This window comes from Hydra viridissima, unplaced genomic scaffold (genome assembly GCF_058129835.1).
Source record: "Hydra viridissima isolate aposymbiotic clone 2 unplaced genomic scaffold, HvirCarnegie_v1 scaffold_2, whole genome shotgun sequence".
NCBI classification, from domain to species: domain Eukaryota; kingdom Metazoa; phylum Cnidaria; class Hydrozoa; order Anthoathecata; family Hydridae; genus Hydra; species Hydra viridissima.
In genome coordinates this window covers 7,861,323-8,144,111 of record NW_028324301.1, presented here as the reverse complement: position 1 = coordinate 8,144,111, position 282,789 = coordinate 7,861,323, and the positions used below count along the sequence as shown (strand labels likewise).

The following is a 282,789-nucleotide window of genomic DNA, read 5'->3' as shown; positions in this document are numbered from 1 at the left end:
TAAATTAGCTTACTCAGTTTTTCTATTTTTGTAAGAATTTATTTTTCAGTTTTTTTTTTTTTTTCTTTTTAGGAAGCTAAGTTCTTTGTTCCCGGAAACATCAAGCATTCTTTCGTGCATTAACGATAACATGAATCGATGGAAGGAAATGGAAAATGCGGAAAATGTTTAACCTTTTTTCATTTCGTTGCTTCAACTTTTCTTCTATAAACTCGAAGTTTCTTATTTTTGGTTTTTTATCGTTTATTATAGCAAAGTTATTTTATGCGTGTTGGAACCTTTGAATACATAGTTTTAATAAAAAAAAAAAAAAAAACTTTTAGCATATGGCGTTCTTGGAAATATTTGTTTTCGTTTATAATTCCTAATATCAGATGGAGAAAATTTTCGCAAGCTTTTCAAAAATGCTAAAATTAATTCCTTTTTTTTTTTCTATTGCTTGAATTACATTTTATACTTTTGCGTTTTTTAATTTGTTCAGGGTTTCTTTTTGCGATATTTTTGAATACTTTTCATTCAACTCGAACTTGGGCATGTTATTGTTGCCTAATACATAGTTAGTGATCCATTTGTAAAATTCATGTCATTAAAAATATTGTAATGGAGATGCGTCATTATTGTAAATAAATGTAAATGTTGTTTTTAACCCGTTTTCTAAAGTTATCTTTCCACCTAAAATAACGATAGAACTAAAAATAATTTTATAGGGCCTCAGAATCAGAATTAATGTAATTTTTAATTTAAACTGATATTAGTATCTGAAAGGAAAGATACTAGCATGATATTTAAATAATAAATGAATATTTTTTGTCTTAATGCAACTTGAGTTTCATTAAACATGTTACGACCAACTTGATCAACTTTAGAAATTTTCTTGTGGGCGTGTAGTAATAGAGGGAAACTTTCGATGTCATTTTTATATCCTCAGTACGTAAGATTCTTTACAAAGCCTATAGAAATTTTACTTGGAATTCTATAAGAGCTTCTTTAAGCTTCATACAGAATTCGTTTAGATTTAAGAATTTGTTTGATAGTTTGTAAAAAAGACAAGTAGAACATTTGCCTCCTGGGGCCGGATACTTGATGTAAGCTGAACCTTTCTGATGAATAGAAGTTTAGAAAAATATTTTTTTCAGAAGAATAGAAGTTTAGAAAAATATTGTTTACTACTTTCTTAAAAGGAGTGGTTAATCGTATAGGCTGCATAATAAAAAGAAAAAAAAGTGAAACCTCATCGGATGCATTTTACTTTTTATGAGCAAATCAAAGTTTATATCTCCCATTAGGTAATGATTTTTAGGTAGTGATTTTTTTGGTAACGATTTAGGTAGTAATCAACGAATTCGGTTGAACACATTAATGGATCACGATAAACAAAGAACCAGGTTATTTTTTTTAGAATTTACTACTTCAATAAAAATATAAATTCGAGTTCTTTACTTTTAAACAGGAGCAAGTTAGTTAAAGTTTAAACTCGACTCAGCATACATCAAAGCACTACCCTTTTTAGATTTAGTTGAACTGTGAACAGATACATATTCATCTAAAAAGAACATTTTTTTATAGACGTCTTTATTGTGCAGGTTAGATTCAGTAATTCCAATAGTATCAGGCAAATAATTAAAAGATGCTAATAGCATTTTAAAATATGATAAGGAAGTGAAGATATTTTTATATGGAGAAAGCTTACAGAATTTTGGGACAAGTAATTGTACCAAGGAACATCTGCATGCTTAGAGTTTAGAGAAATTTTCAAGTATACATTATCAGATTTTTTACCAGGTTAAACTTCATTGACTTTCCCACAAGTGTAGTAGATAACTGGAGATCAGAAATATTAGAGAACTTTTTTTTTTATTATTGACAACAGAGAAAGGAATAATTTTACTATCAATAAAAGTTAAAAGAATGGTAAAAGGAAAAGAAAAAATCCCAAGAAAATGTAAAAAAATCTTAATGAATTACAGAAGAAAATCTTAATTACGGAAAAAAAAAGAAACCAAAAGGAAAGTATGTGTATAATAAGTATATATAAGTGTATTATCTAAGAATGAAAATAATATGTTAACTTAATTGAGTCTACTAACAAATTACTAGCATATTATTATCTAAACATATATAAGAAAATATGATCTTAACAAATATAAAACTTTTCATATTTTTATTTTTATGATAAATTGAGGTTCGAATTTCTTTTAATTGACAGCAGATTAATCTTTTCTTGACTTTTAACAATTTTTTATGTATTCTTGTTTTTGTTTAAATTTTAACTCTTTTTTTACTTTTTTTGTTATCCTTTTCTTTATCTTTAATTTTACAATCAACTTTATCTTTCGACTTTTAATATTATTTTTTCCAGTATTTTTTTAAGATTTTCACTCGAGCTTTTTTTAACCGATAAATCTTTTTGAAATGCTCTATTTACTTTTTCGTTTTTCTTTTCCTTATATGATCTTTTCTTTTACTAACTTTTTCGCCGAAAAAATCTTTTGTTTTCAATTAAATCTTAAGTTTCTTTCTATTTTCTTCGTCGTTAAAAAAAATATGTTGCTATTTAACTAAAAGTGTAGTAATTGCTATAGAGAGTTATGTGGATAGGACGTGTAAAAGCTGATGCGATAATTCAGTACAAACATGTTAAAAGAGACCTTTTACAGGAAATAATTTTATCGCTTACACCGGTTAACTCGGCTATTCCATATATCAATCTCGGTATAAACATAATCTTTAATACTTTTAATACCGATTAAAAAGCATCACGTTTCTATTCAAGAGAGTTAAATTTAATTTAAATGAAAATGTGTGCTTACTGATCGTCTTTTTAAAGAGGATTAGAAAAAACTTGTGGAATCTATTATTTGTGATTCTTTTAACTTTGAATTTAGAAAAACATTATCGTGTGTACGAAAAACGTTCGGACCAAAGTAACGCGTTGCAGCTTTTCAAAATTAATTTTAATCATCTTCTACTCTTATTTTGCAAAAAAAACTTTTTAGTCGTAAGTTTTAATTCTCTGTTAATTTTCAAAATACTTTTTGTTTCTTTTTCTTATCAGTATTCTTTAAAAAAAAATAAGTTTAGTTGCTTGGCTGTTAAAACTGGGCAGGTAGAGGGAGTATGTGCCCCCCTCCCCTTCCCAATAATTTTCCTTGATCAGAATGCGTCTTTTTATATCTAATGCATTCTTATTTGAGAGATTTTTTTTTTTTTTTTTTTAAATTAGGTAGACCGTTTATTGTTATATCTGATTTAAAAAGAATATGATTAGTACTTAAGATTGATTACTTTACCAAACCCTCAAAAATCCGAATTCAGTTTATCTTAATTTTTACGAAGAAATTTGCTTAATAATAGCTCTTTACATTAAAAAAAAAAGGTTTACTTCTGTTTTTGAATTTATACTTCTGTTTTTTGAATTTAAAGGAACAATATGAGTTAAGTGTGTTAATCAAAGTTGTTATTCATCATTTAATTGTATTTTGTTAAACCCTAATTTTGCAGTAAACTACTTATTGCTCCATCTTTACGTTTTTAAAAAGTCCTCTTTTAGAAAATATCACTTTAAAAAATACTTGTAAATGGGAAATGTGCACGGGAGAACACCATCTGGTTTACACTTAATAAAAGAGGCAAAGAATTTCTATGATCTCATACAAGAATTCAATTTTGCTCCGCAGTTGTTTCAGAAAATAGTTGCGGAAGAAGCGCTACGTCGGTATGAAGTTTGCTGGCTTCCCCTAGTAGCCGAATATCCTGAGGTACGTCTTACTGCGCCACTTGATATTGAGTTAATTTGGACTGTTCACATGCACAACCCTGCTGCATATCTTGCAGATTGCAAGCAATTTTACGGTAAAGGGTTTTATTTTTCTTTGAGATCATTTACAAAGTTTTTATTTTCAACTTTTTAAATAAATTTCTAAAAGAACTTTTAAAAAAGTAAAAGGTTTATTCAAAAAGTGCGTAATGGAAAAAAGGATTTTTAACCCCCACTCGCCCCCACCTTCCATTTAACGAACTATCACCACTGATCTCTGTAATAACCGAGTAGCGCATCTTAAGCGAATTTACGGCAAGTTTTGAAGCCAAACGACGTCATATTGGAAAGATTCAGAAACTTTTTTCATTTTAAGGTTAAATAAATATAGCCAAAAAAAAAAAAAAAAAAAATAGAGAAACTAGAAAGATAACCATAGGTTTCAGTAAAAATTATATATATATATAACAATTAGCTAATTTTTTTTTTTACAACCTTTTCTTTCATAAACAAAAATTTTAAGACTAAGGGAGCTACAAAAACTAAAAAACTTTCTTTGGAACACTCTCATATATACACACACAAACCTAAACATAAGCTCGAAATAGTAATTGTAGTTTATTGGAATGTGTTTATGAATATAACTTTTAGCCTTACTTTTAATGTTCTGTTTTTCTTTTTTGGTTTTCACATGAAGCATTTAAAAAGATTTATTACTTATTCCACCAATATTTATTTGTGTAAAACCAATAAATGTAAGCTAAATTAACAAAATATTATTGTTTTTGATTCTTTTTTTTTTTAACTTAAAAGGAACCATATCTATTTGCATTTGTTTGCTTTTTTTGGAGCGATTCTCTCATCTGTTATTAACAAAAATCCTACTGCACACCAATTTACTGCACTTTACAAAAGACTTCTTCTTTAAAATTGAATTAAGGGGTGGGGGGTGGAGGGTGGAGGGTGGAGGGGGTGGTACTGTAAAAACAGAAACCTAACAATAATAAAATTGAAAATGACTATTGGCACTATTTTTAGAAATTATAATCTGTCAGACAACATAACACCACCGATTACTGAACATGATTATTTCGAAGCTACAAATATAAATGTATTATCAGAGTATAAAAAAGCTGCTATTTCATATATTACAATTTTTGCAGCAAAAATGGCAGAAAAGTAATCAATATGAGTGCTCTTGGGTCTAGGTATCATCATAAATCTGCTTTGATTACACCTTCACTAGATGTAATCAAAGTTTGTAAAACAACAAAATAAAAATTTGTTAAAATGACATCATCACTTGCAGGAAAGTTAGCCCGAATAAAAGGTGGTATAGTTGATGCTATTGCTATTTCAGTTTATGAAGAAACCAATTTATCTTCGGTGTTTCAGGACTTAAAAAATTATGTTTTAATATTAGCTAAGTTTCTAAGTTTTTATTGCAAAAAAAAAAAAAAAAAATTGCATCAGTACGGAAAAAAAATCTTTCAAAGTAAATTTAAGAAAGACAAACTTGGCAAACTGGTTTTTGTTTAAAAACTAGTAAATGTAACAAATATAAAAAAATCTTCCAACGTAAAAACCACTGTTTTGTTAAACTGCGTTCAGAGTTTTGGGTCTATCCAATGTGGTACTCGACAGAAATATTAGCTTTACTTTATGTATATGATTTGTGCTATTCAATTATCATAGAGATAAGTTACTATTACATTTGACTTGACACCCTCCTCTTTAGTGCGTTACAAAATAAACAACAAACTTGTAAGGACGAAAATAGGATAAAAAAAATAGGCTGTTTAATTTATAAATCAAATGTTTAAGAACAAAATGTTTTAAAGCAGAGCTTCTGAAATGAAAAAGAGATTAGTTTTACTACATCGATGCATTTTTTTTCATGCGATTAAAATCAGTTTCCTCTGTAATGATTATTAAAAATATCAAAGTCAGTTTCAGCTTCGGCCGTCGGATCAAGATCATCAAACTCAATGTCGTCCATTAAAACTCATTTCATCTACTGAGACTTCACACCTAAAGCAGATCACGATGTCGACACGATAGCAGCAGCTCTTAGTGGTCGGCTCTTTTTCTAGTTCGGTATGATCACCAGTGATCCTGCAACTAGCTCCGTGAAGTGTTTTTGCTTTAAGGAAGGAAAAATACAAGACACAATTGGAACAAACATGTTGCTTAATTGCATCTTGTGTCAATATTAGGTAGGAATAAACCTAAATTTTGATCAGGAAACTTGAGTTGTTATTCTATGTGCATTAAATTGGTACTGGGTTGTTTGTAGCATTTAGTCCAAGATGGATTTTTGCTTTATCATCTAGCGAATTAAACGTTATTTCAACATTACCCAGAATTGCAGCTTGTTCTTCTATGGACCTTGTAGAAGACTGGGCGCATTTCTTTGATGAATGCAAAACGAATTTGAAACTAATCAAAGAGAGGAAATGATAAAGAAAAGTGTTTTTGTGCATGAAAGAATAAACAAACAAAACAACAACAACAACGACTTGCTCATTGTTTAAATGTAAATGAAGTAAGCCCACATTTGATTGTGGAGAACTGTGTTTTGAAATAATTTTCATTAGAACCGTTTCCTGTTTTTCTTTTTTCAGTTTACTTTCCATTGCACCGTAAGTTTTTGTGCTATCCTCAAACAATTTATCTAAGCTCGTTGCCCATCAATATCAATGATATATTAAGAATAGCTAGATGTCTAACTGCCGTAAATCGGTATAAGAAAAAGTGAAGCAAAAATCGGCCATTATGGGGGGCAAAATCTTTACGCTATTTATCAAAACAAAACAAATACGAAGCTTTTGATTTTTTAAATTTGCCCCCCATAATGGCCGATTTTTGCTTCAAAAAATACGCGGAAGTTAGACATCTAGTTATTTTTAATATATCATTGATTAATATTGACGTGAGTTGGCCTGTAAACTTTCAAAAGATTAATATTGATGTGAGTTGGCTTGTAAACTTTCAAAAGATTATCGAATAAACCTGCCATGTCAACTTTTCAGCAATCATCTTTTTTTCACTGAGAAATCCACCACCCAAATGAAACACTTTTACATTCACAAAGTCCTATTACAAAAAGAACTCATGAAAAAAAGAACAATTCAACGGTATCATCTGTTAAGAAAGTTAAATTTTCGAATTGTCCTGAGGAACTCTAGTAAAGAATTTTCTAAAAATTTTTTTTTAGCGTTACATAACACGGATCAGCTTGACAATTCCTATCGAAATTTTTATAACGGTTTGTCAGGAAAAAAACAAGTACCCCTTTGTCATCACGTACTTTTTAAATAATCCTAAATTAAGGCCACGTGAATTTTTAGGACGAAAGAATGAAAAACGTCATGATATATTTGTTCTTTTTTTAAGGGTCCTTAATAGATCATGCAACTGCTTCTTTGGAAGAGCGCCGAGATGATAGAACAGCAGAATATCTATGGAAAAGAACATATCCAAACGAGCCATTTACATACACATTTTCACCGGAAAATATTCCTTTTGAATCAAGCCTATCGAGCAATATCATTCGAGCTTTAAATGAATTTCGGATTTTTTGCCGGCAAGTTGCTTTGCCTCATTTCAAAGACGAAAAATTCCTTAGCACAGCAATAGACGAATACCTATACAATGCTCAATTCGACGATTTTTTAAAAATAGCGTATCCGTACAATAGAGCTTTTATTTGGAAATCTCATATGCTAAATCCACATGCATATCAAAATGACATTACTTATCTTGAACAAGTTATTGACTACACAAAACTAATTCTTTTAAAAGAATCTCCGAGGGTAACCCAGGGTGCTATGTTCAGAGGCGATGTTTCGCCTCTATTACTAAATGACGCAGAAGATATTTTTAAAGGAGAAAGAACTTTTGTGTTAGGTATCACAGGATTTCGACTAGAGAATCTAAAAAACCATGAACTTTACGAGCTTTCGTTAAAAAACAAAAGTCATAATGGCGACGAAGAAATGTTAACTAAGCTAAACTTTCAAAGCAAAGGAAATATACTGATAAAATCATTCAAAAATATAAAACGCATAAATACAATTCAATTCAAGACACTGAATAGTCACGTTCTCAAAATACAAATCGCACAAATGGTGAACAATAATTTGGTTGAGAATAAACCAAAAGTTCAACAAACAAAAAGAATTTATAGCCAAGATTTATTTTTTCCGGGGAATAGAGATATAAAACAAAGTGATAGTTTCGTCATTTCTTTTCATCTGGAAGAAGAAATTAATGATCGAAGAGAAAGGAATAACGGACAGAAAGAAGCCAATATAAGCCTTAATGAAACCAAGGAAGATCTAAATGAAACGAATCATATAAAATCCAGTAAAGATCTAAATAATCCTGATGAAAATCAAAACGAGATCAGTAACAGTTTTAGGGAAAATAACATTCGTGTAAGCGAAACAAGTCATCTTCTGATGTCATCCTGTATAGTTAAAAGCGAAATTCAAAATGATTCTAAAGAATCTATAAAAGATGAAATCACTCTTGAGCTCAGAGAATCTGCAAATGTTTTAAACAAAACTGAAAGAAAAGAAAACAGAAATGATTTAAAAGAAACAAACATTAATCTTAGAGATGAAACTAATGATCGTCTTAGAGACGAAACTCTGAAATATCGCAGCAATGATCAAAGAAAATCCAACAATAATCTTAATAAAAATAGTAATGTAATTGAATCTAGTAACATGTATGTAAGTTTGAATGAAGCTAACAATGATTTAAGTAAAAACAACAACTTTTTAAATGGCACCAAAGAAGAGCTGAGAAAAATCAGTGAATATCTAACTGAAACCAATAATGATTTGAACCATACCAGCAATGATTTGAATGAAGCCAATAGTAATTTAATTGAAACAAGTAACGATCTGAATATAACCAATAGCGATCATAATATAACCAGTAGCAATCTGAATGATACAAGTCACAATCTCAATGGTGTCAGCAACAGCTTGAATAAAACCATTTTTGATTTAAATAAAAACTGCAGTAATATGAATGAAACAAGTAATAGTTTGATTGAAACTAGGGAAGTTGACAATGAAGTGAGTACGAAGCTGAACGAGACAAATGCTCTAAATACGAAGCTGAACGAGACAAATGCTCTAAATGAAATCAGTAACGAGTTTAATAAAACCGTTAATAAAACCATAAAAGATCTGAATGAAAACTGCAGCAAAATTTGTTTGAATAACAATAAAAATGTTTTGATTGAAATCAGTGACGATATCAATCAAACCAGTAACGATCTGAATACAACAAATGACAGTTTGAATAAAGATTTGGATAAAATCAATATTTATCGAAATGAAAACTGTGACAACCTAAATGAAACTAATAACAATTTAATTGAAACCAATGGCGACAACAATAAATCCAGTAATGGTCTGAATGAAACCAGTAACAGCTTGAATGAAACTATTCTTGACCTAAAGGAAAGCTGTAGCAATCTGAATGAAACTTATAAGGATTTCATTGAAGCCAGTGATGGTATCAACAAAACCAGTAATGATCTTAATGAAACCAGTAACAACCTGAATGAAACAAGTATTGATCTGAATGAAACCAGCAACATTTTGAATGAAAACCTTATTGATCTAAATGAAAGCTGTAGCAATCTGGATGAAACTAATAACGATTTGATAGAAACCAGTGGTTGTAACAATGAAACTAATAAAGACCTGGATGATATCAGCAAGAACTTTTATAAAACCGTTGTTGATCTAAATGAAGCCAGTAACGACCTAAATAAAGCCAGTAACGACCTAAACGGAACAATTAACGACCTAAATAATGCCAGTAGTGACCTGAATGAAGCCAGTAACAACCTAAATAAAGCCAGTAGCGACTTGAATGAAGCCAGTAACGACCTAAATAAAGCCTGTAGCGACCTGAATGAAGCCAGTAACGACCTAAATAAAGCCAGTAACGACCTAAATGAAACCAGTAAAGACCTAAATAAAGCCTGTAGCGACCTAAATGAAGCCAGTAAAGACCTAAACAAAGCCAGTAACGACCTAAACGGAGCAATTCACGACCTAAATAATGCCAGTAGCGACCTGATTGAAGCCAGTAACGACCTAAATAAAGCCAGTAACGACCTAAATGAAACCAGTAACGACTTAAATAAAGCCAGTAACGACCTAAATGAAGCCAGTAACGATCTAAACAAAGCCAGTAGCGACCTAAATGAAGCCAGTAACGATCTAAACAAAGCCAGTAGCAACCTTAATGAAGCCAGTAACGACCTAAATGAAGCCAGTAACGACTTAAATAAAGCCAGTAACGACCTAAATGAAGCCAGTAACGATCTAAATAAAGCCAGTAGCAACCTGAATGAAGCCAGTAACGACCTAAATAAAGCCAGTAACGACCTAAATAAAGCCAGTAACGACCTAAATGAAACAAGTACTGACCTGAATGAAACTAAAATCCCTTTGAATGAAATCAGTAATGGTTTGAATATAGCCAGTGGAAATCTGAACGTTACAAGTGACAAACTGGAGGAATACAGTGACAGTCTAAATGAAACTAATATTATTCTGAAAAATGAAACATACAACAATGGTAGAGAATTCAAAGGCTATACAAAAGAGACCAATTATGATCTGAAAGAATCCAATGGTAGTGAAAATGAAACTAGTAGTAGTAAAAGAAAATCCAGTAATGATGAAAATGACAATAACAATCAACAAAGAGTATCCAACAAAAACATAAATGAAGCCAGTGATCTTTTGAGGGAGAATGTAATTAGCGGAAAAATCAAGTTTCGTTGCTTTGATATAATAACCGAACCAGCAACATTTTTCTTAGTTAAAGAAAGTGAAGTCTTTTGTCATAAGCATTATGGAGAAGTTTTACAACAACCGTTTGTGTTAGCACCCCATATAATGGAGTTGAATGAGGCGCCGTGTAAATACTTTGACATAGCAGTGATAACAAATTTAGGAAAAAAAACAGTTTTAAAATGTCGCTGGCTGTTTTCAGATTTAAGTGACTTCTCATCAGTTGAACTACTTGATTTAAGAGGAAATATTTTTGCTTCATCATGCACAATAGGAATGGAATCGTTACCGAGTCTTACTCAAGTTGCCCATTTTCGCCGTTGCTGTGTATTGATGAACGTACCCGAGGAAACATACATTGTTCGTGGGACCAATTGGGACATTGGATTACTCAAAGTGAATAAAAATGATTCTGGGTTGGTGGTACTTGTACAATTTATGAATTTGAGGATGATAAATAAAGTCTGGGAGTTACTATTTGATTACCGAGATAAAAGTCATGTAATTTATTGTAAGTCTTTAAGAGTAACAGCTAACGTATCTAGTATCTCTATTTCACTTAATCAACCGCAAACTGATGTTAGTAGCAGCTTCTCATTGGGATTACTCCTCCTTTCAGTGTTCTGTAAGTCAAATTTTATGCCGAATGAGTGCTGACAATTCAGCGGAAATTCAGACTTGGATTTAGGCGTTAGAATTATGCTCTTCTACCCTTAAAGATTTTCCACTGAAAGAGGCATTTTTATTTATTCGACCTGAGGAAATCTTAGTTTTTAACAAAGAAAATGTTTTGATCACTGCTATGGAATTTAGAGGGCGTGTATTTGGAGTCTTTCTATACTGCAGATTCTCTTTTTAAAATTTAGTATTGGAATAATTTGAAATGCACTAAAAACTATATAAACCTTATTTACATGAAATGTAAAATTTACTAAGAGCATTAACCTAATAAGATTATCATCTTATGTCCACACACAAGTTTGTCAACGAAAGACTTTCCAATGAATTTTACAATTGTTGAAAGTTATGTTATAAATGGCTTTTAAAATCGAAACAATTTTGAATTAATAATCTGCTGTTCAAAAAATATTGCTCAAAGTCAAGAAATATTGCTCAAAGTCAAATGTAAACAATTTTTAGTTTAGCTTTTATTTTTAAAAATACGATTTCTTGTCACCTTTAAAGTAGTGTTGCTACGACTTTGAAATTATTCGGCTGTCGACTAAATCGATTAATATATTTTTCAAAGTCGACCAAAATCGACTAACACATTTTTAAAATCGACTAAATCGACTAAATATTTGAAAAAAAAAAATTATTATAATCATATACTTTAATGTTACTTGACAATTTATTTTTTAGATGCTATGAAACAAATAGAACTTTAAGAGAGTAAACAAAAAAAAGCTAGGTGGTATGTAATACTGTTATAATACTGTTATAATAATCCATGGTGTTGTTATACCAACAGCATTTTTTTATTTTCAATTTTAATTCATCTGTTAGATGAATTAAATCGAAAAAAGACACAAAATAAAATTGAAATTACAATCACAAAGTAAAGAAAAAAAAAACACAGATGTGCATTTTATATCATTTTTCACAACAATTAAAGCAAAAAATTAACAAAAAAATTTAATTAATAAAAAACGGTGGCGTAGATAGGTGGGGACAGGTTGGGCGGCTAAAATTTATTTATGGTGGCAGATTTATAAAACTTTTTCGCATCTTTAACTGAGTACCATAACACATTGCTTAACATTTTGTTTTAAAAAGCATCAACTGGTTACCATAATGAGAAAAAGGAAACATTAATGAAATGGTGCTACTTACAGTATGCTAAGAGTTAAGTTTATGTGATACAGTAAATAAGGTTCAATATTCAAGTATCTTGGTTGAATTAAAAAAACCGCTATGAATGATATTCTTAGGCATGGCTCAGTCTTTATAAATAATACATCTTTACAAGATTAACTACTTACAGAGATCTCTTTACTAACTGGTCAGCATCATAACAATATTAAAGGTTGAAAAAATTAAATTAAGTGAAAAGATAGAAATAAAGATTTCAGGATGATTACCCGATGTAATCGACTATTCGATTTTTCAAAGTCGACTACTTTCGACTTTCGACTAGTTGACTTTTAGTCGATTTAGTCGAAGTCGATAACAATACTACTTTAAAGCTTATTTGGTAAATAAAAGTATAAAACTTATTTTAGCTCTCTAAGTAGAGATAACTTAGGGTAGACTGCAAAATGTGATAGACCAAGGGGTGTGGTTAGGATAGAGTTGTCTTAATATATAAGTATATATTTTTAATTACTACTCATTCTGTTTCTTCTTCTTAATTCTGAGTTCTCTTTAAAAGCATTTATAACGTTTCACACAATCACTTAGAAATTCAAATGATTTGGCGCAATGGTTGTTTGGTGTCATTTTTTTAATATTGAGGGTACAAATAAACTTTAAGGGATTTACAAAAGATGGCGCAACTAGCATTAAATCGCATCGGAACCTCTTGTAACTATATTAGGCTTGAAGCATCATATTACCTGCTAAAAATCAGTGTGTGTCACGTCATTGAAGTGTAAAAACATACTTTCTTTTTGCTTTAACCATGTCAACGTTTGTGCTAACAAAACACAATTTGTGGGTACTGTTTTTTTAATTTTATTATGAAGAAAATTGTAGCTGATGGATATCGATTGCTGTGTAGAGCATATGGGAAACAAGCTTCATTTATTAAAAAATGTGAGTACTGGCTCCAGAGCTTTAAAAGTGGCAGTTTTGACACCAGCAATAATGAACGTGATGAAAGGTCAGTAAAGTTTGAAGACGCTGATTTAGAGACGTTATTAGGCAAATATTCATGCTAAACTCAAGAGGGGCTTGCTGAAATCTTGAGAGTGACTCGACAAGCGACTTCAAACTGTCTAAAGGCCATTGACATGGTGTAAAATCAAGAAAATTGGGTTCCGTATGAGCTCAAGCCAAGAAGACTTTTGCTCCAAATACAAAATTGGAAGGGTTTTTGAATCGTGAAGAGAGACGAAAAGTGGATTCACCTCGACAACCTAAAAGTTAAGCCCTGCAATCCATCAATTTCAACGACAAAACCAAATATTTATGGCAACAATCTAATGGTATGGATCTGGTGGGATCAATTCGAAAAGATCTTGGTATGGTCTGGAATGATTTGGGGTATTTCAGCCTAACTAAACCATCACTAGAGAATGTTACCTACAACAACTAATGCAATTGAGTCGAGCATTTAAGCTCAAACGCTTACAATATGCCACTACAAAGTAATCTTTTAGCACAACGCTTGGCCACATATCGCAAAAGTCATCAAGGATACTTTGGAAACGCTTCAACAGGATGTCATACCCTACCCGGTATATTAACCAGATATTGCTCCTTCCGACTATCACTTCACGTTTGATTACTTTTGTATGGAAACTATAAACGTATGACTTCTATCTTTAAAATAAATTTGAATTGTTGTATATCTAGCTATTATCTTTTTTGTTACTTAAGTACGCTCTCGTGGCAATCTAATTGCAGGTATTTTTCGCAGGTATTTCTTGACGCTTAATGACAATTATGTCAGCCAATTTTTACAGCTTTTTACACGCTATTCAAGATAATTCACAAATTTTTGCTGGAAAAGTAGAAATACATCTATTAGTTATAAGTAAATGGATAGGTATTCATAATATAAAGATGTTTTTTAGGATACATGATGATTGGATAAAATCTGTTTTACATTTTTACAGTTCTTTTTAATAGATATCAATAGGTTGGTAAGTGTATCAATTTTTAAGTATTATTTTTGCTTCCCTTGTCCACTAAGCTATTGTCATTTAAGTTTATTTGTAGATTATATCGCCCAACACACCCACGCAGACTTATTTGTAGCATAAAAAGGGGTGAGAATAGGAGATTTAAGCTATTTGAATCTCCCCCCCCCCCCCACCTTCTTATTCACTTGATCTCATTAAAATTTTTGACCTATTTTTATGACCTATTTAAAATTTTTGTTTCTATTGGTGACAGGTTATTGAAGAATATGCGGAGGTAATTTATATTCTGTCTATTTTAGTATTTTCAACAAATTTTTAAAAAAACATTTTTAACTTTGATGTGAAGTAGTTTTGTTGGTTAACAATCAAAAGTGTTTAAAAAATTTTTGTTTCGATCATTTTACACTTTCCGTTTATACAAAAATCTAGAACTGCAACAAGATATGTTATCAAAGTCTGTTATCACAATGCCTAAAAGGCTCTATCAGACACTGAAAATCGTGCTAAAGTATGTTTGTTGTGTTTTCAAAAAGGTATGGTGCCAGCTAGCCTCAATACTTGCAAGAATGTTATACTTGCAAGTTCTGTTCTCTTGCCTTATTTTTGAAGTTGCTCGTTCAATAAAATTGTAACAACTCGAGTGTGATATCCAGTAGCACCACAAGACTTTCATAACATTGTGGCTCAGTTTAAGTGTAGGGATTGCAATCCCGGAGGTCTTTTTCAATCCCGGGATTTCGGGATTGAAAAATATCAATCCCGGGATCCCGGGATTAATCTCGGGATTGAAAAGCAAATACAACATCTGTATAGTGTTAATGAGAATAAAAACAGTATATTTAACTAAAAAAATATTTATTAAATGAATTTAATTTAGCATTTTAATTAAATTTCACAAGTTAAATAATGTTAAAAAATTATGTTAGAAATAAGGAGATATGTTATGTTTTTTGTGCTTCGAAATGCGGCTTTAGGAAGCATAACGCGTCCAAAGTTTCATCGCCCAAACAGTTACGAATTTTTGTATTGAACAGTCCAGCAGAAGAAAATGCCCGCTCAGCCTCGACACTTGTCGGTTTCACGGTCATTAGAAAAGAATAGACTCTTTCTAAATAATCGCCACGTGTACCCCCATTTTCAAATAGTGTGATTTCTTTTTGAATTTTTGATGACAATGTTTCATGTCTAATTGATTTTATTTGTGATTGTCCTTCTTTAATAACACAATCAAGTTCCTCTTCAATACTTAAAGTATTGCTTTAAGACTCATGTACCATTTCAGGTTCCTCAATCAAATCCAGCATGTCAGACTCAACTGATGCTCTTAATAGAGCAGGATTGGAAGCATTTAATCTTTCCAGCAATTCTACCGAAAGTTTTCGAAATTTAAATGAAGAAGGCACTGTTATTATTTCTTCATCGAGGCTTCGACCGTTATGCAGGTATTGCAGAAGTCCACTCATATCGGTTCGGCGTTCATGCATGCGAGTCATTAAAGCTCTACGCATTTTTTTGCTTGTATTATTGTCAGCATCTTTTAATTTTGAGCATGAAATTAAAAGCAATGTCGGCTGTAAATAGGTTAGAATCTCGACGACATATTGCTTCAACCGTTGCTTTAATGGGAACTAAAGTTGTAATAATCTCTTATAATATTGTCAGTTCATCATGTGACAGAGCTATAGAATTATCTTGCACTGGGTAAATATCAATTAATGATTTTTGTATACAACTTTTTACTTTGTAAAATCGTTTAAGCATTAACAGAAGGCTGCTCCACCGTGTCTTGCAGTCCATTATTAAAGACAGTTGTTTTCCAAATTCAGCCTTAATATATTTTTTTAAGATGTCGTTCTTGATAGGTGATCATCTAAATTTTAGCATTAGTTTGCGTACTTTTTGACTGGCCCATAATGAACTTCATTTAGTTCAATTTTAGGTCTTAGATTTTCATGATTGTAGTCCAACAAATCTTCTTCGATGTCCTCATTTTCGGATCAACTATTGTCAGAAAACTCATTGTTAAAATCTGGCTGATTTGCATCGAATTCTCTCTTTTTACAAAGAGCATCAATTACAGCAAAACATAATTGTTGGTTAGCAGGCAGCAATCTGCCAACTTTTTTCACAACACTAGCTCTGTCGGTCATTATAGCCACAATGTCGCTGTATAGATCAAGAAAATGGTCTTTAAGTCTTTTTCTAATAGTTCAATGCACTTTTCTGCTGGTATTGAATCTGTTATTCGCACTAAACCTAAACTCCAGAACTGTGAGTTTTGTCCATGAACGTTAATATTCATGTAGCGATGATTTTGAAGTGACGTCCATTCATCAAAAGACAAAGAAAATCTCTCTCCCAAATCGAATTCCGTTTTCTTGCGCACTTCAATTTGATGAACTAAACCAACTAAACCTAATCTTATTTTTCTCCTGTACTATACTACATGATTACGAATTGTGTTTACTGACGTTGGTAGATTTCTGAATTCCATAGCAGTTAGAACGGCACGTAAGTCTGTTGAAGAACAAATCACATTAAATGAAAGCCCGTCAGACGCCGTTAAACAAGCAAGTGTAGCACAAAGTGTTTTATCTTCCCTTTCATAAATCGAAAAGTATTCTGTTAGTGGCTTAGATTTCTTTTTTGGTGGTTTATTTGGTGTGCATTCTTTGGTAATATGAGGTTGGGTTGGAATTTCGACCTTCACATTATGCACCGACAACATGTGTGTATGAAGTCCTTTTGTTGAGCCACCACCAATTTTTAAAATCTTCTTGCAGTTTGGCAATTTACACATCGCTGTTTAGATATTTTCATCACATAGAAAATATTTCCAAACAGCTGAGTTACTTTTAATTGTATAATGATACAATTAGTCTGGGTATTATACATTGCTTACAAATCTATTAATTAAATCAGATTGTATTCAATTTTTAAATAGTGTATATGCTAACCAACATGACATAGTGTGAAGATTTTCTCTTTTGTTTTTCTCTAAATCAATCCTTTTCGATATCGTATTTTATTGTACAACGGAAAATACAATACTTTTTACAATTTTATACTAAATAAAAATTATTTTATTGATACGCAAAATCGTTGCTATTTTTATAGATTCTTTCATTACGCTTTGTTTTGTTCGATCTTATAGGAAATCCCGGGATTGATGTTAGACAATCCCGGGATTTCGGGATCATAAAAAAGCTCGGGATCCCGGGATTGCAATCGCTATTTAAGTGTCAGCACTGTTGGCAGCAGGAAAAGCATATCCAAACCCATAAAGAGGTCAAAAGGCAATGGAAGGTCTTCAGTCAGTTATTGGCAAAAATCCCCGTGCAGCTAAAATTGCTGCTGATATGATCAAGACAAAGTTTGCAGCATTTGAAGTTTAAGGATCAAGCGCTATTTTAACAACAAGAGGGAGTGATCTGTCACAAAAAGTATCATTTTTTGAAAAATCAACAGAACGTTACTGTTTAGCCTCCTAAAATAATTTTTTGAAAATTCCAAATTTGGATTTGAGTGTGGAAATATTACTACTAGTCTATATAGATTTTCATCAAACTATGGGAAATAGTTGCTTTCAATCGAAAGAAGGGTCATCCAGATTTCAAGCCTATGTGACTCAAGTCCATAGGCTTAAAATTCCCAATATAAATTACATAACGTTCCTCAAAAAGTTTTTCTACTGCTTCTTCTGTTTTTTTATGGACATGATTTTCAGTTTTAAAAACATTAAGCGACGTCCGAAAAAGTTATCGCTATTTTAGTATTTATAAGAATATCCTCCCAAAAAAACTAAAATGTTCCGCTGCTTTAATTTTACAAAAAAACGTTCAATACTATAAAATTTTGGAGAAAAAAGGTAGATAAATTTTTCTGTAATAAATCAAGTCAGTTGGTAGCTTTTCAGATTAAATCAAAGCATCTTTCATTTTATGTGACTCAAGTCACATAGGCTTGGAGTTACCAATATAAATTATACTCAATTATACTAATTAAAAATAGACTATATATGGTTAGATATTGAAATAGGAGAATTTACCTATAGCTCGCAAGCAGTTCTCAATGGTGTTATTGGTGACTAAAAACTAAAGCGATTGAATCTACTCCTAAGTGTCTGTTAATGAGCTCTTAAATATTTAAATTAAACTAGGTAAAAAAAAAAATCTTGAACCAATTGCTTTATGGTAAAATCAAATTACTGAAAAAATACATCGATTTCTCTTTACTTTATCATCAAGCTGCTGAATCCAGTCCTCCTGTACCGGCTTTATATGCTAAAGCAGAACTTCCATTTGCATAAGAGGCTCCAAGTCCAAATAAATGACCACAATATTTGTCATCATCTATATTGTCTTCAAAAAACATCTAAATAGTAATTGTAACTTATATATATATATATAAAATAGTTACATTTACTATTTAGATATATAATTAATCTATTTAGATAATTAATTTACTATTTAGATATATAATTTAATTAATCTAATTTCCTTTTATGATTTGAAGATAAAAACTATACCTCTCTCATTTTGAAAAAGGCAGCACCAGTGAGTAAACTATCGCTACCAGCTTGATGTTGAGGGCCAATTCTTTCCAGCTAACAAAAAGATTTAGCTCTAACTTCTGAGATTTAAAGAAGTTATTTACTTTTTTTAATGGTAATTTTCACATAAGATTAATTCTAGATGATTTGAATAAACAAACTTAATAATAAATGTAGTTAGGATATGTACCTCTAAAATTTCAGAGACTTCTTGTAGGCCTCCTTTTAAACTCTTGCAACTTTTCATTAAATACTTAACATCATATATCTTTGGAAAGAACATTCTTAACAACTCAAAGAAGTCAGCTTCTTCAGCTGGAAGTGCTTCATTTGTGAGTAACTTGAGCAGATAGCCAAAGTCATAACCACTGTTAGAGGTGAAAGCAAATTATTTTGGAGGAACAAATAACTTATCAATGACATTTTTAAAATTAGAAAATACAAAAATTTTTTTGTGAACTTAAATTATTTCAAGAATTCTGAAACCAATTTTTTTTCAAGAAAACATTTTCATACATATTTTCAACAAAAAGTTTCATAAACTTATATTTACCTATGAAAAGAAAGCCAAAAGACTTGGTCAGATAAAACTATGCCTGAAGTGTACATGAGTTCAGCAAAGTGGTTGACATCGCAGCCATCTTCTTCATGGCCTTTGAATTGAATACCTGATCCAACAAGCAGATCAATAGAATCTTGAGCGTACATATCTTCACTACATGGACAGACATAAATTTTGCTTTATATGGATTGTACAAAACCAGAACTAAAATTTAGAGCACAAAACTTTTCAAAGAAAAATTACAAATTTAACAATTTACAACTTCGATATCAAGATCAGCCATAGCTAAATTGCTATTCCACTGTTTGATAGAAAGTTCCAATATTTTTAATTTTGGAACTTTTTTTTTAAAATTCATTTAATTACTGAAATTTTTTCTACCCAATTCAAAAATTAAACTGGGACCTGGAAATGAACTGACAATTCAGAATGATTTTGTTATAATCATGGTACAAATTAGAAAAAAATAGTCATAAATCAGAATTTCTATTTTTTATTATCTATTTATATAATTTGTGAATTAACAGGTTATCATTAAACAAATACAGATTTGTCACTTGAATAATTATTTGGAAAAATAAGTGATAAGTTTGTAGTCATATCTGTACAAATGTTATTTTGTAGATATTAAGCCAAATCATCTTTTATAATTACAATATAGAATGAAAAGAATAGCATAATTATTCTTTCATTAAAGTGTTACTTATTAATTTAGCGCCTAATTTTATCAAGAATAAGCAAATATTTTATGAACTAAAAAAATTGATTGTTAAAAATAGTTAACTGCAAGTTTTGAAAGGTAACCTTCAGCTTGCATTTTTTGGGTCAAATACCTGTGCCTAGAAAACAGATTTATCATCTACATTTACTTTTTTCACTTTACATCGCCAAAGTCACCACAACTTCTACCCTTAAAGAGTTATCATGGTTTGAATTTTTTTCAGTGATATCACGAGTTTGACAGTTCCCAAATTTTAACATAATTTTGAATACATATTATGTAAATTATTACTGATTTAGTATTAAAAAAAATACGTGAAAGTAGGTAGATTGGAAAAATAAATCAAGAAAATAATTTCTTAATATTTCTTTTAAATGTTACAAATCATTTACAGCAAATGAAGAAAATAAAGTTCTAATTTACTTTATTTGCTAACTTATCAGAATTCTATTTAATACTGATGCTCAAAAGTTATCTTGCCTTATTCACTAAAACTCTTGATTTATTTTATATTATTTTATCATTCTTTGTCACACCACATTAATAATTAAGTCTGAAAAAAAATAGGTAATTGATTTACAGCTTTCCAATTGTATAAAATCAACATACCCTAAATTAAAACGAAAATTAAACTGCCATGTAGAGCCTGAATTTGGCTGTTCTCCTTTGTCATTGTAAAATGTGAAACCAATTTGAATAATTTTGAGAAGGTCAACATTACATCTTAAAAGTTGATACTGATAATCGGAAGAGCTCTTAAAATCACCAATAGGACGAGCAACCACTCCTGGAAACTCTGTATCCTAAAATAAGCAAAGTGATTCCAGCCTCTAATAATAAAAATCTTCAAACTTTTAAGATTGAATATTTGTTCTGTATTTATTAAAATCTTCAAACTTTGAAGATTTTAATGTTTGTTCTGCATTTATTAATCTTATAACTTGATCTATGTACTTATTTCATAACTTAATATGTAATAACAAAATGGTTTTTAACATCCTTATTTTATTAGGTGTTTTGAACCATAATTTGATTCATACCATAGCAACATAAGGGTAATTGATCATAACTTCACGTATTTTGTGAAACTCATCATCCATATTGTAATTCCAGACATCTATTATTGTTGGTTCAGTAATGGCAGACGGCATGGTGTTTACATTAAAACTTCATTGTGGTATTATATTTTATTAGGTGTTATGTAACTAACAAAATTGTGCTTCCTTAATAATGTAGATATAACACACACAGAATGTGTGTGTTTATATATATATATATATATATATATATATATATATATATATATATATATATATATATATATATATATATATAGCATTTAAATGTCAACGAGTTCAAGGTGTTACTAAAAAGAGTTTTGAGACAGATTCAATTTTGTGCTGACGCCTCTTGATATATTACAAAAAACAATTTTGGGAACAACACAAAATTAATTAGATTAGGTTGAAGCGTTATAACAAATAAAAAAAGGTTTTAAAAGATTACACAGCTCGTTTATATAAGTGTACTTTAGTGGTGCCGATAACACTTGCCTAAAAAGTCTACCATTATGGTCACCAATAGCACGATGACCAAAGTTTATTTTATTGTTACTTGAGTGAATTTTAAAAGTTATTTTAAAATCTAAACAAAAACATAAAAAAATGCTGTTTTTATAAAAAAGTATTTAACTAATGCTATTAGCTTCAATTTTCTACTAATGAAGTCTATGTATTAAATCTTATGCATGTTCCAATAAGTAATCTAAACTTAAAATAAAACTGATTACAATTAAATTCTTCCTACCATGCACGTACATAAAGGCAAGACGTACTTTTATCGATTTGCCAAGTAGGCCTTACGTCATAATTCTTTGTTTAAACTTTCCCACTTTTAACAATTTAAAAAATATATATTAATCAAGTATTTTTTATGAATCATTAAAAATATAACTTAAAGAAGCAGCGTATTTTAACACTGAAACATAAAACTAAGTAATTTTAAAAAAATAAGGAAATATTTAATGAAAACAATACTCTGTTAGTTGAAAAGCATGGTAAAAGTGGTAGATTAAAATTTAGATTCTCCTAACTTTGGTGTAAAGATCAATGTTAAAGTATTCAAACCGAAATGTATTGAATCGAAATAAAGAATTAGGTACTGGCTACAGAAAACTTGTCTATTTTCTTTTCATGCGTTACCTTACGTAATAAAAATTATGAGGGTTCTGAGTTATTAATTTCTGTTAGACATTTTATACACAGAAGATGGTTATGGGGTCACCAAGTACAGAAAATACTGGTAAGACTACATTTTATATGGGCTCCGAAAAATCACGTGTTTTGTTTTGTGTCCTGTCATGTTTAAACTTTTATAGAATCTTATCGTATTTTACTCAATTACTGCACCCTTTTTAAAACTATATAAGAAAGTTTATGGCCAATCAACTACTGCTGTTAGAAACAATCATTCATCTGCTATTAGAAAGAGTCATTCATCTTTTTTTACTAAGATGAGAATGAAGGGCAGGGGTAGTGTCACCTGAATGATAGTACTGAATACCTACATACAACTAGAAACTGTAATCAAATCTTTATCAATTGACATTATGACAAATTCACTAGAAACAACTCTTACAAAGTCAATTATCAACAAGTAAATAAACACTGCAATTATATTTGTTTATTTGCTTATTGAATATTTGCCTGTAATGTAAATTGCAGCAATAATTTTCAGACATATTGAACCTAATCTCTAATTATTTATGTAATAGAACCTAGTGCTGCATCAAAATTAGACCTGTTGATTAAACAACTATTTTTAAAGTTATGATTTAGTGGCTTCACTAGTTTTAAGGATCAGTCTGAAAATTTATTGCAATTCTTCATTGTATGCTATTTAGAAAATATTCCCATTTTATAGTAGAGTGGCAAAAGTTTTTAAAGTTTAAACCTGAATTTAAAATTTATTTTTAAATAAACTATATTCTTGAAAAAAATACTAATTTTATCAAACTTTGATCATAATGTTCTGTATAAAGTTTTTTCATTTTTAATTTTTGATAAAAAATATAAATAAATATAAAACTTCATGATGTATTGTTCCTTATTGATTAAGCATAAATAATGGCCTTTTTTTAGTTTATTAAACAAACAAAATTACTTATGTAATGGTAGCATCATAAATCTAGTGTTCATTTAAACCTGTCTATATTAAGATATTTGTGACAATTAAAATTGAGTAAAATTTTACTGTTTTAAGGACTGCTACAATAAACAAAGGTTTTTTGTTATTTAATTTTTTTATTATGGTTTGGAAAAAGTAGTTAGCTAAAGTATCTGTGAATTAAGAACTGGGTTAAATTTTTTTTTTTCTGATATAAGGAGCACAGGAGCTGATAACGTTATGAATATGATACAATAAGGAGTGTTACATCATCTCTTTAAAACTTTTAAAATGTTTTAACTAACTTGTTTAGTGCAAGTTTCTACATTAGCCCTTGCTGAAGCTGCTCACAGAGAATATCAGGGTGGTAATTATGACAGAGCAGAAAAACTATGCATGCAATGGTGGCGACGAGAAACAGATAGTACTGGTTGTTTGTTGTTGTTATCATCTATACACTTCCAGTGTAGAAGACTTGATCAGTAAGTGTTTATTTTAATTCACCAAGTGACATGTTGTTTGAAAACAAATCTCTTTTTGATAAATATAATTATTTCAATAATAGCATTTCAACATACAGTAGCATGCCAAAGTTTATAAACAGTTGAATTTTTTTGTCATAACTTTTTGTCTTTTTACTGAAAATCAATGAAATTTTTGATAATTGTTCCTCTAATGTGGCTACATAATATGATTAATTAAAAAGATATCTTGTAGCAGAAAAGAAGAATTTCAGTTTTATTGAAAACAAAATTATGCAAAAGTTTATAAACAGTTCCATAAAAAATCAAAGTTTCATTAAGAAAAAGATTTATACTAGCATATTGTTAAGCGCTACTTAAATCTAGAGACTATCCATCAAAATACTGATGTGCTGTGATAAAATGTGAAAGAATTAGAAATAATCTCTATTTAAAATTTTTTTGTCTAAATTTTTGTATGATTAAGTTTTCAATAAAAACCTTTTAAGCAAATCCAGCTGAATCTTGTGTATTTATGTGTAAAAATCCTATCTGGAAACTTTTTTTTTATATAACTTAAAGTTCTCTCTCAATATGTCCTTGGTTGTATTTTAAAATGGGACAAATACTTTTATTTAGTTGCAGATTTTATTTAATGTACCACCATGTCTTCTAATTACAATTCCACCACATATGTAACAAAAACTGTTAAAAAAGTTTTTACAGCCACAATTAGCCTACTTATAGCACATGGTGCAAAAATATTATTTGTTGATTGAAAGAAAACAAACTATTGTAATTGAAGAAGAACAAGGTGAGAAACTGACGAGCAGTACTGAAGGCACAATTTTCCACCAATCCTAACCTAATTTACTCTAGATTTACTGTATGTTTTTAGTATGTTAAAATGCACGTATGATAGTTGTCCACTGAAAAATGAGACCTGTGCAAATCCTAAAAAAGTAACTGAAATATTTAGTTTTTCATTAGAATACTTTTTTTCTCTCTCATTTCTGGCCAATCCTTATGATGAACACTATCCATTCTTTTTGTTGAACTAGTGAAGTTAACAACCTTTTATGGGATTTTTTCAAACAATACTTTTTTTCTACTGATTAACATCTTGATATTTTTGGCTTTCAATTTTAGACTGTACCCTTTAAATAAGCTAAGAATTCTTTGATTGGATATGTTTCTGGTCAGCTTGCTGAATTGTTTTCCTTAAATACAAAGTTGATGTTTTCAGCATTGAAATAAAATAAGGTGTCTTTTGCAAAATGAAATTGTACTAGGTCAGGTGAAAATGTGTAACAGTTATCTGAATAAAATTGGCAAATAAAAGGCAACAACTGTGACTTTATAGTGTTTTATGTGCATGGTTCTATTGATTGATTAGTCAGATAACTTGATAAAGGCTCTACTCATGCCTTTTTAACTAATGGCAAGCCATACTGAAATTTTGTTTTTAATCTTTTTGAAACTTTCCTTTAAATTTTAATGCTGGAAGATCATTTATAAGGTCAGTGGAGTACAATCCATCATTTCCATCAATGGTGGAGTGATGAGATATATAGTTTTTGTTTTTTTTTGTCTGAAACAAATTCTGGTTTAATAAATTTCTATAACAACATTCACATTTTGGCTGAGCAACACCTCTCTGTGGCTCAAATCATTTTTGATAGTCTGAGAATGTGCTTAATCCAGCTTCATAACAATTGATTATACAGTAAATAGTGCTTTTTGATACTTTTTCAGCTAAAAAGTGTTGTTGAAAATTGCAGTTGTGATTTTCCATGAAAGGAAATTTTCTTCATAAAATTCATATGCATTTTCACACATGTTGTTTTTCAGGCAATATTTTATCACTAAAATAAAAGGTATTTTTGAATTTTTTGTCATCTACCTGCATACTTTACATACGAAGAAAGATATCTTTAATGCAATATTTAACACATTTGCATTTTATTTAGTCTTGTTTTTCAGTGGACACATGTTATCAAATAAAAGTGAATTTCTTGCACTTTGTATAAAACAACATTTTTTACTATTGATCTCTTATTAATGTTAAAACTAATTTTGAATTGTAGCATAAAATAGCATTAGTAATTTGGAACTTATGGTTAAGATATTCTTATGTTATGCTTACCCCAACATTTAAGGAGTGAGTTACAGTAGTAAAAGGTTGATTTGTAATATTGTTCTCTAAAAGATATAACATGCAATAGTTGATGTTAGGGATATTTTAAGTTAAATAACTTCATAAAATTTGTATTGGATTATTTATTTAGATCTGCACAGTTTAGTTCACTAGCTATTAAACAGAACCCTATGTTAGCTGAAGCATACTCAAATCTTGGTAATGTTCTAAAAGAAAAAGGTCAACTTAAAGATGCTCTTGCAAACTACAGACATGCAGTGAAGTTAAAGCCTGATTTTATTGATGGATACATAAATTTAGCAGCTGCTCTTGTGGCAGCTGGTGATTTAGAAGGAGCTGTTCAAGCTTATGCCACAGCTTTAAACTATAACCCGGTAAGTTACATTGTTTGGGTTTTAAGAACTACATGTCATTGCATGCTAAATAAAAATGTTGTTCAATATATGTTATTATTATAGGATCTTTACTGTGTAAGAAGTGATTTGGGAAATTTATTAAAAGCATTAGGGCGTCTTGAAGAAGCTAAGGTTATCTATTTTTTTAAATACTTAACAAAGGAGTTTTTTTTATTTAACTTATTGAAATACAGTTTTAGCTTGAATATTTAAACAGCTTTTTAAAAAATTTATCTATATTTTTTAACTAGATAAAAACCTTTCTTATTATCTTTACTATTTGGTTATCAAATTTGTTTATAAATTTATTCTCTATCACTTTTTAATAATTTATAGGCATGCTACTTAAAAGCAATTGAAACACAACCAAATTTTGCTGTTGCATGGAGTAATCTAGGATGTGTGTTTAATGCTCAAAGTGAAATATGGCTTGCTATCCATCATTTTGAAAAAGTATGTCTGTGTGTTTTATTAGTAATTAGGCAAGGATTTATCTTACTATTTTGTACTTAATGATATTGGGCACTGAATTTTTTTAGTTTTGAGTGTGACAAGTATAACATGATATAGTATTCTATTATTGTTTTTGCTTTTCTGTTTGGTGTATTTGATAAATATCTGCATTCTAGATTTTTCTAATTTATAGTTGGAGGGTTTATAAAAATGTATCCTCATTAATCAGTATTTTCATGCATTCATCACATCAACCATTGTGTAGGAAACCTGTACTCTTCATTCCTGAGAGTCTTGCTCTTTGTATTTTATTTTGTTTCCTTTTCCATGAAAGTTTAAAAGTAAAAAAAAAATTTTTAATTTACTGAATTTTATATTCAAAGTTATGTAAAGCAACAACTGCTTTAGTAATGTGTTTAACTTTTTGCACTGACCTAATAACAGGACACTAAAACTGTCAATCTACTTACAGCCATTCTAAAGGCATTTTTATGTCCCTAATTATTAATTGAATATTGATTTTTCTATACCAAGGTTTTAAAATGAATAAGGTTTTATCATGTGGCATTTAAGACCAAAAACATCATCTCCCACAAAAACATGGATGTAATTAGTTGCTGTTGTTAAAGAACAAATGTAATGAGGCAAATTTGAAAAATATTAGAAAAATAACTTTCAAGTGTTGAAAAATAACTTTCATGTTTTTAACTCTTTTAAAAACAAGCTAAACTTACTTTTACATCTCTTTTCTAATAGATCTTCCTAACCTAGTATGTATATTTAAAAGAGCTACAGTATATAAAGTCAATTGTTAGACCAATATGTGGAAAAACTATATATTGGTCTACATTTTTGTTTTTAATTAGACCTATTATTTTGAGGTAACAAAATGCTTTGATGTGAAATATAATTTTTTTGTTTTTCAAAAACATTTTCAAAGATTTTATTTATGTTTTAGGCTGTGCAAATTGATCCCAACTTTCTTGATGCATATATAAATTTGGGAAATGTTTTAAAAGAAGCTCGTATATTTGATCGTGCAGTCACTGCATACTTAAGAGCTTTAACAATTAACCCAAATCATGCTATTGTACATGGAAACCTGGCTTGTGTGTACTATGAGCAAGGGTAATATTTTTGTGCCACCCTTTTTCTTTACTTCTCATTATTACCACTGCTACTACTTTTACTACTACTACTTTTACTACTACTACTACTACTACTGCTGCTACTACTAATATTATTATTATTATTATTATTATTATTATTATTATTATTATTATTATTATTATTATTATTATTATTATTATTATTATTATTATTATTATTATTATTATTGTTATTATTATTATTATTATTATTATTATTATTATTATTGTTATTATTATTATTATTATTATTATTATTATTATTATTATTATTATTATTATTAGTTATTAATTATTAATTATTAATTATTAAACAAATTAAGAGATTTTTATAATTGGATTAGTTTTTGTTTATTTGATTAGTTTTTTATTGATTAGATTAATAGATTTGGCAGTTGATACTTACAAAAGAGCTATAGATTTACAACCAAATTTTCCTGATGCTTATTGTAATTTGGCAAATGCATTGAAAGAGCAAGGAAAAGTTGAAGATGCAGAAGATTGCTATGACACAGCATTACAACTTTGTCCAACACATGCCGATTCTTTGAATAATCTAGCTAACATCAAGCGTGAACAAGGGTTAATTGAAGATTCTATTCGATTGTACTGCAAAGCTCTTGAGGTATTCCTTCTGTTATGCTTATTGTTTTCACAAAGGTAAATTTTTTTTTTTTTGCTGTATTTAAATCAAAATATAAGTTCAGCTTTATTGAGGTATTACTAATTTATTCATATTTCCCAAAATAAATTTGTTTTGCAGATTAATAGTTCCCAGTCTAAACAAATCCCAGGTTTAGACATTAGAAACCATTTGTAATGTAATATTAGCTTAAATGACAATCATTTATAGGTCTTTCCCGAATTTGCTGCGGCACACTCGAATTTAGCAAGTATTTTGCAACAGCAAGGGAAACTGCATGAGGCATTGATACATTACAAGGAGGCCATAAGGTATTTAATTTCTAATTTCATAAAATAAGTTCACTACTCCTCCTCTCTCTTCAGGCATATCCTGACTTTGCTGTGGCCTACTCCAATTTAGCTTGTGTACTTCAAGAGCAAGGTCGTCTTCAAGAAGCAATAGTCTATTACAAGGAGGCTGTGAGGTATCACTTTATTAAATTGAAGTGCACATCTCATTAGAAAAATGCTATCTGCTTTTCATATAATGCATTGAATAAGTTGTTGAAATGGCCAGTAAATATTTACACTTTTTTTGTATTTATGCTTAATCATTTGATTTAACAGTTTTCTGATATATAATTCTCTCTCTGCTCCCTATTATAAAGTCAAAGAATTTATATATATATATATATATATTTAACTCATACAAATTTATTCTGAGATTTTTTTTTTTTTTTTTTTTAAGAAAAAATATTTGTTTTAATTTTGAGTAACTTCTACTGTATTAGGGCAAATCTAAACTATGTAAGATAATTACCTAACAACTCTTGGGTTATTTATACATCCATTAAAGGAGAGATCAAACTTGTGGCCTTAATTAGATGATCTTAACTAAGATAGTTGTTAACTGTAGTAAAAAAAAAAAAAAAAAAAAAAGTAGATAAAACAGACTTTAAAAAAGTTTTTGGAAGTGAGGATTTTTGTGTGGAAGAAGAAAAAAAAAATGTAGTTTTTATATCTAAACAATTTGTATTGGATTTCTTAAATAATTTAAGGTTTGCAAAAGAAATAGAACCCTGACTTATTCTGAGAATTATTACACATTTAATTTATCTATATTTGAGTATTATAAATGTTTTTAGTACAAAAGTAACAAATATTTTAGGCTGAAAATCAACATCACTTTAGTGCTTTTTAGATAACTTTGAGCCATTTTTAACTTATTTTATGTTACTCTAAGACAACAATACTTTAGTTACACTGAATACTAAATAAATAATCAATTTACATCAAATTCATGTTATTGATAGTTTTAAAAAAAGGAATTTCATGGTAATACAGTGTTAATTTATTGCTAAAAATGATTTTGGTGAATATTCTTTTAAGCGAAATAATACATACTATATATCAAATGTTATATTTTATGTTAACTTGTTACTTAAAATGTAAATAAAATGGAAAAATGATCAAACTCTTGTCAGATATTTTTTCGTTTAAAAAAGGAAAAGGATTGATAATGAAGTGTTATTTTCGTAGATTTAACTAAATAGTAAAAATGAGAAAAGAAAAAAAAAAAGAGGGAGAAAGAAAAAAAAATGCTTCTGGGATTTTGAAGTTAAAAATCAGATTTCTCAAAATTAAATCTTAGCTTTGTTTTAAGGGTTTTAAAAAAATCATACAATTAGGTCAAGGTTTAAAAGTTGTCTTTTAATATGATTTGTCCTGAAGCGCATAACTTTTAAAAAAGCTACTTTCATTAAAACTATAATTTTTTAAATTTTAATTGTCTAGAATCCATCCAACATTTGCAGATGCTTATTCAAATATGGGGAATGCATTAAAAGAAATGCAAGATGTTGAAGGAGCAATTCAATGTTATTCAAGAGCTATTCAAATCAACCCTGCTTTTGCTGATGCCCACAGTAACTTGGCATCTGTTTATAAGGATTCTGGAAATATTGCTGAAGCAATACAGTCCTATAAAACTGCATTAAAATTAAAACCAGATTTTCCTGATGCATACTGTAACTTAGCTCACTGCTTGCAGATTATTTGTGATTGGAGTGGTTATGATAATAGGATGAAGAAATTATTGGCTATAGTTGATGAACAACTTGGAAAAAATCGGTTACCTTCAGTGCACCCTCACCATACTATGCTTTATCCCCTTTCACCAATTCAAAGGAAAGCCATTGCTAATAGACATGGTAATCTTTGTGTCGATAAGGTAAGATATGATTTTATTTTAATTTCGTTTAGTTGGAATGAAATAAATAAATTTCATGTTAACTTTTTAAATGAAATAAAAATAAAAGAAGTTAAATTGAACATTTTGCAGTTTTCCAAATAGTTTTTCATTCCTATGTAAACTTCAGAAACATTGTATTACCAAGAAAAATAATTTATTTTATTTTTTTTTAGATACACTTTGTTTTTGTTTTTTCTAGGTTGCCTTACTTCATAAGAAGCCATATTCTTATCCAAAAGATTTAAAAACTAGTAATGGGCGACTTCGTGTGGCATATGTCAGTAGTGATTTTTGCAACCATCCTACTTCTCATCTTATGCAAAGTGTTCCTGGTTTTCATAATCGATCTAATGTGGAGGTAAAGTTGATTAATGATATTTCATTTTAAATTGTTATTGCTGTAAAAAATTCTTCATCTAAAACTTGAGGGATAATAAAATTTGTTGGTTTATGATCTCATAAATATTGTCTTTTCCTCTCCAAAGATAAATTAAAAAGTATGCTGTAAGTTTGCCTATTATATTAGTTCATAATCAATTTCTAAAATGTTTATTATATTTTATTTAGGTTTTCTGTTACACACTTACACCAGATGACAATACAAGTTTTCGTAAAAAAATTGAAAGTGAAAGTGAACATTTTATTGACTTAACACAGTACGTGTGTCATGGAGATGCAGCTGATCGCATCAATAGTGATGGTATTCATATTCTTATTAACATGAATGGCTACACTAAAGGTGCTCGCAATGAAATTTTTGCTTTGAGACCAGCTCCTGTTCAGGTAAATTCTTAGTGTTTTATATCTTAAGTTATTTTGTTTTTCTGGAATTGTCTTATTGTCTTAGTTTATTTTCATTTTTTCCTTTATAACAGCTTATGTGGCTAGGATATCCTGGTACAAGTGGAGCAACTTATATGGACTATATTATTACTGACCGTGTTACATCACCTATGGCATATTCAGAACATTATTCCGAGAAATTTGGCTATATGCCGCATACTTTTTTTGTTGGTGATCATAAACAGATGTTTCCTCATCTGATTCGAGATGTAACACATGAAAAACGCAATGAGATTACTTTAACACAAATAAGTATGAATGCAGAGCATTCTGTTACTACTAACGCTGCTGTTTCACAATATATCGATGAACGCATAGAAAGACGTAAAGAAGAAGTGGCAGGAACAAAAGATAGTGGAGAACGAGTTCCAGAGCAGATGCCACAGATGGCTAGGTCTACATATGGGCTTCCTGAAGATGCATTTGTTTATTGTAACTTTAATCAATTATATAAAATTGACCCTGCTACATTTGAGTCTTGGTGCAACATATTAAAGCGTGTTCCAAATAGTGTCATGTGGCTGTTACGATTTCCTCAAGTAGGTGAAACAAATGTTAAAGCTCAAGCTGTAGCCAATGGTGTTAGTGAAGATAGAATTATATTTTCAAATGTAGCTCCCAAGGAGGAGCATGTGCGTCGAGGACAATTAGGTGATGTTTGCTTAGATACGCCTTTGTGTAATGGTCATACAACAGGTATGGATGTTCTTTGGGCTGGTTGTCCCATGGTAACATTGCCTTTAGAGACTCTTGCTTCTAGAGTAGCTTCATCACAATTGCATGCCTTGGGGGTAGAAGAACTTGTTGCGAAAAATCGTAAACATTACGAAGATATTGCAGTTAAACTTGGGACAGAGCCAGAATAGTAAGTATATAGGTTATATCTTTATGATGAGGGAGCTTGGGGAAAACGACTTTCAAAAGTTGAATTATTGGTTTGTTATGGATATATGATTCGAGTACATTTTCTTTTTTTGTTTCAGTTATAAAAAAATCAAGCTAAAAGTTTGGGATGGTCGTTTACTGTCACCACTCTTTAATACACAAAAATATACACAGAACCTCGAGAAACTTTATTATAAAATGTGGAGGAGGTTTGAAAAGGGACTTCCTGCAGACCATATAACTGAAGTTCTTGACTAAAGTTCAGATTTTGAAGTTGAAATGCTGTCATCACAATTTTGAGTACAGTAACGAATTGTAGTGAAAGTCTTTGTAAAATAATGTAAATGATTTTCATTTCTAGAAGTTCATTATATCCTGCTGCAGCTTACGTTTAACATGGTTTTGTATTCTGTATTCTGTATTTTATAACTTCATGAGGATGAAGGTCATGTAGATAAATTATTCTTTTGTTTTCTAACTAAGATATATCTTGAAGTTATGCTAGTTGGGTGGATTAATAAAATTTATTTAATGTGACACCGACCATTATTACCTTTTTCGAATGTGCTTCTATAGTCAACTGTTGGCTCTATCGCTTAATGTATCGTCTTCCGTAAAAAACCTTGAAGTTTATTTAAACGTTTTCTTTCATTTCTTCAATTCTTAAATAACTAAATTCAAACAAGTTTTTCAGATAAATGATTCAAGTTTTTTTTTTTTTTTTTTTTTTTTTTTTTCCATTGTTAGATAGAGTTATTTTTGAGTTAAGTAGATACCTGACCACTTCTAGGAAGCTAGATACGCGAAAAATGCTTAAAAGATTCAAGCTTTCAGTTTTTCGCACAAATCACTTTTTAGCTTTTTATACCGAGTCTGGAAATATGGCTGATATTTGTCAAAAGTCTAAATTTTCACTAACTTTTGTCAGTCTTAAAATGTGACTGTCGTTTGATTTGACAAATAAAATTCTTCAAAAACTTAAATAGGAAAAAAAAAATTTTTTTAAAAAAAAGTTTAGTAGCTTTGATTTCCTCATTATTAAATAGTTCTTTGTTTTTGAGAATTAAAAAAAAAAAAATTTAAATATATGTAGGAGACAAAAGTACGCTTCACTGATTCAACTCAAAATTATTCGAAAAAATATGGGTTTCAGAACTTCAGTTTGATTTATTAATTAGTTACCAGTAAATGGTGGGTAAACATTTCATTATCGGCACCCTTTTACAAATAACAATAACGGAAGAAACATACAGTTTTTAATTTTTAACGGAAAAACTCTCGTGGGAATCGATAGGAAAATGTATGAAGAACTAACAAAGACATTCCATTTAACTTAAAGTTTTTCAAAGTGAAATTAAATAAAACAAGCAGAGAAACCAAAGGTGAACCAGTTTTATATTCAGAGAATCTCTCTTCATAAAGAGAGACTCTGAATATAAAACTGGTTCACTTTTATCTGAAAATCTTCCTTCAACTGAAGAGGGGCTTAAGCCCTAACACACCACTCTCCACCCCACCTCTTAACAGTCTTAATCTCCTTCTCTTAATCTTAATAACACACATATGGCCCGAGAAGGCTATAACCCCAACTTGATGTTCCGGAGAAATTCTTTGGAAGGAGTAATATATAGACATCCCTGAGATTAAAAACGCAAAAACTGAAATAGAACTATTTCGTCCGAAAAAAATCATTTTTAAAAAATCTCATTTTTTTAATACATCGTTTGAATGATGGCTTCATGTATTTTGCATTTTTTACTGTAAAAGTAATTCTTTTTATTGAATTGAAATTTTGCCTTTGATTTGATAATAGAAATATGGCCTATGAAGTTTTTTGTCTGCAGAAGTTTTTTGTTTTTTTTTAATTTCATTTAATCATACACATTGATTAAATTACGACTTCTTATTTTTTTCATCAAATCTTAAAAAAAAATAAAATCACAGACTCCAAGAAGACTCTGTGTGTATGCTTTGTATGAAAAAGTGTACTCACGGTCTTACACCATTTCTGATTGAAAGAATCAAAGAGCAGTATTCGTGTCAAATTGACTTTCATGATGCAAGAGTGCCTGAAGGCATTTGTGACAATTGTAGAATTAGTCTTTAAAGAAAGCACAATAGAGGTAATATCAGTCTTCCAACTCTTTTTCAACTTTCCACATTAATCATTCGCCCCACTACAAGGGGTCAAATTTGTGATTGCCTGATCTGCAAAATTGGCCATACAAAGTTGAATGAAAAACACCCCTTAAAAAATTTGAATACTTCTCAACCTGCAAAAGTTGAAAGACGATGCTCATTTTGCTTGAAAGTAATTGGAAAATAATTGACACACAATTGCACTCAATATACCTTCAGAGAAAACATGCTCCAACTTGCTTCAGCTGACCCCACAGCAGGTGAACAAAACGCATCTTCAGTTATCACTTCAAAAGATTCACCACAAGGCACTATCAGAGTCACATAGGCAAAAGGTGGAAGACCTCTTCCTCTTACACAAGGTAAAGTTTTAAGCTAACATTACTCTGCAATATTTTATGAGATGGATTTGAGAAATATAGAAAACATTTTACTTTTGCTTCAATACAAGTTATTTGTTTAAATATTGGAAATAAAAGAAGTAATACAAGATCTATGTATGACAAGTCCCTATCAGTTGAAGAAACTTTTCAAAAATGCTTATTTATTTGAATTTGTTAAAAATCAGCAACAGTTAATTGAAGTTTTCATATTTCATATTTAATTATCTTCATTTGTTAAATATAAGTGAATATTTTTTAGCTTACTTTTTGACAGTAACTTGTCAATGGTAATCCTTAAAACTCTTAGTTTTAGAAAACACAATATTCTAAATATGTCCTCTATTCATTACAAAAATACTTCAGTGTAATTCTAGGTCCTTCTTGCTCAAAAAACCTTTTTGATAGTAAGAAAAGATTGAGAGCAGAGAATTTTGTGTAACTTCAGTCAAATACAGGGCTGCCACCACTCTGAATCAAGTTACAAAATCACCAATTGTTGAACCAAATTATTGAGCAAAGTTTATGTAACTTACCAATTATTATTCTCAGCGTGCAATTGATTTTTCCCTGGATTAAACAAAAGCAAGGCAACAAATTGTTGTACTCTGCAAGAATCTTAAAGAGATTTAAAATGCGATCTTGACAAAGAGACAAATATACTCAGAACATCTTGTGAAGCTGGGGTTGGATGATGGTGGTGGCTTTTTCAAAATCAGTCTGGGCATTCAAGAGCTCAATACAAATAGTCCCATTCATTACTCACCCAGCAAAAAGACCTGACTTTTCCAAACTGCAGCAGATAGCAGTGTGAAATAACAACTTCTTGTTGAAGTTGCTGAAAATGTACTAGAAAATTATGATAATTTCAAGAAACTTTTGACTTTGATCTGTTCTGAAAATGTTCCATTTGATGTGTCATGTGACTTGAAATTGGTAAACAATCTCTTTGTAGTCACATGCAAGTAGTCACCCATGCAGATTTAAAAAATGTAGCCCATAAGCCCCTTATCTTTATGTCAAATAGTGAACTTGTGCTTAACTTGATTCCACCCATGGACCTACATCTTCTTCTGGGTGTGGTGAACCTCCTCTACAAAGTATTAAAAGACAGGTGGTCAATGTCAGAAGAATGACCTACTGCACTTCACATCAAAATCCAGTCTTTTCATGGAAATCACTTGGCAGGAAATAACTGCCACAAACTACTGAAAAACATTGATATGCTTCAAAGGCATGCTGAACAGAATTGTGCTTTCCAAATTTTTGGCATCATTGACACACTAAGAAAATTCGGAAAAGCTTTTTTTCCTGTTTTGGAAAATCTGATGAGAACTACGCCCAAACAAATACTGAGTTTAAGAGCTCATTTACAGCCTTAGAAAGGGAGAGTGTGACTCCCAAAGTTCATGCTGTGTTCTATCATATTGCACAATTCATTGAAAAACGAAAAGTACCTCTTGGTAAGTTCAGTGAACAAGCAACTGAATCTCTACATCTCAGCTTTCATTCTCACTGGGAGCGATACAAAAGAACAAACAGGCAGTTTTGCATTTTTACAGCATATTTATTGATTCATTTTTTAAAAAATATAATTAAGACATTTGTTTATTTTTTTTTTTGACAAAGATATTTTATTAGATAAACATCAATTTAAGACAAAAAATCTTTTTGATTTGAAAGGATTAGAAATACCACATTTTGAAAGGTTTGTAGCAGTGCTTTTTTTGTTAAAGTTCTTTATTTTTTAACAAAAATTATTTTAAATAATTGGAATATGAGCAAATTAAGTGGATGCTTTACATGTGTTTGCCATTGAAGTCTGCTAAACAGTGTTTTAGTCTTGTTCTGTAATTTGGATTTGTGGAGTCACATTTAAATCAATCCCAAAAAGCTTGAAAAGTGGGATGAAAGACTTCAAAAGCCTGTTCACTATAAATTCTGAGTGAGCATTCTTTTCTCTGAATAAATGAGTGAGTAAAAGAGTGAATGAATGAGTAAGTGAGAATCCTTTTCTCAATATGATAAAAGACAGCATGAACTTTTGGGGTTGTGTTACAGTTGACTTAGGGCCGGCCTTAGAATATTGGGAGCCCGGCACAAAAAAAGTTTTGAGACCCTTTTTTGCAAAACATATTAGTAGCATAAAGCCTGGGTGCACAGTATCCACTTATCATCTATTGAAGCTAATTTTTAGTGTTCCTCTAAGAAAACTAAAATTAATTCAAAACACAAAGGCTTTATTGTTGCAAAAAACCGAATTTTTGGAACTTTTTTTGAAGCAAACTTGTCTATCAAAGACGTAAAGTTCAATTGCTTGCAAACTTCTCGTTCAATAGCCAGCACCCCCAAACCGGATAAACGTTCCTGACTCATGGTAGAACGTAAATATGTTTTGAATAGCTTCATTTTTGAGAAGCTGCGTACTACAGTAGCCAAGGATACTGGAGTTTTAGTATTATTCTAAAAGCAACTGAGACATTCAAATAGATTTCAGTTAAACCATTTCGCGCAATGAACGTTAACATACCAAATGGAGATTTATTATCTTATTGTAGAACCAAACAGATGTTTCGCAACTCACTAGCTAATTTTGTTGCATCTCTGTCTAATTTATTGGACGTAGAGTCCATCAAAGCAATATGCAGATTTGTGGAAAAATTTATGATACTATCATTTGAGCAAGTTTTGATTTGCTGATATAAGAAACTGAATTTGACATTGAAGTCCTCCAACATCAAAAATCTCCGTTGAACTGTTGTTGAGCACGTCAATTAACCAAATGAAGAATTCAATTCGAGATTGTTCTTTGCATGAGTACTTTATTCGTCAGACATTTCATAATCAAACTGTCGTTTAGCTCGAAGTTATCGCTTTGTAGGGAATACACAAGGAATTTCAAGCTCTTCTGCGATTGCATTGGCATCAGCAAGACTGTTCTCAAATCCATTGTTTTGGAAATTAGCCAGAATAGTATGCGTTGCTTCCGCAAGTTTAGTGGCCACGGAAATATTCATTTGAGGTTTCTGGAAACCTTTGGTCACTTAGTTCAATTCCGTTAGCAATTCATGCCAAACCATAAGAGAGACGATGAATGGAAAAAAATATATATAGTCGGCTAAGCTCTGGCGTTCAAAAACTGTTGCACTGTTTTTCACTCAAGTAACGGTACTTTTTTTTGCGCAAAATTTTTTTTTTTACTTGTTCCACCTCTGGTTAATTTGGAACCCCTAATAAGCTGGGGGCCCAGCCCTAGGTGGGCTGAAAGAAATGATGCTTTGAATTCTTGAATTTTTTCCTGATAGCTAAGACATAGTTTGTTTCCAAAACAAGATTTAACAACTTTGTTAAGTCTTCGGAAAATATTTATTATTGGAATGGCTTTGTGTGCTGAAAGACTCAGATTTTTTTAGAATTTTTCGGCAATCAGGACCATTGAAATGTCCACCATAGTAAGGCTGAGGATTAATGTGACAGTTGGAAAGCCATTCATTTAGAGAATCCAATACATTCTCAAGACATTTCATAATGTAGCTAACAACACCAATCATCAGGAGGAAAAATATCAAGCACAAGTAAGTTGTCAAAACCTATGAATTGGAAGGTGAACCGTGTTGATGCAGATCTCTGGAACTGATGTTGCACCAGCAGCACGGATGGATGTTGAAGTGAACCTAAATACCACAGATAATGTTTGTAAGTTTCATATCGCATAATAAAGTAAATTGTAGCTCATCTGCATGTACAAGATCCATAAAAATTTTGACATTGTTACAAGTTTCAGGCAAATCCTTGCAAATTGCAACCAGCAACTGTTGATTGACACTGGAAGCTTTAGAACAACTTTGGTAAAGAAGATTTTTTGAGGATATTGATGTTTCTGATTCATATTCAGTGTCTGAGCTCATAATTTCTATTTCATCTTTAAAAATCCTCCACCTCCATCAATGCCCATTTTGGTAATGTGATTTAAAAGAATGTCTCTTTTGTCTCAGCATTTTCTCATAGATCTTCCTGATACTTTTGCAGTGAACAGAAGTTTTCAAAGACTTTCTCTAAGTCACACATCATAGATATGATTACAAAATCATAAAGGTATTCTTCGGTTAATTTTTGTAACTTGTTTCAACTAGTTTTTTTCCACTGTTATTTAAAGTGGATGCCAGTTTAAACATTTTGTTATAAGACAAACCAGTATTGACCTGAACTTGCACCATATTTTCAGTAGTAATGCTTGAACTTCCCATGCTACTTTCAACTGTTTTTAATGATCCTAAAAAATTATTAAAGAAGCAAAAATCAAAAATAATTTTATGGACTTTCCTGAAGTGTTGATTTTTTGCAGGAATTAGGCTTTCCCTTGCTGACACTAGTCAGACAGCTTGGACAACGTTTCTCTACCATTGGCAGTCTGAATCGCTTATTGCATGATTTGATAAACAGCTTTTGTTTTAACTCTTGCAACGTCACAAATTAAATACTCACAAATGGTAGATGCCGGTGTTTCTTTGAATAGTTTTATAGACTCAAAATCAAAGAGCTCTGATGGATGATCTCCAACTATCACAAACACATTTTGGGACATAAGCATTTTCAAAATCAATATTCCTTTTTAAAACCTCCAGTGCTTTTTGCTTAACAGTTTCAGTTATTTCACATTGAGCCTTTTTAAAACAAATAAAACAGACTACTTTTCGGTTTTCTTTATGGTTTCTTGTTAGAGGCATTTTGATGAATGATGCATTTTTGTTCAAAACTCATAACTATATTCCTCAAAATGCAAAGTAGTTTTGTTAACAAGTTTATTCTCCTAAATTACTGGCAGATTGATTATGTATTTTCCCTGATTCTTAAATATAAATTACAACACAATCAGATTGAATCTACAGCACAATAAATTTCTAAAAAAATGAATAAAATAAACATTGCATGCAGTAGAGATCCAAAACTGAGTTGTTATTAGGGGGCATAAAACCACCTTATTCTAAGTGAAATTTTAAATGCAATTTCTCCAGCATACTTTAATGCCTGATTTCAAGTTTTACATTTTTGTAAACTGCAATTTGTACTCTTTCACTACAAGTTGTGTCTTTTCCTTCTCCGACCATCATTTTATTTGTTTTAGGAATGTTTTTTGTTAATATTATTTCATTTCAAAATAAATAATCAAACAAAACAAGGGAAATAAACAAGATCCATATAGTTGGGGGGTGCTAAGGTTGTTAATAGCGCAGGCAATTTCCATGTGGGTCTTAGGCAAATATTCCTATCATCAGGATGTGCTACCCCCTCCCTCCACCCCTTCCCCCCTACCAAGGTCTCTCTCTCCTTCGTAGCACTGCCATTTAAAAAACTGATTAGGTTTGGCTATTTAAAATTTTTTTTTAAAAAAATCTGAATTAAATGTACAAATTTTAAAAAAAATTTTAAAAGAAATAAAAACTGTTTGAAAAGTTACAGCAGCATGGAGCAGCTTAATAAAACATGTATAAAAAGTATTGGATATCGTAAGTTTCCAATTTTAATGTTAAATTAAGTGGTGTTATTATGCTTTTTGAATAAATAGTTATGAACTACCTCTCCAAAATGTTCTGCATAGCTTCCTAATCTTCCATTAGGATGATATGCAAAAAATGTGAATCGGTGGGTTATTAAGTGCTTCTCACTTAATAACCCCTTTTTCAAAAATTGTACGAACTATGAAAACTGAAATCTGCAGTATTGAAGTTTAATTTCAACAATAAATTTAATCAATTTATTGATATTTATTGATTTATCAAATAAAAAATAAATAAAAAGTATAGAATCAGAGTCGTGAAAAAGTTTGTTGGTCACAATCAGCTTTTCGCTAAAATTATATTCAATAGTAACATGAGAAATGTTAACTAATTGTGCAAGCATATAACGTCAGTTTAGAGGTAAAATTCACTAAGTACAGCTTTGATTAAAGTTGAGTTAAACGTCACTAATTTATTTTTTTTTTTGACGTTCTATAATATGAAAAACTCGTAAGTGCCTATAATAGCGAGAGATAAAATTCATTATGTAAAATGTAAATTCCATTTTTTTCCGAGTTACTTACATTTAAAGCCTTGTTTTCTTCAAAATGCAAAACTGGTACTTAGTTTAACCTTTAAACAGGTGATACGCTCCTAGAGCAAGTTATATTTAACGTTGACTGAGAAATTAAAAATGAAATTTTAAAAATGTGCAAAAGTATTATAAAAATGCTTATACAAACTTTATTCTAAAAATATTAAAAAAAAAAAGTTTAAAACCATTCGTTACAACTTGCATGTAGAACTTCGGTTTTTATTTGCTATTTTAATGAATGGCGCAGCAAGTTTTTAACCAAATCGTAAATTACACTTAGAAAGCAACCATTACACAGTAGTTTCTTTTCTCAAAGTGTTATTAAGTTCTTTCCATCGATTCATATTTTCTCGAATACAAGAAAGAATGCAAGATGTTTCCGGAAAAATACTTGCCAGTTTTCTCAAAATAAAAAGTTAAAGTTAGTTTTTGGAGTTATGATTTATAATATTTTAGACAAAACTTTAAACAATAATTACTTACTCATAAATGGGTAAAGCTATTTTATTAAGGAAACCAAATTGCAAATCGGGAACACTGGCTTTATCACGGTCCATCATCTCAATAGGGGTATAACCTAGAGACTTCTCCTGAAAAAAACTCAAACAGTTTTGAACAGAAATTAAAATATTTATTAAAAAAGAAAACAAACACAGTATACCAGACATAAACCATTGAATCATAACAGCATTTTTACAACTTTTTACCTGGTCACCTTGTGAAAAAAATTCGGCGTACAAAAGATCAGATACCAAAAATGTGCTTTCCCAAGGCTTTGTTTGATCTGACAAATCAGCAGTGGTCATACACAAAGAAGAGATCATTTCACAATGCTTTTTGTCAGCTTTATTGATACCATCTGAAAAGAGCAGAGCAGTTATTCAATAAATAAATCTTACTCTCCTATTTAAATGCTTTCAAGTTAAATAAATTAAATGGAGAACTTTAAGATTTACTATTGATAAGGGTATCAATTTGTGAAGATATTTTAAAATGGTTTGCTATATCAGTAGCTAAGATCATCACTTTCATTAGGTCCAAAGCTCTTTTGTAGCCCTGTGTAAATAATATTATTTGTTTTTTAAATAAATTTCGTTAAATGGACTTTAAACAAAATTCGAAAATTTTTTAAAATTATTAACAAGTCTTTAAAAAAATAGAAACTGCTCACTTCTTCAGTAAAGGTCTCAAAGATATTTGTGCTTTCAGTTTGAATAATACACATTGCTTGAGCAAAATGATGCCTCTGATAAAAATTTTAAAAATTCATAACTTATACTTTTGAAGCAGCAATGATAATGACCTTAATGTTAAAAAAGAAAGAAAAAAAGAAAGAAAAAAAGAAAGAAAAAAAGTTTGTTTACCTCCAAAATTGATCCTGCAGAACTATATAAAGAAGCTAGTACTGAGTGCTAAAACCAAAATATACTACAAGAATTAAGAGAATATAATTATGATTTAATACTTATACCTTACTCTTTAGTTGTTGAAAATATGTTCTTACCGAGGATACTTGAAATGAGCTACTTGTACCTCTGTGATCAATATCATGACATAAACATGATGTCAACAGTACAAAAGCTTCTAAGTCACTAAACCATTACAAAAATTGAAATATATACAGTGGTTTTAAAAAAAATAAATGCATCAAGATACATTTTTTAAATGAAACAGTATTATTTTAGTTAATTTAGTCTATGCCACATTTATGTGCAGCTGTTATCACTGCAAATGGTATGACTACAACATAATACTTTACAACCATACTTTAAACTTGATAGTTTAGAGTATGTTAGTAACTGAGATGCTTTGCAATGTTAAATAACTTACAACTCTTAAGCATAATCATAGGGTGCAATAAAAACTTTTGAAAATTCCTTTTTTATAATGTCATTTAACTACTGTAAATGATAAGCATTGTGAAGGTTTCCATTAAAAAGTATTGGAAAAGTAGAGCTGTGACATTTATTTTCTTTTTTGTCATTTATGGTAGTGCTGTGTAATGATCTTTTTTGAAAATATGCTTAAATATGGTGTAAGATCAACTGCTTAAGTTATTTTAGCAAAAATTTTTTTTTTTAAATTTGTGCTTTAGATATTTACACATATGTGTGTAGTTATTACCTAAAATGTTCTTTTGCATGCTTTGTCTTTAAGAGGAGATATGCAAAATGAGCAACTGTCCATGCATGAGTCCAATTGTGATATGGTACATCTCTATATGCACGTCGAACAGTTAGAATGAAGCTAAATAACAATTACTTTGATCAAAAAAATGTTTTAAAGTAATCACAACAAAGATCTAAAAGTAATTTTATGTTTCAAGTTAAACCTACCGAACAAGTGTTGAAACATGAATCTTAAGTTTTTGAATTAAACCCAAGTCTACAAACATGGCTATAACAACCTAAATAAGGTAATAAGGTAAAAATTAAAGATTGATTCTTTTCTTCAGAAAAAATAACAAATTTAGGAAGGTAATTGATTATATTTGCTTTACATATCCATTAATAATTTAAAATTAGTGACATAAAATTCATCAAAGAAACTTTGAGAAAAAACTGACATAAAAACAAACTAGATCAAAAAGTTATTAAGTAGAATTTTTATGACTATAAATATTATTAGACAATAATAAAAACACAAATAGTATTAAAATCTATTATGTTAATAATCAAAACTTTCAAAATTCCCTGATGATGAAACCTCCAGTAAAGTCTATTGATGTAGTTAATGATAACATAGAGATATTATTAAGATTATACTTGAATAGAATCCTGTTGAACCAGTTCAATTCTTGGCATAAATGAAAAGTCATCCATTCTTGGGTGAACACTCTCCTTTGTGGGAAGTGTGTGATTTACATACTTATCAACCTCTTCTGTAGGAGCCTGAAATAGAAATAACTTTAAACAAAAATATCCTACTTCAATGTTATTTGAATCGATGTATACAAAAACGTTCTAAGTCATTAAATAGTTTTTATGACTTAGAACGTTTTTGTATACATCGATTCATTTATAAGTAACAATATTGTAATTACTTATTTTTTAACAATAATATTTATTTTATTATTACATATTTGTTAATCATAAAAAAATCCATAAGAAATCTTAAGTTTTAAAATTCACCATAAAAAGCTCAAATTTAAAACAACCTACTCTCATATGATGTAACATTAATTCATTGGCTAACTTGCTTCGCTGTTGTGCATCTGTTGCTTTTTTATAAAGCAAACTCTAAAATAAAATTCAAAAAATTAACAACAAACATAAACAAACTATTTCAAAAAGTATTAGATGCAGATAAAAGACCTTTTAATCTATAGTCTTGTAGCAAAGGTAGGGGAACCAATACTCCACTCTAGATGCCTCATTGAAATAAGCACTGTTAAACACCTATATTTATTGATTCATTGGTTGTTTTTTTTAATTATATAAACGTTCTTTAATTTTTATGTTTAATTTTTTTAAAAACTATTTAATGTTAACTAAAATGATACTCTGTATTTATTATAATCACTCAGTAATTTGTTCAAAAGTTGAGTTAGTAAATATACTTTTTGTTTTAAAAGTATATTTACTAACTCAACTTTTGAATTATGGCTAGTTAATATGATGAACTATAAACACAAGCTAGTAAGAAAAGCGTACTGAGGTGAAATTTATCTATCTATATGATTAAAAATCTGTCTATGTATGATAAAAAGTTTCAAATAGTCACAAATTTTTAACCTTTCTAGAAGGCTAATTTTAATGTTCATAAAAATTATGAAAAAAGTTTTTGATACATACTGTTTTAGGCAATATCTTAGTTTTAGTAACATTTAAATAGATTGACAAAATTTCCTAATAATTTTAAAACCATAACTTGATGATGCAACAAGTGCATCATCAGGTTGTGATTTTAAATCTGGAAAACTTCAAAGAAAAAAAGGTTTCACTTGGAAATACTGCTATAAAAGAAAACTATCAAAGAAAATTCATAAATGTGGGCTAGAGCTGAAACAAACGCTCCTTCAACATCAACTCAAAATGAACATATTTTTAAAGCAGAAGAGGCAAATGACTATGAAGCATTTTAATGTCAAAAAGAGGGCAATCTACACAAAACATACCTTTTGAATTACTAAAGAAAAAAACAACAGATTAAAATATGATAAAAATTATCACTGAATTTTGTTTAGAAATAAAAAGTTTCAGATTACAACCAAAATATTTATGATGGTTTGAATTCAGCTACACTACTTGAATTATTTTGGTTTGTTCATAGTTATAAAATTCAAAATATTTTTCCAAGAACAAAATAAAAATTCAAATGTATTTGACTTAATGCTGTAACATCAAATGTTGAGAAACAAATAATAAGTATTGAAATGAAAGTGTCATTTCACAAGTTATGAAGATATTATCTGAAACTTTGCATCTATAAAGGTCATAAAAAAAAAACTTAACTAAAAATGGATAAATAGTATAAACAATATTTATTCTTAACTAAATGTAACCATACTTTTTTTATCCTATTTCTCAAAAATAATATTAAAAATTAAAAATTGGAAAGGCCTTCACCTCACTTTCTCAGAAAATTTTTTCCCCTCCATTTCAGAGAAAGTAAAAAGGCTCAATCAAAAATGTATAGCTCTGGGTGCCAAATAGGGTTGCTATAGCACTGAACCTTTATAAAATTTACCTGCACTAAACTGAGACCAACAAAAATGGCAAAAGCAGTTGCCCTTTCTTCATCAAATTTTGTAAAAGAATTTCCATTAATTTTGTTGCAGAGCTCAGCAACTCCAATTACTTGATCTAATAAAATTACATCTGAGTGAGTTAACAATGTCAGCTAATAAACAGCACTAAATTCATTAAAAATTGAACAAAGAACAAATGCAGCAGTATAAATTTGTTAACCCCAAATTGACATATCAAAAAACAAACAAAAAAGAACAAACCTTTTACAGATCGTATAGGGAAACAAAGAATATGCCTAAACAAACAATCAATCAAACATCCAAACATAACTTGATCATTTAAGTTGATATAATATATTTTTAAGAATATGTTATAGTTACATTTAAGTAACTATAACATATTTGTAAGGCTTTATTTTTCAATCCTAAAAAAATAAAAGCTGATAAAAACTAATATACAACAATTTAGAAAAACAGATAAGAATAAATAAAAACAGAATAGATAAAATTCTAAAGGAAATTTCTAGAAATAAACTCAAAGCTTACATAAATTGCAACCTGCCAATTTTTGCATAAAAAATAACTAACTATTAGATGTGTCGATTGTATTTTTTGCACTAATACTTTTTCATAACCTAAGCTACTATTTGAATAACGATTATTTAATTCTAGTTTAGAAGTTTTAGGCACAGTACAGGAACTAGGTGACATTTTTTATCTTAACCAAATAGAAATGCTTAACAAATAGCTCTTTCAAAGGACTGAGGATTATGGTTATTATAATAAAAAATATTTGAATCTATTTTGAGTATAAAAGCATTTCTGGGTTTTTATAATAAATGGAGTAACTTGCATTCCATTACTAATACAAGCAAAAGCTTTTAAAAACTTTTAACAAAAAACTTTAAAAAAAAAAACACAATTTTCTATCGCATTAAAAATATCAAATTTTAAGCCAACAGTTTAAGAAAATTCACAGGGAAACATTACTAGCAACAAATGATAATTCAATCTTAAGGAGATATTTAAAAATGACTCCATGAATAAATTGGATCAAGTCTTAATTTCTCTTTCCATGGAACCTTTTTACCATTTTATTCAAAATATCACATCTAACTTTGAATAAAAGTCAAACATCACAACTAACTTTGAATAAAAGATATTTTACTAACTACTTAAAACAAATTTTTTCAAGAAATAAAAAGGTTGAAAACTTTTTAAAAGCTTAAAGATAATTATATATGAACCTAATGTCAAAAATTCTATCACTTAGACATATTGGAGAGGGTGCTGTAGACACTATCTTGCATAAGTAATATTTTTACTCACGATAGTCCCCTCTCTTTCCATTTTTGCCTTTCACTTTTTTAAAATCAATTTTAACTTCTGAAATATTTACATCAACTAGCGTATTAGCAATCTATTACATTAACTTGCACAATAGTTATCTTTTAGACAATAGTTAATTATTAGACAAATTGAAAACCTACTTTGTCTTGAATCCTGTCATTGCATCAACATCAGGATAAAATAACGGATGAGAATAAGCATCTTTTATATTGAGCATTTCGCCTGAGATAAAAGACCCATCATATATAAGAATAGATAAATAGTAAAAGATATATAAATTTCATTTATTGTTTGCATAACAATACAACAACTTCTATAAAAATTAACTAATCAGTTATTCATTACCCGTGCAAGCCACATGACCAGCTATCCCTTGACTTATTGGTATCCTCACTTCAGGTGTCTAACAAGAAAAAAAAATTTTTTTCTTTCTCTTATGTAAGTTATCATTAAAAGTAACAAAAATAATTTTACCTCCTTTTTAACTCCGTCAAAAACCTTTGCAACTAATTCTGCATTTTCATGATCAACCAAAAACAATGAGCATCTACAAATCAGTAAGTTTTAAGTAAGATTGCACTGAATCCATACATTACCGATCAATAAAATAGATATTTCATAAAAAAGTTGTGATAAAATATTTCAAAACCCAAATTTTGAATTAAAATATCTTAATTCTGACAAATTAAAATAATTCTTTCTACTTTAAATTAAACAAACTTGTTAATTTATGTTAAAAACATATTTTGACAAATTAACAAAAAATACTTTAAAGAATAAAAGCAAACCTTTCAGCCTTTGTTAAGTTTCGTGCTTCTTCCATAATTTTATGAAGCAACACAGATACATCATCTATTATAAAAAAGTACCTAGCTCATAATGTTTTACAAATACATTGTAAATAATTTTTAAATCATAAAAAACTATTAACAATCTGTTCCAATAAATTTTTAAATGTACTTTTTTGAAAAGTACTTATTTTTTTTATAAACTATTATTTTACATCAACTACTTGAAATTTTTAAATATTGACTTACTTTAAGTTTGGAGTATTTAGAAACTTTTTCTAATACTCATTCAAACAACTAAAAATCTTCAGCTGAAAAACTTCAGCTTTGAACAGCTCACTATTATTGAAATTAACAAGGGCGTTTAAAATTCTTTAAAATTTTTGGAATGTTTATAAATGCATAACTACCTAAATTACTGAACAGCTTTTGCGATATTTCGAGGAGTGCCTAAAGTATATATAAACAAATTAGATTTGAAGGAGTTAAAACTAATTGAAAACTTAAATAGTATTAAACTTGCAACGTATTTCAAACTTAAAAAAAAAACTTAAAAAGAAGCTGCTACATACCTTGCTTTGCCTTTGAATTACTGCTTGGCATTTCCAATCCAGGGCATTACACAGAATGAATTTACAATTTTCAATGAAATTTAATACAAAATCAATATCTGGCATGGAGAAGCTAAATTATTTTAAAACATACATAACTTGTATTTTAACAACATCTTGCAAGTAAGTTTAAAATTTTAAGTAATTAACTTCAATAAATTAAAACCTTAAAGATTTCATCATACCTTACTAATTAAAAATTTTCTTAGTAAGTACTCCCCTACCCATTTGATGAACCATTTTTATTGAACAAGCAAAAGAATGCAATCAACTCTTTTCCAGAATCTTTAAAACAGGGGGCAACCAAAACATTTTTTATATGAAAGTCTAAAGTTTAAAAACAGTTAAAATCTCATATAAAAAAATAGAAGTTTTTCAAAATAAACATTTAATACTTAACAAAGAATGGTACACTGAAATATATTGAGTCTATTGAAGAGAAAGTAGTAGCTAGTGGTTATAATTATTGGAGCTGGTATAAGTGAAAGAAAAAGTTGCCTTTGTAAGTGAGAGTGGACTTATTGTGCATTTTTATTGTGAACCTGATGAGCCACGAATATAAAAGTATCAGATATCAATTTTTTAAAACTTAAAAAAGTGTTGGAATAAAAAGCACTAACAATTACCTGTATTGAAAAATACTTGCAAATTCTTAAACTCTACAGCAATTGGGGAGTTCTAAAAAAAACAATCTCCCTATAAACTAACAAAAATTATAACAATAGACAATACACAAAAACCTTTTTTTTACATTTTTCTTTAAACTTGTAATAATACCATATAAACCAGTGCATAAACAGCTCAAAGTCTTGCCTTTAAGCTGTTTAGAATGGCTCAAAATAGATTCTTAAGGATATAAGAAGATGAAAATATTAATTTGTGGAAAATACACACTGACTTATTCTTAAATTATTACTTGCTAACTTACTCTTTTCAGTTAAAGGAGGTTGACTTACAAAATGGGTCAACTTATATGCCAGTATATTAGTATTTGATAACATCAATACCCATTAAAATGAAAGAGTAAATTGGTAAATTATTGTCGGTAGTTGAAGGATCAAGGTCAATTTACTCTGGAGTTATCATTCTAAACTCTGTGAAAGTTTTTTTGTCTATTCTACACTGTAAAAAAAAAAACCCCATTTATATAACATCTACTTTTCACAATCTTAATTTTAATGAAAATTAATTTTTATGGATTATAGTAATAAATATGGCAAACTTAACTTTTTGCAGCAACTGAAATTAATTTTGCAGCAACTGAAATTAATTTTGCTTTTTTTTAAACATTAAAACATGTGCTCTTCAAAGTTAGGAACTAAAAACACAGTTTTAAATGCATATTTAAAAATGCATATTTAAAACTGGGTATTTTCTATGATTCCTTTTTGTTTCAACAAATGATTATTTTCATTTTAGCATAAAGTGTAAAAAAAAAGTAAAAAAAAATTGATGGAAGTTTCTGTTTCAACTTTCAAAATATTTTTATAAATTGAAAAACACACAATTAGCTTCTGACAATAAAAGTTAGGTTTACCCTGTAAACATATAACAGTTAAAATACCTTTTACATGAAGCAAATTAAACTTTACCGGAGTTAGTGAGAAGAAAAAAGCTTTTGGGTGATTATGCCATTCATGAAATGCGCTCTTTGATAGCTAAAGTAAAAATCAATTTATTTTAAAAAAAAAACAATTAGTTTATTTTGAAAACTCAAATAAACCAATAGCAAATAAAATTAACCTCAGTAGTGTATTCTTCATCAATACAACTCTTATTTCCAAAAGACTAAAATAAGTAAAATGTTTAAATTGCAAAAAGGAACAAAAATATCAGATTTATATTTTTACACTCAAGCAAATTTAATTCTAAGAAATATATATATAGCAAAAAAAAATTACTGCAGCAAACAGCTCATCATTGTTTTCGCTAACCAGGAGAATAACACCAGATTCTGCTACTATTCCCTTTACTAACTAAAGAAAAGAAAACATTGTTTATTTTAGTTATAAGCATTAATTCAAAAGGTAAAAATATTTTTTAGCATGTTTCACTCATGACATAGCATTTAACATCTGTCATGGCATTCATTTTTCTCATTTGACATTAAAATAATACCAAACAGTGAACTACCCAGAAGAAGCTCTTAGTTATTATCAACTATACTTTTGATAACAATATATTATTCCAATAAATGAGGTTCCAGCTCACTCATCTAAGAACTCTAAGAGAAGCTGAACCATTAGTCTAAAGAGATGTGGTCATCCAACTCTTCAGAACTCTCATAACTAGACTAATCTTTTTTTTAGTCTAGTCATTTATACAGTACCCCCATAATAATGTGATATGTTTAAAGGCTAGTATCAAAGAGGTGAAACCAGCTCTTTACTAATAATATATTATTTATATCATTCAGAACCCTGAATTTCAATAACAAAAAAAAAAAAAAAAACTAAAATGAATAAGTGGGTACTATTATGCCAAATATAAGATAAAAGTGACCATCCAATGAGTAAAATTCTCTGAGCAGCAACGCTATTTTTGCTTAATTTCAGTATCTTTCATTGAAATTAAATCTATTTTATATAAAATGGGAAAATAGAACTTCTTTATGCTGTAATTAAGTTATGCTGTACAACCTTTACATTAACTTTGCTTTTAATAACTTTAAAAAAAAAAAGAATTTTTTTCTAGCTATTTTTCTAACTTTTTTCTGCTTTATTTTTTCTGCTATATCTACTTTAGCTTTCTTACATTTCTGTTTCAACCAGAGTTGACATTAGCAGTGATTTAGTATCTCAGACCTTCAAATTTTAAAATTTCTTTTAGAAAGACTCATAAACTATGTTAGCATGGGCAACATTACAGGCATGGGTTCCTTAGAAGATCAGATATTGATGTTACACCAAAACAACAAGCTGTTGACTAAACTTGATGTTCTGGTGTAGATTGACCACACAATGTGCTACCTGATTAGATATGGCCAACACCAGCCTAGTATAGTATCAGCATAATCTTATTCCACCTTTAAATTAACTAATATTGAACAAACTTGTTTTCATAATGATTATATATTATATCTAAACTTACAGAAAATACTCACACAGTTTGGAAAACATACTTTAACAAACTTCATTTTTAGTCAACAGTTAGTGAGACTCAAAAATGTTAAGCAAAACATAATAAGATTATTTTATCACTTTACAGGTCCATAATAAAAGTTAAAATCCATTGAAGCTTTCATTTTGCTAACACAGCCAATATGGTTTTTTAAAAAAGATTTCATTTTAAAAATCCAGAGTAATTTATACAGCCACTATAACCCTACAGCTATTATCATTCCACTCTCTTTTACATCTTGTTAATTATAAGGAAAATAAATTTAAAAAGTTAAAAATATGGTATTTACCTTATCAATTATTCTCCTTGAAAGTTCAGCTATATCTTTTGTAAATAATACACCTAAAAATTTAAATAATTTTAAGCTGGAACATATATATGAACATATACATGCATGAAACATATATATCAGTATGAAAATTATATCAAATATAAACATGTATGTTATCAGAGTTTTTAAAAGTGCAAAATTATTAGTTTAAAATATGAAATTAAATGAACACCATAAAATTTTTACATTTTATAGTTATTTACTATGAATATTTTTGTGAATTAGCAAATTTTTTAATGATGTTAATAACTGTAAATACATTAGTATTAAATTTTTTTTTTTTTAGGTAGTTATAAAAAACCTATTTTGCAGAACTTTGTGAATTTATTAAATCTGATAAGAATCTTCTTAAGCAAATAAACATAAAAAAAGCACTATTGATTTTTCATTTCTTTAACTTTCCTATTTTCATTTTTTTTTTTGCAGCTGAATAAACTTTAGTTTGTTTAGCTATTTGTATTTATTAGGAACTTATGTAAAGGTATTTATTATAAAAGTTGCAGACATTCTTAAATCGAATTCTTAAAATTTTTTGAATAGGATTTTTTTATTTTGGAAGTAAGAAATAAATAGGAAAAAGTCTTACTTATGCAGTTTACTTTAAAAAAAAAAAGAAGTTGAAAAGATAATGAAGATATTAACTTAAAAAATAGTTCTTTAATGAAATACTAAACAATAATATTATTACAAATTTTCTATAGATAAAAATGAAAAGGTAAAGTAATCAAAAATATTAAAACAAAATCAGAAAAATTAGTGTTTTACACAGCCTCCAAGTGCTTTGCAATGCATGCATCTCTTTTGAATTAATTTTATGAGATTGTTCCATATTAAAGTCAGAATGCTTTTCTGAATGGCTTTTGATTCTAAGTTTAAATTTACATGGATCTTGCGTAGTTCTTTGTCAGTCCAACCCCAAAAAAGTTTAATTGGATTTGAACCTGGTGGTTTATACTGTACAAGAATCCCATAAATTTTTTAAAATAATCTGATGGAATCGTAGGTTGATTGAATCAACCTGCATGGATGTTAAGCAAATCTACCCTATTAAAGTTAAATGTCTCAAGCTCTAATTGCTGCATTTTCTCACTATATTTTAAATTTATTAAATAAAATTAAACTTGTCAGCATAAACATTTTTGTACAATTTTTTATAGAAGTAGAAAAATTTTATAATCTTAAATTAACATTAACTAAATAAGTTGCTTTGAGTAGTGAATGGAACAGAAATCATTATATATCTTGTGCATTGATTTTATTTTGATTTGTTCTTCATATTTTCTGAAAAAACACTATTTTGTTTAGGTGGGTAAGAAGAAAAAGTCTGCTAGTGTTTTATCATTAATTAATATGACAGTATAAGTATAACTACAATTCCTAAGTGCAACAACTTAATGCAATTAAAAAGCTGCTCTACCTAGATCATTCATCTTGAGGAGTTCTATCTCATAGAATTTGCTCTAGTCTTAAAACTTGTTGGTTCTAAAACGAATATTTTTTAAATTAAAAACTATTTTCAATGTTTAAAAAAACATACATGCCACACACACAATTTGAAAAACTATATATATATATATATATATATATATATATATATATATATATATATATATATACACACACACTTTTAACTATTGAAGAAAACAATATACCTAAACTTCAATTATGTAGTAGTAGAAATGCACACAAGCTTTAGAGCTTTAGATACCTAAACGTTCCCAAAGCACACATTTTTACTTATCCCTTTGTATCCAAGCTTTGATTCAATGTATATGAAGTTATTTTAAAGCGACAACCGGAAGTTTTATTCTAATAAGTACTTTTGAGAGACATTTCCAGAATAGAGTATGAACATGCTGCATAAATTTACAAATTTTCACGATTGTTAAATTTTTTTACATGAATTTGAAAGTTGCTAAGAATTCGCGGAATTTAACGAGTTTAAAAGATTTATTGAAATACGTCATTATAAAACGTAAAAGCTTACCATGAATTAAAATAAAGCAATTATCGATAATTCAAATTTCAAATTAATTTGCCTATAAATTTTTCAATGTTTCAGGGTTTGAAATTTAGCGGAAACAAATCATAAGTATTTTTTGTTTAGTCTCATTTAAATAAAAATTAAAGAATTGACCAAATGAATGCGAATAGATATCTACTTACAACTCATAACGGATGAGAGCTTACATTTTGATTAAAAAGAGAAACTTAAAACAAATGTACAAAGCTTCAAACGATAGAGAATAAACTTTTTCGAAAATAAATCGATGAATTAGTCAGATTTTTCTTCTCGCATAACAATTGTTGATTTTGTTTTTCCCAGCCAATACATATATTTATTAGCTATCTTAACTTCAAGCATTCGTAACATAAGGACTGCTAAACAATTAAGCTTTTTTAACAAGTTTTAAAAATAAAATAATAATAATAGGTACATACTGTATAATACCTATAAATAATAAATTCTAAAGCCCATAAAATCTTTTTTTTGTATGTAATAAATTATTCTTGATTATGTTTTATTAATTTTAGAACAGAACTTAACTAAAACTGCGTCTCTATTTTATCTTCACCGGTTGCTACTATTTAAAATTATGTAAGCTGTCTAAACTAGCGCAAGTTAAACTTGTAACAATCCTTAGCTAAATTTACAAAAGATGAATTTTTGAATTTTTTTTTTGAAAGTCGTACATTGGATGGAGCATAAACGAGCGTTTAAACTGCCATGCTTGTGACCATTATAAAAATGATTATAATGATCATGATCCTAATAAATTCATCTATATATAAAAAATTCAAAAGCTCTTTTTCTCATTAATGAAGGACTGCTGTTTTAATCTTCTTATTGAATTAATGGTTTTTCTTTAGGTTCAAAAATATATATATATATATAAAAACTAATGAAAATCTCAATCAACTATTTTTATATCCAAAAGATGATTCAGTTCTAAGTTTGCTATATCCGAAAAAAATAGAAATCAGTTGCTTCATTATACCTACAATGAAAAGTCATTCCATTGAACAATTTTTTGATGCAGCGGTTGAGAAAAATATTTTTTCTCTGAAAAATAAAAAGTATTCCAGCATTTTTTGGTAGTTAACCCTCAATCCACTTTAAAGATGAATCAAAGTTAATACAAACAAAACAAGAAACTTCTCTGAGTTCATGTAAATATTTGCGTAAAGCCTTGAGATAAAATGAAAGAAACTTTTTTTTAACACACAAAACTAGAGAATTTTTGTTGCTCAAAATGAACTAAAGCAAAAAAAAAAAAAAAGTCAAAAAAACTTCGGCTGAATGTCAAGTGACCTACATTATTCCAGTATTTTTCTACGTAATACGCAAACAATTTAGTAGACAAGTATATTTCATTATATTACACCATCCGGTTTTCATTTTAAATAACTTTTAAAAAAGTTTGCTATTTTGCTACATTATTCAAACAACAAGGAGTTTTAGTGAAATATTTTTCAAAATAAGAAGCTAGGACAAAATTATCTTGTAATTCTCTTATTATTCCAAATAATCAAAAACCTTAAGAAACATCAGTATTTAATTCCTTCTTTTTTTGTTTTATTCATCTATATTCAAAAATTTTTAAAATTTTAATTTGCTTTCATTAAAGTTTAATTAAAAACACTGAGATGGTTTTTGAGCAAGAATTATTTTTGTTTACACTTTTAATCTCGTTCCCAGGATATCTATTAAGCAGGCTTGGAATCATAAAACTATCGAAATATTTATCAGACCAAATATTAACCTAGGAGCTTGGTTAATCAGCCCTTTTTCTATTTCACTATTTGCTGGTTAAATATGAACAAGTGTTATTTTAGTTGTTTAAAACAAGTATTGGTTTAAATTTATTTACAATATATATAACCAAAATACTTTTAAGCCCAACTAACTCATACATTTTAAAATTATTTCTTCATTTGAACGAATATAATAAATAGATAATTTCTTTGTACATTCTTTTCAATACCAAATGACTCTAAAAAATCTAAATATCAAACTTCGTTTAAGACAAAAACTATTTTGGTTAATTTTTACATTATCATTATTATTTTTTTTTTTTAAAACTTCAAATATCTCATAAAGAATTGTGATTTCAAGAAACAACTTATTTTGGTAGGATTTTTGATTTAGTAGAATAACGCTATTAAAGTTTGACATTTAGCTTTAATCTTTTTTCTTAAGTTTATAAAAAGAAGATTAAAACTAAGCTGTTAAACTTTAATAGTGCTATTCAACTAAAAACTTAAAAATAATGTTCTTTCAACTAAGATCATTAATTAATTTCAAAAAAGGGATTTACTATAGTTTTTCAGGCTCAAGCAACACACCAATTAGTCAGAAAAGTACAACTTCACTTACTTGAGCTTAAAAAATTTCTTCACATAACTATTTTCAAATTTATTAAATCAGATTGAGTTTTGTAAGACGAGTTTTTTACCACTCCTTCCACCATAAGATATCAATACCGTACACTAAAGAAATCTCCAATAAAATTAATCAAACGATTGAAATATACCACAATGGAAAGCTTCCCTAAGCATTAACTATTCATCTCAACTGCTTCAGTTATTTGAGATTTTTAAAAAAAAATCATTTTTTATCATGCAATCGTCTCACTTAAATATTTGCTAAAAATATTAGAAAAAGTTGAACAAGCAAGTTAGATGATTTTTATGAAGTATTAATTTAGGAACAGAGATTTGATTAACATACCATATGTTACTATTACCATGGATGTATAAATTGTATGCTTCCATCTTTTACTTAAGAGCTTTTGAATTTCAAAATACTTCCTACAAATAAGAGCAAATGAAAAATCTTTTTCACAAAAAATAAAAACAAAGTCTTATTACATATTTTCCATATATGGAAGTTTTCCAGAGTAATAGAATTATAGAAACAAGTAGATTCACGCGCAAAAGTTTTCTCTTTATTTCCAACATATACATTTCGATTGTAAAACAGCATTAATACAAAAAATAGGTCGAAACATTAAACGGGTTTAGCTGTCTTTTGGGAATCCGAGAAAAAAATTTTCAAAGACTATTTGCAATCTGATAAACTTAATAATTGTATTATGTTATTCGTAAGTGGGCTATTTTTTATTATTATTATTACTTTTTTTGATATCTTATCCCCTTTAATTAGATTACTCTTAAATGGCGTGACTTAAATTTGCAACAACTTTGATCAATTAAATTTGTAGCTTTTAAAAAAGCTTGTTTTGACCTTTTATATGAATTTTTGCTAAAAATTATTATCAAAATTTTTCTTCATAAAACTTACAATAGAATCGTGTGGCCAAGTTTAATAATCTTTTTTAATTTAAAAATATCTTAAGTTAATAAAGTTTTTGTTGTAAATAGAGTTAAAAAAGCATTTCTTTCTTTTCCGAACGCTTACTTCTGTTATGAAAGTTTTATATCATACAAGTAAGTGCTTGGAAACGAAGTTCTACTCTTTGACGCATAATTCGAGCGTAAACTATTGCATTATGGGAAATCAAGCAGATCGCTGATCTGGAAAATTTTCACTGAAATATCAAAGCACCCAAACGCTCTGACTTCAGCAGTTGCTCTACCTTACGTTTTAAAAGTTTCTATTTTGTGTATCATTTTATCTAGTGAATATTAATAGTTCAAATTTTTTAAAGACAATTTTCAGCAATGCTGCTTTATAAACTTTGTTTTTTTTGCGCTTTTCATAACTTATTGTAGTTGTTTGCCTTAAATTTATATACATCTTATACAATAGAGTATCGTATTCCTTTTCATATTGAAAATTTAATAGTTAAAATGATTTCTTGTTAACTTTTTAATGAATAATATTTTCATTCTAGCAACAAATATAAAAATTAAGTTTTAACTCAAAAATGATAATCGAAGGATTGGATGCACTGAAACTTTGGCTTTCTAAGAAGTTGGAGCCAATGTGAGTTCTTTATCTTGAAGTTTATAACTAATACCCTCTTGAATTTCGCCAACATCTTTCCTCTTGCTATTGCTAATGGCATGCATTTTCAAATATAATAAGTAAAATTGCATGTAGAAATAATATTTAGTTGCCACTAACATTAAAATCTCTGAAAACAAAAATTTATACTTTGCAAAGTAAAAATATTTGAATATTCTAAGTTTGTTAAGTAAGCTTTTTAACTATCTAGTTGTGATGCTGATCCTGCAGCTCTTGCCAAGTATGTAATTGCCCTCATTAAAAAAGACAAGTCTGAAATTGAACTAAAAGCTCTTTGTGAAGATCAGTTAGATGTGTTTTTGGGTGATCGTAAGTTTTTACTATGTATATAACTTATTGTTCTATCAAGTAGTGAACTTATGATAGTATTTAAATTCATACAGAATAAAAGCTGTTTGATGGTTTGCTAAGAACTGTCATTTTTTTCTTCTTACCTTTCAGAAACAAAAAAATTTGTTGTTGATCTTTTTGCAAGTCTTGCAACAAAATCATATTTACCTGCTATCACAGAAGTTATCACTAATGAAAATGTTGTGGTAAGTACTATTTTTTTAAGGCTTTGTTCCATAAATGTAATTTAAAGAATCAAACATGGTGACCACTTATTAGTTTTTTCCAAGTATAAAATGTTACAATTTTAAGTATAAGTTTTTTTTAATCAAAAATACATATTATAAGCAAATTTTAGCAATATTACTTTACAATATTATTTTGGTCCTGGGTTAAATTAATGATGTAATAATGTTTTCAATCTAGTAGTGGTCTTAATGTTTTAAAGTGGAAAAACTTTACTGAAGTTTCTTCACTGAACTTTGATTGGGTGATATTAATTGAGATTATATTTACAAATTTAAGTTTTTAAAATTCATTTTTTTAATTGCCATTTTAATAAAAATTTATTAGAAAACTGTATGAGATTAAAAAAAAAAAGAAGAAAAAGAAGAAATATTAAAAGAGAATTACAGTAGATTTTTAGCAAACTTCGTTTCTTTTTTTTTCTTCTTTAAATCAAAGAAAAAAATAAAGTAAAATAAGAAACAAAGTAAATGTTGAAAACATACTATTTCCTATTTTTGTTTTTAGTCATAAATTGCTTTAAAAGTTTAATGTTTTTATTACTCTCAGGCTAAAACAGTAATAAATGCTGAACAAAAAGGGCATAAGAGAAAATCAATCGATGAAAATGATCAAAATGAAATTGAAAAAGTTCAAAAAACTGAATATAAAACTGATGTTGGTAAAGCAGAACCAATTGATCAAGTGAAGGATAAATCAAATGAACTTTTAGAAAAGAAGAGAGTTTCAAATGATTTAAAACTAGAATCAAATGAAATGAGTAATGATAAAAATAAAAAATCTTTTAAAGACTCTATCATACTCAAACCCAGGAATGGTATGAAAAATGATATTGATTTGGAGAGAGGAATTTCTCAAGATAGATCTTTAAAAAGTGCTTCTCCTGTACAAGCAAGACGAAGTCATTCTTCACGCCGCCGTTTATCTAGATCTCCTAATAGAATGAGTCGCCATTCAAGAAGCTCACGAAGAGATCGTTCTAGACGGGAGCATGGAGATAAAAGTAGAGAGCGGCGGTCTAGGCGTAAAGAAAAAGAAAAGTGTAGAGATTATGAAGGTAATTCTAATTTTAATTCTACTTGTTTTGTGGTAATATGTAATAAAATGTGCATTCAAATTCTCACCAATCTTTCTTTGTTTGTTTTTCTAAATTTTGTGCTGAAATGTATATACTTTTTAAATCATGATTTTGAAAGTATCTAGTTCTACACTTACCTCAAAAACTGAGATGATCAAATTATTTAATCAAACCATATAGATAATATCACAATCAGTTACCCCCACATAGGAGTTACTTTGGTCCAAAGTTTTAAATCCACTAAAATAGTTCAGATCATTTTTACAAGCCTAACACTTACATAACATTGAGTAGTCTAAAAAATATTTTAATTGGAACCATTAGATCAAATATTTAAAACTGCTAAAAAGCAGTCTTTTTAAAAGTATTTTTCGTTTGTAATTTTTTTGGAGAGACTTGTCTGAATCTGAGGATGGGGTATCCGCCTTAGATTTTGATTCATTCTGGTGAAATTAAATGAGCCTAAATTTAAAAACTCACTCAAAAAATGTTAATGCTTTTGTTTAGAAAAAGGGTTTTGCATGCTTGGTGAGGTTTGTCCGTATGATCATGGGCATGATCCATTAGAAGTAGATGATAGTAATTTACCACAAATGCTTACTTTAGCTGGTTTACCTGCAACCCAAGCTCATCAAAACTTTGCACCACAGTCTCAACAGCACCTGCAATTTCTTCCAAATATTTTGCCTTCTCGTCCTATAGTTCCTGCTGTACCTGGTGCTTTAACACTCAATACAGGATTGACTACTGTCCATGTGCAAAAACAAACACCAATTCCTTCCCCTATTGAAATTAATAGAAATCAAGTTCCAATATTTCGACCTAGAAATTCAGTTGCTTTTATAAAAAATATTTCTCCAGGTAGTATAAATTTTTTGAGTTATTATATTGAATTATAACTTAGAAAATGACACATTTTCTAACAAAGTTTGTTTAATTTTTATATTCTTTTTTTTTTTTTTTTTTTTTTTTTTTTTTTTTTTTTTTTTTTTTTGTGTTTACAATCAGTACCCAATCATTAATTTACTGGTTCCAGAATTTCTTCTCTGATAATAACTTTTTACTTCAGCATTACTCAACTAGCCATTCTGAATAGGCAAAAATGTTTTTATGTCATCACTAATAGTATATATATTTATTTGGCTTTGTATTTGTAGCTTCAGCTCCTGCTACAAAACACCTTGTTGGTGCTGGTGAAGCTTATAATCCTGAAGCTCCTGCCATAGAAGCAACAGAATCTAATGTAGTAAAAAAAGAAGGGTCACTTTCTTCTAAATCTGAAAGAGTTGAGTCCGATAACAGAACTCATGATGAGCTCATTCAAATTGCTATGGGTAATGTACCTTTAACACCTATTGTTGGCTCGCAATCAAATAATATTTTCCAAATAAATGGTGCAATTAGTACAATTTCACAACCTCAAAATCATCAACAAGCTTTTCAAATGTATCAAAATGTTCCAGTTCCTGATATACTTCAGCAAACGTACCTTCCTATGTCATTATCAAATCAGCAACAGCAGCAACAAGCATTTCAACTTCAAATGCAGCTACAACAACAACAAGCTGTTATGCTTGCACAGCAACAACAGCAACAAACTCTTCAAATACCTTCACGTCAACCTTTTCATAAGAATACTGTGTTGGAAATTCGCAAAATACCTGCAAATTTAAATAATATTGTAAAGCTTAGTGAGCACTTTCAGAAGTTTGGAGTGATAACAAAAATACAGGTTTATACAAATAAAAAGTTCTTTAAAATAATATGCTTTCAACTAAAGACAGTGTTTTTAGTGTGTTTGTGTATAAACTTCCTTTTTATTTAGACTCCATTTGATAATGATCAACAAGCAGCTCTGTTGGAGTTTGCTACATATCAGCAGGCTACTGCTGCATATAATTCTCCTGAAGCTATACTTGGCAATCGTTTTATCAAAATGTTTTGGCATAACCCTAATCGGCAACAAAAAAATACCACCAACAATCAAGCTGCCGTATGTTTATGGATTTTTAAAAATTCTTTTATGGATATAAATTTGATTTATACACTTAACTCAGAGTAAGCTTTAGGGCCCAAAAAATGGTACCAAAGGAACTATATTTCCTATATTTCCTGTTTCTGCACATATGTAGTGATGTCTGTATACTAATTTAACTATTAAAAAGTAATAACTATAGGCCTCATGATTTTTTAATGAAATAGGTTCTAAAACCAAATGACTATGTAATGAAAGACAATATTTTTATGACAAAAGTTAATGTAATGAGAGTCTGTTATTCATATGATATTTTTATATTATGCAAATATTTATTTTTAGGTCAAACCCTCAAATACCCAAGAGACAACTGTTGAACAGCAAACTCCAAAACCTAAAAAAATTGCATCATCAGATGAATTAATTTATAGAAACCCTAAAGCTGATCCTCAATTTATTCATCAAGAGAAAAAAAAAGTAAATGCTTTATTTTTTTTTATTTATTTTTTATTTTTTAATATTATATAGCTATAAAAGGTAATAAAGTTTGTTATTTTAAATTAGTTTATGTTGGAATTATTTTAACAGTATAGATGTTATCTTTATTACATCTAGGCTGATAATCGAAGTATTTAAAACTTTATTTTATTTTTTGTCGTTTTCTCAAAAAGATTTTATATGCAAAAGTAATTTAAATAGATGTTATGATATGATTTCCACTAATTTGCAAAATTTGTCTATATATAACTTTTTTTTTTTTTTTTGGAAGGAATTAGAAAAGCTGAAGCTGGAGCTTACTAAGAAAAAGCAAGTCCATTATGAAGAGTTACTTGTAAAGCAAAAGGTTTGTTATATTTTCTAATTATTCTATTATTATTGTAGATATTTTTGCTTTATATTAATACATTTATACTTCATATTATTGTTATCAGTGTTCAAAGTATGGGTTTGTAATTAGTAAAAAGTTTATTATTCCTCTCTCCTCTCTTTACATACTTTATATACTTTACATCATTGAAACTTAAAACACTTTTATTGAAAAACTATATTAAAACTATTTTCTTTGTAACCCCCACATTTTGTAAAAAATTAATTTGATCTTCTTGGAATTGATTGTCTTTTGTATCTAAGTAAACTTATTTGGCTGTTTATAGTAAAAATTGAATACATATTTTCTTAGGGAATCCTCAAAAAATTGCAAGATGGAAAATCTCTTCCAAAAGAACAAAAAGAAAAATTATTAAAGGTAGATAAAGCAGCTTTTCTTTTTTAAATTTTAAGTTTCTATTTTTATATTATCTTCATGAGTTTGAAGATAATTGATATTTGAATGTTTTTTAATGTTTTGTTTAATAAGAAGTGTTCTTCAAATCATTTTATACTATACTTTGTTTTTTGTTATTACTTCTCAGCATCTACTTTTGCGTTAAATTCACATTAACTAAATTAGAAATTATGATATTAGATAAGACCCAGTGCCATACTGAGACAATATCTCTTGAAGAAAAAAATTTTTTGGGCCCAGAACAGGAAAAAAAAAATCAACCTGCCCTTTAAATGCAATAGATTTATAAAATAAAGAGGAATAAAGTATGCACTATATATCAGCATATATTTAGTTAATGTACGATAATTGAACAATCATATTTTTGACAATCTACAAACTGGTAGAATGTGCTGAGTGATCAAGGTAATGCATTGATATACTTTAGCAAAAAACAGTTGGCTGCTTGGTTGGAATGGATGAAATTTCCAATATTCAACACTTTCCTATAATAAAGGACTTTTGAGTAGGTTAAAAAGGGTTAATGCAATGCTTGAGGGTGAAATTATCTTCCATTATTCATACAGACTGTGTTTCTAAACCTGACCTCACATTATCATTATCAAAATCAGATTGTAAAGTTTGTTGAATAAATATATCTAATGCACCGCACTGAGTTTCTATGAAAGCTGCAAGTTACTTGATATAAGATTTTAGTTATTTTTTCCTACATTCCCTACAGCCTGAATATCTTAATCATATATTTTTATAAGGTGTTAAAATATAAGTTCTAAAAATGATAGTATTATCTTGGAATTAATTTAGATAAAAGTTGTGTAAAGTGTAAAGTCTCTCTTAGAGTGTTGCATTTAACAATTTTGGAGATAAATATTTTGGGTCTGCTGTTTATAATTAATGGCTAGTTACTTGCATTTTTTTTTTTTTTTTTTTTTTTTTTTTGGGAGGATTAGCGTTTTAACTATTTTATTGCATATTTCTTATTTACTTAAATAGTTTTTTTCTTCTATTAAAACCTATTTTACCTACATTTAAGTTCCAAAATTTATATTAAAAAAACTAAGTATTTCCAAATTGTAAAATTTGGAAATACTTGTAAATTGTGTATGAATATTATTTATTATAGATTGTTACATTATTATTATTATATTAAAGATTGAATATTCAATATAATTTTAAAAATTTTAATTTTTTTCAAAATTATACAGGCATTTAAGCATTGTGATGTGGCAGTTCAAAAGTTAAAGAAGGAACTTACAGAAGAATCTCAAGTAAAACCACATATGAACACTCCATTAAAAAATGTAAAAGATGTAAGTCCTTGATTTTATTGTCTAATTATTTAACCTTTTTTCATTTAACCTTACTAACTTAAGGTTTTTATAATCTAGCCAAAAAAAGAGATTTTGGATCGAGAGATAGATATATATCATGGAAATCTAGATGGTGATGAGTTGGAAGAAGCAAAGCGTGCGCTAGTATTGCTTAAAAGACAGGTATGCAAAATTATTATTTTAAAGTTTATAAAACAATATAAAAAAAATTTAATTGGTAATTTTTTTGAAAGTTGTTTATTTGCAATAAATATTTTTTTTGCAGATTGTGTATAACTCTAGAGGAAGAGGAACTAACAGAGGAAGAGGGCGTGGAGTTTGGCAGCGTGGACGAGGACGCGGAAGAGGTGGTTTTAAAAGTAATATTTTGGATAATCGTCCTAAGCAACTTTCAGTTACTGGTTTTGGAGTTGATGAAAAAGAAGCTGTCATATCACATTTTGCTGTAAGAGAAATATCTTTCGATTTTTAAGCATGTGCATCATTTTTTACTGTTGTAAAAATTTACAAAGTGAATGTGCCTAGTTCTTCAATAATTCAGGAATCAGCTTTTACACTAAAATACTCTATAAATGTTTGGTTTTTTAAGTTGTACAAAGAAAATAGGTATTGTTATTATTGAAGGTTAAGTAAGCTAGTAAGTTTTGAAATAGGTTAACAATTTTAGGCTTTTTCTCAAATGGATCGTATTGAAGAAACCACTCCAGATAAATTAATTCTTACATTTCCAACTCGCCAGTCAGCCGAGGTAGCTGCTGCTCGTGGTGTAAAGTTTAATGGCAAGCAGTTAGTGTTAGCCTGGTTTCATGGTCAGCCAAAAAATTCAATTAGTGATGAGGACACTCAAGCTGTACATCGAAGAATGACTCGATCAATGAGTCATAGTTTATCTGAAAAAGACTTTGAGGATGAATTGGTATTGTTTTAATTATTTTATTAGTTTTCTATAATAATTAGTTTTTGGTTTTTATAATAGCAGTCTTCCTGAGTCATTCAATTTCAAAATATAAATGGCTGCGTATTTTTTAATTTTTAATTTACTATAGCTGGAACTAGACAAAGATGAAGAGGAGATGCTATTAGCAGTTGATGATGACGATGAAGATGAAGTTATAGAAAGATCATGGAAGCGATAAAAATTTTTTTGAAATGCAATAATATTTATATTCAAATGTTACAAAGTTTTTATTATTTAAAAGAAATTGTTTCTGAGTTTTTAAAAGGCAATTTCACTTTTATCATCTCTATGTAAAACTTTGGTCCATTTTAGTCTTTAGTATTCAGATATTTTTTGTTTATTGCAATTTTTAGTAATAAAATATGTATATATTTATAATTTACTTGAGTTTGTAAAATAACAGTGAAGGGTGACCTGCTCAAAAAAGAGAAAAAATGTGAAAATGGAAAAAGATAATGAAAAGAAAAAAAAAAAAAAAGAAGATTAAGTGGGTCATCTTAATAATTGTAAACTGTTGTTAATTAAAAGAAAATGTAAACGGTATTATGAGAAAAAGGAGCCTAAGACGCTCAAAAGATTAATAAAAGATATAATGAAAAAATGACATGAAAAGAGGTTACAAATAAACCCTAACTCTTTAAAAACATTACTTGGCATTTTACATCAATGGTATTTTTGGCTAACAAATCGCAATGGAATGCAATTTTCAGATTGTTGTATGAAGAAATTCCAATCATGTAAGTTATACACGCTTTGTCATTTTATGAAATGGGTAAATCGAAAAATATTTTAAAAGGAATAAATTAAGATTTGTTTTAACTTAATGAAGATTTACTGTTTTAGTTGTTGACACGCATTTGAACTTTACAGAAGTACAATAGCTAGTGTCCAGGATTGTCATGCGGGTATGTTTCAATAAAATAGCTAGTGTCCAGGGTTGTTATGCGGGTATGTCTTAAAAAATAAAGTCATAGCTTCTTATACGTAATCTTGCTTATGTTTTTTACTGTTAATTTGTTTAGCTTTTTTATAGGAGTTTTTCTGGTATTCTTTTATTAATAAGAAGGTGAGTTTGTAACAGACAAAATATTACATTAAATGTTTTTTATTAAGAACTCTAAAAAATCATTATTAAGGAAATTCTGTTTTACAGTTTTCGAATTATTTCTGTTTTCGAATTAATTCTATATAATAATTAATAATAGTTTTACAGTTTTCGAATTATTAAGTTTCTTTTTTAAAAAAATATTTTTGCTGGAAGTTAAAATTTAAACAGAACTGCATAGACCAAGAGTGTATTAAATCAAAGACTGAAGAATGATGATTAAAGTATCTGTTATCATGAAGAACTAAGATACACGAAGTTCAGCAACTTGCAGCAAATATATTTGTCAATATTAGGTGGAGTCCTGAAATAGCATAAAAGAACGTTTACGGTTAAAATGTTTCGAATGATTAAACAGTCTCACATTCTGTGTGAAGCTTTTTATACCAATATTCACGGCTAACGTCATCGAACAAACTCTTTTTGGAGTATATTTTCAGATATTTCATTTTTTAACGACATAGTCAAATGAAAAAAGTTAAGTCATAGGATACTTGATATTTACCCGTACAACAAGCATTATCGTACGGGCACTCCCCGTACAATGTGTAACTTACCCGTATATGCTTGATAGACTTTAATTGCATTTTCATTATATTCGTATATGCTCGTTAAAAAAAAAAGTATATGCTCGTTAAAAAGAGAACTTTGTGATTCCAAGGGGAGCCGGAACTTCTGAAACCTTTTCTTCTCAGTCAGAAGCTCTAATTTCTAATAAAGTTATGAAGTTTTCAGTTCTGAAATGCCCTCCCCATAATGACTATAAATTGAGGAATTTTCAGAGTTCAGCTCTTATTGAAGTTCTTGATTATTTAAAGGTATTGGGTAAAAGGAGCGGGGTTTTGCGAGCAGTAGCTTTTATGTATGTATGTATGTATGTATGAAAACATGTGTGCTATACATACATACATACATACATACATACATACATACATACATACATACATACATACATACATACATACATACATACATACATACATACATACATACATACATACATATATAGTACACATAAGGTTTTCTTCATAAGAATTAGTTATAATTATTGAAAGGTTTACAAAATACAGCGAAAAGTTTTGATTATAGAAATAGCACATCAAATAAAAAAAATACTGCTGTTTAAAAGTCTACATAAAAACATTAAAGCTAACATTAATATTTTGTTTAGTAGACTTTATTTTTTATTACTGCAGCAAATCTTGATGGCATACTGTTAACAAGCCTTAGGCATCGTTTGACAGTAGTGGTATTCCAGACTTGTTGAATTTTAATCCCAAGACTCATTAAAATTAGAGTTTTATCGTACCATAAATTCTTGATCGGATTCAGGTTGGGACTTTGGAGTGGCCATTCTAGAACATTAACTTCATTTTCCTTCAGCCAAGATTTTACAGATTTGGAGTGTGCTTTGGGTTGTTGTCATGCATTGAAATTCAATAACAGGTAGGTAAATATCAGCATACAACTCGATAACGTATTATAATATATCTTTGTACTTGTATTTATCCAAATTTCCATTAAAATCAACCAGCGAACCAATACCATGCCAGGAGATAGCTTTCCAAACCTTAATATTGCCCCTACCGTGCTTCACTGTCTTTAGAGTATAAAATGGGTTGTTTTCTTGCTTCATAGGACGCCTAACAAATACTTTCCCATTAGACTTGGAGCGATTAAATTTATATTAATTCATAAAACGCTTTTCTAAGAGGAAACATTTTTTGAGGAACATTTTTGCAAACCTAAATCACTTTAGTCGCTTTTGTTTTTAAAACAAGGATTATCTTCTTTGCTATACAGCCTCGAAGATCGGCTACTTCTAAACGACGAATGGTTGGGGCTGACTCAACTACGTGATACTGTTCTTCACTTTTAGTTTTTGTTTCATAAGAAGCTAAAAAAGGATCTTTTTAGACATCATCACAATTTGACGCTCCATATTGGTTGAAGTTTTTCTTGGCAGTGCCTTTCGAATTTTATCATCAGTGGTATTGTATTTCTTAATGTTTATGATAGTTGTGAACCAATTTTCTAAAACACCCTAGTTGGCGCAAAATTTGAGAAATGTTAAGTCTATTTGATAACATACTAAGAAATTATTATATCATTAGACCACCCATGCTCGAATGATAAGCCTAACAACCCTAATCTTCTCCCCTGTCTTACGACTAATAGGGTAAAAGTTTAGCCTGACACTAACAGTAATACAAGTACATTTATGCGAAATTTGAATATAGTTATGTTAAATTAGTAATTTTGCTTTTTTCTAGCCTGAGCGCATGTAAATTAAAATACTGATTGGTTGCAATTTCTTAGCCCACAATACTTAAATCATTTGCATGAAAAAAAAAAGAAGTTTGAATGTTGATTTTTCGTATTTTTGTCCAACGCTAATCCACTGTGCATAAGTTTAAAAAGTTCTAATGCTGGTCTGAAATTCTACCCTCAAAGTAAATAAGTGTCTGATTACAAAATTCAAGTCGTTTCATGCTTGCTTCATAATAAAAGATTTATCCTATAAGATATAGTTTTGTATTGTAGCGTTTCAAGTTATTTTACAGATTGACTTTTTTAACTTTGGCGATCATACTTTTAAAGAGTTTACTAAGTTTCACTTTTTAAGTAACAGTTTATTATAAATTTCAAAAAAATTTCTAAAGGATTTTTCAAATAGGTATTTAAATTATTGTATTTATTTGTTGTTTTTTTTTTGTATGTTTTTAAAAAATAAAATGCATTTATTCTTTCCTAAAACATAAGAATAAATTTACTTTAATTTGAAAGGTTTAAAGATCTTTTGAAAAAAGTGTCAGGAGATCATTGAGAACGATTCATAACACGTTGTTTAGCTTTCTTTTCAAAGGAAAAACTAATTAGAAGGATGTAATAGCAGTTTTTAGAAAGGATTTTTTGTAGCAGTCGAAAATGTGTCATAAACAGGCAGCCGTCATTTAAAACGTTAAATATTTTTTAAAAAACTGAACTTTTTTTATCATCGGAAAGGTCTATGGTGTATAATGAAAATTCACGATATGCAAGAAAAAAGAATTTTATGAAGTTTTTTGTTAAAAATATACCGTCCATGGATGCAGTCACACCTCCATTTACGGTGTGCTTTTTAATGCACAATTCTCACATTTGGCAATATTATTCAAAAGCAAGAACAGTTTCCATCAGCTTGCTTGAATGCAATTTCGAGCAAAATCCAATTTGTACATCATTTTCTTTTCTATCAGTAAGATCCAAAATAACAAATATTTTGAGCCCTTATTTTTTTGGCGAATATCTTTGGAGGGATGTTTCATTAAATTGAGGTAGCATTGAAATTCATTTTGGTCACTAATTTCTAAAGATAAATTTGATATTTTTGTAATGTGCTATTCCCTTAAATGTTCTTTAATAATCATGTGGATTTTGATAAAGTATCAAGTATAAAACCAGCCACGCAAATACCATTTTTATCCTTTTCCTATCGTTTCATTTAAGATTTTTCTTACTAAGAGTATTTCGATGCTATTGTATGCATTCCTTCATAGTCTATTTTTTGAATCTTTTGTGAACAAATGATATTGGTCGTTGCTTTTTCATCATATTCTTTTAGTATTTTTTAAGCTTTTTACAAAATTTCTGTAGTATATCGGATCGCGATCTTAAACTGACATTCAACTTTGGTGGTTTTCAAGTCTGACTTGAGTTGAAGTTCGCTTTATGCATTCGCTCAAGTCGCACTTCAGGTTTGAAATTCGAGTTTAAATTTGAAGTTCAGTTCTTGCATTCCACCCTTAGGCTTTTAAGTGGCCAAATAAAACAACAGTTTTCTATGAAGTTTATAGACCCTCAAAGATTTCTTTAATTAAGTTTTGCTGCTCTTTTCAATCTATTATCACAGCCCACCTACAAAAAACAAAAGTTTTTAATACTTATTGTAAAGATCTTGTCTAAATCATAAAGTATAAAGTTTAACTCTGTTGTTATTATGAAACACCTTTAGTTTTGTTTAAGTTATGCTATTTTGTTCTAATAGTTATAATAAGAGAGGAAAACAACAGGACTGAATTTTTAGAATATTTTGAGAGCGGTCTTTTTCTATATACTATTTTATATTTGTTTCGTTGAATGGTGTTTGTGTGTTCTCTGTTAGTGTGATGGGTGTAGTATGGTAGAAAGGTTATAGAGGTTTTAAGGAGGTTAAGGGAGGTATGGTTCTAGTGTTAAATTAAAAAGAATTGTGGAGGTTGGGGTTGAGGGGCTGGGGACTATTTGGATAGGAAAGGGCAACGGGTAATTGTTAAAGGGTTAAGGTTATGTTGTCCATCCTCATTGAATCCTGTTATACAATAATTCACCATGTAATGTTCTATTAATGTGTATAGTGGTCAGCACTTTTCTATTCATTTCGTTAACAAATTACAAATAATATTCTCATACTTTAATTGTAGTGTTTTATACTGTTTTTGATCAATTAATCTTATTTTATTATTTTTCTATAAACGAATATCTCTTCTTCTTTTTCTTTATTAGAAGCGGCCAAACTTCCGCTACGTTTTCTTTCATCAATATTTTTCCTTATTTTTGTTTAGTTCTTTACTTCTTCTGTTTATCAAAAATTTCTCTTTTTTTTTCTTCTTTGTTCATTTATAAAACTTCTTGTTTATCCAAAAACTCTTCAATCACAAAAACTCTCTCTCTCTCTAAAACTGATTTCCCAAAAGCTCCATCTCGCAAAACTGTTTAGTTTGTTCATCCAAGAAGTCCTTCATAATTCTATTTTACTTATTTCAACTTTTAATTAAAAGTTTTTAAATAAGAGTTTCCATTTCCGTCCATCGATACAGTTAATAAATTTTTACCAAAACATTTCGGAAGTTTATTCTTTTTCTTTAACTTTAAACGAGCTGTCTATATCAATGATATATTAAGAATAACTAGATGTCTAACTGCCGTAAATCCGGTATAAGAAAAAGAGAAGCAAAAATCGGCCATTATGGGGGGACAAAATCTTTACGCTATTTATCAAAACAAAAAAAATACGAAGGTTAAGATTTTTTAAATTTGCCCCCCATAATGGCCGATTTTTGCTTAAAAAAATACGCAGAAGTTAGACATCTAGTTATTTTTAATATATCATTGGTCTATATAGCCTCTTTTGAACCAATCTCATGTAATCTCCCATTTTAATATTTTTCACACTTAGCTTAAATGTAAATAAAATAAAATACAATTCCAGATTTTCAAGATTTCTTTTACGCGGGTAATCTATTGAAATGCTAAAATAATCTCTCTTAAAATTTGGTTTCATGCAAGAAATATATCTAACTGAATAGTTAGATTACAATTAAAACTTGGTTGAAAAAAAAAATCCTACATTTAATCTCCCAGTAACAAAAAAAAGCCAAAGCTCAAATAACATTTCATGCAGGAGAAATAAAAACTGCTACCAGGTTGATGGCCAAGGTGTTCTTGAAACATACCTGCCTAAATTGTAAAAAAATTATTTATGAATTCGGCCACTTGGGAAGTTATTGAGATAGAATAGGAAATACTTTAAATTGTCTTTTTTTTTCTTTTTCCCCATCTTTCCTTTTTCAGCCTTTCAGTAAAAATAGAGCTGCATAAATTTGCTTTCAACCTTTCAATAAAACTAAAACTGTATAAGTTTTGTTAATGTTTTAAAAGCATGCTATCTTTCATATATATACATACACGTTTTTTTGTTGATCAATAGAATTTTATAAGTTTCTTTTTTCTAATTTACATTGTTTTACTTTTTAAAAGTTAACTTATTGAAAGTTCATGTATAATCTCTGTCGTAAAAGTTGTGTGTGCATAAGCCCACACCCACACACATAAATATATACAACCTTTATTTTATATATACAACTTTAATTTTATGTACATACATACATACATACATACATACATACATACATACATACATACATACATACATACATACATATATATATATATATATATATATATATATATATATATATATATATATATATATATATATATATATATATATATATATGACATTTTTAAATGTACTTAAAGAAAATGAAAATAGATCAATTATGCATGCTTCTAATGCTTGTAAGTGTGGTATCAACTACTCCTTTAAAAAGAATACTAGCTCCTAAGTTACCTGAGGAATTTATGAGTACTGTAAGTTGTTTTTTAAAAAAGTAGTCATTTTAAATTTTTTCTCATGAAATCTTTATTTTTCTCTAGTTTTATTTTATCTGTTTGTAAGAATATAACTTTATTAAGTTATTGTGAAAAATTATTATTATTACCATCCAGTATTATATTTTGTAAGGACTGTGTTAGTGTGTTAGAGAGTTTTTTTTTCTCAAATCTAATTGTATATTAGTAATAAAGGAGATCTTTATAATATTCTTTATATTTATGACTTTAAGGTAGAAATAGTAAAATATTATGGTTATCCTTGTGAAACACACGATGTACAAACTGAAGATGGATACATTCTAACACTTCATCGAATTCCTCATGGATTAAAGCAAGCCAGCAATGGACAACCTGTATTTTTACAACATGGAATCCTTGATTCTTCTGCCACTTTCTTAATGAATCCCCCACAACAGAGTATTGGATTTATTTTAGCAGATGCAGGGTTAGTCATTAGTGTTTTTTGTGTATTACAAATATTTTTTAAAAGGGGGTGAGATATTTCACAATTATTTTTCTTTGTATTGTAAAGAAAAAGTGTTTTCTTATATTTCATTTACTTTAAGGTATGATGTTTGGTTTGGCAATAGTAGAGGAAATACTTACTCCTCAAAGCATGTGAAATATACAACTAAGGACAAGGAATTTTGGGATTTCAGGTTTGTTAAATATATGATATTGAAGTAAAGAAATGAATTGTAAAATTTATTTATAATTAGAAAAAAAAAATTATCTATTTTTTATACCATTTAAATTTTTAAAGTAATATTTGATTATTTTAAGATAACTATTTGAATTGAATTACCTCATCTCTTAGTTTTGATGAGATGGCCAAGTACGATCTTCCTGCATCAATAGATTATGTATTAAAGATTAGCAATAAACCAGATCTGTATTATATTGGTCATTCACAAGGTTTGTTTTTAATTTATATGTACTGTGCACAATATGTTATAAAAGATCTCCAATTCTTGATTTTTTAAAATTAAAATGGGGTATTGCAAGAGATCTGCAAATGTTATTCTTATAAATATTACTATTAATTTATTTGTAATAAGTTGATAATACCTTCTATGTAATAAAATGCTGTAGAAATAGTAACAATAAGTTTTTATCTGTTATCTTTTTTTAAATTTGACTTGATTTAGTATCAAAAACATGAACCTGCATTTATAAAAAAGCAATCTGAAGATTAATTTACTGTTAATAATTTACATAGGTACTTCTGTTGGTTTTATTGCATTTGGGGAGAATAAAGAACTTGCTGGGAAAATTCGTACTTTTATTGCTCTAGCACCTGTAGCAACAGTTGCAAACATCAAAGGAGCTATCCAAACTCTTTCTGTTTTCTCTCCAGAACTTGAGGTTGCGCTAAAATATTTTACCTGAATTTTATTTTTAAAAAATTGTATGTGAGTGTATCATAGGTTTTTCATTTTCTTTCATATATATTATACAGTTTTTGTATATATTTTTAGATGCTTATAAAAATTTTTGGAATATATGATTTCCTTCCATCTTCTGCATTCTTACGGTTTCTTGCTCAAAATGTTTGTGGTTTTGTAAAGATGTCTGAGGAAGTTTGTAGCTCTGTAGCATTTCTTATCGCTGGTTATGATATTTCAAATTTAAATGAAACAAGAATTCCAGTTTACATGTCACATCTTCCTGCTGGAACTTCATCCAAAGATATGATTCACTTTGCTCAGGTATTCTCTCTTTTTATTATTATTTAATATAACGTAGTATGATATCATATACACCATTTTTCATTAGATAAACAAAATCTGGGTTTGGGCACCACAAACGTTACTAGATTTTTTCTTTCGTTATATATATATATATATATATATATATATATATATATATATATATATATATATATATATAAAATTACTTTTCAGATGGTAAAAAGTGGGAAATTTCAAATGTATGACTATGGAAAGTCAGAAAACATGAGACGATACAATCAGGTATTTATAATTATTAATTTCTATTAGGTATCAGCATTAGGTTTTCCAGTTATTATCAACTGGTAATGGATAAAGTACAAGCTTCTAAAAAGTTATTTGAAATAAATTAAATTTAATATAATTTGTATTTAAACATAAAATCCTATAAGATTCCAGATAACAAATTTTATGTATCAAAATAAACTCACGAAAAACTTTTCTGATTTAAACACATCAAGAGTTCTATCTTAATAAACTTCAGAAAATTTGGTTTATCTTAAAAGACTGATATAGAAGTTGGTTATTCATTGTTATGCATTAAAAACAGAAAAACCAAATACTGATACTTAGTTTTTATTAAATGTTTATAAAAGTTCATTAATGGTTACATCTTTAAATTTTGACAGGAATCCGCACCATTATACAATGTTAGTAAAGTTGATGTTCCTGTCGCTTTATTTTCGGGCTCCAATGATTGGTTAGCTGACCCAACTGATGTCAACACTAATCTGAGGCCTCTTCTCCCCAAAATAGTATTTGATCGGAATATTGATGCTTGGAACCATTTGGATTTTGTTTGGGGAATAAATGCCTACCAAATGATCTATGAGGATATTCTTAAGCTTATGAGTGAAATGATGCATTAGAAATTTTTTCATTTAAAGTAAAGTTATTTGATAAAAAAAATTTTTTCACTTTAAAATTACTTCCTTTGATTAAATCAATCCATGTTTAGTAATCTTTATTTTATTTTGGCTGTTTATGGTAATTGCAAGTAGATTAAAAGATTTCAAGTTTCTGAAGCACTGATACTCTTTAATCTTTGATTTTTGTTTAAATTTTTACTTTTATTTAGGTATTCAACCATTTATGCAAACGAAAGCGTCGCTTTTTTACGTTTTATGATTTGGTTTAAAATTTGCTGATTTTTAGTTTTACGTTTTTAAATAGATATTCTAATAATTTTAGACAAATAGAGTATGTTTTAAAAAATTAGTACAAACGAATGTTTACTTCTTATTGTAAATATGAATGATTTAAAGACACAACTCTCTTTATTCGCAATAATCCTAAATACTTCAATCGTAATTGTGGGAAAAATATTTAAATGAAATCTCACTCAAATCACAACCCTAAAATTTTAAGCGCAGTATTTAAAGGCTACGTACACAGAGCTTACTCCATATGTAGTGATTCAGATTTACAAAATTAGATACATTTTCTAATTCAAGTAATTAATAAAAATGGTTACAACAAAAACCAACTGGTAAGTATTGCAAACCAATTTAGAAAAAATCGGTCCATAAAGAACAAAGTTTAATCCGAGCTTAATGCCCTCCATACAGTATTATTACTGTGGATACCATCACTGTCCCCAAAGTTAAGGAAAATATTTAGAAAAGTTGGATGTAAAGTAGTTTTTAAATCAAACCCTGATTTTAGATTATTACTAACATGTAAAAATAAATCTAAATTACCAAATAATCGCCAACCTGGAACTTCCTTAATTGAGTGCAACTGCTCAAAAAAATCTGTAGACGAAACGAAGTTACAAATTAGAACACAAACTCAGCAACATCTAAAAGGTTTAAACGAGGGCAAAAATCATCAGTCTGCAATAAATAAATTGGGAGAAGACTAAAACTCTTAAAGTGAAGACAAAAAACTTTGATCGAAAGGCCCTTGAGGTTCTTGAAATACAGAGGCACCAAAACATAGTTTTGGACTCCATTTTTCACGTTTTTACGTAAAAAAGAAAGAAGCAATTCAACAGCTAACTTCAGTAAATTTAAAACCATTTTTTTAAATTAAAATAATTTTACGAGCTGATTATTCTGGTAACGATAATCCAGAGAAAATTTTTTAATGATAAACTATTAATTGTTTTAAGAGAATTCGTATTCTACTTTCTTTATATATATATACATATAGATACATATGTATAATAGTTTTAAGGCCAATAAAACTCATATTTTGGTCCGTGGAGTAGGGAGGGAGTTTGCACTGGGACTCACGCATGGGTGAGTGCTCACTAATTTAACGATAAAAAAACTTATTTTAAAGCTTTTTTAGGAATAAAACTTTTTATAAACTTTCTGGGAACACAATAGTAAAAACTTTTAAAAAAATTAGCCCAAAAAACAATTCATTACTAGAAAGGAGAGGTGGTGAACGGAAAACTACCCCACCTCTTCTTTGCATTTGTTCTTTGGCTTCAGAGACCCGCCTTTAAAAATGGCCCGAGCCTTACTCATGCTTTTGACGGGCCTGCTTACTCTTTCTTAAAGCTTAACTTTAATAGAGGTTTCAGGGATTGAATGGTTTAATAAGTTGTTTCTTAAACTTTCGAAATTTGGATTGTTAAAGTCAAAGTTTCGAAGACTACTTACACAAATCTGGAGTTTGAAAATTTCAGAGTTCTTTCGAATTTTTAAAACACGAATGAATTTATGCGACAGAGCAATTTTTCAAGAAAGTGTTTGTAAATTTATGTTTCACAGTCATTTACTATTACCGAGAGATTGAAAAAGGCACTAGGTAATTAAAAAAAAATTTAGTAATCAGAAAGATCTATGGCCGCACTGTTTGTCCAATTTCTTTTTTTTTGTCGGGTTAGAGTAGTAGGAGATTTTCTTTTTTAGTGCGAGTCTTAGTTTACCTTATTATTTTTTCTGTTTCAATTTTCACAGCAGATTGTGCCTGATCTAATTATCTATGTTGGTTTTGTTAATCAAATTGCCTTAAATCAAAATTTGACCCTCCCGGCACCTTTTTTTACCCTTCCCCTTACGGCAGTACGCCATAAATGTATTAGTCTTTAATGTTTAGGACAAAAGTTTGAGTGGACTTAATGCATAAACTTGAACAGTCACATTTTAAGAAAAACATATAGAACATTCTATGTTATCCAAAAAAAAACAAAAGTTTAGTAGAATATTTTTATAAACAAACGATTCATTTTTTCAACACTGCCAAGAATATAGGCATAGAAGTCCTTTGGTACTTTTTTAACTAAAACTTAAAAAAGTAATGACCTACAGAATACACGCTTTGAACTTCAATCTTCTTTTGAGAATAACATAATCTTCTAATCTTTCATTGGAAATGACAATTTTTTTTAAGAATCCATTTTGCCCATTTTGGAATTATCTTTAAGAGATCAATCTTCTTTTTGCACTGTTCCATGCTCTGAAAAAGTTATGCTATATTTCAGAGCAGAAAGAATGGCTTCTTTTTTGTTTACCACTTTTTTCTATACATTCAAAAACTCGATCAAGAGATAAAAAAATTTTAATTGAAAAAAAAAATGCTTGATACCTTTAAACATAAAACTGGTTCCCACAAAATTTTTCAAACAACAAAAAACAATTGAGCTTTTGTTCTGTGATTAACAAGCATTAGAAAATAAATGTAGATCTAATTGTACTTTTGCTCCTCTTTATGTTGTTCAATCTTTAACTTAAACAAAGAGTGAATCAGTCTAAAGAAAATTCATTAAATCCACTACCGTTCTGAGTTTCCAACAATATTGGGTTGACAATAGAGTTGAGCTTTCATTGATTTTTAAATTAAAAACGATAAAAAAAAATCAAAATTTACTGGTAAAAAGCATATAACCTCATAAAAAATGGCCCATAGAATGCAGTATTAGATAAATAAAACACAAAAAGTTTGGAGATTTTTTTTTTGATAAAAGGTTTTAAGGGAAACAAAGTGTATCAAGTAAGTCGTGATTCATTTTGGATCAAAATTTTTTTCACAAATCATTCAGCAGTAGAAAACTCCCCATCAGACTCATTGCTTGATAGAGGAATGGTCTCCAGTATATTGAACAAAAGTTCAAGATTTGCATTTCTTTTCCCGGTCGCTTCATTGACTAACATTTCTTTCGAAATGGCGTTAAATTCGTGGTATAAATAGTTTAAATAGTTTAATTTTGTGTTGTTTAGTTTACCTATTATTATATCTCCATTAGAAAGTACTGTGAGGGCGGCGTTTTTATTAAGCTCTATTAACTATTTAGTCTAATTTTTGTTTGTTATTTGGCAGGTTGATGAGTCTTCGTGTACCCAAGACTTTCCGGTACGAAAATTCCTCAACGGATTTAGATGCCGATGGTAAAATCGTTAATTAGCACCATTTTTTTATGGACCTCATGCATTCCCTAGATGGAAGGGACCTGTCTTATAAATGCAATATACAAGCCTACGAGAAAATATTTACTAAACTTTTGATAACGGTAATGAAAGAATAAAAGAAATTATCGCTAGTAAAGTCATAAAAAAATCACTATGTAAAGAAATGTTGCCGCAAGAGAAAAAAATCTATTGCCTCCGCGATTATGTGACGCTGTTAAAAATACCTCAACACTTCTGGCTAGAAGCCTTCGTTAAGGTCAACCTATTACAGAAGCAGTTACTACGATAGCGTTGACCTATGTCATGTCAATTTAACCTTTACGTCGCGGCAGACATTTGATTTCTGCAATTTGGCGTGATACGTTAGATAATATTTTTAAACAATTTTCCCAAAGTTTTTCTTTGTATATTAAAACATCGAAAGTTAATGTTTGTTTTGGAGATCTCTAAAATAGAAAACCGATTTTTTGTTGTTTTGTAAATTGCATATTTTGCAGAACAAGAAAATATAGCAAGAGCGCCAAAGCGGTCCGATTAAAAGTAAATCAAATAATATTAAGTATCGACTTGCGTTTTTACTCTTACATGTAAATTACCTAAGTCCTACATTAGCCAGCTATGTATCAAAATTAAATGTTATTGATTTTTTAAATACGGTAAATTCGATAATTTAAAACGATTTTAAGTTATCTATTACTAATGTTCAGTTAATAGAATTTACACTACAATAGCTTTGTTCATGCAGTTTTTAAAATCCTAACTTTTCTTAAACTGTTTTAATCATTTATAGTTATGTGTTAATAAAAAAATTAAATAAAAAAATACGACTAAAAAATCAATTTTCACCTCCCAAAATGTGTACACATTTTCTTTTATCATTTTCTTAGTATCATGATTCAGTACAAAACTGTTTAGTTGTCTAAATTTTATAGACTGAATGTTCTTATGTAAGTAATAAATCTGTTTTGATAATGCAGTGTGTTTATTGTTTAGAATTTTTTTAATAAATGAGTACCAGTCTCCATAGGAAAAGAGGTATCATGGTGGTCAAAGCTTTAGAACTTCAGACTGAAATTCTTGATAATCCCATTGAGATTTGTAATATTGATGAATTAGTAAAAGAAAAAAAAAACTTGTGCGAAAAAATAGAAGATATTTTAAGATCTTGGGAAAGCAAATATATCACAGTAGAAGATAACTTCTTAGAAAAAAAGAAAGTAAATGAAGTTGCTACTCAAAATAAAATAAAGTACCTTAGAGAAGAAAAATTCAGAAAACAGAATAGTATTCATAAAGCAAAGTTAGTGTTAGAAGAAGTAAGCACACAAAAAAAAAAAGTTGAAGAAAATCAAAAGGCTATAAAAGAGAAAGAAAATACTTATGTTTTAAAAGAGCAAAATGCAGTACGAGATCATGCTACTTTTGCTTTATTCAGCAGTACATTTAGTTTGCGTTGGGATTATACAAGTTCTGATGATGAACTGAAGGGAATTTTATTGGGAAAGAAGAATCTCACTCCATTCTGTTTGCAAAAGAAAAATCACAATAAATTAAACACTGTAAATTATCTTTGGGATATGATTGAGTTATCAAAGTAATACTGTTTTATTTGTATATAATCTGAGGCTTTCATGTTTTTATTACACAGTATAATACTTTATTTACTATTTTTAAAACAAATTTTTCATCAAAGAGTTGGGTGTTTGTATAAAATTATACCATTTCTCTATTTATTAATGATTGAAAGTGTGTGAAATATTATGTGATATGTCTTAATTCAGTAAATAAGTGTAAATTTTTTTCTAAACTTTAAGGTATGATTAAATATTAACAAATGTCATCCCAATTCAAGACTATAAAAGTATTTCTTACTAAAAAGTGATTATGTCTTTTACATGAATTAAATATTTTAGATTGAATTAAATATTTATAAAATATTTTAAATGTTGCTGAAAGGGCCTTATCATACAGTCTTAATTACAAAGTGCCCATTTTTTTCTAAATTAATACCTTTTTTTTTTAATCCTTCAAAATCCCTCATTTTAGACTTTTGACTTTATTTTATTTTATTTGCTTTATAAATGTGACATAAATGTTACTTTTTATTTAAACAGACTTTAATATGGCAAAAAGCAAATATGAATATGTAAAAAAATTTGAGCAAAATGATGCTTGTTTGCCAAATTGTTGGATTGTAGTCCGGATTGATGGAAGAGCCTTTCACAAGTTTACAGAGGAGCATATGTATGAAAAACCTAATGACATCAGAGGGTTATCACTTATGAGTTACTGTGCAAAAGAAGTGATGAAACAATTTCATGATATAGTGATCTCATATGGACAAAGTGATGAATACAGTTTTGTTTTTGCAAGAAATACAACACAGTTTAGTAGAAGACCTTGCAAATTAATGAGTAACATTGTATCGCTATTTTCATCTTGCTTTGTTTTTTATTGGAAAATGTTTTTTACAAACAATCTTTTGTATCCTCCTCAGTTTGATGGTAGAACAGTACTTTATCCATCTCTTGAAAATATTCGTGATTATTTAAGTTGGCGCCAAGCCGATTGCCATATTAACAACTTGTATAATACTTGTTTTTGGTCATTGGTTAATAAAGGTGGATTAAGTACTTTAAATGCAGAATTAAAGCTAAAAGGAACGCTCTCCAAAGAAAAAAATGAGTTACTGTTTTCTGAGTTTAACATAAACTACAATGATATATCCCCAGTTTTCAAAAAAGGTAGTATCATAGTTAGGCACAAAGTTAATGAAGAAATTTTGAAAGAGAAAAATGGGGAATTAGTTAGAGTTATGCGGGAAAAGACTGATATTGTTATCTGTCATGAAGATATTATTGGAGAGAGTTTTTGGAAGAAGTATCCAGAAATATTAGTTTAAGTTCTCTTTTATTTTTAAACAATTTGGAAAAAGAAAAGTTGTTTTTTCTCAACTTAGGTTTGCTCAAACAAAGACTTAAAATATAATGAATATTTAAAATAATGTAATACTATTATTGAACTGACATGTGAATATGGATAATTCTCTGTAATGTTATTTTTCTATTTTGCACATTTGATATTTAGAAAAGTTGAGTAATATTTTTTTAATTAAGGTAAAAAAATTTTGGGATTTTCTTACTTGAATAATTAAAAAAAGAAGGATATCTTTGCTTGCTCTGAGTTAAAATCATTAGTTTTATTTAAGCTATTGTTAATTTGATTTTTTATCATTTAGAGAATAACACAAAATTTTGTCAATATAAAATTTATGAATATAAAATGACTATTGATAAGTTTGATGCTGATGAAGATGCACTGGTATCCAGTGACAGTCAAAGTACCGAACCAGCAACAAAAGGTAAAAAAGCTGCACGTGGTAAAAGACGAACAGCAGACTTTGAAAGAAGTATTACTGCCAATAAAAAAGCAAAAAGTGACTCTACTTCTAGTGCTCTATTACCCTTTCATGGATATCCTATGGAGCACCCTTACAATAAAGATGGGTATGGGTACATTCTTGCTGAGCCAGATCCCAATGCAGATCGTCGTGATTTTGAAGAAGACTCATTTGCTGGCAAACCAATTCCTGGAGAAATATATAGAGTATCCTTACAACCACATGTTTGTTTGGCTCTTCATGATCGAGCTCCACAGCTAAAAATATCAGAAGATCGACTTAGTGTAACAGGAGAAAAAGGTTATTCATGTGTACGTTCAAACTATGGAGTATCAAGAGGAGATTGGTATTTTGAGATAACTATTACAAGCATGCCTGAAGGATCAGCTGCTAGGCTTGGTTGGTGCCAGCAATATGGAAATCTACAAGCCCCTTTAGGCTATGACAAGTTCAGCTACTCATGGAGGAGTCTTAAAGGAACTAAGTTTCATCAGAGTCATGGAAAACATTATGGGGAAGGTTACACTGAAGGGGATGTCCTTGGTTTTTATATATCTTTGCCTGAAAATAGTATGATTACATCTGAAAATCTACCAAAAACATTTAAGGATAAAGCATTGATTAAGTTTAAAAACCATTTGCATTATGAAGAAAAAGATATGAGTGAAATTGTTGAAAAAAAATTAGTAACACATTGTAACAGTAGTATTTCCTTTTTTAAAAACGGAAAAAACCAGGGTGTAGCATTTGAAGATATATTTCAAGGGGTTTATTATCCAGCAGCTTCATTATATAAAAACTCTACAGTGGAATTTAATTTTGGCCCAAAGTTTAAGCTTTTACCTTCTCTTCCCTTTTACAAACCTATGAGTGATCGTGTTGAACAAATGGCTGTAGAACAATCTCTATCAGATCTAATATACTTAGTTTGTTATGAAGATGAAAAACGCTCAAAAAAGAAGAAAAAAAAAATGAGTTGAAAAAATTCAAAAATGAAATGGTATTTATATATTAGTAATAATGATGTAGTTTGTTGACAAACTTGAAACTTTTACAATAGTTGTCATATTTTTCAAAGTGTATGTAACCTTGTTTGTGATAATATAACTTATTAATAAAAAGTGTTTTTCTACATTTTTAAGATAAACTCATTATTTTTTATGGCATCTTCTTCTAATAGTAGCTTGTATTACAACAAAACATTATTTTCAAATTTGTTTTTAATGTGTCTAAATGAAATTTATACTAAGTTTTAAATAAAATCTTCTAGATAAAATATATTCTGCAAAAACCTACTTGCCTATTTGTTTCTGTTTCATACTTACTATATATTTTTAGTTTATATGATGGAAGTTTGTTTGCATAAAATCATCATAGTTATAAGTGGTAAAAGAAAAAGTGGAAAAGATTTTGTTGCTGATAAAGTTTATAATAAGCTAGGGGAGAACAATTGTATACAAATTAAAGTGGCTAATCCTATTAAAATGCATTTCTCTAAGAAATATGGACTTAATTTTGAAGAAATGTTAACATCTTCTCTTTACAAAGAACAAGTTCGCAAAGAAATGATATCTTGGGGAAATGAGCAAAGAGTTGCAGATCCTTATATATTTTGTAAAATGATAAAAAAAGATGCAATCAACTCTAAAAAAAAAATTTGGATTTTAACTGATGCAAGACTGCAAACTGATATCGAATATTTTAGGAAGTATGCAAATAAAATGCATTTTACCTTTATATGTTTAAGAGTTGTTGCAGATATACAAACACGCCAACAAAGGGGATGGACTTATGTTGAAGGTGTTGATGATGTATCTTCAGAATGTGGTTTAGATGAGTATAATCAATGGGATTTTATTTTCTATAATTCAAATGATGATGATGTTGAAAAAGATATAGATGACCTTTGCATTAAAGTTGAGAACTTATTTCAGGAATTGAAATTAATGACTAATAATCAATCAAAAGAAACTATGCTCCATTTCTCTAATACCATGTGACAAAAGTATAGGTTTAGTAAAGCAATAATATAATGTTCTTGTGATAGAGTACAAGAAGTAAATCAATTTTTTTATGTAGATACTATTTGAGTAGAAAATTATTTTAAGAGTTAAATAATCTTCTAGTGGCGCTAAATTTTTGTTTGAACCTAACTGCAAAATTTAAAGTCATTTTTAAAGCACAAGTTTTTGCAAGATGTGCAATTTATACAAGTTGGAAATATTTGCTACAAATTGTTAAAAGTATATTTTGATATTCAGTTAAGTGTTATAAACAGTTTGTCATTATTTTATACTTTGCATTGACTGTTTTTAAAACTTTCTGCACAACTTATGTAAGTACTATACAAATATAATGTATTATATTTATTAACAAATTGTTGTTAATGATTTAATTAAAGTTAAAAAAAAAACAAACAAACAAAAAAGATAAATGTTTAGTAATTAGGATAATTCCATGCAAACTAAAAACTTTTTTTCTTTGTGATTGTTGACATTCCAGATGAGAAGACTTCAGTATTTCTCTTATCAAACAAATTTACAGAATATTATTTTTCTATTTGATAAAAAACTTTACATTAAAGATTTCAAGATAACTATCACAAAAATGGTGGTAATTCAATTGTATGAAGTATTTGAGGCTGAAGAAAAAGGAAGAGGAGTTCGTGCTTGTCAAAGTCTTAAACGTGGTGTGGAAGTTCTCAAGGAAGAGCCACTAGCATGTGTACTTACTAATAGAAAATATCGTGGCATAAGATGCGACTATTGCTACAATGAATCTGAGAGGCTTTTCAAATGTTCAAAGTGTAAATTTACAGCATACTGTGGCAAAGCTTGTCAAGCAAATGATTGGTTAATGCACAAATATGAATGTAAATGTCTTACTAAATCTGCTCCTAAACAACCACCTGATTTCTGTAGATTGGTTAGTCAGTTAATATTCTATTTTTATTATATTACAAAAAAGACATCAGGAAATGGTCTGAATGACCTTTATGCTGACAAGGAAAAGACTTCTAATGCAAGGAAAGAAGCATTTTTTACATTTGCTGCAGTGTTAGTGGAGTATCTACAAGGTTTAACTATTGATTTTCATAATATTGACATTTATGGCCTGATGTGCAAAGCATCATGCAACAGTTTTGCCATCACAAATGCTGAGCTTAACTCATTAGGTATGTGTCATTTTGAATGTTTACAGTTAGATACTTAAAAATATTATATTTGAGAATAAAAACTAAATTTCTGAAAATCATGCTAATTATAAAGCCTAACAATTCATCAAAGATAAAATTTTAAATGATTAAAAATGTTATTGTGAAATATTTGTCAATGGTTTTTCTAGTTAGTTGCTTTTTTTTTTAGGGACTGGTATTTATTCATCAGCATCACTTTTTAATCATTCATGTGATCCTAACTGTGTTGCTATTTTTAATGGTAGAGATATTTCTATTAGAACAATCAAGCCTATTGCTAAAGGAGAAGAGTTACTCTTGTCATATATAAGCACTTTAGCAGCTTCTGATGTGAGGCAGCTTGAGCTTTTAGAGTCATATATGTTTACTTGTAAATGTGCAATTTGTATCAGAAAGGATGAACATGACTCCCTTATGAAAAGTGTCAAGTGTCCACAACCTCAATGTCTATGCATGAAATCTTTAACCAAAACTACAGGTAAAATAAATTGATTTTCTAACTTTTTTTTTTTATTGAAGTTTTTCTTTGAAATTTGTTATTGCTCAGTTAAATATATAATGAAGGAAGAAATGGTAATGAATTTCAAATTTGTATTCAGCAACAATTTCTTTCAAAAATTGTTGCTGAATACAAATTTTGCTTTAATTCTTACAATCAAAATTTTCAACAAAAAAGTAGTATAACAAGATCATTTATTATTTTGTTAGATTCTTATCATAAGTTTAAAACCCCTTTTTTGACTCTCAAAAATATATATATTGGGGTTATCTAGCTAAAACCCAGGATTTTAATACTAAGACTTAAAACTAGACTAAATCAAAAAATAGTTTTTTTAATTTTTTTTTTTTTTAGATTTAATGTTAATTTCTTTGATTATTAAAACTTAATCAAAACTTTTAATGCTGCATGAATACCTGACGCAAAATGTTTGAGCACTTTTTTATGCAGTAGTTTAAATGCTTCCATTTAAACTAATTATTAGCTTAAATACTGCAAAATGCTTCAAGACAATATGATATATAAAATATATAATATTTCATTTAAATGATTTTATAAAAAATATATTTGCTCAAAAGTGAATGTCATATATCAAGTCCCATGCTTCAGTCAATATATTGTTTTATCTCTTGTTCTGTATTTCTGTTTTATCTCTTGTTCTATAAAGACACATTTTTGCATAATTTGAATTTCTAAAACTTTATTCTTAGAAAATAACATATGTTCATGTTCAAAAAATTGTGAAGCCAGCAATGAATATCTCTTAAAAGCTAGTGATTGCATGGACAAGTTACAAGCATTATACAATTCAATAAATGTTGTTCCAACAATAGAACAGCAAAAATCATTAACAGAAATTATAAAATGTGGAGAAGAAATACTTAGCTCACCAAATATTGCTTTGTTACAGTGCTATGAAGTAGCTATGGATGGTTGTGTAGAGCAAGGAGATTGGAAAGGAGCTTTTCAATATGGCATTAAACTTGAACATTCATACAAGACATATTTGTCAGAGTATCACCCAACTCTTGGATTGCATTACTTTAAACTAGGTTAGTTTGAAGATTTGTATCTAGATATTTAATATTTATTTATGCTTTTTTCTGCCAAGCAATAACTTAATGATTTGTGTAGTTTTAGGCTCTCAGTTGTAGTTACTGTTTGGTTCTCAGCAATACTTTAATTTGAATTTTAGGTAAACTGGCAATACAAATTGATGATACAAAAAATGGAATAATCTACTTGGAGAAGGGCTATAAAATTTTATCAATTACACATGGTCCTTCATTCCATTTGGTTATGAAATTAAAATCTTATTTAGATGAAGCCTGTCAGGAGATGGCAGAAATTGAGAAATATAAAGCTTTAGAGAAAAGATATATGCAGCACTAACTGATTATGTTTTTTTACAATAACTGATTATGTGATTTTTGTTTATAAAAAAAAGAAAAATTGTAGCTTTTTTTGTTAACTTTGATTGAAGCACAAAAGATTTGGATATAAAGATGGCTTGCTACTATTACTTCAAAATCAACTCTGTGTGTATGCCCCGGTCATTTATTGACTGTTTCTAAATACTTTAGAGTCTTAACTTTTACACCATCATATATGGTTGTCCAAAAAATGAAAAATTGGACTTAAATACTGTTTTGATGTTAACAAATGTTTATTTGTTTTGTTCATTGTGTTTTTGTAATTTTTTGAAATTAAAAAGCTGTACTAAACAAGTAATCCATTTATTTTAGTTGTTTCTTATTGTTGCTTTTATAGTTAGGTCAGCCTATTAAGAGTTTTTTATAATGGGTTTTAAGAAAAGATTAATAGGAAGCTTTTGTTAAATAAAATAATTACAGATGTAAATATTTTAACTTCCATGTAAAAGTTTAGCACAAAACAGTGAGATGATTTTCACATGACTTCCAATGCTGCTGCTAAAGATCTTGAGACACTTAATACACTTGTAATTGCAAAAGAGCAGGAATGGCGCAATCTTTTGCAACAACAAATAAGTGCGCTTACAAATGAGTTGCTCAAAAAGGATAAGCAAATCAGCCTGGAGAGATTACGTTTTAGTAAACTAAAAAAGGATTTTGAGTATAATTTAGACCTCCTAGCCAAAAGAGATATAGAGCTTGAAAAGTATGATTGCATGTTTTTAAAGTTAAAAGAAAATGTGAGATTACAGGATGCTGAGTTAAATGAAATGAAAATCAAAATAGATTTTGCAGAAAAAAAATGCAGTCAAGCCATGAAAGAGAATGAAGAAAATTGTATTAGTTATCAAATGGTAATTTAATTTGTAAATTTTTAAAGATATTTTGTGTACTATAAATGTTAAAAATTACTTTAATAAAATTGTTTGTATTATAATAGAAGTTAAAAAATCTTCAAGATGAAGCAAATATTTTTTATGAGAAGAAAGAAATTGAAATTGCAAATGAAAAGCTCCAGCACGAGCAACTAATAAACAGTTTTCTGAAACAAAAGAGGTTGGTTTTGGTTAATTATGATAAATTTAAGATTTTATACTATATTTATTAATTTTTGATTTATCAATATTTTTATAAAGATTAAATCACTCTTGTTGTGGTTTCACAGATCTGCTAGCCAGTTACCTTCTACTCACTAATATTTTTGCCTCTGCGCATCAGTTTAATTGAAATGTCAAAATTTTAAACTAATCATAAATCTTCTTCAAATTTTTTCTGCATAATTTTTTTTGAGTAATTCAGATTGACTTTCAAACTTTTTAAGTTAAAGTGTTTTTTTTTTATGGTAGAAAATTTAGATGAAAAATTAAAATAACATTGTCATAAAAGCAATTTATTTGTTGGTTCTTTATGTTTTAGTGAATTGGAAGAAAATTTTGAAATGCAAAGATTTAGGCTTTGTCATGAGAATGAAATTAAACTGAATAATCAGAAGAAAGATTATCAAGATATTCTTGATCAAAAAGAAACTGAAATATACGAAAATAAGTTGAAGGTATAAACAATAACTATTTTCTTATTTTTTTTTTTTTGAGAATTAAGAAATTTTCAAAAAAGAATTCTAGTTGAATGAGTTATGATTGATGTAAGATATATATGATGTAAGAATCTTTCTTATGATATCTAATTACTTTATCAAAATGCCGTCAAAAGAAATTTTCTCTTAGGTTAAAAATGCTGTCAAAAGAACTTTTCTATTAGGTCAAAATGCTGTCAAAAGAGGTAGAATTGCTGCAAACTTCTGCATCCTTAGCTACAGATCATGCTGCAGCAGACCAGGAAAAATTAATGAAGTTTGAGAAACAGTTGGCGGAAAAGGTTTTGGAAATTGAAAGTGTTAATAGGATGAAAGATAATCAACTCAAAGAACTAGAAGCAAAAGTTGAAGAATTTTGTCAAAGCTCAATTAAAAAAAAAGAAAAGATAAGAAAAAAGTAAATTTTTTTCTCTCTACTTCTTTTTTTTTAAAGATTCAATAGATAATAGAAATTGTATTGTATGGTAATAAAAATTCTTAACTAGAAGTTATCTAGTCAAGAATTTTAATTACTATGCAATACAATTTGATTTTCAAGAGTTGCATTGATAAAAATGAATAACCAGTGTTATAAGCTATGTAAGCTCTGACTGAACTGCTCATGTTATATGTTTGGATAGCTGGGTTTTTTCCCCAAAGAGTAATGAGAGTTTATGTTAATAAGAGCATTTTTGTTTAGATGGGAAGATCTGCAAAGGTGTTGCACCAGTAAAGAAAAATTAGTAGAAGATTTGAAAAAATCAGCCATTGAAAAAGAAGAAATTTTTCAAAAAAAGTTAAAAATTTGTAATGAACAAAATGAAGCTTTGAGTTTTCAATTAAAACAATGCCAACTAAAGTATTCTAACAATGAAAAAATACTGGAAACTAAGTTGCTCAGGTATTTAAGAATAGTATTTGTAACTTCTTAAATTGTGAAAAAAGTTTTGTGGTTGAGAGACTGAAAAAAATGTCTGTAAATATTGCTGTGCAGTAGCAACTTTCAACCAGTAAAAATTCAAAACAAACTAAACTCACTTTAGATTTTCCAGTTCAAATTAATTATGAAATTTGATATTGATTTGTTACCAGTCTTGTAGTGTTGTAAGTGAGGAAACAACAAGCCATGGTTTTCATTGAACTTACAGGACAGTATTTCAGGACATTTTTTTAAGAAATGATTCTCTAAATTTCGTTATAAAGTTTTTGTTGATGATTTAGCTATTATTTAGGTTTATCAATAGTTTAAGTTATATATTTAATGTACTTTTATAAATTGTCAGTTTAATAATTACATAAGTCTTTAATCACATTATAAACTGGGTGTTTTAAGTAAATAATGCACAACTTTCTATAGCACAGAACAAGAGATAAATCATTTAAAATTCATCGTAAAGCATCTGCAAGACAAACAGAGTCAGTCTACAGTAGCAAGAGATGTGGAGAATGTAACGTTACATTTATCAGAAAGCAATTTGAAAAAAGATTTAGATACTTGCAAAGTTAGTCTTCAAAAGTGAGTGTTTGTTTTTTAAAAATATTTAGATTGCTCTAAAAAGTACTTGTTTCTCAATAAATTTACTTTTTATTATTATTATTATTATTGTTATTATTATTATTGTTAGTGTTGTTTCTATTGTTATTATTGTCATGATAATTATTACAATTGTTGTTGTTGTTGTTATTTTTATTATCATTATCATTTATTGTTATTATTTTTTTGTTGCTCATTATTTTAACAGTAAAAAAATGTTAAAACTTGATGGTTATAACCATTGAGAAGGTCCTTTTTTATGAAAATACAGGTCAGTTTTGATATCTAAAAAAGTCGTTCGAGGATTTTTTATATGGCTAAAAAAATCTTAAACTGTTATCAATAGTTCTGTAAATTTTTAATTTTTAAAAATAAAAACAAAAGTAAAAAAAATCCATCATCAATTTTTGTATGATAATTCAATAAAGGTTTGGAAATCAATAAATTTTTATTTCATCTTCAGATGTAAAAAAGAGTTGGAGTTTGCACTTGAAAGAGAAAAGATACACAAAGAGAACAACATTCTATCCCAAGAAAACTGGAAAAGGCTTACGGAAAATAAATTAAACGAAATATCCGATAAGCACAGAAACGTTATCTCTGAGCTTGAAAAGGAGCAAGAAAAGGTGTGAAATCATCATTTTTAAAAATTTTAATTAGATTTAAATTTAACAAGATTTATTTGTTTGAACTTTTTGTTTTTAGTTAAAAATAATTCTTCAAGAAAAGGGAGATGAATTGCTTCAGAAAGAAAGTGTAATTCAAAAATTAAAAGAAACTGGTAAAAAGGTGTTTTACAATATTTTTTTTTTTTTTTTTAAAGTTTGTTTTGTTAACAGTAGGTCATTAGTTACCCTTTTCATTGTAGATTCAATGGCACTTGATGTCCAAAATCAACAACTGAAAATGGTTATTAAAGAAATGCGTACAGAGATGGAATTATTTAGTGAGCAAATGAAAAATCAGAGTTTAAAACCACCAAATGAAAGTATGGACTTTTTATACAGAGTAATACTTGTTATTAAGTAACTAAAAAAAAAAAGAAATTTTTTTGAAAGTTGTATAGTTAGTTAAAAAGAAAAATTGTTATTGTTAACACTTGCTGGTATAAGCATTGAGAAATCCCTTTTTTTATATAAAAATACACTATTTTAATATCTAAAAAAAGTTTTTCAATTATCTTTTAGTTTTTCTAAAAAAGTTATAAAATAATTTGTTTGTAGAGTACTTAACCTTATTGTATTTTGTTCTATATTAGTATATATATTTGTATATTTGTATTGTTGCATATTTGTATTGTAGCTTATCTATTGTCCTTGGAGTCAGAAATTGCATCTCTAAAATCAGCAAATCGTGATTTGAAAAACAAGCTTGAAGACCACACAACACAATTGGCTTTGGGCAAATATCCAGTCATATTAGAAGATTCATGGCAAACACAGCTTGGTAGCCTTAACAAAATTATAGGTAATATCACTCACTAATAAAACTGCTCAATTGTTTTCTTCTTGAACATATTCTTCTAACTTGTTAACGTTTGTTGTATATGTTTTTTTTTTTGTTTTCTTTATTATTAAGGTGTGTTGCAAAATGAAAAAACTGAGTTATTAGCTTCATTAAAACTGAAAGATTCCACCATAGTTTGCATGAGGAATAATATTACTGTGCTTGAAAAAGAGAAACGCCAACAAGCTACTACTATAGAAGCTATTTGCTTTGATTCATCTTCAAGAATAAAGAACTATGATCATAAAATAAATGCTATGAAAAAACAGATAAGTGATCTTCAACTTGTGATTTCTCAAATCAGATCAGAATCGGAACTTAACTGCAAACATAGTGTTGAATGCAATTTAGATGCAACTTGTCACAATTGTAAGGTCTGTTTACATTTGCAAGTTTGTTTTCCAGTGGTTTTAGATATTTAAAGGTAGCCTGAACGTACTGGTAGTTCAATCATCTATTTGGTTTTTATGCATGGTAAATTTTTCTTTAACTTTTTCCCGCTACTCTTGAAACTCAAATATTGCTGCTGCCATCAAATTTTTTTGTTTTTTTTAATAACCCATTTTTGGAATTCTACATCAAATTCGGAAGGAAATTTCCAGCTAACTAAATCAGGTATCCAATCTGGGAATGCAACTCCAACAGATTTTAATTCTCTCAAATAAGAAGGTGCAATTTTCCCAACATCCTTTATACAAAAAAAAGTTACTTATAACAGCCTTCTTTATATAAAAAATGCAGCAGTTATAATTTTTGAATAAGTAATTACCCTTCAAAATGAATTAACCATATTGTTAAGAAACATGGTTATTTCTTTAGGAAGGAAATCTGTCAGGTAATCTTACGCTTTATTAACAAACCATAAGTTACCTCATTTTCACCTGCATATTCGAATACATAATTGTCATCATTTCTCAACAACTTTGTTGTACTCTCTGTAACAACAATTGTATTGATAGGTACATATTCAGCAAGTGAGCGGACATAGTTTACCGTGTTACCAAACATACTGTAAATGGGCACTTTGTTTCCTGTAACAACTCCAGTTGCAGGCCCTGTATTTAACAATTTTACTTTGACATATCTCGTTTTAATATTAAATTAACAATTTAACTAGTTTATTTACTCACCTTTCAATGGCTTGTCAGATTAAGATTTTTAAAATCGTTTTGGAGTTTATTTATTCAGGTTTTTTCTCTTTAGTTGTTTATAGTATATAAAAAGAAATATCAAACTCTTTTTTTTCATCTAATATTTGCTTTTTTGTTCTTTTTTTTTTTCTGAAAAAATGAAGTTTAAAAGACTTTGGTAAGAACATGCTTACCTGTATGGATTGCCATAGATAACTTTAAGTTAGTATGCCTTACATATCTCCATTTATAGATAGACAACTGTAATGATATTTTAACTGCAACCCTTGCCAGGTCTGCAGCTTCTGCAATTGTTTGAAACCCTGGAATATTAGAACACAAAACTATTTCTTCACGAATGGAGATTAATTTAAAGATGCTTTGACATTCATCTGTCATCAATACTTTCTCTATCATTTTATAAAAGTCGTTTAATACATTTACTGCTTTTTGCGGTTCAAGCATTTCACAAATTTTGTTGAAATTTTCTAGCCTTACAACAAGTAAAGAAACAGAATTTAAATATTGAGGTTCAATTGTAGATCCTTCTAGTAATTCTCCTGCAATTGGTTTGGGAACGCATCTATACAATAGTTCATTTGATTTGACTTTTTCTTTTCTATACATTTCTGATCTTTCTTTCACAGCTTTATTGAGATCTGAACCGTACTTTTCCATCATTTCGATCATATTATCAAGTATATCAGTACTTTCACCGTGAAAGTTTTTTATTAAGAGCTTTATCTCTTTAAATGTAGGTCTGTCCTCAACTAACTCACTTAGACAGCTGTTCATAATATCCAAAAGTTTAGGGTCTAATCCGGTCTGTAAAGTGACATGAGGACGAAAAGGAGGTATACATCTTTTTTTTACATAATGTATAATATCACTCGGTCGCATTTCACTAAACTCAGAATAGGGGGCTTTCCTATTTATAATTTCTGATATAATAATTCCAAAACTATATACATCTCCTGGTTTACTAGTTTTCCTCGGTATATTTATATTTTCAGGTGCTGTCCACAATAAAGCTTCATATTTATCTTGTTCATTTTCGATTGATTCTGTTTTGACTGCACGGTTGTTTGCACTAAACTCAGTTAAGCCATAATCTGAAATCTGAAGTACCCAGCGGTGGTTAATCAAACAGTTTTTTGAGGTTAGATGTCCATGCAGTTTAATTGGACTGTCATGCAAAGCACACATTCCGTTTACTATATCCCATAAAAATGTATGTTTAAACACCCAGTCCAGCTGCATGTCCTCATTTAAAAGTACATCATATAAGCTACCTTTTTTGCAAAAATTCTGTACAATGCAAATATAAGGTGATTGTATAGTGACACCTATGATTCGGGAAAGATTTGGGTGTTCTAGATCTCTCATTTGTTTTAACTCAATTGAGATAGCTCTTGATATGAAGATACGCTCTTTTGGTAATTTTTTTAACATAACGTTCTTATTTTGATATATTGCTTGCAGTTTTTTGACACCGCTTGCTTTATTAACTTCACCCTTCTCGTTCAAGATCTCGCCAATGTGCGAATGTGCTCTTAAAAGAATAGTACTTTTTATATCATCTATGTTGATGAAAGACGCTTTACTGTTTATATCATTTTCGTACCGTTGCACTTTGTATATTTTCCATACAATAATTATTGTGATTATGGATCCTATAAAAATACCTACTATCATGATGATTGTTTTTGTGGTATTTTTTTGAAGACAACCGAGGTTATCGAATCCGCATTTTGGTTTATCGCTTGGTGTATGTTCTCCTAACCATTTGATATTCTTCATATTATTTTCTATTGCTTTTTTAATCGAGTCCAAACTTGATTTAGCTTCTGTACAAATATATAATAATGCGCTATCCTCCTGAACATTTATCAACAAGGCATCAGCTATACGTGATCCAGTCTGTGCAACACGGAATGTTCCAGTGATGCCTGTAAAAATGGATTCTTTTTAAATTTCAGACACGTTCTCTTTTTTTTATTGTTGTTATGTATAAAATTTTAAAAAGGCCAGTGTAAACAAAGCATTTCGTCATTTAAAATGACTTACCGTTGATGGTGTGATTTAAGATTTCCCTAGATATCATTGAGTAGTTTGAAAAAAGCTCTTCGATGTTAAACGTTGACTTGAATGCAGTGATATTTAACAGAGTTGGGTCGAATATAGGCAAGCTTGAGTTTTTTGTACAATTTTTTAAACACCCAGTGCAGCTTTGATTTCCTTGTGTGACATTAAATGTCTTACACATGGACGTATTTTTAGTAATGTTAGCGTACAATTCATTTTTTAATTGTTCGATACTGTTTTCAAGGTACTGCTGGTATTTCTTTTTTACGAGCCATTCTGCGTTTTTGAGATATAATAGAATAGAGTCGTGTATGTATGACGCTGAAATTAATGAGTCCTGAATTTCTTCCTAAAAGAACATAAAAAATAATGCTTGGTAAACATTAGTGGCGAAGAAGTGGCGAGGGGATAGTAAAAAAAATCTCACATTGTCTATATTAAACTTCTTCTGATACTCATATGTGATGTTCTTTTTGAAATCAGAGTACTGTGTTGTTTGGCCATCTTCTATCGCGGTTGGTCTTACTTGAAATGTACCAACCATAAGCTTCTCCACTTTTTGATTAGGGTCAAGTATCTTTAGAGCTTTTTTTGCTGTAGCGATATCAAGATTTACATTAATTATTACATACTCACTACTTTTAAGCCATCCTCTTTTATTCGCCTCGACCATAAACTCAATAACATTTTTCTCAGGAGCAAGGGTGAGAATAACTAAATAAAATATATATAAACTATAGAAGATATAGAATAACCTATAATTAGAAAGTTTTTTTTTTTATCACTAAAAGATGTTTAACATGAAAAAGGAAATTAATAAAGATATTTGTGGCGAGTTCATAAATGGTCTTCTTACAACTCAAATGGTAAGAATAAGCGTGGCAGCTACATGTAAATTAAAGACTTTATGGCAATTTTAAAAACGATAAATTTATCCTTACTTCTCACGCTACTTTGTACAGCATCCAAGAGATCAGTTATATTATCGTAATCCTCAGTTACAATTTTTCTTACATCAAATCCTTGAGCAACCAATAATCTCTCCACATCAAGCGCTGCTTCACTCCACCACTCCTCTGAAAATAAAATACCCAATATGTTCCAATTGAACTCCTTAGCTAACGCTGAATAGTAGTTTGCTATGTCTGTGGCGTTATCAATATATGGTCTGACACTTGCAAAATTTTGACTCTCTTTGCTGTCAAAATCAGTGCAATCGTACGAAATCATCATGGCACCAGTGTATTTTGCGCCGTTTAAAGTTATATAACATCCCTCTGTACAACCTGGACCAATAATAGCATTAACATTTTCAACGAAAAAGAACTCGCTTGATTTTCCTAAAATGGCAAAAGTATTTATCCCTTGTTTATTGCTTTCTTTAACAAGATTTAAAACTTTAATTTCCTTCGCATGCGTAAAATACTCTTCATATCTTCACATTTAAAAGTAAAAAAAAGAGAAAAACTCACCAATAAGCAAAGCAGTGTTTTCGCATTCAACATCTTTTATACCGTATTTAAGCACTATGTTGCTTACATTAAAATTCTTTATTGCCATTTCGACTGTCAGATTATATATGTAACTTTCAATAGAGTTCCTTCCTGGTGAAAGTATTCCTATAGAAAGTGTGAACAGACACACAATATCGTTCAACGTTGTTAACAAAACAGCAACGAAAAACGATTTCATCTTTAATTTTTTCTCAGTTCTTTTTCCGCATGGTGATTTATATTTTCGATGGTTAACATTTTAACTCAGGCAACTGTTGATGTTTCTATTAAAATATTAACTCTTTCTTAAATCAATTATTTAACGTGCATTTAGTTTATTTACATTTCATTTTATGCGTTTAAACGATCAGTGATCATTTAAATATGAACGTGCTAAAGTCTCGAAACTAAGGACTATTCGGTTCGAATAAGAAAAACATTAATATTTTATTTCTATACATCTAATTTCCTTACTCGTTTATATTCTCGTTTTGTTCTTTTCATTTTGTTCGTTCAGTTTGGTTATTTTTCGAGGTGTGATCCTTTTTACAAACTTAATCACTACTTCTTTTGACCTTTTTTTTTTTTTTTTTTTTTAGCTGTCTAAGTTGCAAATGCTTTCCGAACCTGAGAAACAATTATTGGATGATTACAAAAAAGGTATATTCTTTTGAGATATTTTTTCCCCTTTTTTTTATTATTATTTATTTATGATTTTTTAAATTTTTTTTTTTTTTTTTTACAGGTTTTTTTCTTCAAACTGTCTTTTTTTTTTTGTTAATTTTCTTTTTAAAATTGCTGATTTAATGTTTATTTTTCATTTTTTTCGATGTAACAATAATATCAGCTTGCGTCACACAAAACCATTTTTGTAAAGATTTTTGTAAACACAAATGGAAACTCAAGTTGGCAATTGAACGAATCAAAAATTTGTTAATTGAAAGAGTGAAAATGATCAATTGCAGTAATCGGCTTCGTGCTGATTTCAAATCATTACAAGGTGAAAAAAAAAAGTTTTTTTTCAAGGTAAATGAATTTAGATTACAAGTTGAGAAGCCAGGAAAAAAACAATTATTTAAATATAATTTCTCTCAGGCAAATTTGCAGAAACTGCCGACATGCTATATGACGATATAAATGACCGCACTTTGAAGTACGCAAAAGTGACGGAAAATCATCCAGAACAAGGAGCGCCAGAAGATTCGGAGATTTGTCAAAAGCAAACAACTTCAGTCATTTTGGAAAATCATCAAAAACAAAACGCGTTAAAAACTTTCGAAAATCATCAAAAAGTTTCACAAACATTAGAGAGTCCTCATAATTTTACTGTAATCGATAAAGAAGTCCGAGGTTCGTTTGTTTAAAATTTTTTTCGAACATGATTAACGGTTAAAAGGGCTGATTATTAACTAACTTCGTACTATTCATTTGATCTCAATCTTTTGAGATCTCTTTTTCTTTTAGATCAGAGTGCTGACGAATATAAAGATATTTTAAATCCAGTTTTCAATAATCTAATATCTTCATCGAGTGATTCTTCTTTGAGAGAGGTCTGGAAACTGCTTGAAATGGGAGATTCTTTTTCAAACCTGGACTCTACTTTTGAGAGCAAACAACAACCAACTCTGGCTGTTCGTGGCAAGCCAGTTGTAGCCGAGCAAAGAGTTATTCAGAAAAAAAGCTTCATTGCTCCGAGATTTCGTGAGAAAAAAAAGTTTGCTAGAAATTATAACGATAAAAACGATGATAATTTTTCTAAGATGTGATAAAAATTCGTAATTACTGTTATTCCTTAACCTTTTTTTTTCATTTATTTTTTTAACCTTGCATATCGTTGTCTTATATATCGTTGGTTTGATTTATAAAAATCTGATGTCTCTAAGTTTTCCGTTTTTACTGAATATTACAGTTTTAGCATCAGTATCTCATTACTTTCTGTGTAGAGACGCTACACATCCTGCTGAACGTCCCGCTAAACATCAGAAAAAAGGGTGAGAAGTCGTTGAAATTAAAAAGAAAAAATTCTTGTTGCCTCAGTTTTGTATATCAAGAATTTCAATTAAAAAGTTAGGACTAAAAGATTTTTGTAATAAATTGAACGCTAAAAGTATACATTAAACATTAAAATCAACAAGTAAAAATAGCTTATTGTATAATGGCTTCTATACGTAAGCAACAGTTCGGCTCTATTTGAACATTTAGATCGCATTGTACGTCAACTGTGTATTTTGTTGATCTTGTTTTATAGTAATCCTTTAACGTACTGTATTTTCCGTAACCGTCAGGTAAAAAAACTCGCTTATTCATTTTGGTAACGAACTCTTCAGCACTAGTAGTTTGTTGAGTCGAGACTAAACTTGGAAAGAGAGTAGGCAGTTCCTTTATGTAAGATATAGTACTATTAAATGCTGAAGACTCTTTTCTCATTATTCTCTCTAAGTAAGAGCCAGAGCGCTGGAACTTGTCAATAACATCATATCTTCGGAAGTTAAAAGGAACTTTGAGAATCTTACTAGTTTTGTTTTTCAAACCGGATTTTATCTCGTCATCACATATGATAAATGATTTACGGAAGCGAATGTTCTTTTGCTCCTGCTCTGATCCTAAATTAAACAAACTATACAAATTTTACATGCTCAGATGTATTGAAAAGTCCGGTTTCTTGTTAAAAGGTGACGTTTTTTCTTCTTTTAATTCATCCTCTATCTCATCCTCTATTAGTTTTTATAGTAAGTTACATCAGGAAAAAAGTTTAAGAGGACGAAGTTGATAAAGTTAAAAAAGTTAGTTTTATACTTAGCTGAAATCCAACAGGATAATGGTCACTAATTGCGAGGGTCTAAATGAAATTTTAATGAAAAGAGTTAAGCACATTGCGTCATTAGATTCTAAATTGAAATGATTCAGGCCATAAAATCAATTCATCGTTAGTTAAACTTATTAAACAAAAAAAAAACAAAAAAAACAACCGTATTTAGTGCCAAGTTGTATTCCTCGTCATATCGAAAAACATGAACATTTTCTGGATTAATCGCCTCCAACATTTGATCTCCGGTCACCACTATTCTGTCATAGGCACATTCTGTCGTATCTGTTGACGTAGTATCTTGGTTGTTAACAATAAGCCAAAAGAAATTTCTTTTTCGTGCTAGCTCCACTTCACTCCATTTACTGACATAAGAACATCCGGCATTGAAGTCGCCCATAATTATAACGTTAGATAAATTCCATCTATTTAAAATATCGTTGTGGACTATTGTTAAATTGCTTATTTCATTCTGTGCATCACGAGGTGAAGTATGAATTCCAGCGATAGCAAACTGGCTCATTGCTAAACAAAAGTAGTGAGTGAAATTTAAAGATGAAATTTAAAGAAATTTCATAATTTTTAGCGATTGAATTTGTTGTGCGATTGTACCTGAACTATTACTTTTAACCCTGATGACAAATGGCTCTCTCTCGAAGACATCATATGGATCTTCGTATGTATAAAAATCTTCTACTGTCACAAGATCACCTCTATAGATAACGCAGGAAAAAATCTTTAACTTTTTATTCTCTAAACGTTGCTTACCATAATTTTCGTTAAAAAAATTCTACCTATAAATGAATGCGTACTGTTCTTTACTATTTGTTCGTCCTAATCTTGGACTCGTTATCACTTTGTATGCCGTGCTAAAAAAGATTTTTATAACCCACGATAATAGTCTGAAATAGTCTGAAATATTTTCAAATTTTTAACATAAATTTCAATAATAAATTTCAACAATAATTTGATAGCCAAACCTCTTGCTCGTTCTGCTGTTAATTTCTGTCATTAAAGTCGACAAGGCGTTGCCACTTTTTTCACGAATTTCTTGAATAAGTATAATGTCATAGCGAAGAATTATCTGCAAGCAACAGAATTTTTACGTAAGATATTAACATAGATTTAAAAAGTCACTCAATGTTTTTTTCTAACGTTTTTTTTTTTTTTTTACATCTCAAACTTAAAAGTTATAAGTATGTAAACTGGTACCATGCAGAATGCCATTACAACAATCTTTACAACTATGTTTCTTTTACTTATAGGGCAGATTTCGTTTTCAAAAGAGCTTTAGGATGAAACTCTCGTTATGTTAAATATGCTTTGTAAGATATTGAATTGCCATTGAAGGGTGGTTAAAAAACCTAACATATAAATCTTCCATCATTTTTAAATAGATTGCTAGAAGTTTATAATAATACTTACTTTAACTAAATATTCTTTAACGAGAAACTCTTCAATTTTTGATGAGCCAAATACTTTAAGGTTAAAAGCTCCAATATATATGCCTCGATTGCATTCTACATTCGACGATCTATAAAAATTTCGGAGACTTCAGTAAGAGCATGCATTACTTAATAATTTAAACAACATATTTTGAAAGCATTAATAAAATAAAAGCTGATTTTAAATATTAGTTTTCCCTTCCAGACATGTGTTACTTTTATGTTTATTTGAATGTAAAATCATATTTATTATTCGGGGCATAAATTTCTGTTTTCATAATGGTAGCAGAAATATTTCTCCGGAGGACTAAAAGAGAAGACGTTAAAAATAACAAGCTCTACTGCTCTACTGCTGCTTAAAAATATGTGTACTGCTTAATTATCAAGTTTGTTATTTTGGTGTTTTTTTTTTGGAAATCAAAGTATTACGACAAAAAAATTCTAAAATAACTTTTTTGCTACGAAATTAATGAAATTTTGTACCCTTTTAATGAAACTTTTAATGGCAAAAAAAATGTAAGAGCAATAAAAAAAACATAAGAAATTAACAAAAAATACTTGAACGCTGATATTATTGATAGTATTGATATAGCAAGAACTGCGAACTTCATTCTTCGTTTACAGAAGCTTGAGATGAAGAAAATTGTGTATAATATACATTATTTCATTACAAGCTGAGCAAATGCTACAGCTAAACAAACTGAGGTATATTTTGGGTTTTCTTTTTTCACTATTACATCAGCTATTGCCCAATGGTATTATGGTTCCTAAAAAATAAGCTCTTTGTTCTTATGTTTGTTGAAATGAAAAAAAAGCAGCTTTAGAATGAAATTAAAAAAAGATTAGAATTGATTTTATCAATAGAAGTATGAAGCGTTGGAATGAATTTGAGTTTTACCTCATGGAAGAGGACGGTGCCATTCAGCGATTTCTAGTTGCTTTAAACATCAATGAAAAATAACAGAACTTAGTTTACAACTGCTGTTGGACTCACTCCGTATTTATTGTTTTGCTAAGCCAGTGTCGATGAAGATGGCCGCCCTGTTTTTTTCTTGTCCTTAATTGGTCGATCAGTTTGCAACTTATTCAAGAACTTATACAAAGTTGAACGTGCATATGCTTCCTTTAAAAAGTGATTGAAGATTTCCGATTTTTTCATTTTTGGATTTTTCACAATGAAATTTTTAACACTCCTGGAAAAGTTTAATCTCATTTTTAAAAAATACTTTTTTAAACGTACCAACGCTCACCCCCTCCCCCCTACACAGAGTAAGGGAGAGGGGTGAGTGTTGGTACGTTTCGACAAGAAATTAAAAAACAAAAAGAATTTCAGAAAAAATAAAATAAGTAAATAATTTTCGCTTTTTTTTAAATGTATTAGCGACATTTTAACATAATTTATATTCAGAAATATTAACGGTTAAGTATAATACTTTCGAATTTTCTAAACATAGTTTTTTGTACCAATGCTCCCTTACATGGGGAGCATTGGTACAAAAACGTATTTACATTATTACAGTAAGAAATTTCATCAAAAAAAAAGTGCAACTTGAATGAAAAGTAAAACAGATTTTAAAACCAACAAAATATTTTATAACATATCAGTAAACATATAGATAATTTATTTAAATAACTAGTATTTAAACAATTATATTTAAATTTCATAGGTGCATAGTGTATGAAAGCATTAGCAAAGCATTAGCAAAGCATAAATTTCCATAAATAGGGCTGTAATATTACTTTACTACCGAATACACTAGAGTATTGTGTAACAATAATTTTGCTATTGTTATTGTTGTTATTTTTGTTATCATTTTTATTTTATATACACACACACACACACACACACACACACACACACACACACACACACACACACACACACACACACACACACACACAAACACAAACACACATAAAATATCCTATTATTTAGGAACATGTTTAAAAAAGGTTCAAAATTTTTCCTTGATTTTTCACGATTTTAAAGAATTTCATTTTTCGCGATCAGAGGCCTGTATTTTGTAACACAGAAAAAGGAATTAACGGACATTTGGCCGTCAGTTAGCTAACCAAATTACGTAACTGACGTTCAATTGTCTGTAATATCCTTTTTCTATGTTATAAAATTCAAAATACATAAAAAATATTGGCCGTTGCTACTTGAAGAGCAATGCGCTCTATGCAGCCATATGCTACTTGGAGCGCAATACTTTGTACGCATGCGCTAAATTTTTTTTTTTTTAATTTTGTTGATGTTAACCCTATCCCTATCCCTATCCCTATCCCTATCCCTATCCCTATCCCTATCCCTATCCCTATCCCTATCCCTATCCCTATCCCTATCCCTATCCCTAACCGCCTATCTAACCAGTTTTATTGTGAAATATAAATCGCACTGTAATAATAAAGTAATTGCGCATGCGTGTACAATATTGCGCTCTGAGCAGCTAATGGCTATGTAGAGCGCATTGCGCTCTACGAAGACACTTCGAAAAATATTTGTAGCACGGACAACTACTCGTGTCACGGACAATAATTCGTACAGTCAATTTTATAAACAAAGAAAGTTTTGTCTGTAATTAGGGATCTTAGGCAATTTTTATAGCCAATGTAAATCTTTTTTATTTAAAATGCATTAGATTCCTTAAAATATTTTATTTTCAAAATGGTTTCAACCACTTCTGCAGCTTATTTAGTTCCAAAGATATTCTTGTTTTAATATTTTTAATTCATACACATTTTATGAAATATTTCCTTAAAGTTTCTCGTTAAACTTTTGGCACCGAAAAAAAAAACTTTATCTTTTTTTTTTCTTGTGTAAAAAGTTGCGTTAACAATAAAATATCTAAAGACGGGGGAAATTTATAAAATTTCCACTTAGAAAATAAAAAACCCACCCTATTAGACTTCCAAAAACAAACAAAAAACTGATTGACATAATAAATAAATAGTTGCAGAATCTATTTTTATGTGGGGACGAAAGAATTAGCTTAATTTACTTGTATATAAACAAAACTGAAACATTTAAAGTTAAATAACTTTATCAATTCTAAAGCAAAACGATGTCCCCAAAAAAAATATTGTAAAGCAACCTTTTCTAAAAAAAATAACATCTGTATATACATATATACTATTTATTTTCATGGGTGGGTTTTCATTCTTCGACACCTACATAAAATCATTTGTTGCGTTTTTTGGACGAAGTTTTTCAAAAACGTTCGATAAATTTTTTTTCGCGATAAAATGTCACGTGACAAAACTCCCTACTGTAATACGAACATTTGTCCGTGCAACAAAAGTTCTGGGTTATAAAACATAGCTAGAACAAACCATCGTAACTAAGGGGATCTTTTGTAAATTACTGTAATATACTTGATAAACCTTATCATTTTTTAACTAAACTAAAGATACTTAGTTTATACTTTGTCACTTTTCAGTCTTACTAAAGAAGCCAAGTTACCTGACAAACCTATTTTTGGTGATAAAAAAAATTGTTTTTTGCGGTATTTTAAAAATGTTTTTTGCGAATTAAATTACTTTTATTGTATTTTAGCTTTTAAGAATGAAAGAAGTTCTAAGTTAGTTTCTCGAAATATTCCAAATTTCACTAAAAACATAAAATACATGTCATTAAATATTAGCTGGTCTTCCACACTTCTTTTTAGCAACAGGTTAAGATGACTTTGATTTTGTTTTCGCTTTTTTTTTTTTATCTTTATCAGTTTAATGAAATTAACACTAGCTTGACTTGGATAAATATCTAAGAATATGAAAACAGGACGTACAACATCTTTCAATTCCTTATCAATTCTCTAAATGTAACCTTTAAAAGAGCTTAGGTTTTGTAATACAAATTCAATTTGAGTGAATAGAAAATCACCACTGACAGTACCAGAAGTATAAGCAAGATCTCATATCCAAATAAACATTTCTTTTAAAATAACCTGGGTGTTTAACATGGAACCATTAGCTCCAAAGCGATAACAGACAGTGATGTTTTGTTGAAGTATTAACTTTGTAAACTTGTTTTCGCAACTTTCCTGGAAAGAAAATTTGTCTCATCAGCATCGTAGAAAACATCTGTACGATCATGGGCATGAAGCAAACCATTCTTTTCTAAAAAGTTACGAAAATATTCCAAAAATTTCTTGATTCTCCTTGCTAACAGATTTTCAGGACCAGTTTTCTTCAGATCTTCTCCATTTTGTTGCTTTTTAAATGCCACCTAATTATTTGTTCTGGTATGGTATACATTTTGGAAGCACCATAAACTGATAAGGTTCCTTCGGAAACTTTTTGCAAGACTGCTTTTAAAGAAACACTTTCGTAATTCTTATTTTTTCCTATCTTTTGGAAATTGTTGGTTTCTCTACTTCAAAAGTGTCACAACTTTCCATGATTACAGTGTAAATCACTTAAATTACTTTAATTAATTAAAAAAGGTCTTCAAAATGTTTTTTATGCAAAATTTAAAGTTTGCCATTAAAATGCCCCAAAAAGCAGATTTTTTTTTCTTTTGCCACAAAAAACAGATTCAGTGTTTACATAACTTTAAAGTCGTTTATTATTGGAATTACCAATATATTCTCATTGAAGAATCAAAAACATAAAAGAAAAGTTTCTCTAATATTAATCATCATCTTACAAGCTAATATCTATAAAGTGTATGAAAAAAATAAGAAGATCTTGAATCATCGCAAATTTCATTTTATCGAAGGAAATTTTCAATATAGTATTTTTCTAAAAAAAAGTGAATACCGCAAAAAACATCTTTTACCCTATTTTGCATACACGAAATCTTTGCCGTTGACGAATTTCGGAAATTCTGGCTAACTTCTCCTCTGTTTGACGGTATTATGAGCAGGCTAACGAGGAAATAAATCTCCAGTAAATGATATCCATGAATTGCTGCACTTTCTTATTTGCATTCTTTTAAAACAGCATGCAATCCTAGAAGTTTTATAAAAATTTTTCTCAAAGATTATAAAGTTTAAAATTTATAAATACTTTTGTGCACAGAACCTGGTACACAAGTAAATGTTCTTGCCAAGCTTCTCAACAGTTTTACTTTTTGCAACTACAACGCTGTGAATTAGTGTTTTGCGTATTAGAGTTCACATCAGTTATCAAAAGATTAATATAAATTTAGTAGCTTTTTAAAAAAAATATATAGAAAGAATAGAACTTATAAAAATATAGAAATTGCCAGGTATTTATACACAAATGCATAACGTGTATGTGTGTGTATATATATATACACATACATACATGTGTGTGTGTGTGTGTGTGTGTGTGTGTGTGTGTGTGTGTGTGTGTGTGTGTGTGTGTGTGTGTGTGTGTGTGTGTTAACATACATACATACATACATACATACATACATACATACATACATACATACATACATACATACATACATACATACATACATACATACATACATGCATACATACATTTGCATACATATAACTGACAAATTTTGTATGTATATATTTTTTACATGTATACATTTTTGTACATATACCTAACAATTTCTATATGTATGTATGTGTGCACACACATAATATTGAATATCATTACATATTTTATCCTATGTTTCAGTAATAAGAAAACTAAAATGACCATTAAAACAATTATCATGTTTTCTCTTTCGGGACCTTTTGCTGTTGCTGTTGCTAATAAAGTTAAAGGATGGCATGTATTAAGAAGTAAGAATAGTTTTCTTGTACCTATTGTTGTTAAATTGAGAGAATGTATTAATTGGAGAGAAAGTGCTGTGAAAAAGCCTATAACAAAGATTCCATTTAATAGCTAATATAAACTAAAGTTTAATATTATGGTAAAATAAATTGTTTCTCTATTGTAGATCCTCAGGTACATTTTTTATACTCAGTAATTGGTGTAAGTTTGGGTTTGTTGTGCAGTGACTTTGAAGATTCATTTAATAGTCGCATGGAAGAAAGTCATGAGCATTATCCGGTTGATGGGAATAGGTCTAATAGGACCCTTTTAGCTTTTAAAGACATAATGAAACGGAGAGAAGAAAATGAGATCTTATTCAATGCAGATAAAAAGAGTAAGTTTAAATGAAGTTTTTGTAGTTTTTTTAGATTGTTATCTGTGATCGACACACACACACACACACACACACACACACACACACACACACACACACACACACACACACATATATATTTTACGTTGATATATATTTTATGTCAATATATATATATATATATATATATATATATATATATATATATATACATATATATATATATATATATATATATATATATATATATATATATATATATATATATATATATATACATACATATATATGTGTGTGTGTGTGTGCGTGTGTGTGTGTGTGTGTGTGTGTGTGTGTGTGTGTGTGTGTGTGTGTGTGTGTGTGTGTGTGTGTGTGTGTGTGTGTGTGTGTGTGTGTGTGTGTGTGTGTGTGTGATATAAAAGGTACAACTTGTCTGACTTAATTACCATAACACAATATTTAGCCACAAATATACAATATAGAACATTAATAAACACAATCCAAAGATCAATTTAGTGATACACAAGTCCTTCCACTAGCTTAGGAGACCATATGTAACTTTAATATTATATCAAAATGATTTGCAATCCCTATAGAAAAATTTTTTAGTTACCTGGAATGTAGTTGCCAATTAGCTACTGTAATTTCAGAGATAGTCATAACTTCTCTATATTGCCAGTTGTGTAAATATTTTTGTGCAAAAACATTTAGTTAAATATTAAGCAGCGCAATATGGAAGTAATTTAATTTTTTTAAAAACTTAAAAATTTTTAAGTTTTATTCTTTTTTTTGTTTTTCTTTTTAATAACTTTTTCTTTCAAAAAATTTTAAAGTGTGAAAATTTCACGAATAATATTTTCATCTGCGGTATGCGTTTTGAATATCAAACACTATTTATATAGACTATAAAAGTTACAATATTCCACCAAAATACTGACTACACAAACTTATTACAGGAATATTTTTATTGTCAATGATCATGCTGAAAAATCAGATGATAATGGCAGTTGAAAAATTGTGATGCACACTGAGTTACACTAGTAAAAAAAGAGCCTTAAATAATTTTTTTTTAAAATTTTAAATTATCTTGAAGTGATAAGAATTGTAAAAACTTACTTTAAGTTATTTGTTGAAAGTATGAAAATAAGTAAAAACAGTTCATATTTTAAAGTGTAGGTTAATTCCTAATGCAAAAAAGTTCTGATTTTTTTCTTTGTTTGCTGGACCCTTAATAACTATATGCCAAAAAAAAATTAAAAAGTTAACTTTGTATGTATGTGAGTTACTTTTGTACATAAAAAGTTACATTTGTATGTAAAAGTTACCTTTGTACGTAAAAAGTTACATTTGTACGTAAAAAGTTACATTTGTATGTAAAAGTTACCTTTGTACGTAAAAAGTTACATTTGTACGTAAAAAGTTACATTTGTATGTAAAAGTTACCTTTGTACGTAAAAAGTTACATTTGTATGTAAAAGTTACCTTTGTACGTAAAAAGTTACATTTGTATGTAAAAGTTACCTTTGTACGTAAAAAGTTACATTTGTATGTAAAAGTTACATTTGTATCTTAAAAAGAAAAAAAGACTTTTGACCTCAGAGCTCTTTTTAGATAACTCTCAACTTAACTTAAGTAATTTTTACTTTTGTTTGAATATTTCTAACTTTAGTCTTCATGTTGAACTGTCAGTGCTTTTTGTTTTGTTTTAGATTTTGACATTTCTGAAGCAGAAGAAGATTCTGAGTGAAAAAAATATTTTTATGGGCATTTTTAAATAAGTAATAGAGCTTAAAAGAAATATTTTGTAGCAATTTCTTTTTTAGAAGAAATCAAGGTTCACTGAATGTCATTAACTATATTTACTCATTTATTATAATTTATTATACTAACTATCTTACTAAAGTAATGTATTCTAGATATACTATACCAAACATTATTGTGAAAGGGTGTTAAAATTACTAAGTTTAAAAAACCCTTTTGATATATTTCAAGAGTTTATGAATACTTTGGCAATCCCCTAAGGAATGATTATTGTAAAAAAATGGTACAATTTCACTAAATCTTATAAAAGAACAAATGAATTTAAAGAGACAGCATGAATGTATTATTTTTAAAATGAAATCTCTTTTTAAAAAGTAATTTATACAAGAACCATCTCCAAGAAATTGACAACCCTGTAACACATGGATGATGGATGATGAAAATTCCTTGTTGGCTAATATTGGTAAAAAGTTACATTTAAATATTTTTTCATACTGCTTTTTTTTTTTCTTTTTTTTTTAAAATAAAATGTATACCATTTTTATAATATAAATATTCTATAGCATAATTAATTTACTTATAAGTTTTTGTATGAAAATTGCAACAAAAAATGATTTTTTGTTGATCCGTATTTCCCTATTTTGTATTTCTATTTTCTTTATTTTGAAGTGTTTTTTTCTTTCTTATTTATAGAACTTCCACCAGATCCAGCAATAAATATAAAATTATTTCCTAAACGTGAAAAACATGAAGAGGAACAGACAGCTATACAATTTTTAACTAAAGATGATGTAAGTAAGATTGCTGTTTTTTATCAAAAGCGTAAGATAAGTGCAACATCAATTGTAGTTCACTTAGGGTATAGCTAAGTAGATAGCTTGCTTAAAAACTCAACACCAAATGACTGAGTCCATTGAACTATAGCCCCTCATATTTGTTCAAAACGTATTAACTTTCTATTATAAGGAAAACTAAAAATATTAAATGATTATTGAAATATCTAGAGGGAGAGGGGGAGGGGGTAATTTTGATCTAGTTTCTCAAAAAGCTCTGGTTTTTAAATTAGTCAAGAAAGCATTCTGGTTTTTATACTAGTTGAGAATACACAAAATTATGAAGCTGCATTTAGAAACTCTATTGATTTAGATATTCTTACTTTGTAATAAGAGTGAAAAATGTTTTCCCTTCTCAATTATTTTTTAACTTCAAGATATTACATCTAATTAAATTAATTCTAAAGGAATATTTTGTTAATAATTCATTGGATTATTATATTGTCAAAAAATATTAAACCAGTTTATGATAAATATAAGAGAAATAAATCAATGTAATGAAATATGTATTGTTTAATTTTAGGAGGTTTTTGTAAATACTCCTCCACCTCAAATGAATTATTTAACTAGAGAAATAACAGAGAAAATTCCTTCTTCTTACAATGTCATTGCTTGGCTATCATGTTTGTTTTGCTGTGTCCCACTTGCAGCAGCAGCTGTTTGGAAATCAAAAAAGGTAAAAAAAAATTTTAATAATTTTTCTCTTTCTTTTATTCTTTGCATACTATGTATGTATGAACATCCATGTATGGACCTGAGTGAAATAAAAAATCATTTGCATGTAAAGCTGAAATTCATTTATTTAGCTGAAGATCTTTATTTTGGTTCAAATTTGTTGTTTTAGGTCATTACACTTATTCAGAAAGGAGACTTGCGGCATGCTAGGGTTCAATCAAAAATAACAAAGAAGCTGGCAACACTGGCCATCATATTTGGAATCATATTAATTGCACTTTGCATTGTCATTTACTTGCTTAGAAATCTTAAATGATGTTCATGTTGGCGAAGTTTGAGGAACACAAAGAGTTTTTTTGAAATATTGTGATACAGAGATTTTATTGTAAATAGATAAAGTATAAAAAGAAATAACTTGAAACAATAAAATGTATAGCACTAAGGCTAATCAATCTTTTTTTATGTAAATAGTCTATTTTTTTAACTCCTTATTTTATATTGACAGTTTGATAAAATTTAGTTTAACAATTTTGGTAAAATTTAAATTTTTTTCTTTTGTTTCTTCTTGATACTTTTAATATTTTTAAATGAATGTATTTGCTTATTTTTTATACTTGATGCATTTCAAAAAATATAACCATTTTTTTACTCCTGAGTTGTATTTTATTCATATTCAATTTTATTAAAACGTGTTTGGTAATTTGACAGAATAAATATTTTAGATAATATTATACAATTTAAGCATTTATTTTAAAAATTTTACTTTGAAAATTAACATTTAAAAAAATTAAAACATGTTGCATTATGGGTAACTATTTCATATTTGTTGTTGCATTAATAATAAAGTAAAGTTTAATTTTTATTGTGTACAAATAAAGGAACAATATTTTAGAAATATATAATGATCTTGAGATATAATAATTGTGAAAAAGAAGTTGCTTTTAAAGTACACATGATATCTATAAATTGCTTGTTGTATAAATTAAGGTAATTGTGTATGATGTAATATTTACTTTAGGATACTTTCTTTACAACTTAAACTTATGGGGGTTTTGAGTAAAGCAAGTCAAATGTTTGCTCGATATTCTTTAAAAAAACATACAATGTTAGCCACAACAGCAGTTGCTAGTACTTTGTTATTTTCAAATGAGGAATTTAGAAGATATTTCTCAATCAATTCTGTTTATGCTCAAGCTATGCAAAAAAGTAAATTTAAAAAAGAGAAAACAAACCAAAGTGTTTCAAAAATATTGCAATCTCAACAGTTCAGTAGAAAAATTGGTGGAAATTTTTCTAATCCTGTATCTTGGTTTGAGACAAATCATTATGCTGCTAATTGTCCCATAGAAGATCGGCACTGTGAATGCTCACTGCTAAAGAATGAAGCTTATTTTTTTGGAATTTTTGATGGCCACAGTGGCTGGCACTGTTCAGAAACGTTGAGGTTAAATCTTCCACTGTATATTTCATTAGCTCTTTTAAATGAAAATCTTCTTAAAGAGTTCAGCTCAAAAAAGTTGTTTCATAGTGACTTAATAGAATACTTAGGAAATCCAGATGATGATTGTCAAACTTTTCTTAACCCAGATGGGTATAAAAAAAAACAAAACAACTTAAAGACTGGGCCTTATAACTTTGTACAATTTTTGAACACAGCAAAATATAACACTAGTGAAATTTTAAAATACGCTTTTCTGTTTATGGATCGAGATATAACGTTGGAGGCTATTCCTGATGGTGAATGTAATGAACCAATATGGGCAGGTTTATCAGGATCTGTTGCTATAGGAGCTTATATTAAAGGAAATGATTTATTTGTAGCCAGTACAGGTAAAATATTATCAGTTGATATATTTATTTTTATATTTAATTTTCTGTAAAATTATCCCAAGTTTGAACAATTGAAGATTAAAATCTGAAGTAAGTATATTGAGTGTTGCAAAAAATGTATTTAATTTGCCACATAGCATACTTTGCCACATAACTTTGTTTAAGGATCAGGAAAAGTAAGAGTTTTTTTTCAAGTCCAATACTATTTGTAGTTTTGTGTCATGTTGAGGTCCATTTCATTTTCAGGTGATTGTAGAGGTGTTCTTGGAGTTCACTCAAGTGAAGATTCATGGTGTTCTGTCCCTTTAAGTGATGATCATACAGCAGAAAATGTAAATGAAGTTTTTCGGATTAAAAAAGAACATCCAGGTGAAGAGCATAGTGTTATCTTACAATCACGTTTGCTTGGGCAACTTCAACCTTTACGCTCATTTGGAGATGTTATATACAAATGGTCTAAAGAGTTACATAGAGAAGTCTTAGATGTTTTATATGGACATGCTGTTGTTCCTGTATCAATTTATAAAAGCCCCCCTTATTTAACAGCACAACCTGATGTGGAACATAAATTACTTAATAAAAATGATCGATTTATTATTTTAGCATCTGATGGTTTGTGGGATGCTGTTTCAAATGATCAAGCAGTACAAATAATTGGAAAATACCTTGTTGATTTACAGAATGGCATTAAAGATGAAGAAAATGGTGCGACAAAGTTGATACGGCATGCTTTGAGTCAAGGAAATAATGAGAGATTATTAAGCATGTTAGAATTGCCTCAAAGAGTTAAGCGTAACTATCATGATGATATTTCTGTGACAGTTATATACTTTGACTCTGAAGCACTCCAATGTAATTCTAAGTTATAATAATATTGATAAATGTATTAGCACTTTTTTATCAATTTTTAATGACCATTTTTAATAGTGGATTTTATTATCTATATAAGTTTTTTAAAAATAAAATTTTCAGTTTTTGAACTTAACATTTTTATAGTTATTTATAGCGTTTATATTTCATTTTTTAACCATTGACATTACTAAATTACTAATGTTTTTTTGTTTTAATATTTATATTTTTATCAATTATTCAAAAAACAATTACTCTTTTTAATGAAAAACTATTAAATTTTTTTCTTTTATTCTTTTCAGTTTTTTGTTCCAAGTTATATGAAAGATTTTTTTTAAAAAAATGCAACCAATATTATTAGTGTGTTATTTTTCTATGGTTAGCATGGCAAGTTGCAATTCCATTATTATTAACACTTGGCCATGGAAAAATCCTACACTTGGTGGTAATAAGATTTTTTTTCTAATTAGTTCAAAAAATTTTTCTTGCTTTTATCTTTTTTGAGTACTAAATGCAAGATGGGTACTTTTTTTAGCTTGGGAAGTGTTAAAAAACAATGGTTCATTGTTAGATGCAGTAGTTAAAGGGTGTTCTGTTGCTGAGGAAGATAGAAGTATAACATCAGTAGGGTGGGGTGGCAGGTTAGCTATGTTTTAAATTATTGTGGCTTTTGGATTAAAAATTATATCTCCTTTGTAACCATCTTAAAGATTATTTGCCTTCTTTAACATTTTTAAAAATTACTTCTTACCTTCAATCAACCATTGAAGATTAAAAGTAACTTTAATGTTTTATTTTCAATTTTTTAATGCATCACTGCCTTATGGTACACTCTAGTTTAAATGTTTATAGCCCTTCAGAGAATGGTGAAACAGCTCTGGATGCAATGTTAATTGATGGGTAATTAAGAAAACTCAGTTAATACTATCATTATTTGTTTGATGATTTAGATTTTTTCATTTTACTTGTTTTGATTTAAACAGATTAAAATTTAAAGATTTTTTTAAAAATAAATTTAGATTTAAATTTATTTTTAAAAAACTTTACATAATGAATAAAAGTTCTCAGCTTTGCAAGGATTATTGTTTTTAAATCTTTTGACTAAATGTGTTTTCTGAAAGTTATGATTTTTTACATAAGTTAATTTTTTTTTTCTTTAAAAGTCCAACTCACAATGTTGGTGCTGTTGGGAGTCTAAAACGAGTGAAAAATGCTATTGCAGTTGCACGCCATGTTTTAGAAAATACGCAACATACTTTCCTAGTTGGCGAAGATGGTGAGCAAAAAACAACTTGAAAAAAGCTGTTAATAATTTTAACAGGTAGTTCATATGTTTTTAAAATGCATATGGTCTGATCATCTCATTTAGCTACAAAGTTTGCAGTTGAGATGGGATTTAAAGAAGAAGATCTGAGATCAAAAGAGTCCATGTATTATTCCTCTTAAATTTTTAAAATTTCTTTTTTTTTAATGTTTTAAACTCTGGCTTTTTAAATTTGAAATCAGTTTGGATAGAATAATAGGATGATCCTTAAAAAATGATTTCTGACCTACATAATTTGTTCCAATATATTTTTTTTCAGGCCTAATATTAGCACAAACTCAATAAAATATAAAGGTGACTCAATAATAGGGTGTTATACTAAATGATTTTTTTAAAAAGTTATTTAAAAAAACCTGGCATATGTAAAACATACATTTTCCAACTTATAAGTGAAATAAAAAAACAAAAAACGTTTATGGAAGTGTGTTTAAATATTGCATACTTATGGTTAATGTTTCTTAATTAGCTTCAACCACTTTTACTGTGTTGCATACATGCATTTTTGTAAATGCATACTTTTATTTATACTCACTCACTTGGAATTTTGTTTACACATTTTTTTTTTTTTATTGCATACTTTTATTTACACTCACTCACATGGAATTTTAGAAATTTGAATTTGAAAAAAGTCAAGTGAGTAATTGTCACATCTATAGTGAAAAAATGTTTCTTCAATAAAACAACATTTACACTAAAGCGAAAAGTCCATCAAAGCTTTCTAAATATATAGGTCCCTGAAAAGATCTTCTGTCAGAGTTACCTGTGCTAAGAGATATGCTCTGTTTTTACAAGAAACAAACACCAAAAAGAAAAGAAACTATCCCATAAAATACTTAACAAACAAGGTGTACTGAAAGTTGATTGATCAGTGGGGTCATGCCTATGTTTTATCTGTGTATCCTGTAACATATATAGAACATTATATTACTGCGGCATTGGTGGACAAAAGGAGTGTAGCTACTTTGGTTATTAGGGGGAAAGCAAGCTTAAAGGATAAAGACAGATTTGTAGCTAAATAAATCATTTGTATTTTTTGCTCTAGTATTAAGACAATAGCTTTTTTGAGAACTTACTATTTAGCAGAATTTGGTGGGTCTTAGTAAGTTAAGTAATTTAAAGAAAAATACAAAGTCTAACTTATGAAAGTATGTAAAGTGTAACTTATGAAAGCATACAAAGTGTAACTTATGAAAATATGCAAAGTGTAAATTATGAAAGTATGCAAAAGTTATATAGTTTATAGTATTAGATTTTAAATACTGTATGTAATTTTTTTGACAACCTTTACGAATTTGAGAAATATATAGTTAAATTTTTGATACACTGAACAATAAAAAGGTTACATATTAAAATTACTTTTTTTAATGGTGGTACAAACAAGTTTCTGTTTGCACAATCTTCTTACCACTTTTGCCAAAATATTTATTTCCAAAAACTTAAATTTAATTTGTTTTTACTTCTATTCTCACAGTACTCCTGTTCATGCATCTTTGAAAATAATGATGACTTCAATAGATTAATAAGTCTCTGTCATTAGACATAAGAGTATGGAATACATCTGGCCTCAAAGCTCAAGTTAAAATCAAAATAGTGTAAAGCATAATTAAAAATTAACTGATGTTGCAGAGATTTTTAAGGAAGGGCTCTAAAATAGTTAAAAATATTTATTCTGACTATTTTTATTCAGCTCTGTAAAATAATCGTATTAAAATCTCCAAACTTTGTCAATATCAAATAAATTACAAATAGCTACAATAGTTTTTATTAACATTTACTATCTTCAATAAAATTTAAAAAAACCATTATTTACAGCTCTCAAATGCATAAAAATGGTTTAACTGTCAATGAAAACTATAAACCCCAATAATAATGATTACTAATATTTAATTACTTTTGCTAAATGACACTTAGCATATCCCAAATGACAACAATTCTAAACAAAAGTATTGTAATTTTGCTTAAGGTTTAATGTTTTCAAATATTTTAACATGCCATTGCATGGAAAAATACTTGATAACTTAAAACAAAAAGCAAAACCTCTATATTTTATTAGATATTGATTGGGCTTGTTGCTTTTTATTTTCAAGTTTTTTTCTACGAAACAAAATTTCATGAAGAAATGCATAAAATGTAAATAAAATTTTTGTAGGGAATAGGAACGAATGCTAAATTCCCTTTTTTAGTGAAATTATGTATTAATTATGTATATTTGCATGTTTTTAAAAAGACAGGGTTTTAACTCGAAAAAAAAAAATGACACCCTACTCCATAAACAACACAAATTTTCAACACAAATAGAAGGGAAGACAATCCATAATTACCATTGAGAAGACTTCAAAGTTCTGGCTAAAAAACCAATTAGGCCAGTACATGTAGATATCATCAAATTTGTTGTGAAATTCTAACCTGGATCAAACTAAGCATACCAGATTGTAGTTTTCATGTTAAATTATGTAGTTTTCAGTTAAATTATTTTTTAGTATAGTTAAACCTTAAATACTTTTATTTTTATAATGATTTAAGATGTGTTTTTTGTTCATAAAAAACTAAAAATGTTATAAAAAGTATACAGAATTTTTGCTGAAAAGTAATGGTTTTTTGATTTTTACAGAATTTTATCAAAATCTCATTGAAAGACAAATTTTGTAAATCATACAATATGTTTATTGCAGTTTGCAATGGAACACATGGAAGAGCAATAAATGTCAACCAAACTTTTGGAAGGTATCGTTCTTAATATTATTTTGAAGAGTTTTTCATAAGTAAGGTAAGTAATACTTCGTGTGTAAAAATTTTAAAGTCCTACTTTTCTACAATGTAAATAAAAAGTAGCAAAATAAAGTAAAAAATTAACAAAAAAAAATTTTTTAAATATTTTTTTAAAGTTTCATTAAGATTATCAGTCTGTAAGGGACTTATTCAGCTCAAAAATCCAGCTTTTTGAAATCAATCTTATAAGACGGACATGGACACTGGAATATGATAACCTTTACCAACTTATTTAGCATGAGAAATTAATATGTGAAGTAAAAGTAAAGATTCTATACAATTTTGTGTCTTTCGTCAATTTTATGACTTTTCAGTAATCACGAATTAAATTTTTTATTTATGATTTTGTTTTTTAAATTTTTTATTATGATTTATGATTAGCGTCATCAAATGGTGGAATAAAGAACTGATTTTTATAAACTTGTTAATTTTTCAGTAGCATTTTTGTGACAACTGTCGTTACTGGCGCCATGGTTTAAACTGTAAAATAAAAACCTATAACAGTTTCTAAAACAGAGCATGGTTGTATTTTTCCTCGACGCCGCTGCTAGTATTTTTCGTCTTAAAATTATTGCAAAAAAATTAAGTATAATTTTTATAAGACCTCGGTGTGGACACAGCATATTATAAGCAGTAGCAGATAACCAAAATAATTTTAGGTACAACAGAGGTCTGATATTTCTTATTAATAACATCAGTGTGGAAAAACCTTATGAATATTAAAATAAATTACATCTGTGATGAAAATTAGTTAATGAGTGATTTTTATCAGTTATTAAATTAATTGTTTGATATGTTAAGAATATTATTAACATGATTCGGCAATCACTGATAATGATTAGACTTATAATTTTTTGGAAACGCCCTCCAGATTTCTTAAAATATTTAACAATTTTAGTGCAACTGGAAAAGTTTGTGTATTACACTCGTTGTCGTCATCGTTGTCCTGTGTGTTATTATAATCATTTTGTTTAAAATGAAAAATAATAATCTTCAAAATATTATTAGTTCTAAAATGTTTTTTTCAAGTTTTTTCACTTTTATCCAGAATGTTTCGCCTAACTCAACTGCATCGTGCGGTCCTTATAGACCTTTAAAGTAAGTTTTTTTTTTCATTCATTTTAACTGAATTGTTAGAATGCTTCTTTATCTTCAGAGTTCTTGTTTACTAGCATTGATGAAACAAAAGAAAACGTTAAACTCGACACAAATAACCACGATACGATCGGTAATATCTCATTATTTAAACGTTCCCAAATGCTTATAGTACTAAACTTCACCTACAGATAAAGACATTCTGTAAGAGATTTCATTTAACTAGGTATGATTGCCATAAACAATGATGGGGATATTGTGGCAGGTACGTCAACTAATGGTGCTACTTTCAAAATTACTGGGTAAACATTATTTACATGCAAACTTTGTAAAGGCTCACATTACAAAAAAATTTATAGTTTTATAAAGGCTAACTGAACAAAACTATTGTATAATTTCGGATTATTACTTTTATATAGTAGGGTGGGCGATTCTCCGATAGCAGGATCTGGTGCTTACGTAGATAATGATATTGGTGCGGCAGTTGCTACAGGGGATGGTGACATCATGATGAGGTTTTTACCTAGGCAAGATTATATTTTTTGTTGTAAAAATTTTTTGTGTTTGTCGTAATTTTGAATGCTTAGAACGCCCTTTAAACTTTAGTTATCAAGCAGTAGAGAACATGAGACACGGGATGACACCAACAGAAGCCGCTGAAGATGCGCTTAGAAGAATAATAAAGCGTTACAAAAAGTTTCAAGGGGCTTTAGTTGTTGCAAACAAACAAGGAGAATACGGTATGTTGCGCGTCGATTACAAGATTATTATTTTTCAATAGTCAAAGAATGAATAAGTTTCGCATTTTTCTTTTTATATTGATGATATTTTTTTAAGGTGCTGCATGTTATGGGTGGAGTTTTCAATACTCAGTCGTCAACGAAAAGCTTGTGGTTCCGACTGTCATCGATGTATCTCCTATAGAATGAACGAATATGACATTTTAATTCAATAGTTTTCGAATTTTAAAAGGTTTTGATAAATGCAAATTTTACAAATTCTGTAATTTTATAAAATAAGTTTTTTAAAGTATTACATAATTCGCGCAAAATTACATAATATATATATATAATTCACGAAAAGTTACATAAATTCATATGATAGTTGTAATCGAGGTTTTATCGACACTGGATTTAATTTATTTTCTACATAAAATTCTTGCAATATTAAAGGTTTTCTTAAAAAATCAAAGTATACCTAATATTTTAAGAAACTAAATTAGAATTTTTTGTAATCTATTTCGTCCATCATCATAATAAAACATCCATTATAATAAAAACGTGCATTGTTATTTTTAGGAAGAATTAGAAAAATGTGTAAAATCAATGAAACCTGTAGTTATTGTGACTTACCCCAAGAAATTTGTTGCAACTTACTCCGTGGGCATTATGATCACTCTAATCGATGTATATAACTATTTGCCTTGAATGAATCTTTTTTTTATGTTTAATAAACATTTTTTTAATTCCCATAATTTTAGCTTGTTCATTTACTTCTTAGTTTAAGAAAAAAATTTTTGAAAAGCAAGTTCGAATTTTACATCGAAAAAAAATTTTTTAACAACTTTTGCAATTTTTGTTTTACAATAACAATAGTTTCTCAATGATAATATTGTTGGACATGAGCCCTAGATTTTGGGCATAGGAAATCTAAGGTATCGCACAGAAAGGTCGATTTTGAGAGAAGGGACACAAAAATATATTTACAGTTATTTATATTGTAAGGGTGATACTTATGTTTGTCTTGCACTTACTGTTGGTCTTTCTCTTCTCTTATCATACTCAATTAGTAATAAATCAATTGTAATATTCTAAATCTTTAACTCGAATATACTTTTTAATACTTTACAAATAATAGATATACACCAAACTCTCTAATTCAATAAAATTCTGTTCAAAAATTTCTATATTTGGAAAAATGTTTACATTTTTCGGAGCTGTTCCCAACAAAATCTCTCAACAGTTTTTTTACTAAAACTATCCGTAAGTCAGTTGCTGTTCTATGGTTTATATATCTTTGTTTTCTGTTTTTGACTTCGACATCTGACTCTTGGTTCTCTAAATTGTTTTTCCCAGTTATCGATTTATTTAAACGTTTGTCTCTCTTCTCGACTATTGTCATTTTATTGATGTAAACAAATTTATTTCTAGTTGTTATTTCGAAACCATATCCAAACTTTTAAAGCTTTACTCATTTTTTATGCAGTTGTATAGTTGGGTCCGTCTTGTATTTCTGCTGTTTTGCACTTTTCATGGTTCGAAGAGTAATACGTTTGAATCAAGTGAAAGTTATAAGCTTTTTGATAACTTTCGTTTCCCTTCTTCACATTATGGATAGATAATGTTTGTACCATATTATGCAGGATCTGGTGAAAAAAGAAAAAAGTCTTTAGTAATAGCGCGAGTTAGATATCTAGTTAACATATATCATTGATCCCTTCATCATTCGTTATCTCAAAATTGATTATCTTAGAATATGATATATGAATAAACCAAGACTTATCAATACGAAACCTAATTTAATAAACTTTTTTGATTGCCTACTTTTTGACATTCATCTTTTCTTTTAAACTGTAAAATTTGGATTACTTTGTATTGGTGTAGATGGTGCTTTCCTTTCTGCTCTGGTTGACATCCGTTTGCAGATCTGTTTTGATAATAGATTTCTGCTCTGGTTGACATCCGTTTGTAGATCTATTTTTTACAACTTCTTTCATTTTTAACTCGACGAAAAAATTTAAAGTTTTTTTTAGTTTTAAATCATGCACTCATAAGGCTGATTTTATGTTATGACTTTAAATATTAGAAAAGCTATGAACATATTTCAATGAAGGTTGACGTTAAAAAATAGGCTAAAAAATTTCACCTAAATAAACCCTCAAAAACATTTTTTTTTTAAATTTTTTTGTTTTTTGAATTGACGCCTTTTCACTCGTCAACTTTTAGCGATAATCTAAAATTGTAACATCTCCGTGGGCAAGAGGAAAATTTCTAAACTACATTTTTCATCAATCTGTTTTAAGAGTTTTCATCAATCTGTTTTAAGAAAGCAGAATTGCCAACATCTTTTTGCATTAAACTCATTTAATGAGGATTTTATCAATATATCAGCACAGCTGAATACTTTTCCAAAGCCAGCTTCCTCGTCTTTACTATCTTGACCTCATTAAATATGCAGACAACAGATCCTGTTTTTATCTCTACAATTGCTTCATTGAGGATCTTAAAGTAATAGTCTGTCGTTTCCTTCTCTGCTCTAGAAGCAACAATGTTGTACAAAAAACCATCTGAGTGAAAAGGTATCGTATATTCTGAATTCTTGAACCACCATCTTGGCAGATAACCAGTATGGTTTTGTTCTCCAGTTTCTAAAAAGTCTCAAAAGAGAGATCATTTTACAGGGTGCGGTACTAAAACTGAGACTCTTAAACGTGAATATATTTATTTCAATTTTGAATAAACGGAAATACAAAAATTGATATAATTTTGGAAAGGACATTTTTTTGATGTCTAAGTAACTTTAAACTTCAATATAGTTACTATCATTCTAGATTATCTTCTAAAGACGTGTCCAGAAGGTAGCGCAAGTGTTCTTTCTCAGTTTCTTCAGACATCAGTGTCCAATCCTTTTTAACAAATGTTTTTAGGGTGGCCACGTTGCTGTGAGGCTTAGCACAAGCCCTACTCTCAACAAAGCCCCAGATCCCATAGTCCAAAGGTCGGGTGAGTTTGGTAGCAACATTGAAGTTTACCAGAAATTCTTAAAGTTCTCTTTACACCAGGCCTGCGTTTTCTTCCCTTGTATTCAGGGACTGAGTGCTGTTACCATACATAGTCAACATTTTTGTAATTAGCATCTATTAATGGCTTCACAAAGATTTTCAGGACTTCCAAGTACTCATTCTGGTCAATTTTGAGACCCTGAGGGAGTCAGTAAGGAGGCATTCGCTTACCATCAGAACCCATGACCCCAAGCATCATTACTGATGCTGGGTGCTTCGTGGTATTAATGTGATGCATCTTTGAAGGACTGAATGCAATAAACCTGTCATTTCAGGCATTTCTAGACTGGTCAACTGTCCAAAGTTTTTCATCTGAGAAAATTCAAACTGTGGATTTTTACTTCTTCATCCAGGAGAGTATCTTTTGTCCATGAGCTAATCTTGACTGTTTGGAAGCTTCTGAAAGGAGCTGGACCTTCCTACAAACATAGATGTGTGCCCCAAGCTGTTTTTAAGTTCTTTTTACTGTTTTCTCATGAACCTTGAGCTTCTTTGCTGTCTTCCTGATGCTTTTTAGTGGATTGTTCTTGAAGTTTCTGCTGCGTTTTAAATTGTGCCCACCACTTCCTGGTGAAACTCACTGACTTCTGGACCCGGAAAACAATGGCTCTGGATACACCTACAGTCTCAAAAATGTTTGGGATTGGCACTTGGGTGCTGAGCAAATCTAGGACTCTTCTTTTTTCTAATTGCATCCTGAAGCTTGATAAGCTTTTGGTCGAAAACGTTTTTATTATTTTGATTCAAAATTGTTTGAAAAAGCCGCGACCGAAAAAAAACCCAGAAAATTTAAATTCATTTTCGTGAAAAATAAAAACAAACGGGAGTCTCAGTTTTGGTGCCTCACCCTGATGAAATCAGGTAAAGCATTGATAAGGGTCCGTTACCACTTTTAACGTAGGAGACATAAATTTTCATATAAAAGAAATCAGCATTAATACATAAAAATTGCATAACCTGTGATTATATTTTGTACAGGGGATATTTAAAAAATACAACACTTAATTTACAAACAGAAAACGAAGACATTTTTTGTTCCATAAATAATCTTAGAAAAATAATTTTTTAATTTTTAATTCGTTAAGACATCAAAAAGCAAAGAAGACAAACATTAAGATAAAATTAGAAAAGTTTCAGTTTTTATTTAAAAAAGTTAAAAACTTGAAATCAAGCGCAAAAAAAATGAACTGAAATATTACATTTTAGAAAATAAGTGAAAGCCCTCATTTCAAAATCAAATGCTTTATTAGAACTAAAAGTTTATCGAAAGAAGCCATTCTGGTTGCAAAAGAATAACTGAACTTTATGAATATATATATATATATATATATATAAAAACAACAAAAAAAAACAACAAAAAACAATCGAACAAGAAGTTAACTTTTACAAGTTTTCCAGTTCGTACCGCACGAAGCAAATATAATAATCAAGATAATTACCTGCAACGAAAATATTTAAAGCACTGAAGTCCCTTGTTCAAGCTAATTACGTATTGTTTACATTTTATATCATGATAAAAAAAAAATCGAAAAACATTTGTAGGGAGTATTGCAGTTAATAGAAAAATAAAGTAAATCTACTAAACAGATTAAAAATGTCAAAGTATTTACCAAAATTAAAACACCAATTGCAATTCCTATCTTGACATTTTTCATGAATAATGCTCTTGATAAAGTTTTGCTGGATTTTTTGAACGTTAAAGACTAAATTGAACGTAATAGTATAGTAATCTAAATAATGTTAATAAAATAGTATAATAATGTAATATAATAGTAGTATAATAGTATAGCAATATAATGTAAGGATAATATAAATATATGATAATACAATAGTAATATAATAGTATAACAATATAATTAATAGTAACATAATATGTAAATCAATATAATACAGCAGTAATATATATATAGAAAGAAACACTACTTCTTCCTTATCGCTTTTTTTTTAAAAAAAAAAAAAAAAAAAAAAAATAAAATGCAAAACTTCGAATGTATTTTACCGTTGCATTTAAATCATCTGTTTTTTCAATAAGGAGCTCCAATTTTTCCCCTCTTCTTGTAATTGTATCTGAAAATTAATCAAATATAATTTAGCGAACTTTAGCAGAGTAAGTAGATGCACAATACTAAAAAAGACCCATATTACCTATATTGTTAATCATTATTCCCTTTAGCTCATTTATCTCTTTTTCGACGATTTTTGTTTGAATAGAATCGCTTTTGAGTGGACTTGAAAAACGATTCTAAAGAAAACCAGGTTTTTGCAATAGTTGCACCCAATCTTGCTTAAACAAAAATTGAAGATCATTCAACAAAAACACGCTTCAAGCTGTTAATCATGGTTATCGCTCGTAACATACAAAGCTTTTTATTATCCTCAGAATTTTTTTTAACTTGATAAAAGCAGTTTAAATAATTAAAACATTTAAATGTAATAGATTACTATTCTATTTTTAGCAGTCATTTTTAAAAACGATTTTTTTTACGTGATCATTAAAAAAAAAAAATCCTAAAAAAAGATTTTAACGATACTTCAACATCCAGTGCATAAAAATCGGAAACTTAATTACCAACCATTTCACTAGCAAGAACATTTGAGAACTCGCTTTGCATTGCAAATGGAAGTGCAGTATCAACTCGTTGCTGGTATGTTTTTGTAAAACTTAAAAAAAAAAAAATTATTTACAGGTAAAATAGTATCACAATGATTTTTGCAAAGAATTTCTCGTTAAAATATGAAAAAAAAAAAAAGTATCGTAGAATCTTGGACAAAAAAAAACCTTTTTTTTTTTTTTACCGTTTTTTCACTTCGAGTAGAAACGTAAACGACTTTGATCTGTCAAATGCCTATAAAACAAAAGATTGTAGTGCATTCGATTTCAGAGCATGTTTGTAAATATAGCTTTTCGGGACCGATGACATTAATAAGATAAATTTCTATTTAAAGAAAAATTTGCTCGAAATTTTATGCAGAATTCTTTTAATAAATAAATTTTTCAGATGAGGTGAGGTTTAAAAGATAAAAATTAAGAATGTAAGTAAAAGTTAAAGAAAACAGTTTTTTTTTTTTTGTGATGACAAAAAGTTGAGTGGATAAAATTTTCTTGTATAATTGTTATGTTGTATTTCTAAAAATTTGACCCTATCATACTTTTATCAATCTTCTTCTTCAATTACTAATCTTTCTAACTTCCAGTTATTTGAAATACTGATTTAAAAATGCCTGCAAAATAATTGAATGTGTACATTCAGAGGGAGATAGATAACAAATTATGACTTACTTCATCAGTTATGCAAAGATAAATGATACCAGATTCAACAATATAATGAAACAAATAACTAAAAGTAAGGAAAAAAGAAACAAAATCAAACAACAAAAAAAATTTAAATATTAAAAAATTTCATATCAAACAGAAAGTTCTTTATATAAATTCTGACCCAGTTTGTGTGTAAGTCATTTTTGCATCTACATTAGTTGCTATCTTCGCAAGAATGTGTTCTGTAACCTCTTGGAAATTTCCAGAACATTTGGCATGTTTTGCAAGAATTGTAGTGCCACGGGTAATTGTACAGTACAAAATTGGCATAATAGTAAATTTAAAATATTTGACTGAAAAACGTTCAATATAAATTATAAAAAGTTATGAAAAACTTTAAATCTTTAAAGATGATTACACAGCTACCTATCAAAAATAACAAAGCACAAATGATTTAAATGGTTTAAAAAAAAAAAAAAGAAAAAAAAGAAATTTTCAAGCTATTAAAAAAACTTATTTCTTAAAATATTTTCAAAACTTATAATAAATCCTTATTCTTTTTTGAAATTTGCAAAAAAAAAAAATTAATAAAAACAAGTTTATTTGAAAAACAGTCAGGAAAACAAGCATCAGAACTTTACTTTTTATATATAACTTTTATTTAGCTCAGTAAACAAAAAAACGAACTATTTTTACTGTTTCACTAAGTGAGATCTGCTAAGTGAGAACTGTATATTCTTTGATATATCTATATGCTTTCTGAATGTATGTTCTTTGATACACGTTTTTTAAATGTATGTTTTTTGATAAATGCTTTCTGAATTTATGTTCTTTGATATATGCTTTCTGAATATATGTTCTTTGATATATGTTTTCTAAATGTGTATACTTTGATATATGCTTTTTAAATATATGTTCTTTGATATTTACTCTCTAAATGTATGTACTTTTTAAAAAATCTTTTTGACTCATCTGCATTACTTTTGTTCATTTACATTCTTAACTCATTTATAGGCTGTTAAATTCATCAAAAAATATTTGAGAAAAAATATTATGATCAACATAAAGTGTCTTCAAAACTCATTTAAATTTGATATATTTTGTTAATAGGTACAAGATACCTGTAGTGCAAAAAATGATTATAAAATATTTAAAAAAATGTAGGTACACAATTATCAAATAAATAATTTGAATGAAAAAAGAAAGGTTGCAAAGAAGAAAATCAGTTGGAATCTATTAGAGACTTGTCAAAACCTCAATTTTACCATGTTTTTTTTTTAAGATTGTTTTTTAAAAAAAAAAGTTCTTTGATCTTAAATAAAACAAAAAACCTGTGAAAATTCACAAATTAAAAAAAAAAAGAAATCAAAATATAAAAATTAAATATTAAATTATATAACAACATATATAGATTTGTGATAAGATCAAATAAAAAATTAACCAAGAGAAAGCACACTTTTGTGTACCTGGTTATTAACAAGATTATTGTGGGTAATAAATGATAAATGTTAGCACTTTTAGCACTTTGCACAGATTCCAGTTTACTTTCTCTTCTACTTTGCAAAAACATCTTTTAACAACTCATAAAGTTTTACAATTTAAAAATAATTTCACTGTTTTCAAAATAAAACATTGATTTACAATGTTGTGTTAACACAAATAAACTACCATTAGCCACAATAGAAGAATAATAGAGATGTCATTATAATAATAGAATTGAGATTTTTCAGCAGCTATAAAAATAAAACACAAAAAAAAGCTTTTAAAAAAATAATAAATATTTATTGTTGTAATATATATTGTCATCTGTAACAAGGATTTCCAATGAATATTTTCATGCATTTTCCCATTTCTGATAACAGCCATAATAAAAAATGTCAGGTCAATTATGAATAAAAATTAAAGTTGGTTATAAAATCTTACTTGCTTACAATAAAGCAACAGAATTATTGTCCTGTGTTAAAGCTTCAGTGTGAACTATGTAATTATTGATAAAATCAAATTACAAAAAAAAACCTTTGAGAATTTTTGAAAAAATCATTTAAAACGAAACAAATACAAATCCCTTTTGCGCACATTTTTATTGACCTCAAAATTAAACCATAAAAGAACCTAGAACCATTCATTTTATAACATTTCTAACAGTTAAAAAAAATACTCTGTATAAATATTAAACCATAAATAAATATAAAGTATTTTCTGAATTATTAATTTTGGTTATCAAAAAAGGACCATATAGGTGATTTATACATCTTATTGTTCCATTTTAAGCTGTAACTGGAACTATCCAAACACAAATAGATGTTGAGATCCATCATAATTACCTTTTTTTACAGCAAGTCATTACTGGAACAAGACAAAACCATTTACCCAACTGACTTTAGTTTAAAAGTATTACTTTTCATAATCAGTTTTAATAAACATATCAGCTGATTTTACTTTTCCTAACCAATTGAATGATCGAGGGTCTAAGTGTATTGGCAAATGCGTGGTAAGTTAATCTATACAAAAGAAACTCTTAAATCTATAATTAGCATAACAAAGTTTTTCCTTCCATTAAAAAGCAACATTAACATAAATTACATTGATTTGGTTAAATTAAAAAAAAAAAAAAAAAAGAAACCTTGGCAATAGGGCAATTATTGGACAAACAAGACTGAGCAGCCAAAATTGTGATGAAGACATAATTTCATAGACACTCCAATACATGTTAATAAGCGGATCAATGATACAAAAAATTAAAAAGTAAAAGTATGAGATACTTGCACTTCCGATTATAATGACTCCATGGATCCATGTCTACAAGAGAAAAACTTTCCAATTATTTACTGATGGATTTCTACTTCTTGAAAATAGTTTTAATTAACAACAACAAAAAACTCATCATGATGGATGAGTAATAAGAGAAAGTATAAAAAAAGCATGGAAAGGTAATTTTGGATAATGCAAACAATTAATAGGTGAAGAACCAGCTTTGTTTAACAACAAAACATTTCACTTCAATTTGGACTTAGTATCTTTTTTATATTCAAACTTCAAGTACACATAAACTACTATAAATAAAAAGCTACCCAATTTGGAGTTTCAATAGCTATATGAAGTGTTGCAGTTAATACAGCCAACTGATGGTATGTAATTCCAACCACAAGCATCCCATAAGGAAGTTCAACATAAGTGTACATAGTAATAAAATATAGAGCCAAACTTTGATATACTGCATCAAGAACTGAAACCCAAAACAATTTTCGTGAGTATCCTTTGCCAAACTGCCCCCATTGATAAAGTAATGGTTTTTTTATAACAGCTTCAGCAGTGAGACTTTGATCAAATATACCAGATATAATTGGAGGTAACGATGTAAAAATTAGGTTGAAAAGAATAAGAGATATATCATCAATGGCATTTGAACCAGAAAAGCCATTATAAAGTTGATACCAAAACAGCAATGAGACAAACATCTAAAAAAAAAGATAACTTAAATTTCAGGCTTATCTTATATCTTTTGCTTATCTTACATAAGTTTATTATAAGTCGGCTTATTATAAGCTTTACACTTACTGCATTTTTATAGAAAAAATAAACAATCATTCTAGCAGTGCGATCATAGCACCAAAAACCATGAAGCAAGAGAAGCCTCTGTAAGAAACAAAATCTGCCAAGAACAAAGTCACTAGCCATCACAGCTTGAACCCCTTCTTCACCAGCAATACCAACGCCAATCTGAAAATTGCAATAAAAATTATTATAAAGAAGTATATTCAAAAGTTTGAACAATTATATTAAAAAAATTACTTTAATTGAACACAAAAAGATATTGATAAATACCTCAGCCATTTGCAGCATGCTAACATCATTTGCTCCATCGCCTATTGCTAATGACATCACCTTGAGGTTTTCACGGATCAAACTAACCACAGCTGCCTAAAGAGTTTTTTTACAATTTTAAATCTGCTATATAAATAAATTCAAGACTTAGTTAAAATCAGCATTTGGTAGGCTTTAAGAAACTTTAGGCCTCTATCCTCCAGGACTTTAACCTCTGAAGATGCTGGGGGCCTAAACATCTGGAGGGCAAAGTTTAGTTTAATCTAATTCTTAATCTAATTTAAACAAATTCTTAAAAAACTAATTACATTTGAAAATCCTTGAAAGCAATTTTTTAAATCTAAATGTGATTGGAAAAAGACTATTAATTACCCAATTCATTTTCTAAAGTTTTTGCCAAAAACCTATAAACATGTGTCATTAACTCAATGTCATTTGTGTTTATGATAACTAAAGATTAAATGTGCTATTTGTAATACTGTGACTATATTGGGGAAACAATACTTATTTGTAAGAAGATTAAAAGTGTTACAGGTTCAATTTAACAAATTGACCATAAAAAATTAATGGAGGCCTGGAGGTCAAAATTTATTTTAGGAATATCACTGATTATTGCAATAGCTACACAACATTTTTTTCCGCTAGACAGCAACCTATATTACAGAAAATTGACTAGCTTTTTTTGTTTGATTTGATTATACATTGAGAAATTGTTAATATTGGGTTTAAGAATGGGTTAGTTTTAAGTAAATCAAAGGTATGTTATTTAAGTAACACCCTAGAAAAGCTAATTTAGAGATAAAATAAACAACAGTAATAACAAACTTTTTGCAATGGTGCTGCACGACAACAAATCACAGATTCACAATATTGAGCTATTTCAACAAATTTTTTATCTAAAGGTTTTTCTAGAGCAAATGTAAGTGTGAAGCCATCCACAATCAATGCGAGTGGTGGTCGTCCTGTATTGGTATTGCTTCTTGGGTGATTACTTACTATACTGTACTCTGGCCAATTAGAGCTTATCCGTTGCTGAATCTGGTCAAGTAATTCATTGCATTCTTCCTAAATAAAGTGATTACTTGGAAGTAATAGCTAACAAAATCTTTGAAAAAAGGAGAAATTATGTAAAAATGTGTTATAAAGTAAAAACAGAGCTTAAATTAAACTTAAAATGATAACAAAACAAAAAGGATGAAAGTTTTAAAATGATTGAAAAAGTGGATATAAGAAGAAACCAGAGATTAATTGAAATGAATATTCAAAAGCTGTATCAATATGACACATGATCAACAAGTTCTCAAGTTAATTTACATAAAAATTTTTTTGATTGAAAAACGTAATCTTTAGGTGTAGTAGATTCAAAGTAAAACAAAATTGAAATTCAGCCAAAAGTTCTTTAGAACTGACAACAGATTTCAGATACTACTTAGGACCATGCAGAAGAAATATTTACCTTATCTTTTGAGTTTAAGGTAATTATTTCCATGCTTGAGTCAATTAGTTTGCTTGAGAAACCAATGTTTACAGCTGTCTCCTATGAATATTTTAAAACAATCAGCATTTTGCATCATATATAATCATCTACATTCATATGAAAATTTAAAACAAAACATTTATCTTGTAAATAACAAAAGTATATTAAAAAAAAAGTTTATACTACTGCTATTCTAATAATAATATCAGCAGAATTAACAATTGTTTTTATACAATCAAGCTATACCTGTTTATCACCAGTCAGAATCCATACTTTAATTCCAGCGTAACGTAGGCTAGCTATTGTTTCTGGAACACCATCTTGTAGCCTATCCTCTATAGCTAAAGTCACAAATCAAAATTTAAAATTTTTTTGCTTTAATGTTTATGGAGCAAAAAAACACATTTTTTAATTCTTTTAATTAATATTTCATTCCATAATTTTTTTAAAACAACAAAACTAATTGTTTTTTTTTTGGTTGCTTGCTTCAAATAGATGAATTGTATACCTGTTGCACCTAATAATTGAAATTCTGTTTCAATAAGCTCAGCAGATGAAGCAAGCAGTGTATCACGGTTTGTCAAAGATCTCTCGGCTTCTCGACGCTTTTCCAGCCAACTGTTGTACTGGTCAGTTGTTAGATCCTAAAGATATGAGAATTTTAAGTCAAGTTTTTTCAAAGTTCCATAAAAATATAATTATAAAGACAGTTCTACAAAATATGTAACTGAAAATTTTCTCACTCTTTTTGCTACACATAGAGTTCTTAATCCCTCTTTTGCAAATTCCTCTAAATGTTGATCAGTAATTGTTTGAATCTGCTCTAGAAATAAATTTTATTTATGTTTGGAAAAATTTATAAATTTAACAAATCAAAAATATATGTATAATTAAATCAAATATATATATGAAGACCACACTGGAAAAACAATCAAGCTACATTTTTATTGTTTTGAGTAAATTAGATTTTAAACTTCAAAACAACATAGCTCACACCATAGCTCACTTATTTGTTAAGCTTAATATCTGTGTAATTTGATCGGTTTTCTAGTTATATAGTCAATTATTATATATTTATATATTTTTTAAGTTAAAAAAATATATGCAAGGACAAAAATTTGCATAAAAAGTTTACCTTGGCCTTCCTTTAGAAAGTTAAGAAATGCTGAGTCTGCACCTTTGCTATAAACTTTGATAATACCAGCATCGTCTCGCACTATAATTGACATTCTTTTTCTGTGAGAGTCAAACTGAAGAATATGAAGAATGTCAAATATTTTTATCTCACCAGTGGGTGTTGCAAAAAATATTTGTTCTGGTGTGCGATTTGCTAGCTTGTAGCCATACAAAGATGCAGCTTTTACCAATGCTCCTTCATCTGGTGATTCAAACTCATAGTTTGGGACTAAACCGTAGTTAAGCCAACTGTTAATGCTTTCTATGCTTCGAGAAAGTCTATCAGTTATCACTTTGGAAAACATTCTTACTCGAGGTGGTGCATGCAAATAATCATTTAACTCAATGCTATCTTCTTCTGTAACATCATCAATACTTCTATCGAGTGTTATGTCTGGTAATGTTCTTGTCCTTTTTATTTTTCCGTTAATAGTACGTGGTGAATTCTGGATAATACTTGAAGAAAATCTGCGCTTTGATACAGAACTTGGTTCTTCATTCACTAATAACAATGGTGAGCTACTCAATGCCTTTGTACCAACAGGTTGCATGGATACAACAACTGTGTTACAGATGGTTAACACAGTAAAAAATTCATCCCATACATTAAAAAATGTGGGGTCACAATTAGAAAGTAGGGTCTTTGCATCTCTTTTGCAAAGAGCTTCTCCTTCTTCTTTATTTATTCCTAAATATTAAATATTAAAACAGTTATGAAATATTCCTAAAAAAAGAAATTCAATAAAAAAAGAAATTCAATAAAAAAAAAAGGAAATCAACATCATAGCACAAAATCCAACCTTTTTTCAATGTGGTTGTACTTTAAATGTTTGTATTTCAAATGTTTCTAATAATTCTTAAACTTACACTTACTATGCATGAGATCAATTTTTTTTTAAAAAAAAAAAATGGCAACAATCATGGCAACTTTAACAAACAACTTTATTTTAGGATAAAAAGAAAGTACAGAACTAATTATCATTAATTAATCATTATAATATATATGTCACTTTACAGTTTCTTACTTGTAACCCTCTTCAAACATGTTATTGATATGAAAAGCATATTCTAGTAGCTCAACACAAGGCAATGCTTTTAAAATATGAAACTTTTTCTGCTATTTTTGTTACTTGTGGCCACTCCTCTTCAGGCCACTCATTGCTCAGCTGACTTTTCAATGCTAAAGAGTGTTATTTGTCCAGAATATTATTTAAATCAAAAACCAGTTTACTTTTGTTGCTAGTTTGGCCAATAGAGTACCAATATTCACTAAAACTCCTAATATTTTGTCTACTGAAATTTTAGGAAATTTAAACCAAACTGCAAATTACTATTGTTTTCAACAGAAACGATTTTTTAATGTGTTAAAATAACTTAATTTTAAATGAAATTGTACTTTCAGACTTTTGTCATAACAATGACAATATGCAAAACTGTGTGAAAATATTTCAAACAGTTGAGAAGTAAATATTATTGTATCTAATTGAAACTTACTACAGTTACTATGCATTGTTAAAGGAACAAAATGAGAGGCACTCTAGTACCAAACAATCTTACTTGTTAACCATTAAATTCAGCAGGATCTTTTACATATTTGCTGCAGATTTCATTTTTACTGTAAATTTGATTTAGCTTACAAGATTTTTAAATAAATAAACAGTTGCAGCTATGTATTTAGCTAGATGTCAGATAGTGTACTGACTACTAACTACTAACCACTTAATCAAAAAAGTCCAAAAAACAAGCTTCTTCTATAAAAATCAATCAATTAAAAATCAAAAATTTCTTTTATATCTTGTATTTAATGGCAAATATATATCTGTTTTTAATTCTCCAATAACCTTATAGCTCATATTGTAGTGATAAAAAGTACTGACAAAGGAGGTTTTAAATGTTTTAGTTTTGAGAAATCACTAAACCACTCAGTTCTGACCTTAACTAAAAACTTCAGCTGCTTATTTTTTTTAAATTTTGGATACCATTATGAATTCTTTATCAATTGAAACCACTAACTTAGTATTAGAATTACAAAGAGTGTGTTTTGGAATGATTTTCAAGTTCTCATTCATTTAAAATTATTTTTGACATGAGTAAAAAAGTGCTCTAATCTAGTCTAAAAACTAAAGTTCAGTGCTACTGAATGTTAATTGCTGAACTAATTGTTTAGAAACTATTTTAAAATATTGTAATGCATAAAAGTTTAAAACATCTTTCCCAATTATCAGAAAAAGTTGATCTGTTTAGCACACTTAACTACTAGTATCAAAGTTAATGAGTGAATATATTTTTTCATAGTGATGTATATAACTTACAAATACAAAAGTAATCATACCAGGGTTATGAGTGCCAAGAACTCCAGCAATTGAAAACTTTTTAAAAACCATTTTGTTTTCAGTGAGAGTACCAGTTTTGTCAGAAAATACATACTGTATTTGACCTAAATCTTCATTTATATTAGTAGCTCTGCAGATAGGATATTGTGCAGTTTTCTCATAGAACATTTCTCTGTCGTGATTGATAAAGTATACTTGACCAAGTTTTACAATTTCAACAGAAACGTAAAGAGATATTGGAATAATCACCTTTCAAATAATTATAACCATAATTAATAAACTAAATTCAATTAAAAAAACTTAAAAAGCAATACTACTATATAAGTAAAAAAATAAACCTGTAAAACAATAATAAATGTCCAAAATCGCAAAAGCCCTTCATAAACAGGAGCTTTAGCTTCATCAGTAGAAAATATAGTTTCAAAGAAATGATACTCCTTTGTCCAAACAGTACAACCTACAGAATTTTAAAACAATAGAAAAATTTTTTATATAATTAAAGTGTTCCAGAATTGAAAAAGAGTTTTAAAAATGCATTTTAATTCATCAAAAAACTAATCTTGAGGAGCATTTAAAGATCAGAAGCTTGAAAACATTTTCTATGAAAAACATTTATTTAGAATAGACATTGAATAAAGTTTCTATGTATACATTATTAAGGCATATAGTTAGTCTAGACTTGTACTCAAAACTTTTAAATAACACAATATTTCTACAAAATTTTTTATTTGTATGACTTGAGCCTCAGTATGCTGATGAAATCATTTTTAATGATTTCTCAAATCTTTCACACAAGTTTTTTTTGTAATTATAGTTTAGTTTATTTGCACTTTTGTTTAATTTAAATTTCATATGCTTTGCTAAAATAGAGGAGAAAATTTATTGATTAGAGGTCCAGTCTTTTTTCAATTTATTGATTAGGGATTCAATCAAACCAATGCATTTGAGACTGTTTTTGTTTCCATCTAAACTAACAAGCTAAATTTCAATTACAAACATTTAGAATTAGTAAAATTAAGTTCTTATTTAAATTTTTTTATGTCTATTAATTTAACATGGATGTGTGTGTTATTCATTGTTTTCTGTTTGATTAATAAAGTTATGAAATCCAAAGCGTAACTAACTGAAACAAAAAAGACAATAATTACCTAACTAATGTAGTTGATTATTCAACTATTTAAAAAAAAAAAAATGTTATTAAAATGTTTGACGAAGTAATTAATTTAGAATAAACTATTTCCAGCACTAAAACATTGTAAAATGCTATTAATGCATTACATTAAGTAGGTTTGTAATCAATAATAGTAAAATTCTTAGTTTTTACTACTAATGTCATAAATATCTCAGTTAAACCACATATTGAGTTTTACATAACTTGTGGAATTAATGAGTAACCCCCATATAATACTTCATTAGGAAACCTTTTTGAGACTGAAATATTAAAAAAAGGGAATAAAATAACTCTATTTGCACTGAAATTAAGTAATTTTTTCTCTTACTTATATGTGTACATTCCTCTTAAAATGTTATATTTCTTGTATTTTAGGCTATATATTAAGGCTAGGGTAAGAAATGAGCTTCTCATGCATTTTGTGAGTCAAGATTAGCAAAATTTGGAATATTTCTGTTTAATCAGCACTCATGGTTTCAATACAAAAGATTGATATCTGAACTCCACTACCCAACCAGTTGCTCACTCTGATCAGAGTTGTATTCTTTTTTTTAAGATCCACAGTGAATCAGATAATCAAGACCTTAATGATTCAGAAAATTCTTTCAGAACAAATAAAAATAGTTGGTTTGTGATTTAAAACTTTTTTAAAGACTTGTTGAAAAGTACTTAAATAAAGAGAAGAAATCTGGGTATGTAATAGTCTTTTAAATAAAATGGTATGGAAAACGACTCTCTTGACAATTGGATATAACTACAGAGCTTGTAAAAACTTCAGATAAGCCAATCAAATTGTTTTAACTACATTTTTATAATGAATTTTACAATAAAGCTAAAATAATTGGAGAATATTTAATCAATCATTTAGCATATAGTTTATTGTAAAATAAGAAGAGCAATAATTAAAATTTTTTCAATTAATAAACCATTACACATTTTTGAAATGAGACACCTTTCATGTACTTTAATTTCTTCATATTGAATCATATTTGATTGAGTGTTAGTTAGGCTGTGAATCAGAGATTTTTAAAAAAATTTTGAAGTTTGCAATTTTTAAATGTTCTTAAGAAATGTTTAGTAAAAAAGATAAACAACAATTTATCATCAAGCATGTAATCATAGAAAAACACTTACCTATTGCTCCTGCTGTGCAGAATACAAAAAGAATGAACACACACCCTAATACATCTTTGTTTATGTCCTTCTCCAAACGACTTCGCTTATAACGTGGACTGCTGTTATTAAGCATAACTTTTGTATCATGCCCTACCGTTTTCAAATATATTTAAAAATTCTCAGAAAAACGTTTGAAAAACATTTATTGATATGATATAGTTCTAATAAAATGTAATATTTCTAGCCTAATCCAACATAGGTTTTTGCTAAATACCATTTATTCTTTATTTCTACAACTATTTGCTTAAGAAAACCAAACAATTAACAGAAGCTCTTACAGATTTTTTTTTTTTAAACATTTATAAATACCTATTCAGCTTACATGAAATAAACAACTCAAACTTCAAAAAGATATCTTTATATACATGAGTTCTTTTATCAAAACTTAAACAAATCAATTCAATTGAATGATGATATGAACAGAGGTGGGTACTTGCAATAGAAGTTCCAATAATTAATAATCTGATAGAACCAGACTAAAGTAAATTAGACTATTAGACTAATACTTATATCAGACTTCAACTAGCAACATCAGACTTCTGCTTTTCAATAGAGACTAAAAACAAATATCAGACTTCAACTATCTAACTGTCAAATTTTTCTATTCCTAACTTTTACATATGTAGGAAATTAATTTTTATAAACAAGTGCAGATTTAAAATTTGTTACAACATTTGATACATCTGGATTTGTTCTGCAGCAAACTTAAGAGATTGGCACCTGATGGGGCAGACAAGTGATCTTAGTGTTTTGATATGGTGAATAAGCAACTTTTTTCCAGTCATACTATATCTTATGTATTGTACTTTCCTATGGTACTACATATATTTCCTACAGTAACAGTCATATATTATGCTTACATTCTTGTTTATATTCAACATTTCAAATAGCAATGTTTATTTGTTTACTACGCTGATTTATTACGTATGTAAAAATAAATTAATTTAAGGAATTTTTGCATTGGATTTTGTTTGTTTTAAGGGTAATAATTATGCTGATTTATGTTTACTACGCTGATTTATTATGTATGTAAAAATAAATTAATTTAAGGAATTTTTGCATTGGATTTTGTTTGTTTTAAGGGTAATAATTATGCTGATTTATGTTTACTACGCTGATTTATTATGTATGTAAAAATAAATTCAACTAATGCCTTGCTTTAGTTGTACTTTATTTGTTAAACTTTGTATGTAAGAAACTGTACTCAGTGTAAATGTAAAGCTATTCTTTCAATTTTGAAAAACCCAGCAAAAAGATTTTTTTCAAAAATTTTTCTTCTTTTCTGAACTATTGAATTATTGGACATGGACTGTTGGACCAAATTTTTTGAGCTATTAGACTATTAGAATATTAATTATTGGAGTGGCAAATTAGGAAAACTATGGGACTATCGGATGTCAGATTAAACTTACATGAAAATAAATTGTAATTATTCATATATTGTATGAAAATTAATTTTTGTTGCTAATGGAATCTTGATATTTAACTATTTATTAAGCAATATTAAAACATCAACACTTTAATTTAGTGATTTAAAATAAAAGAATTAGAAAAGTTAAGAGGAACTTCTCATAACTGTTAAAACATGAGAGTTCATTAGTTTAATATTGTTAGCAATAAAAGACCTTAAAAATTAATTGCTGACCTTCAAAGTAAATAATTTTCAGAGAAATATCAGTAATTTACTTTAACTTAGAGAAAATCTTTCTTTATTTTGAAAGAAGGAAATTATATACATTTTTTCTTCTCTACTAAGACATGAACTAAAAATTATTTATTGAGCACCAGAGATTCAAGATTTGATCTTAAAACAATCAGTCATAATAGTAATTCCTGATTTAATACTGACATTAAATTTAGATAAGAATTTTCTTCATAGCATGTTTTTTAAATCACTGTACATCATGGAATGGACTTCACTTGAGGATTTTTATTGGTTCTAAACCCAATTTTTATTTTAAAAATTATTATTCAGAAGTTGTTTAATTAAAATATAAAAGGGAAATAAATCCCTTTTTTCAAAAAAATGAAAATAAAAGTTTAATATACCAGCATAAACAACAAGGCCAATCACAGAATTAGTATTTTTCACAACACATCCACGCAACAAAAGGTTGTTTCGATCTAAACCTGTTTCTTTGCCATTTTTATGAAGACTGATAATTGAATTGATGAAAAAAGAAAAAACAGCATAATATATGCACAATTAACAAATAAACTTTTTTTGAAAACAAATGAAAAACATTGAGTTTCTCATGTCTGACTTAATTTGCATTATATTAAAAAAACAAAAAAAAAAAAAAAAAAAAAATGCTTCTTACATATATCCACAGAAATTATGTAGTAAATTATTTGGCTTTTCACACTTCACTTTAAAATCGATATCACGAACAGAAAATACGTTATCGTTCTGTATAAAAATAAATTATCATTACACTAAACCATAACCAGACTACGAATGTGTGTACATATGATAGTATTCAACAACACTTATTGAACCACTTCTGTCAAAATGACAAATAAAAATTTCATTAGTTAGTATCATTTATTAGTTAATGACTTTAACTAAAGTACTCTAAATGGAATTTTAAAAAAATCATAGGTGAAACAGAATTCTATACAGAAGTATATACAAATGTGAAAAGGGTCAAAAGGTCAAAAATATTAAATATTGCCTACTTGTAAAACAACAAATATACACACAACATATATATTGTGTCTGCAGGTAAGAACACAACTTTTTGTTTTTTGACTACTAAAAATATTTTTAAAAAGCAAAAAAAAAAAAAAAAGGAAAACTGTTACAGAATAAAACATAGAAAAACCATTAAAAAAGCTACATGCAGTAATTTTCCTCAACAATCCTGTCGTATACTGTCTATACTTGTTCACCGATTCCTGTTTTTGTTCAAGTAACTGCTGCCCTATTAAATAGCCTACGTACCTAAAAAGTTGCCTAGATACAATACATGTAATTTTGTAATTTTGGCTGAAAATGAGATATATCATTTGTTATTGTCAATATCTTTTTGTTAATTGTTGGCAATTGTTACAATCACTACTGTGGTGCAGCTAAAATAACTTGTACAGAAATCACTGCAACTGCAACTATTGTGGTTTCATTGCCATAGATAAAAACACAGAATTATTATAGTGGAAATCAGGAAAAGAACTTTCATCTCAGATGACAATTTTTATTCTCTGCAAAGAATGACTTAGTTACATGCTATTCTTTAAAATGTTTTTTATAATTATTTTTGATGAGCAAAGATTACATATTGTGGCTGATTATTATGTTGGTGTTTTATGTCTTTGTCAGATTCTTTGTTCTATATTTTACATTTCTAAATAAAAGTGCTTTTTAAAGTGGATACATATAACTTACCTCTAAGAAACCCTTTGGAATTTCTTTTTGCTTTAAGTTGGTTTCACCATCAAGATTTGCAGTGGAAACATGGCAAAGGCCATTTTCATCACTTGAGTATAGTAACAACATATCTGCAGGAATTAATGAGTCACTTTTCAACTCAACAATGTCACCAACATTTATGTGCTTCCATTTACTGGACACAAACTTAGCTTCATCACTAACAAACAAAATGTAACTTTCTAAACATATCTTCAAAGCATAATAAAATATTTTTAGAGAATTATTCATGCACATTGTTTGTTGCTTGAAAAGAATCTCTAGACTAACAATTAAAGAAAAAGGTGTACTATTTGTAATAATCACTAATAGTACACCTTTTCTTTAATTGTTAGCCTGGAGATTCTTTCCAAGAAGTCAATTCATTTAACATTGATTAACCAAAATTAAAGAGAAAATATTTTTAAGAATATATATATTATTATTATCCTCTAAAATATCAAGAGTTATTTTAGCTAATTTTATCATGTGAAAACAAATTAGATTGACAAAAATGAACATTTTTATCTTTGTCTTTAGTGACCCATTTTTAAAAAAATAATATTAAAAGTGTTAAATGGAGATATAGATAATGCATTTCTGCTAGCTCAATGAAATATAGTATATAGCTAGCAGCAAGATGCCAAATTGTATTCTTATTAAACAAAAGATTTAAAAACTACTTTTGGTAAAAGTATTTACCACCAGTATGTACCACTCTAGAAAAAGATAATTAGTTTTAGGCAAGTACTTTGCAAAAGGCAAATACCCCATTCTCTTAGTAAATATCATATGCAATATTTTTTTTGAAAAATATCATAGCCTGATATCAGGACATCAAACTATGTTCTGCATTTATGAGATATTATTATAGATTGGAGTTGTTTATGATCCCAAATAAAGATTCTTAAATAAAATATATATTCTAACTATCCTTGTCTATTATATTGCTGGCCTAAAGAAGATGACATTTGTAGGGTCTTATTAGCCAAAACAATTAAAAATTAAAAATACCAATGCTTAATTTTTAACATCTGTTGGTGCACATCGGTATCACCTATCGGCAGAAATTTCTATGGGTGTTGTTATATTTTAAAGCATTAGTTTTACCTAACTTTAACAAAGGTTTAAATTGACTTAGTTTACATTTTCTATACAGAGTGAGATTAAGTGACTGCCTACTATCTAAGATTCTGAAAATCCCCATTAAACCTACAGAACGCATAGCTTGAATTATTACTCATTGTAAAGTTATGAAAACTTGATAAATATTTGTAAGATTTACATGGCCAAAAAAAAAGCATATTAATAGGACTATATCAAAACTATCATTATTTTCACATCACTTTAACTATACTTAAATGTTAATAAAAATTGAAAATAATTAATAAAGTATTATATTTATAGGTTAAAATAAAGCGATAATACAATAAACTTACCTATTATAGACATTGCATGTATAATTGTTCACCATTTTATCAGATAAATATCTCTGTCTATCTTCAAATATATCTTTTATAGCAGTGACAGCAAGTACAAAAATAAGAGGAAACATTGCAATTTCTTTTCCAAAAGCATTAACTTGTGGAATCCAGTTTAGTATTATAATAAATAAAAAGTATACATTAGCAAAACGATGAAATTGCTCAAACAAGTTTTTAGGTATAAAAGTCAGTATAGTATATTTTGTAGTTTTAATTCTATTTCCTCTAAATGACTGTTTGCTGACAACAGAATTGCTGATTCTTGGTTCCACTGTCCATTCATTAGAGGTAGAAGTTGCTGATGGTGAAAATTTTTTCCAATACATTTTCTTAGATAATATATTTTTTAGCCAAACTCATTATAGTTTTGTTACTAAAACACTAAAACATAAAATTAGTATTCATGTATTCCATATGAATGTGAAGAATTCATATAAATATTGCTATAATTTTAATTTCAAGTATAAAAAAAAATGTATAAAGTTGCAAAATTTCAACCCACAGTAGTAACAAAGTGAAAGCACATTTATATAAGAAAGATTGTTAAACAGAATGTTACAAAAAAGAACATGACGAGGAAAAAAACAACTTTAGTTTGCAATTATGACAATTTTAGAAACAAAACTTTTATTTAAAAAATTGTCTATTCTAACTTTTAGAAATGTAGGGGTACATCCATACTTCATTTCAATGCAATTTAAATGTCTTCTTTGCCTGTCTAGATGTCATTAATTACAATAAAATTTAAAAAATTGAAAAGTGAATTTCATTATTTTAAGTTGAAGAGCTTATTTCATCACATTAAACATCCAAATTACTATTTTACTAACTCTCAAATTTATCATTGATAACTGATTTTTTTATTTTCCAGGTTTGATCTAATCTTTGTCTTTTTATATACCTTAATCTTTAAAAAAATAAAAAAAACTCAATTACTAGGATAAACCCAGATACAGTATTTATTTTATTTCCGTCAAGGTTTTAGTGTTTGTTTGGTTTGCATTCTTAAAATATTAACTAAAAGAAAAAAAAAATTGCTGGATATATATAGGAAACCAATATACTGCAGATTACAAGTAGAGAATCTAAACTTAATAACACAGACTGTACACGTATCTACCCTGCTCGATATTTTGATTTCTCAGTTTAAAAAGCTATGACTAATTATTATAAATAATTAGCAATAACTTAAAATAATTTAGATAATTCCACGTTAAATTGACGGAGGGTGAAAGTAGTATATTAAAAAAAAAAGAAATTAAAGCAGAGAAACGCGCAGTCATTTTCGATATACCCTATTCTTTTAAACTACGATGTATTTTTAAAGAGATTTGTCTGTACTAAGGAGGGTGAAAAAGTCGGAATTTATCAACTGAAACAACTAAACCGAAAACAACTAAGGAAAAGGCATTTAGGTAACTTAGGTAACAAATCAAGGCACGTGTCAGAAATTGGTTCTTGGAATGAAAATTCGAAAAAACTTACTTGAGGTATGAAAATAAACACCTCCAAGATTCCAAAAATGCAATTGCAGAAATTTGGTTACAACATCCGATAAAGAAAATTTGATTTTAAGTTTTCAATTTTTATTTGGCATTCTCTTGAACTGGTTATTTTCTTCAATTAATTGAAGACATAAGTGGATGAAGGCGTTATGTCGCAAAAATACAAAATTCCACTTTTTTACACAAATAAAGGTGTTAAGTAACGCTCTTTCACATGAACATAATGACACCGCACAAAAATGTGCTAAAATACGATTTTCACAGTGGATGAAGGAGTTATGTCACATATTAATTCACCCATAACACGATTTAACGCGGATGTAAGTGTTAAGGGACTTTAATACATTCATCCATTAAAAACGCTATTTTTCAAATACAGATGAAGGCGTTATGGGAACATAACGCCTTCATCCACGTATTTTTGCGACATAACGCTTTCATCCAATTATGTCTTTAATTCTATAATTTTCATAAATATCATAGCGACAACACTTTAAGGAATGTAGACTAAGTTACATACAAACAAAAAAGTACAGTTGATGAAATTTGGGGAAATCTTTTGAAAATAATCTTTAAATATGCTTGCTATTAAAGCCGACTTAATTATTTTTAAGATTGATCCTATGCTGAGGATGATTTGGTGCACTTTTGTATCTTTGCCTTTGCTGAGTGAATGTTGCTGCTTCTTGCGTTCTATAAAGTGACGAACATGAGAAAAAAATAGCATGGTCTCTTGGTGCCACTGGGATATTCAGCCCAAGAAAAAAAATTTGCATTACATAAGACTTAGTCTTTAAAGTGTATATGATGCAAGCTGGTCATTAAGAGTGTTAACGAAGTTGGATTCTATGACAAAGTTGAATTTCTGTATTTTCCGTCAGTGAGATTTAAATTGTACCATTGGGAAATGCATTTTTTGATTCAAAAACTGCTGTTGCTACTTGTCCTGCTCCAATTCCAGCAAGCACACAATGTTGAAATAACGTTGATCAACATCAATTAATGTTATTTCAACGTTGTCTCAACGTTGTGTGCTTGCTGGGATGGGATATGCGGCAGTCATTCTTCTCAGATTTTCATGGCGAGTTCCAAGTATGCTGGAAATTTACAGCCAATAGTTGACAGAGCACTTAGTGCAAAGGTTTTTAGAAGTTCGTGAGGTTTGCTTTGTAAATTTTGGTGCTGAGTTTTGAACTCTGCTCAGCGGATACTTTTCTTTTGCTCTGAGTTTCGAAACTTTACAAATCTAACATTCACAGACAGTAGAAAAACGTGTAAGAGGTTTGACTGTAATTATCTCAAAGTTGTAAAGTTGAGGCACAACTTTTGTTTTACCACCACAGAACTTTGAAAGATTGGATGTGCAGGAAACACATGTTGCTAATTGCACTCTCTCATTATTGAAGTCGACATCTTTCTGAAATAGTTGAAGAATTTTACCCTTATAACTTTTGCGAAATTTTTGGTCACCTTTATTTACACAGATAATACAGACTGATTTTCAACTTTCTTCATGTGTTTTAGCAAATGTAGGCATTTTTTAAATTGTTGGATACAAGTTTTAAAACAAAACAAGTTGCTCTTTTTAAAAAATCATTAAAGATGTTAATGCTTTCTCCCGGAAAAAGAATTCATTTATTTATATATTTTTGAAAGTTCGTCTTTCTTTACCTTGAATCTCATCACCCTTTTAAAGGATTTTCTTAGAGCATTTGATTGATATTAGGGTTCCAAACTTACAAACCATGTTCAGATAATGCTGGCAAGATGTAGAATTTATATCCTCTGTTGGCTGAAGATTAACAATGCCAATACAGACTTTTAAAAAACCACTTCAACCATCAATAGCAAGCTTCGCAATGTGGTTTTTGCTTGTAACTCTGCGTTGGGTAACTTTTTGATTCTTTCAAACTTCGGCAATGACCAAATGTTTTGGCTAAAGGTCCTTGATCTGTGGTAATAGAAACAGTGGAGATCAAAAAGTCTTTTAAAAACTGTTGATCAAGTGCAATAAATTTGGCATGAAAGTTTTTTTCCACAACACGCTTATCCAAGACATGTTTTAAAGTAGATGCAAGGGTTTTCATGTCTTTTTTAATATCCCAGTATTTTAATGCCTTTTTTTGAGCCATGTTTGAAGCAAGAGGCAAGGACTTCGGCTTGAAATTTTTTGAGACTTTAAAGACCCTAAAAATAAACAGTAAGTATGAAACTAGAAGATGAAATTTTTAAAGACTTGGAAGATCCCTGATTTTGAAAAAAGTAAATTGAATGCAATCCAAAAAAATTACTTTTTTTTTGTTTTTAACCTTTCGCACCATTCTTTAGGGTCATTGCTATCAATGTAACTTAAATTACAATACAATGATATTGAAATTATATAACTAGATTGTGTGTGCTTTTGAATAATGTTATTGCTGACTGTTTTAAATTATTTGCCCTGTTCATGATGATGAATCTAATGGTTTCTGAGATGAAGAAGATGCATTTGCAATCACATCAGAAGCAATTCTTTCTGATGAAATCTCGTCCATTCTAGCAATTTCAAAAACAAATTTTTACGAAGAGTTGTCTTTGTACATTGATTGGGCACTTCCCTGTGAACCTTAAAAAAACATGTTACCTTTTCTCTATAACTCTCTCTTTCGGGGAGTTCTCTTGTGGGGAGCTTGCAGCAATAGGATAAGAGTGATTATTCTTTACTCTTGAAATTCTACAGATTAGACACTTACATGTTGTGGTTGTTCTTATCAATTTTGTAAAATTTATTGATGTGAAATCTAAAAATTGAGGGTGATTGGCCTTTTCACCTTCTGCACATTTTCCAATTGCAGTTCTACATGACTCAAAGATTCCTAAAGGAGCTCTTGTATCCACAAAAACAAAGTTTTTTGTAAACTATTTGAAGTGTGTCTTTTAAAAAAACTGTCAGTTCTCTTGATACTTTTTTGAGGCACAGAAAGCAAACAGCATTTCTGTTATCCTCGTGCTTTTTTCTATGAATTTGTGCATTCGAGGTCTAGCTCTTAGAGGTGATTCAGAAGAAATAGGTGACTTCAGTAATGGAAATTTTCTCGGGGCCTTGGAGTTCTTAGCAAAATTTGATCCATTCCTTGCTAAACACTTAGAAAGCCGAGGAAACCAGGGCAGAGGAAATGTTTCATACATTTCATCAACAAGTAATGAAGAAATTGTCAAATGAGAAGAATACATCAGCACTTGAATGTTTACAAGCAATTCGTAGGAATAAGTTAGAATAAGTTTTTCCCAATGTTTACATCGCATATCGGATTTTTCTTACTCTTCCCATTACTAATTGTAGTGCAGAGAGAGCATTTTCAAAAATGGCAATAGTTAAGAATGATCTCCGTTCCTCAATGTTAAATGATCGTTTAAATGCTATTTGTTTTATGACAATTGAAAGAACACTGTTAAAAAATATAAATTTTCAAGATGTTGTAATTGATTTTGCAAATGTGAAAGCAAGAAAAGTTTCTATTTAAATAAAAAAGTAATCTTATGTTTTTTGCATTCATTGTTAAATACACTTTTTTAGGAATGAGGCCCCAAATATTTTTCGGCTCCCGGCCCCCAAGACCCTTAATCCGGCCTTGCATACGTTAATACTATTACAGTATGTTGTTGTTGAGTGCAATTATCCATTTTAAATTTTTTTGCTTATCGTCAATTATCTGAAAATTAAATGCAGAAAAAGTGATTAGTTTAGAAGCTATAAGAAAAACAAATCAGATAGTGACTTTTGGACACCCTGTATTCCTTCAAGATTGATAAATCACACTTTAATAATGATTTTCTAATATTAACACATTCATTGAATTTTGTCGCATGATAAGACAATTGATGGTTTTTTTACTAGTGAAAATCGAAGTAGGGTATGATTATGGCTTACCATAGATAGCAGTTTTCTATGTATAAATGTTTTTCATATGAAGAATCCAAATCAAAAACTCTTTTTTAAAAAGTTTTCTTTAAGCTGGGTCTTAAAGTTTCTGGACAGTGGAATGTGTCAACTTTCACTCCATTTAGTGCCACTTACATGGAGTGAAAGATGACACCTACTTTTGGGTTGGCTCAAAGGACACTTCCTATTTCTGAAAATAGTTATGATATGATTTTAGAATCTTAAGGATTTTTTTTATCCAATTGTAATAAAAATATGTTTTAAATATGTACAGGGTCTGAGAAAAATATTGAAAAAATGAGAGAAGTTACAAACTGGATGTTGTTGAAATTTACAAACCTATTTCAAAGATTAATGACAGGATCTCTCTCTATTGTATTAAGTTCTGTTAATGCAAGAATATGTGATTTTTGATTAAAAAAACTCCTTTGCTTTCATTAAAAACAATTCTTCTGGGATGCTTTTCACATTTAAGAAAATGAGAAGTTTAAAAAGTTATTTCTTAAAAATTCATAAAAGGATTAACATTTTCAAAACAACCCTAATTTACAAGAAAATTTATATAAAACAATAAAAACTATAATGAAAATTTAAATAAAAAAATATATTTAGTCAGAAAAATTTATATGAAAATAATAAAATTTATGTCTAAAGCTATATAAGAAACATTTAAACTAAAGCTGATTCTTCATACTGCACAAATTAAAGGGAATAAAAGAAAGAAGGAAAACAAAACTTATTTGTTTAGGAGTTTTTAGCTCTCCAGATAGCATACACTTTTTTCTGATAACATTCTACATGATATTCTTTTAAGCCATCAACAATTCTTTTTCCACTATACTCTCCACCTGCTACTTCTACTATGACATTACAACAGTAAGAACACCTTGGCCCAGCATACTTAGTGTAACATTCAACATGGTAATCACGACCTTTATAAACCAAATATTGTCCAGAAAGTTCATGATCCTTGTCTGGGAGTGAAAGCGGAAAGCAACAATACGCACATTTTGGACCATATTTTTTAGTAAAGCATGGGTAATGGAAATACTGAAAATAACAATATATATATATACATATGTGTGTGTATATATATATATATGTGTGTGTGTGTATATATATATATATATATATATATATATATATATATATATATATATATATATATATATATATATATATATATAATACATACATACACACATACATACATACATACATACACACACACATACATACATACATACATACATACATACATACATACATACATACATACATACATACATACATACATACATACAAATACTTACAAATATACTTATATATAAAACAATATATGAATATGCTTATAACAGTTAATAGTGATACATCTAATTTCATATACAGACAAAAAAGCAGGTCCATTAGGAGATCAAGCTTATGCTGTATGTAATGATTTTGTTAACCACCTAAAACTATTTGATAAGAATCTTAGATGTAAATAGTTGAACTGCTAGAAAATACATACATTCCAAAGCCTGTTTAAATATTTTTGAACTTAATACTATCTTTTAAGTACATTTCTTGTTTATTGTTAAAAAATGATTTTATTAATTTCAAAATGTAGAAAAATCACAAGTGTAAAGAATATTGAAAAGAATTTTGAGAAATATATCACAAATAGTAGATGAATAGTGTTATAGCTTAGTGGATATATTTTGTACAAAGAAAAAGGGAATGATTGCTTTATCTAATATAAACATTTTATGCGCATTTCAAATGCATAGTAATTATATGTTCAATATAATGATCAAAATATGTATAAAAAAAGGCTAGTGAAAAATAAGAATTAAATTATTAATCTGTATTTTTATTACATTGGAGTTTTGCTGCACAATATCTCCTTCAATATGTTTCATTCCATCCTCAGCCAATGTTGAAATTTCATTGAAACAAACAGAGCATCTTTTTTGGGCATATTTTACTAAATCAATAGGTAAGCTTCCTGCTGTTTTTTCATTTATATGAAAAACATTGGATTTATCTTCCCAATCTCTAACTTTATTTACAGTGTTAACTTTCTCATACGGTGGAGGCAAACATGGTAAAGCAAACTCGGCAGGTATGTCCATAGGTGCTGTAGCAGTATTAAAAAGTTGTTTTTCAAAACTGGAGGATGTGAACACTTTTTCAAAGGTAGAATTGCCTCCATCAGGTGATTCTACAGTACAAGTAACACTGCAACTTTCAATGTCTGAATAAGGCGGAGGAGCATATTTTTGTTGTAAAAGATTTTCTATGGCTGAATCTATGTTACCATTTGTTTCTGTTAAAGCCATAATTGCTTCTGCCCTTTGAAATCCCATTTCATTCACCAGTTTACTAACTTTGTCATCCATTTTTACGATTGCTCTTCACATTAGAATTTGGTTATTTTTTACGACAAATCTTTAATTAAAAAAAAAAAAAAAAGCAATAATAGTAGAGGAGGTTTACATAAAACTATAACTTCATTTATATTTTCTATATCTGTTTATAAGATAAAAAAATAAAAGTTTAGAATGAAATATAAGTAAAAGTTATTTTTTTATTTTTATAAAAGTTTGATAATAGTAAACATATTTCTTAAATTTTAAATTGAAGAGAATAGCTCCCCCCTAAACGTTTTTTCTAATAGATTTAAAAAGACCACGTTTAGAACTTGCCGAAAATTTTTGTAAAAAATGTATCGCGCATTTAAATTGCCACAAATAGCATTCCTTGGCGCAGGGAAACTAGTGGAGGCCTTAACTAAAGGGTTTGTGAGCGCTGGAACAATTCAGATACACGAAATTTGGTCAAGTGCTCCTACAGAACGTGATATTAAATGGATAAAGCAGTTAGGATGTAGAACAACGACAGATAACGTTAAACTAGTTAAAGAAAACAAACTTGTCGTTTTAGCTGTAAAACCTCAAATATTGTTAAATGTTCTAAGAGAAATTGCTCCCCACGTTTCGGCTGAACACCTCATTCTTTCTTTTGCTGCAGGTAATTTTCTTTTAATAATTCTGATAAAAATGTGTTATAAGCACTTCTTATAATTATAAGTTTTATAAATATTTTTATGAATATATATTAGAAACAAATTAAAAAGGATTTGAGAAATGAAAAACGAAAAACAACGCAATCATGGAAACTTAAGCGCTGTCACGATAATTTTATTAAAATTTACACTAAAAAAGGTGCTTCTGAAAATATGCGGATACTGATTTAAGTGTTGATCGTATCGTGCGCAAAACATTAAAATCTTAGCACTGATATTTGAGCATTTCTCTAAGGAGTCCACGTAAGAATAGACAAAGAGCTCAACTAACCCTTCTTACTCTTTTTTTTTAGACTCGCTTTGTTTTTCACATAATCCCCGGCTGAAAAAAAAGGTCTGATATCAATTCAAATTTTAAAATTCAAAGTAAATTCTTGAAAAAAATTTCAAAATCAAACTTGAAATTAATGAAACAAAATCAAACTTGAAATAAAAATTTAGTATAAAATAAAATAAAAAACTTTGTAAAAGTAAATAATTAATTGTCAAAATCTTTTATAAATTAGCAAAACCAATAGAGTGTTTAATTAGCTTCAAACAGTTTCAAGATTATATCTAACTTATAGATTAGACATAATCCCAAGTTGGTGATGAAAAATTTAATTAATTTTAAAGATTAGCCATTAAATCAAATAGGCTACAACAGTTAACTTTCAATTTAAAGTAAATCGCATTTGCTATCTTGCCGTCAGTTATTTTTCATATAAAAAACGTTTTTTGTTTTCTTTTTTGCTCCTATTTATAGTATATATAATTTTACATAATTGTTTCTTTCTTTTAATTTTTTATAAAGTTTTTTAAACTTTCAGGTATGAAACTGCATACAATGGAAGCGGTGTTACCACCAAAGACGAGAGTCGTTCGCCTTATGACCAACACACCTGTTCAATATAGAGAAGGAGTATCTGCTTTTACTTTAGGATCTAACTGTTTGCCAGAGGATCGCACATTGGTTAATCAGCTCATGAGGTCAGTTGGTTATTGCGCGGAACTCAAAGAAGATCTGCTAGATACAGTAACAGGGACCGCTGGTGGAGGACCAGCTTATGCCTTCACTTTTATAGATGCAATGGCGGACGGAGCTGTACATGGAGGGATGGCTAGAGCAGAAGCTTTAGTGATGGCAGCTAAAACTGTTTTAGGTGCAGCAAAAATGGTTTTAGAAACTGAAAAGCATCCGGGTGAACTAAAAGATGCAGTATGCTCAGGTGGAGGAAGTACTATTCATGGAATTTATAGTTTAGAATCAGGAGGTATGAGAGCAGCTGTGATAGATGCTGTCAGGTCAGCCACTGAAAGATCTCGAAAGTTAGGAGAAAGTCTTAACGGAATTGAACGATTCTAAATGACTTTTAACGTCAACTGCGCTTGTAATGTTTTGCCAAACACCACGTCTAAGGCTCATTTAAAAATGCTGTAAAAATATAACTTTTAGCATGGTATTTGTGTTCTGTATAATTACCATATACCATCACTGAAACTCTACCAAGTTTTTTTTAGCAATTAAGGACCTGATTTCTAATGTTTTTTTTTTTTGTTTTTTTTTTGTACGATATTTTTCGTGTATAAATATCTAATTAATGGATTAGAAGTTTATTCTTTTTACATTTTCTACTGCATACGTAGAAAGGATTTTTTTAAATGCCATCTCTCCCTATCTTCCCAGTGGTTCTACCAAATATTTTAGGATATTCAAGGCTTCCTGCTGATGTATCCAGTTCATTCTGTTTCATGCATTTCAGTTGCATCATTTTAACTTGACAAAATTTATCAAAATAAAGGTAACATAGAAAAAAAATCTTTCGTTAAATTCTCGTGTGTTTTTGAAATTCAATATTTCAATCTGTAAGTTTTACTAAAAAATGAAAAGAAACTTCTGAAACGAGTTCAGTAAAAACTAGATAAAATACAAAATAATATTTAAAAAAATATTAACACACCACTATACAAGTAACTATTCTCAATCTAGTTTACTCCTTTACCGTCCCCAAGGTAAATAAGATGTAAAAAGCAGCTACTTTATATGCCATTTGCTTTGATAGGTAAGTTATTTCTAAAGAAATATCTTTTATTATTGCTATATATTGAGTCACCAATACACATAACACTAAGGATAAGAAGAAATAATTTTTTTTATATATATTAACACAGATAACATAAACCATAAAAACTTATTTTATGATTAAACTGTCCATTAGACCATTCCATTATAAGGAAATCATTTTATAAAGTACTTACTCAAACATGAAATGAATTTCACAACTATGTTTATAGATATATAAATGCATTTATAAATATTTGTACTTCAAGAACGTCTTTACGAATACATAGGAGAGAATGAAAGTATTTTTTCGTTTTTTGTGATGTTAAAAAACTCATATCTAATTGTTAAAGATGAATCACTAAGCGATTAAAGAAAGAACAGATCAATATATTGTTGCAAGTAGTATGTACCAAGTTTTTAAAAGTTTTACCTTAGTAGTTTATAGTGGTTATTACTTGGCAATTAATGACAAAAGATTTTTGTTTACACACCTACAGAAATCTTTGAATTGCTTGCAACTATGATAGCTTTTGTGAACTGATTTAATTGAATTATTAACAAAATCTCAAATCTTTTCACCCACGTGGACCATACAAGGAGTCTTACAAGCTCAATAAAGATGAGTACTATTTGGTTCCAGACAGTCGTTTTAAAAACTACTCCTTCAGCTATATGGAGTTTAAGCAATTCAACCACTGATGTAGAATTCGAAAATGTAAGTTATGGGCAAAAAAAAACATTTAGCAAAAAATTGAATTTTCGTTCATTATTTAGGTTTTACATAAATTGTTAGAGGTAATAGAATATAGTAGAAAGACGAAAGCAATACAACATTAGAAAGCTGTAGTATTTTACTTTATGTATGAACTTCATACTCTTACTAACACCATGTTTACAGTTCACACCAACTTTTTTGTTAGCCTGTTATGTCCTAGAGTGAAGATAACTTTAAATAGAGTTCCATGCAACTTTAAAATGATATTCCAAACTTTTGAATAGAATTTTGACCTTTCAGAAAAAAAAAATTCAACATTTAAAACAGGCTTGGAAAAATCTAAGCGTGAAGCTCTCGAGGTTGAACACTCCTTTTTAGCTAAATCTCTTGAAAACAACTTTAAGTTGTTAGATTTATGTATCTGGAAGATTTTTCATGAATGAACCTCAGCTGTATCAATATTTTGGCTAGCAATAAAGAATACTTAAAAGCTACACCTAGTATTGATTTTGAAATTATTATTACTATTACTTGTATTATGATTAATACAAGTGTAGTACAACCATTATAAAATTAGATAAACATACATTGGGTATCAATTCCAGCTGGAAAATAAAGGGAAAAATAAAACTCTCTAAAAAAATCTAACCGTAATATTTTATTAATTAGCAAAAGTAAGCAAATTTATCAATAAAAACATTTATGAAGTCATTCATCAAGCTTTAGACGAAAGATTGGTTTGATAAACTGCAGAACTTAAATAAAAATAGAAAAGTTAAGTTTAAAAAAAGTTTAAAAGAAAAAGAAAAAAAAACGAACTTTAAATATGCAGAAATTGAGGCAGACCTGGTAACCATTTTATTTCTGTAAATAATACATTTACGACTTGAAATTTAACAATTAAAATTATTTTGTAATTAAAATTTTTGAGCCACAGTATTACAACTATAATATTAAATATAACTAAATTAGTATAACTATGATAAAAAATAATTTAAACTTTCTATTGAATATAAAAAAATTTTTTTTTGTAAAAACTTAGAAAATAGATTTTGCACAAGTATATTAATTATATCAAAATATTATATACATATCAGAATTATTCTAAGTAATTAAAGAAGATTATTGAGTTAACAGATTGAATATCTGTAATATGAGATGGGAAGGTTAGTAAAGTTTTATCATTTAATGATCAGTAATAAAAATTATTATTAAAAAAAAAGCAAACTGATGAACTTAAACAAATTATCTGCTGAAAACTAAAAAATAATAAAAACACTGCAGTAACTTCATCCTTTTAAAAAATTTGTTAAAATACTTTCAATCTTAAAAAAAAAAAAACATTTTCAAGACAAAACACTTTCACCATTAACTTCGGTTTTCGCTGTCTGCAAATTTCAGTGTTATTGCGAAATTATTCGGAAAAATCTTGAAGGTCTTCGACTTATGACAATTTGAAATTTCATTTCTAGGCAGGTGAACTCTATAGCAATAAAACATATTTTAAAAAGCAATTACAAAATAAAATATTTTAGAAATAAAAATATTGTCTCCTGACCATAATAAGTCACGAAAAAAATCTACTTTTTATTGCTGATCATGCTGGTATGAAGCCAAAAGAAGAATGCACAGTTATCATAAGCCTTTGGAACTGTCTATATTAAAAGAAATTTATTAAAATTACTAAACAAAGCCTGAAACCATAATGCAAAAGCAAAAAATAATAAATAGAAAATAATTCATGAGTTTGTAAAAACTAAAAAATTATCTTCTAAAATATCAGTTTTTCATGCATGTTTGTCTTTCCTGCTTTGCCCTCAGTGTGTGTGTGTATGTGTGTGTGTGTGTGTGTGTGTGTGTGTGTGTGTGTGTGTGTGTGTGTGTGTGTGTGTGTGTGTGTGTGTGTGTGTGTGTGTGTGTATTCATTTCGTGGATTAGTCTGATTTAACTGTCTTTTTATTTTTTTTTTTACAATTAACAGTAACAATCAAATTCTATTCAAAAGTCTTCTCAACGTCTCTCCTCCAAAATTTCTAAATATGTTGGAGCCCATCCCCAATAATCCCTTAATAGTATTTTAAGTCTAACAAAAACTATTCTGCATGTCATTCTTTTAAAATTCACATCTAAATTTTCTCAACCCTTCTTTTTCTGTGTACTCAGATATTTCTTAAATTATATTTTATTATTTAATTTTATTTTTTTCTAGTATAAATAAAGATTTTTATTGTATGCATTTTTGTTAAGTGTTTTGACTTTGAACTCATAGTTGGTTCTCTTAATAGGTTTTGCTAATCATCTTTGAATTTTTATCTAAACATGTCTCCTCAACATCATTGTTAAGAATCTTACAAGTTAAGAATCTTACAACAGCTATCACTTTATTGATGTCAACAATTATATTTTTAGTTGCAAAACCAATTTAAACTTTAATTTTAAGACTGCTTTATCTTTGATGAAGTTGTAGAGGTCCACCTTGTGTTGTGGCTGTCTCTCACTTTTCATAAACTTGATGAGTAGTATTTTTATATCAAGTGAAAATTACAACTTATGTTTATGATTTTTTTATTTCCCTTCCTCACATACATAAAACTTTCTCATTTAAATTAGAATCTAAATTTCTATATTATTTTTTATCAGAATTTAAAGTTCTACACTTTTTTTTGTAATTATCTAAAGTATTTTTTATAAGTTTCTACAGTATTTTTTATCAGAGAAATATCAATTTAGAAAAATAAACTGACAAGCAAATACTATTGAGTGAAAGCTTCTTCCTAAATCAGAAATATTTCTAACATGAACAGAGAAATCAAATAAAAAAGAAAAGCTTTAGGAAGTTACTTTAAAAAAAAGTTTAAAGTTCTTTTTTAAAATAACCTCCTCTCCACAAGTGATTTTTTAAAATAACCTCCTCTTCACAAGTGACTTTTTAAAATAACCTCCTTTCCACAAGTTCTTACTGGGAGATTTAAACTTCTGTCAATGCAGTGAATCAAAAGGTTCTAATACTTGGAGATTTTCTTATGGTGAAATTTGTTAACCATACATTTTATAATGGGTTGGTTACATAGTTTGATATGATACAGCAATGAATTGGCCTATAAAGCTTACTACTCTGGTTACTTAACTCTGGTTACCATGGTGAGATGTTAGAAGGAAATCCACACCACAAATTTATCAGGGTGCTAAAAGCAATTAACAAATATGTTCATATGTATTTTTCCATGAGAAAGATGAAAGCTGAAAATAAATCCTATCTTGAGGATTTGGTAACCTTATAGATGGAATTGAGACTTTCAATCTATGATTCATGTTCTTTTTAATGATGTGATTCCCTTAAGTCCAGGTGAGGCAAAGATCTTAGACATTATCTGAATAGCCTGAAATAATACCCTTTTTTTTACTAGATATAATTATAAATTAACAGTATTTAAAGTCAATGCTATAATTGTAATGAAAATGTAGTATTTACATAATAGAAAAGGTATAAACTACATTTTTTATTATTCTCATTTTTAGTGCTCTATGGAGATGTGTTTAAGGATCACAAATATTCCTATTTGACAATTAATAGCCCTCCTTCCCCTATCTACTCACCTACAAAAAAAAAAAATTTAGAATAAAATTTATAAAATTATACAGATTTATTGATGTTAAAAAAACAGATTAAAAAAAATCAAAATTAATTAATTTGTTGCTCTTTTTAATCTGTAAACTTTAATATTATTGATACTCATTAATTTTAAAGTTTCATATTCTGTAGCTTCCAAATCATTGGTATCTTTGGGAAGCTTGTTCCTATTTTTTACTTTACCTAAGTCCTCTTCTTTAGGTTCGTATTCCCAAATTTCCACATGTGGGATGTAAATTTCTGTTTAAAAAGTTAAAAATTTAATGTTACTAATGATAAAGCTTTCAACCCTGAAACCTTAAATCATTTGTTGATGTATTTGAAGTTTTAAATTTCAACACATAAAACAAAAAAAAAACATCGGTAGTGCACAAAGCTCCTATAGGTATTAGACCCTAGGCAACTGCACAATTAGCCCATACATTAAAACAACACTGTCTCACTTCACCCTAATACCAAATCCTCAATCCTGTAAGCCTGTAAGCAATTCTATATTAACATGAGAGAGCAGTCTCAGAAAAAGTAATTCAGGTCATTACTCCATGTAACTACCATAAACTTTAAGAAAATAGAAGAACTTACTGGGTTAGAAGAATGAAACTTAAACTTGACATCACCAGATATTACAGGGAAGTCATCCACACTGAATTTAACAACAAGAGTATCATGCCCTTTTAAGGCAACTTTTGCATTGATGGGAACATTGAAGTTCAACTCAAAAGCAACAGAACCATTTACAAATACTTCCATGCGCAAATCACTACCATTACCATTGCCAAAGCCTAAAATAAGACAAAAGAAAATGTGCCCATTACATAATACATATAAAATGTGCCCTTTACATAACACACAAAAACTGCAATAAGGTAAACTGATTAATATACATAAGAACAGATTCAAAAATGAAAAAAAAAAAATACTTATCTTTAATCCCAGTTATACTAAGTTTTTTCAGTACAAGTGGTTTGGGAACTGGTAGATGACCTTTCAAATCTTTTAGTAAATGCTCAAAGTAGCCAACATAACGACTCTTAAAATATAAAATTAAATACTACGCTATAGCTAGGTATATAATTTTAACAACATCTAACTCATTTTTTTATTTTAAAAAAAGGGTATCAATTGATTACTTATACTAATATAAATCTCCATATATATAACTGATACTGTTTTTGTCAAAAACTTATAATATTATTTTCTCAATATAAAAAGACTATATTTGCATAATATAAATAGTGGTGATTAAAATTTCCTAACTTTGGTCATCAATGCTTGATTCCTAACATGAATAAAATTAGTTCTAGGAAAATATTGATTTTTGAAAATCTCAGATGCTTGGAAACTACACTTGAAACAAAGGAAAATCAATATGCAAGTTACACAACTGGACTGTGGTATTGCTGAGACAAAAAAATATAGCATCAAACAGGAAGAGTTGTCAACAAAAGCTGTACCAAAATCAAAGCCTAAGATATTAAGTTTTTTTTAAAGAAGTGATTTCAAGACTTACAGCACTGGATGGATTTAGTTCTAATACCATTGTTAACATCTCTTTTATTCAATTGGCTGTACTAGAAGACTTTCCAAAAATCTAACACAACACATTAGAAGAAAACAAGGGACAAGAATGAAGTAAGCAGCAAGCCAGTTTTTTTAGTGCCACAATGGATGAAAACATTCCAAAAGTGAAAGCACACTTGGAATCTACCATAACAAAAGTCAAAAACGACATCCTTCAAGAATTTAAGAAACAGCACGAAAAAGGTTTCACTTTGTTAAAACAGCCTACTGTCAATTCAACAGCTTCTCAAAGTAAAAGATTCAGTTAGTAAAATATTGAAGGACATTTCTCCATATTTGATTTGCAGTAATATGAAGTGGACATTTTATGTGATATTGTTGCTGCACTTCAGCCAGTCAAACTAGCAGCAGAAGCTCTATGCTGACAAAATGCAATTATTACTGCTGAAGGAAATTTCAAGTTTCTTGTGAACAGACTGAAACAACATGATTTAACTCTTTGCACTACATTGAAGAGTGCAATTTTAAGAGTGTGTTTTGAAGAGAGAAGACAGAGCAACCTTGTATACTTGTACAGATATCTTTCCAGTCCAGAATGCTTGCCTGACTTAAAAGAACATGAAGTTTTCATTATGCTTTTGAAATTTGTACTTAAAAATTATGAATCCAGATAACTTAGAATTTATTCAAGAAGTGCTTGGCTCAGAAAATCTCAACAAAAATCCACTTTCACTTGATTTATTCAAGGAAGTGATTCAGCATTTGGCTGTAAAACAGCACCACAATTCAAACAACCAACTTAATGCTGTTTTAAAAGAAATGTTGGTCTTTTAAACAACCAGAAAGGGAACTACAAATTTGAACTGCTATGCACTGGGGATTGTGACAAAAAAATTTGTTTATGATTTAAAAAATGGCTAAAGCTCAACCTAGGTCATGGAATGCAATTCAAAGTCAAAAATTATATGAATTTATTAAAAAATGGTTAGAAAATAATTTAAAAAAATTTACTTGACATGGTGTTTCAACTCCTTGAAATCTCTCTCCTTTAGCCTTATCTGTTCTTCGTAGACCAAAGTATTGCAATGCTTTCTACAAGTTATAAAAGTTTGCTTTGAAAAAAATAATAATAACAAAATAAAATAAAAAGCAAAATACTTACTTCAGCAGATTTAAACTGGCCTGAGAACAAAAGCCATGCAGCCACACAAGTTCCAGTTCTTCCTTAAAAAAAAAAAATGGTTAAAGAAAAAATGTTTAAAGAAAAAGAATAGATATAAATTTCATTCAAAGCAATTAATCCATCTAAAACCTTTTCCGCCTTTGCAATGAACAACTAAGACATTATTTTCATCTTGTTTCATCCATTCAAATGCACTATGACAAAACTGCAATAGCTGACTAAATAAAAAAAATACTAAATTTACTAAAACTTAAGAAAGTATATCACATGTACAAAAATGCTGCTTTTTTAGGAAAAATGAAAAAATTTTACAAAACAGATTTACAACAAATTGTAGTAAAACAAATACTATTTTAAAAAAACAAATACTTTTTTAAACAACAAAATTGGAAGATAAATTATTTGTAAGTAACATTTAACATGCCAACCTTAGTCTGGGTACATTGTGATCATCAACTAAAACTCTTTCCACACTGTTGTGAAAATATGAAGTATCATAATGTCGTTCACCTTTTGATAAAATAGAAATATTTAAAAAAACAAAACACTTTTAAAACTTTAAAAATTTACTGAAACAAAAGACTTAGGAATCCCAAGTGTGCAAAAATAGCTAATAAGCAGATTTTAAGCCTAAAGTTTGCACAGTTTTGTATTATATCAATATTAGTGAAAGCTGCATTTATACAGACAGTAGCAGAAGTTCAGTAAAAAAAGATGTAGCTAATCTAAATTTGTCTAGAAGCACTACTTGTAGAAGGAGACACTTTAAGCTCAACAGGCTGCTAATATTAAAAAAAACGCATTTGCCTGTGAACTCCTAGTGGTACATAATAATTATAAATTATGCAGATCATCAACTTAAAGGAAATAAATCCTTAAACAAAAAAAATTTTTTTTTCTTACTTATGAAAAACCTTGAAAATAACTAAAGTGAAAAGTGATTTAAAAAAGCAGTCTTATCTTTTTAATGGCTATTATATATTTACATTTATCAAATGTGTGTATATCGCTGCTTTTGAATTTTAATTACAAAACTTGTTAACTAAAAAAATTGACACATACCACCTACAATAGGGGATATTTATTATATGAAGAGTAGATTCTATTCAAAGAGGATTTAAAAGCTATTACCCAAAAACTGTTTTCATGACACCTGGAACATCATGGTGCAAATCATGGATACTCATTAAAATTTAGATTATTTTTTTATTAAATGTATCAATACATAAGAAATTTATGAAATAAAAATTCTTACTGCATAAATTATAGATTTTGTAATGTCCAGGATGTTTTGTATTAAAAAACCGAGCCACTTCCTAAAGCAAAGTATTTAAGATCTTCTTATATGTATAAATTTTCAAAATGTTAATTGATTACTGCATATATCTTACTGATATTGGATTTCTGTAAAGTGATGTTTTTCCAGAAGAAGGAAATGACATTGCAATGACTCTATCTAGAAATGAAAAAAATAATAATAATAAAGAGAAAAATATTAAGAAAAAAAATTTAAAAAAATGAAATGTCAAACCCGCAAGTCAAACCATCTATATTATATTTATTATCATACAACTTACCAGTTACATAAGTTAAATCTAAGTCAAAACCATCTTTGACATAACGCCTTTTATTTTGCGAGATCTAAACAAAAAAGGAAAAATAAATCTGGAAGTCTTAAAACAAAAAATTAAGTATACGGATCATTGGTTTCATTTCCTTTATCAAAGAATTTATGAAAATTGATCATCATCTTTCATAAGTTTTAGTGCAATGCTTTGTCAAAAAATTTAAAAAAAAAAATTTTTTTAATAAAGTTATGTTTGCTGACAAATTATTGACTTACCAAGTTTCTTGTGGCCTTTTTCACATGCTTTTGACCTGTACAAACTCTTATTAGAAGCAAAATACGAAAAAGACGAACTATGACAATTAATCTAAATTTCAGAATTGTAATGTAAAAGTTTAAAAAACCAATTATGAAAAGCTCTTTAATTAATACCATCAAAAACCCAGTGCAACTGATTTTTTATTTCATTTCAATAAAATGTTATAACAAAATATATTTTGAAACAATAAATACTTCAAAGTTTTTTTATTACTTAATTTTACTTACTTTCCATATTTCACATGTTCATGCATGGTAATTACTTCAAAGATTACAGCCGTTAAGAATGATAAGATTATAACAATCATATCAAGAATTTCTAGACGATGGTGAAAAAATTCACGTCTAGAAGAAAATAAAAATCCCTTAATGATATTGACATTTGTTAAGAAAATATTTTTTGTTCATTAAATGTACTTAACATTGGTATCAAAAAAAAGTTAAAGTTTAACACTTGCAAGTATACTGCATGTACTAGAGTAAAACAGCAACAGCAATTTTAGGATTCTTTGATAGCATTAGCTGTTCTTTCAAGCTTCCACTGTATTCTGAGCACAAAATAGACTAGAACAGTGTATAATGCTGATGAAACAGGATTTTCAACTGTTCATGATAAGACTACTTTTCTGACGTTAGGAAGTTTTCCAAAAGAGTAAAGTTAGGTCTGAAATACTGTAATTTGACTGATATCAAGCCTTATTGTAAAATATAAAAAAATGAAAGCAGAAAGAGAAAGAATTATTTTCCATACAAGAGAAACCTAGAACTCAGATATAAACAAGCTGAAGTCAAATAAAATGCCACTAGAGAAAAATGCAGTTACAGCAATGTTATACACTTAAACTATAATGTTATCATGAGAACTGCTCATATAGAGAAACAGTAATATCCTTCAAAATTAATCATTCACTAAATTTCCAAAAAATTAACCAATATTAAAACCATGAGACATTTGATAGAGCATTAAGTGGAGCGCAGAATTTGTTTAATTGACAATTAAAAATATAAGTATAAGAAAACTAGGAAAATGTAACATCTCCCAGAACAAGTTGCAAAAGGATATTTAATGGTTGTGAAGAAAGGCAAGTATTAGAGAGAAAAAAAATACATCCCTCATTAAATGCATCAAAAATCCAAACAGATATTGAAGATGAAATTGGAAAAGTAGTCAATATGTCTACAATTGCAAGTGTACTAAAAGAACACAACTTAAAGAGCTTTTACACTGTGAAGAAGTCATTTATTAATAAAAATAATCAGAAAATACAGTTGAATTTTGTCTATAGCTTAGTCAGTGACTTTGAGTTTATCAATGGGATTTATGAAATGCCGAATTCTCTGTGACAATTTTATATAAATTGTCACAGAGAATTCGGTAAATTTGATAATTAATTGATTTCTGGCAATAATTGCTGCTAAGGATGTATCAAAATGTTATTAATGATAAATATATGTGAATAATTTCTTCCTATTTTTTAAAATTAAATGTTTAACATAAAAATTTAAAATTGTATGATTAACTTTGACATAAAAATTGAATTGCTATTAGTGCATACATAATTTATGATATTTAATTTGTAACAAACAAATTTACTTTTACAAGTATAAGCTTCATATATATATTCTATAAAGTTTAACATTCTGAATGCATATTGAAACATATTCATAACATGTTGTACCATGTAAGTCAAAAAAATGATACTTTCAAAATAAAGACTTTGAGTAATAAAGAAAAAGTTAAATAAAAATAAGCATACCCCCAAACAAACATTCGAAAACCTAATTCAACCATAAAGTAGGAGACAATTGCTAGAGTGATAGGTGAGTAAATCTGAATGTCAAAAGAAGTTTTTTCAAAAGAAGCCTTTAAACTGATATTGTATAAATGAATAATTTTTGAGAAATTGCAGAAAAACTTATCAATTCTAAACAATAATGTGTTTTAGTTTGTAAAATATTTTCTCATAAACAACAAAGAAAAAAAAAAGAAAAAAAAAAGCTTTCATTTAAGTTTTAAGATGTTTATTAAACTTTTCAAGTTTTTACATAAACAAATCTGGAAACCTTTTATGTCAAACACTTAATTATCATTCTTTATTAATACTTTGATTTACATTAAGTTTCAAGTTTTAATCTTGAGTAGAAAAGTTCTTACATTTACACAAGAGGTCATCAGATACTTTCTAAATGTCTGAAATATTTTGAAGAAATGCAGGAGAGGTCTAAAAGTTACCTTGGTATCTGCTTTGGTAGCTAATGCAACAACAACTAAGATGATGTCAAGAAGCACAAGACAAATACTAAATATTCTAAAAACATCAAAAAAAGTTTATTATTCAGAATACTAATTAACAGTTTGTTATATGTGAAGCAGTTTTCAGTAAGTGAGCTTTTTTTATAACTTACTTCAGTGTAAATTGCAATAGCAGTGACCTTACCTCCAGTAACTACTTTTAAAGGAATGTTCACTGCAATTATTGACATAAAATTGATTTAGCTGCATATAAAAAAATTACAACATTTTTAAAGCTAATCAATGTCTTCCTACTATTTATTCTATTACTTTTGTTGGTGTTACTATAAATACAATAATGTTGCTATTGTTAAAGCAAGTTACATTCATTTTGAATAGAGCTAAAAAAAAAAAAAACCTGCCTGGCAGCAATATGATCAACAACACGATGAATCTTAAATCGGATTCTCCTAAATAATTACAACCAAAATAAAATCATTTAACAGCACACAATAATTAGGGTAAGTATATAATAGAAAATAATCTTCTCATGAGAATTACTGTTTAAAATTAGTTCGAAATAAAACTTTTTAGCAATTTTTTAGTTTCTGATAACAAAAGTATGTTGACAATTTTTTTTTTCTTTTCCTATTTCAAGAATAATAACATTATTTATAATAATTTTCTAATTGCTATGTTCAACAATGTTTAAAAATTTTAAGCACTATGAAACTATGTATGTATGTATGTATGTATGTATGTATGTATGTATGTATGTATGTATGTATGTATGTATGTATGCATGCATGTATGTATGTATGTATGTATGTATGTATGTATGTATGTATGTATGTATGTATGTATGTATGTATGTATGTATGTATGTATGTATGTATGTATTATCATGAACAATGTAATGGCTTATTGCCAAAAAGTACATAAGATAAGTTTTCAAAAATAAGTGAAGACCAGCATATATATTAAATATTTACTATGCATCATTCCTACAGTTTCTACAGCTCTTTTAATTAATATATATGAGAAACAGCAACTAAGCACATAGATCTAGGTGAAAAACTTCTTGAAAGTTTCTAGCCAATAAGAATCAATTAATGACTTATAGGCTTAATTTTTATACAATAAAAATAGTTGACCAGGTTGTTGCTGATAGTGAAAATTGGGGAAAGAAAATCTAGTACACTATATTAACAAATTATGTTACAAAATAAAATTTAATTATGGTATACAGATACAAAATTTGTAGAATTCTTCAAACAAAGTAATATAGCATACATACATACATACATACATACATACATACATACATACATACATACATACATACATACATACATACATACATACATACATACATACATACATACATACATATATACATACAAACATTCATTATTGTTGCTAATACTAGTATTATTTTAGAATTATCTTGAGTATACCACTTAATTGTAACTACATTTTACATCCTAGGGCCTAGATATAAGAAAATAACAAGCCAGGCTTGCATCTATCTTCACAATTGATAAATGTATTTAAAGATGGTACCCTGAAGTTGTTTCAAGATTCCATATATGAGCTCTATGCTCTGATGAATCATTGAGTGTTCTATCTACAAATAAATCTTTTTCTATACCACTTAGTTCAACAGATTGATTTTTAGTAGTTGCTTGAACCTAAAAAAGACATTAGCTAAGTTCAGTAACAGAGTTCAAATTTTGTCAAATTATAATTTTTTATTAAAATACTAATAAAGAGGCAAAAGTTTTAAACCTTTGACAGGTAATGACATTTTAACATACAGTTAAGGAAGTTAAAACAATTTAAAAGTCAAATATATAGTGCTTTTTTTAAAAATGATCAGCTATGCTTTTCATAATATGCCTAAATAAATATGCAGGAAAGTCTCTTTTTCCAAAAACAAAAAAAATTATTTTAACAATATTTTAATATTTAGTGAGGGAATTTAGGAAAATGTTTCAATTGTATGATAAACTTTGTGGATTTTCAGTCTTAAATTTGCCTTCACTATTAGGGAAGCTACTTTAATAAAATTAGTAAATCAAATTTGATACTATCAAGTACTGCTTGGTTAGTCATTTTTTGAGGCTATTTAATTGAGGCTATTTAAAAAAGAAATTCACAAAAACACAGAGTTTTAATTGGCAGTTAAAAAAGTACATAAGTACTTAACAAAAACATAGAGTTTTAATTTGCAGTTAAAAGAGTACTTAAGTACTTAATAAAAACATATCAAACATAGTTTAAATAACTTACATCTTCGTCTTCAAATTTCCAATCCTCATCATCATCATCATAAATTAGTAAATCTTCATCAGACATTGTTTCTTTATGAAAACTAACTGTTAAAGCACTGGAAACCATTTCATAACATCCCACTGTAGTTATTGTAGTGTATATACTTTTACGGATATAGTTGGAACCCCCTTTCGAGACATGCTTTTGTCAACAATATCTACATAACACATGCGGTATGTTAAATAACAGAACTGTTCCATAAATCGTCTAAGTATTAGGTTGGAAAGAAAGTCCTTTCGCACTTTCATAAAAAGGCTTAATACTTTACAATCTTCTGAACAAACACAATCAATCTACAATACAATCACCATTAACATTAACAAAAATTCTCGATTTATTAGGCAAGGGATGGGATACAATCTTTGTAGAAGCTACCTGGCTGCGCCTTAAAGAATTAACGAATGTCAACTTTGAGTTAGTAAACATCATCAAAGCTCTTCTCTGACATGAATTGCAGGACGTGGAAAAGGTAATAGTCGCTTGGAGCGATGTCTGGAGGGATTTCAGCACTGATATGTGAGAAGATCTGAGTGTGAAGGCAACACAGCGGATAGTGGGTCTTGGATCTTCCTCCAGCAGTTTGCGCACCGCTTTAGAATAAACTTCAGTTGGACGATCAGACCTTGGACGATCCTTGAGTTGGAAGTATTTGGAACGAAAACGTTAAAAGCAAATTGGACAGTGTTTTGCATAGCGCTATGCTCGGCCTCATCGGCAAGGTGACCAATGTAGAACTCATTTAAGAAGCACAGTCGAATATGGGATTTTTGATCAGAAATTTTATGTCAAGTGAATCAACTGTACTCGCTTACATAGCCGCGTAGAAATTTCAAAAAATAATGTACCGTTGATGCATTAAAACAAAATTTAAGAAAATTATAGAAGATTATAGAACTTCACGTGTTCTAATGAGATCCATTTGTAACGGTACAAGTGCAAAAGAATTTTCTTTCCCGCCCAATAGATATGAATAGTCAACTTTGTTTGTTTTTGTTTAGTTTTTATCGTGAAGTTTCTGAAATTTTCAGCACCAATTTGTAAGTGGATGTTATCGCAATTTTACATAGCAATAAAAATTTACTTGTTGAGTAGTGCCATTTGAATAATCGTGCCATTTGAATAATCGTGCCATTTGAATAATCGTGCCATTTGAATAATTTTTGCTTAAGTGAGTTCTGAAGGAAGATGACGAACTTAGTACTGAATGAAACATTACATTCGGTACCAAACAGACCGGTCCATTCGGTATTATTTACATTCTGCTGTTGTTGTTTTGTTTTTTTTTATTTGTTTGATTTATAATGTTATTTGTACCACATTATGTTTTATATTCTTGCATGAGTGTAAAATGTGTTAACAATTTACTACCTCTGGATTTACACTTAGAGAGTATTCTTTTTTTTTGCCGGGATCAAACTAAATTTGTTTCACCGTTTAAATTAAGGTCTGATAGTGCAATATTAAGTTCATTCTCCAAATCATTGAAAGATTAAATGTTTACTTCACAAACTGGTGCAGTCTCCCAGATTCCTACAATCCGTTTTATCTTACTACAAAACCTCTTTGCTTTAAAACCTCTTTTCTCATAGAGTAAGGGGCTGTTTATGAAAAGCGAGCTAGCTCGTTTGCAGGGCTAGTCCGTTTACCGAGTTCTCGATGTCTTCCTTATTTCAACTTAACTTTATTTTGCGTTTAAATGAATGAGAGCTAGCCCGGTAAGCGAGATCTAGCCCGGCAAACTGGCTGGTTAATTTCTCATATAAATACGAAGCAAGTGAGTTAGCCCTAGAGCTTGGCTATGGCAAAACTCTATAATAAAGATGAAGAAATGTATTTTGGCCTTATTGCCGTCGATATTACAAATGAAAAGGATTCTAAAGAAGCAATTAAATGAGGAACAAAACGAATTCAAGAAAAATGGAAAGAAATTCAACAAAATTTTTCGAAAGCAGTTGTTAGTGGTAGTCGAAGTGGAAGTGGTAAAATTGTATTTGAGTTTTATGACCAGCTCGTTTCCTTGTGGGGTGGTTCCACCAATATTGAACCAATTACGTTTGGTGTGAAAGAGGATGATTTTAATGAAACTGAAAAAACTCTTTTATCAGTCGATCAAGATTTATCAGAAGAAGTAGAGGCAGACAACAATAGTGATGTGGAAGATAAAATTTATAACACCAAAAAAATAAAAAGTTGTATACCACAACTCATTGAAAACAAAAGAAAACACCTAGAAAGAAATTTAAGCGCCGCTCAGCGAGACTATATACTATTTAAAGAAGCTAGAGACGATGCTTAATTTAGAAAAGAAATGACAGAAACAATGCAAGAATCAACAAAATGTTTTACAGGAAGTATCAACACTGTTAACTTACTTTCAAACTTAGAAATTTTATCTCGAATTTCAGTTTGATTTCTTGGAAGAAATGGATATTTTGGCCCAAGATACTTTGATATTGCCTCACAAACTGAAATTATAACGGCAGAAGTAGTACATATTGCAATTCCAAAAGTATTAGCAGTCATGCCCAAAGATCCAGTATCTTTCAAGTAGTATAAAGTAATTGCTACTTTTTTATCTGTTGATAAAGCTCTAGAGTTAGCTGTAAAAGGGTCACAGGATATATAAGGGCTTAACTCTGAAACCAAATCCATAAAAAGAAGACGTTGAAACCTAAAATTTTTTTCCCCACATCACTGGGAGCCACACCAGTTATAATATTTTGTCTCTACAAATCAGTTCGCCCACTTTTGAACCAGCAGCTACGATTTTTTCTTTTTAAACGCCTCTCTCTTGCTTGTTTCATCTTTAGAAGTGATCGCGATAGTTTACTTAAGATAATAATCTTATAAAAGTTATCAAATTTTAATTTTTGAAGCTTATATAATTCTATCAAGCTTTTAAAATGCATTTTTTTGTGTAATAAGCCCAGTAAAGCATTGATTGCAAGATACATATCTAACTTATTTTACACTGCTAAGCTAAAAGTTTTTTTAAAGATTTTCTTTTTAGCATGTTTTAACTGTTAAATTATTTCAAAAGTTGATCTTAAGAAAACATTTTTTAAAAACAGGTGGCAATTTGAAGTTTGATAATAAAAAAAAGTCAAAAGTATTTTTAGCTCCTTCCTTCAATATTTTATAACTACTTTAATAGCAGGACAACGTGTGGGCATAACCTAAGATCAGTCACTTTTAACAACTTAACCATCCCACAAAAACAGACAACTAAACATGGAATAAATTCCATTACATATCAGTGTACCCTTTCTTTGAACACCCTTCCATACAAAATTCCTAAAAACAGATTTTATCCTTAGGTCCAAGAATCTGTTCTTAAAGTCACTTCATCATTTCTACCTAAAAAGTTACGCTTAACTTTATTCTTTACCTCTATAAGTATTTTCTTTGTTTATGTACATTTTATAATTTCTTATTTGTGTATATACGCATATATATGTGAATACATTATAATAACTATTTGACCTACATTTTAACTCTTTTAAAAGTCTGTTTTTTAAGTGTTACTTATAAATTTTTGTAAAGTTCTACTTTTATTATGTGACTAGTTTATTTCTTATGTTTTTCTCTTATCTTATTCTTTATCTTATTTAGGTCATTGCGTTTTATTAGTGAATTACTATTTGCAATGACCTGTGTTTTTTGTAACATCCTTAACATGAAATATACTGATATTGATTGATATTGATATTGAAAAGCACGTTGTTGCAATACTATGGATTTTTTTGTCTAAAGCCGCCATCTTCATGATATCGAGAGTAGCCCGGCTGCTAACAGCGGGGTAGCCTTTGTCCATATAAACAGCCAATAAATGAAACTTAGAAAACCGCTCTCTTGTAAAACCTCTTACTTCTTAAGCCTCTTACTTGTAAAACCTCTTGTAAAATCTTGTTAAATTAATTTATTTGAAAGGGCAGAAAGTGAGACACACATCTGAAATAAATTGACTGTTGAAATGCGTGGTAAAAAAAATTTTTTTGGCCCTTTAATCAGTGAGACTCTCATTTGGGTTGATGTGGGAGCTCTATTCCTGGGTTCCGCTTTTCTTCACGCCAAATTATTGGTATTTCAATAGACATTGAAGGTTTATTATCTACATTGAACTTGCATACATTAGGCGTTCAAGTTTTATCTTGATTGTTTACTTTGTACCCAAAAAGAAATTCATGTCTTTTAATAGGTGATATACAATACTGCCCAAAAATTTAGCACACATTAGATTTAAGTTGCGTTTTTTTCTTTAAAAATGAAATAAAAGTAAAAAATAAGAAATTTAAGGTTTTTTAAAAAACCAAAACATATTTATTTGGCTTTTTTAATTACATTAAGAGAAAAAAAACTAAAAAAAACAAGTGTCTATGATTAAAAATCTTTATTCAAAGTTAGTATACAAAAAAAAAGTTCGAAAAAAGCTGCTCATAAGTTTAGCACAGCTGGATTTAAGTTTGCTTTAATAGCAAGATCAATTAGGGATATGTCCGCCTTTGTTCTTCATGCATAGTTCACATCTTCTTTTAATCGAGTTAAAAAGTTTTCGGAAATAATCAGTTGATAAGCTGTAGAACGACTCTTTCAAACTTTCCTTAAGATGTTCAGCTGATGTTACGGGAGCTTTAGTGAGTTTGCGGTCCAGTACAGTCCATACATTTTCGATTGGATTAAGGTCAGGTGATCTAGCTGGCCACTAAAGTACCTTAATGTTGTCTTCTTGAAACCAAAGAGTCGCCGTTTTCGCCTTGTGACAAGGAGCGTTGTCTTGTTGAAACTGCCACTCTGACTCATTGCTAAAAAAGATGTCTCTAGTCGGGATTAAATGATTTTCAAGCGTTTCGATATATTTATGTTGATCCATACGACCATCGTATAAGTAGCAGAGACCTGGGCCGTTATAAGTGATGCAACCCCATATGCCTACTGAACCTCAACCACCTTGTAGTCGCGGCACAATGAAGCGACTATGAAACATCTCATTATAGTGCCTTCGGATAATCAGTCTGTTCTTTCGGTTAATAACTGTAAAGTTGGATTTGTCACTAAATATTTTTCTCCTTAGTTCTTAATTAGTCATTTTCAAAATAGCTCTACAAAATTTGATTTGTTTTAACTGATCAGTTGGTTTAAGCAGTGGTTTTCTGGCAGCAACTTAGCAACAAAGTTTTCGATCAATCAATCTTCTATTTACAGTTTGTCTTGAGATATAATTTTTTAGAGCCAAGTTCACTTCTTGCGCAATCTGTTTGACTGAGTATTTAGGGTTTTTTCTTGCAATTCTATGGATACTATTATAATCGGTGATACTTTTTATTCTTGATCGTCCAGAGCGGTTTTTGTGTGCAGTAGTACCGGTTTTTTCAAATTTCTGAATTGTTCTGAGTACACATGAACGAGATACAGACTTAAGAGTTCGAGCTATTTCAGAACTGTTGAAACCACCAAGATGTAGTCCTACAATACTCTGTTTTATTTCAGAGCTAATTGATTTTTTTCCCATTTCATTGGTCAAATTATGGATAAAATTTAAGCGAAAAATACCAAGTTTGTTTCAAATGAGGTAATACATACTATGGATATTTTAGAAACTTTTGTTCAGTTATTATGTAAAAAAGGAAAGTTAAATTTACTTTTTAGTAAAAATTTGACGTCAGAAAGTAAAAAACGGCAGTTAAAAGACAATAGGAGTGCAAGTGTGATAAACTTATGAGCGGCTTTTTTACACCGCTTTAAGTAGCGGTCTCTGTTTAAGTTAAAAATAGATGGTTAAAAGAAAATAATTTTTTTTTCTATTTTTTTTTTCTATATAAGGTTTGTTTTAATTAACTATAAATAAAAAAAAATAGAAAAGGCATAAGAAGTTTACCGCCTAAAAATTCAATTAAAAGAAGAAAAGTGAAGCTTAAATCAAATGTGTGCTAAATTTGTGAGCAGCATTGAAAATTTACTTTTCGTATTAATTTCCTTATTAATTTCGCATTAAAACCTGCATTACAAAGAGTATTTAGGAAAAATGTAAAAACTTTATTTGCTATTCCATTCTAGTGTAAATATTGTTTTTACTTATGAGAACAACTGTGAAAAATCTCTGTGTTGTCATATTAACTAATCTAAATTTAAAAAAAGTTGCAAGGGTACGATTTAGGAAACTAGTGTCCTAAGTAGTACCACCTATGGCTTCGTCGTACCCACCTAAAAATACAATCATTATGTATTTATTTAGAATAAATTCATTAGGAAAGGTCATTTTATTAAGAATTAAGATTCAATAGCAAAAAAAAAAAAAGATTTCAATAATGAGTTAATTTTCATTAAGCACAGGCATCACACACATATTTCTATATTTTTTTGTTAGTTCCTGCGCTAAGGTCGTGCACCCATGTTTTACACTTCAAGTACTGAATCATATTTTCCTTTCGATCTTCTGCACAAAGATAACAAACCAATCGCCTATAGCTCTATTGCCTTTCTTCTTTTTAATCTTTAATGTTGATTCCTTTTTAGTGATTGTATTTTTCTTTCTCTTCATTGGATTTTTTACGTTTTCTTTATTCACACTCGACGTTATTTCAACTGCTTGAGTTACGCTTGTGCGGCTTCCCTTTATTACATTTAGAATCGGACATAGCATATTTAACTGTTGTTTTATTCCGTTTGAAGTTGAAGGACTTGTGATAAGATAAACTGTTGCTTCTTCTTCTTGGGTTTCTTGTGTTGTTTCGTGTGCTGGAGAAGTTTTATTACTGATAACTTGATTTGCATTTGTGTAATTGAATCTTCTATTTGAATGCAAAAATCTTCATCCTAAAATTCTTGTCTGTTGCATGGCCAAATACCGGTAGATTTATAGTCATTCAAAGCAATATCCATAAGAACAAATTTTGAGCATGCAATCCCCAATAGTTCTGACACAGTATTTTGTTTAATTGTGTTGACGGGATTTATTCTTAACCAAGTAGATGATGCTTCATTATGATTGGCTTTGAGAGATTTTAAAAACATTTGTCCAAAAGAAGTGGTAATTTCTTTTAGTTACTTTTTTCCAGCTTGATGGATTTGATGAAATGCTTTAACCATTCAACAAAAAGCTCTGATGTTATCTATCCGTCCGTTTTTAAAACATCCGAACACCGTTCCCGGTGGTTCTCATTTTTTTTTATACAAGTTTTCTTAGATCAGTTGCAGTAATCCCAAAAAAGTTTGTCTCTAACTTAGATCAGTAGCAGTTGCCCAAAAAAGCTTGCTTATAACTTAGATCGGTTGCAATAAGCCCAAAAAAGCTAGCTTTCTAACTTGAGTGGGTATTCAACCAACTCCCGTTTCATAGTATTGCTCAAACCCTTGGGCCTTCCAAATTCGACTTTCCTATTTAATTCTTTAAGACGTCGTAGAATTGGTTTTTAAATCCCGTATTTTCTATGAGCTTCATTAAATACAATAACACCTTGCGATAAATTGGTTAACGCCTCTTCTATGTTTTGATTTTTCCAACGATTATAAGTCGTTTTGACATAATGGCCTATCAAATAACAAAAATCAAATACAGAAAAGAAAGAAGGTAAAAAATCGGTCGACGTAAGAATTTCTAAAGCCTAAATTTTAACATAACTTCACACTGGTTGATCGTAATGCATGTTAGTTTCACTCATATGGTTCTATAATAGTTACAAAACTTACAGCACTATCTATAAAGCTCCAAAAACAGTAAGTATATACAAGATCAACTATAACAGATTTGTAGACTATAATACGAAAACAGCGAAAAAACTTCTTATTAAGAATATCTCTTGGTAGACAGCGTGACATATCACAATAAAGCGTTCAGACTGCATGTGGCACCATCTACATCCTAACGTGGCACCACTACAGCTATAGCAGCCATAACACGCTTAATACAGAACAGGTACGACATAAGCACAGGTACGACTTGAGCAACCTTGCCATATATTAAAAAATATCAACATTGATCATACAACATTTTTATGAAATTGCACAGTGATCGTCAGTTTTCATCACAATTCCGTTTAATTTAGGTAGATTTAGTTCAACATATCTTCTAGTAATTTTGTTGTTTTAAAAAAGCAAAATTACTTATATAACATAACCTAATGCACCATACTAATACACCAAATGAATTCCTTGAATAATACAGGCCAACAACAAAATTGTTCCATGAACATCATTAATTGTTCCTATGTAATTTTGTGGTGTTGATTTCGAAAATCTAATCGATTTTTAACCATCGCATTGCATTTTTTTGTATTATTAAAATCTCCTGCATTACTTATAATGAATACAAGCGTATCTTGTCTTAAAAATATTTGATCTTTAATTACGCAATCAGTTAGCGCTTTTGTTCAAAGTTGTTACAAGCGATATTTGCAGTACAACAAGAATTCTACGTTTAAAATTCCTGTATTTGTTGAACCTAAATGGCGGTCGTAAAATTCAAAGAGTGGACAAAAGTTCCTCTGCTGCACTGCACTGCTTTTGATAACTACAATTTCGCATAATCTATTCATTTAAATTGCTTAGGAAATGCTCAAATGCGCTTTTTTTTTCTTAATTGAGAAAGCGTTTGTAATCAAATCAATTAATTTTCTAATTTATTTTAGTCAATTAACTTTAGGATCAATTAAGAAAATTTACATAATCGGTAAATTAGTACTACTATACTTTGGGAAGGGGTTGGCCCTTCCCTGGATGCTTTCTACTGGAGGGAGTTCTATTTACTAGCCTAAAATAATTTTCTTTTAATTATAGCCTTTACTTAATGATTAGTTTTATAAAGCTAACAAATAAGAAATAAAAATTCAGTTTTTATACAACCTTGTATTTCAAAACGGAAAAATATCAAATATATACGTTTTCTAAACCCACTCTTATACACACTCTTTATACACACTCTTCCTCATAAATAGTTTTACCAACTTTGAGTCTTAAAATAAGTTACGATGACGTTTTGCGTAAAGCGTAAATGTTTATATTTCTAAAAATATTCTTTAAATGTTGTTAAATTGAAAATTCACCATCTCAAAAAAACTAGATTTCGAAAGGGCTTAGTTATGTACAAATAAAAGCGTTAAAAAGTAACTCAAAAAGGTAAATTAAAGTGCACGCTAACATTCCCAGAAACTGTCATAATGTTGACCCACCAATCGAAATATTTGTTTTCAGTACATCTCCTCCTATTGTTTTGGAAAAAGTTCAACAGAGTTCTGAAAAATAATATTTTAAAAGCATTATAAGAATGGTCGTTTAATGCAAGTTCACTGAGCTGACACTATTAAACTTAAAAAGGAAAAAAAAAAGAACTGATGATCATTCATTAGCATACGATGTACTTCAGTAACTTAAAAGGAAAAATAAACGCAGAGTTTCCTTTTAAAAATAGTTTTTTAAAAAAGATGCATACTGAAGTTGTTTAAGGATAGTATTTAATGTCACTTTCTCAATTTTGTATCTTTGCTTTGTTTCACATTGTTACAAGATCACATGTTGTGCCTACTAATAATTCTTTTCATAAAAGTTAATTTTCAAACTTTCTAATTTTTTCAAGTACGTTTGCAATACTAAGTAGTGGCTTAGCTTCTTCAGTACTTACTATGAACATTTTTAGTTTCTTTTCCCTGTGAAATTATAATGAATGGAATAATAAAAACTGTAGCAAACAATTATAAATGCTGGCAAAATAAAACTCTTGCACTTTAAAAAATCTTAACTTCCAGACCTACAAACCCCAGCTTTAAAAATTGATTATCTTAAAATCACAAAAATGCGAGCTGTGTATGTATGTATGTATGTATGTATGTATGTATGTATGTATGTATGTATGTATGTATGTATGTATGTATGTATGTATGTATGTATGTATGTATGTATGTATGTATGTATGTATGTATGTATGTATGTATGTAAGTATGTATGTATGTATGTATGTATGTATGTATGTATGTATGTATGTATGTATGTATGTATGTATGTATGTATGTATGTATGTATGTGTGTATGTATGTATATAGAAAGTTAAATAATTTGTTGAAAGAAAAAGAGTTACATGTTTATGAGATTTACTGTTAGCTTTTTTAATACAATTTAGCAGATTTATAGCGAATGGAGCTGAGTCATGATAATGTTATTGAAGTTCAGAAAAAAGAAGATCCTTTGTTTGACATAAATGGAGTTATGAATGATGCTATTCTTTCAAATACTGATCAAGAACAAATTATTGATCAATTATCAAGCACAAGAACAGAGACAAATGCAATATTTGAAATTAATAGTGATGAAGGTAATATGTATTTATACTCTATGTGCCAAATTTTTAAAATTTTAAATTAATCTTTAAATTTACTTTTATTGACTTAGGTAATTTGCTGAAAGACTCTAATAGTTCTCTGCCAAAAGATAAAGTTAAAGAGGATGAGATTTCTATGATTCAAGATCATAGAACAGCATGCTGTTCTGATTTCAACAAATTAGTTAATATAGTAGAATCAGCAGATAAAGAAATTGATATTTTCCTCAATAATGATCCAGAATTAAGGCTTGAGAACTCCAATTTTGCTTCAGAGGTACAATATGAAAAAAGTATATATCCTGTAATAGCAGATATAAAGGCAGAAAGAGTAATTTTTGAGAATAGTTCAGTTGCTGAAAAAACTCACTGTGAATTTGAGAAGGATATACCCCAACAAAATGAATTTGAGCATTTTGAAAATGAAAGACGTTTATCAGTAGTTAAAAAATCATACATTGTCCAGAATGAAATGGATCTTTCTAAACCTATTGTTAATAGTACCATTGAAAGAACAAAGGTTTCAGAAAGCCCTGTTTTGTTTGATAATAAGAATGACTTTTTAGTAAATAATAAAACTTTAGAAACCAATATAGTTACATCTTTGAGTAGAAAAAATGCTGTACGTTTAACAGCAGAGAAGCAACATGGCCATCCTGTTTTTCCTGAAGATATCTTAGATGCTTATGATATTATTGATAGAACAGAAGTCAAAGAAATCAAACCTTCTACTCCAAATACAAAAAATGCATTATCATTTATTAATCGATTTAAAACTGCATTCACTCACAGTTATACAAAAGAACATGTTCAAAAAAATACACAGCAGCAAACAAATTCTTTGGTTCACAATAGTCTTGTGATCAAGTTGTCCATAGAAAAAGCTTATGATGGTGAACCTATGCAGGTTAACACTTATTTCTTTTAGAATAGTACATCTGTCTACAAATCTATTTCCCTTAGAAAAAAATTGTTAATATATAAGTTTATAGTCAGCAAAAATTCTTTTTTTTAAAAAAAGGAATTTTTGGTAACCTGTCATAGTCAGGGAAAATTCAGGGAATTTTAATGTAACAATCTTGTTTAAAATGACCATTAAAAATCATAAGACAATTATTTAAAAGTTATTCATGTATGTCCATCTGCCAAATAACCTGCTCCTTGCTTAGTACATTCCACAATCCAATTAACATAATACTTTTTTCAATTGCAAAAATTGGTAGGCTTACAATAATATTAAAAGTACACATTTCTGGCAAACATTCAGGAGTGATTTTTCAATCTTGAAGTACAATTAATTACTTAATATTAAAAATTCAAAGTAAAAAAAAAATACGTAATATATCACTGATAAATAAGTTAATTGAGAAATCAACACATTGTAGTATAACATAGTACCAGTTTATTAACAAATGTTGACAATTGAAGTGAGTTTCAGATAATTATCTTGCTTATCCATCTGAATAAGATCTAATGCTTAGCATGTGAAAAGATTTACAACAATAGCGTTGCTCCATCATGCATTTCTAAGCCTTAAGTTTAAATATATGACCAACATGTTTGATTGGTCATGCATGTTATACCTAAGGCTTAATGGAAGTATAAATTTTCCACTAACAACAACAAATTGGTTAATTGAGTCACTTATATTGTAAAAAACTGGATTTTTGATAACCAGATAAAATTACAACTTTGGCTGTTCAATTAAAATGAATCTAATATGATCTAAACATACCTCTTTTAGTATGTTTAGATCATAATAAGTCAATAAATTCAAATTGAACAGCCAAGGTTTTAATTTTATTTGGTTGCTAAATACCCAGTCCTGCTTCAGATTCAGTCTGAGCAGCATTCTAAACTACTATATTCTCTAAATGAACTGGTGGGATTGTATTTGGATGATTATCACCACGAGGGCAGGCTAAATTGCAGATGGATCGTTATCAGGCTCAATACTCCTTGTATTATAAAGTTTTATCATTCAAATGTAAGTTGTTTATTTGCTTTTAGACTCTCAGTACCATAGATAAGAAAATGCTACTTTTCATACAAATTTTTTATTTACTTAACATTTTAAAACATGCCTAACACCCATTAAGTCACAGTGCATAGGAACATGCTCTAAGACCTTGCAACACATCCCCAGAAATATTTTTTTAAATTATCATTAGAAAATATTTCCTCATTCAAAAAATGTAAATGACAACTTTTTTTAGTGGGGGGCTGGGGAGAAATCACATATTTTAGGGGAGTGCCCAGGAATTTTGTTGTTCACGATAGGTAACTAAGAGACATGGTGCATACTCAAATTTCTAGTATGTTGATACTGGTGTTGAATGAGGATGAGTAGTAAAAAATTAAGGTAATTGGAGCTAAACTAACCCCGCCCTGACCCCTAACTGCCCCCTTCCTAGAACTACGTCTCTTTTAATCATAAAAATATTTTTTTTTGCTCTATCATAAACTAGATCAAAATTCATCAACAGATTTCAAATTTCATCAAAAAATCTCTTTTCGTTTAAGATTTATAACCATGCAAATCTTAAAATTATCCCCTGAAATAACTTTAAATGGTCTTAACTTTTAAACGAAAAAATTTTTTTTGATGTAATTTGAAATCTGTCTATGAATTTTGATCTAGTTTAATATAAAACAAGCAAAAAATTGGAAAGGGTTTTTAGGAACCATATCCTTGGTGGATTTGGAGGATCATTTCGAACACCACAAAATCATACCCATGCCCCTGTTTTTAGATTTTCAGAAATGTTTTTGATAGATTTATCAAAAGTTTTTTTTTTTAAAAAAAAGTTTTTAAAAATGTTTGTTTAACATTGAAATTTACAGCTGGATATGTAATTTTCATTACTTTCTATTTACATTTTTAAAGAAAAAGTTGCTAATTGTTAACAGTTGCATAATAACTCCTTACACACATTGACATACGAATTGAAAGCTATGCGTCCATGTTATGAAGGTAATTATAACTATATTGATGCTTAATTTACTTTAGTTAAACTTTAGTTACATTATTTTAGTTATTATAGTTGCTATACATATGCTATAAAATGTAGACCTGGATACCAGTTATTAGAGGGAGAAAATGTGAATGTTTTTCTTGTGAAAATGGGCGCAAATCAAAAATGAAAAAATTATTAGCCCTTATGGTTAAATGTGTGTCAGGAAAACTTGTTTATCATGGCGCTGAAGATGTTTCAAGTAAACCTGCACAAAGACTAATTTGTCAAGATTGCTATGCCCAAGTGGGACAAGGAATTCCACATTCCTGTATGAAATTAGAAAGACAAAAGAATTTGACTGCCATTGTAAAATCAAAATCCCCAACAATGCAAGGAAAAGTTCTGTCCAGTTCTATCAAAGATTTTAGCAAAAATGACTCAGGGAACACTTTAGCTTTGAAAACTTTTGGTCTAAAGCAACTCACTGTCTCTTTTGGAAAAACTGAGGTTAAGAAACCTTTCTTTTCTTTAGATAAATTGAACAAACTTCAATTAAAACTACATTCCAGGTAAGTTTTTGTTGCTCAAAAATACTTTTAAAAATAATTTTGTTATGAGTTTAAAGCCAATTTTTATAATAACTTTATTATGAGTTCTAAGTAATCGTAACATGATTGAAATTGCACAATTTCTGAGAAGTGAGGCTGGACGGAAAAGTGTGGAATCTGGTTTAAATATTAAACTGATTGAGAACAACGAAATGATTGGGAAATTATTTGATTGTGATAAACTCCCATTGCTATTAGAATTAAATGAAAGCAAAGAGGTAAATAAACTATTACCAAAAAAAAATTTTTTTGATAGCTAGATTGCAATTTGTATCATTCATTATGATTTTTTATGGATGTGTAGTTGGTAGAAAAAGATACTCCTATTGTGTATTGGAATGACATTGAAAAGCTTGTAGCAATTGTACTTCATCACAGAAGTCAAAGAACAAATGATGTTGATATCAAATTAGGCGTAGATGGAGGGCAGGGATTACTTAAAGTTAATAACCCTAAAATCTGAGTTTAAAAAAAAAAAATCCAGAGAAACTAGGGGTGATAACCGATTAACAATTAATCAAATAATCAATTAAAAAACTTAATCGTTTATCGATTAATTTCCAAACAATTAATCGAATAATTTTAAAAATCGTTGTAAGCATTTTAATTTTTAAAGCGATTTTAAAAATCAAAAAAATTTGGCATTTTTTGATAATAAACTTTTATCTCATACCGCTGTGAAATGTAAACAAATAATATACAGTAAAATCTCTCTAATTTGAATCTCCATAATTCCAAAACCTTCGTAATTCGATTAAATGTAGTCACCGTGAAATGCACTTAAGAAGAGTCAAGGTTCTATAATATGAAAATCTCTCTAATTCGAACTTTTATTTTTCCCCATAAAATTCGAATTAGAGAGATTGTACAGTATTTTAAGTGCAGTAGTACAAATAGCCTTGTCGAATTTGGATTGAATTTGATCATTGGTATCTTCAGATGTATAACTGATGGTGCTTCAATTATGAAGAAAATGGGACGAGAAATGGGGGTTATTTACCAACTTTGCAATTGCCATGGGATTCATCTTGCAGTATGTGATATTCTTTATAAGAAAAAAAGTTCAGCAACTGAAACAACTCAAGAAGAACTAATCAATCATGAGTATGATGAAAATGAAGAAGCTCAACTGATCATGATGATGACAATGACAATGAAGAATGCTGGAATGAAGAAAATAATAGTTCTGTTGATGAGGGAACCCAGTTTAATGAGGACTATGGTATTCTTATATTAAAGGTTCAAAAAAGGAGAAATAAAACCTTAATGAGTAGTAATATACTTTTTGTAACTTGTAAAAACTCATTTTTAAAAATTAATTGAAAATTAATTGATTGATCGATTAAATTAGCTAAAGTTAATCGTTAATCGGTTAATTCAAAATACCGATTAGTTTACCACTCCTAAGAGAAACTGAGCAAGTGTGACAGATATATGCGTGCAAAGATTTTAATGATTCAAGTGTCCACAAAAATATTATATTGGCCATTTTGCCTTCATTGAATGAAAAATACCATAATTTGCAGTTAATTTTAGATAAATTGAATATTTCATCCTTAGATTACACAGTATCTGAAGATCTAAAGGTTTTGCTTCAAATGGTTGGAAAACAAATTGCAACATCAAAGCACCCTTTTCCGTATTACATTATGTCATCTCCTGACTTTCAAAAAGCTGATCATTATACTCTAGAACCTTTGTGTAGATTATATGACCAATAGATGACTGATGGTGCAAATTTAAAAAAAGCAAAAAAGTACACCAATGTTGTTAATCCCCCTTTATTAACATGCAACAAAAACAAAAAAATACTAGAACTTGTAAATATTCCTGGTCTACATATACTGCTAGGTATTGTAGACAAAATTTTAAAAGAGATTGAAAAAAATTTATTTGAAAACAAGGAGTGTGGGTTACAGTTTGTTAACCAATATCTGTTTAAGATAAACATCTGTAGAGTGTCCTACCAAGGGCAGCATCTTGGAAGGCAATGCTTGCAATAAATTTCTTAAAAACATAGACAGCTTTTGACTGTTTTTTCAGGAGTCTAGCCTTGGAGTTTCCGCTGCCAAATACATTAAGGTAATTAGAGATTTTGAAAAATTAGTCCATGGTTGTTATGGAAAATCATTAAGCTCCACTTATGTCAAAGATTTAGAGGAGTTCTCTAAGAGCTATAGAAATCTAAGGGCTACAATTCCTTTGAAGGTACACATAGTTGAGCAACATTATTGAGTTCATTGACATGAAAGGCGGAGTCTTCGGTATAATAAATAACTTTTAAATTTAATAAAAAATAATTTATAATCTTAGTAATTAAATACTCTATTTCAACAGTTGAATTGTAAAATTTGAATAAATTATGACGAATATTTATTAAATAAACTTGCATTTCTTTTGTACTTCTTGTTTTTTATAGACTTAGGTTACTGGACCGAATATGCTGTTGAATCCATTGAAAAGGATTTCAATCAGTTTTGGAGATTGAGTAAAGTTGGAGACTACAGCCTAAACTATATAGAGGCACTATAAAATGCTGTTGCTGTTTACAACTACAAGCACTTTTAAAGTAGTTTTTTATTTGCAAGAATGTAGTTTGTCAAAAGTAAAATCTTACACCTCCTATGAACAAACATTTAGTATGATTTTGAAATGTAAAATATCAATCATAATCTAACAATAAAAACTAGAAATTTTTTTTTTACTGTGATAAATAATTGTGGCAACCCTTCTCGACCCCTAATAGCCTTCCCCTAGGGTATGGTTCCTAAAAACCCTTTTCAATTTTTGGCTTGTTTTATATTAAACTAGATCAAAATTCATAGACAGATTTCAAATTACACCAAAAAAAATTTTTTCGTTTAAAAGTTAAGACCATTTAAAGTTATTTCAGGGGGTAATTTTAAGATTTGCATGGTTATAAATCTTAAACGAAAAGAGATTTTTTGATGAAATTTGAAATCTGTTGATGAATTTTGATCTAGTTTATGATAGAGCAAAAAAAAATATTTTTATGATTAAAGGAGACGTAGTTTTAGGAAGGGGGCAGTTAGGGGTCAAGGCGGGGTTTGTTTAGCTCCAATTACCTTAATTTTTTACTACTCATCCTCATTCGACACCAGTATCAACATACTAGAAATTTGAGTATGCACCATGTCTCTTAGTTACCTATCGTGAACAACAAAGTTCATGGGCACTCCCCTAAAATATGTGATTTCTCCCCAGGCCCCCACTAAAAAAAGTTGTCATTTACATTTTTTGAATGAGGAAATATTTTCTAATGATAATCAAAAAAGATATTTCTGGGGATGTGTTGCAAGGTCTTAGAGCATGTTCCTATGCATCGTGAAGTGTCTTGAATGAACTTAAATTACCTGTTTGAATGAACCAAATTAAATAGTAACATGAAGGAGGTTGAGCTTAGTTAAATGTTAAAACATGAGTAAAAGTTTAGTAAAAAATTAAATTAAAAATGAAAGTCAATATTAATTAGAAATCTTAAAAAGCAGTGCTCCATTTACAGTATGTTTTGCTAACAGAATTGTTTTGTAATAGAGGAAATCTATGATTGTCTAAAATCATGTAAAGTTGTGTATTTTGATTTTAAAAAAAAAAATTACAATTGATTAAAATTGTTGGCATTAACACCTGTTATTAAATGCTCTTTAAATGATTTTAGGTCATTACAATGTCTCATTCTACAGCACAAAAAAATAATACCAATGGAACATCAATGTTTATTTATGTTGACAGTGAAGTAAACAATGATGAGGAAAATCAGGAAGAAGGCTTTGTTGGTCCTCATAGTGATGCAGATTCTGACTGCAGTAGTATTTTTAATGAAGATGATGACAATGAGAATAGTGATGTAGTAGATAATTGTCGCAGTTGTGTTGTAAATGAAAGTAAAGAAGTTGGCCAAAACACTTGTAATGAAATAAGTACAGATGTAATTGACCAGGGTTTGCTTACAAATGCATCAACCACAAAGCATTTCTTATCTCATGTAGAAAAAGAAAGTTTACCATCAGAAACATCTAAAAATATTGTTCTTCAGAAAGGTGACATTTGTTTAATTTCTTTGTTTTTCACTGTAATAAAACTTAAAAGGTGTCAAAGTATGAAAAAAATGGTACTTGTAAAATATGAAATAAATGCTGTTTATAAAAAATGACAAAAACATGGTATTTATAAAATAAAAAACATGTTTTTGTCATTACCAATCATCATACAAGGCAACTTTTTACTTTCCCAATATGAAATATTGATTATAAATGTATTATCTTCTTTATCTTGCCATTTAAATTTAAGACAAAAAAAAGTGTAAATATAATGACATAATATATGTAAATTCAGTGAAGATTCCATACTTCTACATAGTTATTGTAAATTTTATGTAAAACAGATTTGTAAAACTGATCATACAAATTATCTTTATTAGACTTATTAGAATGGTTTTTAAGTCAGCATATATAAAAATGAAGTTTCCATAGTTCCCTTAGTTTGTTTTGACCATTCAATTATGGTTGATTGAATTTTGAGTAAGATTTTGATTTTTTTGTTCTTTATGGAAGTATTTAATCTTTAATTTAGGTTTCTTATGTAATTATTGCGATCTCATGTAAAAGAGTGTTAAAGGAGGAAGAAAAAGCAAACATTTTTGCTTACAACGATCCATTTCAAATAAAATCAAAAAGTGAATGATTTATAAATTATTATTAAATTTAGTGAATAACTTTATAAATTTAAGTAAAAAGTACAATAAAATTCACCATAAGATTAGGAGAAAGGGAAGTGACTGAACTGGAATTACCTGTGATTACAAGATATGTCCATCAAATTTTGTCAAGTTCTAGACAGCTCCAGTGGATAAGGTTTATCACAAAGATAATAGCAGCAAATGGGTCGATGGGTAGATGTTTTGTGTCTATACCATAACTACCCATCGATGGGTAGATGTTTTGTGCCTATACCATAACTCTGAAGTTTAAAATCATAGCAATTATCAAATCATGCTAATAATTTAAATCATCAGACCCATCTAAGTTAAACTATATTTCATCTGAAAAAACAGCATTTTCCATTCTGCAATCCATGTCATGACCACATAACAAACTTGGCAAACTCGATTCTTGCATCTTTATGATTTTTTGTCAGTGGTGGCTTTGTGATTTTCCACTGGAACTGTCTAGATTTCAACAAAAGTTGCTGGACACATCTTGTTATCACAGGTAAATCAAGTTCAGTCTCTTGCATTTGCTCTGCCCTTATGGTGGTAAGCATGGCAATGATTTCAAAGATTTGTTTGGAAAATTTAATATAAAATGTAAGTGGAACTATGGAAATTTTACTGAGTGTATATATATTCTTGGCCAAAAATATTAGACCACTTGAGAAATACATGTAAAATTGTAATTATGTAAAAGTTCTGGCACATCCATGTAAAAGAATTAGTTATATCAGAAACCCCAAAAGTCTCCAAAAACAAATTGTTAGGAAATCAAATAAAACTGTCTTTCCTGTATCTCTCACTGACAAAACTTTTGTTTTAAATTAAACTTCCTTTGGATGACAAATATCCTTGCAGAATCTCTGCATTATATTATAGATAACTTGTCCTTCCAAGTAACTTAGATTTTTAATCAAGTTACCCCTTCTTCCAATAATTAGGAGGTTTAAGGGATACCATATATATTCACTTAGAATATCAACTAAGACTTGTGTAACTCATAGCTCACTATAAAATAAAATGCAACAAGTTGAAAATTAACCAATGAATAAAAAAATTGCAAACAAAAGCCACATGTAAATTTTTTTTTTCTTCATTTTTTCAAATCAGCAATTAAAAAAAAAGGTGATATATTATTTTATAACCAAAATTAGTATTAAATAATGATAATTAATCTTTTTATCTATTAATGATAAAAAATCTTTTTATCTGTTTTTACTGAGTTTTAGTTACTTACAAACACGAAACTGGTAGAAGAGTTACAACTGGCGGCATTGAAATAAAAAATGTAGCAAATGAACTCTTTAGAAACACTCTTCCATTTGTATCAAAGAAGAAGTCATTGACTGTAATTGCCTTAACATATTTTTGTTTGCCTTTGAGATTTCTATTGGTTATTCTCAAGTTTAGCAAATTACAAATTTCAAAATTCAAATATTTTAAATTAAAACTACTGCAGCTTAATTCTTGATACAAAATTTTTTTAATACTTTGGATTCTTTCTATTTTATAGATTGAGCCATTTTACATGTTTACAGATGGATTTCCTGCCACACATCCAACATTTCCTTCAGATCGTCGATCTTTAATTGCATTAGAGATCTATACTACAGAAAGAAGTTATGTGAGAGGGTTGGAGATTGTTGTGTTGGTACTTCATTGTTTACGTATTTATAGTTTATGATGTTTGCTTTTTTACAAAATTTTGTACTTTCAAAGTTTGGTATGATTTTTAAATTTCATTTTTTTAAATTCTAGCACTTTATGAAGCAGATATATCAAAATGGTTTCATGGATGATAAAGAACTTAAAACTGTTTTTGGTAATATTGAGAGGTCAGTCATTTACTTGGCAACTTGTACAAGAAGTTTGTTGTAGTAATCACAGATGCAATGATAATGATAGGGATTTAAAAAAATATAACTTTTAAAGTATAGATAGTCAGTTTGGTGATGGTCAGATGATCGGAAAAAATATAATGTTTTTGAAGTTATGCAGCTAAATACTATAATAATATTTATTGCCTTATTTCTGAAATTTGCCAAAGTTTGTTTTAAACTTTTTTTAGTATCTTAGATTTGAATAAGGAAATCTTAGATGGACTACTTGAACGGATTTTGAACTGGTCAGACAATCAGTGTATTGGAGATGTATTTTTAATGCAAGTAAGCATCTTTAAAAATAGGTTTCATTGCAGTTTATTATTTTTGCACTTAAATCTAATTTTAGGTAAAAAGATCAAAACCTTAATAAAAATAGCATTTATAATTTTAATTGGTTTTGTTCATAACACTCATTTTGTTTCAATTATTTCCTAATTTTAACTTATAAGTTATAATCTATGTAAAGAGAAGAAACGTGATGAAAACCCTTTTTTTATTATTATTATTTTTTTGCATTCTCCTTGAGAATTTAACAATATTAAAATTTTTTTTTCTTGTTTTGGCATTTAACTCAAATTTCTTGTTATTTAAATTATTAAACTTTGATTATCATCATTTCTTCAAATAATATTAAAATTGAATATGCAAATGGAAATTAAATTTTAATATTAAAAGGGGTTATAAAAAAAAAATTCCTAGAAAAGTAAAAATTCCTTAAATGAATTTGATTTAATTTGATTAAAGATTTATACAATTGGAATTTTTAATCCAGTTAAAGCATAGAACAAAGATAACTACGGACAGGTTTTATTTCTTAGGATTATTTCAAAATTTATTCAGTGAAGTGATTTTCATGCTTTACTTTACATTGGTTAATTTTATATATATATATATATATATATATATATATATATATATATATATATATATATATATATATATATATATCTGTGTGTGTTTTTGATTTTATAACTATATATATGTTTTTAATTTTGTTATTCTACCTTACAAATTTTTGTTTGTTTGTTTGCAAAAAGGTTGAATCCAATAACAAAGTTGTGTAGCTTGGTTACATTTTTTTTATGCCCCACTAATTATAATTAAATTCTTTGTTTTGTAGGAAAACAAGTTGAAAATTTATTCTGAATATTGCACAAACTATGATTCAAGTGATGCATTCTTAAAGCAGAAACTGAAGAAGAAGAAAGAGTTTGAGATATTCTTAAATGTAGGTGGAAAGAATACTATATAACAAAACAGAATTTGTCGCCTAAAAGGATAAAAACTTGGCACATTGCAATAAACTAAGCAAAACTGTCTTCCTATAATAAGCTTTTTCTGATAATATCATGATAATCTTAAAATGTACATTAAGTTTGTCAAATGAATTAAATGGAACATCACATAAAAATCAGTAATGTATAGCAATCATTTTTAAGAGGGATATTTGTATAGTATAACTACAAACTGTGAGGAATGTTGCCATTATCCATCATTTATATGGCATAAAATCAAATGAAAATAAAAATATTGGTAAGTGAGAAAAATTTTGTGTTATAAAATGAATCAAAGAAAAAATATTACTAAAAAATGTTATGTTACTATATAAGGTATAAATTTAGTTTATTCTCAAAAATCAATTCCAACAACTGGATTATTCTTAAAGCTTAGTTATCTAGAACCAGATTTTCTGTGAGGCTGCATGAATATACTGATCAATCAGCATTGTGAAGAATGTACTTCCAATTTATTTGCTAAAATGCTAAAACTTCAATGACCTAGGATTACTCCAAAACACTAATACTATAAACTTTACACTAAACATTTTTAAATGTAAAATAGTTTACAATCATACAAAAAATGCTTTTGTATTACCCTTTTAGTAAAAGGTAATGGCACATTTTTCATACCTTTCATTCAGGTTTCATTCAGGTTTCAAAACTAAACTACTTCCATTATTTTCTACATAGAGATATATATAGTGGATTTAATTAGATTGATTAATAATTGGTAAAAAGTTAGCAAATGCAGTAAATAAACCTTATTTGCCCAAACATGTTGTATTGTAAATATTACACTGAATTTTTCATGTACTTATTTTGGTTGACAATATTAATAACATGTTGTTATGTTTCTGTCTGTTTTTAGCTCATGCACCTGTTGGTGGTCTATTCATGTAACTCTACAGTTTACCATAGCAAATTTTGTAATATATAGCTCATAAGTTTATTAATAGATTTTTGTTTTAGAGTTAGTTCTTTATTTGTTTATAATTTAATATATAATTAGATTTGCTTTTGTTATTTCTTATGTATTTTCTTATTAATTTTTATGTATTAAAAAATATATTTTTCTTTTTAAATATATTATTCTTTTATCAACATTTATTATTTTAGTTGATGAATGATTTAGAGAGTTTTTATGTGCAGTCAAAATTGCTAATGATGGCTGCAGGTAGCTGTTCTAAACAGTTTGAGTATTGTGAGTTGTTAGCTGAATATCTTAGTATTTTTAACCTATAGAAGTGCAGATACATATGCTGGGTAAATGGTAATGTAAAAAAAATATATGTTCTAAACAACCATTAGAGCTGTTAAAAGGTGCTTATATTTACTTAGCAAATGTTCTTACAGAATTAGTGCAGTTTTTGTTTAATAGTTTGTTTTTTTAATAAGTTTTAAGTTTAAAAAACCGGTCCTCAAGTCAACAAAGCAGTCATGATATAGACCATGCATTTTTATTATTGGATTTTTTTCCCAATTCAATTGCTAACAAATATTAAAGTGATAGTTAGTACTATGCAACAATAGCATAAAAACAACAGAACAAGAAACAAATTAACTAAGTTTTGATGAAAAGCAATTCTTTAGGTATTTGTTTTTTACTGCCCATGCTTTTTAGTTTCTTGTATATTTCAATTTACTCTTAAACTTTTACAATTTTTTAGGCATGTTACAATAATCCAGTGTGTTTACCTGGTTTGACATTGCCATCATATTTGATTACTGTTGTGCAACGAATTCCTCGATATGTATTACTGCTAAAAGATCTACTGAAGCGAACCAACAGTGATCACCAGGATTTTATTAACTTAAAAAATGCACTAGCTCTCATGGTAAAAAAACATCACTTACTATTTGAAATTTTACTTAGTCTGAGATAATGTCACTTAAAAATTAGATAAACAGCAATTATTAACAAATAAAATTGTTGTTGATCGATTATTTGAACATATTCATGGCTAAACTATTGCTGATAGTAATAGTTTTTGCACTAATTTTTGAGTTTAATGTTTCGTAAATTCAGTTTTATTTTCCGACCCTAAAATGTTTTAAAAGATTATTTTTTGAATTATTAATAGTAACTTGTACTACTAATAATAGATATTGTAAAGAAATGTTATAATTTTTTTTAAATACTAGGAGAAGATTGCGTCTTTTTTAAACGAACAATTAAAGCAATCTCAATGTCAGAAAGCTTTGGAGTTGCTTCAAACACAGATTACCGGACTTAAGGCCTACTACACACCAGAGCGTAATCTAGTCCATGAAGGTGCAGTTTGTTTGCAAACAAGCAAAAAGACCTATCAGGCAGGTTTATTTTTCTTTTTTAGTTCATTACAATAAATCTTCAAAAGTTTAATTTTTTTTACATGTTTTAAAGAATTTCTATAATTTTTTCACTGATCAAAAATTGTTTTTCAAAATATTAAATTGGTTATCAAAAAAAACAAGTTTATTAAATTCTTTTTGTTGCAGTTCTTTTTTGTTAACATTCTGATTTCTGAGTTCTGATGATAAAATCCATAAGTTTTTTAAAACACTGATAAAAATTTACATTAAACATTTATTTAACAATTTTTCATCTTTTCCGATGATATTTCCAAGTTCTTTATAATTTTTTAAGTTTGCATAAATTTGCATTTTATTATTCAGAAGTTCCATATTTGTATGTAGATTATCTATGAAAATGTAATTATTAATGTTAAAAATTGAAAGACATTTTAAATATTTTTCCAAGTTTTTATAGGTTTTTTTTAAATTTGCTCTTGTATATTTCATCTTTATATAATGTATTTTATATTTTGATGTTAACCTTTTTTTTTTTAAGTGTGTTCTTTTCAACGATTTGCTGGTATTTGCTTTAAAAGTTGCAAATAAGCAGAGTGTTGTGGAATTGGCGTTAGGATTGAAAACAGTCTGGATTGAAGACCTGGAAGGATTGGATCCACAAACGAGTGAGATTTTCTTATACAAAAAATTTTTGTAGCTACTTACTTTTTTTGCTGTTACTCATGGCATAGGTCTACAAAAAAAACTTTTTGAAAAGTGTAAAAAGTCCCTTATTACTTATTTACAAGTGTTTGCTATTACAATGAGCTGGTTTACAATGAGCTGATTTACAATGAGCTGATTTGGAAAAGTGTAAAAAATACCTTAGTACTTACTTACAAGTGTTGGCTATTATTATGAGCTAATTTATGAAGAAATGAAATATAATTTTTGTAAATTATGCATCTTTTTTGTGCTGGCTTACTTAAATTTGCAATCAGTGCTAAAAATTCAACAGAAATTATTTACCAAATTGAGGACAATTCCCCTAAAGTTTTTTTTTTCCCTGTGTTATTGCACATAAGAACTAATCTATTATTTTCTGCATTTTCAAACAATTAAAATTAAAATCTTGTAAAGATATATAAGAGTAAAATTTATCTTTTAAATTTGTTTATGCTTCTATCATTTAATGTTACTTTGTTTTTTAGCTAAAAAAGATGCCATTGGTATTCACACACCTGCTAGATCTTACATAATGTATGTTGGTTCAGTTTCCGAAAAAAAAATTTGGCTGGAAAATTTAAACAAGGCCATTATCCATCATTTATATGGCATAAATTCAAATGAAAATACAAATATTGGTAAGTGAGAAAAATTTTGTGTTACAAAATGAATTAGAGAAAAAATATTACTAAAAAATGTTATGTTACTAGATCAACGAGATACTTGTTTTACATATGATGATGGCAGCATATACAGTGGTGGTTTTTTTTGCTCTAAGGTATTTTTTTTAGATATTTATTGTTTGATTTTATTTTTAACAATGAAAAAAAAAAAGTGATCTCAATCAAAATATTTAGTACAAATTTTTATATTGAAATTTAACATTTTAGAATTTATTTTGATATTATACCTAAAAAAAAATCATTCTCTGGTGATTTTGTTTAGTTAATATTGATAATTATACAGTACCTTATATAAATATATTTTAGCGCCATGGTGAAGGTACAATGATGTGGCCAAACCAAATGACTTACAAGGTTGGTTGTGTTTTTTGTCAAAATGGGCTGATCAACAGGTTTTTAATATTGATATTTTTAAAAAGAATTTTTTTTTGTCAGTGTTTTAATCCGAATTTTTGTTTGGAACAAAATTTTAAAGGAAAATAATCACTAACGTTGTTTTCAGTTGAAAGTTGTAAATCAAACTATAAGAGTTATTTTCAGTTGAAAGTTGTAAATCAAAATATGCTTGCATTTGTGTGTGTGTGTTCCATAAATTTTGTTCTTAAAGTGCATTTTGAAATTCTTTGTTTTTATTTTATCCTTGATTTTCGTCTCAGGGACAATGGGAAGATGATGAACGAAACGGTTATGGAATTTTAGAATATGTATCTGGGGAAGTGTATGATGGACTATGGAAAGATGACAAGCAAGGTTAAGTTTTTTTTTTTTTTTTATGTATTTGGTTGTATTGTAAATTTTAGCAGGTATTTATGAATAAACTAAATTGATGAAAATTTTAAGAGCAATCACAAATTTGAAATTAAAAGACAAAAAATTATGGTGTTGACTCTTTTTAAAATATTCAATAAGGTGGCAGAAATAAGTGTTTACACACATCCAAACACTTTTTTCCTATATCTTTATTGTGCTAAATTTTGAAAATCTGTTCATTTATCAATGTATACATTTTGTTTTCAAAAATAAATGTTAGTGTAAAAACTAGTCACTATTTTCTTTTCATATTTGTCATTTACTCTTACTACATTTACTGTTATTTTTTTATACAAGCATATCTTTGTATATAACAATTTTTAAAGAATTTATTGAATGTAATAACACTTACTTTCCTCCACTTTATAAGATTAATGAAATGAGGTACATTACAAGACTAAAAGTAACAAGGTTTTGAAAGTAAAAAGTGAAACCAAAGTTTTAAAAGGGCTACAAACTTAAAGCAAAAATTTTTTTAAAGTAAAGATTTTCATTAAAGTAAGATGTCTCACTGGATGCTTCATTATTTGTAGATGGTTTTGGGATTTTCAATTATGCAAATGGTGACATTGTGAACTGTAAATGGAAATCTGGTCAACGACATGGTGAAGCTGTTATTAATTACAAGAATGGAGACACATTTAATGGCCATTTTGTTAATGATAGGATTGAAGGTATGGGTGAATTGGTATGTAAAAATGGTTTGCATTATAAAGGAAAGTGGAGAAGGAATTTAGTAAGTCTCAAATTCTAATATATTTTACAAATTATGAAATCTTTATACTTGTTCTTAATGTATGCTAAAATATTTTTTGATATCCTTTGTTTTCCTAATTAATTTAAAAATAAGTCTTGTCTCCAATTTTGGTTTAGAAACATGGCAAGGGAACTCTAAAGTTACCTGATGGTTCAGAGTACAGGTAATCTTTAAGTTACATGGTTCCAACAGGTCAGAAGTTTAAGAACCTTCTTTAAATCATTCCTAAATGCTATCAATTTGTATTTTAATAGTAACATTCCTAAATGCTATCAATTTGTATTTTAATAGTAAAAATATTGTGTTCAGCATTTGTTTTAAATAATTTGTGATAAATTTGCAGGAAAAAATACAAGTACTTAGTTCTGCTAGGCATCTTTAAAACTTTTTTCTTTTTCTCTTATGTGAGCATGGAAGACATAGTATAAAGGATGACTTTTTTTGTTTAGTGGTTATTTTCGGTATGGAAAGTATCATGGTAAAGGTAAACTTATTTATTCTAATGGATCTTCTTACACTGGTGACTTTGAATGTGGTGAAAGATGTGGGGAGGGATTGTATATATTTCCTGGTGGAATATCATATGATGGTCAGTGGATGCATGATATGAAAAATGGAAAGGGAAAGATGACTTATGAAAATGGTGATGAGTATAATGGAACATGGTACCAGGATATGGTAAGATTTTATATTAATTTCTATATGAGAATAACTATGAAATAGATATATTTATATAAATCTTTCAATTTTATTCAGAGAATAGGCCAAGGTGTTTTATTTTACAACTATGGAGCATTTTATCGAGGTCAGTGGCAAGATGATCTAAAGCACGGTGTTGGAGTTATGGAAAATAAAGATGGCACTTCCTATGACGGAGATTGGGAGTATAACAAAGCATGTTTATTAACATTTTTGTACTTTTTGTCAGTTTTCATTAAACAGTTGTTAAAGATTTTTAGATGTATGCATTTTTTAGTATCTTGACAGATTCTCACTAAAAAACCAAATAGTTAGTATTTTCCTTATACTCTGGTTGCTATGGTACTTTTTGTTGTTCCTTCTTAGGAACCAGTCTTGGTAGACGATTTTTTTAGCCTAAATTTTTTATTTATTTAAAGATGTGTGGCTCAGGAACAATGAAGTACCCCGGTGGAACTATTTACAAAGGTATATTTCAGCTGATTGTTTTCTATTTCAATAATATTTTATAATAATATTAATGAAATAATTAATATTTTATAATAATATTTATGACATGATTAAATTAATATTTTATAGAAATAAGCATAACTAATTTTATGATTATTAACCGATAGTTTATACAACCTTCTTATGCAATAAAATTTGAACTCAGGGTTTTGGAAAGATGGTTTCCCGAATGGAAAAGGAGTTTTAACAAAAGCAAGCGGTTGGTCTTGTGATGGTAACTGGGTGCAAGGCAAGGTTTGTGGTCATTAATTTTGTTAAAAAATGTTTTCTTTTTTACTTAATAAGCAATGCTTTTGTTGGGCAACAACTACTGAAAACACGTCTTTCGTTTAGCAAGAAGGGCAATGTAAATTATATGATCCTTCCAACCTCTATGAATATGACGGTATGCGTTTTTTTGTTTGTTGTTTTCAAGTATTGTTTTGAATCGACTGTAAATCATTCTAAGAGATATTTTAAACAAAAGGTCAATGGTCAAACGGCTTGAGAGAAGGAAAGGGTGTAGAAATAACAAGATATTCAACTTATGAAGGAGAGTTTATCGAAGATCTGGTATGCTTTTTTTACAATATTTTTGTATTAAGCTATGGGTAGGATGGGGTTTTTTTAGAGAACTATTTCGACTTGTTTCGTTGATAATTTTTTTGTTTTGTTATTTTTTCTTTTATCCATTCCTAGGATCAGGGAAATACTAAATGAAAAAATTTTAAATTTCGTTTAAAGTGTCTTTTTCCTCCGCATTGAAGATACAAAATTAAAATGTTATTATTTTTTGACTAGCGAGATGGAAATGGCATAGAAAAATTTTCTAACGGTATGACATATGAAGGTATGTGGTCGCGCGGACAAAAACACGGCAAAGGTGTAAAGAAACTTGTTAATGGTCTTTTGGATTCACAACTTTGGTGCAATGGTGTTTTAGAAAGTTCCTGTGTACTGCTATCGCCAAAAGAGTTGCCGTCTTTGCAACGCCATTAAAAAAAATCCGCGACAGTCGAAAAAAACAAGGTTCCCTTTAAGTAGCGCTTTTGTACTTTGAAAATGGAATTTGGCTAAAAAAGTTATAAGATAAAATGTAGTTTTATTTTCTGCAATTATTTATTTTTAAAAACCTTTTTATATTATTTTGTGCTCATTTCTTTATTTATAAATAAATTTACAATTTTTGAAGTTGAACTACAATCTGTTTTTTTTACAACTTTGTTACTTGTTTGTTTTTTTTAACAAACTACGCTGCAATTTGTTAATAATGCTTTAAAATCTTTTTTTTTTTAAATCTAAAATCCAATTTTCATATTAAATTTTCTCAGAGAACTAAATGCTCCTATGTTTATTAATCTTTTTTAAGTTTATTTGCATTATTTTTATGAGATTTCCTGAACATATTTCTAATGATAAATGTTTTAAAAAAAGTTTTGTATATTTTTTTTTTCTTATATTGAAGAATGCAAATCGTCTTAATCTCCTCAGTCAGTTATCGGTATAAAATATCCATGCGATATATGCTAGGGATCGCCGGTTACAGTATACGGTATAGTAACTTTACGGTATACTTTACGGTATACTTGGTATACTAAAATTTAGTATACAGATTAGTATACCTGTTTACTTTTATTTGTGAAATATTTTTGGACTGGCTTTAAAATTATATTTTCTTAATGAATTAAATTACTGCATCATGTCTATTATTTGACTAAACATGATTAAAGTGTTTTTTTTTATTCAATTTTTGTTTCTTAGATTTATTTAATAAAAACTTTAATTTGTTTAGTTGTTATATTTTTATACCAGGCTGTTTGTGCTGCTCTTCACCCTTTTAAGATTTAAGATTGTTTATTCTACAGATTTCTCTAATCTGAAATAAATAGTAATAATAGTAATCGAAAAAAAAAAAAGTAAAAAGTTTTGTTTACGTTAAACTTTACAGTATACTTTACGGTATACTGTACGGTATACTTTACGGTAGACTGTACACTAAATCTTTAGTATACCGTATACTGGCGATCCCTAATATATGCACAAGTCATAAATTTGGAACGTCAGCAGTTTTTGCATTAGATAAGCATTTACTAATTTTTGTTTGTATTTGCAGGATACATTCAAAAACATTTTACTGCAAATATAAACAAGAATTAGTAAATGCTTATCTAATGCAAAATTTTCAAAAAAACTTTTCAAAAAATTAATTTATTCTTTTAATCTTAAGCGACGCATGATAAATTTTGACATAAATCAAAATATTTTCTCGAATATTAGAATAATAGATCTGTTCAAGCTGATGACTAAATCCTTTATGTTTTAAATTTTTGTTTTATGATTATGCAAGCAAAAAAATTATGTGGCTTCTTTACTAAGTCTATCAGCTTGTTAACGTTGATATAAAGACAAATAAAAATACTTATATTCTCATAACAAACCCGATTGCTAAGTAATATCCGCTATATGTATGATTGTTAAAAAATTTCTATGTTAAAGACTAGAGAAGAAATAGTTTATTATAGTTGATGAATAATATAGTTGTATATCTTAACACGTATCCTAAGTGTTTCGGCACTTCAAGAAATCTCATTTTTTTATAGAATTGCAAAGAATGTTGAATTTTCAAAGTTGTTATAAGCAATGATTTTTAGTTTAAAAAATGTTGTATCAGCATGAAACCCAAAAAAGTGTCTACGAGTTTAATGAACAAATGAATAGTTTACAAATCGTATACAATCTCTTATAGGACTGTATACCGAACGATCTGAGTAAAATTGGTCCTTGAAAAAACAACTCTAAAAGGGGAATGTTTTTGTGATGTTAACAGTTGTTTGAAAAAAACCTTATGAACTTTCGTAAATGTATACGATGTCTATAGTAAATCATTTTTGATGATAAAAACTTTTTTTTTGCTAATTGTTTTTTGAATGGAAATGACAGTCGTCACAATCTTTGCATTTGATATTTGTGGAGTGACATAGCACAGTGCCAAGTTAACAAATATAAAGCCAAATAAAAGTCTAAAATTCCTGCTTGTAATTCATCTGCAGGATAATCAAAGATCGCTTTGATACATCGATAAAATCTTTACCGAGTCTTATGGCTTTTAATGATGAAAATCATTAAAAATGATGACTTGTTATTTCGAGTCTGGCCTAACCCGACGTCTTTCCACTATTTAAATAAGGCCACAGATTGGTATTTTCCGAAAAACACCCCTTTTGTTCTAAAAAACGATAACCAAATGTAAAGATACTGAGCAAGACATCAAAAAAATGTTGGTGGTTTTCAAATACTTTGTATTTAAAAACCACCTGTAAGTCATTTGTTTTTTGAGAACGCTTGGGAGCCTTGAAATGAGAGTAACTGCGAAAACGACAGGAAAAAAAGTTAAAAAAATGGACGTCGTCTAAGCGATGATGAAATAATTAAATATACAGAAAAATTGAAGATTAAAAAATAATAATAATAAAAGAAAGAAGCATAGTGGATCGTGTAATCATTTTTCCATACTTTTATTTCAGTCGAAACAAATTACAAGGTGTACTTTTTTGTAAAAAACTTTTATATTGGGTACTAACAACAAAATTGCAATGCACACAGCGCACAAAAACACAGAGAGAAAGATATATATATATATATATATATATATATATATATATATATATATATATATATATATATATATACAAGTATATATGTAGATTTATATACAAAGGCGCTGATTTATTCTATAACTGAGGTAGCTTTTATTTTATTTAGCCAATCAACTTTGCTTTCAGGTGACATTTTATTAAACTGGCTGTTTTCTTGTAAAATCTCATTAACCAGAAACAACTTCGATTCAATTTCTTCGTTTAAGCGCTTCAACAAACTTGCGTTTCTCGACATCGACGATTCTTTTATTTTTGTTCTGTCTGTTTTAACCTTCTCAAGTTCATTTGACACTTTATTCAACTCTATTTGTAGTTTTTCTCGTTTTAATGATTCTTTTTTGTACCTCTAATAATAAAAAATACATCGATGGTGTCACTGACCTAGCAAGCATAAACAGGACCTGGTAATCGTAAAAAAGTTTAAAATAATCAGAATATTTGCATCTTTTTATAATTCTAATTTTAATTTTCTATTTTTTTTTTTTTTTTTTTTTTCAATTCAATAAAAGTTAACTTTTTTTTTTATTTACAGAAATTAAAAGGTAAAAGTTAGAAAAAATTTATATTATTAATAATTTGTTTAATTAAACCACAACTTTCCAATCTTCTTTTCTCTATAAAATTTGACTTGTTTTCATGTTACGTAACTCATACATAAAATATTAACGTAATCGTTATCTATCATAACAGCTACTTTGTTCATAGTTACAATCACATTATACATAAATATACGTAAATATATAAAATATGTTTAATTAATTAAGGTTATACAAAAAAATCAAACATTTTAGGGTTGCATGATAATACACCCAGATAAGATGACAATTGGAGACTTTTATCTACGCAACTCTGAGTAACATTTTAATTGTTGTAATTATGATAAGAAAATCATAAACATACACAAAATGAAACAACCCAGCAACCACAACAAAAAGAAAAACAACAACATTAATAACTAAAAATATTAAAAACAGCAATTGCAATAAGTTTGAATATATTTACTTGATGATAAACTTTAAGTTGTGTGAATGTCATCAGTTTTAAAATATTATATATTTCTAATTATTATATTATACTATAAATGTTATATATTTCAAATAGTGGTTTTTAACAAAAGTCAAAGCTTTTTTATTTATTTTATAAATTTTCGTTATTTTTTGACTTTATTTAGAACGCCAGTAACTTAAGTATAAATTGAACAAAAAAATAAATTATAAAATTTCAAAACGATTTTATTTTTATATCTAAAAATGCAAAGTCCTTAAAACCTTAAAAAATTTTAATGTTACACGTAAAAGACTAGCATGCAGTTCTTAAATGTTTTTCAAACATTTTTCTTACATCTTTTTTAAAGCATTTCGTACGTCGTGTTTATAGTTTTTATTGTTATTATTGATTTATTTTTAAATTTTTTTGCGATGCTTTTAAAGTGATTAAATGATATTCGCTTTATATTTGAGGGCAAGTTACATTTAATATTTTCTGTCGTAATGCATCACACCTTACGTGTTGACTAAAAACCCCTGATACCCTTTTGATTACTCTTTTGCAGAGTGATGAAGTTTTATCATTAGAATTATTAAATAAAAAGTTTTTTGTTTTAACGTGTGTGTATCAAAAACGTCTGTAGTTTTGTCACGTCAATGCTCTTAAGAGTAACTAAAGGTTTATGAGGCATAGGTATGAGGGTGAAATGGTAAGAGTGTGGATATTTTGGGTCAAGCTTTGTTGTTATTTCTCGATGTGTTTTTATGAAAAAAGTCTATGCGTAATGGTTTTCATCTGCGACTTTTAACTATTCATCATATATTTGTTTACATTTTTGGCTTACCCTTTTCAAAACGTCCTATTCTTCTATTATCTAATCTATTATCTTCTCAAGGTTTATCTTCTAGAAGATATCTAAAAGTCAAGAAATCTAAATAAAAACAATTAACGAAGCTGCTATTTTAAACCTTAAAATGGCAGTACCTCCGATGGTTTTTCTCGAGCGAAATATTTTCTTCCTTTCTTTGAAACTTTTATATCTACTTGAACATTAATAAAAGAGGAAATTATTTGATGCGTTATTATTACAATAAAAAGGTTTTATCATAATATATTCTGCTTTTTAAAAGTAGCTCATCAAAAAGTTTAGAATAAATATTATATATTTTTATTTTTCCATTTCAGGATTATTTATTGAAAAGAGTATTGTGAATAAGTTGACGTAAATAATCAAATAAGGTTCTATTAGGTCTTATTTTAAGTGGTCAGGGTTACTAAGGTAAAATTTTTCTCCTGCCATTGATATTGGCTTTTAGTGAAATCTATTATATTGCTTTGATTATAATTTCGTGTGAGAGCGTCGCAAATCCGAGTTTTACGATTTGTTACAATTACTATGCAACCATTACGTCAACATTATGAGAAAGAATATTTTACTGACAATTTATTCAGAATTATGAATATGTAAAAAAAAAAAAGTAAGAATTACAAAAAAAAAAAAAAAAAATGCTTAAAAATACTTTTAAGTTTATTGTTAACAATACTTCATTTGTTTTTCATTGCTTTAATTTTTTTGGCTGATTCGTAATTCTAACAATCCTCTGAGATTTGGCAAACCATTTTATTTGACTAAATAACGAATTTCTTAAAAAACTGTTATTTTATGTTGTGCAACGTTGTTTTGAGATATTTTTAAGACTAAAAAACACAGTCTCACTATTGGAGAAAATTGCTTACCAGTTTAACTAACGGAAGTTTTTATTTTACCCGAGTCGATAAAAAGTCATAGAGACACGCCCCATTTTTAAAATTATGCAGAGTTTTCAAGTATTTTAACATTTTTAATTTTGTTTAGTTATGAATACCACTAATCTATCCTAAAACTCTTAGGGGATTTTAATTATTTTTTACACGTGAACAATACCATTCACGCGTGACTGAACATGTGAAACTGATAGTTTGTATTATATCAGGTCTTTTGACCAATCAAGATAAGATCTTGAACTGATATCAGCCTAAGTAATGCGGATGAATACTTTGTGAATTCTAAACCCACATCAATCCGGTATTAAAGGCATTTAATATTAAAACATAGAGTGTGTAACACATAAAAACAATATTTATGCAAAGAATTTATTGTCATTTTATTGTTGCGAAGCTGTTATAATGCAAGTCCACAATTTATCAGTTGACTATGTAGGTTATTCGAAGCGTCGCCGATCAAGTAACAGATTGTCTGGACTCGTAAATAATGAAAACACCGTTCAAGAGAAAGCAATAAAACGCTACTATTACAGAGACCTAGAAATATTCAAAAACGTTTTAAATCTTTACAATAATGGATTGTTACCTCGAACAAGTAACTCTAACTGTGAAGTCAGCGGTAAAAGGTGTTTTAAATGTGTCGGTTACGTCAACAGGCGACTAAGATTGTGTTCGCTTTGTTTCGACATTAATAAAGGGACAGATGAAAGTAAAGAAGAACTTTATTTTATAGACTGTAAGCAAATATCAAAAGAGAGAACAATCTTGTGCTTTGGTTGCCTTGGAGGTATCCTGTACACTCTTAAGTCAACGGAAAACATGTATCTGAAACCCTATAATCCAAACGGTAAATTTTCTATAATCGTTTTCTATTTTCCTAAAGACCAATATATATTGCTTTTATTTTTTCAGTGATTCCAAGAAACAATTTTAAAAAAGTAATAAGTTTTTTTTTTGCTTTTTTTATGACTTCAAAAGATAATTGCTGCAAAGTTGTTATCACGAAGCCAAAAAATATACTGTTCTAAATCAAAGTGGATGTTAAGAAAAAAATGTAAGTATGAATGGCATCAAAAATATAAGTATGAATGACATCAAATTCACTTGAATTTCATTTGGCACTGTATCAATGACTGAAACACAATCCGTTTTAACGTCATAATGCTATTTTAAAAGTGAACACGAGAAGCGTTATCATCGACAAAAATAAGATATAATGAAAATATCCTCATCGATTTGTTGTGATCAGTTTATTTTCAATCGATTTATTTTGGTTAGCATTAAGATGATATTTATTTTAAAAAATGATTACTACAATTATAAATCCATAACAACCAGAAGTCTATGGCGAATTCTTTTTTTGATTAAAATTATTATTAAACAGACGTCTGGATTATTGTATATTAACTAAACATGAATATGAATAAGATTTTTAATTAAAAAGTTTACAGTTTTGTTTCTTTTTATAACATGTTATTCTATTTTACATGGTTCAAAACTACCAAACGAGAAAAAACTCTTGCGACTGGATTATTAAACCTTAGAAAATGGATTGTCATTTTAAAGATATTTAAATGGCAATACATACATACATAGATACATACATAGATACATACATAGATACATACATAGATAGATAGATACATTACATACATACATACATACATATATACATACATACACACATACATACATACATACATACATACATACATACATACATACATACATACATACATACATACATACATACATACATACATACATACATACATACATACATACATACATACATACATACATACATACATACATACATACATACATACATACATACATACATACATACATACATACATACATACATACATACATACATACATACATACATACATACATACATACATACATACATACATACATACATACATACATACATACATACATACATACATACATACATACAAAAAAATTTCAACCAGATTAAAAAACAATGAATATTACTTTTCGATTATTTCTTTGACGAATCTAAAATAATATGAGCCAATTTTACAAATCCGAAAATAGAGTTTTATCAGTGATGCAATCAGTAATATGAATTATAAAGAGGGAAGTTTACAAACAATTGTAAACAATCAGTAATATGAATTGTAAACAAGCAATCAAGACTTTTTACTTTTCAGCTTCTTTGCCTCAGTCAGATTTTTTTTAAATGACAAAAGCATAGATCAAATAAAGTGCTTTTCACAAACGTTATTTGAAAATGATAAATTTATTTCTACCATGCTGTTTTGAACTTTTGTGCAACAATGTGGACTGTGATAAGAAGAAATGTATCAACTGAATTAGGGATCAACATCGATTTATGATTGCTATTACACTAAGTTAAAAAAAAAGATTTTTTAATGAAATTTTGTCTTCACTTTGGTATACAAATGTTATTTTTAAAATAAAACCTTAAGTAAGGCCATTATTTGGTCAGCAGGTAGAAACCAACCTAGAGTTGCTCTTGTTCGAGCTAAGATGCTTTCAAGGATGAAGTACCAATCGTTTTCTTTATCAAATAAAAACGTTTTTTCTCTCAAAAATACCTGTTTCAATTTATTTTAGCGAACTTTATTTTTTTTTGAAGAAATCTTAGTTATAATATTGTTTGAATACCTCTTTCCAGTAAAGTACCTCGTCTTCTTTTTCTGAGTTTTCTCCTCGTATTCGAAAAGTTTCAGTTGCATCGGTTGTTAAATTTTGAACAGTCGACTGAAGTTCCTTCCATTTAACATTTACCTCCTTAATTTTAGAATCAAATTCGTGTCGAAAAGAGGATTCTAATGTATCAAAAAGCTTTGAGGCTTTAAAATCGCTCATCGTGATTAGACACGATTTTTGCTAATAACAAACCTTTTTTTCATCCTTTAAAAAGAAAAAATGTGCTTTTATTAATAATTTATTTATCACTCCATTTCATTTATGAACTTGTGAGTTTTTTTATTAAAAGTACTTTTGTTTATTTCTTATTCAAACTATCGACACAGATTTATAATTTTGCTTATTAAACTTAAATACACGATAATCGAGAACTATTTATATATATATTTTATTAATGTTAAAGTTATATCGTACATATAAAAAAAGTTGTGCCGGTCGTTTTAATGAAAACGAAATAGTTTAAAGAAAAAAAGAGAAAAACACAATAAGTTCTTATGTCCAATATTTTACTTCCAAAATTAACTGAAACTCTTTATTCTTCGGACAGTTATTCTCATTCAGGGCCGCAATATCTTATCAAAGACCGCTGTATCTTATCTGGTAATACTAAAAATGGGGAAAAATTTTATGTTCGAATAAAATAATAATAATGATAATAATAATAATAATGATAATAATAATAATAATAGTGATAATAATAATAATAATGATAATAATAACAATAATAATAATAATAATAATAATAATAATAATAATAATAATAATAATAATAATAATAATAATAATAATAATAATAATAATAATAATAATAATAATAATAATAATAATAATAATAATAATAATAATAATAATAATAATAATAATAATAATAATAATAATAATAATAATAATAATAATCATAGTAATACTAATACTAATAACAGCTAAAAAACAAAAAACAAAAAGGGTAAGTATTAAAATAGCAAAAACACATAGACATTCAAAAAGTATTAATGTATTTTTATCATTCTGAATTTTGGTCGCAGAATTCTTTCACTCGATTTAGATCTTATCTTGAAATCTAAATCGAGCGTAAGATTTCAGAATAACTTACATATCAATCAAATTTCATATTTTGGCAAATCTGGAGATAACACCATGATAGCTAGATATTTATTACGTTCTAAATCTGATCAAAACCTTTTTTTTTGAATTTATCTGATTGAAGTGTTTATCAAAAAAATAATGAAAATGAGGCTAATGGCAACCGACACAAAGTCGGTTCAACAAAATAGTCAGTATCTTGTATTTTTTGATCGCAAAACAGCAAGAAAATTATTTTTTATACTTTGTTAAATTGTTTTATTTTAACTTAAGATTTTTCAAAAATCTAATAAAAAAATATGAGCGCTCATTTTTAGTATCAAGCAAAATCTTTTTTTTAGTTGGCTAACAACGCTATTCAAATTCATAATAACAAGTTCAAAATAACAAATTCACAACATTCATTGACTTTATTTTCAAGTATCACGTGTCCAAATTACTGGATAAAATCGCGGTAACTTTTCGTCAACGAATTGACTTCAAATTCTGTAACAAAAAATATTGGAATGTTTCTATAAAATCTTTAATACTGTCATATTATATGAACTGTAAAACGTTGTACATATCAAATGCAGTACTAACAAAACCAACAAATAAAACTTTGTTCATAAAGTTACTATAAGATCTTTGATATTATAAGACAAACGGTGGTAAGAAAGATGGCCACAAAAAGAACTTTACTTGGCCATAAGTGCATGATTTGTCAAATTAAGAAATGAAGCTACGTAACCAATTTTTCTGCCTATGACGCTCTTATTAAATAAAGTATTTAACTAGGCTACTTTTAAGTCAAATTCAAGATTAGATGAATTGGTTCAAAAATGAGTAGCCGCTTTAAAAAGGGAGAAACGGACAAAGATCCAAATATATAACGCAGAAATACACAGTGAGCATTTCACGTGTTAACGAAGATATGTCTGGAAAAATTCAGAAAACTCTTATCAGTATCAAGATATATCGATATATGAATCTCATTTGTAGGTAAACGCTCACTTAATAAAAATTCTCTAGGCTATGCACTCTCAGTGTTTTGCTTCTCCAAAAACTTACGAAGGAAGTAATAATTATAATTGCATAATAAACCCATCGGATATTTCCGCTCTGGTTTCAAAGTAATAGAAAGGCCGAGCATTTCAATGCATCCTTAAATAAAACTATACTTATTAGACACGGTGAACGAAAAAGTTTGTTAACTACCTCCGGAAATTCAACAAGAAAAAACTGCTAATAAATTCAAATGTAATCGTAAAAAGATTAAAAAACAAAATAAACATTTTGTGTTTAAAGAAAAAACGAATTCCCGATCACACTGATCAACATTTAGAGCGGTTGTAACTGAAGTGTGGAAGAATTTGTCGCAAACTTAAAAATCGTGAATTCATCATTGAAGATGAGTCGTTTTTTACATTTAAGTGTAAAAAAAAAAAACTCTAATACTGGAATGCTATTAGATGAACCGAAAAATAAAAAAAATAAGCGCAAAAGTAAAACTTAAAAAAAAAATTCTTGTGCGGATTAACATATTCGCCTCATGAATCTCTCGACCATTTTTATCGTTTTTTCCGATTTTGGCGATTAGCCAAACAGTATATAAAAATGATTGCATCATCAAAAGATTGATTCCTTTTATTAACGAACATCACAGAAATGCTAATTAAGTATTTTGGCCTCTTAACCTCTTCGTACTATACCAAAAGTGTAACCAATTACCTGGATAAGAAAAATTTTCATTGCTATAGATTTCTGATCAATCCTTAAAGTCTACGTGTATGAAAACAATTGGGAAGCTTTTTTAACAAATATTATTTTTATTCTTAAAGCTTATTATAGGTTACCAAAATTGTAAGGAAAGATATAAAGTGCGGTTATCGTGTTATATTATCAAGATATTTACGGAAGTATAATAAAGGAAGAAATCCCAATATAAGTTCTTTTAAACATAAATATGAAATGACCAGTAGGCTAGTTTCAGACCCAACTATTACCCAACAAAAGATGTTAAAAATTAAAGCAAAATATCATTCATTACAAAAAGTTGGATTTCGCTCACTGGTGACCAATTTATCAGCTTGATTTTGCACTAGATTGACAGCTTTTTAATTCAAAGTTTGAGAAAATGAGTAAAAAATTTTTAGAGTACATTTAGTTTCAAATCAAATATTTTTAGTCTGAAATTTTACAGTAATTTTATCACGTTTTTACCAATATCTAGCGCAATAGTTTAAACTTAATTTTCTCTCTTCGATCACAACCTTAAGCTTAAAAGTTTTACACTTGATTGAATTTTGGCTATATGTTAACCCCCCTGTGGTAGTTTTGATAGTCTTCTTTTTTTAAATCTAATCCACTTCTGACTTATGTGTGGATAGTCATGGTAAAAAAAATCGAACGATTCAGAGTCCCTTACCTTCAGCTGGAAAAAACAAACATTATACCTAAAATCTGTTACGTTTTTTTCCATGAACCAATATTTTTGAAGCACCACAATACTTCACTTGGGATTTATTCTAAACATGGAGGTGGTATATCATCTCTTCCTATAGGCAGATATATAACAGGATAATTAACCATCCGGTTATATTAACAATAGTCTTTAATAAAACATTTTTGAATAATTTAATTTTTGATCTTTAGAATAATTAGAATTTTTATATTATTTTTAAACAACTTATGTTTATAAACAAATTTATAAATACTATACAATTAAATCACTGTAGGTTGTGAAATTTTTGCAATTTTGCCTAAATTTTAAACGTTTCCATCGTCGGACGGTGTAACTGAGTTTAATCTCAGTTTTATCTTAATGACAACTCACCGGGTATCTATTCTATCAAAGTTCTTGTTTTATTCAATGCATCAAGTTTAAATCTATTTTTTGTAACTGTAAGAAGTCTGTAATGAGATCTGTGAGAGACAGAAAAGGGTGTGATAATTTCGATAACCGTTTGTTTAAAACATCACGAGATCTGCACGGATTATAAACATCAATAAACGTAAGATTTTGGACAAACTTTTTTTTTCGTCAAAGTTTGTAAAAAACTATAGTTTCCAATACTAAAATGAAGTGGTTTATTTTTTGCATTCTTAGCATCTACGTATCTGCCATGGTGGTATGTTAAAGTTAGCCATTTAATTTTAATTCTATTTGTTAATTATGTATCCATGTTGGTTTACTTGTAAAGCAGGTAACATTCTGGACTTCACTAAACGGTAATTACAAATCCAAAGTAAACTGAAGTTTTTTTCGATAAGAATTTCGGTAAAATATTTTCAAAACAGACCCTTTTTGATTTAAGTTTATAATGCCGAAATATTGTTAGTTATTGTTATATTAACTAATTAGTTTGTGATCTAAACTAATCAGTAGCAAAGATTACCAAATGTTAAATAGACCATTTGCTTCTATGTTTTGATGCGCTTTTTTAAAAAGCATTTTTTTCTTGTATATAATACATAATACATTACATTTAGTACAAGATTTTTTAAAAAAAAAAAGAAGATAATTTTGACTTATGTGTTTTTATATTCCACTTTTTAGATTAATGAGCCTTGCAAAAAAGATGCATATCCTCCTGCACAGAAGTATTTTTTCAAAAATCTCTCTTTTTATATATTATACGTTAATGATCTCCATTATATTGCTCTAACTATTGGCCTTCAGCTAAAATGTATTACTATCTTAGGTCCACTAAATCGGTTTACCATTAAACATAAACTCAGGACTTTTTTCAGATAATACAACATATTATAAAATAAATGGTTCAACATTAAGTATTTATACAGTTTATTCAAAATCTTAAAGAAATACTATTTACTTATAGTACAAAAATAAACAGTGTTGTATTGAAGCTTGATGACCCACCCTTTGATAGATGGACACATATTGTTGCACCTAAGTCTGAGGAGGTAATGAGTCCTAAAAGAATGTAATAAAAAGAAATTCAACTTATTAGTTTATTCTTTATTTATTAAAAAAAAGTAAAAAAAAAAAATAAAAATTACATGTGAGTTCAACGTATGTAGAACATTAAAAGTATATAAAATCTAAAATACAATTGTATTGTTATTGCATGTTAAAAAAATAAAATTATTCTGAAAAGATTAATTGTTGTTTTTGTTTCATAGAATTTTACATTTGAGATTTTTAATGGAACTACAATATTTGTTAGTTTAATTGATTGATTCCTTAATTGTACTTTAGTTTGATAGATTCATTTCTTAATCATGATTTAGTTAGCTGATCTCATTGCAGCTGTTAAGAAACTGGTCCCTTCAAAAATCGTTAAAGCAGTTGATAATGCATTGGTATGTCTTAAGTCTTTTCTTCCTGGCCCATTACTGTGTATGTATGTATGTATGTATGTATGTATGTATGTATGTATGTATGTATGTATGTATGTATGTATGTATGTATGTATGTATGTATGTATGTATGTATGTATGTATGTTTGTATGTATGTATGTATGTATGTATGTATGTATGTATGTATGTATGTATGTATGTATGTATGTATGTATGTATGTATGTATGTATGTATGTATGTATGTATGTGTGTATGTATATGTATGAGGTGGGCATTTATTTATTGCATGTATTGCATATATGTATATTTTTTGTAACAGGCTGAAATAATAGATTGGCTTCCACAGCCATATTCAGAAGAAATAAAAGGAATTGCACATGCTACTGGTTTACCTTTGGGTATAGTTTTCCTTTTGAATGTTTTATTTTATAAATTATTGGTATTTTTAATTTTAACTTTTCCTGATTTACAATTCCCTTTTATAATTAAATTAGAAGTATATTAAATATTGTATTGTAAAAAGATTATAACTCATTTCCATACTACAATTGTGCAGCAACTATATTCATTACTATGTTGAACTATAATCATTAAGCACTATTTTTGTGATGTATTAGAACTAGACCTAGCAACAGAATTTATTTAGCTTCCTTGAAAATGTCTAAAAATCATTTTTTTCTGAACATATTTTATGAACTACTATATAAATTACAAATTATTTGTCAATAAAATGATAATCAAACAAAAAGGTACCTAGCATATAATTACAAGAACTTAGAGAATTTTTTAAGAATTTTTTTTCTTCTCTTAACTAGAGTGTAATGGAAATTATTCTTTATATTGATAAAAAATCTATTCTAATACATTTAGGGATTTTCAAATTTATGTTTTAACAAAATTGTTTTGAAAAAAAAAGTCTGCACTTTCTTTACTTATTCTTGTTTATTTAGATAAATCTTTCATTACTAGTTTTTTTTTTTTTAAATCAACTAAAACTTTCTTATACCAAAAGATAATGTCTAACATTCCTTTTAAACCATTCACTTTACAATATGTGAATGGATTTCAATAGTTTTAGTGGATTTTTGTATCAGGATTTATTCATCTGAGGTTTTAAAAGTTTGAAAAACCTTCTCTAGTTGATGAATTCCCTTTTCTTACAGGTGAAGCAGTTCTGTACAATATTTTTTATGAAATATTCACTGCGTGCACATCAATTGTTGGTCATGATGATAAAGGTAACATTTTGAATAGTTTTACTTGTCATGAATAATGATTATTACTTTGGACTTTTAATTATTTATGATGGTCATTATTTGATTTTTTATTTACATTTAAAGGAAAAATGTATCACAGCAGAAATTTAGACTTTGGATTGCTATTAGGGTAAAATTTTATTTAGCCGTTTTATTTATTTTTAGTTTTAGATAGGTGGATGTTTTTTTATATTCTCAGTTTTTATACTCAGATGGGACAATCAGAATGATACATGGTTAGTGACAGAAAAGTTAAGAAAGCTTATTGTAAATGTTGATTATCAGGTTAGTTCAAATCATACCCAAAATGTCATCAAGTAACTATACTAAAAATAAGTTTTTGTAATTTCTTTTTTACAATTATATTTTGAAATTTTATTTGAATATTTTAAGTAGTAGCTATTTTACTTTAGAAAAATGGAGTTACTATTTTCAAAGCCACTCACTTTATTGGCTATGTTGGTATATTAACTGCTGTCAAGCCTGTAAGTTTCTTAGGTTTTATTGAAATACTGAATATAAATAAAATCTTTTAGAGTTATTTAATTAAGTGAAGAATAGCAACTAAAAATTCTACTGAAGTAAACATTCTTTGATTTATAAGCTATTACTTTTTTTGGCCAAGTTGAAGTGTCAAAAAATTTTTTCATGTTTAGAAAGTGTTTACACTAACAATGAATGAGAGGTTTGCATTAGATGGGGGATATGTTGGTTTGTTACTTTATTTTTAAAACTAGAACACTTTTTTTTTATTTGTAATTTTAATTTGTTAAAGTTTTTATTCACTAAAACATGTGTCTTTTTAGGTTTACTAGAATGGTTGCTTGGGTTAACCAAAGGACAATGGATGGGGTTTCTTACACGAGACATTATGGAAAGTGCAACCAGGTTAAAAAAAGTTGTTTTAAGTAAATGTTCATAAAAAAGTTGTTTTAAGAAGTTGTTTATTAGAAAAATTGTTCAAACTAAAATCTGACTTAAATTTAAAAGAGGTTAATTGTTTTTCTAATTCAAGTTATGCAGAAGCTAAAGATAGACTTTCAAACACACCCTTATTAGCACCAGCTTATTTTATTTTGGGGGGAACTCAACCAGATGAAGCCTGTGTCATTACAAGATCAAGGACTGCTGCTGATGATATATGGAAGTAAGTGAAACCTTTAAGAAATTTATTTTAATTTTTTTTTTCTTTAGTTTTTAAATTTTTTGTTTTTATTAGTTTAAATTCAACAAATGGAGACTGGTATTTGCTAGAAACAAATTATGACCACTGGAAGAAACCCCTTTTCATTGATGATAGACGAACACCTGTAAATAACTTTTCTTTATAAATATTCATGAAATAAATTAAAACTACCACTTTGAGAGTTGAGAAATTTCTTTAACTTATGAAACTTTTAATAATTATTTTTTTGATTTTTTAATTTGTCTATTTGTTTTGCATATTTTTGAAATTTTTTTAATTTTATATTTATCTATTTTTTTTTTGTATCATCTATTTCTTTTATATATATTTTAAACCTTATTTATTTATTTATTTTTTTTACTTGTATTATTTCTTGATTTTTATTGTTACTTTATTTAGGGCAACAAGTGTATGATGCAAATGGGAAAAAAAGTTAGTTGGACACCTCTTTTTTTCTATAAGCTTATGTCTAAATTAAACTTTTTAAATCAATATATAACTATAATAATCACACTATTTAGTTCTTAAAAAAAAATTATATATAGGCTATGAGTTTTGGAGGGCTGTTTAATGTTTTATCAACTCCATCATCACTTAACAAGGTTAGTATTCATACACAAGAGAATGTTCTTAATATTACAATATTACCAAGTTTGAGTTTTCTAATTTTTCTAGAAACAATTTTGCAACTTTTTATAAACAAAATATTTTTTGTTACAGCTTACTGCTTATACAGCATTGATGCAAGTTGATGACGGTTTATTGGAAACTTATCTACAGAATTGTCGAACGCCATGTTGGCCATGGTAATACTGAAAATAGGGTGCAAATAAAAAATGTTTGGTTTTCACTTGATTCTGTCTTTTTTTACGCGAAAGTTAAATTTGTTTAATATATATTATGTGTAGAAATTATAAATGTCTAATGCAATATATTATAATGAAATTAATAGTTTTACATTTTTTCATAAACCAGTCATGTTTTCTGCCAATCAACATTAGCTTTATAAGGATATGTATAAGGATGTTGAATTTTTTCTAATCATTTGTAAAAATAAAGACAGATGACTCAAACTCTTACTGCAACTACAAATAAAGGTGAAGAGGTCTTCAAAAACCAATTTGTCGTTTAAATCGATAACTAAGAGGATAATTTTAGAAGACCATTTTGTCAGTCTGTTAAACTTATTCTGAAGTTGTTAAGACTTGGATCGGTTTCTACGAATAAAATATTTTTTTTTTTTTTTTTAAGTTTAACATCTTAAGTTGCAAGTTGGCCATAGAGACGTTTGTGATGTTTTACTTTATAAAGAGTTAAATATTTCAAGTTGTTCAAGAATATCAGAAATAGACACGATCGGTAGTTAGATCAGCCAAAGATCGATACAAATAACAGTATTTTTTACACCACTTAATATAATTTATTGGCTACGTGGAACTTGCAAATTTTACGAGTAAAAAATAATTACGTTATAATCTGTATTTAAATTTCAACCATACCAGAAATATTTAAAATTTTGCTAAACATTTTTTATCTTCTTTTATAAATACATGGATTAAGTTTAATGACGATGTTTTTTGTAGGGCGTAGACTTGTCTTCTCAAAATCGATCATTACAAACATCTTGTTGGAATCGTCCTGTTAAGCAAATCAATAAATTATTTTTTCTGATAAAATATCTTTTTTAAGCAATCAATTGTAAATAACCAAAAGAAAACCATTATCTTTTAGGCTTGAGTTTCTATTTAACATGATTTAGAAGATCTAGGAAAAAATCCCCCCGAAGAAAAATTCCGTTAAAAAAAATACCCGGCTAACCTAATGCTTATCTCCAAGCTACGGGAGATTTTTTCATGATATTGACTTAAATGACAAAATCTCAAAGCAGTTTTAAAAACTCAGTAATTTACCTTCAACTTCAAACTGAAACCGACAGTACATATATTTTCTATAAATAAATCGATATTCTCGAACCGACTCTTCACTTCAGCTATTTTCAGAACGCCCCTAATACAATGACACAGCATGAGTAAAAAAAGAAATATACAACAATAATCTTAAACACTTACACATTATATACTTAGATTTGAATTTTGCAGGTCTATTTTTTTTAATCTCCTAACGGCATTCCTGGTTCAACTAATTACAATTTTAAAGCAATTTAAACAATTATTTCTAAAATACATTTAAAAAATGTATATAAATGTATTTAAAAAATGTATAGGAAATCTCATGTTTAGCAAGAATCAATTAAATTGAGAGGCGTAGAAAATAGTGATCGTTTAGTCAAAAGCGCTATTTACCATTCATAGATTGGATGAAAACTAAAATACAATAGAACTTCTTTAGTGTATATAACATCTCCATATTACATGACTAATAGAGATTTTAACATAGGAAATGCAGATGGAAGTTTATAATAGAAAAGATAGATTGATAATATTATAAGTTATCTATAAAGAATAAATAACGTTTGTTTTGATAAATTATTTTCCTCATATTTAAAAGCATTTATTTAGTCAAATCTAACCCAGGTTTGAGAATGCGATGCGCTTCAACTATGAAATCCTCCAAATTTGTTCCCATCAGCGACAAACAGAATATTGCAATGTCACTGGTTTCGTTTTGAAGAGGAACCTATAAAATATAGCCTAAGAATAACGCTAGAGTTTGTAGGCAAAATAATTATAAACTTATGTAGAAAGATTTCTTCATATTTATGATATTTAAAAAATTACGGTTATTATTTGTAAAATTAGGCCAAAACTTGAGATGGGACTAAGTTGACCTTGACACCGACCATTTCAGAATTTCACCAAATTTGGTAGTTGTTAATTACATTAAGAAAAAATATGTTTCTTGTTCCTAAGCTGTGACCATTTTGAATATTGACTCATTTAAATGTAGGGAATTTAGAATTTTTAAACTGCATTAAAAATGTACTATCTTCTCAAGGGTGCAGCGAAATTTCTTGGAACATAGAAATTGGTTACTTTGAGAGATGGAGAACCAGAGAGAAAATTTTCTCTCTATCATACTACTTTGGATTTTGTGCATTTTAAAATTCAAATAACAGAACTCTTACCTAATACCTTTTGTAAACCATAAGTATATTTACAAAAACATTGTGTTTGTATAAATAGCAACTTATTTTCACGACTTATTACAATAAGAGTTAAAAATATTGTGTTTGTGTAGATAGCAACCTATTTTCATGACTTATTACAATAAGAGTTAAAAAATCACACTTTATCAGAATTTAAAAGCTGAATAGATATTTAATGCACAGTTATAACTGGCGATAAATGTCACCTGAGAAGTTTTTCAAATATTTTTGGCAGTATTAGTTTAATTGATCTAGAATTAGAAACAAGAGAGATATGTCATGTCAGATTTATTAATTCAAATGCCACTGTTTGCTTCTATTGTAAGTACATCATTCCCAACTGATATCATTTGAAACAAAGATCGGAATCAAAAAAAATTTTCAACAAAAAACTTTTTTTAAAAAATGGTAAACAAATTTTGGGATTTTTGGGACAGAAAAATATTTGAAGAGCAGGAAAAATGTCATTGAGTGTAATTATGCAATCAAAATGGCGGCAATCGGTGAAACGAACCATAGTAGTCAGATTTTGAATGTAGAAGACAGATTTGCCTTTTTTTAGGAATAATTTAGTAGATGTTAAGCTTGGATTTATTTCTGCTGATAAAATAATACTACCAAAAAAGTCTTAGAAAAAATTTATACATCTTTGTATTTCATACAAATGGAAGTTATTTTTGCATTTTCATTCAGTCTTGAAGAAATGAAAATAATTTTTTCCATAAAGATTCTTTCTTATATATATTTTAATTGAGAAAAATGACAAGTCAGCACCTTGTTTCAAAAGATTTTACTGTACTTTGAGAATATATTACATTTTTAATGAAGTTAAAAAAAAAATCTAAATTACCATCTCCACATTAAATTTGGCCGATTTGCAAATTGAGCTAATATTCAAATGGTTATAACTTAGGAACAATAAATGCTTATGGCCTAAATTTTGGGAGTTTCTTTTCTCTTAAAACATAACCAACTGTGCTAAATTTGGTGGAAATTATAAATGGACATTTCATTTCTGACATATATTACAGTTTTTAAATTTTTTACTTAAAAGTAGTTTAATCTAAGTGAATAATCAAGAATGTTTTGAAATAAGTTTATTGTTAATATAAAAACTAATTTATGCTTAGTTTGTAATACAGGTAAGTCTGCTAAATTCAAACCAATAGATAATCAATAATATTTGAGTAAATAATCAAGAATATTTGACTTAACTAAATGGATTTTAACCAAATATTTTATAACGATGTATATGAAGTAGTTTGAGCAGATAAAAGTTTTATCATAATAAAAAATTTGAATTATTCATTGTCTGAGATAAGCAGATTTAACTATTGCTTGTTTTCAAATCTGTTGTATTGCACACCTTACCTTTTTCATGTCGCAGGCTGTGACTCTATCATTGACTGCAACAAGATCAAAAGAATGGACAACATTTGGGACTGAAGCTGCAATCTTTGCTTCACCACATCCAAAATCACATACTACCAAATCTTTATCTCTGTGTAGTAAAGTATGAGCTGTCATTTAAAGACATGCACCCATTAGCAAAGTTTAATTAAATAAACATTTTAAAAGATAATAAATATGTCTGGCTAATTATTTGGTAACTTTTTATTTAATGATATTTAATGATAGAATGGAATGCAAAATTAACAAGAAAAAAAAAAAAAGAAAAAAGAAAATACACTTAAGTAATTTCCATACCTGTCTAACACATATTTAATCATCAAATCAACTGGGTTCTGTGGCCAATGCTTTATTTGTGTAGAAAAGCCTTTATGATACAATTCAAATAATTGATAATTGGATCTAAACAACTTTTGTGCATTTGAACTGTGATTTGTATATAGCTGCTCATTGATCCAACGAAAGTGCCCCCCATCAAGCTTTCTGTTTAATTTTGCCTGAAACTTATTATATTTAGAAGTATTTTTTAATGTATTTACACTGTTAATTTGTTCTTTAATTTTTATAGGATTTTTGTCTATAAAATTTTTTCTTGCAAGATCAGCACTTTCTATTTTTACCATCTTACTTTCAATACTATTATCATTGTGATTTTTTGAAATTCTACCTTCTTTTTGTTCAAGATTCATAAAATTATTATTTTTGATCTTTTTCTGTTTCTTTTTAGTAATTGTAGAAAAATCAGTCAAACATTCTTTTCTGTCGGTTACATTATCATCCAATTTGATAGATGGCACTGGAGTATGAGATTCCACATCATTTTCATTTTTAATGTTGTTTTTTAGTTTGCTGGACTTTGTATTCTTTTCTTTCTTTTTTACTTTCTTCTGTATACCAGCTTCTTTACTTCTAATAGCATTGGTATTTGTAGAAATTAGTGTAGGGTAATTATTTTCTTTTGATTCAAAAGTCTCTTCTTTATTACTTTTATAGATATTGGATTGATTTTTCTTTCTCTTTCTTTTGTTATCAATTTTTGTTTCACACAACGATTTATCATTCAGATCAGTTTGCTTTCTCTTACAATTTTTCTGCCTGTTAGATTTTTCTGTGGACACATCAGAGTCTTGAGGAATAAATTGATGTTCTTTTTTGCAGTTCTGTAAATCAATCCCAAATAGATTAGCATTTAGCTTGCTTTGACCATCATCACATTCCCAGGTGTTTTCTAGACTAAACATAGTTACTTATCTAAGCATAAAAAAAAAACAGTTGAGTGATTACTGGTAAAATATTCCCTTAAAGTTTTGACAACCTTTGAAGATTTATCTACATAAAATAAATTTCTTTTATAAAATATGGGAATTTAATTGGTAATTTTTATTTGTATTAAATTTTTAAAATAATCTTTTTAAAATTACAAAAAAAAAGGGCAATTCTCAATTCAAATTATAGATTATGAAAGGTATGTGTAAAAAAGGATTTAATATAATGTAAAAAAACCAACAATTACAAACAAAATTAACATATGATTTCAATAGAAAATATCTAAAAAAGTCATTATTTCCAAAAAACTTCTGCGTTTTCCTTCCACTCAGAGTCTCCTTCAGCATATATTTCTTTTTTCCAGATAGGAACTTTTGCTTTGAGCTCATTAATCAAAAACTCAACTGCATTAATAGCATCTGATCTGTGCACAGATGAGCAAGCAATAATTACACTTGACTCTGTTACAGGAACTTCACCCAGACGATGCATAATACAGATTCTTGCTATGTTAAACTTTTTTCTGGCTTCTAGTGATATTTTCAGCATTTCATTATTTGCCATGGCTTCATAAGCCTCATAAAACAAAGTAACAACATTCCTATTTTGAAAATTATTCCTGGTTGTACCAACAAAAATAGAAGTCCCACCCGTTGTTGGAAGAACAACAAACTCTAAAGCAGACATAACATTAAGTTTTTCTTTTGTCATAGTAAATATCATATCACTGCACTGAGACTGGGACATTTTTAACCACCACTAAGAGGAGGAATTATGGCAACTTCATCTCCAGGTCGAAACCTTAAATTAATTTCTTTATCTGAAATATACACTAAATTATGAGCAATAATATAATTATGACAAAGAGCTTTCAGGGCAGGATATGATTCTTCAATGAATACTAACAATTCTTCCAATGTAGCATCAGATTTTTTTAAAAAAAGCTCTCCTTCACTCTTCCCCACAAGATCTGAACTTTTAGCAAAGAAAAGTATTTTTACTAAGATACTTTTATCCATTATAGTTTAACTGTTAAAAGATCAATTTATATGTTTCATAAAAATGTCTCATAATATAAACTAATACTCATAAATGAATTCATATATTTAGTGCATAAATAAATTATGATATATTTATTATTCTAAAGGGAAATATTTTAAAAACTTTAATAAACTTCCAAACTAAAAAGTTCATGATGAAAAACCAATAAACAAATGAAACAAATCAAATAAATTAGCTATTGCTTAATGACAAAAATGTTTAACACTTAAAGATTAGTTTTATTTCATAAAACCATAAGTATAAAATATGTATAAACCATTTAAAGAGTACTTTAGAGGTGACTCAACAAAGTTAAACATTTTAGATAACAATATTAGACAAATCTTTTAAAATTAAAAGTAATCAATTTTAATACTAACAACTTTAATAGTAACAATTCATATATATATATATATATATATATATATATATATATATATATATATATATATATATATATATATATATATATATGTATGTATGTATGTATGTATGTATGTATGTATGTATGTATGTATGTATGTATGTATGTATGTATGTATGTATGTATGTATGTATGTATGTATGTATGTATGTATGTATGTATGTATGTATGTATGTATGTATGTATGTATGTATGTATGTATGTATTATGTATGTATGTATGTATGTATGTATGTATGTATGTATGTATGTATGTATGTATGTATGTATGTATGTATGTATGTATGTATGTATGTATGTATGTATGTATGTATGTATACACACACACAGAAAAGTAAACTACTATTAGACAGTTTCAAATTATTATAAAATTATGGTATAAAATTATGACATTAGGAACAATACCATGTATTGGTAGGTAAATACAGAGAAATTTGAAACTAGGAAAATATGTTGAATGAAAGCAGCAAAAAAATAGTTAAGCAACTATGAATCAAAACACTATTCTTGAACTCTGATAATCTGTTGTAATCAAACATTAAAACTTTTTTTAGGGAAATATTATTCTTTAGAAATTATGAAACTTTAATTCTATTAAAGTATACCAATGAATGACATTTGTATACTCATGTGGTTAAGTTTATGTTTCCTGGTACTATGTGACATGCTAGTGGCTAGCCAAAGCATAGTGCACTTTTAAAAACTATTTGTACTTTCTGAAGAATGAATAGGTAAAATGTAATAGCTCTGTTGTCTCAAAAAAAATACAACAGTAAATCTGTAGGCCATCTCATTGTTTAGAGGAGGTGCCTTGATTGTTAAAAAAACTGTTAAATTGAGAAAAAAATCTTTATGATTAAATTACAACTTTGTTGAGCAACAACAAACCTCCAAATGACAAGATAAACTTCTATAACTCAGTTTTCTTCCTAATATTATACACACGCAAAGATATGTATGTACACACACACACACATACACACACACACACACACACACACACACACACACACACACACACACACACACACACACACACACACACACACATTTGTACACAAAATTAAGTTATAGATTTTTACTCATTATGAATTGGTCTAATGATAAAACTTTACAGTTCATAAAATCTTTCTTTTTTCCTCTATCAATTGACACTCACTTGTATTTCTTTACCAATACTTATGCAGTAATCCATCTTTTGGCGGGTCATAAATGTTCAGTTCAGTTCTCATCTCTCTGATATCTCTTTCCAAATTTTTTTCAAAATAGACATTTAAAAAAGGTTTTGCTGACATACCTGTATAGGCTGCCCAAGGGATATATTTTATCAGTTTATTTTTTTCTTCCTGGTTTAATGCTAAAGGTCCAAATACTGAAGATAAAGCAGTCATTGGAAGATGAAAATGAAACCATTCAAACCATTTTACAACAAGTTCAGCTGAAACATCTACAGAAAATCCTAACATAACATGACAGAAATCATGGATTTGTCTGTATCTTTTCATTACATAGGCAAGCTCTGTATCATTAACAAATCGAACAGGAGATCTGTCATCAGCAGACAAGTTTTGAGAATGCATAAAATGACCATAATAGTAACCAAGTGTATTTTTTGGATAACAGAGCAATTTTTTAACATCCAAGCTTTGACTGTCAATTATAGGCTTTTCTTTCAAAATGCTATATCCAATATCATCATTTAACATTTTTAAATGCAATTTTTCTAAAGCTGAATGTCCTGTTGTTTCACCTAGTGTAGCTACCATATCCCCTCGATAAGGGTTATACAATGCTGCAAAGGCTGAACCAATAGTTAACAAACCTTTTTGCAAAGGAGATATTTGTAAATGTAACTCATAAAGTTCACTGGAACTTTTTGGAACAAAACTTTGGTGTTGTGAAATTTTTCTTATGTTAAAAAGAAACTTTAACAGGCTTCTAGACTGAACCAGATGCAGATATTGAGTTGTGCTTACTTTCATCTTATTGGATTCTAGAGTAATAAAACAATTTATATATATATATATACATATATATATATATATATATATATATATATATATATATATATATATATATATATATATATATATATATATATATATATATATTAATACATAAATTATGACAATTAAATTAATAACAATTTCATACTTTATGTATTTTTGTATTTATAAAGTATGAATATTTATAAAGTAATATTTATAAAGTATGAATATTGTTAATATTTGATACTTGGATATAAAAAATTCATCCCCACTTAAGTTAAACAATTACACAATGTCCGAAATTCTTATGATATTTTTTTGAGATTTAAATAACAATGCTGAAAGTTCTTTCTTGTCTAAAAATTTTATTGTTGATAAATAACTGTTAAATAAGTCAGCCACATTGATTATCTTAATATATCTTACTTTTATATAACATATACTAATAAGTGCAAATAATCATTTCTATAATTTTTTTTTACCAACTCTTTACCATCATAGTAACTCAGTAATATATGATTTAAAACTTAGTTCATTCATTTTGTGTAAGCTTTTTTGTGCAGCTTCACAATATATTTCCTTAATTACAACTTCTTTGATTACAATGTTGGATGCAGTCAACATATCTACACTGTCCTCCAAAACTTAAAGAATTCTAAATGAATATGCTTTTTCAAGAGACAAAAACTTTTGAAATAATTATAAAACAGTTTTAGCTTAAAAAACCTTTATTAGATATGTTATTTGTTCTTACTTGTTTGACTCTCTTTTAACTGTTTTTATTTGTTTTTTTTACATCAATACAATAGTAACATTTACAATACAATAGTAAAATTTTAAAAACAAAGGAAACTTTTATTTTATCATCATTAAATTGTAGAACAGCACTGCAATTTAATCATAAATTGTTTATTTCGAAGCTGGGTTTTATTAAGGAAGAGCTAATAGTTTTATAGTTAATTCATTTATGTTACTTGAAATATTACAACACACTGTTTAGTAGAATCTTATAGTAAAGCTATAGTTGGAAGCTGTCAGAATGGCAGGTAATATATATAAGGGTGCTTTTTAAGCAAACAAAAAATGGATGATTATAATGCTGGAACAACACAAAGTGAATTATATAAAATGTCAAAACGTTTATAAGTCGATTTTAAAACGTTTATAAGTTGATAAGTATAAAGCCAAAAGAAACTATTGAGACGTGGTTGACCGAAGAAAAATACTACTCATACTGATCGTAAAATTATTATGTACGTGAAAACATTTGTGTCAGAGATACGCGGAACCTGAACTCGACGTTTCAGAAAATACTGTACGGTGACTTTCGGGTGATGCACAGGGTGTTGATAGTTATGAAGAAAAAAAAAAAATCATAATTATCTTTTGGAGTTCGTCAAGGTTCACAGGAATTGGATGGTAAAACAGTAGAAAAAAATTTTATTTAAAATTAATTAACTTTATAAAGCCGCAATAAAATATAATTACAACAGTCAGATGAGTCAAACTTTAACCTAAGACGTTCAGAGGATAGACAAAATGTGAGAAAACCAGTTGGAAAATGGTTAAAACCAATGTACATAAGATGAACAGTGAAATATGGGGCTGGTAAAAAACATGATGGTTTGGGAATGCTTTTCAGGATTTTTCTAGATTAGGACTACTTTTTCGCATAGAAGGTTTAATGGATAAATACGCATATCATTCAGTTTTGGAGAATTAAATGATAGCTTTTGCAGGAAAAAAAAAGCCTTACAATGGAAGTTCCAAGTCTTCAATGAATCCAAGAATACATCAGAGCTCGTTAAAAAGAATTCAATACATATATTAGATAAAGTACGTTTCCTTAGTAGGTTCAAAATTGCAACAGAAACTTCAAATAACAGATAACAAATAAAACAAGTTTAAATTGAAAAACTTATTGAATCTATGCCTCATAGATGTACTGAGGTTATTAAGACCAATAGATATCACTAATAACTGATCTGATATGCTTTTAACAATATTCTCTTTAACGTTCTTTAAACTTTAAAATTGAAATAACACATTTTTTCTTTCTATAATTTTTTTTGTTATATTGCAGTGTCAATGTATGTCTGTCTTGCTTAGACTATATTTTATCTAAATCAAATTTCAATGTGTTCCCTTAGTTTTTGTAGAAAGCGTATATCACTGGTTCTTCCGATTTTTTTCTTTCGTGAAAACTTTTTTGTTCCCCATTAGTTGTTAGTTTAAGAAACTGCAAGTATGTAAACAATGAGTCAGAATAAAATAATTCAGTTTCGTCTTTTGAACTACTGAGTACCTAGTATACTGATCAAAACATAACTATTGATAATAAACACAAAAGAAAATAGATATATAGTTACACAGGACATATACGTATTATTACGTACCTTTTTGTAAAAAATGAGATGCTTTATAAGCATTTAGATAAATCTGCCCAGCTTCAGAATACAATGTTTCTACTAACTGCTTTTAAATAAGATGCCTGGTAAAAAAACTTAATTGCATATGAAAAAATGGCATTAGAAATTATAAAATACAAAAATACAAAAAAGAAAAAAGAATCTTTTAAAAGGAATTGCTATAACTCTTTTTATTTCTACTAATAATAGTTGAAAGTTATTGTCTTATTTATAGTTACAATAGCGACTACAAAATAAGCAACGTCGACATTAAAAAGTACGTCATCGCCACTTGTCAAAACCCACTTTTTTCAAAAAAATAAAATAAATTCCAATCTTTATAAGCAATAAGGAATCTTCTCTTCTTAGAGCTGCAAAAATCACAGAGTAAACAGAGTTTTTTGATGGCTGGGCGTTGCATAAGTGTAATTATTAAAAATGTTGAAAATAGAGTAACTTGAAAAACTCTACTGTATTTTGTTGAGGTCTCGACGAGTGTATACACTTTTCATTTCCAACATTAGCCGTTTTTATCCGATATTTATCTGCAGACCTAAAGGTGAAGTAAGAAATATTAGACCTTTCTCTCATGAAAGTAACTCGAACTACCAATCTTAGAAATGTGCTCGATGAAGTAGTAAACATGCTTGAATAACCTCTATATAAACTTGTAAGTGTTGCAACTGACGAAGAACCTGTAATGATTAGACTTCTTTTAAACAATGGTCTTAATATACCACGTACGTCTTAATATATATGCATGTATATATCAATAATAATAACAGTAAAGCATGGAATATTTATTTATATTAACATAACTAAATTAAACTCGCGTTTTCTTTTATACTATTTAGGTGTGTTATAGGTGGCTCTTTATAAATAGAATACTAGAATACCACTCTCATAGACATCATGAGTGTTTTACGTTACCAAAAACAAAACTTCTTTTTGGCTTTTGAGGGGGTGTTCTTATGGCATAAAAATCGGCTACCGTCATTATATACTTTCCTTCTTTTCTCTTGTCGGTCGCCGTTGTAAATCTTTTAAATTTCCTTGTCAAACTATTGTCCATCATGGCGGTTGGCAAGAACAAGAGGCTTTCCAAAGGCAAGAAAGGATCCAAAAAAAAGATGTAAGTGGAAAAATTACGTTTAATTAAAAAGTTCTGTTTTCATTTTTCTCAATAATGCTAGTTATATTTAATTTTAACAAGCGATGCTGTTGATAATATTCGATATAAATGATCACTAATTTGATCAAAGTGTATGTTATCTAATAAAGTTGGGTACAGTCTCTTAAACTGACTCAGTTTTATAAAGTCTGGATGCATTAGTTTCATTAATAATATTATAATTACTTTAAGAGTAAACTGGAAAATTTTATTTCTTTTAAAAGGTCTAAAGCATGGAGAGAAAAATTCTACCTCACTGCTTGTTACTATTAATCCAATTTTGTATTTTAGCATATTTATGTAAGCAATACCAAATATACATATAAAGATGTATAAATTAGTTGCAAGGTGTTAAATGCTGACCCTGTGGTTCATTTTAGTATTATTTTATTTTGAATAATAATTAAGTTGGTGCCACTTGACTTTTGCATCTCCCTTTTTTATGATTGATTATGATAGGGAATTTTATGCTGATTAAGAATTGTAATCTGGTGTTTATCATAGAAATATTTTTTGGGTTGTCATAGGAGCAAAAGTTCTTTCGACTTTAATCAGATATACAAACAAGCTGTGATTTCCTTTTTTTTATTTAATTTTATAACAGAATTTATGGCTTTTTTCAACCAATTTATTTATTATTACTGTAAAGATGAACTTTCATCAAATAGTAAAAATAGAGTTCTTAAATATTCTTTGCAAAAAATGTAATTAATAGATTTTGATTTACACGATCCTAGATGTTAGGGTTTTAGCAATTACAATTGGTCTTTGAAAAGACTTGATAAGTGGATAAATGAAGAAATAGCAAAACTTTTCTTAGAAATTCTATTGCCAAACATAATAAAAGTAAATTTTCACAAGATATTGACTTGAAGAATCAAAAAAAAAAAAATAATAGTTTTAAATATATTTGTTTTCAAGATAAAAAATTTTAATCATTTAAATTTTATTGTAGTATAATTAATGAAAGAATTTTCCAGCTTCTTTCATAAAAACTTCAAAAGATATTCAAGACAACAGTAAGAATCTTAGTTTAAACTAATTGGTGTGATAAATATGATTGAATTCCCCTAATGTTCTATTATTCAAAATCTTTATTATAGAAAAATAAAAGCCAGGTTAATACTTTTTAAAGAAAACTTTTAGAGAAAGAAAAATCATTATTCAAGATTGTGAATATTAGGGATTTGTGTACATTTTTGTACTTTCAACTTCCAATTAGCACTTTCCATTGATTTTGAGATCTATGTTTCATAAGATTCTTAATCAGCATAAAGTTCTTTATTAAAATCAATGAATAAAAAAAAATGGGTGTGTATAAAGTCAAATAGCATCCTCTAAGTTTGATTTTTAAAACTGCAATAATAGAATTCAAAGAAAAGTAAAGGAACCAATTTCCTTAAAATTTAGTTGCTTTATCATATTCAGTTGATTATTCCATTATTTATACTTCTGAGTACCTAATATATATTATTTTTAAAATTTGTGTTTAGTTATTAGTTTCTCTAATATAAACATTTGTTATTACTGTATATATATTAAGTTTTTTATTTTAAATAAAATAAAAAAAGTTGCATATTTAAAATTTTTGAATTTATATTTTAGTGTAGATCCTTTTTCAAAAAAAGACTGGTATGATGTGAAAGCCCCATCTAATTTCAATGTGAGAACAATTGGGAAAACTGTTGTTTCTCGAACTGTAGGAACAAGTAAATATTAAGAGCTTTTTTTTGTTTGTTTCCCTTTTGATTACAACTGAGCTAATTGTATTTTCTATTTCTTAGCCTAGTCTTTTTGGCAATGAAAAAGTGTTTGTTTGTTTAGAAATTGCATCTGATGGTTTAAAAGGAAGAGTGTTTGAACTGGCTCAAGCAGATCTGAACAATGATGAAGTTTCTTTTAGAAAGTTTAAATTGATTGCTGAAGATGTTCAAGGGCGAAATGTCATTACAAACTTCCATGGTATGTCCATGACAACTGACAAACTCCGATCCCTCATTAAGAAATGGCAAACCTGCATTGAGGCACATGTGGATGTAAAAACCACTGATGGATATTTACTACGATTTTTTGCTATTGGCTTTACAAGACGTCGACCAAATATGATTAAAAAAACCTGTTATGCCAAGACAACTCAGGTGCGAGCCATTAGGAAAAAAATGGTTGATATAATTACTCGTGAAGTGACAACAAAAGACTTGAAAGATGTTGTCAACAAACTACTTCCTGACAGTATGGGCTCAGATATTGAGAAATCATGTCAAAGTATTTATCCACTTCATGACTGTTTCATCCGCAAAGTAAAATGCTTAAAGAAGCCTAAATTTGATGGTATGTTGTTTTAAGAATATCTTTTACAACTATACTGATATTCTTATATTTAATGTATATTTAATATCCTTGTATGTTTTCCTATTTTGAAATAATTTATCAATCTTTCAGTGAATAAGCTTATGGAAATGCATGAGAGTTCTGGTACTACTGCAACTACTGATGCTGCTGGAGGTGTTGTTATTGATCGTCCAGACAACTTTGAGCCACCAGTTCTAGATTCAGTGTAAATTTAAAAAAGAATATAATCCAATCGCCTTATTAGGATTTACTTATTTATGTATTGTTTCTTGAATTTATTATCTTATGCTAAAGCTGAGTCTCTAGAAAGTGATTGCAAGATCGCCCTTTTTCTACTATCAAGGTTACACCTGTATTAATTATTATAGTTAAGGTATGCACAGTTTGATAAAAGTAACCAAAACACCACTTGTGTTATTGAAAAAATGTTGAATTGAGTGTAGTTCACGCCTTAACTATTTCCCTTCTATTACACTAAGTACTTCACATCAATTTTTGCTTTAAAGCCTTACAGTTTCTCATCGCACACTGATTTTGCTGTACGGGCGAATTGCATAAAATCACTAAGGTTTTTGTTTAGATTTCATCTTCTAAAAACACTTCATAATGCTGAATGAACTATTTCTCAATAAAAAATATATACAAAAAATTTTCATGGTCATACCAAGGTGGAAAGCGACTGAATCAAAATTTTTCCGTTAAACACGTCCAAACGACCCTCGATATGAGTTAGTGCGAAACCAAGGGCAACGGTGTCAAGCTATGATGGGCACTATTACATCTAATGGTTTTGTTCTTAGTGAATCCAAGCATAAAAGGAACTTGTGGTTTAACCTTAATATTTTAGACAATGGGAAAATTCTATTTAGCGAGTTAATTGATAACGCGTTTTTCTAACAATCACATGCAAACGGTTGACAGTATACTAAAACCACTGATCTCAAAATATGACTGGATAGCGTTTACGGGAAGTTTTTTGAAGCCAGTTTTGGCCTCCCAAGATGGCGGCGGAATTAAAGAATGGTTATGAAAATTAAGAAACTGATGATAATCAAGTTTTATTTCTTTAGCTCAAATTAGGGTTAGGACTATTGTAATTGTAATTGTAAAAATTAAATACAATTACACATTACAATACAATAATATTGTATTGTAATATTACAGAAACAACAAAAAAATTTTATTTTGGTATTGTATTGCTGTTATGAAAAACAATTACAACAAGTATTGTATTGTTTTTTTTCTAACAATACAATAAATTCGAGAACTATTGTATTGTTTTGTTTTAATGAATTACAATTACAATAGCTATTGTATTGTTTTGATGAAAACAATTACAATAACTAATGGAGTGTATTACTTTACATTATAGTAGAAAAGCTAAGGTATTTTAAAGTATTTATATTCATCTCTGACAAACTTACTATTATTTTTGCTATTTTTTATTTACAGATTTGAAATATATTGCAAATTTTATTTTTTACATATTTTGATCAGAAGAAATTTACGTTAAAATTATTTTTGTAACTTGGACATGCCGATCCTGCGTGGTTGTGGTGACAAATTACCATGAGAGTGCCATATATAGCACATTTATGATGATCATTAAAAAACCAAGTTATCTCTTTTTAACCGATTAAAGTTGTATAAATAGGGTAAAAACATTATTTTGTATATGTTGATTAAAAAGTAACAAATGCGGTGTTGATCTTCAAAATATAATATAATACGCAATCGGTATTAATCTTGATCACCTTTGGATCATATTTAGATTTCGCATCACCTATCTTGTTATGTATTTCTAAGCTCTAAATGGCCGCAGAATATTGCCTGTCTGATGATAGCCTTACTACTTAAAGTTGCCCAATTTACCATTCTGGCACCCCTTCCCCCTCCCATTATGTTTCAGTAAAATAGAATCAATCATTAAATATTAGTTGTACCCTATTTCAAGGGTACAAGCAGAGTTGTTACGGCATAATATGTCTGGCAGATCTGTCGACATATTTTTAGACATATTTTACATAGACATAAAATATGTCAGAATTATTTTTCTGTCCTCTTACTTTGACATAACTTTATGTCTGAAACATTTTCTGCCGACATAAAATATGTCATGATTATTTTTCTGTCCTCTTACTTTGACATAACTTTATGTCTGAAACATTTTCTGCCGACATAAAATATGTCCGAAATATTTTTCTGCCTACCAACTATGACATAATTTTATGTCTGAAACATTTTCTGCCGACATAAAATATTTCCGAAATATTTTTCTGCGAACTTACTTTGACATAATTTTATGTCTGAGACATTTTCTGTCGACATAAATTATGTCAGAAACATTTTTCTGTCCACATATTTTGACATAATTTTATGTCTGAGACATTTTCTGTCGACATAAATTATGTCAGAAACATTTTTCTGTCCTTATATTTTGACATAATTTTATGTCTGAGACATTTTCTGTCGACATAAATTATGTCAGAAACATTTTTCTGTCCACATATTTTGACATAACTTTATATCTGAGACATTTTCTGTCGACATAAATTATGTCAGAAACATTTTTCTGTCCACATATTTTGACATAACTTTATATCTGAGACATTTTCTGCCGACATAAATTATGTCAGAAATATTTTCTATCCACATATTTTGACATAATTTCATGTCTGAGACATTTGCTGTTTCTTATTTTAGAAGAAAAAATCGTACAACTTTATTGCTCATTTTAGATTAATTTGACGAGTAAAACAAAAGTTTCGATTTCCCCTTGTTAGAATGTAAAAACTTAGTCTCAAACTTAGTTTTTATTATTGAATGTGGTTTTTATTATATGGCGTCCTGTGCCGCACTAGAAATTATGTTAAGTAGAAAGGAAAGTAGAACTTTTAAAGGGTCGAACCATTTACAGCATAAATTCTACGATCTAATCGTCTGCAACATAATAAAAATAGAAAATAATTCTTTGTCAGAATATTTATATCCGTTCCATGATAGGTCGAATAATTTATGGTCGAAGCAAACCTTATTAAAAATATAGTTTTTCACCAGCGCGGCGTTTCAGGTTAAAATAGATTAACCACAGGACGAACGACAATTTAAAGCAGCGGTTAGAATACAATTTTAGCCGTAAGAAAATATCTGGCCAACGTTTATCTTTTAATTTAATCGAACCGTCAGAATCGTTTTTTGAAGAGTTGTGATCTTAACCGAAAATTTACTTCAAATAAAACAAACATCAATGATAATGTTTGGTTGTTAAAATTTTTTTTTTTCTCTTACACTTTTTCTAAAGAGAAAACATCCCTTTTCAGATTGTAAATGATTGTAAAAGCCATTAAAATGGCAATTAAATGCCTTAGAATTCAGATTGTAAAAGCCATTAAAGACGTTGTAAAAGCCATTAACATTCACATTGTAAAAGCCATTAAAATGGCAATTAAATGCCTTAGAATCAAATATTTGTCTGCTCTCCTCAACAATCCACATGGCATTACAGGTTGCTAATATTTGGAAAATTAGCTTTTTTTTTTTATCCAGTTGTATTTTGTGGCCTTTTATCTTTATTTTGGCATTTTGACACAGAAAAATTTAAGTTCTTGAAAAAGTATTTATTTTGGAAAAAAAGATGAAATCAATTTTTGCTCCTCAAGAATTTTTAAGGATAATAAAAAACAACTTTTGACTTCCGATCCAAAGATTAACTAGTTGATTTCATTGATGAAATTTGTTCAAAATAAAGTGACAGAATCGTTTTGAAACAGCCGCGATATGAAAAAGGGCATTATTATGGCATTTTACATTCACGATTTTGGAATTTCACATGTAAAAAATGTTGGCAACACTGAATTTAATTGTCAATTAAAACGACTAAAATATGACGACTTGGAATGCTCGCTTCCACGTTTGAGACATTAAAACGAATTTCCTAGCCGCATTAAAAAAACTCTTGATGCTGGAGTCTTTTGACCCAAATGCAATTCAGTTGTAGATTTTTATATCACGGCCGTTTAATCTATTCTCAAAATTAACTTTGACTTTTTGTGCTAAAATTTTGTCAAGTACTTTGCTAACACAAAATCTAAAAGAACTTTATTACGTTATAAAAAAATTTTTTGTTTCGACTCTAAAAAGGTTTTCAGAACTCGATTCTTGCACTAGGGCGCCATAAAAAATTGACTAATAGAAAATGTGAAACGTTTAGTTTTTTAAACAAATTTTATTTTATCAATCAAATCTAGATTATTTTTTACCACCATGATGGAGTCTAAGAAACCATTTGAAATGCGAGTACGTAGATGGCTATAAACCAAAGCGAGTCCAGAGAAATCACGTTCAACTTTTACGCTGGAGAACGCTGCACCGTAAACTACTTGCGAGATTTCATAAAGCCGATTCCATTTTGTTTTCTGGTTTTTCTTCCAGTACGCAAGAATGTTGAATTCAACGTCTAATGACACTCGCGGTTCATTAAGAGTCCATTTTAAAATTAATTGACGAATATCTTGATCTGACTCTAAAGCTGCATTAGCAACATCTTGTCTGGTTCCTCCTCCAGTATATTCAATGAAACGGCGTACTTTTTCAGCATAAATTTCTTCTGAGTTCATAGGAATCATCTCTTCAGAAGTATTTGAGGAATATGACGCATTTAATTGTATGGATTCTTCTGTTGATGAAAAACTTGATTGTTCTCGTTGAGTACAAAGTTTTTGATGAATTTTGATTAGCTGTATAATTCCTCTATTCAACATTTCTGTATTAAACAGTTGATGACCCGATGTAAAGCAAAATCTAGGATCCAGAACTAAAGCAGCAATAAATGCTTCACATTTAAAAAAAAACTTGTTCTCGTGTATTGATTGCGTTGGTCAGTAGCATTTTTAATCCCAAATCACCTGCTGGAACGTCCTCAATTCCTATTTTCATTTGAATCCATCGAACGTAGAATTCACTAATTGATAATTTTGCGGATTGAAAATCCATCATAGCCGAATGTATTGGTAAAAATGCATCGAAATATTCATCTATTAAACTCCATGAAGCATCATTTAATTTTAATTGGTCGTGTCTTAGCCTTTGATATGCTTCTGCGTTGGTATGGAAATCTTCTATCATCAAAAACGTGGAATCCCAGCGTGGTTCAATGTCTACACGAGGTTTTTTTAGATTTTTAAATGTTTGAATATATGCTACTTTCTTGGATTCGATAGCAACTTTTCTGATGTTATTTAATGCATCTTCAAACATTGATGTTACGTCCTTAGCAGCTAGCTGACACACATGTGCGCCACAAAACATGGCTGAACAGAACGATCCAACTGATTTTTCAACACAAACAGTTTGGGCTTCACTATAATTCCCTTCTTCATTCTCTAAAGCGCCAATATCAATTTCCTCGTCTTCGAAATCTATAAATTCGTCACCATAAATTTCAAGGATCACTTTCATTTGAACTTGTGCATTTTGAAGAATTTTTGAAGCCTTCGTCATGTTCTTTCCTTGATCTGTGCAAGTTGCGTAGATATCATTAGCACATTTTCCAATTTTTCCAATTACATTTTCTAACTGAGCAGCTAAAATTTCGCCAAACTGTCGACTTTCTTGAGTAAGTATGCCTAAGGTTCTGTCAGCTATTTGCCCGTCCTTCACATATCTACAGCTAACTCCAAACACGTTTCTTCCATATCGCGACGCACTATCAAACATCAACGAGACAAGAACATTTTCAGTTTCTTCTCTTATGAGCGAAAAAATATTTTCACACGCAAGTTGAATGTAGCGTTTCATGCTGTGACGATTTATAACAATTTTGAATTCTTTGAGTGCATTTTTCACTAAAGACAATTGTCCGATTTCATCAGCTGACGCGAAAGACAAGTTACGGTTCATCATTAACTTAATCATTTCTCTAATTAATTGATTTACATCAACATCCAGCTTGATTCGTTTAATTAATTGAATCTCATCGTTATTTCGATTCCTTGTAGCCGAAGTAGTTTCAACTAAGTCAATTTCGCCAGCTTTTTCTTTGTGTTTTCGAAGAAGGTGATCTTTGAGGTTACTTAACTTGCCTTTGTAAAATTTTTTGCACATTTTACACTTTCCTCCTTCTTTACTAATTTCAAATTGACTTTTCACTTGTTTGTGCAATAAATTATTCTCCATATTTGTCTTTAAATCTTAAGGAAAACAAAAACAGTGACAAGAAAATAGTTATTCCAAGATCTATTTATACCACAGGACAATCGTTTAAACCGCGAAAAATGAATAATTAGATTAATAATCGTTTTTTAATGCGGCTAGGAAAATCGTTTTAATGTCTCAAACGTAGAAGCGAGCATTCCAAGTCGTCATATTTTAGTAGTTTTAATTGACAATTAAATTCAGTGTTGCCAACATTTTTTACATGTGAAATGCCAGAAGCGTGAATGTAAAATGCCATAATAATGCCTTTTTTCATATCGCGGCTGTTTCAAAATGATTCTGTCATTTTATTTTGAACAAATTTCATCAATGAAATCAACTAGTTAATCTTCGGATCGGAAGTCAAAAGTTGTTTTTTATTATCCTTAAAAATTCTTGAGGGGCAAAAATTAATTTCAACTTTTTTTCCAAAATAAATACTTTTTCGAGAACTTAAATTTTTCTGTGTCAAAATGCCAAAATAAAGGTAAATGGCCATAAAGTACCATTGGATAAAAAAAAAAATGCCAATTTTCCAAATATTAGCAACCTATAATGCCATGTGGTCTGATTGAGGAGAGCAGACACATAAATATTTGATTCTAAGGCATTTAATTGCCAGTTAATTTGTTTGAGTTGTATCATTTGCAATCTGAAAAGGGATATTTTCTCTTTAAAAAACGTGTAAGAGAAAAAAAAATTTTAACAACCAAACATTATCATTGATATTTGTTTTATTTGGAATAAATTTTCGGTTAAGATCACTACTCTTTAAAAAACGATTCTGACGGTTCGGTTAAATTAAAAGATAAATTTTGGCCAGAATTTATGCTGTAAATGGTTCGATCCTTTACAAGTTCTACTTTTCTTTCTACTTAACATAGTTTCTAATGTGGCACAGGACGCCATATAATAAAAACCACATTCAGTAATAAAAACTAAGTTTGAGACTAAGTTTTTACATTCTAATAAGGGGAAATCGAGACTTTTGTTTTACTCGTTAAATTAATCTGAAATGAGCAATAAAGTTGTACGATTTTTTCTTCTAAAATAAGAAACAGCAAATGTCTCAGACATGAAATTATGTCAAAATATGTGGATAGAAAATATTTCTGACATAATTTATGTCGGCAGAAAATGTCTCAGATATAAAGTTATGTCAAAATATGTGGACAGAAAAATGTTTCTGACATAATTTATGTCGGCAGAAAATGTCTCAGACATAAAATTATGTCAAAGTAAGTTCGCAGAAAAATATTTCGGAAATATTTTATGTCGGCAGAAAATGTTTTAGACATAAAATTATGTCATAGTTGGTAGGCAGAAAAATATTTCGGACATATTTTATGTCGGCAGAAAATTTGTCTTGGACATATTGGACAGATAACAACTCTGGGTACAAGAGTATATAGTCGGCAACTGGACTATTAAAACATTTATTAAATTTTGACAATAAAATAACTTTTTTTATTACAATAATATATTGTTATTGTATTACAGAGACGAATTACAATACAATATTTATTGTTATTGTAGTGGGTCATTACAATACACTTTTTTTTCAGATATTGTTATTGTTTTATAAAGATTAATTGCAATACAATATTTATTGTTATTGTATTACAGAATTACAATAGTTGTAAATCACAAGTATTGTTATTGTTTCTAAATTAAGTTAATACAATAACAATAATTATTGTTATTGTTATTGTTTTCATTACAATTACAATAGTCCTAACCCTAGCTCAAATATTGATAAATATATAATTTTCTAATAAAAATCTAGTTTTTTTTGTTTAACATAAGATTTTTTTCATAAAATTAGCGGAATATTACATATTTACATAAATTTCAAATATAATTTTTTTTTTATTTAACAAAACATATTCTTACAATAAGTTGTTCTATATATTAACTTTCTGTTTTTCGTTTTTTAGAATAAATATGATAAAGTAAAAATTCTCAGTAAAACTAAGTACAAATTTTAACTTTAATTTGCTAAAATTTAGTTTGTTTAATAATAGTGAAGAAAAAGTATTTGTTTGGTTGAGCAGAAATCTCAAATTTCAAATAGTTAGCATTTGTTATATAATTTATGTACCTTTTAGTTCTGAACTACCCAATGCTGTGTGCTAGAAGGTTAATAACACAACAGCATGGTAGGCAGCTGATTTTATTTTTAAGATAAAATATTTTTTAGGCATTAGTTTATCAGATAGGCACTACAAAATTATAAATGCTGCATGAACTATTAGCTGAGCGCTGTGATTACACACAACTCAGAGGTTTCTTCTAGAGTTAATATATATATATATATATATATATATATATATATATATATATATATATATCATATAAAGATATTTTTGATTGGTTTTTGAATATGATAAGTTTTGTTAATTCTTTCCTGAGCTTTTTTCCAGTTATTTTGCCAAAAACGTATTTTTGCATAGTTTTCTGAAATAAGTTTAATCAGTGCAAATAAATGGTTATCAGTTATAGCTAAGTCAAACATATGAGAAGTTTGTTCATTAAATATTTTTGAGTAATTAACTGATCTCAAAACAGCACTAGAAATGGCATTTGAATTTCTATTTCATTTGGAAGGTGGCCATTTATTGAGGCAAGCAACCTTTGGAAACATCTTTCAGTTTCTTCCCATATTATAACAACACTTTTAGTTGGTTTAATTAAACCTCCTCTGTCTTTGAATTTTAAAAAACTGCTTTGTTCGAAATGATAAGATAGTACTAATGCATTCCAACATTTAATGCAGATGGTTTATTGTAAATGTATGTATCATACATTTTTTGATAAGATAATGTTGATGCTTGATAACATACAAAATATGTTATCAAAAAATTCCTTTAACAAGGCGTTTTGAATAACAACTCAAAAACAATTGACTCAATCATTGAGAGCTGGAATATTACAAAGAATAATATATAGGTAAAATAACATATATCAAAAAATAATATTTTGTATTTAATACTTTTATTAAATACCATATCCATTAATTGCAATTATGTATTAAATAATCCTAGAAGGAATCCCTGAGCTGTGTGAACTCACAGCACTCAGTTAATAGTTCATGCAGCATGTACATATCTGGTATCTTGCTACAAAAATTGAAAATATAAAATTTGTCAAAGTGTAAGTAGACACCACTGCCGCTTACCATACAGTTATGTTATCTACCTTCTAGCACACTGCATTGGGTAACTAAGAACTAAAAGGTACATAGATTATGCATAAATATTATTTAATCGTAAATTGCACTTAAAAAGTAAATCAAATATCTTGTTGGTTAGTATCTAAATAATTAATTTTTCTGATTTTTTTAGAAATCAATTCATTTCTTTTAAATTTTTTAAACTTTATTTCATAGTCTAGTTTTTCTTTCAAAACTCTATTTATTTTCTTTCATATCTCTGTAAAAAGCCTTATAAAATGTACATCGATCACCGCTAGGAGCTCCGATCGCCGCCATCTTGGGAGGCCAATTTTGGCTTCAAATTTTTTTGAAAAAGACAATTGAATACGCTATCCAGTTATATTTTGAGATCAGTGACTGAAACGGACATCAAATTCGTATTCAGCACCCCGATTTCATATAGAATTGGTCAAAAAATGCAAGTAACTGTGACATTCATAAAATTTTTTTGCGCTGTTTAATCATCATTTTCAGTATTAGCAAATCACAAATTGGTTTTGAATTTGTTTGCAAATTGCTAAATCACAAATAATATGAAGATTGTCAAAACTTATGTTTATTTAAAACAAAACACGCGATTGGTCGAATTTAAAGAACAAACAAGTGGTAAACCTTTAAACATAAATTTTTCTCTCTAAAAATTTTTCCCAATCGCTAAAAAACACCAAATATACTCCATAGAATGTTCTGCGTGAGGAAGGCTTCCTTCACTCCTTGCAGCTGTCCCTGAGGTTCACAGAAGTAAATTACCGCAGCCTCGTTCATCTTTTCGAGATTTTTGTTGAAAACCTTTTGCCATCTTGTTGGCATTATTTTGGCATCTTGTACAGTTTTCTTTTGTTGGTTAAATCGAAAGCATATGTTGAGTGTGCAAATAATCTATTATTACAGAGTACTACAGAGTGTTATACTTGGTTGTGCTACATTATTTATTTTTGGAAATATATAGATGGACAATAGATGTACGTACTTCCTTCCTGTAATTTGGTTAAGCGATGCAAAGTTGAGAGAACAAAGTTTTTCTACTAAATACAACCATCTTTTTATTAGTGTTGTGACCAAAAGTAAAAATTAACTGAAAAAACCGTAACTAAATTTAGTCGACTAAACTTTTTAGTCTAACTAACTTTAGTCGACTAACTTTTTAGTCTAACTAAAATTAGTCGACTGACATTTTAGCATAATTAAAATTAATTGACTAACTTTGTAGTCTAACTGTTTTTAGTCGACTAACTTTTTAGTCTAACTAAATTTAGTCAACTAAATTTTTAATTTGAGAAAAATATATTGCTTCTGTTACCCAAAAAATACTTTTTAAAAATCTTGTTATGCGTTAGTTGTGAAGTGGTTTGAGCGCCATGTTTTTAATTACAAATTGCTGTAAGTTACAATTTTTATCTGCTGGGCATCTAATTCAAGGTTCGATTTTTAGAGTTTTTCAGAAAGCTTTGCGACATACACTTGGAATTTTGTAATAAAACTTATCTAATTAGTCCCCCGGTATTATTAAGTATTTGTTTTAACTTTCAATGAAAAGCGGTTCAGATTTGGATTTTTTCAATTTCTAATAAAAGTGAATTAGAAATTATAAAACACATTTGAAATCAATTTATAAAAAAAAATGGTGCTATGTTTTTGAAAGGTGTGTTATGTGCAGAAGCATTTTCGGATTTCCTTTATATAATACCTGCAATGATTTTTTGAGGTAATAATACGTAATTTATTTCGTTCTACACTCATAAAAATGCAGATTTTTACAGTGACAACAATGAGGCAATAAACAGTTAGGCAATTGATGTTTTTTATTATTTCTATATTGTGTAATTGAATATATAGGCCGGTTGAATAAAAATGAGCAATTGCTTTTACTCAGTAAATGGTCAGCTTTATGTGAATAAAAACTTCAGTAGTTTTCCTCATTTTTATTCGCGTAAAGGTAAGCAATTTACTCAGTAATTGCTTAATTTTATGTGAATAAAAACTTAAGAAAAGTTGTTGAAGTTTTTATTCAAGTAAAGCTGACCAATTACTGAGTAAAAGCAATTGCTCATTCTTATTCACCCGGCCTTATGTCTTGTTCAACTCGCAATTTTGTTTATTTTTTAAAAATTATTATTAAAATGCTAATAGCTAATCATGTTTTCGGTATAAATTATCAGCTGTTTTTGACGGAGTTGTTCTGCTAACAAACCAATTTTTATTTAATTCAATAAAAGAAAATTTGGGGCAATACTAGGTACAAAACAAGACATTTTTATTACTTAATTGTCACAAATTATATTAAGTATTTTATATTTCTTAAAAACAATAAATTTTGATGAGTGTCTTTAAATTGATTTATTTGTCATAAATCATATTATACTCATATAATTTCATGGTATAGGTTATTCAGTTTTTTTTAGCACTAAATCTTGTTTTAGGCAACTAATTTTAGTTAGACTAAAAAAGTTAGCTGACTATATTTAGTTACGCTAAAATGTTAATCGACCAAATTTAGTTAGACTAAAAAGTTAGTCGGCTAAATTATAGTTACACTAAAAAGTTAGTCGACTAAATTTAGTTAGACTAAAAAGTTAGTCGGCTAATTTTAGTTTCACTAAAACCAACCTTAACTACCACCCCTACTTTTTATAAAACTATTATCTACTTAAATTACGTGAAAAGATTATTCGCGGTTATATATTTTATAATTTATGCAGCAAAATGAAACGCAACACGTTATGAGCCACTTTTAAGGTTTCGATTTGTTCACGTTGGTTCAACTTTTTTTGGATGGAAACAGATACTTACTTATTTGAAAATATTTGAAAAGCTTAATTTTGATTCAAGTAAAGACTGGCTACGTAAAATTTGAGCACTTTTTACCGGAAAATTTTTTAAATAAAACGCCAGTCTAAAATATCGGTTTATGTCTTTAATTAAAGCTATGTGTCTTAGCTGTTAAAACATTGTAAAAGAAATTTTTCAATGTTTTATTTTTTCTATTTTTCAAAAATGCCATCAAACAAAAAAAAGCTCGCGAAAAACTTCTGCGCAAATTTATTTCGATTCCAAGCGCTTTACATTCTTCAATCGCAAAGGCAACCAAAGTACCTTGATCAACAGTCCAACATGTGATTTCTAGATTCCAGGAGTCTGGAACTATTCAACGGAAGAAAGGTTCAGGAAGAAAACAAAGATTCCTCGATGAGAAATTAGTTGAGAACTTAAAGCGATTATTCGACCAAAATCCCAGCCTATTGGACAGAATTCAAGCTCAACGGTACGAAGCTTCAAGATCGTTCGTGATGAAAGTGCGTAAATTCTGTAATTTGAAGTCTTTTTAAGTCGCGAGCTAGAAAATTATTTGATTCGGTGATGACAAATCAAAATGGCTGCCTAATCATCGACGATGAAACTCACGTCAAAACTGACTTTAAACAGATCCCAGGTCGCCAATTTTATTTTTCAAATAAGCGATTTGGTGTTCACGACAAGTTGAAGTTTCTAAAGTACGACAATTTCTGTAAAAAGTTCATGATATGGCTTTTGTCACTTCTCAGACAATCACCAAGGAACTTTACGTCTCTGGGTGCTTGCAAAAACGTCGCTACCTTTTATCAAGTTCCATAAAGGATCCTCCACCTTCTAGCCAGATCTCGCCTCATGTCATTACACCAAACACAAGATTGGTTGGATGAATGCCAAAGAGTTAGCTTTCGTCCCGAAAGAGCTAAATCCTCCAAACTGCCCTCAATGGCGACCTCCGAGGAAACCTACAACTGTAGCTACTAAATGAGACACATATCTTTAGTTTAAGGCATAAACCAAAACTTTAGACTGATGTTTTGTTTAAAAAATTTCCAGTAAAAAGTGCTCCAGCTTTACGTAGCCAGTCTTTAAAATTGAAAAATAACAATATTAGCTCAGTTATTTAAAGTAAGTTGCTTTAAAATCAACTGATGTTTACTTATCTTTAAGTATAATACGAAGGGTAAAAACAATAAATTATTTCGGAGGCTTAAGTAACTAAATTACATCTACTGGCAAGTTCTTTTTCTTGAGATAAAAAGGTGTTCTAAAAGATGATAAATAAAATTGCCAGTAAGAAAAAATCTCTTGAAGAAAGCTTCACACTCATGAAATGTATGTAAGAAAAAACTTGAAAACCTTTAATTAATGTGCTACTTAATTTAATCAGTTCTTCGTTTAGAAAGAGAATTTTGATGTACTCCCACTCCTGATTTCGGCTCATTTATAGTCTGAAAAGGATTTGATGATAAAATTTCATATCCATGCATGAGCTTTTGTCATTAAACCATAACACATGGTACCATGAATTAAGAAGACCTTCCCTTATGGGAATTATGTGCTCAACAAGATGGAATTCTGAGTGACGGGGTAAAGAAGATCTAACAGATTTTAAAAGACAATATGGTTAATTTTTAGCCCAAATTATATCGCTCTTCCTGCAGCTCTGATTTGATTCCACTTGATTATTCCATCTGCAGCGTTGTAGAGAGAAAGGCATGCAAAAAGATTCACACTTCAGCTCAAGTCTTTCAAATCATCTATTACAAGTCAAAGGAATATCTAATCAGCATTTGCCAGGACTACTAAGACTTGCCGATTCTGGCGCATTTCCATTTTCTATAGAAAAAATGACATATCGGGTTCTGGCGCATTGACATTTTTATAATTCTGCATCCTGATTTTCTGCAATCATGAATTGTGAATTCTGACGCATTGACATTTTTTAATACTTAATGAATTCAAGATGGTATTGTGTTTTTAAAATGTAAAAATGTTATTAGATTTCCATCTCATTATTAATATCATGCCGGAACCTGCAAAGAAGTATAAAACTGTATCTTTTTCGTAATTTATTCTAGACTGAAGAGTTGATCATAGTTCATAAATGTAAAGCGTGGTTTTAGTTTGTAATGTCCAATGGCTAGCGTGTGAATTCCGTCTTGCAAGATGTGTCTTTTGTCATCGTTAGCGCTGAGTGCGACTTTGTTGATTTCTTCGGTGTAAATGTTATGCTGATGAGATCGGATAACGTTCATAGCTGCAAGCTTTTCATTTCCACTTAATAAGCAGTCTTTATAATCTTGATGAGTGATGTGTTTTTGAACGACTTTATTTTTAACCCCTTTGCATCTTTTCTCTTCTTTTTCATATGTTTTGTAAGAGTAGAGCTTAGGACGAAGCCCAACAAACTCTTTAATTAGTTTTCCACCGGCCTCGTCTTTGAACATGCCGATAATCTTATTATTTAACCCTACTTTAAACCCAGCGTTTTCAATAGCAGGATGGTCTTTAGAAAAGTTGCTTGTGTCAAATTTGGTTTCAAGATCGTTAGCAATGTCTTTGTAAAAGTCTTCCGTTTCTATTTCATAAAAGAGCGAGTCAGTGTCAGTCATGAGTAATTTCAGCTTATCCCCGTATTTAGGTTTCATGTAGTCGTAGTGATGTTCATACATGAGGGTTTTGCTGATGTCTAGAACGCTTAGTCCTAAGTAAACAGGCTTGTTGTAAAAGAGTTTTGTTCTTTTCATATGAACTGCAGTAAGGTTTTCATCAAAAATGGTATTTCTATCATAATTAGACTTTCTTGACAATTTCAAGACTTCTTTTCTTGTGGTGATTAGTTTAATATCAACATGCTTTCGAATATTCTCCATGGTTTTTCCAAAGACAGAGTTATTCATGAGTTTAAAAAATTCTTTTTCAAACTCGTTTTTAGCTTTTGCTCTTAATCCAGTGTTGAGATCGATGTATTGTTTCATGAAGGGTTCTTCTTCAAAGGTGACACCTCGATGAATTTTAGTAGTGATCAATCCAAGTCGTTCATAGAGTTTTAGGTTTTCATGATGAATGACGTATTTTTCTTTGTTGTTTAAATTAGGAACGAGCTTGTCCACTTTATTAATTTTTAGTCTTTCAGGAGCTAAAGGATAGTCGTTGTGTAAATCGTGTAGACTTTTAGGATAATCCAAGTCCACTTCGAGAATGCAAGGCATGGATTTCCAATTAGCGAGCTCCTCTTCAGTCATCCATCTGAATCCTCTAAAAGGAAGAGGCTTACACATAGCCCATCCATATAAATTATTTGCGTCTAAATACTGAATGAATTTCGAAGGTTGTGAAGGATCATAATCACTCATGTATTTGTTGTTAGCAGTTCCATGTCGTTTGCTGATCATGCAAATTCCACCGCGTATCCCTTTTTCTATCATATTAAGCATATCAATATCAGACAGAAGCTCTAACCGAATTCCAGTTAGTTTTAACATGGCATCCCAACCCAAACCAGGTGAGGTGTAATACCAAGCAGGATCAAGCTTGTAATAGGTACGGCACACGTCTCTGAAATTTTCAAAGATATCAGCAAGTATCAACACGTCTGACTTGTTGTACAGTTCTTGGTAATCTTTAAACGTTTTACATCCAAATACATTCCAAACGTTTTGAGCATGCGCATAGTCTTCACAGCTTATTCCCTCATCATTCAGTTTGGAATAGAATGCTTCAATAGGAGGTAATTGCGTTTCGGAGAACTTTTCAATCGAGCCCACCCAGTCATAAGGGTAAATACCTTTTTTTCTTAATAAATCAAACTTTTCTCCAGAGTAATATTGAGCAACGTTTTTGCATTGGTCGTTGTTTAGATTTTTAGCTAGATCTTCTAACTTGAAACTCATGAACCTGTAGCTGTCGATAAACCTCAATTCTTTCCATACTTCACGAAGTTTACCTTTCTTATCAGTAAATTCTCTTACTTTGATTTGTTTAGAGAAGCTGATATATTTTTCTTCATTGTTGGGTATGCAATTGAGCTTTCCACCTAATTTCTTGATGAACAAATGGCTGTCATAGCCAGACAAATTATGGAAAATGATGGGTATGAATTTTGGAAGTTTATAATTCAAGTTGCATTTGTTATGAGCAGCACCACGATACTTTCCGGTTAAATGACAGTGATCCCACACTTTGTCACTGTTAAGATCTGATTCACAAATATGACATAGAGTTGCAGTCTCAAAATTCTTTTCATCCTCATCCGTTACCACTTTCTTTTTTACTATATCAATCTTGTCAAGAATCTTTATAAGGTCAGCTTCAAGCATGGTTATAAACTTTTGAGCTACGTCATCCTCATCGCTTTCAGCTGTGTACATGACTGGTTTTCCCTTGTAAAGGCTATCGTCAAAGCATTTGATATAATAGCAGAAGGAGCTTGGTACGTGCTTTTGATATTGTTTGGTGTACGACTCTTTATGATTATATTCAGTGTTGTCCTCGATGGGTTTGATGAAACTTTCAAAGTCTGCATAGACAACGTATGGAACTCTCATAGACTTGTTATAGTTTTTAAAATGAACGGTCGTTCCTTCTTTAGGAAGTTCGATTCTTACTGCATCGTTGTCATAGCAATAAGGTTGATGCTGTTGGAGCTTTTCTTCTTGATCATAGCCTTGCAAGCAATTTCTGCAATAATACATTTTGTGCTGATGATTTGATGTTTGTGTAGATAATAACCGACTCAAACTTTTAATGAGACAGTAATGGTCAGTGTCTTCGTTTGAAATAAGCAACAAATCAATGCAGTGCTTTCGATCTACAAAGTCAGATATTTTCAAAGGGTAAAGTTTTTTATTTTCATACCCAAAGACGTTGATGCTAATCGTTGGGTTATTCTTTTCAAACTTATTGATTTTATTAAGCTTGACAGGAAACTCCATTCCTTCCCAATTCAGTTCTTCTGATTTTAAAATAAGATCATTGTCGATTCTTTCGTTGTCTCTATTTTTTAAATTCAACGCTCGAGTGACTGACCATTTAAAGCATTGATCGTCCTTGTTTTCCATGTTGATGATCGCCTTTTTGTCTTTCAGCTCTTTAGGCAGCTCCATATAGGAAGAACCGCTGATAGGCTCATAATCAGTAAAGTTAATGTCCATCCTTAAAATCTTAGAAAGGATACTATTAGATCCTAAAGCATTGTATTTAACACTATTTTCCAAGACTTTTTCTTCCATCTCACCCATGAGCTCTCTTACATCCGTAGTCGCTAGAACAATCTCTGATCTTGATGAAAAGCTTGCTTCCCGAGTCACTTCTTCACCAGTCATCATGCTTACAGATTTCATTTTGCACGTTAAAATAATTCTTACTCTGGTGTTTCTTTCCCCTTCCATGGTTTGAATAGCAGACTCTCTCACCAAATTAAAAAAGGATGCGAGGTCTTGGTATTGAGAAGAAGGTCTATAAGAAAATTGTCTTACAGAACTCTCTGCCGAATGTTCAGTCATTTTAAACTTTACTTTAATTGGTTTTACAACAGGTTGTTTATACTCTGTTTTTGATACAAGCGATTTGATAGACTTTATCTTTTCATCGATTTTGTTCGCTGCTTTGCTTACCTGATTCTTGACTACTTCGGGAACGTAAGGCTCCACCCATTCTTTAACATCATTTAACTTAGTTTTAACATAGGACGCCACACTTTTTGTAGCTACCTTCAGACTTGAAAAAAATGAAGGTCTAGGTGGAATGACTGGTTTTGGTGTTATAGCAGGTGTTAAATCTGAAACAGGTTCGTCAAGGATAGGTCTTTGCAAATGAATTGGTTTTGGAGCAATAGGAGGTTTTACTGCAGGTCTTGGTGGAATGATTGCTGGTTTCAGAGCAATAGGAGGCTTTTGCACTGCGGAAGGAACAATCCTTACTTTTGTTGGCTTTATTGAAACTTTTGTAGGTTTTACAGAAACTTTTACAGCTGGCTGAACAAACCTCACCACAGTAGGTCTACGAAAAGCAGCAGGAGCAGAGGCGACTCTAGGAGGTTGTAAAACCATTAAAAGATCACCCTTTCTCATTTTAGAGTAACCTCTTATTTTTTGCTCTTTAGCAATTTCTTTTAATTCTTTCAACGTTTTGTTTTCCATTTTATTAACACAAGATTTTTATTTAAACCATTTTCAATTTTTAAATTTGATATATATCAAATTTAAAAATTTCTACCTCCAGAAATCTCATATTTGTAACCATCTATCACTTTTCCATTTCTGCATTCAAAGTACTGCCAGCTATGTCCTGTCTTTTTATGAGTCTCGTAAGCAGACTTGTACTCAGTCACCTCATCAGTATCCACATGAGTTATTTTTAAATTTAAAGGATTATTTCTAATTAAACCAAGTCTAGCATATTTTGGATCAAGAGGTTTCTTTTCTTTTTTCTCATGTATTCTAGGTCTGCCAACAGGTTTCTTGTCTTTCGAGTTTTCCAAAATGACATCTTTATCAATCAGATTGTTTTCAATCGCAATCATCATGAGTGACATTTTATTGTCTGACGTTTTGGAAACATTATTTTCTTTTAACAAATTTTTCAAAAGTTTTCTTGTATATTTCATCTTTTTTATTTGTAAAGATTTTTTTTTAAATCAAATTCGATTTTTTTAAATTTATGTCATTGATGAAAATTATTCTAAAGTTTTTATATACAATATCATTAGGATCAAGTGAATGATTTAAAATTGCGCTTTTTAGATTTCCAGAAATCTTTTTCTTCTCCTCGAAATCACAATCCAAACCAAGCACATAATTGTCAATCATTCTTAGCTTTTCTTTTTTAGGCAAGACTTTCCAAGTACTGAGATGCTCTTTGATTTTCTTTTCCATTCGTGAATATTCAGTCTCACCACTCCATACAAGTAGGTAAAGCTTGTCTCTCTCTTCATCACTGTACTCTTTTGGAATATTAAAATTTCCGTTTTCAGTGACGTAAACAGATTCGCGAAACACACCTGTTTTTCCAAATGCAAGAAGCTCAAGATGTCTTTTTTTATTTATGTCAGTCTCTTTGATACTACATTCTAGAAAAAATGGAAAAAACTGTATCATTTTATTCTTCTTTTAACAGATTTAATCCATTTTGGATTAATGAAAATCTAAAGATTTTTAAAATCCTTTTTCGGTCTACCCACAGGTCGATCTTCCTTCACGTCTTTAATCAATATGTTTTTATCAATCAAGTTGTTCTCAATCGCAAGCATCATGAGCGACATTTTATTGTTTGACGTTTTGGAAATTCCGTTTTCTTTCAGTAATTTTTTCAAATCCTTTTTCGTATATCTCATTTTTTATTTAAAAAATATTATTTTGAAAACATTTCAATAAACAACATTCATTCTGCTTCCATCTGATTTAAGTCTGAGCAATTTATCGGAAATGAGAACGGCAAAGGCTTGAGTGTTTGCAGGAACGTTTGCATTGAATGTCGCTTTAATTTGTACATCTATCACTGAAGTTTTTAACCTCTCAGCTTGCTTGCTTACGTCAAAAACAAAAAGAGGACAAATGTATCTATAATTCATAGCAGATATATTGGGTTGAGCTATAATTTCGTTTGTTCCATAAAGTCTATTGTCAAACTTAGAAGCATCTCTATAAGCTCTTGAGTATTTGTTGTTATTAAAGTCTAAATTGTAATCCACAGCAGGATATCTTTCACTGTTTAAAGTGACATATATGTTCTTCAAGTCGCAGTGATTAAAGACTGCAGGATTCTCTGTTTGACTTCCAGATTTATTGGTTTGAAATCCGACAACAACATACCTAGGCCTTTCACTAGCAGATCTTGCGCTTAGCCTCCAACTAAAGTTGTTGGATACAGGAACAGCGATGGTGTCGCATTGTCTAGATCTGAACGAAAATGGAACATCTACTTTTGATTCAATGATTTTGTAAAGATTGTTGCTAGCTGCCACAGAGGGTGTGACATGAGGCATAAACAAAGATAATTTAGTTAGATCTACTTTTCCTGCAGCTGTTGCTTCTGTTCTAAAAATAACATCACTATCGCTTTTTCTCACAAGAGCAAGTGTATGCTTAAATCCATAGAGCACTTTATCGTAATCGTCGCAAAATCCAAAAATGTGTTTTAAAGGGATGCAAAACGAAAACGTTCCTTTTTCTTCAGTTTGCTTGATGATGTAGTCTTGTCTAGCTTTAAATCCAGAGTTGTTGACAAGATCTGCTAAAGCTGTTGTGTCTCTTTGCCACAGCTGATTCATTCCTTCAGACACTGGGAACTCTACTGGATATTTAAGGTATCCAATCATGGTGGTAGCTTGTCCAGGTTCGTAAACGGTCTCCACCTCTTGATTCGACAACTGATAAGAAATCTGACTGAACATAAACATGATACCGTTGTTAACAAGAGTAACGACATCTGCATCAGCGTAGGAAGTTCCATCCGCTTTTAAAAGTCTTCCTTCAACCAAAAGGTATGCCTCAGATGGAAGCGTGAACAAATCTTGCTGCTCAATATTGATTCTTATTTCTCCATCCACGTTTAGATTCTTATTCACTGGCTCGTATTCGTGAAACTCGAATCTCTCAATTTCTTCATCCACAATAATCTCTTCTGTAAAATTTAAAACATCGGAATTTGCCATTTTTTATACATCAAAGAAAAAAATTTTTACATCCTCATGCAATCAAAAGCCCATTTCCTTTTTTTACTAGGTCTTGTATTCTAATCGCGTTGTTCTTCGTCAATCCTGATCCAAACATAGAATATTCATCTATAACTGGTGGTGCTGCTGCCGCTGCTTTGTTAACAATGCTTGAAATAATTTCCTTGCTTTTAATACTGAGATCATTCTTTGCAGCTGGCTTTGGAGTTCCAGTCTTGGCATACAATTTCTCAATGGTTTTTTTACCTTTATCAATAGCAACATCTTTAGCAGTGGAAATGGCTGTTGAAGCTAGCTCTTTTCCTGCAGATTTAGTAGCCATGATGGCTTCTCTTCCCAGTTCAGTTTTTGCAATTTTATTAGCCAAAGTAGATGCTGCTCTTGAAGCGCTTGAAGATGCTGCTCTTCTCAAGAAATTCTTAAGCGTGTCCATGATTCCACTTCCGCCTACAATATGCTTCTTAACATATCTATTTCTATAAACGATCATTTTTTTATTTCCAAAGATTTTTTTTATTTCATATTGATATACGTCATCATAGCCTTGTATTCGTCTTTATTAATCCTATTCTGTCTCAACAGCTCATCGCAAATGGAAACAGCTACATTTCTCGACTCTTTATTTCCAGCATGCCATGCAGCGATGCTCAATTTGAGATTTTCCACAAGAGCATTTGGATCGCTTGGAAGAATAATCACACCATTGCCTTTTTTGACTTTGGTTTCACTTTTAATTTCTTCCCAAACAGGCTTTATAAGTTCTGTGTATTTTGGACTTCTTGAAGATATTATCCTGTTTGGATTTGATTCTGAAAAAATAGATCTACTTTGGAAAAGAATTTTTGTATAGTTATCCTTATCTTCTTTGCTTATAACGCTGCTGTTCAAAAACTCTTTTGAAATGTTCGGATTGGTTAGCAACTCCCAAAGACCTTGTGTTCCTTCATACTTTTCTCCTCCAACAATGATATCATTTCCATCCACCTCCAACCCCATTTTTCCAATGTGCATTTGTTTACCATCTCTACTAATTTCATAAGCTCTTTTTTTAGAACTTTTTACAAAACGCTTATTATACCTATTTAAATAAACGGATGAAATGTCTCCTAAATGATTTGTCTCATCAAAACTGGGAGGCACTTGTTCATTGCGACTTTCTTCAATGCTCTTGATCATCTTTTCATTGCTTTCAATCAGAGGCTTGTAAAGCTTGCTCAAATCCGTCTGAAGATTAGCATCATAAATATTCTCATTCAAACTATCTTGATAGATTCTTTTTCTTCTTTCAACAAATTCTTTCACCAGTTCATCCCTCTTGTTAGGGTCTTGTATTTTAAAAAAGGACATTTTTTAAAACGCAAGAAAAAAAACGTAAAACACAAACTTATCTGCGTTTTTTAAATTAGTTTTTTAGATCCGAGTGCAGATCCATGGAAAAATCTAATTTTTCTTAAACATGTTATTGAACGCTTTTATTGCGTCTTCTCTTCCTTTTTGGATCAACGACTCTTTAGTTATCTCGTCAATGTTGATTTTTGTTTTAGTTCTTATTTCTTTCATCAGACTCTTAAACTTTTGAAGCTCGTCTAAAATCAATTCATACTCTGAATCGCTCACAATGTTGTCTACTAATGCCTTTGAAATGTGACTGTTGATGGTGTTCAATTTCGACTCGGCCAACACTTTAATCTTTTCATGCTTCTCCGCTTTTAATGCTAGTTTTTTGTTGACTTGTCCTCCTACAATGGATAAAAAACCCATTCCAATAGCCACACCTTCACACGCAATCGCAATAGGAGCAGCAGCGATGGTGCTCAAAGTTCCAATTCCAACAACTCCAAGTGCAACGCCACCTGCTTGCAACGTAGAGTCTACAAAAGAAATGATTCTGAAAGCGCGATGATACTTTTTGCTGAGATGCACTCTCTTTTTCCTCTCGTTGTCCATCTCTTTTTGAACCTCGCTTATTTTTTGAAGACGGTAAATGTGTCCATCATCTGCAGGAGCTGTTGGAAGACCTGGATAAAGTTTAGATTTAGCATCGTAATTGTATTCCATTTTTATTACAAAAAAAATATTTTTTTTCACTCATTAATGAAATTGACAAAGCCTAAACTTTCTCCTTTTTTAATAATAACATCCGACTTGCTGTTACTATAAATATCCATAATCACATTATCCACCGGCTCTGATAGCATCCTGATGTTATTGAAATAATCCAATTTAGATTTTATGCTTTCTTTCAAATTCACTAAAGCTAATCCGCTTTTAAGTTTTATTCCAAACATAAAATCTAATTTCTGATAACTCAGACGAAGTAGTGTGATGTCTTTTTGAGCAAATATTTCATACTTACTTCCCACTTTTACAGGAGGATGCTTCAAATACTTGTCGAAAAAAAGATATGATTTATGACGAGCCTTTCGATCGTTATTAAAAAAAATTTTTTTATGCACATGATTCTCCATTTTATTATCACAAAAAAAATAATTTTTTTAGATTCGCTTGCGAATCCATGGAAATCTACGATTTTTAATACATCATTTTATTACTCACATGTAAAGAATAAAATGATTATTGTTTTTAAGCAGCAGGAGCACACACTCTCTCTTCATCCTTTTTAAAACCTTCAATCAACGCTTTAATCTTTTTCTTCTCCTTCTCTTCAAATTCTCTAGTTATTTCATCATCTTCCATAATTGATCTGAGTTGTCTAATAATTGTTTCGCGTGGTTCAATAATATACTCTCTCTCATAGCCTTCATCACGCAGATCTTCTAACAATTCATTATATATATAATCATCATATTCATTTTGTTCTTCAACACTCATTGAATTGTAATCTAAAATTACAGGATCATTGTAAGGCAAATCTTCAGGATCAACATCTTCAGGATTGTTCATCGCAGATTCATTGTAAGACAAATTCTGATTTTCTGACATACTCATTGTTTTTTATATAATTAGAAATTTATTTAAGTCATTTTCAATTTTTTTATTTCATCGTAGAATTTCACTAATGATTTTTAAATCCTTTTGCGGATCCATGGAAAATCTGCGATTTTTTAAGCGTAATAATAGACTTGTCCTAGAAGAAGGTAAAAGCTTCCGGATTGACCGACTTGAGCATCACCAGAGTTGAGCGTGACAACGAGTCTTCTACCAGCTGCGACAGTAGGCATAGAATCTGCTTCTCCGAAATTTCTGTAAAAAGAGATGGTAGATGTAGAGCCGATGGAGGATGTGGATTGATACAGCAGTCCAGTCGATTTGTTGTTGAATGAAGTCACATTTGAGCCGTTCCATGACGACAAATAAAAATCTTCTAATCCAGAAGAGGAAAAGAAGCATGTGCTGTCACCGTCATATCCTGGAAAGTAGGTGTAATTGTTGGTGTTGTACGGTGTCCAAGGAGTGAGAACGGTTCCGTTACCTGGAGGTAAATTCCCATCGTACATTCTAACTCTTGATTCCCACCAGTTTCCAGAGGCTCCAATGACGTGCATCCTGATGTATTTCAACGAGGCACCATTTCCTTTTCCGCTGGTGTTCAGCAAAACGTATTCACTGCCATAAGTGGTGTTCAAATATCGAAACGTTCTGCAGTACAGCTTGTAAAGAGGGATGGTTGCAGGAATGGAAGCAAGTGTGGAAATGAACGGTTGAATCCAATACGTGATGGCTGTTGCATTTTTGTTGACGAGTTGAATGGAGACGTCGTTTCTGAAAGGCATGTCCAATGTGAAATATCCTCCCAAGGAAGTGGTGTTATACATGTTGCATCCCTGCAAAGAGTTGGCGTAAAAAGCTCCTCCCAATGGTGAAAAAAGCAAATCGGTAGCAAGTCCTGTTTGATCCACTCCAATTCCTTCTGTTGTTTCTGCATAATTCCCTACATTGATTTCTCCGTCAGTAAAGATTCGAATAAAAACTTGACCTGGAATATTCGTACCAGAGGAGCTGTATAAAGCCAGCCACAATCTTCTCAGTACTCCAGATTTTCCGGAAAGCGCAAACACTGGCGAAGTGGTTAATGCTGCCACTGTCTGAGACTTGAATCCTAAACTGGTAAAACTGGATCCTGGAACGACACTGGTCAAACTCGATTTTTGTAACAACAAGTCCACATAATTCTTTGTTGCTCCATCTTGCGCGTTGACTGGATCAGTCACATTAATTAATTTATGCGAATTCAAATCCAAATCTGTAGTTCCAACAGTCGTTCCACCTGAAGCATGCGTGTCCACATAATTTTTCGTAGCTGAATCCGAAGCTGATGTGGGTTCAGCCAAATTAGTTAGTTTATGAGCTGTCATGTTGATGTCGGTGTATGAAATAGCGTTGTAAGAGACTTTGGTGTCTACATACCCTTTTGTTGCAGCGTCTTTTAAATTGGTTGGATCGCTCACATTGATCAATTTGTGAGAGTTCATGTCGATGATCCCTGTGATGGTGCTGGATCCGTCTGTTTTAACACACTGGCTCGAACTCACATCAACGTAATTTTTTGTGGCAGCGTCATGCAAATTAGTTGGCTCATTCAAATTGATGGCTTTGTGAAAATTCAAATCCAAGTCTGCAGTTCCAATCGATGATCCTCCTCCTAACGCATGCGTATCTACATAATTCTTCGTAGCTGCATCGTGTGCGTTAGTCGGTTCACCCAAATTGATGATTTTATGAGAGTTGTAATCCAAATCTGCAGTGATGGTGCTGTTTCCATCTGTTCTGACATAGAGATCACCTGTTATAGTTGTTGCTGAATAAGGATCATAAAAATACCTCCCTAATTCAGTTCTTCCAAATTTGTCAATCATTTTTTAATGATGGAAAAAATTTTTTCACCAAAGTGTGTTAACAACACTTTGAAAGTCATCTCCTTCCTGTAATTTTTTCAAGACGTAAAGACACAAGTGTCCACAATAAGACGTGTTACCAAACTGAACTCTCTCGCTGTTATAATAAACAGGGCTTTTCAAATAGTCAACGAGCTCGACAAGAGGAGGCTGAGCATAAGAGTCAAAACTGTATTTTTTGTCTCCGTCTTTATACCAACACACCCAATGAAACCCATCTGTGCTAGAATCTCCCGTGTTGACAATTCCACATTCTTTTTTTTTTGGCTTTTTAGGTAATTCATCCCTCACAAAAACACCTCTAAAGTTTTTAATTTTGAGCTTTTTCACAGCATCTATTAATTGAAAGTTGGTGAGAGGTTTGTTCGGTAGTACAATTCCTTCAACGTTGATCATTTTTTTTAAAATTCAGAAAAATTTTAAAAAAGGTTTTTACATTTCATCATCCTGCTCTATTTCATCTTCTTTCGCCTCTAAATTCATGTCTTCACACATCATGATGCTATGAGGTAAAGGCATTTTTTACGATGACGGCTTCGACCAGTTTAACTTGAATAGACACAATCGAAGGACCAATATACACCCCCTCAATTCTAAGTCCTCCAATAGCATAACATCTTTGATTGATAAAATCATGTCCAGAAGATCTAACCAAATTTTTATTACCACGTTCCCCTTTGACTCTATTTTGTATATCAAGATTTGTTTTCTTTCTATGAAATACAGAAGTAATAAATATTTCATCTTTCACATTTTTAGTAAACGTCTTTGCATAAAAGACTGGTGCAGATTCAACATTATCAGCTTTATATTTTAAAATACTCAATTCTTCTGAATTAATTTGCTTTTTTCTTCCTCCTTTTTTAAGTTTGGTTGACAATTTATCTACTTCACCTCTAATGAACAAAGTAATCTTTTCCATCATGCTAATAAACTTTGCTTCTTCTTCTGTCTTTCCTTTTTTAGCATCAAAGCAGACAAAAGACATGGAATACCCAGTCAATTTTTGTGTTGCTGGATCTTTATTCTCACACACACCATACGAAAATAAGATGGGAGATCGTAATACAAGAGGACCATCTCCACTTGGATAAGAATATTTTACTGGTACTTTTTGATAAGTTACTGGTTTTGTCGCTGCGTAAATTTCTCCGACTGATAATTTACTCTCATCAAAATTTCCAATTGTAATAAAATTCATTTCTTTTCTATATACAAGATTTTTATTTAACTCAAAATCGAATTTTTTTTCACTGTATTATTTTTTCTTAACACCTAATCCGAATTTAGCTTTGGCTTTGATAATGGGAGCGATCAGTTTTCTTTCGTTAATCTCTTTTTGAGTGGGGTTTGGAATGGAGTTCATTTCTTCAAGCATCATTTGATCTGCTACATTTCTGCTTTTAACATCGTTTAAATATTTGTAAGCTAAATCGTGGTGGTATGCTGCATTGTCTACTCTATCCACCGGTTTACTCCAATCTTGATACATGTCTGTGGATGTGAGCCTTTTGTCTAAATTGGTTCCAGGTCCTGCAAAATTCATTCCTGGAATGTGCATTTCTCCTGGAAATTTTGCCCATGGAAGCTTTATTTTTTTTGAAAAATTGTTGATCGATTCCACCAAGTCTCCTCCATTGACTTCATTCGCAGAAACAAACTTGCATTTGCCTCTTCCGCAGACGGCACAAGTTCCTTTAAGCATATTTCTATTGCTTTTGCTTATAGAATGGTACAAGTTGTTCGTTTCTGTTATTTTTTTACATTTGACACAATACATTTTTTTATATTCAACATAATAAAAAATGGAAGTGATTGATTTGTCATGGAATGTAAATAAAAGCAAAAGGAAAAACAACAAGCTTTTGCCTAAAAGTATACGTGGAATCATTATTGGGAAATCAGGATGTGGAAAAACAACGTTGCTACTCAATTTACTTTTAAGACCTGGGTGGTTAGACTATAATCATTTGCAAGTGTTTGGAAAATCCCTTTTTCAGCCAGAATATAAAATACTCAAAAACTCGTTCGAGAAGAAATTGCCAAAGGAAGTTATTCTTAATTTGTTTAACATTCAAAACAAAATTGATGAATTAAACGTAAGCCCTGAATGCGTTATTAATGAAATTTCAAAAAAATGGGATAACACAGAGGATATGGAATGCCAATTTTTTGAAACGGCTGAGGATGTGCCTAATCCTGAAGATCTTGATTCATCCAAAAACAATTTAATGATCTTTGACGATTTGCAATTGACTAAACAAAACAAATGTGAAAAATACTATATCCGAGGAAGACATTCTAACGTTGACTGCTTTTACCTTGCTCAAAACTATTTTATGCTGCCTAGGCAAACCATCAGAGAAAATGCCAATTTCATTTGCTTGTTTCCTCAAGACTTTAAAAACATAAACCACATTTATCAAGATCATGTTTCAAGCGATATGAAGATAGAAGAGTTTAAAAAGTTTTGTAAATATTGTTGGTCACAACCTCACGGATTCGCCGTCATTGATTTATCCTCTAAAAAGGATTGTGGGAAATATCGAAGCGGATTCGACAATTTTTATTTTCCCAACTCTATATAAAAAGATGAGCGGATTTTATCTCCTTACAAAAGCAAAAAAAGAAACTCCAACCATAAGAAACAGCGTCATCCAAACCGAGTTTGACACCCCCATTGAATTTGATCCTAATAAAAAGTATGAAATGGCTCTTGTTGGCTTTGACACTATTCACAGCTATACCAACATCAATTCGACAAATAATGTTTTCAGATACAGTCCTAACGCCGGTTCAAACAGCTACACCATTTACATCGAAGAAGGAGCGTATGAAATTAGCGAGATTAATGATTATATTCAGAAGGAAATGGAAAAACAAGTTGGAACCTTGTATAGAAAGGATGGTGTTGTTATCGGTGCAAACCTAATGACTTTAAGATCTACACTGAAATTTGGAAAACCTGGAACTACAACAAAATATTGGGTGGATTTTAACGTGAATAACAGTTTAGCTCCTGTTCTCGGATTTAATAAAGCGGAATATACCTATGTAGAGAAAAAAGAAGATCCGACTAATCCGGATAAAGTCACAAGTTATATTGACTATTACGAGTCTGAAGCAATTTCGAGAATAGACGACGTGACCATCATCAGAATCACAAACGATGTTATCGGAGCATCTTATGATAACGGAAAAAGAACATCTGACATTTACTCTTTTCATCCTGACACTCCTCCAGGCTACAAAATTACCGAAAAACCTTTCCACTTGATTTACCTTCCCATAGTAGTAGGCAGAATTTCAAGAATGGAAACAAGAATTGTAGATCAAAACGGTAACTTGATCGACTTTAGAGGTGAAGACATTATCCTCCGATTTCATGTGAGAGAAAGAATAACCTCTGTGCTTCAAGACCTTTTTACGAGCAGCGCTGTTCAACGATAATTTTTTTTCTTTTATTTAAAAAATGAGTTACCAAAAAGTAAAATTAAACATTTCACAAAGTCAATCTGACAAAATAAAAAAAGCGATTCAAGACAAGACTGATGTCAATATAAGACTATCTCATCAAGACTTGAACGGCGAACATATTCTCGCTATCACTCATGCGCAATTGAACAAAATTACAAAAGCGTATGAAGCTGGTAAAGGTGTTACACTCAAATTAAGCAAAAGACAACTTTCACACAACTCAACCATTGAAGGTGGATTTATCGGAGCTCTTTTACCGTTACTAGGTATGTTAGGCAGCACACTTGCAACAAGAGTAGTTCCAGCTCTCGCCACTTTATTGTTAGCAGGAGTAGGCTCTTCTGCTGGCTCTGCTATGGTTGATAAAATTGCAGGAAGAGGAATCGTTTACTTGAAAAAGAATGGAAGTGGAATGAAAATGACTGCTGCAGGATCAGGAGTCTTTTTAAGACCTTGGGTGAAACCTACTATTGGTGAAGGACTCTTTGTTAAAAATGGAAAAGGCTATCAATCTATTGGATCTGGATTATTGCTAGGACCTAACTCACCCTTTAATAGCATTCCCTTTTTAGGCGCTATTCTATGAATAAACTCTTGTAAATTTTACTCATATTGAAATTTGCTTTCCTTTTTGCTGAAGAAAAAAATGAATTTTTTTGTTATAAATATTTTTATAACAAAAAAAAATGACAACTATTGACGAAACAATTGTATTTGATGAATTGGGTGATAAGCTTATCATGGAATATGTTGAAGAATCACCTGCTGTTAAGAAAGATACTCCAAAGAGTGAATATTCTTCTGATTTTAAATCCAACAAGTGTTGGAGAACTGAGTATAAAGAGTGTGAACATTTTTTCTGCGTTTTTGGATGTCAAAGATAATTGATCAAACTCATCCTTTTTTAAATTTTATATATTATTATATATAAAATTATTCTTTACTCTTATCTAAATTTGCTTTCGTATTACTAACAATATTTTCACTATAATGACGATAAATTCTTTTTGTGGAGAAAGCATTCATTAACCCTTTAGTCGCTGTTTTTTTCATTTCAATATGATTATATGTATCAATAACAGATTTTAACTTCATTAAAACTTCTTCAAATGATACCTTTTTCATCATTTCTATAAACGATATTTTAACACACTTTGGAAGCTTTCGAACATTTTTTTCGAATTTAATATATCTACTAGATTTATCTGTAGAACATTTCACTTCTTCTCCATTAAGCATGTTAATAAGATCAACTTTACATATCGCATCCATTATTTTATTACATAAGAAATTTATTTAACTCAAAAATTAAAATTTTATTTTTCACAATATTTTACTGTAGAATAGAAAAAATACGATGACGAATTAAAAGAATGAACTCGCTCTCATTTAAAAAATGAGCATTGTCTTATTGAACACAAAAATCATGGAAAAGTTTGACAAGGATAACATTGACGATATAGCACACTTAAAATACATCTCTCTTTTATTGGAAAACAAACACGAACTATCAGATGAAGCTCTTAAACATCTGTTGGAGACAAAAGACGAATTGGATAAACGCAAGACTGAAAAAATAACGTTTATCGCTAAGACAAACCATCTCATCCAGCGATATCAAGACATATTGCAGACGCAGCTTTCGTTTGAAGATCGTGCTAAATTTAACGATGGAAAAAATCAACTTCAGCGTCATTATTTTACCATCGCAGAAGAAACGCTTTCTCAACGACAGTGGACCGATATTAAAATTGCTCAAAAACTTGTCTTGCATACTAAATGTAAATTTTGCATCAACGACGATCCGAGCCAGTTTGAAATGGACGACAGCAATAAAAAATTCTGTCTCTTGTGTTCGGGTCAGCAAGAAATGTTAGAAACAACTGTCCCATATAAAGACTACGACCGATCCAATTCGGTAAACAAATATACTTATTCACGTATTATTCATTTTCAAGAATGTATAAAACAGTATCAGGGAAAACAAAAATGCAAGATTCCTGAAGAAGTCTTTGAAAATTTGGAGAAAAAATTCAAGGCGTTAAACTTATTAATCGATTCTGAAAACACAAATGTGAAATATTCTCGCATTACCAAAGAACACATTTTAATCTTTTTAAAACAACTCAACTATACCAATCAGTATGAAAATGTCAACTATATCTATTACGTGCTTGTCGGCAAGCGAGACGATATAGAATATCTGGAGGAGCAGTTGATCAAAGATTTTAAGGACTTGTCTTTCTTATACGATCTGGTGTACGGAAAAGACAAACCAAAAGAGTTGAAAAGAAAAAGTTTCATGAACGTGCAGTACATTTTGTTTCAGCTGCTCCAAAATAGAAGTCACCCGTGTCGCCTGGAAGATTTTTCAGTTTTAAAAACCATCGACAAGAAACGATTTTACGACGACATTTGCTCCCATCTGTTTGAAAAACTCGGATGGAAATTCACACCCACCTTTTAATTATAAACCGTGCTTTACATTTATGAACTATGATCAACTCTTCAGTCCAGAACACGAGGCAGAGGCACAAAAAAAGGTAAGTCAACAAAAATGATTGCAGAAAATTAAAAACACGACGCCATCTTGAATTCATTAAGTATTAAAAAATGTCAATGCGTCAGAATTCACAATTCATGATTGCAGAAAATCAGGATGCAGAATTATAAAAATGTCAATGCGCTAGAACCCGATATGTCATTTTTTCTATAGAAAATGGAAATGCGCCAGAATCGGCAAGTCTTAGTAGTGCCAGGCAATCCGTTTAAGATCTAATCGAATCCGTCTAAGTCTAGAAAAATGAAGATCTAATCGAATCTTAAGATCAAATCAAACTTTTGTTTTAAAAATAATACTGAGTTATTTTTTACTCTAAACCTTTGCAAGTCTAGTAATAAGAAAAACTCTGTAAACTGCTGCTGCGCCCTGCTGCACCTGCTGCGCCCTGTAAACTCATTGTTATAAGTTACATAAGTTACATTGTTGTAAGTTAAATCAGCTTAAGCTGTTATTTTTAAGACTACTTATTAGCTCATTTTAAAGCCATTTTTCAGTTTTACCAGTATCTCTGCAACCGCTTTATTAATTGACTTGAAATCTTCTGCAGGACTCCTGCACAATTAACAAAACAGCTGCAGGACTTCATGCAATCACTTTACACTAAGCCATACTTTACACTAAGCACGGAATATTTAATTATTCTCAATAACATGTGTTAAAACAAAGAATCATTAAAAAAAAATTTTCCAATGTTTTGTCTTTATTTTTTGCATTCTCTTTCCAAGAAGTAATTGCCAAATAACGTTTTGCTCATTATTAAGAATTATCGATAAGCAAAATGTTGGGTAGAAAAGCCCGGGCAAGAGTATTTTGCAGTCTTTAGTTATTTTTATCTGGAGAAACCGATGAAAGTCTGTTTATTCCTAGTTACCGGCATACGACACCATAAATATAGTGATTGAGAACATAGTTTTGTCGGGATTTATGCCTAAAGGAATCTTCACACGACTTTTTCGCAGTCCCACAAATAATACCAAGTTGTCAAACAATATAATCTTTTTATGCAAAGCAAATATCAGCCACGTTAACAATCAAGTGAAAACTTTGAAACTGATCAAATAATCGGCTTATTTTCTTGATGAATGTTTTTCTTCGATTGTGATTTTTTTTTTGAGCAAGATAAAATGAATATTTCACATGGTTCATATATTTAAATTGGACATCCTACAAATATTTCAACTTTCTGCAGCTTGTTGGTTTCTTTATAATGATTATTTATACAAATAGTTACTATGAAGAAATAGAGTTTTAAGTTCTTGTTTCATGGTTTATATTTTTAAACTTAAAACTTTTATAGAACATAAAGATAAAAGTAAAATAAAAATCTTTTATTATCTATTTTTTTTTTTTTGATAAAATCTCAGAATAAAACAGGTAAACATTTGTAGATACCGGCGCAGCGCATCATGAAATTTTATATACGAAAATTAGTTCATATTAACGTTACGTAAGAATAATATGACGCGAATATTGGATTTTCTGTTAGAAAAAAAAACGATGAGAAATTCTTTATTTGTAGTTAAACTTGTTCAGGATGTTGCTAAAATAATCTGAATTAATAATATAAATTTCAAGATGACTCAATGCTATAACTTTTTAGGTTTATATTAGTTACATGATGTTTCATACCAATCGTTCTACGTACTTTTTTTATAGGGATTGGCGCCTCATGTCATGGCAAGGTAAAGTTAGATTTGTGTAACTGTACATAAACCGTTGTATAAGCAAATGAACCATTTATAACTTTGTATAAGCAAATGAACCATTTATAACTTTGAGCCTTTTAGTTTTTGATTTTAAAATGTTTAATTTAAAACAAAAATCTTGGCGAAAAAAAATCGAACTGCTTCAACCAAAAGTTTGTTTTCAAGATTGATTGGTTTTCCATTGAATCTTTTCTAGAAATTGTGGGCTATTATCTTTTTGTGTTTATACTATCGTTTATATTCGGCTGCTGCAAAGAATTCCACACTTACCTCACCTGCAGTTTACGCCAAAAACCACTTGTAGATTCTAGAATAAGGTTAAATAATTTTTTTTTTTATATATATATAAACTGTTAGAACAAAAGCACACTCAACCTAAGAAAATAAATTTTTTTCATAGATTTGTTTCACGATTTTGTTACAACTGAAAAAAAAGGAAAAGTAAAATTCCCGATTTCTTGTCGCCTTTTTTTGGTAGAAAATCATGAAAAACTGAGCCAATCAACAGAGAACTTTTTTTTTTTTTTCATATCTTAATAAAATGGCATTGAAGTTTAAAAGATGAAAAAAATACTGTTTGTCTTGTTTTGTCTTAAATTAGGGGCGAAGCTTTCATTTAAAAGTTTTTAAATAAATTTAAGAAGTATTATACCGAATTATGATATTTAGAACTTTTTTGAATTAAACATAATCGCTACTCGAGAATTACTTCTACAGTACACAGATTTATGTTCTTTATAAATAGTGTTGAAAAAATGTTGAATTCAGAAACAATTTTCAGTTAAAATATATTATTTTAAATTATTTATTTGCAGTAATCTGAAATAGGATAATTTTTGAGTCACCTCATCAGGATTTTAACGATTGATTGTGTTCATAATGATTTTTAAAAAATCGTAAAATATTGACAAATGAAACAATAAAAAGCGAGGCGAGCTAAATTGATATTTTTTTTAGGGGGTGAGCTACATTAAAAACTTATACATTTCAGAATAAAGAAGCACTCGTTAGCGACTGTGGTATATGTTATTAAAATGGTTTTGCTTTACGTTTTAACGTCATTGGTGATGACCTTCCATGTTGTCGTTCTTGCTCTGGTGATGTGCGGAGTTGGTTTAAGTTACTTTTTTATTCATCCTTTCGTAATGAAGTCGATAAAAGACTCAGAAGTCACATTAATTGAAAAAAAAGACAATTACGAAATCTTTGAAAGTTCATTCAATTAAAGCGTGAATGCTACAAACTTCTTCTTACCAATAGTTACAAGATGACCAATGTTAAAAAGTGTCTCTGTCAACAGGAAAGCAGGTGATAAACAGCGATTATTTACACCAAAAGCAACCAAAAAGTGTTCTATCTGAAGAACAATGAATACTTGATATATTAGAATACATTCAAGCAGATTAAAAAAAAAAAAATTTTACCTCTGTGATTTTACCACTATTCAAATGCATCAAAAACATCAAATGCATCAAAAACACTAAATGCCTCAAAAACTTTGAACTCATTTGATTTTGAAATTTTTAAAAATTGAATGTAGATTGAATATACACCAGACATTGAATTGGGCTTGTATCATTTCGCTGCTCATTATTTTGTTCGTATGATCGTTTCTTCACTTATTGATTTTCTTGTCGCGTAGTCATTCTTTTTATTCGCTTTGTAGTTCTTTAGCTTCTTCATGGCTTCTTCATTTATGTTAAAGCGGTTGCGTAGGTTTAATGTTCGTCGATTTCTGCATCCCATCATCGTTTACTAAGTTATTCAAAAGATTGTACAATCGATAGTTTTACAATTTATTTTTCTAATGATTGTGCGTTGATGATGGAGCTGTGTTAAGGTGGTAGGCCTATGAAAAATAGAAATTTTTGATCAAAAATTGAAAAAATAGGTAATATATTGTATTTATGTAAAAATTTATCCTCTATCTTCTGATATATAACTTGTTTAGGTTTGATCAAACTAAAAGGGTTTAAAATAACTTATATTATCAGCTAGTTTGTTTATTTACCTTAGCAACGCCATAGCAACGAAAGATTAAAACCTTTATTTTACCCAAATTTGATGGTCAAAATGACAAATCTTGTGAAGCTTCTTTTTCAAATTTAATATAGATCTGCGCTGTTTTTGGTCATGCTTTAAAATCACATTTTCTTATAATAATTGTCGTATTGAACTGTATATTGGTTGTGGAATAAAATCATTATTTATGAATTTTTCAACTCTTGATTTAAATCAACTCGGTGTCCTAAAAACATTTTTGTAAGTAGAAGAACATTTGAACTTTGTATAAACTCTGCAATAGTTCATTATAATGACGGTGGAGATGGGGTAAAATCTGTTTTAAGTCACTTCGGATTGTTAGGATCATTGACTATTCCAAAACTGATTTTAAAGGACCAAAAGCGAATTGTAAACAAGCGTCGTAAATCAACTTCAATATGCAAAAGGCAAAGAAAAAAACTTAGATCTCTTCATAAAGGATACTTAGATACTGAAAAAACTGATTCATATAGCACTGGTAGCTTTTAAGGAGTGTTTTTAGACGTAATTTTTTGATTTTAAATTTTTGACTCGATTTTTCTCATTTTGAGATTTTTAGTTTTTTTTTAAATTTTAAAACATGATATCTCCAGTTTAAAGTAAGCAATTAAGCTGAAATTTTCAGGATATGTTCTTCATACATGTAGAATTCATTTGTCATAAGATTTTTAAAATTTCTTTTTTTGGGGCGCTACAATGTGGTTTTATCTGCCAGAGTTTTTTTATAAAAATACATATTCAAGTTTAAAAGTCAATATAATCTGAACTAGGAAGGCAAATTTAAAAATCCTATGACAAATGAATTTTATACATATGAAGAACTACCATACCAAATTTGAAGTTTTGATTTATTGTCGTTTTTGAGAAATTGTGTTTTGAAGTTTTCGTTTTTTTCACACTTTTTAATATAATTTCGAGGCAAGCGAGGCACTTTTTTATATATTTTATTGATTTTATGTATAATTTCATAATTATTGTTAACAACTGATTAGTTTTATTGTAAATATATCTTTAATACTTGAAAGAATTTTTTCATAGGCCTACCACCTTAATACACAAAGATTTGATGAATTTTGACGTAGCTTTTATTATTGTTAATATAATTTTGTTATACATTTGATTCGCTGGTAGGGGGTGTTTCGGGGGGAAGGGGATGGGGGGGAGGGGGAACAACATTTTCTAGAAAAATTAAAATTGAAAATTCTCGGGAAATAGAATCTGGGATCCCAGAAAACGCTCTTCAATTCTCATCACAAATCTTTTGAAACTTAACGTTTTTTTTTTTCTTTAGCAAATCAGAAGTGTCCGTAGGTTACTTTTGTTTACTTTTTGAAATTTTAACAAAATCTTATCGCAAATTGATTTAAGAAAGAAAATAAATGTTAAAGTAACTTTAAATGTTAAAGTAACTGTTAAAGTAACTTTAAAGTTCAATTGTTTGGAGCCATTTTGATATCCAGAAAAAGATAAGGCAAACATAGACATTGTCTAAATTATGCAAAGGCGGTTCTGCAAATAAATTGAAAAGACATTCAGAAATATTTCTTATGATTTTGCCAAAAAAAAAAGATATAAAGATGAGCCAACAAATAAAAACATTGTATTCAATCAATTTTGGATTTTAGGATAAAGAAAAGCAGCTGTATATGGATTTTTTGTAAGATAAATAACAAAATCTGATCAAATTCGTGAATTACTACAAAAAAAAAGCTTTCTTCTACCAAAAACAAAACTCAAGGTAAAAGTTGAAAAAAACAAAACAAAACAAAAAAAAAAAAAAATTTAGTTACTAGAAATGAATGAAAAATAGATTTATATTTATGTGTAGATTTCGATGAATGTTCAAAAAACTAAAAAATTTCCAGGAACAATATCAAAATTTCTCACTATCCCAAAAATTGAAAATTCACACCTCCTATTTGGTGATTTTTTGTAAATAATATCATAAAACATACATCTCAACAAACAATTCTAGTTAAGCCAATTTGATCATTTCTAGAGAAGAAATGACAAAAAATTTGATAAATGTATTTATTCCACTTTATCAACTGGTAAATCTAAATCGGGTTCATTTTTATTTGACTTTTTTTTCACAACTTTTTTTTAAAACTTTTTCTGTCTAAAAGTAATACTTTGTAGCGTATAGTTTTGCTTCTTCATTTACTGTATTACGTCCAAGTTTAAGTGAATCTATGTTAAATTACAGTTTATATGGAGCGCGCTAAGACCAGCGGTTGCGGTATCATTACTAATTATCCTTAATGTTAATTAAAGATAATTAGAGCCAAGGTAAAAAAATTGCTTATCAACGCTAAAAATAGGCGCTTAAAAAGCAACAAAAATTCATTTGTTTCATTATGGGAATATTTGAAATGAGGAAATTCAAGCTGAATTGTATAATTTAAGCAATTATTTTTGTACGTAAAATATGCGCATTGAAAAATGTGTTTCGTAAAGAAACTATGCTAGCGCAGAGCTTAAATATTTTGCGAAATTTTTTTTTTAGCTCTTGCTGATTTCGGATCACAAGCAAAAAATCATAGCGGGCACATACAAACCTAATGGGATTTTTTTTTTGTCATACTGTCATGATACTACAATATTTTATCGTTTTAAACAGACATACTGTTGTTATTTAATTGAGTTTTCTATACCTTTCTGTACCAAATTAAGAGCTTAACAATAAAAAAATATTTTTGGGTGTTTCAATTACTAAGTTTGAAGTTCTGAAAACAAAAAAAAAAAATAATATTAATAATATTTTTTATCAGCGTGTTTTGCCAACCAGGGGCACGTTATAAACAAACAGCGAGGAATTTAGTCTTGGTGTCCTAATGTTTTCAAATGGCTCTAGGCCTGCACAACAATCAGGAAACGAAATTAACAATAAGACCAAATTGTGGAAGTTGATGGCCCCGTGTTTTCAGAAATGGTTTTTTTGGTTAAATTAGAATGTAAGATTAAAAGTTTCATCTCGTGAATATCCAGAAAAACTTCATTTTTTGAATTTTAAAAAAAAATGTTAAATTAAGTAATGAATATGTTTGAAAGTGAGTTTTTAGTCTATTACTAACGACATTGATAATTGAGTTTGGATTAAAACATAAATGATGGCAAGAGAAAAACTTAGTGGCGATCAAAATATAGATCTTGGTCACCACCATCAACAGTATATTTCTTCACTAGAGAAAAGCGAGATTACTTATGCTTCTTTTGGATGCACTTTTTCCTTATATTATATACAATATACAATATATTATATATAACATAAAGATAAAGAGCATTAAGAGCCATTTTTTAAGCTCGCTCCCAATCACTTTTACGCTTATAGATTCAGGTGAAGTTGAAACATCCGATTGGTTTTGATTTTTCACATGCGGATCATTATAAAATCTACTAATCAACCAATATCAATGTTAAATGTTTATTCTTGTCTAAAAAAATTATCTTTACTCTTCTGTAGGAAGTCGCAGCCATGGGCGCCGGCAGGATTATTTTCAAGGGGGGGAGGGGGGCAAAATAAAATTCAAAAGTGATATTTTAAAAACTGCAAAAATGCATCAATTAATCAAGTCATTTTATTAGACCAGTGACAACAGAAAGTTAAAGAAAATATAAAAATAAAAACACAAGAGTTAAATCATTGTTATTCAGTAAATAGAAATTGTAGTCGTCTGCGTTCACTGCCAAACTTATTTACAATTTGTTCCATAAACTCAGATTTTCTGGAGCGTATTTTTTCACGATGCACGCTCAGCATGCAAAGCCCAGACAAACGCTCATAATGCTAATAATGCTAAATTATACCAAATAATGCTAAATTATATAATAATATAATGATTAGTTCAAAAACATTGATTTATTAAATACAAATTAGACATATTCCAAAAAACAAAACAAAAATTAAAATGCAGCAGGTTAATTCAAGCTAATCAAATTAAATATATATAATTATAATAATCAACATTTAGCTAGCAAAAAACACAAGGTAATAGTATTATTAAAATGAATATAAGACAATAAAAAGGAAAAAAATAAATAGAAATACAATACAAACAAGAAACATTTTGCCAACAAACAAAAAAACAACAGCATAAAAAAGTAAATGAAACTGACACATTAAAAAATAATTTAAAAAATTTGATCATTGCATCCAATTCTTTCTTCGTTAGTTCGAAGTTTATTTGTTTGCGTAAGAACTTTGTTATTGTAATTCGATTTCTTTTTTATTATTATTATTTCTTTTATTTTCCTTTTTTTTTCTTCCTCTCCTCTTTTTGTTTTCTATACTTCTCCTTTATCTTTTGTTCTTTTCTATTTATTCCTTTTTTATTTTTCTATGATCTATTTCTATCATATTTTTTTTTAAACTTTCATTTAATCCTTTTTTTTAAAAAATATAAAATATGCATTTATAAAAAAGCTTCCGCCATCGTGGAACTCATTGCATTTGATAGTAATATTTCATTTAAACTGTTGTCATTTACATTAGGTGAGAAAAACTATAAATGAGTTAAATTGATAAGATACCGAAATAAACAGTCAAAAGAAATTTTGTGAATATCAAAATTTGTTATTTTGCTTTTCCAGGAGGGGGGGGGGGGGGCAACTGCCCCACCTTGCCCTTGCCTGCCGGCGCACAGTGACTCAAAACAGCAAAAAAATGGTAATAAACCCCTCACAACTTTTCTATAAGTTAAGTGCCCTTTTTTAAATAATATTAAATTGCAATAATTTTTTATTTCAAAAGTATAAATAATTGTTTCATAAAACTTTTATTTTGTATTTTATAGTTAAAAGAAGTAAAAAAATTTGATATTATTTTCAAAGAAATCTGAAAAATGTGAGATTTTTATTTAACTAAAATAGAGTATTTTTAATTTAAATAAAAGTGCATATTTATTTTAAAGATAATCTTTTGGCTCTATATATTTCAACTTTACTCAAAAGTAAAAAAAAGTCTAATTTTTTTTGTTAAAATTTAAAGACTTTTCTAAAAAAAAGGTTGCAAGTAATTGTATTTTTTCTGTTTATATATCAGCTAAAAAAATGTTCCACCGAGTTCCAAAAATATATACATTTTTTCTAGTTAATTAACATTTCTACTTTTAAATTATAAAGGGATTACTGCGGTCTCTTGCGGTATTGGAAGTTATTAAAGAAATAAAAATGTTGATAAACACTTAAAAACCTCGTTTTCCGCCATTTTTAAAAGTATTTATTATTTGATAGGTACAACATGTTTGAAAAAGCTTGACTGAACAACTTTAGTATTTCCTGTAATATAAAGTTAACTTAGTAAAATAGTGTTATTACAGGATGTAACAATGTGACAATTGTTAAAGCCATTACAAAATAAAATTTTAAACAGTGTAAAGTAAAAAAATATATAATGTAATTTAAAATGTTTCTGATTTATTAGTTTTATTATATTGATGGTTCTTAAAAACAATAACAATGAAAAGATTAGATCTTATCCCAAAGATACGTGAACTAGGAGTGGATAAATTAAGATTATGGAAGGATTTACTTAATGAAATAAAAAATACTGAAGAAATTTGCAAAGAAAACTTAAAGTAAAGGTTGCTTTAGTTATATTTATTTCAAAGGTGAAGAGAAAACTAACACAATGTGGACGAAATTATGATACATTTATACAAAAAGAAAATCGTTGGCTTCAAAGAAACCTTATGAACAATAAAAATTGTCATTTTGGTTCTGGAAGGCCCCATAAGCAATGGAATGTTCTTGAAGAGCAAAGCAAAAGAAAAAAAATAAAAGAACTAGCCACTGAACATCATGAAGCTCTATTTTTAGCTTCTGCAAAAAGTGCAAATGCTGCTGAAGAAAAAAAAAAAGCTTCTTTTTTAAAAAACAATATCTCAAATCTTTTAGAGATAGAAAAAGTTGATAAAACTTTGGATAAAACCTTTCCCATCATTATGAGTGTAGAGGAAGCTCTTGCATTAAAAATGAACACTGATCTCAGTGATAAACAATATCAAATGATCAGAAACTCAGCTCTTGTTCACAATGTACATATTTATCCTACCTTGCACAATATTTTGGTGGAAAAATTGAAATGTTATCCTGAGAATATACATTTTTCTGAAATTTTTGCAAAGTGTACTCTTCAAAGCATGTTAGATCACACTGTGAGTAGAATAACTGAAATGATTGATATGCCTAATTGTGGTCAAGGTAACGAAATATTTGGAGTTTTATATGGAAAGATTGGTTTTGATGGAGCATCAAGCCAAAGTGTTTATAAACAGAAATACTTTGAAACAAGCATCACAAGTATAGAACTTAAGAGTGAAGAAAATCTTTTTAGTACAGCTTTTGTGCCTTTATTGCTCAAAGTAAAAGATGGCGAAATTTGGAAAAATGCAAATCCTTCAAGTTGTCACTTTTGTAGACCTCTTCATCTACAATATAAAAAAGAGAGTCCAATTTTATCCAGAGAAGAAGAATCAGATCTAAAAAATCAAATAAATACCTTAAAGACGTTTTGCAAAGTTTTTGATATTGCAGGAAGAAAGGTGACCTTTAATATCAGCTATAGAGTTGATCTTACAATGTTTGATAATAAAGTAGTTAATGCACTTACAGAGACAAAATCCACTCAATCCTGCAATGTTTGCAATGCTAAACCCAACGAAATGAACAATATTGATTTATTAAAAGCAAAAACTGAGAATGAGTCAGCCTTGGGGCTTGGAATTTCAGCTTTGCATTGCTGGATAAAATGCTTGGAATTTATTCTTCATTTGAGTTATAAAATTGAAATTAAAAAGTATAAGCCAAAAACAATTGAGGAAAAATTATCTGTAGACTTAAAAAAAAAACAGATTCAGGAACTCTTCAGGGAACGGTTAAGCTTATATGTTGACATGCCTAAAACTGGGTCTGGAAATACCAATGACGGCAATACTGCCAGAAGAGCATTTAAAAATAGTAAAGCTTTTTCTGAAATTACTAAAGTTGATTGTGATATAATTGAAAGATTGCATAATATTCTCATAACCATATCTTGTGGATATTCTATTAATATCAATGAATTAGATTTATACTGCACTGAAACAGCGAAACGTATAGTGAGTTTGTACAACTGGTATGTTATGCCTCCCACTGTACATAAACTGCTGCTTCATAGTTCTTCCATATCACATAAATTACCTTTACCAGTCGGGGTATATTCGGAAGATGCACTGGAGAGTTTAAATAAACAGATAAGAAATTCTAGACTTAAGCACACGGCAAAAATTTCAAGGTTAAATACAATGATGAATCAGATGCACTACCTTCTAGTAAGATCAGATCCAAAAGTATCAAGCATATCTTTTAGAAAACATAAGAGCTATCGAGGAAAACCGTTATCAGATGAAGTTATTAAATTAATTGTAATGTAAATAATAAAATGAATGTAATAAATTCAGTTTTTTTTTCTCTATGTATCAACCTCCTTTAAAAACCATTTTTATAAAAATATCAAGTAGAGTAATATATCAAGATAATGTGTTTGTCTTGAAGATTCTAAAACTTGAAAAAAAAAATTTTTGTACGCGTAAAGTCACCTTAAACGCGCGTATACGCGCATAAGCGCGCGTTATACGCGTCGAAGCTACGCATAAAAAAAAAATTTATTAATAAATTTGAAATCTTTGACCCAAAAATTATTATTTTGATATATAACATTATTGATTTACGATTTATGTCAAATTTTATTTAATTTTTACCGTTTTTTGATCGTTCTGAGTCACTGTGCGGCGCCCATGGTCGCAGCCATAGGAATGGAATGATGAAATGTGTCCAAATATAAATTTTAAAAAATCATCAATAAATATTCGCTTATAACAAAGTTACTGTTAAAGTTTTAATTTCTTTAAAAGAAAAGAAATCTATTTTGCTGAAAATCAAACATTTTAAAAATCGCAAATGATCATATGTGGAAAAAAATTGTAAATTGCATGGCAACTTGGATCTTGGGTAAGGGAGCTAGATGCGGTGGGAGGGGAGGGGAGGGAGGGGAGGGGAGGGAGGGGAGGGAGGGGAGGGGAGGGAGGGGAGGGAGGGGAGGGGAGGGAGGGGAGGGAAGGGAATTGGAGGAAAGAGGAGTGGGTTGATTGATGGTTCGTATCATATCTTTTAAGTATATTGCGTAAAAACCGTAATAAAAACAGTATTTTTCCTGAGACCAATAAGCTTAAAGACTTACAGACCATTAAAAAAGTCATCAAAAATGAAAGCTGTTGCGATGGAGTTCTCAGTAAATAAAATAATCAACATACAGCTCTCATATTTAGAGAACAAAAATGACAAATGGGCGTCCAAAAATGTTTTCCAAATTACAACTACTAAAACTATATTAAAATCAAATTCTTTACATAACATCGCATGAATAGACTAATAAACTGACATGAAATTCACGGAATCGTATAGAATTTCTATAAAAACTACTTAGTTTAAGTGTCTCATTAAGTCGAAATATTTTTAATGTATGGTTAACTCTTTAATTGGTAAATAAATTTTTATTGCATTTATAATAAATTATATTAGGATAATAAGTATGTATGTATGTATGTATGTATGTATGTATGTATGTATGTATGTATGTATGTATGTATGTATGTATGTATGTATGTATGTATGTATGTATGTATGTATGTATGTATGTATGTATGTATGTATGTATGTATGTATGTATGTATGTATGTATGTATGTATGTATGTATGTATGTATGTATGTATGTGTGTATATGTATGTATGTATGTATGTATGTATGTATGTATGTATGTATGTATGTATGTATGTATGTATGTATGTATGTATGTATGTATGTATGTATGTATGTATGTATGTATGTATGTATGTATGTCTTATGTATGTATGTACATTTTACTTATTTTTTTGTCAGCACAAATTCTCAACAAAGGAAAAATGTCTGATCATTTGTTGATTACAGTTTTTTTATCATGCATGTTTTAATTATTACATACTTATGATAAAATGCTCCATTTGAATATTTTAAAAGGAAAGGATTTAAAATGGTTGTAAATGATTGTACATAGTCATAATGAACATAACATAACATAACAGTAGAATGGCTGTAAATGATTGTATATAGTCATAATGAGCATAACATAACAGTAAAATTAAAAAACAAAGAAAGAAAAAAAAAAAAAAAATGAAAATATTGCACAAAAAGTTTTTCTCTCTTTGAGATGTTTTGTCTAGTTTTTGTAAATCAAGTATTATGATAAAAAAAATTAAATCACATATGGTCAACTTTTTTTAAAATTATATTTTGTTTCAGTTATTTAAAAAAGTTATTGTGTGAAGCTTTTTATATTTGCTATATCTTTTGCTTTTTTTTGAATGTAAATTATGAAAATAAGTACAAATTTACATTAAATTGCATGTATATGTTGAATTTAAATAATTTTTTGTGTAGACTAGTTACTTCATGACAGAAAATGTTGAACCTTCTCGTACTAACATTTTACTTTTCATATTCCTTTGCAGTTCCTACAGATGGTAAGTAATATATTTTATTTTACAAAAACACACATAGCATACATATCATGCCTGCATGTTATTAATGCATATATACTTATTATGTGTATAATGTATATTACACATATATATCATATCAGACATGTACATACACTGCAGGCCAAAAGTTTCCGGACACTTGGATTTTGTTTAATTTTTTAATTCAAACTCCCATAATTATTTCAATAAAATTCAAATATCATATTTATTTTATAAAAGATACTTATAGTTATTATTTAAGAAAAAAAAAGACAAAAAAATGAAATAAAAAAATACTATCAACACTATTATTATTAAACTGTCTTTTCGTCAAAAAATAACTCACGAGTTTTTATCACTTTTTTTGCGATCCGTGGCATCCTATTTATTAATTTATTTATTATTTCGGGTGTAATTGATAACCAGGATTCTTCTAATATTTGCCACAGGTGCTCTTTGGATGTTGGGCATTTTTGTCTGACCTTTCTCTCCAATTCTTCCCACAGTAACTCTATTGGGTTCAAATCTGGTGATTGGGCTGGCCAGGTCATGATTTTGAGGGCACCATTATCCTCTTGTTCCTTTATATAATTCTTACATAATTTTGAGGTGTGTTTAGGGTCATTGTCCTGCGTAAAAACAAAACCACGACCAATAGTTCTTAAGCCAGAAGGTATAGCATTGTTTTCTAGAACTATTTTATATTGTTCTTTTTTCATAATACCCTCAATTTTAACTAGGTCACCTACACCAGCTGAAGAAAAACATCCCCATACCATAACTGACCCACCACCATGCTTGATTGTTGGCACTAAACACTCTGGGATCATTTTTTCTTTTGTTGTTCTTCTGATGTAAATTCTACGCCTTTGCCCAAACAGTTCAAATTTGAACTCGTCGGTCCATAGTACTTTTCCCCAGTCTTCTTCTGTCCAATTTTGGTGGTCTATAGCCCATCGTAACCTTTTCTTTTTATTTCCAATCCGTAGCAACGGTTTCCTGACCGCTATACGGCCAGAAAGTCCTGCTTGTCTAAGACGTTGTTTCGTAGTGGTTAATGAAATAGATTTTGAACAACTCCTATTGTAGCCTGAAGTTATTTCCGGGGCCGTAAGTCTTCGATTTCTTTTACTCATCAATATTATACTATTATCTTCAGCTTTTGTTGTCTTCCGTGGTCTACCAGATCTTTTTTTGTCTTCAAAAATGCCTGTTTCTTTCCATCGTTTGATGGTATCTTGTACAGTACTTCTGGCAACTTGTACTTTTTTGCAAATTTCACGAACTGAATATCTTTCTTTATGTAATGTAATTATTTCAGAACGTTTTGCAACCGTTAAAGAAGGTTTTTTACCCATATTTTTAATTAAATAGTCGAATTACAAAGTTTTAAAATTTTTTTAAAGATTTTTTAATGCAACCGTCATTAATACCAAATGAAAACTAAACAAAACTAAATATTTTTAATCATTTTAGTTGGATATCATTATATTATAAATATTTCCTTCATGTTTCAACAAATAAATAACTTTAACAAGACCAAACTTTTAAGAGTAATGAAACGCTATATATCAAGTTAAAATAAGCAATTAAAAAAACAAACTTATTTACGTAAGTTTGAGGCCAGTAATACCTAATTACCTCAAACTTACATAAACACTTAAAATTAGTAAGTTTAAGTATTATAAATTAATATTATTGATTAATTTAATGATACAGGATAGATTTTAGCTTTTTATATAAAAAATATCAAGTGTCCGGAAACTTTTGGCCTGCAGTGTACATCTCATTTTTTGTGTTAAGCGTCTTCATATGATTGTAACAAAATTCATTTAAAGCTATAGATTTTTTTTGTTTTTTGTTAGGAAAATTAAAGTTTACAATAACTGAATGGATCTACAATAATGATACAAAGTTTCCACCAATGATGTTTAAGTTTAAAGATGATTCAGTAATGATATCTTGTGAAACAAATGATCTGGATGCAATAGTATCTTTGTTGCGTAGGAAGTCTGCATCAACTCCTTACACTTCAGCTCAAGAATTTTTTAAACAGCGTGTTACAGTGGTTGGACAAACATTCCATATTAGTTCTTTATCTGTGGCTGATGGTGGATTTTACACTTGTAATGCTTCCAACAGCCAAACTAATATTATGCTTCCTCTTGGACAGTTAATTATATCTCCGTGTAAGCAATTTTTATAAATTTTAATTCATTTAGAGTTTTAAGGAGTGATTTCTCTTCATTAATTTTGCCAACTTTTTTTTTTCAAAATCCATATTATCAAGGGACAAGTTTTGTAGATGACTTAACTTGTCATGATATTCATACAAATTACATACCTTGAAATAACTGACTTTCGTAAATTTTCATATGTTATGAAAAGTAAGGTTTTAGTTGATAAAAATTTTGATTTTAAAACAATTGGTGATCATTGATTGGTCATAGTTAAAAGAAATATTGATAATAGACGTTTTTGTTATGTAGATTTAGCTTTGCAATATCTGTTAAAAGTTAACCTTTTAAGTTATCACTATTGATTTGAATATTCTCAGGTGATTTTTAATATTATATATCAGATGGTAAGATGGGTTGGTAGCAGAAAACCATAAGAAATATTTTGCTTCAAATAAGCTAAATACTTGATTTTTCTTGAAAGAAAGAAAAAAGAATCAGAATGGGCTTTTATTTAATTTCTGGTCATTTGAGTATTGTTATGGTAAAAGCCTAATGTCTTATCATTTTTTGTAGCATCACCAGACCGCATTCCAGAAATCTTTCCACAAACTGACAATAATACAATATCCATAGAATCAAATGGCAGCAAAAATATCACATGCAAAACGTTTGGTGCTGCTGGTTTAGAAGAATCATATTTGAATTGGTATAAAGAAGTTGACAGTACTCTTGTCCCTGTTGAAAAATCCAAACTTTCTAGACAGCAAGATATATATCAGTCACAGCATATAGATATTGAGATATTAATGTTTAAGAATTACAAAGTTACTGATGGAGGAAAATATGTCTGTCAACGAAAGGTTCTGGACAAAAAGCCTACTTCTGCATTCATTAACATTGTCCTTGAGCGTAAGTTATTAACTTTCAGTATATTTGTTATTTTCAAAAAGATTTCAAAATATTTATTATTTTGGATGTTTTTGAGAGATAAGTTGAAAATTGTCTCTTCAGTTCAAGATTTACTACCTATAAAAAGTGTTTTGTTCTTTTTTAGCTGACAGGGCTCCAACTGTTCAACTTCCAAATCTAATTTCAACATTCATTGAATTGAAAAATGGTCAGAAAAGTTTCCAAATAACTTGCGAAGTTTCTGGTTCACCAAAACCTATAAGACAATGGGTAAAAGATGGCCAGGTTGTCCAAAATTGTCTTGATGACAGTAATTTTTGTCATTTGTATTTGTCTGAAATTTCATATCCTGCAAATGATGGCATATACTCATGTGTTGGAACTAATGCAGTTGGAAAAGCAAACCAATCTGTTACTATACAAGTAAATGGTAAGCAAAGTAGATTTTTTTTGTCTAGCCTTTCAGATATTTTAAAACGTTTCGCAGAGAAATATGATCTAGATAACTATCATCAAGAATATGTGTCAGACGTAGAAAAAGTTATAAGCAAAGTGAAATCCCTCCTATTGTACCATTTGTGGAGTTAATTTTTTTATCCTATTGGAAAAAAAGTTGGTTATAGGGAAACTGAAGTGCACAGACCTCAGTTGCTTTTTGTTGTTTTAGTGCCTGTTATACTAAAAAAGCTGCCATCAACTATTGCTGCAAGTGTGAATGATGTAAAACTACTTAATTGTGAGATTCAACAAGGGAATCCTCTCCCTGTGTTCCAATGGCAAGTCCAACCTAATACCTATGATGTTAGCAAGGGTACATATGACACTGCAGAATGGACTAGTGTGTCAGAGGTAGTAGTGAAAGAAAATTTTGAATATAATATCAAAAAACAAATCCTAAAGTTTGTACTTGTGATAAGTTTTTTTTTAAATACTTTTAGCAGTATCCTGATGGAAATATTCCCTCAACCTTCAGCTACATTTTCAGCGAAAATTCACAAGCATCTTACAGATGCTTGGCTAAGAATTCATTCAGCACAGATGAGTTTACTGTATCTGTAGTGAGAACAGGTTGAATGTTTGGGTTTGGTTACTATTTATTATTTATCATATTGTTATTTATTGTTTATAGTAATTGTAAAAAAAGCTGTAAAAAACATATTTTTTTGTGCTGTATATATTTTAATTTCTTACTTGTATGCTCAAGTTGCATATTTTTTTAGCCTCTGAATCTCCAGAGTTTACATTTTCCCCTGTCACTGAACAAATTTTAATAAATGAGCAAGACAAGCTTTATTTGAAATGTGAAACAAGTTTATCTCTTTATGAATCATGCACTCTAAAGAAAGATGAGCAAGTACTTGAAGCCAAAAAAACTAGTGGCACTAAACTTAGGTTATTAGAGTATGAAATTTCATCAGTAATTATGTCTGATGCAGGGAGCTATGAATGTATCGGAACGTTAAAAAAAGGAGGTGCAAAAAAATTGGTGCGAAGTATTATTGTACAAAGTAAGTTTTTCTTTATGTGATTTTTTTAAAATAGTATGTACCCAGGGTGCAAATCATAGACATGGATAAATAGAGAGAACTCTATTGCCTGTATCTATTAAGTTCACTATCTGTATCTAATGAATGAAGAAGTAGGGTATGTCAAGCATTATTCCAGGAATAAAACAAGCTTATCACTTTTGATGGCATGGAGTTTCAGTTTCTCCTTCAAATTGTTGTTTGTCCATATCAGTATTGCAGTTGTGCCACATCACATGTAAAAAGTGTAAAGAGTAGTATAACTTTAAAGCTAAGTACAACTTCATAAGTGTTTTGCAGATTTACATGCAAGTTTACATGCAGATTTACATGCAGATTTACATGCTGCATAGTACAAATGATTAAATTGATTGACTATTATTGCTGATATATATAGGTAATCAGACATCACAATTTGAAAAACTATTTCATGTTATGTTGCTTATGCTAAAAAAAGCATTAATACATTTAGCAACTTTGAGGCTTGCTTACTTTAAACTAAAATTAAAAGAATGTTTTAAGTAAAGTTTTTCTAAAAACTCATGTTATAAGAATATCACTTATTTTATGTGAATCAAGTTTTTGTTTTTATTCTTTTCCTTGTGTTTGAAAAACAGGCTGCCAAGCCTAGTGCATCAAACGCTCATTTGTGTAATGCACCAGGCTTGGCAGAGTTGACACTTTTTCCACACTTGGTCATTTGCAAATATTTTACAGTGAAGTGTAGTAGAATTCCTGATTAGAGCAGTAACAGTGTTTAGTGGGCACTTTCTCATGATTCTCATTGAACATTTCATGTTCTTCACAATTTTGTAATCTTAAAAACAAGTCTATGTATAAAACTTTGAGCTAAAGAAATTAGATTTTTTATAATGTTAAAAGCAAAATATGTATTAACTTTTAGATTACTTTAGTTTTCCTTATTAAACTATTTATTGTAACAACTATTTTTGTAAGTAAATTTTAGATATCATTTTCAGTTTGATTTAGCTATCCTATTTGAAAACACTCAAATTTTCTTCTAACCATGCTACCTGAACCTTGCTTGTTTTAAATTACTAACTTATTTAAAACCCTTGTATTTATTTATTTTACTTTTTTTTTTTTGTGCATATCTTTTTGTGCATTTCTAAATGCAAAATGAATAAGTTTTGGTCTCTTTTTAGAAAACTTTTTTTAGGTTTTTAACTTTTCTTAGAGTTAATCAAACCTTCTATTAACAATTTCAATGATGTGACTATTTTGCAAGATGAGGTTGCAAACACAAAGTTGACATGCAATTCATCAGGTAACCCTCCACCTTTAGTGACCTGGAAGCATAATGGTGTTCTTTTAAGTAGCATTCCATCTCTTCAATCAATTGAGGTCTGCAAACATTCTACAGCTGGAATTTACCAAAGTTCTGAGATGAAAAATGAATTAATCTTGTGTCAGTTAGATTATCAGCAACACCAAGGTTCTTTTGAATGTACTGCTTCTAACAAAATTGATTCTGCATCAAAAACTATGAATCTCACTATAAAAGGTATTTTATAATTGTAACCTTTATAAGTGGAACTTTTAAAATATTTTTTGCAGTTTGTTTATTTCAAGCTGAAATATGATGAAAATAGTTACTTGTCAATCCAGATGCAATATTTGCTAGTTGTTTGCATTAGGTTACAATTTATTATTACAAATATATTGGTTGCATTTGAAAATATTTAGAACACACATTCATGAGATGTTCTAATATTTTTATTTCCCTTGTCCTAGTAAGTTATAGTCTGAATTGTTAATAATTAATAGTGTAGTTTTTTAAGAGTCACTTTCTTAGTTCTTTTTTAGATACGTTTAACTTTTTTGGTATAAAGTATTTGGTACTTCAATAAGTTTCCCCATTTTTTTTTTATGTAAAACGAATAAGTTTGTTTTTATACAGAAATAACTAATATTTATTTGAAGTATTTTCCATTGTTAGCTATAACCTTTTTCCATCTTTTAGCTAACAAATTGATTCTCCTATGGAAAAAATTTGTTTGTCCATCCATCTATAATTTTTTAATTTCTTAATAAGAATTGAAGTGTTCCTCTGAAAGACCATGGTGAAATAAATAAAAGGGTGGGTGGGGTAACATCCTATTTAAGTAGTTGTAAGTGTTTTTTAATCACTTTAGCACTGTGTGGTGGCTAGCATTGTGTCTGTTTGACTTATGAACAACAATCATAGCTTCCTCATGTTTAAGTAGCACTCAAAACACAACTTACACCCATGAATATTCCTATTTACCATCAATATGGATGGCTGCTGGGTTTTGCACATAAGTTCTTTCTTTTAAGGTCATCCTAATTAATCTCTTATCTCTAGTTACAATTCTGTGCAAATATGGCTTCCTTTTTATGCAATTGAAGCAATAATTCCCGCAATAATAGCTGTCTTTAAATGTCCATTTCCTTCAAGTCATGTTGTAGACTTCCAAGTTTGTGATTTAGTTCCATTGATATTACAGTTAATGAGTCTGACATCTATTTAAGTGTTTGGAATGGATATTTATTAAATAATAATTCCAATTTTTCAACTTTGATTTATTTTGGTGCCCCAATGTGTTCTTTGTCTTTGACATCAAAATTCTTGTTTCTGATTTCTTTTGGATGGAGCAATATTACCATAAACATTTACAAGTATACTCTAGGTCTTAGCAGCATTTTTATGCAACAAAAAATAGTGTAATAACAAAAATGTTGAGTATTTGCACATAAGTTGGCATATGTAATAATAACCAAATCTTATTTACAGTAGTATCAATCAAATTACCATATTAATCAACATGCAGTCATTTTTAATTACAACTTTGATTAGAAAGTGGTGGAAACTTATTCAAGTTCCCAGTATGACAATCAAATTACAAACCTTATCTTCTTGATGAAAGTTTTGTTTTGCAGTCAGTATGGATTACATTAAAATATGAACTTGGTGTTATCCTAAGAGATTTTTTAGTCAGATATCCTTAAACCTTCTTTCCTTTAAAATAAATATTTATTAAAAACATTTTAGATTTTTTTTTTAAATCTTTTATAAAAAATTTAAACAACTTCATTGTATTGATTGAACAGGAACACTGGTTTAATCTCTAACAATTTATAATTTTAAAATATCTTTTTACTTCTTAACTTACTGTGTATTACAAATTTTACCATGTAATACATTATATAAATAGACTTAGTTAAACTTGCTCTAAGCCTTGTTTATCTTGTTTGTCTTTATTTAGTTATCAGGCAAAAGTAACCAAATTAGCTTAAACAGCAGTATAAGTAAAAAGATTTTATGTAAATAAGTAATGAACAGTAAAAATAAGCAAATTAGTTTTACTTTGCTTAAACAGAAGCATCATTGTTAAATCTGTTTATTACAAACAAGAACACTGTTGGGCTCTGATGAAAACTTTGTAAGTGGTATTTGTTAGGGTCTTGTAGCAGTTTTGTTTAAAACTGCTGCAAAATAAATCAAGGTATGTCTGATCTGGCATGTGCTTGTATGAAAAGTATGAAAAGTTGGAGCTATGCTCATTACAATGATTTTCAACTTAGATAAGTTGTTGTCTTTATCATTAGCATCACTATTGATATTCTTGTATGTGGCATAGTTTTTAGTATCTTTTTGTTTTACTTTTAATTTTTTTATTTCTGCTTTTTGTTTGCGTTTTGTTTGCATCAGATTTCTGTTTATTTTTTTATTGTTCAGTAAAACCACGTGCTGTTGAATGGAAATCAGAAGTTGTATTTGGTGCAGGATCTTCCTCTGAGCTAAATTGTGTTTCATATGCAAATCCCCCTGCCAATGTAACATGGTTTAGAGTCAATAACAAAAATCAAAGTGCCTATCTTATCTCTCGGATGGGTGCTAGCCAGTATATTGTAGGTAATGCAATAGTTGAAGATTCTGGTTTGTACATGTGTACTGCTGAAAATGAGTTGGGGAAGTTTGAAAAGATGGTCAGAGTAATAGTGAAAGGTTCATGTAAGAATTTTATTTAGTTTAAAAAGATTGTACTGTTTTTGTCTGTCTAACATGCGATCTGATGTAACTTTGATTTTATCTTAAAATATAATGAATGATGTTTTGGGATGAATATTAAAACAATAGTTTGTTGTTTTCTGTGTTTTTAATGTTCAAAAAATATTTTGTAATGAGAAGGAATGTATAAAGGAATAAAAAAATAACAATGGTTTGTTTGTTTACTTTCTTTTTTTTTTACAAAAGCTTAAAAAGCAATTTTTCTTGTTTCAGCTGGTGCTTATATTGGCTCAATGAAGAAAGAAACTTTAATTGCTGTTCTTGTTCCTGCAATCATAATCTTGCTTGTGGCTCTTACCGCTATATTATTTTACAGAAGATACTTGAAACATAAATATGCACTTTATCTTGCTCCTGACAAAGATTTTATTGTGAGTAGTAGCATGAATGGTTTTTGTTCAGTGATTTCAAAACAGACATTAAAATTTAGAAAAAAATACCACAGTTTTTTTATGTTTTTTTTAAAGAACTTATTTCACTTTTGAGTTTTTGTTTATTTTTTTAGTTGTTGTTTTTATTCAAGATTTAAATATAATCTTTATGTAAAGTATTTTGAAGAAACCTTTTTTTGGTTAATTCAATGACAGATTGATCCTGATCGGACATTATTTGAGCAGAGCGGTGAGTTGCCTTATGACATGTCATGGGAGTTTCCCAGAGACAGACTAAAGTTTATCAAAACATTGGGATCTGGAGCATTTGGTGAAGTGTGGCTAGCAGAAGCAGAAGGAATCCATGGTAATCTGTGAATTAACTTGCTGAAAGGCATTTTTATTAAATTTTTTTGCTCAAGGGTGAAAACTTTGTATTTTTTATTGACTCAAATGTATGACTCATCCAGATTTCAGGCCTCGAGATCTTAGTACTGCTGCTGTAAAACAAAGAAAACTGTTGAGGAAGCAAACAAGGCGTTACACAAACTTTACTATACGCTATAAAAAAAATCTTAACACAAGCAAAATTGAATTAGAAAAAACAATGGTTGCTGTTAAAACTTTAAAAGGTACTTTTGTATTTTTTCTAAAGTTGATAGTAAATGTCTTTATTTCAGATCTTTTAAATATCTATTGGATTAATAAGTAAGTGAAAGGAATAGAGGATTGATTAGATTATTGGTTTTATTTTAGATGATGCTTCTGAAGCAGAATATAAAGATTTGGCTACAGAATTAAAAATCTTGATACATTTAGGAGAGCATAAAAATATAGTAAATTTACTTGGTGCATGTACTACAAAGGGTGAGAAACTCCAAGTCATATTAGAATGCTGCCCTGGTGGTAATTTGCTAAATTTTTTGCGGTCAAAAAGAGATATATTCAAAAATGTTTGGTTTAAAAAAGAAGCAGACATGGAGAATGAGTTCACATTAATAGACTTAGTGTTGATTGTGTATCAAATATCAAAGGGGATGGATTTTTTGCAATCTAAAAAGGTAGTTTCTTAAAATGTGCCTACTTTTTGATGTCTGAAAATTTACAACACAAAAGTAAATTTTTTATAATGTGTATATATATATATACTTCTAGATACCACATAAGGTCAACATAGTGTAAAATGCTAAGTTAGGGCAACAGAAATTTTTTTTTTATTTCAATTTTATTGCACATATTTAACATTAACATGTGTTATAAATAGTGTGTGCTTGCTTATATTATGAATTTAAGCATGATTTACCACTAAAACATTACAACTTATTTAAACTGTCACCTTTAATTTGTGAGTAGCTAGAGGACTGTGCCTTTTTATCACTAAAATGCATGAAAAGTCAACAGTTTTTAATTTTTGTTAAAATCAATTATCAACCTTTTAGGAATTAGCATTAGTTGATATAATCAATATTTTAGTGTTTTTTGAAGGTTATACCTTGTGCAAGACAATTGTTTTATGTCGCCTTTAATTGCTCGTCCGTTTATTTGGCAGAACTAGGGAAGAGGGGGACATGGAGGATGGTTTCATTTGGCCAAATCTCACACAAAGTGGAAATTAACACACAAAGTGCAAGAAAGCAATCTGCAGATTAAATTTTCTTTAAAAGTTTACACTTTTTAATGACTTTTTTTACTATTGACATTTTTTTAATTGGCTATCATTATAGCTTTGAAACCCCTTTTCACGTCTAGTTTTAGACTGGATTTGCCCTTGCCCTCCCCCCCTCCCCCCTTTTTCTTTTTACTAATGAAATGGAAGGGTTCACATTTCCGGACCCTTAATTAAGCTTTAAAGGAAATTAAATAGTGATCAAGCAATGGTTAATGTATCTCTTCAGTTAAAAAAATTTGACCACACTGATGTTGCAATTCTACTGTTGCAAATTTACTTCTTTTAGATGTTTGTGATAACTCTTCTAGCTTCATCACATTTATTTGTTAGTTCACTCCGAACTGTTTTACATGATATTTCGATCCAACTTTCTTCATCAAACTGTCAGAGAGTTTTTTGGTCTAAAAAATATTCTTTAAAACTAGATCCAATTGATCATGTGATCACTAGATAAAGTTTACATTAAGTTGCAAATAAATACCCACCAGACATAGTATTACACTCAATCTTTTTAAAAAACCTCTCAAGTAATAGTTTTTCAGTTCTTGAATTCCAGCAATTATAGGATCTGCTCACTAAAAAAGAATGTAATTTCGGTTTCATGATTATTATATTTGCTTCTCCTCATATATACCAATGGCTCAAATTACTTAAATTAAACAGTTATTGATAAAATGACATAGAAAAAACGATTATCATTCAGTATTTAGCTACAACATTCAGATGTTATATTTATTACCTAAAATGTTAACATACATCTGATACAGAATTTTTCTTCTTTAGAAGGCTCAAAGTTTTTGTCTTCAGAAGAAGATTCCATGATGTTATACTCGTGTTCTATTTTATCTTCAGTGTCCAATTCATACTTACATCAATCAATGTATACTTACACATAACGTTTTTTTTGTAAAGGATAGGTTTTAACTGAAAATAAAAACAAATGTTGTAAAAAAGCAACAATCAATAACTAATAATAATAGAAATCTATTTATACATTAATAAATTTAGATTCAAATCACTGGCAATGTTTATTCTTTTTTTTTTAGCAAGTAAAAACTAGCCCTAAAAACACTTTAAAATCCAAATGAACTTACTGACAGTGACCACTTTCCTTTTCTTCTCTTTTTGTATTTGTTTTTAATAATTTTTTTTTTGCTAAAACTAAAATGAAAACAGAACTTTAAGCTATACTACAAAAACTAAACAAAACTCTAATCAATATGTATGTTATGCCATAATAAAACCTTATACTATTTGAAGTTTAGAAGATGTTTTCCAACTTCAGTAATTTCCATTAAACAAAAACACAATATTAATGGAAGTTATATTTTTGGAAAATAAAAAAGTATTTTATGCTAAATGTACAACAATGCTCATTTTGCTCCATTCTTTAATAAATTCCATTATAAATAGAATGAAAGGATATTTTCAATGTAGCTGTAAGATGACATAATGCTTAGGAAAAACTACAGATAAAAAAGGTATTATATACTACAAGAAGCTCATGCATGTAAAACTCATCTATATTGTTTAAAATCTTTTTCAATTCTAAGTATATCTTCTAATTCAAAATTAAACAAACTTTAGTGTAGACTTTACTGATACAC

General features: G+C 29.0%; 34 protein-coding genes, 1 long non-coding RNA gene and 2 pseudogenes across 65 annotated transcripts in view; 22 read left to right on the top strand and 15 right to left on the bottom strand.

Moving 5' to 3' along the window:
* Nucleotides 1–646, top strand: part of LOC145182280 (cGMP-dependent 3',5'-cyclic phosphodiesterase-like) — a 29,847-nt gene extending 29,201 nt beyond the window's left edge. For 3 of the 4 annotated variants that reach the window (XM_090078866.1, XM_090078868.1, XM_090078870.1), the window contains one exon: nucleotides 73–646. In XM_090078866.1, coding sequence (XP_089934992.1) covers nucleotides 73–172 — 100 coding nt within the window. In that variant the 3' untranslated portion in view covers nucleotides 173–646. The remainder of the gene's footprint in view (nucleotides 1–72) is intronic. The other variant, XM_090078867.1, reaches the window with a different exon arrangement.
* A 2,806-nt stretch (nucleotides 647–3,452) lies between these two features.
* Nucleotides 3,453–11,761, top strand: LOC145186211 (uncharacterized). The gene is made up of 2 exons (XM_090079337.1): nucleotides 3,453–3,852; nucleotides 7,154–11,761. The coding sequence occupies exons 1-2, from the start codon at nucleotides 3,579–3,581 to the stop codon at nucleotides 11,242–11,244; spliced, it is 4,365 nt and encodes a 1,454-aa protein (XP_089935463.1). The 5' UTR covers nucleotides 3,453–3,578; the 3' UTR covers nucleotides 11,245–11,761.
* A 6,806-nt stretch (nucleotides 11,762–18,567) lies between these two features.
* On the bottom strand, nucleotides 18,568–21,477 carry LOC145195514 (CCR4-NOT transcription complex subunit 7-like). 2 transcript variants are annotated; one of them, XM_080073465.2, is made up of 6 exons: nucleotides 21,269–21,477; nucleotides 20,838–21,031; nucleotides 19,499–19,660; nucleotides 19,136–19,313; nucleotides 18,922–18,999; nucleotides 18,568–18,767 (listed from the first exon to the last, which is right to left on the bottom strand). In XM_080073465.2, the coding sequence occupies exons 1-6, from the start codon at nucleotides 21,377–21,379 to the stop codon at nucleotides 18,636–18,638; spliced, it is 855 nt and encodes a 284-aa protein (XP_079929591.2). In that variant the 5' UTR covers nucleotides 21,380–21,477; the 3' UTR covers nucleotides 18,568–18,635. The 2 variants fall into 2 exon arrangements, with proteins under 2 accessions (XP_079929591.2, XP_089936073.1); XM_090079947.1 differs by having other exon boundaries at nucleotides 19,499–19,711; nucleotides 21,269–21,435.
* Nucleotides 21,478–22,335: 858 nt separating this feature from the next.
* On the top strand, nucleotides 22,336–33,070 carry LOC145187675 (UDP-N-acetylglucosamine--peptide N-acetylglucosaminyltransferase 110 kDa subunit-like). 3 transcript variants are annotated; one of them, XM_090080713.1, is made up of 13 exons: nucleotides 22,336–22,529; nucleotides 23,707–23,875; nucleotides 26,143–26,386; nucleotides 26,471–26,539; nucleotides 26,744–26,860; nucleotides 27,819–27,988; nucleotides 28,387–28,633; nucleotides 29,017–29,117; nucleotides 30,427–30,862; nucleotides 31,083–31,241; nucleotides 31,451–31,666; nucleotides 31,759–32,591; nucleotides 32,710–33,070. In XM_090080713.1, exons 1-13 carry the CDS (start codon nucleotides 22,496–22,498, stop codon nucleotides 32,867–32,869), a joined length of 2,955 nt encoding a protein of 984 aa, XP_089936839.1. In that variant the 5' UTR covers nucleotides 22,336–22,495; the 3' UTR covers nucleotides 32,870–33,070. The 3 variants fall into 3 exon arrangements, with proteins under 3 accessions (XP_089936839.1, XP_089936838.1, XP_089936840.1); XM_090080712.1 differs by lacking the exon at nucleotides 29,017–29,117 and adding an exon at nucleotides 28,862–28,962; XM_090080714.1 differs by having other exon boundaries at nucleotides 22,356–22,529; nucleotides 28,862–29,117.
* An 8,258-nt stretch (nucleotides 33,071–41,328) lies between these two features.
* On the bottom strand, nucleotides 41,329–57,012 carry LOC145186050 (cGMP-dependent 3',5'-cyclic phosphodiesterase-like). 14 transcript variants are annotated; one of them, XM_090077675.1, is made up of 29 exons: nucleotides 56,846–56,922; nucleotides 56,492–56,604; nucleotides 53,766–53,821; nucleotides 53,531–53,595; nucleotides 52,072–52,124; nucleotides 50,564–50,638; nucleotides 50,406–50,450; nucleotides 50,255–50,320; nucleotides 49,289–49,340; nucleotides 48,887–48,989; nucleotides 48,624–48,735; nucleotides 48,462–48,501; nucleotides 48,052–48,115; nucleotides 47,738–47,810; nucleotides 47,609–47,666; nucleotides 47,404–47,485; nucleotides 46,175–46,209; nucleotides 45,913–46,028; nucleotides 44,385–44,462; nucleotides 43,989–44,114; nucleotides 43,560–43,630; nucleotides 43,348–43,470; nucleotides 42,728–42,815; nucleotides 42,588–42,635; nucleotides 42,395–42,469; nucleotides 42,180–42,279; nucleotides 41,931–42,082; nucleotides 41,707–41,813; nucleotides 41,329–41,625 (listed from the first exon to the last, which is right to left on the bottom strand). In XM_090077675.1, exons 4-29 carry the CDS (start codon nucleotides 53,541–53,543, stop codon nucleotides 41,514–41,516), a joined length of 2,067 nt encoding a protein of 688 aa, XP_089933801.1. In that variant the 5' UTR covers nucleotides 53,544–53,595; nucleotides 53,766–53,821; nucleotides 56,492–56,604; nucleotides 56,846–56,922; the 3' UTR covers nucleotides 41,329–41,513. The 14 variants fall into 14 exon arrangements, with proteins under 14 accessions (XP_089933801.1, XP_089933795.1, XP_089933797.1 ...); XM_090077669.1 differs by lacking the exons at nucleotides 56,492–56,604; nucleotides 56,846–56,922 and adding exons at nucleotides 55,113–55,177; nucleotides 55,431–55,558; XM_090077671.1 differs by lacking the exons at nucleotides 56,492–56,604; nucleotides 56,846–56,922 and adding exons at nucleotides 55,117–55,177; nucleotides 55,431–55,558.
* Nucleotides 57,013–57,604: 592 nt separating this feature from the next.
* On the top strand, nucleotides 57,605–65,941 carry LOC145189167 (RNA-binding protein 26-like). The gene is made up of 15 exons (XM_090080661.1): nucleotides 57,605–58,063; nucleotides 58,296–58,414; nucleotides 58,547–58,641; nucleotides 59,231–59,738; nucleotides 60,267–60,620; nucleotides 60,917–61,491; nucleotides 61,585–61,752; nucleotides 62,077–62,211; nucleotides 62,504–62,578; nucleotides 62,915–62,980; nucleotides 64,225–64,329; nucleotides 64,408–64,512; nucleotides 64,616–64,795; nucleotides 65,018–65,266; nucleotides 65,397–65,941. Exons 1-15 carry the CDS (start codon nucleotides 58,005–58,007, stop codon nucleotides 65,484–65,486), a joined length of 2,883 nt encoding a protein of 960 aa, XP_089936787.1. The 5' UTR covers nucleotides 57,605–58,004; the 3' UTR covers nucleotides 65,487–65,941.
* Nucleotides 65,942–72,434: 6,493 nt separating this feature from the next.
* Nucleotides 72,435–75,604, top strand: LOC145184905 (gastric triacylglycerol lipase-like). Its single transcript, XM_090080668.1, has 9 exons — nucleotides 72,435–72,584; nucleotides 72,839–73,053; nucleotides 73,175–73,267; nucleotides 73,426–73,523; nucleotides 73,828–73,973; nucleotides 74,087–74,317; nucleotides 74,513–74,581; nucleotides 74,968–75,224; nucleotides 75,417–75,604. The coding sequence occupies exons 1-8, from the start codon at nucleotides 72,462–72,464 to the stop codon at nucleotides 75,205–75,207; spliced, it is 1,215 nt and encodes a 404-aa protein (XP_089936794.1). The 5' UTR covers nucleotides 72,435–72,461; the 3' UTR covers nucleotides 75,208–75,224; nucleotides 75,417–75,604.
* A 4,102-nt stretch (nucleotides 75,605–79,706) lies between these two features.
* On the top strand, nucleotides 79,707–80,297 carry LOC145190693 (uncharacterized). Its single transcript, XM_080067582.2, has one exon. The coding sequence runs from the start codon at nucleotides 79,707–79,709 to the stop codon at nucleotides 80,295–80,297; it is 591 nt and encodes a 196-aa protein (XP_079923708.2).
* Nucleotides 80,298–80,821: 524 nt separating this feature from the next.
* LOC145190684 (putative tRNA(His) guanylyltransferase) lies at nucleotides 80,822–81,601 on the top strand. Its single transcript, XM_080067570.2, has one exon. It carries the CDS (start codon nucleotides 80,822–80,824, stop codon nucleotides 81,599–81,601), a length of 780 nt encoding a protein of 259 aa, XP_079923696.2.
* Nucleotides 81,602–81,981: 380 nt separating this feature from the next.
* On the top strand, nucleotides 81,982–83,079 carry LOC145192655 (set1/Ash2 histone methyltransferase complex subunit ASH2-like). Its single transcript, XM_080069971.2, has one exon. The coding sequence runs from the start codon at nucleotides 81,982–81,984 to the stop codon at nucleotides 83,077–83,079; it is 1,098 nt and encodes a 365-aa protein (XP_079926097.2).
* Nucleotides 83,080–83,442: 363 nt separating this feature from the next.
* Nucleotides 83,443–84,099, top strand: LOC145188607 (phosphomevalonate kinase-like). The gene has a single exon (XM_080065085.2). The coding sequence runs from the start codon at nucleotides 83,443–83,445 to the stop codon at nucleotides 84,097–84,099; it is 657 nt and encodes a 218-aa protein (XP_079921211.2).
* Nucleotides 84,100–84,311: 212 nt separating this feature from the next.
* On the top strand, nucleotides 84,312–87,246 carry LOC145192687 (histone-lysine N-methyltransferase SMYD3-like). The gene is made up of 4 exons (XM_080070008.2): nucleotides 84,312–85,274; nucleotides 85,465–85,773; nucleotides 86,505–86,846; nucleotides 86,990–87,246. Exons 1-4 carry the CDS (start codon nucleotides 84,602–84,604, stop codon nucleotides 87,184–87,186), a joined length of 1,521 nt encoding a protein of 506 aa, XP_079926134.2. The 5' UTR covers nucleotides 84,312–84,601; the 3' UTR covers nucleotides 87,187–87,246.
* Nucleotides 87,247–87,400: 154 nt separating this feature from the next.
* On the top strand, nucleotides 87,401–98,327 carry LOC145195269 (coiled-coil domain-containing protein 57-like). Of its 2 annotated transcripts, none has more exons than XM_090080662.1 (15): nucleotides 87,401–88,081; nucleotides 88,168–88,283; nucleotides 88,644–88,779; nucleotides 88,986–89,218; nucleotides 89,501–89,701; nucleotides 90,158–90,316; nucleotides 90,798–90,960; nucleotides 91,040–91,115; nucleotides 91,203–91,322; nucleotides 91,637–91,801; nucleotides 91,913–92,214; nucleotides 97,148–97,208; nucleotides 97,396–97,548; nucleotides 97,644–97,898; nucleotides 98,013–98,327. In XM_090080662.1, the coding sequence occupies exons 1-15, from the start codon at nucleotides 87,707–87,709 to the stop codon at nucleotides 98,312–98,314; spliced, it is 2,817 nt and encodes a 938-aa protein (XP_089936788.1). In that variant the 5' UTR covers nucleotides 87,401–87,706; the 3' UTR covers nucleotides 98,315–98,327. The 2 variants fall into 2 exon arrangements, with proteins under 2 accessions (XP_089936788.1, XP_089936789.1); XM_090080663.1 differs by having other exon boundaries at nucleotides 87,497–88,081; nucleotides 88,952–89,218.
* LOC145195256 (atrial natriuretic peptide receptor 1-like) lies at nucleotides 91,926–96,842 on the bottom strand. Of its 2 annotated transcripts, none has more exons than XM_080073071.2 (7): nucleotides 96,528–96,842; nucleotides 95,997–96,395; nucleotides 95,483–95,769; nucleotides 95,038–95,404; nucleotides 93,165–94,919; nucleotides 92,722–92,895; nucleotides 91,926–92,528 (listed from the first exon to the last, which is right to left on the bottom strand). In XM_080073071.2, the coding sequence occupies exons 1-7, from the start codon at nucleotides 96,745–96,747 to the stop codon at nucleotides 92,452–92,454; spliced, it is 3,279 nt and encodes a 1,092-aa protein (XP_079929197.2). In that variant the 5' UTR covers nucleotides 96,748–96,842; the 3' UTR covers nucleotides 91,926–92,451. The 2 variants fall into 2 exon arrangements, with proteins under 2 accessions (XP_079929197.2, XP_079929190.2); XM_080073064.2 differs by having other exon boundaries at nucleotides 92,030–92,528; nucleotides 92,711–92,895; nucleotides 96,528–96,840.
* A 295-nt stretch (nucleotides 98,328–98,622) lies between the features above and the next one.
* Nucleotides 98,623–101,566, bottom strand: LOC145195279 (deoxyribonuclease-1-like). Its single transcript, XM_090080667.1, has 8 exons — nucleotides 101,358–101,566; nucleotides 100,780–100,888; nucleotides 100,335–100,438; nucleotides 100,149–100,223; nucleotides 99,967–100,067; nucleotides 99,518–99,879; nucleotides 99,345–99,387; nucleotides 98,623–99,151 (listed from the first exon to the last, which is right to left on the bottom strand). Exons 1-8 carry the CDS (start codon nucleotides 101,408–101,410, stop codon nucleotides 98,694–98,696), a joined length of 1,305 nt encoding a protein of 434 aa, XP_089936793.1. The 5' UTR covers nucleotides 101,411–101,566; the 3' UTR covers nucleotides 98,623–98,693.
* A 4,809-nt stretch (nucleotides 101,567–106,375) lies between these two features.
* Nucleotides 106,376–108,707, top strand: LOC149891753 (uncharacterized). Its single transcript, XM_090080677.1, has 3 exons — nucleotides 106,376–106,507; nucleotides 106,666–106,875; nucleotides 108,564–108,707. Exons 1-3 carry the CDS (start codon nucleotides 106,417–106,419, stop codon nucleotides 108,599–108,601), a joined length of 339 nt encoding a protein of 112 aa, XP_089936803.1. The 5' UTR covers nucleotides 106,376–106,416; the 3' UTR covers nucleotides 108,602–108,707.
* A 98-nt stretch (nucleotides 108,708–108,805) lies between these two features.
* LOC145187133 (uncharacterized) lies at nucleotides 108,806–110,597 on the top strand. The gene is made up of 4 exons (XM_090080679.1): nucleotides 108,806–109,078; nucleotides 109,309–109,406; nucleotides 109,972–110,124; nucleotides 110,293–110,597. Exons 1-4 carry the CDS (start codon nucleotides 109,042–109,044, stop codon nucleotides 110,437–110,439), a joined length of 435 nt encoding a protein of 144 aa, XP_089936805.1. The 5' UTR covers nucleotides 108,806–109,041; the 3' UTR covers nucleotides 110,440–110,597.
* A 502-nt stretch (nucleotides 110,598–111,099) lies between these two features.
* On the top strand, nucleotides 111,100–113,000 carry LOC145191917 (pyruvate dehydrogenase [acetyl-transferring]-phosphatase 2, mitochondrial-like). The gene is made up of 2 exons (XM_080069054.2): nucleotides 111,100–111,953; nucleotides 112,200–113,000. Exons 1-2 carry the CDS (start codon nucleotides 111,167–111,169, stop codon nucleotides 112,820–112,822), a joined length of 1,410 nt encoding a protein of 469 aa, XP_079925180.2. The 5' UTR covers nucleotides 111,100–111,166; the 3' UTR covers nucleotides 112,823–113,000.
* An 80-nt stretch (nucleotides 113,001–113,080) lies between these two features.
* Nucleotides 113,081–119,269, top strand: LOC145182918 (N(4)-(Beta-N-acetylglucosaminyl)-L-asparaginase-like). The gene is made up of 12 exons (XM_090080670.1): nucleotides 113,081–113,247; nucleotides 113,338–113,443; nucleotides 113,655–113,702; nucleotides 113,966–114,078; nucleotides 114,172–114,232; nucleotides 116,799–116,850; nucleotides 117,944–117,993; nucleotides 118,068–118,123; nucleotides 118,217–118,292; nucleotides 118,410–118,517; nucleotides 118,597–118,730; nucleotides 118,828–119,269. Exons 1-12 carry the CDS (start codon nucleotides 113,145–113,147, stop codon nucleotides 118,917–118,919), a joined length of 999 nt encoding a protein of 332 aa, XP_089936796.1. The 5' UTR covers nucleotides 113,081–113,144; the 3' UTR covers nucleotides 118,920–119,269.
* A 3,729-nt stretch (nucleotides 119,270–122,998) lies between these two features.
* On the bottom strand, nucleotides 122,999–125,424 carry LOC145187493 (vesicle-associated membrane protein 7-like). 2 transcript variants are annotated; one of them, XM_080063904.2, is made up of 8 exons: nucleotides 125,209–125,424; nucleotides 125,052–125,109; nucleotides 124,568–124,617; nucleotides 124,345–124,432; nucleotides 123,917–124,013; nucleotides 123,771–123,838; nucleotides 123,382–123,474; nucleotides 122,999–123,210 (listed from the first exon to the last, which is right to left on the bottom strand). In XM_080063904.2, the coding sequence occupies exons 1-8, from the start codon at nucleotides 125,355–125,357 to the stop codon at nucleotides 123,148–123,150; spliced, it is 666 nt and encodes a 221-aa protein (XP_079920030.2). In that variant the 5' UTR covers nucleotides 125,358–125,424; the 3' UTR covers nucleotides 122,999–123,147. The 2 variants fall into 2 exon arrangements, with proteins under 2 accessions (XP_079920030.2, XP_089936801.1); XM_090080675.1 differs by having other exon boundaries at nucleotides 123,193–123,252.
* A 1,746-nt stretch (nucleotides 125,425–127,170) lies between these two features.
* On the bottom strand, nucleotides 127,171–141,455 carry LOC145198493 (phospholipid-transporting ATPase VA-like). Its single transcript, XM_090080660.1, has 18 exons — nucleotides 141,031–141,455; nucleotides 139,571–139,772; nucleotides 138,507–138,595; nucleotides 138,235–138,341; nucleotides 136,144–136,275; nucleotides 134,177–134,295; nucleotides 133,838–134,087; nucleotides 131,465–132,193; nucleotides 131,073–131,152; nucleotides 130,838–130,973; nucleotides 130,576–130,670; nucleotides 130,309–130,389; nucleotides 129,678–129,917; nucleotides 128,853–128,948; nucleotides 128,586–128,747; nucleotides 128,099–128,485; nucleotides 127,651–127,826; nucleotides 127,171–127,528 (listed from the first exon to the last, which is right to left on the bottom strand). The coding sequence occupies exons 1-18, from the start codon at nucleotides 141,399–141,401 to the stop codon at nucleotides 127,453–127,455; spliced, it is 3,528 nt and encodes a 1,175-aa protein (XP_089936786.1). The 5' UTR covers nucleotides 141,402–141,455; the 3' UTR covers nucleotides 127,171–127,452.
* A 5,642-nt stretch (nucleotides 141,456–147,097) lies between these two features.
* On the bottom strand, nucleotides 147,098–148,928 carry LOC145192986 (uncharacterized). The gene is made up of 2 exons (XM_080070360.2): nucleotides 148,362–148,928; nucleotides 147,098–147,552 (listed from the first exon to the last, which is right to left on the bottom strand). Exons 1-2 carry the CDS (start codon nucleotides 148,881–148,883, stop codon nucleotides 147,247–147,249), a joined length of 828 nt encoding a protein of 275 aa, XP_079926486.2. The 5' UTR covers nucleotides 148,884–148,928; the 3' UTR covers nucleotides 147,098–147,246.
* Nucleotides 148,929–149,198: 270 nt separating this feature from the next.
* On the top strand, nucleotides 149,199–151,154 carry LOC145195383 (pyrroline-5-carboxylate reductase 1, mitochondrial-like). 3 transcript variants are annotated; one of them, XM_080073218.2, is made up of 2 exons: nucleotides 149,199–149,514; nucleotides 150,379–151,154. In XM_080073218.2, the coding sequence occupies exons 1-2, from the start codon at nucleotides 149,208–149,210 to the stop codon at nucleotides 150,912–150,914; spliced, it is 843 nt and encodes a 280-aa protein (XP_079929344.2). In that variant the 5' UTR covers nucleotides 149,199–149,207; the 3' UTR covers nucleotides 150,915–151,154. The 3 variants fall into 3 exon arrangements, with proteins under 3 accessions (XP_079929344.2, XP_089936799.1, XP_089936797.1); XM_090080673.1 differs by lacking the exon at nucleotides 149,199–149,514 and adding an exon at nucleotides 150,191–150,232; XM_090080671.1 differs by lacking the exon at nucleotides 149,199–149,514 and adding an exon at nucleotides 150,192–150,256.
* Nucleotides 151,155–153,614: 2,460 nt separating this feature from the next.
* On the bottom strand, nucleotides 153,615–166,231 carry LOC145182908 (phosphatidylinositol 3,4,5-trisphosphate 3-phosphatase TPTE2-like). 2 transcript variants are annotated; one of them, XM_090080664.1, is made up of 19 exons: nucleotides 166,197–166,231; nucleotides 165,074–165,272; nucleotides 164,345–164,472; nucleotides 163,204–163,251; nucleotides 162,782–162,857; nucleotides 162,306–162,379; nucleotides 160,777–160,893; nucleotides 160,507–160,597; nucleotides 160,241–160,304; nucleotides 160,055–160,119; nucleotides 159,919–159,979; nucleotides 159,092–159,173; nucleotides 158,793–158,881; nucleotides 158,643–158,704; nucleotides 158,492–158,572; nucleotides 156,886–156,989; nucleotides 156,542–156,743; nucleotides 153,913–153,983; nucleotides 153,615–153,811 (listed from the first exon to the last, which is right to left on the bottom strand). In XM_090080664.1, the coding sequence occupies exons 2-19, from the start codon at nucleotides 165,179–165,181 to the stop codon at nucleotides 153,697–153,699; spliced, it is 1,638 nt and encodes a 545-aa protein (XP_089936790.1). In that variant the 5' UTR covers nucleotides 165,182–165,272; nucleotides 166,197–166,231; the 3' UTR covers nucleotides 153,615–153,696. The 2 variants fall into 2 exon arrangements, with proteins under 2 accessions (XP_089936790.1, XP_089936791.1); XM_090080665.1 differs by having other exon boundaries at nucleotides 160,507–160,541; nucleotides 165,074–166,201.
* On the top strand, nucleotides 157,624–158,342 carry LOC149891752 (uncharacterized; annotated as a pseudogene).
* Nucleotides 166,232–170,276: 4,045 nt separating the features above from the next.
* Nucleotides 170,277–170,624, bottom strand: LOC149891751 (uncharacterized). Its single transcript, XM_090077983.1, has one exon. It carries the CDS (start codon nucleotides 170,622–170,624, stop codon nucleotides 170,277–170,279), a length of 348 nt encoding a protein of 115 aa, XP_089934109.1.
* Nucleotides 170,625–174,075: 3,451 nt separating this feature from the next.
* On the top strand, nucleotides 174,076–194,408 carry LOC145184566 (uncharacterized). Of its 4 annotated transcripts, none has more exons than XM_090080656.1 (25): nucleotides 174,076–174,226; nucleotides 175,224–175,415; nucleotides 175,493–176,328; nucleotides 182,666–183,047; nucleotides 184,945–185,063; nucleotides 185,229–185,366; nucleotides 185,474–185,550; nucleotides 185,784–185,880; nucleotides 186,719–186,826; nucleotides 188,546–188,713; nucleotides 189,021–189,188; nucleotides 189,709–189,835; nucleotides 190,361–190,513; nucleotides 190,586–190,653; nucleotides 190,865–190,912; nucleotides 191,215–191,308; nucleotides 191,902–192,104; nucleotides 192,242–192,288; nucleotides 192,575–192,803; nucleotides 192,882–193,019; nucleotides 193,244–193,292; nucleotides 193,480–193,568; nucleotides 193,668–193,719; nucleotides 193,801–193,886; nucleotides 194,115–194,408. In XM_090080656.1, exons 2-25 carry the CDS (start codon nucleotides 175,238–175,240, stop codon nucleotides 194,310–194,312), a joined length of 3,852 nt encoding a protein of 1,283 aa, XP_089936782.1. In that variant the 5' UTR covers nucleotides 174,076–174,226; nucleotides 175,224–175,237; the 3' UTR covers nucleotides 194,313–194,408. The 4 variants fall into 4 exon arrangements, 3 of the variants coding, with proteins under 3 accessions (XP_089936782.1, XP_089936783.1, XP_089936784.1); XM_090080657.1 differs by having other exon boundaries at nucleotides 174,076–175,098; nucleotides 175,147–175,415; XM_090080658.1 differs by having other exon boundaries at nucleotides 174,115–174,226; nucleotides 175,227–175,415.
* Nucleotides 194,409–197,012: 2,604 nt separating this feature from the next.
* On the bottom strand, nucleotides 197,013–202,622 carry LOC145191427 (uncharacterized). Its single transcript, XM_090080676.1, has 2 exons — nucleotides 202,382–202,622; nucleotides 197,013–197,315 (listed from the first exon to the last, which is right to left on the bottom strand). Exons 1-2 carry the CDS (start codon nucleotides 202,583–202,585, stop codon nucleotides 197,040–197,042), a joined length of 480 nt encoding a protein of 159 aa, XP_089936802.1. The 5' UTR covers nucleotides 202,586–202,622; the 3' UTR covers nucleotides 197,013–197,039.
* Nucleotides 202,623–206,459: 3,837 nt separating this feature from the next.
* LOC145180848 (acid ceramidase-like) lies at nucleotides 206,460–211,204 on the top strand. The gene is made up of 16 exons (XM_090080669.1): nucleotides 206,460–206,619; nucleotides 207,048–207,091; nucleotides 207,331–207,415; nucleotides 207,743–207,814; nucleotides 208,133–208,211; nucleotides 208,977–209,051; nucleotides 209,154–209,199; nucleotides 209,282–209,354; nucleotides 209,483–209,554; nucleotides 209,726–209,780; nucleotides 209,876–209,957; nucleotides 210,085–210,216; nucleotides 210,289–210,379; nucleotides 210,655–210,687; nucleotides 210,801–210,857; nucleotides 210,976–211,204. The coding sequence occupies exons 1-16, from the start codon at nucleotides 206,569–206,571 to the stop codon at nucleotides 211,063–211,065; spliced, it is 1,137 nt and encodes a 378-aa protein (XP_089936795.1). The 5' UTR covers nucleotides 206,460–206,568; the 3' UTR covers nucleotides 211,066–211,204.
* Nucleotides 211,205–211,652: 448 nt separating this feature from the next.
* Nucleotides 211,653–216,012, bottom strand: LOC145191452 (uncharacterized). The gene is made up of 5 exons (XM_090080666.1): nucleotides 215,069–216,012; nucleotides 214,733–214,862; nucleotides 212,786–212,892; nucleotides 212,166–212,262; nucleotides 211,653–211,893 (listed from the first exon to the last, which is right to left on the bottom strand). Exons 1-5 carry the CDS (start codon nucleotides 216,010–216,012, stop codon nucleotides 211,786–211,788), a joined length of 1,386 nt encoding a protein of 461 aa, XP_089936792.1. The 3' UTR covers nucleotides 211,653–211,785.
* Nucleotides 215,417–216,784, bottom strand: LOC145185318 (molybdopterin synthase catalytic subunit-like). Its single transcript, XM_080061198.2, has one exon. It carries the CDS (start codon nucleotides 216,782–216,784, stop codon nucleotides 216,332–216,334), a length of 453 nt encoding a protein of 150 aa, XP_079917324.2. The 3' UTR covers nucleotides 215,417–216,331.
* Nucleotides 216,785–216,786: 2 nt separating this feature from the next.
* LOC145185327 (molybdopterin synthase sulfur carrier subunit-like) lies at nucleotides 216,787–217,056 on the bottom strand. Its single transcript, XM_080061207.2, has one exon. It carries the CDS (start codon nucleotides 217,054–217,056, stop codon nucleotides 216,787–216,789), a length of 270 nt encoding a protein of 89 aa, XP_079917333.2.
* A 1,222-nt stretch (nucleotides 217,057–218,278) lies between these two features.
* LOC145194696 (ubiquinone biosynthesis protein COQ4 homolog, mitochondrial-like) lies at nucleotides 218,279–219,493 on the bottom strand. The gene has a single exon (XM_080072371.2). It carries the CDS (start codon nucleotides 219,481–219,483, stop codon nucleotides 218,671–218,673), a length of 813 nt encoding a protein of 270 aa, XP_079928497.2. The 5' UTR covers nucleotides 219,484–219,493; the 3' UTR covers nucleotides 218,279–218,670.
* Nucleotides 219,494–222,898: 3,405 nt separating this feature from the next.
* LOC145184299 (small ribosomal subunit protein eS1-like) lies at nucleotides 222,899–225,674 on the top strand. Its single transcript, XM_090080674.1, has 4 exons — nucleotides 222,899–223,029; nucleotides 224,674–224,777; nucleotides 224,893–225,399; nucleotides 225,511–225,674. Exons 1-4 carry the CDS (start codon nucleotides 222,971–222,973, stop codon nucleotides 225,627–225,629), a joined length of 789 nt encoding a protein of 262 aa, XP_089936800.1. The 5' UTR covers nucleotides 222,899–222,970; the 3' UTR covers nucleotides 225,630–225,674.
* Nucleotides 225,675–229,634: 3,960 nt separating this feature from the next.
* LOC149891750 (uncharacterized) lies at nucleotides 229,635–231,720 on the bottom strand (annotated as a pseudogene). Its single transcript, XR_016450339.1, has one exon. The product of XR_016450339.1 is annotated as an uncharacterized LOC149891750 (transcript).
* Nucleotides 231,721–258,725: 27,005 nt separating this feature from the next.
* On the top strand, nucleotides 258,726–260,316 carry LOC149891749 (uncharacterized). 2 transcript variants are annotated; one of them, XR_016450340.1, is made up of 3 exons: nucleotides 258,726–258,871; nucleotides 259,092–259,212; nucleotides 259,887–260,316. It is a non-coding gene; the product is annotated as an uncharacterized LOC149891749 (long non-coding RNA). The 2 variants fall into 2 exon arrangements; XR_016450341.1 differs by lacking the exon at nucleotides 259,887–260,316 and adding an exon at nucleotides 259,296–259,438.
* An 8,920-nt stretch (nucleotides 260,317–269,236) lies between these two features.
* The window catches only part of LOC145190357 (fibroblast growth factor receptor 3-like), a 17,691-nt gene continuing 4,138 nt past the window's right edge, over nucleotides 269,237–282,789 (top strand). Inside the window, exons 1-14 of the mRNA XM_090080659.1 lie at nucleotides 269,237–269,457; nucleotides 270,394–270,476; nucleotides 272,339–272,662; nucleotides 273,227–273,562; nucleotides 273,708–273,992; nucleotides 274,230–274,411; nucleotides 274,501–274,630; nucleotides 274,783–275,070; nucleotides 276,287–276,613; nucleotides 278,810–279,085; nucleotides 279,356–279,513; nucleotides 279,730–279,880; nucleotides 279,984–280,145; nucleotides 280,270–280,574. Of these exons, the coding sequence (XP_089936785.1) occupies nucleotides 270,416–270,476; nucleotides 272,339–272,662; nucleotides 273,227–273,562; nucleotides 273,708–273,992; nucleotides 274,230–274,411; nucleotides 274,501–274,630; nucleotides 274,783–275,070; nucleotides 276,287–276,613; nucleotides 278,810–279,085; nucleotides 279,356–279,513; nucleotides 279,730–279,880; nucleotides 279,984–280,145; nucleotides 280,270–280,574 (2,985 nt within the window). The 5' untranslated portion in view covers nucleotides 269,237–269,457; nucleotides 270,394–270,415. The remainder of the gene's footprint in view (nucleotides 269,458–270,393; nucleotides 270,477–272,338; nucleotides 272,663–273,226; nucleotides 273,563–273,707; nucleotides 273,993–274,229; nucleotides 274,412–274,500; nucleotides 274,631–274,782; nucleotides 275,071–276,286; nucleotides 276,614–278,809; nucleotides 279,086–279,355; nucleotides 279,514–279,729; nucleotides 279,881–279,983; nucleotides 280,146–280,269; nucleotides 280,575–282,789) is intronic.

Bases quoted from the DNA above. Each gene is read 5' to 3' on its own strand.
- LOC145186211 (XM_090079337.1), top strand. From the start codon at position 3,579: ATGGGAAATGTGCACGGGAGAACACCATCTGGTTTACACTTAATAAAA. The intron at 3,853-7,153 runs GTAAAGGGTTTT...TCTTTTTTTAAG, and splicing joins AGATTGCAAGCAATTTTACG to GGTCCTTAATAGATCATGCA.
- LOC145195514 (XM_080073465.2), bottom strand. From the start codon at position 21,379: ATGCCGTCTGCCATTACTGAACCAACAATAATAGATGTCTGGAATTAC. The intron at 21,032-21,268 runs GTATGAATCAAA...TGCTTATTTTAG, and splicing joins ATTACCCTTATGTTGCTATG to GATACAGAGTTTCCAGGAGT. The intron at 19,661-20,837 runs GTATGTTGATTT...CTGTCCATGTAG, and splicing joins AATTTTCGTTTTAATTTAGG to TGAAGATATGTACGCTCAAG.
- LOC145187675 (XM_090080713.1), top strand. From the start codon at position 22,496: ATGGTTATGGGGTCACCAAGTACAGAAAATACTG. The intron at 26,540-26,743 runs GTTATCTATTTT...AATAATTTATAG, and splicing joins GGCGTCTTGAAGAAGCTAAG to GCATGCTACTTAAAAGCAAT. The intron at 31,242-31,450 runs GTAAAGTTGATT...TATTTTATTTAG, and splicing joins ATAATCGATCTAATGTGGAG to GTTTTCTGTTACACACTTAC.
- LOC145186050 (XM_090077681.1), bottom strand. The intron at 43,471-43,559 runs GTAGGTTTAACT...ATTGTTATTTAG, and splicing joins CATGTTTCAACACTTGTTCG to CTTCATTCTAACTGTTCGAC. The intron at 42,280-42,394 runs GTGAGCAGTTTC...TTATTTACACAG, and splicing joins TTGAGACCTTTACTGAAGAA to GGCTACAAAAGAGCTTTGGA.
- LOC145189167 (XM_090080661.1), top strand. From the start codon at position 58,005: ATGATAATCGAAGGATTGGATGCACTGAAACTTTGGCTTTCTAAGAAG. The intron at 61,492-61,584 runs GTTTATACAAAT...CTTTTTATTTAG, and splicing joins GAGTGATAACAAAAATACAG to ACTCCATTTGATAATGATCA. The intron at 65,267-65,396 runs GTATTGTTTTAA...AATTTACTATAG, and splicing joins AAGACTTTGAGGATGAATTG to CTGGAACTAGACAAAGATGA.
- LOC145184905 (XM_090080668.1), top strand. From the start codon at position 72,462: ATGTACTTAAAGAAAATGAAAATAGATCAATTATGCATGCTTCTAATG. The intron at 73,974-74,086 runs GTTGCGCTAAAA...ATATATTTTTAG, and splicing joins TTTTCTCTCCAGAACTTGAG to ATGCTTATAAAAATTTTTGG. The intron at 74,582-74,967 runs GTATTTATAATT...AAATTTTGACAG, and splicing joins ACATGAGACGATACAATCAG to GAATCCGCACCATTATACAA.
- LOC145190693 (XM_080067582.2), top strand. From the start codon at position 79,707: ATGAGTACCAGTCTCCATAGGAAAAGAGGTATCATGGTGGTCAAAGCT.
- LOC145190684 (XM_080067570.2), top strand. From the start codon at position 80,822: ATGGCAAAAAGCAAATATGAATATGTAAAAAAATTTGAGCAAAATGAT.
- LOC145192655 (XM_080069971.2), top strand. From the start codon at position 81,982: ATGACTATTGATAAGTTTGATGCTGATGAAGATGCACTGGTATCCAGT.
- LOC145188607 (XM_080065085.2), top strand. From the start codon at position 83,443: ATGATGGAAGTTTGTTTGCATAAAATCATCATAGTTATAAGTGGTAAA.
- LOC145192687 (XM_080070008.2), top strand. From the start codon at position 84,602: ATGAGAAGACTTCAGTATTTCTCTTATCAAACAAATTTACAGAATATT. The intron at 85,275-85,464 runs GTATGTGTCATT...TTTTTTTTTTAG, and splicing joins TGCTGAGCTTAACTCATTAG to GGACTGGTATTTATTCATCA. The intron at 86,847-86,989 runs GTTAGTTTGAAG...TTTGAATTTTAG, and splicing joins ATTGCATTACTTTAAACTAG to GTAAACTGGCAATACAAATT.
- LOC145195269 (XM_090080662.1), top strand. From the start codon at position 87,707: ATGACTTCCAATGCTGCTGCTAAAGATCTTGAGACACTTAATACACTT. The intron at 90,317-90,797 runs GTGAGTGTTTGT...TTTCATCTTCAG, and splicing joins TGCAAAGTTAGTCTTCAAAA to ATGTAAAAAAGAGTTGGAGT. The intron at 97,209-97,395 runs GTATATTCTTTT...CAATAATATCAG, and splicing joins ATTGGATGATTACAAAAAAG to CTTGCGTCACACAAAACCAT.
- LOC145195256 (XM_080073064.2), bottom strand. From the start codon at position 96,747: ATGAAATCGTTTTTCGTTGCTGTTTTGTTAACAACGTTGAACGATATT. The intron at 96,396-96,527 runs GTGAGTTTTTCT...TTGCCATTTTAG, and splicing joins AAACACTGCTTTGCTTATTG to GAAAATCAAGCGAGTTCTTT. The intron at 92,529-92,710 runs GTAACTTATGGT...TTTTGTATAAAG, and splicing joins AATATGCAGGTGAAAATGAG to GATGTTGGGAAAATTGCACC.
- LOC145195279 (XM_090080667.1), bottom strand. From the start codon at position 101,410: ATGAAGTTCGCAGTTCTTGCTATATCAATACTATCAATAATATCAGCG. The intron at 99,388-99,517 runs GTTGTTTTTTTT...AATTTCATTTAG, and splicing joins ACAACTTGGCACTAAATACG to ACCCTCGCAATTAGTGACCA. The intron at 99,152-99,344 runs GTATAAAACTAA...TGTTTAATTTAG, and splicing joins TCCTGTTGGATTTCAGCTAA to GATCAGAGCAGGAGCAAAAG.
- LOC149891753 (XM_090080677.1), top strand. From the start codon at position 106,417: ATGACCATTAAAACAATTATCATGTTTTCTCTTTCGGGACCTTTTGCT. The intron at 106,508-106,665 runs GTAAGAATAGTT...TCTCTATTGTAG, and splicing joins AGGATGGCATGTATTAAGAA to ATCCTCAGGTACATTTTTTA. The intron at 106,876-108,563 runs GTAAGTTTAAAT...GTTTTGTTTTAG, and splicing joins ATTCAATGCAGATAAAAAGA to ATTTTGACATTTCTGAAGCA.
- LOC145187133 (XM_090080679.1), top strand. From the start codon at position 109,042: ATGATGGATGATGAAAATTCCTTGTTGGCTAATATTG. The intron at 109,407-109,971 runs GTAAGTAAGATT...GTTTAATTTTAG, and splicing joins AATTTTTAACTAAAGATGAT to GAGGTTTTTGTAAATACTCC. The intron at 110,125-110,292 runs GTAAAAAAAAAT...TTGTTGTTTTAG, and splicing joins CTGTTTGGAAATCAAAAAAG to GTCATTACACTTATTCAGAA.
- LOC145191917 (XM_080069054.2), top strand. From the start codon at position 111,167: ATGGGGGTTTTGAGTAAAGCAAGTCAAATGTTTGCTCGATATTCTTTA. The intron at 111,954-112,199 runs GTAAAATATTAT...TTTCATTTTCAG, and splicing joins TTTATTTGTAGCCAGTACAG to GTGATTGTAGAGGTGTTCTT.
- LOC145182918 (XM_090080670.1), top strand. From the start codon at position 113,145: ATGCAACCAATATTATTAGTGTGTTATTTTTCTATGGTTAGCATGGCA. The intron at 113,248-113,337 runs GTAATAAGATTT...TACTTTTTTTAG, and splicing joins GAAAAATCCTACACTTGGTG to CTTGGGAAGTGTTAAAAAAC. The intron at 114,233-116,798 runs GTATTATTCCTC...TGTTTATTGCAG, and splicing joins CTGAGATCAAAAGAGTCCAT to TTTGCAATGGAACACATGGA.
- LOC145187493 (XM_080063904.2), bottom strand. From the start codon at position 125,357: ATGCCAATTTTGTACTGTACAATTACCCGTGGCACTACAATTCTTGCA. The intron at 124,014-124,344 runs GTTGGTAATTAA...GGTTTTCTTTAG, and splicing joins ATGTTCTTGCTAGTGAAATG to AATCGTTTTTCAAGTCCACT. The intron at 123,839-123,916 runs GTAATATGGGTC...ATTAATTTTCAG, and splicing joins AATAATGATTAACAATATAG to ATACAATTACAAGAAGAGGG.
- LOC145198493 (XM_090080660.1), bottom strand. From the start codon at position 141,401: ATGTATTGGAAAAAATTTTCACCATCAGCAACTTCTACCTCTAATGAA. The intron at 139,773-141,030 runs GTAAGTTTATTG...TTTGTTTGTTAG, and splicing joins ACATGCAATGTCTATAATAG to TGATGAAGCTAAGTTTGTGT. The intron at 134,296-136,143 runs GTAAGTGTTTTT...AAAATTCTGTAG, and splicing joins CTGCACAGCAGGAGCAATAG to GTTGTACTGTTTGGACAAAG.
- LOC145192986 (XM_080070360.2), bottom strand. From the start codon at position 148,883: ATGGATGACAAAGTTAGTAAACTGGTGAATGAAATGGGATTTCAAAGG. The intron at 147,553-148,361 runs GTAATAAAAATA...TGTTATTTTCAG, and splicing joins TTGTGCAGCAAAACTCCAAT to TATTTCCATTACCCATGCTT.
- LOC145195383 (XM_080073218.2), top strand. From the start codon at position 149,208: ATGTATCGCGCATTTAAATTGCCACAAATAGCATTCCTTGGCGCAGGG. The intron at 149,515-150,378 runs GTAATTTTCTTT...TTAAACTTTCAG, and splicing joins CATTCTTTCTTTTGCTGCAG to GTATGAAACTGCATACAATG.
- LOC145182908 (XM_090080664.1), bottom strand. From the start codon at position 165,181: ATGGTTTCCAGTGCTTTAACAGTTAGTTTTCATAAAGAAACAATGTCT. The intron at 162,858-163,203 runs GCAGGTTTTTTT...TGATGTTTTTAG, and splicing joins GTTGATCATATTGCTGCCAG to AATATTTAGTATTTGTCTTG. The intron at 153,984-156,541 runs GTAAGTTCTTCT...CTTTTAATATAG, and splicing joins AGTTTCATTCTTCTAACCCA to ACAGTTCCAAAGGCTTATGA.
- LOC149891751 (XM_090077983.1), bottom strand. From the start codon at position 170,624: ATGGGAAAAAAATCAATTAGCTCTGAAATAAAACAGAGTATTGTAGGA.
- LOC145184566 (XM_090080656.1), top strand. From the start codon at position 175,238: ATGGAGCTGAGTCATGATAATGTTATTGAAGTTCAGAAAAAAGAAGAT. The intron at 185,881-186,718 runs GTAAGCATCTTT...TTTGTTTTGTAG, and splicing joins GAGATGTATTTTTAATGCAA to GAAAACAAGTTGAAAATTTA. The intron at 190,913-191,214 runs GTTGGTTGTGTT...TTTTCGTCTCAG, and splicing joins CAAACCAAATGACTTACAAG to GGACAATGGGAAGATGATGA.
- LOC145191427 (XM_090080676.1), bottom strand. From the start codon at position 202,585: ATGAGCGATTTTAAAGCCTCAAAGCTTTTTGATACATTAGAATCCTCT. The intron at 197,316-202,381 runs GTATTCAAACAA...TTTTATTATTAG, and splicing joins AGGTACTTTACTGGAAAGAG to AGGTACAAAAAAGAATCATT.
- LOC145180848 (XM_090080669.1), top strand. From the start codon at position 206,569: ATGAAGTGGTTTATTTTTTGCATTCTTAGCATCTACGTATCTGCCATG. The intron at 207,092-207,330 runs GTATTTTTTCAA...ATTTACTTATAG, and splicing joins GCATATCCTCCTGCACAGAA to TACAAAAATAAACAGTGTTG. The intron at 209,781-209,875 runs GTTTGTTACTTT...GTGTCTTTTTAG, and splicing joins ATTAGATGGGGGATATGTTG to GTTTACTAGAATGGTTGCTT.
- LOC145191452 (XM_090080666.1), bottom strand. From the start codon at position 216,012: ATGTTTAGTCTAGAAAACACCTGGGAATGTGATGATGGTCAAAGCAAG. The intron at 212,893-214,732 runs GTAAGGTGTGCA...TATATTTTATAG, and splicing joins CAGCCTGCGACATGAAAAAG to GTTCCTCTTCAAAACGAAAC. The intron at 212,263-212,785 runs GTTAGATTTGAC...TCATTGTATTAG, and splicing joins CATCGCATTCTCAAACCTGG to GGGCGTTCTGAAAATAGCTG.
- LOC145185318 (XM_080061198.2), bottom strand. From the start codon at position 216,784: ATGTCCCAGTCTCAGTGCAGTGATATGATATTTACTATGACAAAAGAA.
- LOC145185327 (XM_080061207.2), bottom strand. From the start codon at position 217,056: ATGGATAAAAGTATCTTAGTAAAAATACTTTTCTTTGCTAAAAGTTCA.
- LOC145194696 (XM_080072371.2), bottom strand. From the start codon at position 219,483: ATGAAAGTAAGCACAACTCAATATCTGCATCTGGTTCAGTCTAGAAGC.
- LOC145184299 (XM_090080674.1), top strand. From the start codon at position 222,971: ATGGCGGTTGGCAAGAACAAGAGGCTTTCCAAAGGCAAGAAAGGATCC. The intron at 223,030-224,673 runs GTAAGTGGAAAA...TTTATATTTTAG, and splicing joins AAAGGATCCAAAAAAAAGAT to TGTAGATCCTTTTTCAAAAA. The intron at 225,400-225,510 runs GTATGTTGTTTT...TCAATCTTTCAG, and splicing joins AAAGAAGCCTAAATTTGATG to TGAATAAGCTTATGGAAATG.